Below are 202816 nucleotides of genomic sequence, written 5' to 3'. Positions count from 1 at the left end.
TTATGCCTGCTCCTGCGAGGTGCTGCCCCCTCCATGCACCAGCTCACCCATTTCTTGAGTGTTGCAGCTGCACCAGGCTCCCGGCACAGTAGGATTTGCCTCCAGCACAATGGCCAGGATGCAGCTCCAAGGATGCAGTTCCCACCTGGGCTGGCCATCGCGACACGGGCCACCACCAGATCACTAGGGTGAGATGCCCGAGTGTGTCCCCAGCACTGAGCAGCACAGGGCCAGGTGAGGGGACCCCGCTCACATGTGGGGCAGCCCCACGGGAGTGATGGGCAGTGGTCTGAGCCACACAAGCCCTCAGCATCCCACGGATGCGAGGGCAAGGGTCTGTGGCAGGAGGGTTAAACCTTCCTCTGCCACACGGCTCCTCTCATGAACAGACTGAGGGGAGCAGCAGAGCCCTCCCCACCAAAATTAACTCTCCATCTGTTTCTCCCCGGCTGAGGCTGATGGCTTGTGACAGGGCCTCCTGAATGCAAAGATGTTTCGCCTGGGAAAATCTATTAGGAGTTGCTGTAAGAAAGACCAAATTCTTCTCCTTCTGTCTCTCCCCACTGGTCTCAAGGTGCCCACCCCAGGCAGGAGCAGGCTGGCAGCCGGCGCTGCCACTCAGCCGGAAAGCGCTGCCTGCACCAGCCGGCCCCAACAGGAGAAGAGGGAGGATGGGAGCAGCCCTGCGTGGTGTGAGGGTGCAGAGTATCACAGAACTGGGCAAAGGTTTAGGTTAAAGGGACCTTAAAGCTCATCCAGTTCCAAGCCCCTGCCACGGGCAGGGACACCTTCCACCAGACCAGGTTGCTCCAAGCCCCATCCAACCTGGCCTTGAACACTGCCAGGGATGGGGCAGCCACAGCTTCTCTGGGCAAAATAGCTTTTAATGGCTTTAACCTGACAGAGGGGAGACTGAGATGAGCTCTTAGGCAGAAGCTCTTCCCTGTGAGGGTGCTGAGGCGCTGGCACAGGGTGCCCAGAGAAGCTGTGGCTGCCCCATCCCTGGCAGTGTTCAAGGCCAGGTTGGACGGCGTGGAACAACCTGGTCTAGTGGAAGGTGTCCCTGCCCGTGGCAGGGCTTGGGACTGGATGAGCCTTAGGGTCCCTTGAACCCGAACTATTCAGTGATTCTATGATTCTCAAAAGCCATTCATGCCCAAGCCTGGCCACGGGGTCAGGGATGCACTGGGCACAGCTCTGACACCATCACAGCCCTCGCCCATCCCGGTGTTGATGGGAAAATTGAGGCAGGAGGAGCCCTGCCCGGGCAGGGAAGGCGGACAGGCAGGTACAGGCAGCGGGTGCCCTCTCCCGGCAGCGCCGCAGCCCTGCTCGGCCCTGACCATGTCTGAATTTAAGCTCTCTGTTCCCCTCCCTTGCCCCCACTCCCCGAAATGCCCCTGAAGAAACCTACAACCTAACTGCACCCTTTCTTTAGTGCTCAGCTCTGCTCTGAAGTCACCGACAGACACTCATCACTGTAAGAAACGGCTTCATGGCTCTGCTTGGACCCAACATCTCTCCATCCCAGTCATCCCTGCATCCCTCCCGCAGCCAAGCACAGTGAAAAGCAGCAGCTTCAGTACAAAACAAAACTTTATTTGGTCCGTCAGAACCTGAGTTTGAAAACCACCCATGGATAATTCATATGGTACAGGGATTACTGCTTTGATTTACACTTGATAAAATATCCTATGATTCTGAAGAGCTGGGTAGTATTTACAGGGTTAAAAATATTCACAGCTCAGAGATGGAAAGAAAGAGGGGAAAAAAGGGAACGGCAAATCAAAGGAGGAAGGAGAGGGGAAGGGAGAAAACAGAATGAAGATACAGACAAGAGCTTGGCTCAGTGGCTGCGGGCAGGGATGGTGCCAGCGCAGCCACCCCCTCTCCTCCCTGGGACACAGGGACACGCTGGGCAAAGCCACAAGCCACCATCCATCCCTACCCATGCAGGGTGTGGGGTGCAGGCAGCCACCAGCACCATCCCAGCACCCAGCATCACCCACCCCACGCCAAACTGCAGGTTCACACGGCTTGGGAAGGAGGGGAACACCGGGGGACCCCCGAAATACACAACACACACACACACACATATGCACGCACCCTTGTGCTAAGCCAGAGAGCCACCATGCCCTGCAGAGGGGGGGACAGCCAGCAGCGCCCCACAGCGCCTGCAGGCATCTGCCTTGTGCTCACTGCTGCCCACAGGGCTTGGCCTCTAAAGATGGGGTGCTCTGCTTTCCCCACCCCCCAAAATCATACCCCCCAGGACATGGCAACGTGGTAAAGCCGTGGGAGCTGCTCCCCAGAGGCCAGGTCTGGAGCCGTCATCCCTCGGCACAGCATGGGGAGGCCCCTGCGGGAACTGAGTCCCGCTTGGGGCCATGGCTTCACTCCAGGTACTGCTCCCATTGGCTGCCTTTGCATAGTGACTCTGTGTGACGAGGTGAGTGGGGTCCCCTCTGCTTCAGCATTGCTGAGCATCACTCCATGGCCTCGCTGCCCACCCCGAGCAGTGGTGGTGGAGGTCAGCCTGAGGGGTGAGGTAAACCCCCTGGCAGCAGCTTCCTCGAACAACCCAGCGCCATCTCCTCCTCAGCCCCTTCTCCTCCCCAGCCGCAGCATACGGGACACGCAAGGTGGATGGAGGGGTCCAGCCAGGAGTGGCACCATGGTGACCTCAGCACCCCCTGCTATGGTACCTCGGTGCTATGCTGGTCCTGGCAGCAGACAATGGGGGGGGAATAAGACACTGGGAAGGGGCCGGGGGCAGACAGAGGGTCACACAGACGGACAGACATCAGAGGTATATTCTTATTTTTGCAGTGCCAGCGCCCTGGCACTGCGGGAGGGGGCAGAGTCCTGAGCGCGGTGCCTGGGAAGGGCCTTGACAGCAATCTCCAGCCCCCCCTCTCCCACAGCCCCCTGCTGCAGGCAGAGGGCACTAGTCCCAGGGCAGGTTTGGGGCAGGAGGGATCCTGAGATGGCCCCATGCCCACAGCTCCTCATCCAGTGCACAGGGGTCCAGAGGTGCCAGTAGGCAGAGCTGGTCCTGGCCCTGTGAGCAAGCCAAGTGCTGGGCGTTGATGCTCTGGCTCTGCCCCACAGCACTGACAGCAGGTGTGACCCCAGGCCAGAGGCTCGGTGCAGAGAAGGGGGGAGTGGAGCAGGGAGTGGGAGGCGCTTTGTCATAGGGGCCGGGGGCCATGGAGTCCTGCAACCTCAGGTGTGAGCAGCGGGTTGTGGGTGCCCTTCGTCAACATCCAGTCATTGAGGAAGGCCTGGGTGGCTTTGCGGTGCGCCAGGCGGTGGGTGATGGAGAAGCCAGCGTTACCCTCCAGCTGGGAGAGGATCACCAACACTTGCCTGCAAAGAGAACGGCGGGCTCAGGGCCAGGCAGCTGCCTCTGCCCTGACCATAGAAGCACAGAATCAAACCAGGCTGGAAAAGACCTTTAAGATCAAGTCCAACCATTCCCCAGCACTGCCAAGGCCACCACTAACCCATGGCACTAAGAGCCTCATCTACACGGTTTGTGAACACTTTCAGGATGGTGACTCCACCACTGCCCTTGGCAGCCTGCTCCAATGCCTGAGCACCCTTTAGGCGAGAAATTGTTCCTAATATCCAGTCTAGACTTCCCCTGGTGCAACCTGGGGCCATCTCCTCGCATCCTGTCACTTGTTAACCTGAGACCAACCCCCACCTCCTGGCTCCATCCTCCTTTCAGGTAGCTGTAGAGAGTGATAAGGTCCCACCTGAGCCTTCTCTTCTCCAGACTAAACCCCCCAGGTCCCTCATCCAGATGATGTGATGTCACCCCAGTGCCCACCCTCTGCCCACACTTCCCTGCCAGCCCCAGACCCTGCCTGGCTCCAAGCCCCCTGCCTGCCCTTGCCACCTCTGCCTAACCCAGACCTGTGTAAGGGGGGAACGCTGTCCTGCGTTTTGAGGCTCCCGCGCGTGGAGACGACGTTGAAGCTGTCTGTGCAGTCACACTGGACATGCAGGTAGGACTTGGGGTGCCGGTTCTCCACCACCACGATGAGCCCTGCCCAGCCATGCGTCAAATAGTAGCAGGTCATCCCCTCGCGGCCCTGGGGCAAAGAGCGGGGTCAGGGCTGGCAGGCCTCCGAGAACCTCTGCTCCCAGTCTCAGCCCCTGGACCAGCATCTTCCATCCCCAGCTGCTCAGGTACCCCAAGCAGCAAAGGCGATGGGTATCCATGGGGTTGAAGGAGACAAGGTGGCAACCAGGGCTGGCACAAACCTGCCTGGCCCCTACCAGACTGAGGATGCAGCAGAGGCAGGGTCCAGGCTCCCACTGTCAGCATCACCCTGACCCCACTGCAGCCACAAGCAGTCACTGCCCTGTGCCTTCTACACCCACCTCATGGCGCTCGCCCTTGTTCTCAGTCAGCAGGATGATGGCATCTGCCAAAGTGGTGGGCTGCGCCTCCACCTGCTCCACCATCACCAGCCGGGAGCTGTAGATTGCCAGGATATAGCTGGAATAATCAGTGGCTGGTCGGCTGCTGGTGGGACTGGATGCTGCAGAGACACATGGAGGAAGGAGGGATCAGTGGCACTGTCACCAAGCCCACAACCCTCAGGAGCAGGGTTGCTGCACATGGAAGCAACCTCCACCCACATCAAGGTCCCTGTGGTGAAGGTCAAGGGCTTTGCCACCGCTGCCCACTGCAAGGGAGCATGGCTGTGTGGGGAGCCCCTCACCCTGGAGAGCGCTGGGGCCTGGCAGGGCAGTGTTCCAGTGGTTGAAAGCACAGCACACCACAGCATACTCGCCCGGCTCCAGCATAACATCGCAGTTGACGAACTTCTTGACAGCCCGTTTGCTGTGAGCCATCAGCCGGCCCAGGCTCAGCTTGTTCCCGCTGGTGAAGGTGGCCCGGAACACCATGATGCACAGGTCTAGCAAGTGGCTGTCCACTGCATCCGATCGCCTGCACCGATCGCAAGGGGAGAACAGTAACATCACCCCAGTGCTGGGCTGCGGAGCACGGGGAGGGCACAGGCAGGATGGCAGATCCAGAGGAAGGGTCATAATAGAATCCCAGACTGGTTTGGGCTGGAAGGGACCTTAAAGCTCATCCAGTTCCAACCCCTGCCATGGGCGGGGACACCTTCCACTAGACCAGGTTGCTCCAAGCCCCATCCAACCTGGCCTTGAACACTGCCAGGGATGGGCAGCCACAGCTTCTCTGGGCACCCTGTGCCAGCACCTCAGCACCCTCACAGGGAAGAACTTCTGCTTAAGAGCTCATCTCAGTCTCCCCTCTATCAGGTTAAAGCCATTCCCCCTTGTCCTGTCCCTACAGGCCCTTGTCCAAAGCCCCTCCCCAGGTTTCTTGTAACCCCTTTAGGCACTGGAGCTGCTCTAAGGTCTTCCCTTAAGGAGCCTTCTCTTCCCCAGGCTGAATATCCAAACTCTCTCATCCAGTCCTCCCACTGCCCCAAGTTCCAGCTCCAGAAATGAGCACATGTGCAGGGCTTGGGTTTTGGCTACAACAAAAAGCAGACCTTGAGAACTGGAGAAATGGGGAATGGGGACCCACCTCTGAGCTCTGTGACCCTGCGGGATGGCGTGGGACAAAAGGGTGATGTCTTTCTCCCAGGTCCAGCTCACCTGCTGCCCTCCTGGAAGAGGGCGAACTCCAGGGCAGCTCGCTCCAACACCGTCAGCGATGTCACTGTCACCGGCCCACTGGCTTTGTTGGGGAACATGCCCTGCACACGCACCTCGTGCCAGTCCGAATGGAGTTTGCAGATATCCACTGAGTCAAAATACCTGTGGGGAAGGTGGGCTCAGCCCCAGCAGGGTGCTCTATGTGGACACTGCTCTGCCCTCATGCAGACCCTGGCAATACCTTCTCCTGCCCTGCCCACCTTGACCCCTGTGTCCTGTTTTCTGTCCCCTGTCTTGCTGCCCACCCCACAGGCTCTGCCTCCTGGGCGCTACCGTACTTGATGAAGTCGCTGTACTCCATCCAGAAGACACCTTCACTGCTGCCATGGGGCATCAGGTCGTGCCGCAGCGGAGTCGGCCAGTGTGGCCACTCATCGGACCAGCTCCCGTTCCAGGAGAAGCGGCCCCAGGGGTTTCGGAGCCGCAGTAACCTGAGGGAAGGGGAAATAGTGTCAGAGGCCCAGGAGGAAGGGAAGCACAAGGAAGATCACCTCCAAGATGCTCTCCCACCTCTGTAGACCCAGACAGCCCCCTGCAGAGGGCACAACGCCACTTCTGCCGCTGCCTTTCAAAGCCCTCACAGCACCCTAGACCTAATTGTCCACCCCCACTGTGGCTGGAGATGCTCTTGACCAGCAGCTCTGGACCTGCTGCAACTCCCTCTGCCCTTCCCTGACTAAGGAACCTGCAGCAAGGCACTGCAGGGAATGGACTCAGCAGGGAAGAGGCTGATCAGTGTGATGTGACTGGAAATGGGGCTTCACAGAGCACCCAGGCTGTTGGAGGCAGCACCCGTTTCTACCCCCCACCCTCCAAAGGTGAGAACGGTGCCCTGACTACCTCATGCAAGAGCTCAGCTCAATCCTCTGTGTCTTGTGAGACCTGGTGAACCATTCTGCACTCTAGGGTGTGCTGGAGCAGAGCAGCCCTGCATGTGGACGCTGTGCCCAGAAAGGACAGCATATGTGGAAAAAAGCACTTACATGACACCCTGGGATGCAGAAATAGCCCTTGCTGGCCATGAAGATGGGACACTGAAGAGTCCCTGAGGTCTTGTCCAGCCTGCACTCAATTATCCATTGCCAGGGTTTGTGCTTGGGCTGTGGCAGGGATGTCTGCTGGACCACACCAGCCTCCACCCTGAGCTCACCTGAAGCCCTGGACATCCCGCACATCCAGGATGGAGTATGCATGCCGTGGACGGAGACCCATACTCTCGTAGGCCACATCATCCACCTTCATGTTGCCTCCTCCACAGGATGCGCCCATGAGGAACCTGCGCAAGGGAACAGCAAAACCTCAATGTCCTGCCAGGCCTTGTATGGGGGGAAGCTCATCCCTACTGCTCACAGCACGCAACAGGCTCCCCCCAGGAGCTTCCTGGGTATTCCCTCTCTGCAATAACACTAAGCCTCCCCAGCCACACAGAAAGGCAAATGGTGCATCTGCCTCCCCTTTTGCAGGCTGCTGGCCCCTGCAGGGGTGAGGAAAGACTATTTGGAGTAAGAGATCTGCACCAGCCAGGCCTAGGGGGACACCACATTCTGGAACCTATCAGTCTCCCATGTGGCTTCAGCTAACACAACTGCCCTCCCGCTCCTCCTGCCAGAGCAATAAGGTATTTGAATCACAGAATACCAGGTTGGAAGGGATCTCAAGGATCATCTGGTCCAATCTTTCTAAGCAGAGCATGACCTAGAGTAGATGTCCCAGCACTCTGTCCAGCCAAATCTTTAAGGTGTCCAGTGCTGGGGAGTCACCACTTCCCTGGGGAGATTATTGCAGTGGCTGGTTCTTCTCACTGAGAAAAATTTTCCTCTTGTGTCCAGCTGGCATCTCCCCAGGAGTAACTTGTGCCCATCACACCTCCTCTTTTCATGCGACTCCTTGTAAAAAGGGTGTCTCTTTCCTTTGTAGCCACCCTTTAAGTACTGGCGCATGATGAAGACTCTCCCCTGAGTCTTCTTTTCTCAGTGCTGGACAAGCCCAGCTCACTCAGCCTTTCATCACATGCTTCCCAGTCCTTGAATCATTTTGTGGCCCTTCTCTGGATCCTCTCAGCCCATCCACATCTTTTGTATATACATTTACTTTTGCTTTGTCTTCTACAGACTGCCTAGAGTCATGAACAGGTATGGCCAGCAGAGCTGCAATGTGTATGGGTGGGAGACACGTGCAGGGGTCAAGCACTTCACAATACAAACACCACTGAAAGCAAAGCAAGCGGGCTGGATGCCGGCCACTTCACAACTCCTACAAGAGAGCAGCAGACGTGCACAGGGAACTTCATCAGCGTTTTCATTTCATATGAGAATGAAACAAAGGAGAAAGAATTTCTGAGGAGTTTAAAGGGGGAGCTCCACCAGTGCTCAAGATGAGGTGGTGGGCTTCACCAGCCCCTCTCCTCTGAGCCTCTCCAAGAGTGCTCCTCCCTCCCCCACCTCTCCAAGTGTCCATGCTCCTGCCACGGCACCCTCCTGCCTCATCTTACCCAGCCTCCTTAGAACTCAGCATTTTGGCCCAGATGAGGTCAGTGTCAATGGGCTCCTCGCGAGGGTTAGTGGAGCTGACCTGCAGCATCAGGCTCTCGCAGGGCGCACCCGTTAGTGTAGCCAGGCCTTCAATAGCACGCCCCGCCTGGAGGGCAAAGTACGAACCATGGAGCTTGGCCAGAGCCTTCTCAATGAGGGCGACCCACAGCTGCTTCCTCTGAGCCTGTGGAAAGAGGGAGAAACACCTTACGAGCTGCCACGGGCAGGGGATGGGAAAGCAAATGCAGCACATGCAGATGAGGCAAAGCCACCCTTCTGATGGAGACGAAGAGGCAGGAGCAGCAAGACCAGACACCAGGAGCTTGGTTGCATGAGGAAGAACCCATTCTATAACTGCTCAGTGTTTTGTCTGTACAGTTCAATTCCACTTAGGAAAACATCCTGGAGTGAATGTCTGTCAGACAGAGCTGCACCCTTAGGTGCCTAGGCAGTCAGGCTGGCAGGATGGGTGCCCACATTACAAGCTAACTGTCCCTTCTTTCTGCTTCAGCCTGGATTGAAAAGGTTTAATAACCATAAGATCCCAGACTGGTGTGGGTTGGAAAGGACCTTAAGCTCATCCAGTTCCAGCCCCCCTGCCATGGGCAGGGACATCTCCCACCAGACCATTTCACTCAAGGCTCTGTCCAATCTGGCCTTGAACACTGCCAGGGATGGAGTATAATGGAAGAGGCTATCGATCACATCTGGAGCAAGCTGCCTTTCACTCACACACTGCTGCAAACCAAAACTAACACACCTTTGGTGAAGGAGGCTGCCTAGAGCACACAAGGAGGAGGGACCGGGCAAATTTTACCCATGGAACAGTGACATTGTTTCAAGGACAAGCTTCAAAATCTCTCGGGCAGATGGGCAAAGCCCTCTACACCAGCACAGGGACAGTGGCAAGATGTTGCGACAAGATGCAAGTTTTCCACGGTGGAAAGCTCCCCCTGGAGACACTTTGTTCTGGTGCCAAGCTATTGCTCTTGGCATTTCTAAGCTGATTATAGATACGGGAAGAAATGGAGATGTTGCATTAATGCACCCAGGTCTGCAAAGCCTCCATCAGCCAAGGGCTTGGGGTGCAGCCATCACCACCATGTCCAAGTCACTGCAGGGTGGAGCCTCCAGCCGTGCTTCACCTCTCATCCCCAGCATGTGAGACACCTCAGCCCCAACACCTCCCTTCAGTGAGGATGCCAAGGGGAAGGTGCATGAGGGCAAAAGGCAAGGAGACAATACCATCCACTAAAAGCCCAGAAAATCAGGTTTTCAGCCAGTGCTTGGAGGGTAAAAGCCCTGGTGCAGTGTGACTGTGTGCGACGCCCAGGTGGCAGCCGAGAGCTGGGAGAGGAAAGGAAGGCCCTGAAGATTTCTTTCCATGGATAAAGAAAGCTTGCAAGTGCTTTCCACTGGGGTTTGCATCCTTCACTCAACAAAATCCATGTTGTTTTTTCTGCCTGAGCCGCAGCCAGGGAGCTCGGAAAAGCAGCTGATTTTCTTTTGATTTTAAAATTCTGGTTTTCCTCTCTTAGCTCCCACATCCAGCTCCCACAGCCAAACACTCAGTGGGAAAATCTTGCTAATATTCAGATGCCCCTGGAAACACAGGTAAGGCAAGGCCAGCCCATGAGAAAACCTTCCATCAATAATAATAACAACAACAGATCTGAAATTTGTAAGATAGGAAAGATGGATGGAAATTAAAAAAGAAAATAGAGACAGGTAAATCTTACACTGAAAATAAAGAAACGTGTCTTCATCCTCTGTGTACTGAGAGGCAAAATGTAGATACCAACTCCTCCTTCTTCCCCTCTCTAAAGTTTTCTCCTTAAGAGGACTGGCTTTCAGCAGCTTTGCCCCACTCAGTGTCCCTGTGTCCCAGGGGAAGATCCACCATGCTGCTGGGAATGTGGCAAGGCAGCTTGGACAGCTGCAAGTCCCTGCCTGGAGCCAGGGGTAAGGAGGGCTCTGGAGCCAACTGTGCTGCTGCCCCAAGAGGCCTGTGAGCTTCGACACAGCCCTGAGACAACCAGCAGTTGCCCCAGCAATGGGCCACCTCCACCCTGCGGAGGGCACAGGCTACTGAGCACATTCAAGCTGTACCAACATTAAGGTTCCCCAAATCATAGAATCATACAGACTGGTTTGCACTGGAAGAACCCTAAGGCTCACCCAGTCCAACCCCCCTGCCATGGGCAGGGACACCTTCCACTAGACCAGGTTGCTCCAAGCGCCGTCCAACCTGGCTTTGAACACTGCCAGGGATGGGGCAGCCACAGCTTCTCTGGGCGCCCTGTGCCAGCGCCTCAGCACCCTCACAGGGAAGAGCTTCTGCCTAAGAGCTCATCTCAATCTCCCCTCTGTCAGGTTAAAGCCATTCCCCCTTGTCCTTACCTTCAGGCCCCACTTCCCCAGCCAGAGTTCTGTCCTGACATCTACAGATGATGAGGTGTGGGGCTGTGTATTTTTAAAGAGGACTGGAATTGACAGAACAAAGTCCAACCCATCAGTCCTAGGTCCATGGCTCCTCCTCACAGTGGCACTTTGTTTTCTTTGTCAGATTTTGCTGCCTGAGTTTCAATAAAGACGTTCTCAGTCTCCTTCATGGACATGATCCCAGCAAGCGCTGCTGGGCCTGGCAAGCGGGACAGGCAAGACAGCACTGACGGCCTGAAGTGGCTGCGGGAGCTCCATTCATCACAGCAGATGCCACCTGAGCGTGCTCAGAGAAACTGGGCACTGGCTCAAAGCAGCCTGATTTGTTGTCCCTCCCTCTCCACAGTCCCTCCCTGGCAAAGCCAAGCTGCCAGACCTCCCCGCAGAGGAAAGCAACAGCTTTCCCTCAGCCCCCCACAGCACAAAACACTCAGGTTAAAAGTTTCCTGTTGCTGCGAAGAATGAAGGTGGCTTCTCATGATATTGAACTGCGGAGAGGAGTGAGGAAAAGGCAACTGCAAATGAAATTTCATCACAGCCTGAAAAATGCCCAAAGGGGCCTAAATAGCTTTATATTATGGCTTCAAAGAGCTCAGCTGTCTTGAGGGTGCAGCAAAAAGCAGGATCTTGAGCTGCAAACCCCCCCACGCAGCACAAGAGTAGGTGTCTCACAGCAGTACCACTTCCCACTGCCTCTCCTGGGAGAGCTGGGGATGAGCATCCCCCATCCTTGTGGAGCAGTTCCCATCCCATCCCATCACTCCTTTACCCCCCCAGGGCCGCTGACCTGCGAGAAGAGGAGGAACCCGCACTCATCGCAAGGCAGCATGTCATCCACCAGCACCGTGGTCCACGTGCCGTCCTTGCACAGCCGCACCTGGTAGGCACCCTCGGGACACAGTGTCCTGGTGATCATCACCCGCTCCACCAGCTCGGGCCGCTCAGCCAGCACAGCCAGGGCGCTCAGGAACCTGCCAGTGGGAGGAGACATGGCATGGGCAGGCAGTAGGCAGCTGCCCAGCCACGCAGGCGACATGGTAAGGGGTGAGGCAGAGGATGGGCTACATGCCTGGGGGTATAAATGGGTTTGAGTAGGGCTGAGGGGGTCTGATCTGGATCTGGATGAAGGAGGGGGGGAAAGGAGGAAGGGGCAGGAAGGTGTCAGCCCAGCTCACTTGCCCTTACCAGCAGTTTCCCAGCAGTCCCTGCAGGATATCTGAGGGCCTGGGTGTCCGAAACACTGACCACTTCACCGACCGGTCCTTGAAGATGCTACAGTTGATTTCATGGGGTCGCAGCCACTGTTTCACTCTCTGCTGCACGCTGTCGCCTTCTGGGAATCCCACGGACTTGGGCCCAGGGTGAAAACTGTCATCTACAAAATTGACTTTGTTCTGTGAGAGCAAAAGGCAAGGAGAGCATCAATGTGCAGCTGTGTAGCATCCTGGGATCCCCCAGAACAAGGCTGGCCTGCAGAGCCCCCCCTGCACCCTCAGCCCTCCCGCTTGGGCAGCCCCTTCCAATGCAGGGGACAGCACTGGGGCCGGGTGTCTGCTGGCAATGGCATAGATGCATTTTGTGCCTCAGGTCCAGCATGCAGCCCAGCCATGATCTGGCTCTGCTCTGCAGCCTGCAACTCAAATCTGCCTTTTTGTGTTTCACAGGAACCGCCCCTGGCAGGAACTGTCTCACGCTTTGTGCTGGTGCTAAAAGCTGGCCCAGGGGGGACCTTGGCTGTCTTTAGAAGTGGCAAAGCACAAGGAGAGCAAGCCTGCGAGGAGCCAGCTGGCAAACACTGCTTAACCTAAGCCCTGTGCTAAGGGCTGAGCTGCTCCTGCTCCAGAGCTTGGCAGTCTTGTGCCACCCCCCCGGAACATCCATGGAGGATGTCAGGGGCAGCTTTTGCAATTGTATTTGGCCAGACCACAAACGGGCAAGGAATTCCAGAGTGAGGATATCCCATAGCTGAGCCCATATGCAATAGCTGCTGCGTATAAAATAATACAGAATTATAGAATCACAGAATCCCAGACTGGTTTGGGTTGGAAAGGACCTTAAAATAATACAGAATTATAGAATCACAGAATCCCAGACTGGTTTGGGTTGGAAAGGACCTTAAAGCTCATCCTGTCCCAAACCCCTGCCATGGGCAGGGACACCTTCCACTAGACCAGATTGATCCAAGCCCCATCAAACCTAGCCTTGAACACCGCCAGGGATGGGGCAGCCACAGCTTCTCTGGGCACCCTGTGCCAGCACCTCAGCACCCTCACAGGGAAGAGCTTCTGCCTAAGAGCTCATCTCAGTCTCCCCTCTGCCAGATTAAAGCCATTCCCCCTTGTCCTGTCCCTACAGGCCCTTGTCCAAAGCCCCTCTCCAGGTTTTTTTCAGCCCCTTTAGGCACTGGAAGCTGCTCTAAGGTCTCCTTGGAGCCTTCTCTTCTCCAGGCTGAACAACAAATGGTCTGAAGGGTGGATAACCCTGAAGTTATTAGCCACACTGTCAGGATGAAAGGTGGCTTTTCCACACAGTTTAACACAGGGTGAAATAAGAATTAGGATTTCTTTGTTATTGGTAATTAAATGAAATTAAATTCTTTCAGCAAAAGCCAGCTACAATTTAAATTCCAAAGCTTTTATGCACAGCAAACTAGCAGTTGTGTTTCCTCTTTTGTTGCAATCCTGCATCAATGCTTTCTACATGGTGCCTCAATTAGCACTTCTAGCTTCTCTTTTGCAGAGGGTGTTTTTCAGCTAAGAGATGGCACTATTCAAATACTAATGTGAGCCAAGGACACAACCCAGTGCGTGCTGGCTTTCCCCAGGGGAGCACCTGCTCCCTGACAGCAACCTCATCCGGGCCTCCCTCCTCGGGGAGCAGCCAGGCTTCTTGGGACCCTGCTGTGCAGGGCACCAAGCACACAACAGTCCTGGAGTCACAGCACGAGCTAAATGTTCCTCGTGGAGTCCCTGTGGTGCTTTTACAAGAAGCAGCAGCCTTCAGCCTCGCTGGTAACATGGCCAGGGTCTCAGCAGAGCCAGGACAGGAATGCAGGAGCCCATGGACTTCACCAGCATGATGACGGAGGCAATGTGAGAGTCATAGCAGTGCATCCCCCGGCAGCAATAGGGAAACCTGCCTAATGACCATGCTGTCCCCCTTCATGTATTTCTAAATGCTTTAGAGAAGCTATCACCACAAATATCCCTGTGAGATGGAGCGAAGGAGAGGCACAAGAGCTGCAGGAGCAGTACCAGAGTGGAGGGAAGAGGAGCAGGTACCTCCTCCCATGCCTGCGCAGCAATGAGCCTGCTCACAGATGGTGCCAGACAAGCTCTGCTTGTTTCTCCTGCAAGCTGATAAATCCAGGCATTGGACCTCCTTCACTCTTCCTGCTCTGCCAACAACCTCCTTCAAGCCCTTCTGGAGCAGAGATGTGACCATCTCCACTGCCACCTCCCCTGGACCACATGGACCAAGGGAAGCACTACTAGTAATGAACTTTGTGATGGATGGAGGAAGAGGAAAACAGAAATGGAGCCTCCCCAGCCCAGGGGAATGCTCTGCAGACAGAGGTGCAGGGCATGACACAGACAGCAAGAGCTCTGGGCTCTTTCTGGATCTGCAGAATGTGCTGCTGCGTGTTGTCATTCAGAAAGAGAAAAGGATGGTTAATCAGAGAAGTGTGAGACAGTGGGATAAGCAAGAGCATCTGTTAGGATGGACACGTAGCAATTAAAAAATCCTACAACCCCAAACCAGGATCATTCTCAACAGATTCCCACCCAAGTCAAACATCCCCATGATTCCAGTCTTGCAGAAGAGGCACAGGCATGGGCACACTCCTCAGACCAGGCAGGAAAAGCCTAGTCTGTACACCAAAATGGGACTGCAACACCCTTTCCATCTGGTTCAGAAGAGCTGGAGGCTTCCCCAGAAAGAGGCCAGAGAAAGAGCAGCATTCACAGGAGTGTCTTATGCCACTCAGATTAAAACCAGGGCCATCAGAGCAGTGTTTGAGACTGAAACCTAACAGATGGAGCCAGACCCTTCACAGTGGTGTGTGCTCTTGAAAACCTCACCTGGATCCAGGCTCCAGCCAAACCTCAGCCGTCCTTCCCAGAACAGGGGCAAGCCATTTGCAGCTGGGCATTCCCAAATATCACCAAGGCCCAGCTCATGGTTCCTGAACATGTTCAGCTGCTGGCAGCGGAAGCAGTTCCCCTGCCTGCACCCTGCCAGTGCTCTGAGCCTGTCTGTTCCAGCCCCACATTTCCTGCACACACATGTCATTAGTGCAACCAGCAAACCTAGGCACACTCTTTCCCAGCTTTCCCCACACTTGGACAAGGAAGGAGCTGCAGTGACTACCTAAGAACGTCCCCTTCAGCCCAGATGTTCTGTCTTACTGATTTAAAACACAGGATCATAGAATCCCATAATGGCTGGGTTTGGAAAGGACCTTAAGATCATCAAGTTCCAACCCCCTGCCACAGGCAGGGACACCTCACCCTAGACCATGTCGCCCAAGGCTCTGTCCAGCCTGGCCTTGAACACTACCAGGGATGGGGCATTTACCACTTCTTCGGGCAACCTGTGCCAGTGCCTCACCACCTGTAAAGAACCTGTAAAGAACTTCTTCCTTATATCTAACCTCAACTTCCACTGTTTAAGCTTAAACCCAAAACCCCTTGTCCTATTGCTACAGTCCCTGACAGAGACCCTCTTCAGCATCCTTATAGGCCTCCTTCAGATACTGGAAGGCTGCTATGAGGTCTAAACATCACTAGGTTTCAGAGTTAACAAACTCTGTCACCCTTGAACCAGGAGTGAACTGTATGGGTCACTTTCACCACAGAGATTCTCTTACACCCAACTATAACATTCCAGTGTCTGCAGCTAGAACCCTGCTGTTGCTGGTGAAGATCTTCTCTGGGGCACAGAAGGCAGCTTGCCTGTGCCGAGCAACGCCCAAGCCCCATGGGGGAGGCAGGAAGGGCCCTCTCCAAGCACAGCCAGGCGCAAGAGCAGTTCAGTGAGCACTCACCTCCCGGCAGAAGGTCACAATGTTTTCCCACAGGGCTTTGGCCTCCCCCTCATCCGTCTGCCGCCTCTTCTCCACGTGCATGCTCTCCCGTCTCTTGAGGGGCTTGAGGCCCTTGCGCTGGGCCACGTACTGCTGCGGGGTATGGCAGGCCACGCAGTGCTTGGCCTTCAGCTCGTTGAGCAAGGTGCAGGCGGGGCATGCCCACTGGCCTGGCCTCTCCTGGCTGGAGGGCAGCTGGGACGGGAAGAGACGGGCGACCTTGCGTGCAGAAGGGGCCCTGCCGCCGCAGGACGAGGAGCAGCAGCTGCCCTTGTCGCCAGTGCCGCAGTCAGGGCAGCGTGGGGATGGCTCGCCCTGTGTGCCATGCTCCTGGAAGCCATGCAGCTTGGAGGAGCCACAGGCTTTGCACTTCTGGGCCACCGTGGGGTTCTTGAGGGTGCACTTGGAACAGGACCACGTGGTGAAGTCTGGGCTGGAGGGGCTGCACGGGGTAAACCTCACCGAGTCCCCTGCCAGATTGATGGTGTCACTGCCCTTCTGTGCGCTGCAAGCCTCACATTTACCAGCCCCGGCAGAGTTAAGCAGAGAGCAGGAGCTGCACTTCCAATGGGAAGGACTGACCTCCATCTCCTCCTCCAGCACACCCAGCCGCTTGTTGGACAGCAGATCCTGGAAGCGGGCAGCAGCAGGGGCAGCTCTGGCCTGACCCTGGGGAGAGCCCTTCTGCCCCGCTGCACCCTGAGCCACGGGCTGGGGAGCTTCGGCACCTGGCATCTGCAGGTGGGGGGGTACCTCCCGGCGGCTCCGTGGGACGGGATTGTTCTGCAGCCCTGGGGAGAAGGGTCCGAAGGTTGGTACCTTCTGGCCCTCTTGTTCCATAGCTACTGGGCCCTGGGTGGCCACAGCATCACTGTCAGAGATCTCTGCAGGGACTAAAGGCTGGGGGGTAGAGGGGGCCATGTGAAACCCAGCAGGGGTGATGACTTCAGGGACGACCAGCGCCTCTGGGGGTATCTTGGGCAGTGAGAGCTTGCGTGGGCCACCACAGGCAGAGCAGGAGCTGGCCACAGGTGTGTTGTGCAGAGTGCAGCGCTGGCAAGCCCAGCCACTCTCCAGCTCCGCTTCATCAGGGCTCTTCCCCTCCGAGTCCTCGCTGCTGCTTTCTGCCTTGGCAGCCTCCTCCTTGGATGTGCCCTTGGGCTCCACAAGCACGGTGGGCTTGGGCAAGATGCCATTGATGACGGGCAAGGGGGAGCCACTGGGTCCTGGCTCCGGGGTGAAGCCACATACCTCACAGGTTTCCTTGCCCAGAAAGTTCCGGAAGGTGCAGCGGGCACAAGCCCATTTCTGCTCCTCCACACTGAGGCGCAAGATGTGGTTGAGGTCAGGCTTCTGGCGGGGGGCTTCACATATGGAGCACTGCCGCTGGCCAACGGGGTTCAGAAAGGTGCAGCGGGTGCAGGACCACTCACGGACAGCAGCCATGGAGCCAGGAGAGTGGGAATGGCTGGAAAAGAGAAGACAACAGCATGAGGGCAAGGCCACCCTGACTGCAGGGATACCACATGTGTCCTGGGCTGGCACAGTCAGTATCTCGCTTCCAGAAAGGGGGAACCATCAATCCAGTCATTGCTCTCCGGGCACTTATTCCTCTGGCACTGACAAACCGTTTTTCCAAGTGCATGGAACCTTACTGGCTCCACCCAAAACACTTCAGGATGGGCACAAGAAAAAGCCCCACAACCTTACTGGCTCCACTCTCATGTCAGGGATGCATTCTGGTGAGCAAGCACCTTGCCTCTGCACTCACCCTCAACACCTGGTACAACGGCAACTTGCTTGCAACTCTCTGGAGGAGGTGACACCATGCTGTGCCTACCTGCTGTTCTGAGGGCCAATTCGTTCCCCCTTTGGTGTCACTCCAGCTTCACTTTCTGTTCCTGTCTCTCTTCTCTCCTTTTGGCTGGCCATCATGGGCATACTATTTATCTACACTGGGATAACTGTGTTATCGCATACCAGACACCGCCAAGCAAGGAAAACCAGGTTTGTGGTGTACAGGGGTGCCTTCACCTGGCTATAGGCTCTGGGGCCAGAAGCCTGACCTGGCCTGTCTGCAGCAGCTTCTGGGCTGGAGCCAAGGTGGATCGTGGTGCACCAGTGCTAGGACATGTTCTCTGCAGGTTCTGAGCTCAAGGGCACTGTGTCCCAGCTCCAGGTCCTGCCCTGCTTACCTGGGAAGTGCAGAAGTAACACCATCAGCACCAGCCCTTGGTTTCAACCTCCAGTGATGCTCAGAGATGCCTGAAACCCTAATGGAGAATAGGTCCGACACACGTTGTGCCAGGGCAAAAGATCCTCACAATGTTTTCTAGGCAGGTTCAATGTTCACAAAGAGCAATGCAGCAACAGCACCAGCTCCACAGCCCACAGCAACCTCAGAGCTTGCAGGAAGCAGCTCTCCTTCTCCTCAGCCCTCCTGGTACTTTCAGGAAGATGAAGCCACGCTCACACATACACTGATGAGCAGCAGAAGGAATCCCAGCCCTGCCTGGTGCCCTTTGTCCCCTGCTCAGGGGCAGTTCTTGGAGCTTTGAGCAAAGGTGGGGCTGAAACACAGCTTTCTGCTTCCTCCTCCTCCAAACAAGGGCAAACCAGTTCTCCTTGAGGTAGCTGTGCAGCACGAGCCTGGAGCTCTTCTGCTGTGCACTCCTGCTCCCAGATAATGCAGCCAAGTCTAAAGTCCCAACCTTGAACCCAAGCTCCAGTCCAGCTGTGCTTCTCTGCAGCCGACCTGGTCCCCTCCAACCCCTTCTACACTGCCCTGCTTGCCCAAGATCCTGGGCAGGGACAGCTCTGCAGAAGCCTCCAAGTCCACCCCATGCCCTCAGCTCTTCTCAGGAACAGCAAATTCAGGCCAAGCCAGACCAAGGAACAAGCAGCCTAAATCATGGGAGCTGCACCACAGTGGGCTCACCGCTCTTCCTGCTCTAGCAATGACCTAGTTCAACCCTGACACTGGCTGGAACAAAGAAGGGAAAGATGTTTAATGGCGCAGAGGAAAATCTCTGAGATGCTGGTGGGGAGGGATCCAGGTTCTGGCTGCTCTCCAGAATCCCAAGCACAGCACCTGTACAACCAGCTTCCCAAGGCACTGAGCAGCCTGCATTGCACCAGCAGGGTCCTGAGGGGACACAGGATGCAGCAAGAGCCACCCCAGGGAGGAGAAGGATGGCCTTCCCCATGGCTCGGTACATGAGAAACTCCCCTAGGAATACTCCAGCAGCAGCAACCCAACCACACTTCCAGGTGGTGTTCCACAGCCATAGGAAGAGCAGCTCCCCCTCAGCAAGAGATCAGATCCAGCCTTCAGCTCCCTTCTTAAATCAACTGTTTCTCTAAATAAAGCCTGAACTCAAGAAATCCATTTTATTGCAAGAGAGAGCTTGAAAATTCTTTCTGCTTCATACACCATGACTTCATAGCCTGAACTTTACAAGGTATTTCTTTACTGGAGTTATTTAAGGAATCTTTCCTAGATAAGAGAAATATAAACATTGATTTTTCTGCCTGAAGGCCTCCAGCTGTGGAGCCGCACATCCTCTCCCTCTGGCAGCGTCATGCCCAGGTTGGAAAGAAGAGAGATCACTCCTCAAGCAGACAGAGGGAAGAAGCTGCCCACCCAGCCCCAGCAGAGGCAGGGAAGCAAATGGGGCCATGAAAGGCCATGTGATCCTGTCACATCCATTTGTTTTACTGGCTGAGGTTCATCAAACTACAGGCATCAGTAAAAGGCAAGCAAAGGCTGTCAGCAACCTGTGCCATGTCTGTCCTGCAGTGTCCCACACTGTCACCCACTGTACACTGGCTCCCAGCAATCCACCTCTGCATGTAGATGCTGCATTGCTCACTGTGGATCAGGAGCCTCCAGCCACCAACCTTTGCACACATCACGGACATCCAGGGACCTACCCAGGTGGCCAAGGCTTCTGGGCATGCAACCGCAGGACCATGGAAAGAAATCCCCTTGTCCCTTCCCATAGCAATAGAGAAAGGAAAAACCAGGGTATCTAAAAGACAGAGGTACCACATGATGGTGGGGTGAGCTGCATCACCAGACCTGCTTGATGAAGCATCAGCCATGAGGTGCAGGCTTGGGGAGGCACCACCTTCACTCAGCTGGGCAGGAGATTCAAGCTCGAGGCAGCAAAGAAGGAAGGAGGTGGAAGCCAGGACACCACAATGCTCTCCTCAGAGCTCTGATACCAACCCTAGGAGCTGTGACGCTCCCTGGCTGCACTGCCCCTCTCCTGGTTCCCTCCTCTTTCACATGCCACAGGAGCTGGCTCCCAACACTGTCCACTCCATGGACACCATCCTGTGTACTTCCTGGATTTCCACCTACTTGCTTTTCTCCACTGTCATCTCTCAGGAAAACCTAAAACCTCCAAGACAGCTCTTCCCTCAAGGGTGGGAAGGGTTGATGTGTCTCCCCTTGCAGCAGCAGGGCCACCAGTGTAGCAAGCTCTGACAGGGGACATCCCTGCCTGCTTCTCCCCAGGCACCACATACTGGTGCCCAGCAGCCATGCGGCTTTCCCTGCAAGCTCGTGGGAGATGCACAGATCCCACAGAAATGGGACACGCAGCTTCATTTTACCCCATGAGCCACCAGCTCCCCAGCTAGGACTGATGGACAATTCAAGTCCCTGCATGGAGCACCAGGCTTAGTTTAAGGGTCCAAAGACCACAGAGGGCACAAGGCTGGAATCTGCCCTTACATGGTACAACCCACACCAGCACATGGCGGATCACAGCAGCAGCTCCCACTCAAAAGTTAAGTGGATGAAGGAGAAACCCATCTGCAGCCTGCCCAAGCCTGTATTCCTCCCTACAAAGCCTGGCTGGCTCCTTTCCCAGCAGGCAAGGAGCCTGTGTGAGGAAACACAGTTGTCTCCAGCACCTATTCACTAGCCCCATCTGCTGTATGATAACACACATGCTCACCAGCCCCACAGAACCCAACTGAGATAAACATCACCTGCCACCTTCCCAGGCACGAGAGGACACAGCGATCTGGCAAAGCCAACCACCCATAAGACATTGTTGCTTGGGAAGCAGACACTTTAGAGAGATAACGAAGACTCCCGGCAGCCTGGGATCTGGTTGAGGCTCTTTTTGGGCGCATACAGCAAGGAAACGGGAACAGCCAAGAGTCCCACACCGTCAGCAGCATGGACAGGGCTGGCCCCACATGGCCACGCTTCCCACCACAGCAGCTCTGCCCAACTAAGGCATGGTGTACATCAGCTGGCAGGAGACAGCACTATGTTGGCAGGGCTGCATCTACCTTGGCAATCACAACAATGTCATTATAACACTTAAAAAGTAATATAGAAGGTACTCAACCAAGTAGGCAGCTTTCAGCATGCTGAACCACACTGGTCACTGAGTTAAGGAGTGCCACAGGGAGTCCACTGCCGAGGTGACAGCATCTGGAGAGGGCTGCTAGCAGGTAGCCTGTGCAGGCAGGACCTAGCAGCAGAGCTGCCCAGAAGACATGTGGCTTTTTCCCTCAGGACACCAGTTCCAAGTGTGCAGAGGTGGCAGGGGAAGGATGTCACTAGAAGTGAACGGAGAGTTACTCCAGGGACATCACCAGCCCTTTGCTTCCTGCTGATGTGCAGGAACACCTAACCAAAGCAGGGTAGAATTGTTCGGACAAGATAAGGAAGGGATTAAGAAGGCACAAGGTGGTGACCTTCCAAACACACCTCAGGACCCGTCCTAGGGCTCTGCTGAGCGATGAAGTGAGGAGTCTCTGCTGAGCTCACATCTCCTGTTGCAACAGAGCCCTGGCTCCCACACAGCCATCGAACAAGCCAGGGGGTCTCCACAACCTTTGGGTGTCATCTGGGCTTTTCTGGAGCCTCAGCAGAGCAGGGTAAGACAGGAAGGAACAGGGCAGGGTGCAGGGCCAGGAAGTGCCCAAAAACCTGCAGCTTGCGCCTTTCCTGCTGGCAGGGAGCTGGTGGTGAGCCAAGCTGGTGTGATCCGCATCTCCAGGGTAAGAGATGGCAACCAGCCCTGGACAGGAGCACCCTGATGCAGACTGCCAGAGTGAATGGCCTGAGGTGACCTGGGCAGTGGAGCAAGAGATCCTGGGGCTCCACTGCAGAGCACACACTGATGATGAGCACACACAACAGAATCAAGCTGCTTCTCTAAATAAAACTCCTCCAGAAGAGTTAAAGCCTTAAAACTTCCTGCTTCAGTTCTCTCCCGCAGTAAATAAACACATAAATGAAAATCAATTGTTCTATTCAGTACCATATAAACCCTGAGCTCTCTGAGACAGAACACGCTTTAGCAAAAGCTTCATCTGACAAAGACAAGAAAAAGCACTGGAACTTTGGAAAGGAAAAAGAAAAACCACCAAAACCCCCAAACGAAACCCTGCTTCAACTGTCTGCGAGCTGTGAAAAGCTTCCCCTCCTCCCCATCCAGCTGTTTGCTCTCTTCCAACAGCACTGATGCTCTGACCTAAGAGGGCTCAGCATCGTATCCCACATGAACCTACCACATCTCCAGCGCCAGCCAGAGCAGAAGAACCCAGTGCCTGGGCAAGGAGGGGGTGCAGGAGGTCAGGAACCACACAGCACCGCTCTGGCCGTTAAACTGTTAGAAGGGCACAGTTGGGACTGGGGCCTCCACATCATGCAGCCTCGGCAAGGAGATGCTGTTGGCTGAGCTGACTCACTCCTGCAGAGCCAGGCAAGGGCTGGTAGGCTGGACTGGGGGAAGGTTGCAGCACAACACAAAAACACTTGGAACAGGGACTTTCCACACCTCACAGATTTCTATAGGAGCATCAGTGGAGGAAAACAGCCTCTGATTCACACTTCTAACCCTCCGAGGCTATAGAAGTGTCACCAGCTCAGTGCGAGCATCATACAAACAGGGCAGGTTGCATAAGTATTTCCAAATCCTGCCTCTCCCACTCATCCAAAGCAAGACAAGAAAATAAACCAGGCTTCAATACCAGTGACCTTCCCCCAAGCTCACAGGGGCAGAAGCAAAAATAAAGCATCAGAAGGGGCATGTCCTTTGGCCTCTGATCTCACTTTGCACCAGCACAGACCTCAGGTCAGAAGGGACCTTGCAGGGTTCTCCAGTCCAGAGATCCTCCAAGCTGCATCTCTGAGATCACAGCAAATTGTTCACGTTTATACACTCTGGTCTTGAAAACCTCCAAGCATGGAGACTACACAACCTCTCTGGGCAGCAACCTCCACTAACTGGTGTCCTTGGGCCAAACATGCTTCTCCTGATATCCAGTCTGATCCTCTCCTGTTTCATCCTACACTAGTCCTCCCACCACACACTGCTGTTAAGACCCTGGCTCTGTCTTCTGGATGATGTTGCATAGAACCATATAGAATAGTTTTGGTTGGAAGGCACCTTAAAGCTCACCCAGTTCCAACCCCCTGCCACGGGCAGGGACACCTTCCACTAGACCAGGTTGCTCCAAGCCCCGTCCAACCTGGCCTTGAACACTGCCAGGGATGAGGCAGCCACAGCTTCTCTGGGCAACCTGTGCCAGCACCTCAGCACCCTCACAGGGAAGAGCTTCTTCCTTATATCTAACCTGAACTTCCCCTGTTTTAGTTTGAACCCATTACCCTTGTCTTATCACTACAGTCCTTGATGAAAAGTCCCTCTCCACCACCCTTGTAGGCCCCCTTCAGATACTGCTATGAGGTCTCCATGCAGCTTCTCTTCTCCAGGCTGAACAGCCCCAGTGTTCTCAGCCACCTAATCCACCACCCCTCTACCCTGTAACAGATGAAGCCATGAAGGACAGCAATATTCTTCCTGTCTCCAGGAAAGATATTTTTAGGACTAAAACACCCCATATATCAATCAGCTGAGTGCAGCCTCCTCAGTCTGCTTAGGAGAGAACACACCACAGAGCCAATAACACAGAATTATCACTTCCCAGAGTGTATTTTGCTGCAGGACATATGGGGCTGTTGGGAATTAAGTCTTGTAGCTGAGGCCAGCAGGTCGGAGGAGATCACACAAGAATTTATCATATATTTGTATCTGCTTTCGCTCTTCAGTGGCAATTATAGACTTAAAGAATAGTTAGGGTTGGAGACGACCTTAAGATCATCTAATTCTGAGCCCCTGCCATGGGCAGGGACACATCCCACTAAACCATGTCACCCAAGGCTTTCTACAACCTGGCCTTGAACACTGCCAGGGATGGAGCATTCACAACTTCCTTGGGCAACCCATTCCAGTGCCTCACCTGTCAAATACTTCCGAGAAACATAGCTTAGACAGGGGGAGGAAACACATCTGAGGGACCAGCCTGTCCCACTTCCACCCCAAACTCTCCCCTGGCCAGGACACCCCTTCTTTCTGGAGGTCACCTCCCTCCAGCCTCAGTACAGTGGGGGGAGGTGACCTGACCCAGCCCCTGACCATTCGCTGGGGCAGGAAAATTACATTGATGCAGAAAACAGCATTTTCCATTGATAATAACTGGGAATGAATTGAAGCAGGACAACTGGGTTTGTTGTGTTTAATAAGGCAATGGTGGCAGATGAAAATCACTCATCACAGCAGAAAGAAGAAAGGGAAAAATATTTCATTCTACAGCAGGAGACCATGCAAGGGTGAGCACATGACAGTGAACAGGGCCATTAAAGCCCTATCAACACCATATAACCCTCCCCACAAAGTGCCAAGAAGCTCAGACAGACCCTAAGGATCTCCCAAGCTGATGATGCACTCCTGGGAAATTCTTGGTTCCATTGCACCAAACCTCAAGAGGGCTCTTGCACATTTTCTGTTTAGCTTCTACTTTTCCCACACTGGACACGGCTCCAGCAGCTCAGATGTGCTCCACCAGCCAGGGAGAGAAGGGGCTGCAAGTTCTAATGAGAAGTTCCCAGGGGAAAACTGAACTCTGCTAATGAGAAGCCTGAGAGAAAACACTGCCCGCAGCTGGAGAGAGTTCAGTTAGCTGTATATTTTCCTGGCAGCCAACAAAACCACAGCACATGCTCTCAAACTGCAGCTTTCCCTGCAATTTACTTTGTCCTCACCTCCTCAAAACCAGGGCTTGCCAGATGTTAAGAGGGAGAAGAGGGGACATTTTGCTGTAGGACAGGGAAGAAATGCAAGGCATTCCAAGGCAATGCTCTAAGTACAACCACTTGTAAAGGATGCAAGTGGGTCAGAGATCATGCTCCTCTGTGCTTTGCTGGCCATAAAAAGGACCTAAACAACATGTCTGGGGTGGGAAATGGGAGAAGGGCAGAGGCACAGCTGGGACAAGAACACCATGTAAGCTCCTGTAACATGCTCCAAAGTTTGGCTTTGACGAGGAAGGAAGTTCATGAGACCATCACTACTTGGAGAGCCCTCTTCACAGCTGAAATCCCTGGGTTTGGCCCAGGAAAAGGGAGAAGAGCAGAGTCTTTGAAGAGATCTGCCTATCTGGATACATGGTCACTGGAGTTGCAGGCCCAATGGTGCCTCAAGAATGCAAAGTGGCACACGTTTGGAAGGAGCATGCCTCACGCGAGCTTTCCTCCAAGGTAAAGGACACGCAGGCAGCATTCTCCTGAACTGAGGGACTGGAGACAAGAGGCTTTCATCGTTCTTCAAGCAAAGCCATCAAAGCAGAACCAGAATCTGGAAGGCTTGCCTTTTAAGAAAACAGGACGTGCATCCTTAGTCTTTAATATATATTAATTGCTTCAGTGTTGTAGGATACTTTCAGAAGAAAACCAGTTTGGCTAGCAGAGCACTCTGCAGCACAGGCATGCTGAGACAAGACCATTCTCAAAGGCTCCTTTGCTAATGAAAAGGTTAACCAGATCTCTGCTAGGGCAACAAGAAGAAACCCTGAGGCTATGAAAGGAAGAGGCAGACCAAGTATTTTGAGGAGGCCAGCAAAGGCCAAGTACTAGCTTTGTGCAAACGTCACGAGTTTTTGCAAACTGGATTCACGAGCTTTTCATGAGGGACCAGTAGCACCTCCTTTGCTATTGGTTACTGGGATGTAGGGCCCAGAGGAGATGACCAACGGCAACCTGACCTCTTCAAAACCCAGGATGGAGGCATGGCGAACGTGCTACACTGGCACATGGGATCAGCATGAGACAGGCTGGGAGAACAGCCTGGGAAGACGTCTCTGGAGCCCCAGCCCTGGGGATAGTCACCAGCACAGCCTCAGCTCCTCTCAAAGTACACTGTTTCTCATTAAGACCAGTTCCAGCCTGTGGTTATAATTAATAACATCATCTTCCCTCCTTGCATGCAATCCTGGGAAATTTGCGCAGTTGTAATAACAGCTCATTTCAAAGGAATCGATTTAGCACAGTGCTACTGCTGCCATCATTCCTGTACTCAACTACTTCACTTACCATTTCTGTACCCAGTTCACCTGGTCTTCTGGGTATCTGAAGGAATTAAGAGCAAATAATATCAAGCTCCAATTGCACACAAGTATTATACTAGGTGAGGAAAAAGCCATGTCATTAACTCAGGCCAGTGCCACACTACGTAGATCCTTAAACAGGTTTGATAATCATAGAACGGTTTGGTTTAGAAGGGACTTTAAAAATCATCTAGTTCCAACCCCCCTAGGTGGTGATGACCTGAACGGCTTTCAATCCATATCTTGTCTTACTTTGACTATATGACACTGATTAAAACCCACATACATATTCAAACCTACTTTAGAGCAAACACACAAAGGAGGTACACCGGTTTTATAGGGGTTGGTCACACTTCCATGAAATTGGTGTAATTTAGGTGTAGAGAGTGCAAAGGATAGCCTGGTTCTGCTATAACATTTGGAAGTGCCTGCAACTCCCACAAAAGCTGCTCTCTCGACAGTCCTCCAGCAAATGGAAGGCAGGAATTCAGGACCAGAAAGACACTAGAGAACAGTAGTTTTGCTCTTAGAAAGCCTGATAAAAATGGGCTCATCTACCTTGTATGTTTTTCATCATTACACTCCATCTTTGGTCCCAGAACACTCCCCACATAAAATAAAGCTGTTCAGCAAAATTCATGAGCACCTGAAATGGAGGAAGGTCCAGACTCCAATGAAATCAATCCCACAGACCAGGATGATACACATCTGCTATTGAATAAAATGATTACCTGATTGCAAGATGGCTTGTATAGAAAGGCTCAAAACCCCGAGACTTTCACACCTAGCATTCAAACAGAGGCCTCCACCCTGAAAAACTGAAAGACAGCATCGTCCGCAACCCAAAGTGATCCACAGCCAAACAGGGCTGCCCAACAGAGAAGCTGTGGCTGCCCCATCCCTGGCAGCGTTCGACACCAGGTTGGACAGGCTTGAAGCAACCTGGTCTAGTGGAAGGTGTCCCTGCCTGTGGTAGGCGGTTGGAACTGGATGAGCTTTAAGGTCCCCTCCAACTCAAACCATTCTGTGATCATGATGAAGGTTCTTGCCAATATTATTTGGAAACACAGGTATTATGAGAGCTGCCAGAACTCAGCTTTTGGCTCTTCAGACTCATCTTTTAAGAAACTCCAGTGGAAAGGTTTTCTGGAAGCAGCAAAAGGGAATTTGAAATGACATTTTCTTGAGAGGTTTTCATGACAACAACCTGCTGCTGAGCCAAGTCCCACAGTGACCCCAGCCAGCAGCCAGTGGGCACCAACCAAACCTTCTGGATGCTTCAACTCTACATGCCAAGTCAGGACAAAAGCTCAACATCAGCCACCAAGGAAAAGGGCTGATCCCACACCCCGGCAGCCAGAGACAAGACTTGGATCCAGTGCCAGGGATGCTCCTGGTTCTATGACACCCTCAGGGCACACACACAACGATGGGTGCTTGAGCCCCACTTGCTCACCGATGTTGATAACAGGTTCAGTACAAACGTGCATCACAGTTTCACTTCAACAGCCCCAGCAGGAGGGAGTTTGCAATTATTCACATGTGGAGAAGCCTGAATGCTTCTGCTGCAAAGAACAAAAAGTTTCAACCTCTGAACAGATCCCTCTGGTTAGGAGGGTAGACTTTGAAGGAAAGGCAGGGGCTCCGGAAGCCTATTTAATCATTTCCTGACTGGCCCATAAATCCTTCCCTGCCTTGAGGCAGCTCGCAAAACTTCTCAAGAGCCTACAAGGGGTCAATCCTGGTAGACACCTTCCCTGGTTGATAATACAGATGAACTGAAAAAGGTGCATCAGGATAAGGGGAGGGTGGTTAAGCTGCCATGCAGCAGCCCTGGACATGGTCAAAGGCCAAACAGGTTCATATCTGGCAGAAGAGGAGTGATGCTGCTGACCTGGCTGCAGCATTCAGCTGCCACCTTCAGCCAAAATACTCTGGACATGGCAGGTGAAGAGATTATTACAGAGGAAATGTGGTCCTGGCAACAGCAAGGACTGACATTGACCCAATCACGCAATGAGCAGAGACCAGCAAGACACCAAATCTTCTGGGATAAGCTGTAGCACAACCCCTCCATGCAGCAATGTCTTTCAAATCTCAAGGTGTGCCAAGGAGGTACTAGGAGCATCTACACGCCTCCTGTGCCCACAGGAACCTGAGGACAAACATACCTGGACCAATATGAAGCCAAATGTCACTCTCGAGGCAGCCTGTCCTGAAGCCACAAGGGCTCCTGCTGATGTGGACAAATTGGTGAGCAGTTTAACGTGACCAGGACATATCATGCAGGCGTCACCCCTGTCAGGAGCACAGACCTCTAAGCCCCCACTGAAGGTTTTTTTTATCACTACATGCCCTTTTGACAAGGGCCTGTAGGGACAGGATAAGGGGAAATAGTATTAACCTAACAGAAGGGCAAGACTCTGCTGTCTTAAGCACATACCAAGGAGAGATGTCCTTTTTTGTTCCATCAAGGACATGTGCCACTCCCTCAGATCCGACAGTCAAGGGGTCTTCCTTTGTGCTCCCTGCTCTGTTACTGCCTCTTAACCATCTCCAGTGCAGAATTCCTGGGCTGGCTCTTTCCCAAGGTCCTGCCATCAACCCTTCTCACCAAGTCTAGGGAGGACATCTATTATCAACATCTGTAGATTTGCCATGGGAACGCCAACAGGATGGGGACAGCTTCGTATCCATGCTTAGCTGTGATGCTTGGGTTGGGAAAAGTGGGAGGGATGGCCAGAAGAGCTCAAAGTGGAAGGATTTCACATGAAATGTGAGAGGGAATAGACTAGAGGACATCTCTTAAGATGTCTCATGTCTGGAGAGGATGGACAGGATTGAGGAGCCATGGGTGATGCTCTGTGAGCATCTCCACACCCCTGCCTCATTCTCATAGTGAGTGCCACCAGCTCAGCTCCAAAATACCACCCTGTACTTTCAGAGTGTAAATTAAATCTCTTCTTCCCAAGATGAAAAGGAAATTCAAAGCTATTTGCTGCCTTTGAGGCCTGAAAGGCAGAATACCGCTGTTGGAAAGCACCATGCAGTGTGGAGAAGGCGGCCTGGCCCCATGCATGGCCCTGCAGGGGTTGAGGAGTGATGGGAGCTATTGCAACGCAGGCATGACCAGGGGAAAGGTGGCAGGAGGACCCTGCCAAGCCCCTCTCTCCTTTTGTCTCACCAGCACCTAGCCCTGCTCATCATCAGCTGCACAGGGCAGGCCACTATTTGCTTGAGAAACATCCATCTTTCCCCCGAATTCCCCCTGAAAGAATAAATCAAGGCATAGCTCCAAGGTGCAATTAAGGAAAAAGCAACAGTAATCAAAAGCTTGGTACTATTTGGGATGGAGGGAGAGAGAAACATTTGTGTTTCCTGAGGTCTGAGACTGAGGAAATCAGCGCTGCAGCCTGCCAGAGGAAGGAAGTAGAGCCCTGAGCCTCCTTCTCTCCTGGGGCTTTCCCTTGGCCACCATCACAGCTTCAGGCAGAGCTGCTGTCAGGTGCTCTTTTGGAATCATAGAATAGTTAGGGTTGGAAAGGACCTTAAGATCATCAAGTTCCAATACCCCTGCCACCGGCAGGGACACCTCCCACTAAACAATGTTACCCAAGGCTTTCTCCAACCTGGCCTTGAACACTGCCAGGGATGGAGCATTCACAACTTCCTTGTGCAACCCATTCCAGTGCCTCATCACCCTCACGGTTAAGAACTTCCTCCTTATCTCTATCCTGAACTTCCCCTGTTTAAGTTCAAACCACTACCCCTTGTCCTATCGCTACAATCCCTCTTCCTGCACATAAGGAAGCTTCTCCAGAACCAAGCAAGCACTGCAGCATCACTGTCCTACACCAGACAGCGCCCTCCCATAGGCAACATCTCAAGGTACCACGAGCAGGACTTGATGCCTCCCAGTGAGATGGAAGCAACAGGACACTTGTGTCCATTGCCAGCAGCCATCAGGCTCTCTTCAGGATGGCTAACCGGCCTTAATGAAAAGCTAAGCCAGCCCTGTGCCTCAGGAAAACAGCTCATGCTTCATAACCCAGCCAACAAGCTTTGCACTGATGTGCAGAGAGAAAGACTGCTGAGGGACAGAGGAAGAGAGAGGAGCTCTAGCAACTCCTGGCATCTCTGGAGTTCAATTCTAGGGTTAGATCAGGGCACAGTGATCAAGCCAGCACAGTTACACTACAACTGTTACCTGGCAGCAAGAGAAACGGTGAGGATACAGGTTCCTCCCAGTGCCAGTGCCACAAACTACAAAGCCCTGTTACTTCGTGACATGCTTGAGCAGCTCCTTCAGTGATGGAAGATCAGAAGGCAGAGGGGAAACCTGAATGTCCTCTCTTCTTCTTCAGGAACCACATCTGCAACCCCTCCAAAGAACAGTGATGCCAAAGAAGGCTCTCAAGGCACAGAACAGAAGCCCAGGGCACTGTCCCTGATGAACTGGATATCAGGGTTTGTACACACATGCACACACTCACTCTTTCCACTGAGTCCTTGACTCCACACACAACTTTCAAGTGCACCCACATTAACTGCCAGATGCTGGAATAAACATGCAGTAAAGCTTGGTGCTCCCTGGAGCCATGTCCCTCCATGCTCTACTGACCTTAGTGAAGTGGGGCCAAGGGCTTGCTTGTTCAGCTTGGCTGCAAGGGCCAGCATGGAAAGCAGAGGCTTTGAAGAGTAGCAAAGCCCACCAACCTCAGAAACGGCTCCAGCCTTTCCTGCTCCTGCGTCATCCGTACCTTCTGCATCACCAATCCCCTTCTCAGGTTACATCAGGTCAAGCAGATGAACACAAGACTGCACACAATTTGTTGCTGCGCTGGCTGTAGATTTGGGAGCCTGTTGCCATGCTCTACCTTGCAGGCTCGGGGAAGAAGAACAACAAGGAGGGGAGAAGCTGCCTCAGGTGCTCCTCAGACTCAGGGCAAATGAACCAGCATTTCCTCCATGCAATAGGAGGAAGAAGCAATTTATTCTGACAAATGGTGAAAGCCTGTAGTGGGTCCGGCCCTTGCTGTCAAAGCTGGTGTACCACACAGAGGCTTACATGCTGGAGCAGAGAGGGGAGGGCACCGCAGTCAAGTGGTATCTGCATCACTCACAGAGGCAGACGAGCAGCAGCCCAGAAGAACCAGGCTGAAAAAGGTACCTGCTTGTAAACCTGGGATGCTGGTGGCAAGCAAGCACCATGGCTGCTAGCCAGGCACCACTGCTTGCCCTCACACCTGGGACTGCCAGTGAGCAGCAGGGCTCAGCACAGCCCTCTTTAGAGGGGTCATGTCCCAACCCATCAGCCTCAAAATGGGATGAACCTTCAGGCACGACGGTCTCTGGGCTGAGGCACAATGTTAAGGACCATCCAGCAGTGTGGCACAGGTGGGATGTTCATATTTGCATCTTGAGCTTATAAATGAAGTCCATGTTGGCTGTGGAGTGTTCACAGTCCAGGAAGCCAGGAAATAAAAGCTTGTAACTTGTAGGGGGCCTGTGACAAGAAAGATCTGGGATGCCAGCTGTTGGAATTAGCCAGGAAAGAACAGGCAGCACCACAAAAGCCCCCTCAGAAGCAATGTAATTCCAGTGTGATCTCCAGTGAATGCACAGATATGGCTGTGTGTCCCCTGGCCTGCAACATCTGCCTGGCTGTCACATTCCCTCTTTCCATAAAGGTTCTGGACAGAACTGGGAATTACTTTCTCACTGCTGCCTAAAAAACACCATCAGCATCTGAAAAAGCCAAGACCTCACATGTGTACTCACTTCTGCATATATATCTGTGCAGCCTTGTGCCTGAGGTAGGCAGAGGAGTTTTGGAGAGCCCTGGATTCTATTTCCATGTGACCTCCTATCTAAGCAGCAACCAAAGCATTGACAGACCACTGACTCCAAGACAAGTTCAGAAACCAAACGTGAATTTGTCAAGTCCTGGCAATGCTCCTTCATTTACCATTCTCTAAATTATGCTTACTCAAGAGCAGAATGATGTCCAAAGCTTTGGGTCAGTCCAGACCTGCTGTCTGAGCTGTAATAACCAAGTGTGGGAGCATGCACTTGCCTGCATCCCAGAATAGAAAGCAGCTGGAGTCACATCTGAGCACTGCCAATGGGAAGATGAAAGACTTTCAGACACTCTTTTTTTCTGCTGAAACTGTCTTTATGGGCTCTTCCGCTCTCACCACATACACAGCTCCTTTAGCTGCTGATTTTCTTCAGGTGCTGAAGTTTCAGGTGCTCCTGGGAGGAATCTCCAACTTTATTTATTCTAGCTCAAAACAGAGGCATATGGTTGATCACAGATATTCAAGGGTTTGTGTATGTGTGTGTGTGTGTGTGTATGAGAATCTTAAGAGAACAAAATACACATCTGAACCTTGAGAGCTTCCAGGATCTTTGAGCACTCAGCGTCTGGCCCCAAAGGAGCAGAGAACCACCTCAGCTCTGCCTCCAAACATCAGAGCAACGGCTGGGAATGAGTTTCCAGCTTCTCACCTACATTGCACTAGGTCCTTTGGTGCTAATGAGGAGATTTATACAAACCCAGGAGATCATCAGGACTCTTGGTCCCTTTCTAGAGCACTCCTGAATGGGATGAAGGTCCAATCTCCGGACAAACCCGGAGCCAAAGATGAGGTTAAAGAGGATCTAACCAGGAGCTGAAGCAGCTACACACACCCCTTGGGAGCAGAGTAGTCCTCCTTCACCCCAGCTGCAGAAGCACTGGAGGATCTCAGAGACCCAGGCATGGTGATCCTTCAAGTAAGTCTTGATCACCTCTCTCCAGGTCCCATTTGAAACAGGCCCTGGAGAAGCAGAGCACAGGCTGCTCTTTGAAGGAGGATCTAAGCATAAAGGCACAGAACAAGGAGCCATTCAGTGCTCTGAATGACACTTCATGGGGAATTGGGAAAGCAGTGGGAAGGAAGGAGAGAAAATACAGATAGGGCTGGCTTCTACAGATATATTTTACAGTAAAGAGTCACCTGCTCTCAGCAGAGAGTGCAGAAGGCAAGGAAAGGAGCAAGAAACTGAACTTAAACTGCCCTCATCTGTGGAGCTGAGACAACTTTAGCAAGGAGGGTGGACACATGGGACAGAAGGACACTTGATTCTCCTCCATGAGCTCCCCACACCTGAGGCAGGTTTGAACAATCACTTCAACAGCGACCCCTCCAGAAGAAAGCAAGTTGGATGAAGAGGAAGCTCTACAAGTTGTCTGCATTTCTCCTTCTTTAAGCCAGTTGAGGAATTTGTCATTGAGGGTCTCTGGTCCACCTCAAAAGAGCTTGTGCTCCCTGGAGAGCAGAGCAGGGTAATGTGCATACCTGGAGTTGGAGCCCTGCAGTGCCCAGACACAACAGCAGCTGCTGACCCAGTGATTCTCCTCTGCTAAATCCCAGCTACTCCAAACCGCAGGAATCTCACTCTTTTCTAAAGAACTTCTGCAGCAGATGCCTTTCCCCTGTGCACCTTGGTTTTCTCACCATACATCACACAAGTCATGCTGACTCCAGGCAGACCCATCCTTGTGCCTTTCAACACTTGCTCAGTGTTTTAAGAACCCGAAGTGGAAAATGTCTTTGAAGTTCCAAGCACAGCCAAGAAGAGGCCAAGATGAAGGCACAGGCTGTATTTTTACTCTGGTGTGGTGATACCTGGTCTCAAAACAAGGTTGGCCAAGCTCAAGCATGGTGGGGACAGGGCTACAAACACAGGCAGAGTACCCATCCAAGGAGACAGGACAGGCGCTGGGAAACATGTTCTGGTGTGGGAGTGTGTAAACAGAAGCCTCACACGAACTAAATGGCAAAGGTTTTACCCTTCATGCACCACATAGGGCTATTTCCTGCCATTCTTCCCAGCACAGCCCCGAGAGGATACACACATCAGGAAACAAGAGCACCTACATGTGCCAGGTAGGTTGGAAGCACAGGTCCATTTGCCCAGAGGAAGACAATCTTCTATATCTTTAAGAACAGGAACAACTTTAAATGTCACATACCCAAACAACAGCAAACCATGCTATCATCCCTCTCATGACATGCTGGAGGCTGTTTCACATCACCTTCCAGCACACCATGTGCCAGTGCTGGAGGCTGGGGTGGGAGAAGAATTACCCCATTTCCCAGGACTAGAAAGATGTGGTACTAAGGATAAACATGTTTTGGATCCTGTAACTGGAAAGAACCAAGAAAACCTGATGAGAATGTAAACCAGGCACACTCAGGACTCACCCATAGCCTCTTACTCTCAATGCAAACTCTCTCACTCATGTGGGGAGGCTGGAAGAGGGGATTTACTTGTGGCTGCCAATCTAAATTGCTGCTCAGCTGAGATTTATGCTGCAATTTGTGATGCTGTTAGAATAAAATTGGAAGAGTGGTGGGGAAAGAGAAAGAGAGGGGAGGGAGGAGAAACAGATCAGGAGCAATACCATGCCAAAGCTGCCTGCTCCCGTTTCTCCCATCTCCAGTGAATAAATCATGCTGCATTTCCAGCTGCTGTGCTCCAGCCTTCAGCTCCTGCAATGCTATGGCTGGACTCCCCTCACAGGGGGCATACGCAGGGTACAGTTAATAGAAACTCATCCATCTCCACAGCAGCTCAAGTGTCAGGTTCAATAAATACAGCAGGCAGAGAATGGCACAGAAAGTCCAGGGCATCCACAGGCTGGTGGCTCCCCGCAGGACTTCCCCACTGCAGCCACCAAGGCTCCAGAGGACAGGAAAAGAACCACTCTCACCTCAGATGTCACCCCCTGCCTTCTACCTTCTCATTCCAGCACTGGTTAAACACCATTCCTACCTGCCGGATCAGAGGTGAGCTAAATGATGCCCTGTACCTCCAGAGCAGACCAAAATACCCACCCAACACTAGCACTGGTGACCACTCAAACTGAAGTACCTGCTTGTGGTGCTTCAGCCAGCAGCTGAGTTCAGTTCCTTCTTGCAAGGAAGAATCACTGAATGATTTGGGTTGGAAGGGATCTAGTTCCAAGCCCCTGCCATGGGCAGGGACACCTTCCGCAGATGGGAATAGACGAGAGAAGATGGTATCCTGTGCACAGGCTGAGTCCCGCCAACAGCAGTGGGTTTGTCTGCAGCTGACCTGCAAAGGTCACTTCTCTTTCTCATGTGTCTGAACTTTAGCAAGGACAGTTATCAACAGTTACCAAGACAATCAGTGGGATAAACCATGTTATCTCACTGCGGTTTGGCTGTGAATGCTTCCCCTTTCCAGCCTACTTGCCATTTCCATTTCCTTACACTGATGGCTTCTAGAACAGCTTTGGCATGTACAAAAACAAACCATCCCGGATGTGGAGAGCAGAGCCAGACCTGTGCCTGCTCTGCACAGCACCCAGTGCAGGCAGTGAGACAGGATCCTTCAACATGTGATCTCCACCAGCCTCAAACCCCCAGAACAAGGCTGTGCTGGGGCAGGCTGAGCCACACGACGCCCCCAGCACCCCAACCTGCTCCTTCTGTTCATGCCCCATGTTCTAGAGCTACTGCCCCCTTAACTGAGCCAACAACACACCCGGCTGGCTCCTGGAGCAGTCAGGAATTACCAGGGAAGCCCCTACAAGTTATACAGGACCCTGGAGGCCCTGACTCAGTTAACTCAGACTGTAGAACTGTTTACTGCCTGTTTACTGCCTCATAAAGATGTCACATACTTAAGTTAGTGCTTTGACAGCTGGAATCTAGAGGATGCTGCTAGCTTGAGCATGTGCAATTAGCCCTCACATATCCACATGCTGCACAGAAGCGTCCTGCATGAATGAGGCCATGTTGGGGCTCCTCTAGCAGCTCAGCATCCCTCCCTGCATAAGACACAGTGCTTCCTACTGAGGAAGGCAGCTCCTGCTCTCATTTAAAGCTCTGGATCCTTTTCAAGTCCCACACAAATTGCTCTTGGGTAACCTCAGCACACATGCTCCTCAAGGACAACCTGAAGGACATCACTGCCAACCTATGGGCACAGGACAGAGAGGAGAGGAAGAACATGCGTGCCCTGCCTGCAGCAGGCTCAAATGCTGCACAAAACAGATGGGTCTTGTCACTGTCTGTGCCCTCCCCACCACCTCACCACCAGCAGCAGTTCCAGCAGCTGCTCACACATGTACCAAGTGAGACAGTGCTGCAGAGCATACACCAACACACCCAAAACACACGGAGCATCTACCTCTGCTGTAGGAAAACATAGCCCATGGGAAAAACAGGCTGACAGGGGGGAGACTGAGATGAGCTCTTAGACAGAAGCTCTTCCCTGTGAGGGTGCTGAGGCGCTGGCACAGGGTGCCCAGAGAAGCTGTGGCTGCCCCATCCCTGGCAGTGTTCAAGGACAGGGCTTGGAGCAACCTGGTCTAGTGGAAGGTGCCCCTGCCCGTGGCAGGGGTTTGGAACTGGAGGAGCTTTAAGGTCCCTCCCAACCCAAACCAGTCTGGGATTCTATGAAAACAGGCTGTTGTGCCAGGCTTTGCTGGGAGATTCCCCAAGGGAAGGTGTAAAGCAATGGGGTGCCCAACGCAAGCCAGTGCCACAGCTGTAACCCTTCAGCTCCTGCAAAAAAAGTCTTTTCCACATTTGAGAAACACCAAGGGTTTCCACATTTGTCCCTCCCCACAGACAGACACAGCAGATGTGTAGCAGGAGAAGCTTCAACTCCTCAACAGGGAAAGTTAAAGAGGAGGAACCTGTTTGCTCCAGCTGGTGGCGTAAATCCCAGTGCTACATGGGGCATGTACCACCATGTACCAGGGTGCTGAATAAAAAGTGCCTTGTCCTTTATGTCCCAAGGAATCAGGGCAGGGGGAAATACCTATACATCCATACACACACACATCTATCCGTCTACCTATTTACAGCATCACTTCTTCAAGATATGCAGGTTAAAATCAGATTTTAAGGAAGATCCTGCTTGTGCCCACCTTCTCTCACTCCACAGTTGGGGAATGCTATGGAATGCCACACGGTACAGAAACCCTGTCCCCTCCCCACCAAAGGTGGCAAGACCAGCCCCACAACACCTTATATTTTGCCCTAGTGAACTTGCCACATTCCAAAGGCAGGAGCCCAGCTGCTCCATGTTCCTCTGAGCATTGGGAGCAGCACAGCTTGAACCCACACGTGTGGGTCAAAGCTGAGCTCTGCACTGCTGCAGGCAAGGGCAGGCTAGGCCCCTCCAGCTCCCAGCAAGCTGCCAACTTGGCAGAGCATCCAAAGCACCTGCAGCCTAAACTCTGATACTTACCCTGTGCACTGCCCCAAGCCTCCTGCTGAGTGTCGCGCCACCATCCAGAAGGGCTGCGGGTTGTATTCACACTTCACTTCCACTTCCCTTCTGGTTTGAATGTCCTGCTGCAGCCTCAGAAATGCCATCTGGAACACAGGAGCAGCCTCCTTCTCTTCAGATCAGTTCTTCACAGCTCCTCACAGTGACCTTCAGCACCCACCCCTCGCAGGGACTCAGTGATGCTTGTGGGCAGGGATGCTGCAGGATGCACCCAGCCTGCACAGGCTGCTGCTGCGATGCTGGTGGTGTGCCAGCATTGGACAGAGTGGGAAGGGCAGGAGCACGGGATGGGAACCAACTCAAAAAGCCCAGAGCAGTTTGTCAGCACTAAGACACAGCTATGTGGCTTGGTTGTGGATCCCTGGGCAGGAACAGACAGATGCAGCCCCAGCTCACAGCACACAAACAGCACCCAAGTACAGCTTACCTTCCCTGTGGCTCCTGAACAACTGCCTGTCTGTTTCCAAGGCTGGAGGGGCTGTTTCACCAGGGAACAAAGGCATGCAGAGGGTTTGTTCAGCACACGCTCCCCTCCATCTCCTCCAGGCACCAGCAGAGCTGGAATCAAGGCAGCCTTTCAGCTCGAATCCAAGCGCTGGCCACAGGGGTTGGAGTGGATGAAGGGTGCTTGCAGCTATGGGTGTCCTCCCCTCTCCCTTCCTGAATCGTGGCAGTCAGAGACCCAAGCCCAGAGCCACCAATGCCAAACTGGATTACGTTACTGGTTGGAGGAATCCAACACGGCTTTTGCAGCAACCAGTACCTGGTTAACTTTGGAGGAAAACAATGAGCTCCAGAATGAACCCAGGGAACGGGCCGGCCACTGAACAGCTCGGGGAGCAAGGGAGCTCCCTGCCCTCCCATGGGCAGAGAGCAGGAGCCTGTTCTTGCCTTCACACCTGCTCTCACGGACCAGGACAGCAGGAGCATGAGGTTAACACAGGCCAGGACAGATGCTGCAGACTCTTACATGGACTGGCTCGTGGCTTCCACCTGAGCTCTTTACATGACCCTGGGAGAACCATAGGATCCCAGACTGGTCTGAGTTGGAAGGGACCTTAAAGCTCAGCCAGTCCCAAACCCCTGCCACAGGTGGGGACATCTTCCACTAGACCAGGTTGCTCCAAGCCCCATCCAACCTGGCCTTGAACACTGCCAGGGATGGGGCAGCCACAGCTTCTCTGGGCACCCTGTGCCAGCGCCTCAGCACCCTCACAGGGAAGAACTTCTGCCTAAGAGCTCATCTCAGTCTCCCCTCTCTCAGGTTAAAGCCATTCCCCCTCATCCTGTCCCTACAGGCCCTTGTCCAAAGCCCCTCTCCAGGCTTCTTGTAGCCTAAAGAGGCACTGGAGCTGCTCTGAGGTCTCCCCTTAAGGAGCCTTCTCTTCTCCAGGCTGAACCAGCCCAGCTCTCTCAGCCTGGCTCCAGAGCAGAGCTGCTCCAGCCCTTGCAGCATCTCCATGGTCTCCTCTGGACTCGCTCCAACAGCTCCACGTCCCTCTTGTGCTGTTGTTCCAGAGCTGGATCAGGACTGCAGAGGGGGTCTCCCCAGACCGCAGCAGAGGGGGAGAATCCCATCCCTCTCCTGCTGCTCAGGTTCTGGGTATGCAGCCCAGTACACGGGGGGGTTCTGGGCTCAAGCTCTCACTGAAGCCAGGCCATGCGGACCTGCTCATTGACCAACAAAACCAATGAAATATCCCCCCCACACCCCTTCCCTACATTTCTTCCTTCCTTGCTGCAGTTCAGTCAGGCTCCTGAGCTTCCTGCTGTCATCACATCCATCCATCCATCAGCTCTTTCCGGACAACTGGGAACACTTCACAGCTCCAGGCTACATGCATGACACCTTTCAGGGGGCAAGTGATTTGTCTTGAAACACTACACCAAGCTCCTTCCTCTGCAACCAAAAAAAAACGTCCAGGGAACAATGCAGAAGGGTTGCTCTGGAAAACAATAAACCCTTCTCTGGCTCCTCTTACTATTCCCTGCTTTTGAAATACATAAAAGTTAAAAAATTCATCACCTACCAATCCCTCTCCCACGTCACCATACCTGCATCTGGAAGTATGCCTGCTCCAAACAGAACACCAACGGGCTCCCCCACACCCTACGACCACACATTCCTGCAGCACCCAGCACAAGAGGCCGACTCCCTTCCCAGCAAAATCACATCTCCAGGATCTCTTCCCAAAAGAGATGAAGAGGACAGGACCTCAGATCCATGCCCAGCCAAAGGTGGATGCTAACTAACCTCCTTCGTGCAGTGCAGTATCCTGAGAGCACCAAAGCAAAACTACCCAACAGGCCACTTGGAGAAGGACCTGAACCTACTTCCCTGGAGCAACAGGGAGCAGCCAGGAGCACCCCAAAAGCAGGTAGGCACTGCTTTCCCTTCTTAAGGCTGGCATTATTGAAGGGACAGGTCCACTCTCTCTCCATGCTGTGCCAGCAACATTCCAGGCAAGGGGTTCAGGCACTTCTGTTCAGGTTTTATCGAATCCCACTGTGTAAGACCAGGAGGATATGGGCTCAAACTGACTCTGCACCATCCTCCAAGTTATTCATAGCTCCAGAGCTATAAATAGTCTCAATTTAAACAACTACGAGGCTCTGGGAGTAGAGCAGCAAGCATGGAAATTGGATGGGCAGGACTGGAAGCCCCAGGCACAGGAAGAAGCATGTCCCAGTGCCAGCTTCTTGGCACTGCTCTGGCTTAAGCAAGACACTATTACAGCTGCTGTGTGCTTCCATGAGAACTGGCAAGCCTGATGCTCCCATCAAGCAGGTACCACGCCAACTTGCAGCATCATTTTACTCTACCAAATCCCAGCTGAACTTGATGCCACAGCAACTTCCAGAGAGAGCACAACCTGCAGAGGGATGTGCCCAACTAACTGCAGCCCCTGGGGAACACAAGCTCGGCTCTGGTGTGAAGAACAGGCATGTCCTGAGTATCAGAGCTGATGTTGGCACCCTTGTGGTTTCAAACAGTTGTCTCTTTTTCCATCCTCATCCCTCCTCTGTGGATATACAATCAGAGCAATTTTGGTTATCCCCACCTTTTCCACAGGCACATGTCTCTGTTCTTTGCACTGGAAGGGGAGCTGGACCAGCTGGAGCCCAGAGGTCCATTCCAACCTAAACCAGTCTGTGATTCTTTCAAGAATCAACTCTGCAAAATCAACTCTCTGAGCATACCCAAACCCAGCAGGTTGCTGGCAAGAAACAGGGAGCTGTGCCTGCCCCAACCCCAGCTCTTTCAGGACACAGGGCATGGACACTGTCCCACTGAGGCTGATGCCCAGCCTGAGGGCTGACGACAGAAAGCAGAAGCATGGACACCCTCCAGAGTCACCCGATGTTTTACCAGTAGTTTTTCCCCTCAGACATCCCCCTTCACCCTTGGGCCTGGGTTTCCCCAGGAAGAAACACATCCTCCAGACACCAGTTCTGCTTATGTGGTGCTTGGAGGCAAAGTGCCATCACACAGGAGGGTGGGATAGAGATGCACACAACCACATTCCGTCTCCAAATGGCTCCCTGCCATTCATGGGCACACTTGTGTCCTGTTACCAACATCTCCATCAGCCTCAAAATGGCTCAGAGCCCCCAAGACAGGATCGCATGATACCACTCAGCAGTTCTGACTGTCTGCTTTTCACGCACTTAAGCCACGGAGTTCACAACCACCAAGGTCACGATGCCTCGCTCCAGGTTTCTTTTCCGTGGTGCTTGGGTACACAAGAGCCCTCCCACCAGCTGCCAACAACAGCAGCAGGTCTCCTCGCTCCTCTCTAAAAACAGAGATATATTTTTAGCATTAAAACATAAGGCTTGTTCCTCCCTCCACAGTCATCGAGGCCCAGATGTATTTCATTCTGAAGAGGCTTGTATAGAAAATACAAAGACTCTGTGGAATGCTGTGGGAAACCCCAGAAAATGCATATTCTCTGGAAAAGGAAGGAGCTCTGAAAGCTTTAACCAAAGCGAGTGGTAGGCAGAGCCACTGAGGTTCATCTGCACAGACCATGCAATGCTTTCCCCACAAAGCCTCTCCTGAGCAGAGCAAACTCGCGCAGTTCTCGGTTCTCAACAGGACCCTGCTGTCCCTCTTTATGAATCTACTTTATGAAACAGAAACATTCCCTTGAATCTCATCTGGGAGACAGTTCAGTGCCCAGATTCCCTCCTAACACCTTACAGCTATGGAAGGATGCACACTAGAGAGGTGCTACCACCACTTTCAGGAGCAGGAGAAGCCACCACTAGCCCACAGCTCTCAAACCATTCAATTCCAGCAGTTGCAGCAATGGACCTGTATCCTACCACCCAGATTTGTGGCATGGCATCTTGCTGCTTTCAGCTTCATGAAGGGTTTGGCACATCAGGAAGCTTGGCCATGATGGTCTGCAGGCTCAGCTGGACACTCTCATTCAACAAGAGCCTGGGTCAAACAACTTTAAGTGTACAAGCAAGGAGGAGCTCAAGGGGACTTGCAACTAAGCCAGAAATTTGCCTGGCTACACACAGCTACGAGGCATGTCTTTTTAAATAACATCTTTGCCATAAGCAGAGATTTCAGCAGTAAGATCCCTGTAAGTAACATGCATATGACACCTGGTGCCTCTAGTCCTTAAGTAGCTGTGTTCTCCTGGCACACTGGAGAAGACAGGGACCTGCTCCTGTTTAAAAAGTGGAAAGCTGACACAGAGAAAGAGATTCTGCAGCGTGGCCCAGAAGAGACCAGGGTTTCAAATCTGGATGTCATACGTTTACTGCTTCTACCATGAAAGCCCTTTCTCTTCTCCCTCCTGTCCACCTGCCTTCATGAGACAGAGAATTCCAGACCACCAGAACCCCAGGCAGCAAGAGACAATGAAGCTTCCTCCAAGCTTCTAAAACTTTGAAAGCCAAACAGCACTGATTTCTGCCCTTATTCCCACCTCACCCTGAGGAACACCTTCCTGTGGTCCCTCACCAAGTACAGACCAAAGTTATTTAGGAAGCACTTGCCTCCCTGTTTTGCTGCCTGGGAAGGGCTGCATTCATTCCCACAGGGGACGACCAGAGCAGGCTTGGCTGTGTGCTGCTCTAGAGCATCTGAAGCATTACCATCTCTGAAGGTGGCCACAGGCAGGGACAGAAAAATCAGCAAGAAAAGACAGGTCTATCCCAGAACTCCTGTCTAGCCTTGAACTGACTTCTCAGTACCCCACTTCCTTCCTGTGCTAAAGGACTCCAGGGATGAGGCCATTCACAGGCAGGGGCTGCCTCTCCTGAGCTGTTCTGTTGACTGACTTCATTCTTTTAAGGGAATACATTTATCAGCTACTCTCTGAAAGCCAGCCTTCCGCTGCTTCTTCACCCTGTTGTCTCACCCACCTCAACATAAGAACTGCAGGTACTTTGATGCCTGACAGCCTGGCTGATCTCAGCAGGTCTTTTGAACCCACTTCCATAATCACTGCCTAAAGCGAGTTCTTCCCACGCAATTCACTGCTCACTGAATCATGGCCAGTGATTTTCCTGTCTCCAGGAATCATGCAGCACTTTGCTGGGATGAGCTCCCTTCTCCCTTTAGCAGGGGATATGCAAAATTATCAGAAAAACCACTCCTGTCCTAACAGGACACCAGTGTTATCTGCACCAAGACCGGCAGTTCCTGTTCTTGCCCCAACATCCGCTCCCAACATCCACAAAGCCTGGTTGTTCAGGAAATTTATTTTCACATGTCAAGATTTCACTTATTTTCTCAAGCTCCTCCAAGCTACAGACTTTGAATCACGAGCAGTCTCAGCTGGCATACACAAGGCTGCAGAGACACAACCTCTTCAGTGCCCTGTGCCAGCTTTGCACTGGAAGTCCCTAAACTTCAGTACTGTGCAGAGGCAAACTGGGGCATTCATCTGTGAGCTGCTGACAACTTCCCCAGCTCTGCAAGGAACACAGGGAAGGCAGCAGTGCAGAAGGAATAACCACAGCATCCCAGACTGCTTTGGGCTGGAAGGGACCTTAAAGCTCATCCAGTTCCAACCCCCTGCCCCAGGCAGGGACACGTTCCACAAGACCAGGTTGCTCCAAGCCCTGTCCAACCTGGCCTTGAACACTGCCAGGGATGGGGCAGCCACAGCTTCTCTGGGCACCCTGTGTCAGTGCCTCAGCACCCTCACAGGGAAGAACTTCTGCCTAAGAGCTCATCTCAGTCTCCCCTCTCTCAGGTTAAAGCCATTCCCCCTCATCCTGTCCCTACAGGCCCTTGTCCAAAGCCCCTCTCCAGGCTTCTTGTAGCCTAAAGAGGCACTGGAGCTGCTCTAAGGTCTCCCCTTAAGGAGCCTTCTCTTCTCCAGGCTGAACCAGCCCAGCTCTCTCAGCCTGGCTCCAGAGCAGAGCTGCTCCAGCCCTTGCAGCATCTCCATGGCCTCCTCTGGACTCGCTCCAACAGCTCCACGTCCCTCATGTGCTGTTTCCCCAGAGCTGGATCAGGACTGCAGGGGGGATCTCCCCAGAGCACAGCAGAGGGGAAGAATCCCCTCCCTCTCCTGCTGCTCACACTCTGGGGATGCAGCCCAGCACAGGGGGAGGTTCTGGGCTCAAGCGCTCACTGAAGCCGGGTCACGGGGAGCTGCTCATTGACCAACACCCCCAAGTCCTTCCTCTAATCCTGCAGGAAGGACCCAGCTCTATTTTCAGGATCACTCTAAACCAGAAGGACAAACCTCCCCAGAACAGACCACCAACCAGAACTGCAGGCCAGCCACAATGCTTGGTACACAGAGCAACAGATGTTGAAAACTGCACAAAACAGCCTTTATAAATGCTTCCTGGGCATTTCTAGGAACTCAAGCCCATGACTGAGACCAAAGGCAACACCCACTTGGTTTAACACTGTTAGCAGCTGAACAAAGAAACTGAAAACAAGACTACAAAGGAGCAAAGTGTGATGGCACTTGCTTCAGTCTCCCAGAGTCATGCACCAGACCCCGTGAAGCACATTCCAGGACTCGCAGCAGCAGAAAGGCAAAAAAACAGGGACTACACTACAGATACTACATGACCATCACAGCAAACACCTCCACTGGAAAGCCACAACAGCTCAGGGACACTCAGAAGCAAGCAGCTATTCCTGAAAGGCTAGCAACTCCAAACTCAAGCAGGTACAACCACCCACCAAAGCTGGAATCTACACAGAGCAGGCACCAGGCAATGGCTCAAATATTATTAGCACACAACACAGCAGCCCCTGTAGCCAAGCCCCTGGCAGAGGGTTTTTAGATGCTTTTAACATACCTCTCAACCTGTCAGAGACTGAATGCAGGACACCAGCCCTTCAACATGAAGAACAATTCCTCACTGCAGGTGGCTGATTGGGAAGGGGCAGAGGCAATGACTTGGAATACCCCTCAGTATTCAAGTAGGGATACTGAGGGGTAGAAATTGAGGAGTGGAAATTGAGGGGTGGAAACACTGAGCTCTTTTGCAGAGTAATTCTGGTGTGTTTCATTCTCCTGGACCTGGTATTCAAAAACATTTTGCTGCTTTTGCATGTTAACAGCTTCTCCTGCCCAGTTCGGAAGCTCTTGATGCTTTCACAACCCAACCTGGAGTCACAATCCTCCATCTGTGATACCTAGTGCAGTTGGGAGGTCAGAAAGAAGTGGAGCCAATGGCACACTCATTAAAAGAATGGAGATCACATTCTCAGGCAGTCACCTGCACAATTCAAGTGAGTGAGGAATAGTGGGATGAGTCCTGCAGTCTGTTCTGCATCACACAGCTTGGCATCACGTGTGGAAATCTGGCTCTAGCTTTCATGAGGAGCTGCACTGAGCCTCTGGACAGAAGGACCCCACACCCAACAGGATGCAAAGTAACTCATCTCCCAGATGCACCACCCTGGATTCAATCAGAGAGGTAAGCAGGTAAGCAGGCTCCTTCCCCTCCTCCTTACCTTCGCACCCGGTGGTGTAAATGCTGATGCTGCCGTGTTATAAGGGCACTTTCCCAAACAGGGCCACTGTGACTACTCCTATACCAGCTCACGGCTGGGTGCCCGGGGTAGGGTGTGCTACTGAAGCCATGGTCCGACTCCGTCTCTGCGGCCAGCGATGAGGCAGAGCTCCCCATGGTTCCCCCTAACCCAGGCCACGCCGAGATTTATCCTAGGTTAGGTCCAAGCCAGTGGCATGGCAGTTCAGGTGGAATAGGCGAGGTGCTGCGGCATGGGCTGCTGCAAAGATCCTGACACACTGGAGAAAGGGAGGTCGGTTCTGATCAAGAGTTGAAAGAAAACAAACGAACAAAAAAATAACAGAAGAGAGAGGGGAAACAAGGAAAGAAAAAAAGAGAAAGATAAGGTATGATTTAAGCAACAACCCTCCAGTTTTAGAAACCTATTCATGCATGCTCTGACCAGGATCCCCATCATGGGAGATGGGAAGGGCTGTTTCACTAAATCCAGTTTTTGCTGCCTGAAGACTGGGAGTACAGGGGCTCTAGAAGAGGTTCTCCCCAGTTCAACTCCCCCAGGCAGGGCAAGCAGCCCCACTAGAGGAGGAAAGCCCAGCAGAAAGCCCTTGCCACCACAGTAAAGCAGGAGAAAACGGGACAAGCAAGCCTCACCTGAAGCCCAAACCAACACCCTGGGGAGCCACACACATAGAAAGGTGATTTTATTGTGATAGCTCTGGGCTCTGACCAGCACACAGGTTTTTGTTACCCTCCACTACAAGAGGTATGACTGGATGGCTTGTGTGTGGTCAGGATGTTTAATTTTTCTTGTACATGAAATGAAATATCCCTCTTTTCCTGCTCCCCACTACAGAAAGATTGAAACTGGGCAGACTGGGTATCTGCACCAGCATGTTTTCTGTGGCTGTTTCACACAGTGCAATGAAATAGTTCCAGCTCAAGCCAGTTTTTAGCTGATACTGAGCATGCCCCTACTGACAGGGGCAGGTACTGTTCCTCCTTTTCTCCCTCTCTTTCCTACAGTTTAGAATTTATTCTTTGAGCATCCTCAGAGTCAAATTACAGAACCATGCTGTGTCCTGCAGTATTTACAAAAGTTAAACATGTCTCTCCTTAATGGAAAAAGGCCCGGCAATCGGGATGCATGTCAGGAGGAACGGATCAAGGGAACATTTAACAGAGCAAAAAAGAAGAAAGGAGGAAGAATTAAAAACCAGCACAGCTGAGCTTATTCAATTACCCACCAGGATTTGGAGAGATGAATGAACAGCAGACAGACACTGCGAAGAAACTACTTTGTGCCATAAAAAGGCTGAAATGAAGACTCCTTAAAATACAGCTTTTCAATCCCAGCATTGATCTGAGGGATCAAGAAAGGCCTTGACAGATAACAGACTCCCAAATGCAGCAGCTCAAGGAGCAGGTGCAGTTTTACTATGAGCTTAATACCAGAATGTGCTTTCATTAGGCCATTAGCTGCAGAATGTCAACTTCTCTGTCACGGTCTCTTCTCTGTAACCTGCAAAGCCTGGACTAACAAAATAAAACTGGGGAAGAAAAAGCCCAAGAACACAGATTTCCCTACCTCGATTTCCTCAGTTTAATTGGTCTGCCCAACTGCTGAGCATCAGCCAACACATCCCTACACCGTGCTTCCCGCTACCTGCCCAGCAGCAAGAGTGCAGTAATTTTTGCAGATCCAGCCAAAGAGGATCCCTGGCGCTTCCCCTCTCATTTCCTGCTATTCAAGCAGTTCATTTGTAACAAATCTGAATTTCTGGCTAAATGGAAGACATGTGATGTGAGGGGAGGAGTACTTCTAAGTACCATCAACTCGAGTCTAGCTGGAGCCATCAGTTGTCGCACACGTGTGGCTGCCCCATCACCGGCACTGTATGTGCTCCAGCAAAGGCACAGGGGATGCAACTCTGAGACCTGCTAGAAGAGCAAACACAGCCTCTCACCTCAAGGCTTGGGTTCTACTATGATAAAGTACATAAATAAAGGCAAGATGGGTAGAAACACAGCCCTGAAGAGCTCACTGTAGGCTGAGCAAAACAGAAGGCAGGATGCTCAGTTAAGAGCTTCCAGAGCTAAACTGCCAAATAAAGCAATTCCACATGCTCTTATGAGACCACTTCCTCAAGCTGGAAAAGCAGAAGCTTTTGCCTCCTCCTCCACACGGAAACACCAGTTTTAGCTCACCACAACAAGCAAGAGGCATGCCTCCTGCCCGCATTACTGCTGGCTCCCAATGTGTTGCTTGGGTCTTGGCCCATCCTCCTCCGCCAGCTCTGCACCAGGGTCTCTGAGCTCAATGCAAATGCTCCACAGGGACAGGAGAGACTGGGAATCCTGATTTAAAGCAGTGCAGTAAAAGCCCACAGTGGGTGGAGCTGGGGAGAGGAAGGGATCTATAAATAGGTGGAGGATAACCTAGCTAAGTCGTAGTGATCTCCAAGACTGTCTGGTCTAAGTGGGCTGCTTGGCTGAGAGTGCTGTGTGAAATCGGATTTCTCCAGGCAAAGCAGTAAATCCTTTTCTTCAGGGTGACCCCTCGCGCCAAGTGAGAGTAGCCAGTGAACAATATTTAGGGGAGAATGCTGGCCCAAGAAGAGGAGAGGGCAAACCTGTTTGGAACAGGAAGAGCAGCAGCATTACAGCTCAATGCAAAGCGTGTACGTGCTCGCCATGCTGCACCAGAGAACGCCTTTGGCCAACACTAAGCAAATGAGGAGCCTGAAAGAAGGAGAGGTGAGAATGGAAACTACATTACAGTGAGGGAAGGGGTCAATTAAAGAAGCCCACAAAGAAGGCCTTTCTGGAAGCACTCACCCTTACTTTGGAAGAACTTCTCCCACTGAGCAGGGAGATGCCCCAGGAGATGTCCTACAGGCACACTGCCCAGAGCAGAACAGGGGAGGCTTCAGCTGCTGAAGGGGAACAAACTGCCAAGAGCTCCTTGGCAGGAGGGACGAGGATTTTCCTTCTAATTAATAAAGCACTGCTTCCACCTATCTAATCCGGAGAGGAAGCAACAATGTGAACAGATTGAAGTGTCTTGAGAAGGGTGGATCTCACTCATGGAAATTAACAGTTAAGCACCTTAGCAAGATGCTGAGTTTGGATTTTGTTTTTTCTGCCCCTTGCAGCTGCAATAATTACCAGGTTTCAGCTGACACTGTTTAACTGTTCCCAAAATACTGCTTCCAAAATAAACTCAGATTTGATCTTCCTACCCCCAAGCCATGTGCACATGCTTACCCTGATCTGTCATACATGATGCAGGACCTTCCTCAAAGTGCCCCATCAGCACTCTGAGCACAGGGCACTTCAGGATGGTAAAGCTCTCACATGGAGGTTCCTCCTGCTGCTGCATGGACAGCAGAGCAGTGGCCTAGATGCTTCCAGATAAACCTTCAACAGCAGATGACAGTCTGACCCTTTGGGCCCAGCTCTTTTATCACACCACCCCAAGCAAAGCAGGCAGGAAGGGTGGGAAGCGGGGTCTGTCCAACCCCCCTTCTGTCCCTCCAGCTTCAAAGTGAGTTTTGGCTCTGAAGAGAGTAAAAAACAGAAAGAAGGGAATTATTCCATGTGCTCCATCCAGCATTATCTAGGAGGTTAGAGAGTAAAAAACAGAAAGAAGGGAACTATTCCATGTGCTCCATCCAGCATTATCTAGGAGGTTACAGGATCAACTTTTCTGAGGATCCTCCTAAGATCAGCCCCAAGCTCTTCCTTTTGGCACACAGCAGGAAGAGGAGACAGGTCCCTGCCTCTTGGTTTTCAGCCCTCCCAGACTCAGGGACAAGACTTTGTCAAGTCATTAATTCCTCCACTATCCCAACCTTTAAATAAGCTCACCTCTGAGCTACTCCCTTGCTCCAGGGAAAATCCAGGAATGAACACGCAGCCACCCCACACCGTAGACAGCTCTTGTTTGAGGTGGTGTGCCAGCATCTGGCCCAGGAAAAGGCACATCATGTACCTGGGGGAAAAGCATCCCTCAAAGCTGTGCCCAGAAGAAGTCACACAGGAGGAGGCTGCAAGTACCTTCTCCTCCCTCTGCTGTGTGAACTCCCCCGCCTGGGGCCTGGCTAAGATGGGCTGGGATCCAGTATCACCGGCAACAGCAAAAGAGGAGCTCTCTATGCTCACTTACATGCAACCTGCTGCCTTCAGGGAGAAATAAGGGTTCTTGAAGAGCTTTGAATGTCCCATCCCCACACACAGCCCTAGGGACTGCAGAATGTGACTTGCACATCCTTAAACACAAAGTAGTTCACTGAGGTAGATGAGCACAGCTGACATGGGGCATCAAGCTGGAGCAGACTACTTCATACATCATGAAGACCCTTGGCCCTCTACCAATCTTGCCACCAGGCACAGCAGAGCTCCCTACCTATCACTGAGGGACATGTGTGAAAAGAGAGTCCAGTGTAAGCAGGGAGCAGTGTACAAAGATGGGTAAAGGGCACAGCATGAGACATGTCAGCATACAAAGGTTATAAAGCCCCAGAGGAGGCTTATATGGTATGGGATAACTAAAGAAGGATTGCTTAGTGGAGTACGGGAGGTGCGTCATGCCAACCAAGCAAGGAAAAGAAGCTCAAGCATTTGTGTGCACAGAAAATGACACACAGCCAACCCCCAGCTCCACACAGCAGGGCGGCCCAACCTAAGGATATGCCAAACCAGGTACCAGCAATTACCACGCAGTGCACAACTCAGATTAACCAGCCTGCAATGACCCTGGTAACAGAAGCAACCCCAGGGGAAGAAGGATGAATAATCTCTCTTCTTCCACAAGGCAGGGGGAGAAAAGCAGTCAAGCAACAAGACATCCACCTCAGGCAGATGCAATTCAAGATGTTAAACACTGACCCAACAAGAGCTCTATGGTTCCAGTGCAGCAAGAGCTCCCATGATCACCCGCAAGGACCCCTGCACAAAGCAGCCAAGCAGACAGGAATGCTCCGTGTTTTGCACAAAGCCGGTGTCTTGGTGACAAGAAACAAAGTTCTGCTGCTTTCTCCCTGCCTTCACCTGCCAAGCCAGCACTACAAGGCAGCCCGAGAGCTGCAGTCTGGCAGGAGATTAAGGAGTCAGCAAGTTACAGTTCCTCTGCAAAGCTTCTGGCAGAGAGAGAAGGGAAGGTCTCCAAGGACAGACTGAGGTATAGGTATAACAGGAAGGATGGGCCAGTGTCGGAACACTCAGCTGGGATGTGGGAGGCTATTTTAGCCCTCATGCTCTACCACAAAGCTTCCTGTGTGGCTCAGGGCATAGTCCTGGCACTGGGAAAGTGTGCCTCACCTCCCAGGGCCAGGAAGTCTCCAGGTTCACAAGGCACTCAGATGATAGGCAGTGCTGGGAGGACAGGGAACACAGAGAGAAGGGTAAAACTTGCCCACCCAAACATTTGTTATGGGGCAGCAGGGCTGAGCAGAGAGGGCAGTCAGATGTTATGGCCTTAGAGGAAACCTGGGAGACAGGAAGCTGCAAATGAGCTATTTAACAAATCATGTTAGAAACAAGCTTGGTGTACTGCTTGCAGAAGTATCATCAGATGAAATGAGCTGCCTGGATTTCCAGATGGGCTATTCATGAGTTAAGAAGATAATTTAACCTGAGTCCTAGACCAGCACCAAACAGGACCTCACACTTCATGCTATGCTTTAACGAAGTCCAGAAGAGCAGCACAGCTTTCCAGCCACAGACACCAACATGCAAAGGCAAGCTTGAGGATCTTTACCTTCCTTCAGCTGCCTTGAAACTGGTTCTGGCCCAACTTTAACACAGAAGAAACTCATACACAGCAGCTGAGTTGGGCTGAAATGCAGTCAGTGACCAGCACTGACTCTTGGTAAGTATGCAGGCAGAGGAATATGCGCCCAGAGCCTGAAGTGAAAGATTGATAGGAAAAGTAGATTTATTGTAAAGCCAACTTAGCCATAGAACAACTGCCATCAAAGTCTGAAAAGTTTCCTCTTCTCCCTTGCACAGGACACTGCAGACCAGTGATAGATTATCCAGTGAGCTACTGCAAATCTAGCGTAGTCACTTTGAGAGAGAGGATTACAGAGATTTGAAAGGGCCATCAACGTCTTAGTTACAAGCTACAAGGAGAAAAAGAGAGAGAAGCAGTAGGCAAGAAGATTTCTTCAAAATAAGGGTTAACTTCAAACACCATCTCCATTGAAAACTGAAGAGCAGGAAGGTCCTTTTCTGAATAAGCATATAAATGGCAACAAAGGCAGTGCTGAAGAAGGGTCTGAAAAAAACCCAATAAAACCCAACCAAACCTCTAAAACCCAAATGCTCTACTAAGCCAATTAACATTGCTGCAACAAAGTGCAACAAGATTCTTGTATCTTCTGGTTTACCAGCTAATTGTGGCTGCCTTTGAGTGCAGTGTTAACAAAAGCCTGTGTGGGCTGGCATGGTTTGTCTCATTAGCAACATCGTGGTAATGCCACAGAAAGAAAGACAAGGGCAAGAAACAAAACAAGCCAAGCCACAGCACCCAATCTGGGGAAGCTTCACCAGCAGATCTGATTTCCAGATCTTTTCCTCCCTGTATTTAGAATCCCTGTAGCAGAGCTCTGTCATCCAACTCAGTCCACAGCCTGCCCCAGCTAGCAAATATGCCAGGCTGAAAAATCCCCTCAACATACTGCCTGCTGTGAGCAGTTTGTTATAAAACCAGGAAGCTTTTACTTGCCTGCTACCAATATCCTATAGACTGAATGGAAAGGAGCAGAAGCAGGGATGCTTTGTCGGAAGAACACACAACACGGGACTCTTGCCAGGAAAAATGCATCTTGAGTAACACATGTGCTCTTTCTTTTTTTCCCCCAGAAAGGTTTAACTACACTCTGGGTTACCCAGCAGCAATAAAACATTTCTTTCCCCCCTTTCTCACTTACAGCAGAGTGTTGATTGGTAAACAGCAGATCTTCCTGTCTGAGGCTGTGCCAGCCTGTGCAGAACAGAACTGTTGTTATTGCACATTCACAGCTAGAGATAAACATGAATAAGAGCCACGAGTAAGAGCCAGGCACTGGCTCTTCAATACACTTCTTTATCAGGTTCACCTTGATTCAACCATTTCTGACAACATCTCTCCCTCCTGAAGGAGCAAGATGGCAAAAGCAGCAAGGACAAACTTTAAAAAAGCAGCAGTAGCACAGAAAAGGCTCTTTTGTACTCTCTACCATGCACAAACTGTGCAACTCCACCTGCATGTAAGACACTCAAAAGCACAACATGGAAATAAAGGGGCCCAGCAAAACCAAACTCCCCAAAAGAAGCAATGGGAAAACAAAGTGGCTTTCAACACACTTCTCAGGACAAATCTGCATCAAGAGCCACGACCGCTGCAGGACATAAAGGTTACAGAGAACCAGGAAAATTGCAAGTCATCTCTCATCTGCAAGATGACGCTGCAATGGCACAGACACAATCCCAGGAAAATGGGATACTGGAAGTCAGAGGAGGGTTCCTAACCTCTCAAAGAGCAGATCTCTGGACCAGCTGCTCCAGAAGCACTGGGGAAATAAAGCACAGAGTTAGTTCCTGACCTGCACAAGATGACTGTCCTCAGCAGTAGGAAACTGGACTTGATGACCCATCAAGTTCCTTCCAATCACCCAGCAAGCTGAACTCAAGAGGGCCATAGGTGCCCAGGCATAGCACAAACAAACACGAGGTCAGACCAAAAGGACACCAGGGATTTTATCTTCAGATCATGCTAAGCTGACAGATAAGCAGATGAAGAGCTGGCTACTGCAGCAGGGAGAGGAACAAAGTTGCAGCAAGCAGCAGAGTTGCAGCCAGTGAAAACCCAGGGTACAGACTTGGAAAGCAAAGTCTCAGAGATGGCAAGAGGGGGAGATGTCCCTGAGCACACTGTCCACACACACTCCAGCCACAGCTTTAATTCTAACACAGATTAGATAGGCAGTAAACCACGTGCAAACCACATCCAGCTGCATCCCTTGCTATAGACAGCTCCCAGTCTTCACTGCATTGTCCTGCCCAGAGTCACAGGGGCTCTTCACACAAGGGCAGCAGTACCTGGATGTCTCCTTCAGCCAATTTTATGCAATTTGGCCTTTCCTGGCTTTAATCAAGCACCACGTCCCAATTTCCAACCAGATGGCCTAGATCTAAAAAACCATGTCTCTGGCTGTGCCTCAGGCAAGCGCAAAGGTAGGATGAGCCTGACAGACAACAGTGGCTTTTGGCTTTTTCATCACAACCAACCAGGACTTAAAAGCAGAAGAATCACTGAGAAGTGCACAAGAGGCTGCCACCCTCCCTGAGAGCACAGGGATCTGGGAGAGCACACAGGAGGTGGGACAGGCAGAGCAAAACCCAGGGTGGGCAAGATGACAGTTCCCCTTTTAGCACAGCTCAGCGCAGTAAACTAATGGGGAAGCATCACGCTACTGCTCACCCCCCTCCACCTCCAAATCACCCCTGTAACTGTCCTGGGCCACACTGAAAAACACATGAATGCTTCTGCACACTGATCTTCATTATTTCTGTCAGGAGATGATACTGTAATTGGAATTCATAGATGCACAGACTGGTTTGGGCTGGAAGGGACCTTAAAGCTCATCCAGTTCCAACCCCCTGTCACAGGCAGGGACACCTTCCACTAGACCAGGTTGCTCCAAGCCCCTGTGTCCAACCTGGCCTTAAACACTGCCAGGGATGGGGCAGCCACAGCTTCTCTGGGCAACCTGTGCCAGCGCCTCAGCACCCTCACAGGGAAGAGCTTCTGCCTAAGAGCTCATCTCAGTCTCCCCTCTGTCAGGCCTGTCCCTACAGGCCCTTGTTCAAAGCCCTTCTCCAGGTTTCTTGCAGCCCCTTTAAGCAATGGGAGCTGCTCTAAGGTCTCCCCTTAAGGAGCCTCCTCTTCTCCAGGCTGAACCAGCCCAGCTCTCTCAGCCTCTAGCTCCAGAGCAGAGCTGCTCCAGCCCTTGCAGCATCCTCGTGGCCTCCCCTAGCTGGTGTTAACACCTGATAAAACTGAAGTGATCTGGATGTGACAGTGCCTGACACTATGATACTCCCCTTCCCTCACCAGAGCAGCTCCACTGGCTCACTGTCTCCACCACAAGCAGCTCCTCTTCAGCTACACCACTACAGCTGGAACTGTAGGATGTGCTCAATTACACAACGCCTTAAGCAATATTTGCTCATGAGAGCACTTATTTGAACAAATGTAACGATCACATGAGGAAAATGCTGTATTTAAGATGAGAAGCCTGAAGTATAATACAGATGCCTTGAGTAAGAAGCTACCTTTGTTACAGCAAAGCCAGCCCTACTGGCTGTCCACCATGGCAGAGCTGGCCTCTTAACCAAGAGCTGCTGGTGGCACTCTGAACCCCAGTTAACCCAAACAAGCAGATGGAGAAATCACATCACAGGAGTCCCTCTCAAATGCCTTGCGAGATGTGTCATGCTGCCTCAGCCTCGTGGGATGCTACAGACCCCAACCTTCCCTCCAGCAGGCTCTGCTTGCTAAAGCACCTTGCACAGCAAGGTCAGGCAACAGAGCAAGGGCTTTGCACACCTGCAGTAGCATTCACGAGACACTCCAAGGCTGCATCCAAAATGATCCAAAACCAGGAATGTTACTTCACCCCTCCCACAGCTGAGAACTAGCCATGGCGCATGTCTCAACCTACCCCTGCCTGGTGACGGTCACCACTCAAAGACCACAGAGTGCTCATGGCCTGGCTTCTCTGACCCTGAACCAAGATTCCTGCAGACCTTTTGCAGCAGCTGGACACCAAAGTCACATCAAGACTTAGCTAGCCCATAAGCAGACCAGATCAGCCAACACACAGTACAGTGATGTTCATTCCATTAATCCAAAACCCTGGCCTGGAAAAGGCCACATAAGCCTGGCTCATTTGAATGCATGGACACCACCATCAGAGGTTCTCCTTCAGTGGACACACAAGCGTAACCTGAAGGTACAAGCTCAGTCTGGCTTCCCACCACCTTGTCTTGTCTCTGCAGAGCAGGCTCTGCACCACCAGCCCGAAGCAGCCCAATCATGTAAGGTACAACAAAGTCATCTCAATGTCCCAGTCCTGGGCTGGGAACTGCCACAGCACAGTGGTGCAGGCAAAGCAAGGCAGAGGTTCTTAGATTAATCAATTTCCCTGACTTTGCACTGCTTCAAACACTCCCTGGGGCAGTCATGCAGTTTCCACATCTTAGGGCTGCGAGGTCCTGGAGGACACCACATTTTCTCTTCCACTCTTACAGTTTGTTTTTAACCATAAGAAAACCAGGGGACACCAGAATCCCCACCCATATGAGCACATGGCCTTCACACATGGCAAGGAGAGGCAAACACTCAAAGGATTCAACACAAGGAAGACAGACAAGAACAAGGAATGCAAGACAAGAAGCAGGGTAACAATGCTTACAGACCAGAGGAGAAAACGTCTTTTTCTTTTCAGCCCCTCCCAGCCCAGCACAGAGCCAGAAAAGCCTCTCACCCAGCAGGGTTTCTGCTCTGCAGGTCCAATGCCCGGCTGGTGTGAAGTCACCCAGGTGTCCCTGGAATGGAGCGGCTGCTGTTGGCACCAGCGGAGCGGCCAGGGTGGAGAAACATGCTAGATGGCCTCTAGCACACTGAGCCTGCTAGGAGGAGCAGCTGCTGCACCAGGCTGGGGGACAGAGAGGAAAGAGAGTCACGTAAGAATAAATGGCTGCTCAGACCCCGGGCTGCTCAGCATAACACCAGCACACACAACCAACCTTGCATCTTTGGTCATTCGCTCAGCATCCAATTGAATGCAGCGCTCCGAAGTGTCCGTGCCTCCTGCAGCATCCCGGACTGGAGCTCAGTCCCGGCGGGAGATAGGAACCAGTCTGCTTGTGGGTCAACTCCAATCCTCTGCTTGTGGTTTCAGAACCTTTGGTGTTGACTTTTTAGTTCTGTTCCCACCACTGGCCTTGCTCCCTGCTTAGCATCCTGGTAGAGCTGTCGCCATCCCAGGTAACGCAACACCTCTGGAGCACTGCAGGATCTCAACAAGGAGGATTCTGGACAGCAGCAGGACAGGATCTCCAAAGGGGTATGGATGTGAATGTAGGAATGACTGGAGGGGCACACTGCCTGAATGATCAAACATAGAAAGAGATGTTCATTACTCCACATGGCCTGGACATCATTAGCAGTTACATCCATTGGTAATTCCAAAGTACAAATTCATCTGATGATGCCAAACATGCCCATTCCAACCCTGAAAAGCACGATGTTTGAATACTTGCCTCTGCAAACCTCACTCCCCCAAGACATTTCGCCTTCCCCTTTCCTATTCTCTGCTCCTAGAACAAGGTGTTTTAACAAAATTCATACTTTGTGAAAGTGCTGTCTCCTTTGGGACAGGCTTTTATCAGATGGAGGCAACAAGAACCCTTCTCCATAACCCTCTGTCTCACCAGCACAGTCTCATTTTCTATTTTAGATTTGTGAGGGGGCAAAAAAAAGCAAATAAGGATTCAGCCGGAACAGTGTGATCACTGAGCCTCTTTGGGAGCATGGCAGAAGCATGCAGGAGGAACAGATCTGGTTCTGCTTGACCCCCTCACCCTCTCTCCCACAGCCACTTGGTCAGATGCAGCATGGTGCCCCTGGGGTAGGCTACCGTGAATTCACAAAGAGCTTTTCTCTTTCAGTGCTCTGCAAAACTGAGGCTTCCAGGTAGTGAGGAAAAGACAACCTATAGTGAGCACCTGGACACGTGCTGCTAATGGAAACAAAACAGCAAATGAAGAATCACAGAATCAGACTGGTCTGGGCTGGAAGGGACCTTAAAGCTCAGCCAGTTCCAACCCCCTGCCACGGGCAGGGACACCTTCAATGAGACCAGGTTGCTCCAAGCCCCATCCAACCTGGCCTTGAACATTGCCAGGAATGGGGCAGCCACAGCTTCTCTGGGCACCCTGTGCCAGTGCCTCAGCACCCTCACAGGGAAGAGCTTCTTCCTTATAACCTGAACTTTCCCTGTTTCAGTTTGAACCCATCACCCCTTGTCCTATCGCTACAGTCCCTTATAAAGCTTCCCTCTCTGGCATCCTTGTAGGCCCCCTTCAGATCAATGGAGAAGGCTACGGTGCAGGCAAGAGACACCACACAGGGACCAGTAAAAAAGTAAATCGGGGCTGATTAAGGTTCTAAAGAGCCATCCTGATACGTCTAGCCGAAGGGTCTGCACAGCACTGGCTCCATCAGGACCTCCAAGCCTACAGCATCTCCAAGGCACTCCTGGAAAGGCTGCTGAGAGCTACAGAGGGAGTGAGACAAACACCAGAGAATGGAGAACCCACAAATGCCTACATGAGCCTGCGTGACACATCACTGCTCCTGCAGGAGATGTGCTCGCATACGCATGGGCTAGGAAGAGAAACTGCTTAACACCCAGCAGCTTAACATAAAGCCCGTGGCTGTGCTGCAGTTCCAAGGACTGCCCCAACCCTGCCTGCTGATCCGAGTGGTGCGGGCAGGAGACTGACACGGATGAGCTGGAGAGCAAGACCTTGAGCACATCAGTGCAGAGGCCTCTCTGGAGAGCAGAGCTGCTGCAGGGGGAGGACACAGCCCAGCACACAGGGACCCTTGCACCATGTTCCCACTTCCACCAACCAGTGCAAACACAGGAGAGGGAACTTGTTACCCAGCCAGGCTGCCCGAGAGTTGGCTTCTCTGCAAACCTGTTTTTTACAGAAGGACCTTCTGCTGTCAGAAGAACACAACACAAGCTGGGAAGCTTGGGAACAAGAAGCCGAAGGGGAAGCTTTGGTGCCACCGGAAGTGCCACTCCAGAAATGCAGCTGGGTGATATGGCCAGAGGGGAAAGACAGCTTTTGGTAAGGTCTTGGTCTCCATTTCACCAAAGCAAAGGTGAACTGATACCCCTAGAGCTTCGGTAAGGGCTCCAATCCCAGACTGGGCTGAGACACTAGCCTGGCCTCCGGACACCGAGCACCCACAACCCTCCTCTGTTGCTACTCATGCCCCCAGCATTCAGCTCATGCCCTGGCTGGCTACAGAAGAGGCTTCACCACAGGAACAGAAAAGCTATTTCTTGTTTGATGAACACATATTAGAGTTTACACCACTCGCACAGGGCAGAGGCATGCATATGCAGAGGAATAGAGATGGTTCTAATACTGCTTTTAACGTACAAGCCTGAAGACCTGCCTTCAGTTTTTACAAATCAAACTTGATCATCTCAAGCTGGCAAAAATAGCCCCACGTTCCCTCAAGTTATTTTCTTTTCAACTAGGCAGGGTACTGCACAATAGGAAATATCAGCAGTTATGTATTCAACCTCCAGAAACCCAAAGGGCCAATTCAAGCAACCCACGGTGGCTTTCCAATCCTCCCTGATCTATTTGCTGGAGTTGGACTGAAAAGCATGCTGCCCCCGAGACATCCAGCAAACTCCACATCCCACTAATTACAGCCATATAAATGTATTATCTTGGCTGTCAAACAGGGGCTGCCTGAGCAGGATGACACTCTGCAATGTAAATGCAGGAAAACAATTGCTCTTTCTGCTGGTGGCACATTGCTTTGGATCTGACTTCCTTTCCAGGGCTCCCCCTTCTCCATCTGCCCAGGCACCAGGGCAGCAGCAAGAGGAAATGGCACACAAAACCCCTCACCTTTTAAGCCACTGAACACGAGGTGATGTTGGGAATAGCACTGGCATTTCATATCAGCCAACCTGAAAGCTGCTAATGTAGGGGGAAAGGAACTGTGAAGGCAAGAGTTAAATGTGTTTCGTTTGCAGGCAACAACCCCTCTGCCTCCCTTGGCCTGCCTCAGCTGCCACTGCTAACTACAAGGCAAGCATCAGCATTCCAAATAGCAGGAATTCATTAGGAGACTACTCCTCCCTGCCCTGCTCTGCGCCGGTGGCCTCGGAAGGGCTGTGTTTGCACACAGGGTCCAACAGCTGCCAGTAAGGCTGAGGCACAGGCAGGCAAGATGCAGGAGGCTGCGGGGAGCCGGTAGGCAGCACGCTGCACTCCGGAGGTGGGATTATGATGGAAAATGAGGAGGAAGCCACTGACTCACCTGTACCACCCGCACAAGCAGCCTTCCCCAGCCTGCACCAAACATGACCTTTCTCAGAGCCCCACGCCACGTTCCAGCAAATCAGCACTTCACAAGGTTCCTCCCAGCACTGCATGCTAGGAGAGAGCAGCGGGACACAGACTGCCCACGTCTCTCCTCGTGCCCTGCAGCCAGAGCCCTTCACTCCAGCCTCCCCCTGCTTCACCACAGAAAGCCACACAGATGCTGGGAGGACTGGAGCAGCTCTGCTCTGGAGACAGGCTGAGAGAGCTGGGCTGGATGAACTTTAAGGTCCCTTCTGAGACAACCAGTCTATGACTCTTACAAATTTCAATTACAATATCATCTTCATTTCCCTCTGCAAAGCTCTGGGATTCAAAGCACAGAATAATGGGTGGAGAGCCCAGGAGAATGGTGGGGGTGTCACTGCATCTCACAAGGGCACCAGGCCCCTCCACAGGGTCATCCAGTCCTCCCGCCACTGCCAGACAGCCCCGAGCCTGGGCAGGATGCCCACTCTTCTTTACATGCAACTTTAGCAGTTTTGGGTTGGTTTCCAATATTTATTCCAACTTAGAAAACATTAAGCCTGGCCTACTCCTCAGGTTCCCTTATGCACCAAGTCATCAGGCTCAAGGAGGCTGCTTCCTTTCCTGCCAATGCAACATGGCTCAGCAAACACAGCAAGTCACATCACACCTTCAAAGGCCTCTCCAGGCCTCCAACCCCACCCGGAGAAGGGAGCACTGTTGGGTCTTGCCTTCTGCCTCTAACTGCTAAAGCCCTGGACACAAACAGGAGCTGATGCAACTTTAAATGAGTTAGTATCCCCACGTACATAAAATCACAGCAATTTGAATCATGCCTCTCTGACACATTATGCCACAGCAGCCCGTTCCTCAGGCAGAGCTCAGTCCTGCTCTGGATCACTCAGGAGCACCAGCCAGTCTGTTTGGTACTGGGGCTCAAGAAACGGCCTTGTAAAAGCCACCAGCAGTGTCGCAGGAGGCTGGTCTGTCACTCAGCTGCCCTCCCACCACAGGTCTGCTCCAGGTTAGGGAAGGTGGCAGCTTGCACAGCCCTGAAACGTAAGTCCCTGCGACAGCATGCAAAGTACGGCAAGGTCTTGGTGTTCAGATCAACAGGGGCTAAGCCTGGGATCTGCAGCCTGTCTCCACCAGCTGGGACCTGTATAGCTCATCTCCATCTCAATTCCCTTCAAACACATCTCCTGGTCTCTGACTGACCCACAGCAACACACCACCATCTCTGCCCCAATGCCCCTGGCCATGTGTAGTAAGCACTTCTCAGATAACCTTCTGTCCAACCATGAAAACCCACCCATCCGCATCCCGGCCCGAAGGCCTGTGGAGCGCAGCAGTTGAGATTCCAATCCGGAAAAACGCTTGGAGGAAACAGTATGACATTTCAAACACAACGTGCACATTATTCCATCTTCCCCAGCAGTTCACCAGATGATCACCCCACAATGCTTGTCTCCTGCTGCTTGGAAGGGATGCACCCCAGCAGCAGGCGCAGGAGGGGGAGAGGAGAGCTGCTCAGAAAATGGAGAGGCTGGCAAGTGCACAGAGCCCTTCCAACCAGTTACAGACCTCTGCATCCAGGATCTAGAGGCTGATATGCCTTACAACTGCAGCTGAGCTGACATGCAGTAAAATCCAGGAGTCTTGATGAGGCACCAAGGCCCAAACAGCCTTAGGATGGTTCTGGGAGCCAAGCATAAGCCGGCCGGGTCTGAAGGGCAAACTCCCCAGCGCTCTAGAAACTCTGCACAAAACCCCGCTTAGCCCGCAGCAGGCAGGTTTCTAAGCTGGAGGGCAGAGTGCAGACCTGAAAGACTGCTGTGCTCCGGCCCCGGACCTGGCCCGCAGCAGCGCCGAGCCAGTTCGCTGCCATAGGGGAGGCTCCGCCGCCCGGAGGAGACCCGGACGCTCGCTCTGGCTGTGTCAAGCCCGGCGCAGGTAGGCTTGGGGCTGCAGCGCGGGGACTCGCGAACCTCCCCGGACCCGCACGGCTGCTGCGCGGCTTGTAAATGCATTAAACTCGTCCGGGCGGAGGTACGAAGAGCTCCCCGCGGGTAGGGCACCCAAGCAGCCGCAGAGCCCCGAGGCAGCGCTGCCGGCTCTCCGGCTTGCCCCAGCACCGAAACCCCCGACACCAGCCTCCAGACCCAGCCCCCGCCGCCCCCCTTCCCGGGCTTGGGCCCACCGGCAACAGGTAGTGCGGGGCGGCCCCAGGGGGTGCCGGGGCCCACATGGAGAGTCCGGTCGGGAGAGCGCCCACCCAGCGGCGCGGGCGGGAGTCGTGGCCCGCGGGACTGCAGTGGGAGGCCCCGGGCGGCCCGTTCCCGCCACCCCCGCGCTCCTGCCGCCCCCCGCCGCCGCTTACCTGGGGATGGAGGAGCCGCGCTGCTGCTCGCGTCCCTCCCCCGGCCCCACACTTTGCCCCGGGCAGAGCAACTTCCACCCGCTCCCTCCCGGCTGCTCCGCCGCCGCCTTCCTCCCGCTCCGCCGCCGGCCCGGCCTGCCCCGGAGTCCCAGAGCCCGCCCTTACGCCGCCGCCGTGGCGTATCGCCCCATCCCGGCCTCCGGGCGCTACGACGTGAAAGCGGCGCAGAGGCCGTCGTGAATAGCGCAGGGGGACTACAAGCCCCGAGGGGCGTCGCGCGGGGAAGCGGAAGGCGGGGGCCGAGCGGGGCTGGCGGCGGGCGAGCCGGGAGCGGGGCTGAGCGACCCCCTCCCGGCGGGAGCGGAGGGGTGGCGGCAAGGCGCGGCCGGAGAACTACAGCTCCCAGCGTGCTTTGCGGCGGCGGGGTTGTCACTGGGCCGGGGTCGGGGCCGGGGCCGAGGGCGGTGCTTCCTTGGCGCGCAGGCCCGAGCCGGGGCCCGCAGCTGCCCGGCGCTGGCGTGTCGGAGGAGTGCGGGTACGGGTGGGCAGCACCGCGCGTCCGTCAAGGCGACGGCAGCTCCCCGAACCCCGGCGGAGAAGGCACCCGCGTGAGGAGATGGATGAGCCGGGGTGGGGTGGCCCCGGCGCAGGAAGCAGAGCCCCGGGCTGCGCGGCCCTGCCCGGCGCACCCGGCTAATTACAGTAATGAGCTGGCAGCGCTTGGAGCGCGCCGGCGCTGTCCCGGAGTTGTCTCAGCCCTCGGGCGCTGTGCAGCCGGGCTCGGGAACAGCAGCCGTGCAGCTGGGAGAGCACAACGGGGCCTGGGCGGCCCTCGGAGCGCTGCCCGCGAACGCAGCCCCCGGTGCTGCTGCTGCGCGTCCGTCGGCTGATCACAGCCCTCGCTCGCTTCGAGTTCACGGGCGTGAGCAGCTCCCGTGACCCGGTTCAGTGAGGGCTTGAGCCCAGAACTCCCCATGTGCTGGGCTGCATCCCCAGAGCCTGAGCAGCAGGTTGAGGGCGGAGATTCCCCCCCTCTGCTGCGCCCTGGGGAGACCCCCTCTGCAGTCCTGATCCAGCTCTGGGGAAACAGCACATGAGGGACGTGGAGCTGTTGGAGCGAGTCCAGAGGAGGCCACTGAGATGCTGCGAGGGCTGGAGCAGCTCTGCTCTGGAGCCAGGCTGAGAGAGCTGGGCTGGTTCAGCCTGGAGAAGAGAAGGCTCCTTAAGGGGAGACCTTAGAGCAGCTCCCAGTGCCTAAAGGGGATACAAGAAACCTGGAGAGGGGCTTTGGACAAGGGCCTGTAGGGACAGGACAAGGGGGAATGGCTTTAACCTGATAGAGGGGAGACTGAGATGAGCTCTTAGGCAGAAGTTCTTCCCTGTGAGGGTGCTGAAGCTCTGGCACAGGTTGCCCAGAGAAGCTGTGGCTGCCCCATCCCTGGCAGCATTCAAGGCCAGGTTGGACAGGGCTTGGAGCAGCCTGGTCTAGTGGAAGGTGTCCCTGCCTGTGGCAGGGGGCTGGAACTGGATGAGCTTTAAGGTCCCTTCCAACCCAGACCAATCTGTGAGTCTATATGGCATCCCAACCCACCCCCTGCCAGACTCACCTGTTCAAGCAGCACCTTCAAACCCTCCCACCCTACTGAGAAGTGGAGCAGTTGGTGCAGTACTGCCGAGCTCGGTGTGCAGGGGCACTCCCCTCCCTCTGTTACAAGTGAATACAGGGAGCACAACCCCAGATGTGGGGCAGCCAGGCCAGGCTGGCACACAGAGATGGGAAATAAATGGTTGTTACGCTCTCTGTGCGGGGAGCTGATAGCCACACATTGTGAGACCCATCAGTCCTCTGTAAAGATAACATGGGGACCCTTGTTCTTAAGGGTGGACCAGAGGAAGAGCCTTTCCCCACTGCCCCCTGGGTTGAAGAGATCCTAAGGCTCGGTGCTCTCCCAGCCTGTGCCTGTGAGTAGCTCCAGGCAGGTGTGCTGGAGCTGGATAGATGGGTGCATTTCCACAATGATGTCCAAGACCTGTCATCTCAACTACCAAGCTTCTGACACACTTGGACACCATTTGGTGCCTGCACATTCGCACCGCTGCCACGTGTAGTACCCTGGGGTGTCCGAGATGTCCATGCAAGCCCACCACATGAGACATCTTCATCCTTAAGGAACAGCAATTGGAGACAAAGATCCTCAAAGCACCTAAAATGTCTCTTCATATGTGTGGGCAACTGAATTATAGAATCATAGACTAGTTAGGGTTGGGAAGGACCTTAAGAACATCAAGTTCCAACCCCCCTGCCAGGGGCAGGGACACCTCACACTAAACCATGCCACCGAAGGCTCTGTCCAACCTGGTACTGAACACTGCCAGGGATGGAGCATTCACAACCTCCCTGGGCAATCCATTCCAGTACCTCACCACCCTAACAGGAAAGAATTTCCTCCTTATATCCAATCTAAACTTCCCCTGTTTGAGTTTTAACCCATTACCCCTTGTCCTGTCACTACAGTCCCTAATGAAGAGTCCCTCCCCAGCATCCCTATAGGCCCCCTTCAGATACTAGAAGGCTGCTGTGAGGTCTCCACGCAGCCTTCTCTTCTCCAGGCTGAACAGCCCCAGCTTCCTCAGCCTCTCTTCATAACGGGAGGTGCTCCAGTCCCCTGATCATCCTCGTGGTCCTTCTCTGGACTTGTTCCAACAGTTCCATGTCGTTTTTATGTTGAGGACACCAGAACTGCACACAATACTCCAGGCGAGGTCTCACAAGAGCAGAGTAGAGGGGCAGGATCACCTCCTTCGACCTTCTGGTCACAGAATCCCAGAATCCCAAGGGTTGGAAGGGACCTCAGAAGATTATCTAGTCCAACCCTCCTGCAAGAGCAGGGTAACCTAGAGTACATCACACAGGAACTTGTCCAGGCAGGCCTTGAATATCTCCAATGTAGGAGACTCCACAACCCCCTTAGGCAACCTGTTCCAGTGCTCTGTCACTCTCACAGTGAAGAAATTTTTCCTGATGTTCACATGGAACCTCCTATGCTCCAGTTTACACCCATTGCCCCTTGTCCTGTCACTGGACATCACTGAAAAAAACCTAGCTCCATCATCCTTTTGATGCAGCCCAGGATACGGTTGGCTTTCTGGGCTGCAAGCGCACACTGAAGCTGGCCCATGTTCATTTTCTCATCGACCAACACCCCCAAGTCCTTCTCCGCAGGGCTGCTCTGAATCTCTTCTCTGCCCAACCTGTAGCTGTGCCTGGGATTGCTCCCACCCAGGTGTAGGACCTTGCACTTGGCATGGTTAAACTTCATGAGGTTGGCATCAGCCCACCTCACAAGCGTGTCAAGGTCCCTCTGGATGGCATTCCTTCCCTCCAGCGTATCAACTGAACCACACAGCTTGGAGTCATCGGCAAACTTGCTGAGGGCGCACTCAATCCCACTGTCCATGTCAGCGACAAAGATGTTGAACAAGACCGGTCCCAACACCGATCCCTGAGGGACACCACTCGTTACTGGTCTCCAGCCGGACATTGAACCATTGACCACAACTCTTTGTGTGCGGCCATCCAGGCAGTTCTTTATCCACCGAGTGGTCCATCCATCAAATTGATGTCCCTCCAATTTAGAGACAAGGATGTCGTGTGGGACAGTGTCAAACACTTTACACAAGTCCAGGTAGATGACATCAACTGCTCTACCCCTGTCCATCAGTTCTGTAGCCCCATCATAGAAGGCCACCAAATTGGTCAGGCAGGATTTCCCCTTAGTGAAGCCATGCTGGCTGTCACCAAGCACCTTGTTGATTTTCATGTGCCTTAGCATGCCTTCCAGGAGAATCTGCTCCAAGATTTTGCCAGGCACAGAGGTGAGACTGACTGGTCTGTAATTCCCCGGGTCATCCAAGCCCCTTTTGTCATGCATGATTATTAATGGAGGTGTAAGAAGCATCACTGGGTAGCAGGGAGTGAAGAAGGCATTGGTGGAGTCACTGCATGCTCAGTGGGAGGTTCAACACTGTACCTACATGGCCTGAAACAACCTGCTGCTGCTGTCATCAGCTCTTCTGGTGTGACAGGGGCGTTCCCGCATGGAATTACCTTATCAGCGTGTCTCTCTCTGGAGAATAAATGGATAAACCTAACTTCACCCAGGTACAAAGCAATTTCAAGCAGTGGCTGAATTCCAGCTGTTGGGAAGTCACATGAACTGCAGTTCACATCTCCTAATTTTAGGTGTATAAACTGAGGCATGTAAATTGTACCCTCACATCTTCATCTGTGAGCAGTGGAGCAAGAGGGAGGGTTCCACTCACTCCAGGTAACTTCCTGTTTGTCATTGATTATAAAGAGAAACATTCACCAGCGCAGCAGAGCATCAATAATTCAGGGAAGTGCATTTGGGTAAGCAATGTCTGAGTAGCACTGAAAACCTCAAGGGAGGCAAGTCAGGGTCATCCCCTGACCAAACCTTATCACATTATCACCAGAGCCATCACATTTTTTAGACACGGTTCCCCATCTCCTCCTTCTGGAAGGACTCACTCCATGGTTTTCCAGGGGACTGAAGTGAGGCTGTGTCTGCCCTGTTGCTGCCTGTGTCACCCCAAGCCTCTTGATGACAGTGCAACTTGCTTCCCTCCAGGCACAAAGGCTCTCCTGGTCACCATGACTTGTCAAAGCTGACAGAGCAGCTCTGCAAGAGCATCAGCCAGTTCCCCCAGTGTCCCAGGCTGCAGCACTGCAAGCCCCATAGTCAAGATCCAACAAGCAATTACCACATGGATCCTCACAGCTTCCCCTGTATGTCAGTGCAGACACAGGCTCTGTATCCTCAGCATCTCTTCCTCTGGTAAAGGAGTATACCAGGGATACTGTGTGGGGTGGGAGGAACTGGGAGCCGAGCGGGAGCAGAGGCAGCTCGCCCAGCATGAAGGATGGGCTGCCCAGTGGTGACAAGGACCAGATGACACATGGGGAGGCTTTTCAGCCAAGTTCCTGCTCAAGGTGCATCAGGTGGGAGGGAGGAAGGGCTCCCAGTCCTCATTCCCCCCGACACCAAGCTTGGCATGGGCACTTCCCCTCATCCTTACCCCAGCTCAGGACTGGCCAGTGGCTCTTTCCTGGTACCTGCCCTCAACCCTCTCATTTGCAGCCTGAGGAACAAAGAGGTCCCCAGCAGCTCTCCCAAGGGCTGGGCAGAAAGTCATGGCCCAGGTGCACCACCTCTGAGGGAGAAGGTCATCCACCATCTCTTTCGGCTGCTTGGAGTCTTTTTGACTCTTGACTAGATATTATATATACACGTGTATCCATCACTGATCAGAGTGTTCTTTTTAGCTAGAAGAGATCTAAGAAGGAAGTTATGTATAAGCTGTACTCCTGCATGTTCCTATGTTGTCAGGTGTGCGTCACACAGAGGAAGGGAACAATACTGTACAACCCCAGGAGAGTTTTGGTTTCCTTGTGGAGATAACGCATCACCCTGTGTAGCACAAGGGAGAAACAAAACTTGAAGAATTTGAGGCGTGCAACTGAGGCCAAGGCCCCAGGGAAGAGCCAGGCTGTATTTGTGGAGAGGCACAGGGATTGCAAGGGTTCAGCATGTTGTCACCGGGGTGGTGTCTTACAAAGGGTGTCTGCTCCTCCTCACTGAGCACCACGTGCCATCTTCTTCAGTGGGATGGGCAAGGCGATGGTGATGAATGCTTCCACTGCACCTGCACACGGCCATGCTCTGTGTCCTGAACTGTCTTTGCTGGAGGGGTTGGGACACTGACCCCCTCCTTGGGTGAGGGAGAGGCATACATCCCCTCTGCTAGGGGAGGGTTATCTGTGCCAAAATGCCCAGGCAACCCTGGGGACCCACAACCTGATCCACACCAGTCCTTGGGACTGAGCCTGTGGCCTACAACAGCTACCCTGGCACCATATCACAGGGATGTGTGACATCGGGGCTGGCTCTAAGGGTGCTACTTTGTGGGGATGTCCCTGGGACTCTGGGGGTGCTATGAATTCCTTGTAGTCCCAGAGGGCTCCCACTAGAGGAAGTATCAGGGCTTCCTTGAGGGAATCTGGGAGCCCTGGGGGCATCAGGCATCCTCATGGTGCAGGGTGCCCCCAGGGGATGTCACAGTTCAAGCACTGCAGAAGTGGGGGGAGGAGGGAGCAGGGGGAAACACACACACCTTGGATATGTGGGGCACCCCAACTAGTGTCTCGTTAGTGGGTGTCAGGGGACCCCAGGGAGGTGGGAAACCCTCAGCAGTCACTCACCGGCGGGGTGGCGGGCTTGGTGGTATCCATGGAGCTTGGTGGGTGTGTGCAGGGGACAGGGGGAGCCTTCCTGTCTGCATCATCATCCTCCTCTGCATCGTCAGCCTCTTCATCCTCAGCCAGGCTGAGCAGCAGCAAGTTGGTGCAGGCGAAGGTGCGCCTCAGGCCGCAGTAGTGTGGGGTAGCAGCACCCATGGAGAACTCCATGCTGGGGGAGCCAACACACCATGGGGCACTGGTAGGGACAGAGACCCCCACAGCCATGGGGCAGCCACGCCCAAGGCCACAGGAAGGACATGCAGGTCTCAGTCACCCCTGTTAACAACTTCTCTGTTAACCCCACTACTCCCCTACTCCCACTGCTACCCCTCAACAGCCCACACCAACTCCCAGGAGCCTCCACTGACCCTCCAGCTCAGGACACTACAGCTCCTTGAGCCCACCCCTCCATGTCACTCCCCTCTTGCCATCCCTCCTGAGCTGCCTTTACCTGAGGAAGGAGACGGACACAGGCTCAGCAAGGCTCTGGGAGGGAGTGAGACTCAGCTTGGCCCGGGAGGACGCGGGCTGAGTGTTGTTTCCTGCTGGGGGTTCCACTGGTCCCCTTATCTCAGCGGGCTGCAGCGGAGTTCCCACGCTGGCCTTGGCCATGGCTCTGCTGGTGTGTGGCTGGAAGGGTTCTGAGGGCTCTGGCTCATAATCGAGGCACAGTGGGGTGGGGGCTCCTGCCTAGCACTTTGACCTCACAAACACTGCTCACACAAGGTTCCATGAGGTTCTGGACCTCAGGTTAACCCTTTGGATTGCTGGTTGAACCATTTCTATCCCCAAAGTAGCCAAAAAATACTTTGAATAACAGAAGATCTCATGTTAGAAGGGATCCATAAGGGTCATGGAAGCCAGTCTTCCCCAGAAGGAGGGGAAGGAACTGCAGGAAGGTTCTGCAGGAACGTGGGGCCAGTGAGGGTGGGAAGACTCAACTCAGGGCTGAAGAAAAAGGAGAAAGTGCTAAAGGGCAAAGAAGGAAGGATTTTTGGCAGCAGCACCATTTCTACTCCCCCCTCTCAACAGAAGGCTCCATCACAACTGGTTGGTGGAGAAGGACTGGGAGAGGACAGCTGCTGTGTGTGAACCTCTCCATGAGCAATCCCAAGGAAATAGAGCACCCTTCCTGCTACTATGAGGCCCATGTTATCCTGCTGCCAAATCCTGTCAGTCAGATAAAAACCTGAGGATCTGGAGGTTAGGAATCACCAGCACTTTACAATAATCCTCACCAAAGGCAACTCCCATACTGGTAGCAACTGGAATCAGGTGGACTAAGGGGAAAGTAAATGACAGAAAAGCTGAGGTGTTGCAGAACATAGGCTCCTTTATAGAAGAGAGGGAGCAGCTGCAGTTCTCGCCTTGCTCGCTGAAGGATGGAATCAGCCTTTAGCCATCAGTGGTGATCACCAGGTTCTTCTTTCATGGGTGGAATAATTTCTCCAGTCTCTAAAATTCTGTCACCCTGAGGGAAGGGGAGAGTCTGGTGAGAACATCCCCTGCACCCAGCACAGGCCTTCACTTCAGCTTCCACACACACACCATCCACTCAACTCAGCACTTCCCCAGGTGCTGATATCACACCACAGCCACATGATCCAAAACCTGTCCTGGCTTTACCCTGGCTATTCAGCTACAGAACAGCAGCTAAATGTTCCGAGACTGTCTTGGTTTAAAAATATATATTGGACTTACAGTACTGCAGATGCGTTTGAGCTGGAAGGGACCTTAAAGCCCATCCAGTTCCAGCCCCCTGCCACAGGCAGGGACACCTTCCACTAGACCAGGTTGCTCCAAGCCCCATCCGACCTGGCCTTGAACACTGCCAGGGATGGGGCAGCCACAGCTTCTCTGGGCAGCGTCTGCCAGCGCCTCAGCACCCTCACGGGGAAGAGCTTCTGCCTAAGAGCTCATCTCAGTCTCCCCTCTGGCAGGTTAAAGCCATTCCCCCTTGGCCTGTCCCTACAGGCCCTTGTCCGAAGCCCCTCTCCAGGTTTCCTGTAGCCCCTTTAGGCACTAGAGCTGCTCTAAGGTCTTCCCTTAAGGAGCCTTCTCTTCCCCAGGCTGAACCAGCCCAGCTCTCTCAGCCTGGCTCCAGAGCAGAGCTGCTCAGCCCTTGCAGCATCCTTGTGGCCTCCTCTGAACTCTCTTCAACAGCTCCAGTCCGTCTTGTGTTGCTGCCCCAGAGCTGGATCAGGACTGCAGGAGGGATCTCCCCAGAGCACAGCAGAGGGGGACAATCCCCTCCCTCTCATGCTGCTCATGCTCTGGGGATGCAGCCCAGCACACGGGGGAGTTCAGCCTCAAGCACTCCATGAAGCTGGTTCATGGGGAGCTGTTCATTGACCAACATCCCCAAGTCTTTCTCCTCAGGGCTGCTCTCAATCCAGTCTCCCCCAGCCTGTGTTTGTGCTAGGGACTGCCATGACCCAGGTGCAGGACCCTGCACTTGGCCTGGTTAGACTCCATGAGGTTCACATGGTCCTACCTCTCCAGCCTGTCCCGGTCCCTCTGGATGTCACAACCACCTTCAGCAGAGCACAGCTTTATGAGCCTCCAAACTCACACCCTGCAGCCCATGAGGATCCAGGTAACCCCTCTGAAACCAATCTGGTGCTCAAGTGCTGTCTGTTATAGCTTCAGGCTCTGCCTTGGCCTACCAAGCTGACCTAACTCAAGTCAATTAGGCTGAGTAATTAGGCTGAAGCCTGAGGCTCACCACTTGACCTTCAGCATGCTACTCTGTGCTTGTTAAGGATGGAACTGTTTAGTTTTAGTTTAGATAAAGCACAATTAGGGATGTGTCAAGGAAAAAACTTCCAACTATCAGAAACAGCAGAGCTCAGCTTCCACAAGAGAAGCAGAACCCCTCTGGTGTCACTCCATGCATTAATCGCACCTTCACAGGGGCTTCAAACACCCAAATCCTTCACAAAGTCGCTGTTGTGCTGTAACTAACACTTGCATTCCCACAAGGGACGTGTGTTTTCCTCCCAGGATGGGCAGTGCTGTCAGTCAGGTACTCGAATATCCTGCTGAAACAGGGACAGCTGCGAGGTCAGGATGGAAACTCCAACATACTGCAACTGGCCTGCCCATAGGATCAGCCATATTCATGGAGAAGTTGTCCCCACACGGCTACTGCACCCCCTGTCACCACCTTCCTGCCTGGTTTACAAAGCTGGGAGATAAAACAAGTGTTACTTACTGGGAATATCCGTGGGTTTGATGTAACGATACTGAGAGGCTTTTTCTGGAAGGCGGGAGAAAAGAGGGAAGGGGGAAAGGAAGAAGAGTATTACCCAGAGGCGGTACACAGGAATTCCAGCATGGGGGAAAGGACCCTTCTAAACACAACTGAGTTCAGGGCTGATTAAGCCGGGCTCTTGCCACCAGTTAAAGCAATAGTCAAGGGTAACAAAGCTCCACCTCCCAGGCAGGTTAGAGCATATGAGCAAAAAGAGTCTGTCCCACCAGCAGCATGTTGGCCACCCCTTCCCCACACCAGCCTCATTATCCCCAGGGTCACTGCTCCTGCAGGAAAGCAATGAGTAGGACACAGCTTCCCAGCTCACAGGAGATGGCACGGTCACAGCTGCTCACTGCCATGAAAGACACCCCCCTCCTCCCCCCCCCCCGAAATACACATTTGTGCCACCCAAGCAAGGAGAAACCTGGCGGGACAGAGCAGAGTGTCACCGGACCAGACACTGAACCGGCATATCAGTGCCAACCTTCGTGTCACATCACCCCCCTGCACGGGGGTGAACGCGTGTCCCCGCCCCGCGCCCGCACACGCACCGTGCCGTGGTACTTCAGGTAGTAGAGGATGATCCAGGCGGGGATCAGGACCCGCACCAGCACGAACCCGCCGGTCTGACAGGCCTTGTACACCTGCGGGCAGCGGGACACGCGTCAGGCCCGGCCTGGGGGTACCCGCGTCGCCCCCGCGCCCCCCGTCCCTCCCCGCTCACCTGCTGCCGCCACAGCCCCCCGGGCCTCAGGAACCGCTCCCAAAAGGCGGCCACCGGCCCGAGCCGCTGCGGCGGCAGCACAGGCTCCCGCTCGCTCAGCTCCTGGTCCCGTAGCCAGCGGCGCCGCAGGGCGCGCAGTTGCTGCAGCCGCAGCTTCTCGTCCTCGGTGTAGCCGGTCATGGCGCCGCCAGGCCCGGCCCCGCTCACGCTCCCGGTGCGGCCTGGTCCGGCTCTCGGCGGCGGGCGGGCGCCGTGTCCTTCGCCGAGGAGCACAGCGATGACGTTCTCGGGGCGCGCAGATGGCGTCATCAGGGTGCGCGTAGGGCCAGCCCGTGCCCCCCGCGGGTCTGGGTAGCGGGGCGCGGAGCATCAGGCTGGTTACCGGAGAGTCGCGGTTCGAGACCCCGCTGAAGCGTTATGGCCGGGCCAGAGCTGGGGCTCCGCTTCCAGCGCTGCTTCCTGTCGGCCCGGCAGCTCCGCTCCTTCCCGTGGCCGGTACGGAACAGCGGGCACAGGCAGCAACCCTTGGCGGGGGCCGCCCAGGGGTACGGAGGAGCATCACTACCTTTATTTATCGTGTTTTAGGAGCTTGAGCACAGCCTCCGGACCTCGCTGGACTCCTCTCTGCTCCTGGATATTCTGCACAGGGTAGGGCAGGATGCTGGGTGTCGCAGCGGTGCCCGAGCTGCCTAGCGCATCTTCGGGGAGCTGAGCTCTCGCTGTCGGCAGCTGGGTTTGCTCATCGTTACCAAAATCAGAGTCACAGCTTTTTATTGTGCCCGGCAGAACAGTTTTCCTTCTCTTCCTGCTCTTAGCTGGTTTTAGCGTCAACATTAAGCCCCATGTGCCTGAGCACAGATGTCTTTAATCGTAGAATCCCAGACTGGTTTGGGCTGGAAGGGACCCTAAAGCTCATCCAGTTCCAAACCCCTGCCACGGGCAGGGACACCTTCCAATAGAGCAGGTTGCTCCATACCCCGTCCAGCCTGGCCTTGAACACCACCAGGGATGGGGCAGCCACAGCTTCTCTGGGCACCCTGTGCCAGCGCCTCAGCACCCTCACAGGGAAGAACTTCTGCCTAAGAGCTCATCTCAATCTCCCCTCTGCCAGGTTAAAGCCATTCCCCCTTGTCTTGTCCCTACAGGCCTTTGTCCAAAGCCCCTCTCCAGGTTTCTTGCAGGCCCTTTAGGCACTGGAGCTGCTCTAAGGTCTCCCTTTAAGGAGCCTTCTCCAGGCTGAACCAGCCCAGCTCTCTCAGCCTGGCTCCAGAGCAGAGGTGCTTCAGCCCCTCAGTGGATCTTCTTAACCTCCTCTGCACCTCTCTGAAGAGAGAAAAAAAAAGCAAGAGGAGGAAGAGACCAAAACAGTCTCTCTTTCCACTTGGTTTTGCTATTTACTTTCCCAAAAGAGGAAAACCACATATTCTGCCACAGAGCTGGAACTAGAAAACCAACCAGAAGTCGCCCAATTTCCTTTCCTGGCTCAGCATCAGTTCTAGTTACTGACTAAATCAGAATGCACTTTGTGACACACACACACACAAAAAAAAAAGCCCTGCTTTTTCCCTAACCCCTTCCTGCCTGGCATAAAATCATCACTTGGTAACTGGCTTCAATTCCTGGTTTTGTTTTAGACCATTCTCCACCCTTTGTGTGTGAAATATCCCCTTTCAGCCCGGTACAGAAGATGCTTTCTAACTGAACTCATCAAAAAGGTAATGCTTCTGGTGTTCCTTGCAACTTAGTTATCTTTTTCCTTGAAAAGAGGCCAGTTTGACCTTGTGTAATAACAAACCACAGTATTCAGAATAAAACATAATGACAGAGTGTATTAGAACATGAGTTAACACGTGTTTCCTGTTTCACTACGATTTGCTACCCAAACCCAGCCTGTTCTGTCTCCCACAGCATGAATCCATCACAGCTGAGCCCCTAGATGAACTGTACGAAGCACTGGCAGCTATTTTAAATGAAGAAGAATCTACTCACTGTTACAAACACTACTTACTGGTAAGAACCAGTGCTGCAGTGTTATAAATCACTTTAATCCTCTGAAGTAAGCAATAATTGGCTTTAACAATAACCCCTGGAGTGCTTCTTCCCTTCTCCCAGGTGCTAATATGGGTTGTAAACTGTAAAGCTCATGTCTGTGCTGATCCACCTTGGCTGCCTTGTGTGTCCACAGCCTACAGGAGAGTGTGTCACCCTTTCTGAGAGTGTGGCAGTGATCTCTGAAGGAACCACGGGGCTCGTCACGTGGGAGGCTGCTCTGCATCTCACCGAGTGGGCACTGCAGAACCCTTCCGGCTTCAGGAACAGGTACCAACATAAGCTTGGACAGAGATGGGGAGAGACGTTTCACAGTGTGAGTGAGCCACACAACTGTAACTTAACAATGTACCTCCAAAAGAACCACAGTGACTACACCCTCTGGCTGCTGGTAACTGCTGCTCTGGTCTATTCTTGACAGTTAGATGTTAGAGTAAAACTTGAATCCAGCAGAGGACCTCGCAGTGTTTTTAAAACAGGTTTTAAGATCAAAGCTGTCACACCATGTAGTCTGACCTGCTCTGTGGAGTTGGCTGCTCAACTTCAGCTACTGCAGTGTCTAGTGAGTAACTACTGCACTCGCTGTGTGGTGAGGTTTATCCCATCTGACTGTATACATTTGGTGTGCAGGTGCACATGTCTGATCTCCTCCTCTGGGCTTTGTTTATAAGCAGGTGAGAGGAGCAGGCACTTTTGAGGAAATATCCATCTAGGTTAATTTAAAATATGGAGCTCACAAGAAAAGGAACTGCACTACCCAAGTGTCTGTTTCTCTCCACTGAGTATGAAAAGAGCTTGGTTAGATCGAGCCACCCACGCTGCAGAAGGCTAAAACCAGGTGAGAACATGTCCCATCCCCATGGTGGGAATGCTTTGTACCACATGCCAGGGCAGTATTTCAAGTGATTGATTTTTATCTTTACAATGGCTTCTTCAGTGTTCACCAACTGTCTGTGTTATCAGAGACAAAGCTTAGATTGTAGGTGGTTTGATTTCCTAACTCCACTTAGAGTTTTGCTAAGTACTTCTTTACCCTTCAGGACAGTCTTGGAATTAGGAAGTGGGATTGGCTTCACTGGAATTGCCATCTGTAAAACCTGCAATCCCAAGACATACATATTTAGTGACTACCACCACCGCGTTCTCCAGCAGCTGAAGCAAAACATCTGTTTGAATGGCTTTGTCCTGGAGCCTGAAGCTGCCCAACATATCCAGCTGGAATCTGGAGGCCAGAAGGCAGAAGGAGCAAATCACCGAAACCCGAAAGTAGTTGTTGCAGAACTTGAGTGGGGCTTAGTTACAGAAAAACAACTGTTGGCTCTTCAACCTGATGTCATCATTGCAGCAGGTACCTTCCCCCTCGTTGTGCCTCATGGTGAATGATCGCACAGGTTAGAGGGGGAAGCACAGAGGTGTCCGTGTGCAGGATGTGCTCATCCCTGTCTCAGTTACTGTGTCTGGAGGTGTGTGACAGATCTTTTCCCAGTCCATTTCACCATTTAGTCTTTCCAGATGTTCAGCAGCTATATACATAACATTAAAAAGCAAATTATTTATCCCTTCTACATTTTAAGATCCAGAAACAGATTATAAATCCAACACTGCTCAGAGCCTCATCAATACTAACAGGCCATCTTGGCATTCTCCTGGGGGATAACATATTAAACAACCAACCAACCCACCAAAAAGCCAAATCACAACCCCTTTTTGGATCTCCGCTATATATAAATCTGGAGGAATCATATGAAAAACCCCTAATACTGCACAATGTAGCAATAGGAACATTTCTGAGCTGTAGCTAGAGGATTTTACTCCCTCATCTGGGGCTTTGCAAAGCAAGAGTTACCTAAGAATTCAGGTGAAATATGACAAAATATTCTTTTGTCATTAAACGGTCACCTAATGCATTAAATATGTGAATCTTATAAAATAGTCAGGGTTTGAGTGTTACCTCATGCCAGCTGTACTGTAGAGCCCAAGCTGGATTCCTGAAGGCAGCTCAAACCTGGAGGTGATCAATACATATCTACTGTTTGCTATTAGTAGTTACTGAGGACATTTCCTTACTATGTTGTATCAAAACTTGTATCTACAGCTACCTGAAAGGAGGTTGTAGTGAGGTGAGGGTTGGTCTCTTTTCCCAAGTAACAAGTGATAGGGCAGGAAGAAACAGCCTCAACCTGCACCAGGGGAGGTTTAGACTGGATATTAGGAACAGTTTCTTCCCCAAAGGGTGTTCAGGCATTGGAACAGGCTGCCCAGGGCAGTGGTGGAGCCACTGTGGAAGTGTTCACAAATTGTGTTCACAAACAAATGTTCACAAACTGTGGTGGAACCACAGTGAAGTGTTCACAAACTGTGTAGACAAGGCCCTCAGTAACATGGTTTAGTGATGGCCTTGGCAGTGCTGGGGAACTGTTGGACTTGAGGATCTTAAAGATCTTTTCCAACCTGGCTGATTGTGATTCTAAGAGTAACAGAGATGTCTGGTGGTGGTGGATGCACATATCTCCACATTTGGGTGTAGTAACCACCACCTCTTGAGCCTCAGTCCCCAGCAGGGCTGACACATTTCAGGATCATGGTGCTGGTTGGTAAGGCTGATCTTTTGTGCCCCTTCATCATCAGCCTGACCTTCCATCGCTATTTCTGCTCTCAAGGAAATGATTTGAGATGAAAACAGCTGCAGTTCAAACCAACTCCTTTGCAATCAGCCTCTAGTTTGTAACAACCCAGTTTCTGCTAAGGACAGTTGTAGCAGAACACCAACGCTCTGGGGTTTTGCTTGTCTCGTTGGGCTTATTAATTACATTATCTGACAGTGCCTTTACAATAAGGAGCACTGATTTTTAGTGATTTTTAGTGATACTAGAGATGAGGGCAACTTGACATAGCACACAAAATAAAGGCGTTTTCCAAGAGCTCTTCTTGGGAATTTTTAATCCTGAATATAAAAATCATACTCTTTGGCAAGGTGAATATTTTATATTTTTGTTTTGTAGCTTCCATTCTGCTTTTTACTCCATGCTCAAGAAATATGTCATGTTTTCCTTTTTGTACAGATGTGGTGTATGATCCAGAGATCATTGGAGCCCTTGTTGGTCTGCTACAGCAATTCTCCCCTTCCAGAGCAGACAGAAAACCTCCTGAGGTCTACATTGCTTCCACAGTCCGGAATCCAGACACCTATCACCTCTTCCAAGCTCAACTCGGTATGTGCCTTTTTCATCAACAGTCTTGGCCTCTTTCCCAAAGCAGAGATGAATAGGAGTGGGTTTTGATGATGGGTATTGCCCAACAGTGAGATTTTTATCCTAGAACTGGATTTAAGAGTGCTCTGCCTAAAAGCAGTCCCTTTCCCACAGGAGATGGGAACTTAACTTTTTGGTCTGTCCCATCTATCACAATTCATGTTTGTCAGTGCCAACCTGAGATGAATCCAAAGTCTGGTGGCAAGAAGGAGCTAACAAAGGGTTAAGCTTAAAGGAGGAAAACCTGCTGCACTGTCACAGTGATAAGAGAGATACAGCCTCAAACCTTTATGTGAGGGTTAAAAAACCCCAGCTAGAGATTAAGTAGATGATCCTTAAGGTCCCTTCCAACCCTAACTATGATTCTAGGAAGTACAACAGGGAGCGATTTGGGATTTTCCTTCACAGACTCCTCAAAAGCCCATCTCTTGCAGTCTCCCAGTGGCGCAGCTGATCTGCAGCCCATGGTTAACTCACAAAATCATGCCCAGTGCATAGCAGAAACATTGCCGTTCATGTCTAAGAAAAGTTACTGGTAAGCATTCACCTGTGGCTTACTTTAAACAGCATGATAGAGATCTTAGTACAGCATTGGACATGCAGACTTTACCCTTCATTTTATGAAGGAGAAATCTGATTCCCAGTGTTTATCCTTACAGATAAAGCTGGGATTGGGTGGCAGATTATTCCAGCCCACAGCAACCATGTTTTCCTCTGTGATGTGCAGCCAAATGTAACTATTCTCCAGCTATTTATATAGACTTGGCAAATAGAATTCCAGTTTTCAGAGCAACGGGAGATATTCCATCCTGGCAACAAGGTGATCTTAAGTCCTAGACACCATCAGGAGAGGCACTGAGGATACAACTCCACGCACAGGCTGTTGTCAAAGTGAATTACCCGCAAGTGAATTACTGCTGCCCCTGAAAGGTACCTGGGAACCTTAAGCAATAGGAAAACCAGTCCTGATCATATTGTGCTCTGCTTCTGTAGAAGACAACAGAAATGAACTGGATTTCTTTGTCTGACCATGTTTTGCTTTCTAACAGAGTCAGGTCTGCAGGACCACAGGATGAGTATCTCACACTGACAAGGGAAAAAAGCAGTGTTTCACTGGAATAAATACATTTTTAATATTAAAACCAGCTTTAATGGTTTGTGTCTTTTTATACTTGTTTGTATGCACCTGCATACTTGCAGTCTGGGTCATCTTAAAAATGAATAATGAAAACTGCCTACAGTGAATGTAGCAGATAGTGCCAAAAGCTGAAAGAGGAGGTAAATCAGGTGCTGTAAATCAGATGCATCTTTACTCTGCAGTGATAACATAAACTTGATTCACATTCCTGTCACATAAGGTCACTTTCACAACTAGCTATTGGCAAGCCATCCTCTCAGACTAGCCAGAAAGCAAAACCAGAATCACACACTGTATTCCTGCTCTGTGTAGAGGAGGAAGAACTGACCTCACCTTCTCTGAAGCTTTCCATAATCCATTCATCATTTTCTTGTTGGATGCTACTGGTCCAGAAGCACAACATGAAATATGCTGCTCTTTCTCCTCTTTTGACTTCATTTGCCTTGTTTTAAAAGCTACTCAAAAGAACAAATACTTTCACCTCAGTCTGTAGGATGGAGAAAGTGGACAATGAGTAACTTGAATCATCTTGAGCAAGAATTATCTTGCTCCTCAAGCTGAAAGAGGCAGTGACTACTAGTAGTAAGTAGGATGTGCAGAAAGAGCCCCACACAGGTTTTAGCTAAGCCTTCCCAAGAAGGAAGAACTCACAGGTGCTATTTATGGAGTAAATGTGTATTAGTAGCCCCCACAGGAGCAACTTTATCTCCCTAACACCAAATTCTTCAAGTTGCTCAATGTTCTGTACAGATTGCTTGCTTGGATTTAAAAAAATGCACTATGGAAAGGTGAAACCTCTCTGAAGCTTTTGACATTACTGTTTAATTAGGGATGTGCTTAATTTATCTCCATGTGCACATTGATGGCTACAGAGGAATGGCCAAACTACTGTAGAGGATTTTGCTTGAAAACCAATAGCTAAAGGCACTACAAGAAACTTTGAGAGGGGCTTTGGACAAGGGCCTGTAGGGACAGGCTAAGGGGGAATGGCTTTAACCTGACAGAGGGGAGATTGAGACAAAATACTGGGAAGAAGCTCTTGCCTGTGAGGGTGCTGAGGCGCTGGCACAGGGTGCCCAGAGAAGCTGTGGCTGCCCCATCCCTGGCAGTGTTCAAGGCCAGGCTGGACAGGGCTTGGAGCAACCTGGTCTAGTGGAAGGTGTCTGTCCTGGGTTCAGCTGTAGCAGTTATTTTTCTCCTTAGTAGCACTCATGAAGCAAAGTACCCTTTTATGTAGTTATATGGACTTTAATAAAATATTTTGGGTTTATTTTGTCCTTTTCTAGTCACCTGTTCAAAAAGGGAAGCTTTTGATGTTCTTTCTCACAGTAAATGGGCACATTTGCTTCAGTGTACAAGGACAACATTCACTGAAAGGTCTCTTTTCCTCTAAGTGCTCCATAAAGCTGCCACATGCCAGTGGCTGTGCTTTCACCTTCTTGTACACACTGTAAAAAAGAAAACTTTAAAACAAAATGGTTCTGTCTCAATAAATCATACAAGAGAATAGCCAGAGCTTGTCTAGGCAAGATGAGGCAAGACGAGGCAAGAATCCTTAATAATTTTTAGGGTCCCTTCCAACCCAAATGTTCTATGGTTCTGTGATCTTAACTGGCTGGAAAATTTAAATCCCCAATGTAGCCTCAGCCTGAGTAATTCTAATAAAGGGCACTTCCCACCTGGAAGAAAATGTACCCATATCACCTCCTAGATTGCTTACTGTACAAATGGGTCTATCTGGTAATAGTTCTTTAAGTATCTTCACCAAGTTACCTTTAAGCAGCACAGGTAACAGATTTTGCACACGAGTTCCTAGAGCAACTAAACCTCCTTCCCACTTTCTAAAGATTCATCCCAAGTGATAAGGAAGGGCAGAGCCTTGCAGATGGCAAGGCTCAAGTTCTTCAGCATGGGACTCACGTCTTCCCTCAAGACTTAATGCTGTCAGCACACAGCAAACAGCCTCAGCTGCACTGTCAGCATGAGTACTCACACAAGAAGCTCAAATGGTAAAGAGGTGCATGCAAACACTGGTTCCAAGATGAAGCACTTAAAAACTGCAACCACAGCCAATACAAAGTGTTTATTCACTGTTGAGCAAATCCAGGCAGCTGCAGTAGGGTATCAGCTTTTTTGACACCCTCCTCCCCACGCAAAAGTCACCCAAGCAAAGGCAGAACAGTCTGGTCCCAGCTCTCATCCCAGCGCAACTGCTTGCACGCACGGAGGTTTTTCCTGAAGCTGTGGAGTTTGCCTTCCAGGGCAGGGAATTCTAAGAAAAGCATCTGTAAGTTAAAAGGAAAACCACATTAAAATACCATATCACGTTTTAGGCTCATTCTAGCCTCCCCAACACGAACGCTGAACTACAATGCTGCAGGAAGAGAGCACTCTAATGTCTGGTCCTATAACAGTGACAACATTTAAACCAGCTTCAGATTCATATTTGAATAGAAGTGAAGCCAGTAAGATTCCCCAGGCAAAGCCATATCTTCAGAGAGTGCAAAACACAGAGATAACAACACATATGGACAGGCAGCTCACATGGTGATGCCTCTGCACTTACAGCTAGTGGGAAAGAAAAACCAGTCTCGCCTTTACCTTTAGTTGTGCTGCAAGTTCATCCGAGTCCCTGAATATCAGACCATTTTCATTGTGTTTCACAAGTTCATGTAAACTGTGTACACAAGCCACAGAAGAAAACGTGAGAAAAAAAGCAGGGAGTGGGACAAACACAACTAAAAGTTGCCCATTGCCACCCAAAACTTCCATCATCCGGGAAGTCTTGATACGAGCTTCACACCTGACAACATGTGTGTGCTTGAGGCCATAACCCCCCATGTGCTGGTCTGCAGCCCCAGAGCAATGTGGAGCTGCTGGAGCAAGTCCAGAGGAGGCCACAGAGATGCTGTGAGGGCTGGAGCAGCTCTGCTCTGGAGTCAGAAGCTGAGAGAGCTGGGCTTGTTCAGCCTGGAGAAGAGAAGGCTCCTTAAGGGGAGACCTTAGAGCAGCTCCCAGTGCCTAAAGGGGATACAAGAAACCTGGAGAGGGGCTTTGGAAAAGGGCCTGTAGGGACAGGACAAGGGGGAATGGCTTTAACCTGATAGAGGGGAGACTGAGATGAGCTCTTAGGCAGAAGTTCTTCCCTGTGAGGGTGCTGAAGCTCTGGCACAGGTTGCCCAGAGAAGCTGTGGCTGCCCCATCCCTGGCAGCATTCAAGGCCAGGTTGGACAGGGCTTGGAGCAGCCTGGTCTAGTGGAAGGTGTCCCTGCCTGTGGCAGGGGGCTGGAACTGGATGAGCTTTAAGGTCCCTTCCAGCCCAAACCTGTTTATAATTCCTTGAACATGGCATGAAGAAGGCATTTAAAGAGTGTTTCTCTCTTCTATGTCAGGATATTTAAATCTACCATTACAGTACGGAAGTCCTCTCACTCTGTCTTTGGGCCACTTATCTGGACAAACTTTAAAAATTAGGGCAATTATTTACTTTAAGATTAACCCAGCAGGAAAAATCTGTCCACAAGCCAGTTCATGAAATCCTCACAGAGAATTTGTCTTCCTTTATTAAACCTCCTGCTTCCCCAAAGGCCATAAACTGTAAGAGTGACTAGACACACACTCCTTCCTGCACAGAACACAGACACATCTGTGCAGAAGGAAGCTTCTTTTTAAAGGAGCTAATGGAAGCAAAGGATTACAGGGTAGCTATTTATTTAAGGCAAATGGTTGCTTTAAATGCTCCCAACTCTGTAGAAACTTGAGTTAATTTTTAAATTTAAAATAAAACAACCTTTACTTGCAATTTATGGACTAAAACATGATTATGGTGTGATACTGTCATGGCATCTGATACATGCAGCAGCTACTGAACTCTTGCTTCATATAAATGCTGCTTTGCATCATCCACTCATGGTGTAGCATCATAAACAAACTCTTACCATTCAAAATGTATTGCACACACAGGTAAACAACAGCCAAACATATCTACCACCTTCATGGGTAAATCCAAACCACTGGATGATTTATGGAGACACACACCCAGGTCTGCTGAGCCTGCAAAGCAAAGAGAAGAGAGGAGAGGCTGAACAGCAACTCTGCCAGTTTACTGCAAACCTTCCTGTTTCTGTGGGTGACGGGAGCTGGACATGAGCTACCTTCAGCACCAGACAGACCGACACCATTTCAAGCATTTGGGAAGGAAAAAAAGCACACTATATTTTGTGACTAACATCAGCCAGGATTTAGAAACACAAGTGCATGTTAAATTTCAGGGAATTTTAACATTTCAGGTATCTTAAATCAGCCTTTCTGCCTCTTCACCTGCTAAGAACCGATACTGTCCCGGAAAACACCACAATCCAGAAGGGATCACTGCATAGCTCACTAGCGACCTCTTTCAGCTCAAGTGGTTCCAGAAGAGAGGCATTACAGTGTGATTTTATAGACGTTAGTTAAAAAGTACCAAGTAACAGTGTTTTACAGGCACAGAAATTGGCAGGCTCTAACCCTGCAGAATGCAGATCAAGTTGAATATGTATTTTACTACTTTATTAAGCTTACTCACACTTTATGCTAATACAATGAACATGCTGAGCGAATACTATTCCAAAGATACGTCAGAATTTTAACTACTTTTGGTTGCCCAGCCAAGTACTTTATGATTTCATGTACTGAAGTGACCCTGAAAGTCAACTGGAACATCCACATCCATGGGCACACTGTATTCCAGCTCAGTTAAAAGAAAGAGTACAAAAAACAGGCTAAAAGAGCAACTTGGGTACTACACCTACGTCTTGGGATAACAGTGAAGAACTCTAGTTAGAGAAATTTAGCTGGCACAAGTCAAACCCACAAATACCCCATCACTAAGCAGCAATTTCATTCACTTACTATATTCTACCAGCTCCTGTGCAAAGTCTCTGACAGCTCTCTGCAAACGTGCTGAGTAGTTTCTCACACATTCTCAAGCCTATTTCATAATCCACTATTTACCAAGCAGAAGAGGGTAATCCTCAGCTTCAAGCCATGGTGTACAGATTTGGATATGTTTGAAGTGCAGCTTGTTTATCAGCCCATTGTAGTAGTCCTTTAACGGTCCTTTACCTGTTTAAAAACAGGAAAAAATACGTCTTATATTTAATAAGATGACTGAAAACACTGTGGAATGTGCATGTGCCTATACAGCTACAAACTCCTGTTATATCAGGTACCCAAAAGGATACTACACACAATCTTCAGAAAGACACATAAAAAACATGTCCCCTTTAAAGCCATATGAACACGGACTTCTCTCTTACTCAGTATTTAAAAGAATCTGCATCAATACAGAATCATCTAGGCTGGAAAACACCTTTAAGATCATGAAGTTCCATTGCTATCCCAGCATTGTCCAGTCCATTAAATGATGGTCCCAAGTGCCACATCCACACATCTTTTAAATATCTCCAGGAACAGTGACTCCACCACTGCCCTGGGCAGCCTATTTCAATGCCGGACCACTATTTTGAGGAAGAAATTTTCTCAAATATCCCATCTAAACCTCTCCTGGTGCAGCTCAAGGCTGTTTCCTCTTGTCCCATCACTTGTTACTCGGGAGAAGAGACCGGCCACCTCCTGGCTCCATCCTCCTTTCAGGTAGCTGTAGGGTGTGATAACATCCCGCTGAACCTTCTCTTCTCCAGACTAAACCCCCCAGGTCCCTCAGCAGTTCCTCATCACACTTGTGCTCCAGACCCTTCACCAGCTCCACTGCCCTTCTCTGGACCCAATCCAGCACCTCGATGTCTCTCTTGTTGCGAGGGGCCCAGAACCAAACACAGGATTTGAGGCGCAGCCTCACCAGTGCTCAGTACAGGGGACTGATCACTGCCCTAGCCCAGCTGCCAGACTGGTGCAGATCCAGGCCAGGATGCTGTTGGCTTTCTCAACTGCCTGGGCACAAGCTGGGTTGTTTTCAGCTGCTGTTGACCAGCATCCCCAGGTCATTTTCTGTGAGCAGCTTTCCAGCCATTCTTCCCCAAGCCTGGACCATTGCATGGGGTTGTTGTGACCTAAGTGCAGGACCCGCACTCGGGCTTGCTCAAGTTCATACAACTGGCCTTATCAGCCCATCAATTTCCTCAGTCTTAACCTGCATTCTGCCTACAGCCATGTGATAACCAAATAACTAATGACAAATCTAATCTGTACAATTGGCCCTTCAAAATCACACTAAGTTTTAGTTTGATCTTAACGAGAAAGTTAATCAAGGAATATTCACTCTGTCTACATAATTCTTTGGCAAAACTTCATTTGATGCTCCTCTTTTCCAGCACTAAATAACTGTTCTGCTTAGCACTCTGTCGTGGTTTAAACCTAGTCAGGCAACTCGTTCACTCACTCCCCCCCTTCTTTTCCTCCCCCTGCTCCCGGAAGGACAGAGAATAGAAAAGAATGCAACTCCCATAGGCAGAGATAAGAACAGTTTAGTAAATAAGGTATAAATCACTGCTGCTACCACCAATAATAATAATGATAAAGGAAATAGCAAAGGAAGAGAATACAACACCTCACCACCAGCCGACCGATAACTTGCCCCACCAGACCAAGCACCGACCAATACCTTCTCCAACCCCGCAGTCCCCCAGCCCTTCCGGGTAACTCCCAGTTACATCCTGGGCATGACGTGCTGTGGTATGGAATACCTCTTTAGTCAGTTTGGGTCAGGTGTCCTGTCTCTGCTTCCTCCCAGCTTCCCCTCCTCCCTGGCAGAGCATGAGGCTCAGAAAGTCCTTGGCCAAACCAAAACTTCATTGTTATCAGCTCTGTTCCCAGGCCGAAAGTCAAAACACAGCACTGCACCAGCTACCAAGGAGAAAAATGACTGCTACTCCTGAACCCAGGACACACTCCAAACATCACATTTTATGTTTCTCTTGCAGTAGCATCTCAATGCTGAGTATAAATTCTTTTGAGCGTGGAGTAATGCATAGCTGTACTACAGAGTGAGGCTGAAAGCTTCTCCTCTTTAAAGGTGTGCCATGACTGCATGGCTGTAACAGCCCAACTGTAAATCACTACTCTCTTGTGTCTTCACCATCAACACAAGAGTCAGCACAGAGCAGAAGTGGCAGTGAAGTCTTCTGCATTAGCACTGAAACAACTGTAACGCAAATAAACTATTACCTGTTATCACGCATACTAAAGGTGGAAGCTTGACTCCTTCATTGACATACTGCTCATAACCTGGAGAAGATAAATAAAAACTGTTTAGAGCTGACAAATATACAGTGGTTTAAAAATGATCACAGGGTATTAACTGTTTAGTTTCCTACTTCAAGTAATTTCTTAATAGCATACACCTAGTAAAACGGGCAAACTCAGAAATCTTAAAACATGTTAAATGTTGGTGTTAAAGCTGAAATAAATGATGGTCCATTTCACACGCACTATTCATGAAGCATTTGTTTGACTACACACCACATCAGCTGCTTCAATATATCAAGTTCAAAAGTGCAGCTGCAAAGTCTATGAAGTAAGACAAGGTGCTTTCCTATGAGCAGATGCCTATGGACAGTGTATGTAATAGCTTAGAAAACTGCAGTCCACAAGCCAGCTAGAAATACAATTCTCTGTGACAACTACTCTAACTGAATCCAGACCTTGCACTTCTCTAGTTCAGCTAGAACTCTTAAACCACCTCTAATTAATCCAACACACCTTTGGATGTACTGTTCTTTAGCAAACCCCTTCCTAACTGTCCAGAGTACAACCATTCCCCTTGGAATAGGCAAGATTAAATCCTTCACACCTACCTTCTAAAGCTTTTAAAAGGACTGAAAAGTCTTCATCCTCTGAAAGAGAAGGCTTTATTAGTGACATTCATATTTCAATCATTTATAATGAATTACTGTCATTAAATAACCACAACCAAAACTTTCCTCACCTTCCCCTACGTGACTGAAGTATGGACTATGCTTCTGTTTAAAATCTGCTGTAACCATTCTCATAAATCTATAACCATATCATGTGCTTATTTGCTCACCTTATTGGCCACACCGCAGACAACTGAGCCCAAATACTATACACCCTCAAAGCTATCAAGTTAAGACTTTCTAGATTCTAAAGGTAGATAACTCATGGTAGAAACTGCCCTGTTAACTCAGATGTACAGACAACCCTGCCCATGGTTACTAGCGATGGATTTGTTTACACACATTATCAGAAATAAAGGATCAAATGTTTTATTTTTTTAATCTCATTTACACCATCATGCAAGAAAATATACCTTGAATTAAAGTTAAAAGTAGGAGATTTCTTCTAATCATTCCTGAAGCTCAGCCTCTACAATTACAAAACAACTCTACAAATAATTCATTTTTAGTCACCAAGATAGGTAATTTACAACTTGTCTTCAAATTCTTACAGCCAAGAGATGGCTCAGGGCAGACCTCGCAACAATCTTCTAGTACCCAAAAGGGCCAACAAGAAACCTGGAGAGGGACTTTGGACAAGGGCCTGTAGGGACAGGACAAGGGGGAATGGCTTTAACCTGACAGAGGGGAGACTGAGATGAGCTCTTAGGCAGAAGTTCTTCCCTGTGAGGGTGCTGGGGTGCTGGCACAGGTTGCCCAGAGAATTTGTGGCTGCCCCATCCCTGGCAGTGTTCAAGGCCAGGCTGGACAAGGCTTGGAGCAACCTGGTCTTGTGGAAGGTGACCCTGCCCGTGGCAGGGGGTTGGAACTGGATGAGCTTTAAGGTCCTTTCCAACCCAAAACATTCTAGGACTCGATGAGAAACACAATTTTGGCACTGGTGACATGTGCCTCTGGAGTGTGTCAAGCGTGAGGAAGTACAAAGAGCCCTTCTTTTCTCTTTTGTTAAATAGTGGCTAAACATTAGAAATAACCCTCTCTGTCTCCACACCTGTCCAACTTGTGCTGCTGATGAGAAGTGCTGGCCGTGTTCTGCTCTTCTTCACGTGTCCACTGCTTCCATCCACTTCTGTAAAGGCTGATTTCTCACCACTCCAACTGACAGACTCTGTACTAAGGAAACAGAATTTTCTGAGGATGGGCTACACAAACAGCCAGCACACACAGAGGCAACACTACGCTGAACTGACCTGCATTTCAAAACACTTTGTCAGATTTGCTGCTCAACTTCGCTAGAAACACAGTCATTACAATACTGAGCTGCAGAGAGAAAGAGACCTGATCATAAGAGAGATCATTTTACTCTTTCCTGTTGCTACCAAGAGCCTCCTGACACTAATGCTATGGGCACAACTCCACCTTCTGACAGTGTTTTCCTCAACAAGCTGAGAAAACAGCCAGCCTCTTTCCAGCTCTGCTTCAAACACAGAGTACAGCATGGAGCCCAAGAGTGCATTTTATTCAATCAAACTCAGAACTCATTTTGTGGCAGTCATTTCCAAAAAGAAACTGCTACAAACTAAAGCTTTCACATCTTTTTCAAGCACTAGTTTGGTAAAGTGACTCCCCTTATAAATCTGTTATAGGAGACATTCTACACAGAACCAGAGGAGAATGTTTAATGCTTAGACCAAGATCCTGAACATTCTCTGTGGTCAGTGAAAAGAAGGGATACTACAAATGAAGCCAGCCACTGTCCCCCAGCAAAATGGGAACTAGACAACTGCTAAGTCCACCCTAGAGAGATCCTACCACAGATTGCCTCAGTGCTTCTGCCAACTGCTTTGAAAATCAAACACTTCTGTTATTTCACACGCCAAGTACTGTGTTACCACAGTTCAAGGATTTCACTTACTCTGGCCTTTCCTAAGGACAATGAAGGTAACTTGCACAGAAGCAGCTGTTGGCTAAGGGCACAGAGTCCACTCTGCCTACTGGTGCTCAGTGACTCCTGACACCATGCAACAGTGTTTCTGGTAACTCAGTGCAATAACTCTGTTATCCCTTTAAGGACTGCAACTGCACACTTGACTTACACATATCGTGGTTTAAAAGGCTCATAGTCTCCAGCTAGTTTCATGTACAAACGATGTTGAAGTTCTAATGGTGTTTCCTTAAAATAAGCAGCTGGCTTGTCATAGAGCGTTACTGCCCTGCGATGGAATAAATTCACAAGTTCAGTAAAGAACACATGTAACAACATATATATGGTGCAGTGACAGCCTACAACAGGGTAACGCAGAAGGTAATTAAGTAAATCAACCAGCAAAATCATTGATTTTTGAGTCTGACAACTTTCTGTATTCCTGAAGTTTGCTGGGATATACCCAGGGGGACATACAATTGTACAAAGGCCCCCCTTCTCCTGTGCACATCCAAGAGGTGTAATGCAACTGTAAGAACTGCAGGCATCACAGTCCTGACTTTTCAACTCACTTGGTAACTGATCCTGAGCAACTTGGATCTTAAAGCCTTCTGACTGCAAAACAAAAACTTGTAGGGCAGACTAAGTGTTAAGAAATGCAGTGATGTCTGCTTCATTCTGATTCTAAGGAGCTTGGGAGCAAACCTCCACAACCCCCAGCCTGCCACCTTCTCATCAATGCAGTGTTAATTATCATAGAACAGTTAGGGTTGGAAAGGACCTTAAGAACATCAAGCTCCAACCCCCCTGCCAGGGGCAGGGACACCTTATGCTGAATCATATCACCCAAGGCCTCGTCCAACCTGGTCTTGAACACTGCCATGGATGGCGCATTCACAACCCCCCTGGGCAATCCATTCCAGTGCCTCACCACCCTAACAGGAAAGAATCTCCTCCTTATATCCAATCTAAACTTCCCCTGTTTAAGTTTTAACCCGTTACCCCTTGTCCTATCATTACAGTCTCTAATGAAGAGTCCCTCCCCAGCATCCCTATAGGCCCCCTTCAGATACTAGAAGGCTGCTATGAGGTCTCCACGCAGCCTTCTCTTCTCCAGGCTGAACAGCCCCAACTTTCTCAGCCTGTCTTCATACGGGAGGTGCTCCAGTCCCTGATCATCCTCGGGGTCCTTCTCTGGACTTGTTCCAACAGTTCCATGTCGTTTTTATGTTGAGGACACCAGAACTGCACACAATACTCCAGGCGAGGTCTCACACGAGCAGAGTAGAGGGGCAGGATCACCCCCTTCCACCTGCTGGTCACGCTCCTTTTGATGCAGCCCAGGATACAGTTGGCTTTCTGGGCTGCAAGCGCACACTGAAGCCGGCCCATGTTCATTTTCTCATCAACCAACACCCCCAAGTCCTTCTCCGCAGGGCTGCTCTGAATCTCTTCTCTGCCCAATCTGTAGCTGTGCCTGGGATTGCTCCGATCCAGGTGTAGGACCTTGCACTTGGCATGGTTAAACTTCATCAGCCCACCTCACAAGTGTGTCAAGGTCCCTCTGGATGGCATTCCTTCCCTCCAGCCTATCAACTGAACCACACAGCTTGGAGTCATCGGCAAACTTGCTGAGGGCGCACTCACTCCCACTGTCCATGTCACCGACAAAGATGTTAAACAAGACCGGTCCCAACACCAATCCCTGAGGGTCACCACTCGTTACTGGTCTCCAACCGGGCATTGAACCATTGACCACAACTCTTTGTGTGCGGCCATCCAGCCAGTTCTTTATCCACCGAGTGGTCCATCCATCAAATTGATGTCCCTCCAATTTAGAGACAAGGATGTCGTGTGGGACAGTGTCAAACACTTTACACAAGTCCAGGTAGATGACATCAACTGCTCTACCCCTGTCCATCAGTTCCGTAGCCCCATCATAGAAGGCCACCAAGTTGGTCAGGCAGGATTTCCCCTCAGTGAAGCCATGCTGGCTGTCACCAAGCACCTTGTTGATTTTCATGTGCCTTAGCATGCCTTCCAGGAGAATCTGCTCCAAGATTTTGCCAGGCACAGAGGTGAGACTGACTGGTCTGTAATTCCCCGGGTCATCCATTTTTCCCTTCTTGAAAATGGGGGTTGTATTTCCCTTTTTCCAGTCACCGGGAACTTCACCTAACTGCCAGGATTTCTGAAATAAGATGGCCAGCGGCTTCGTAACTTCATTTGCCAGCTCCTTCAGGACCCGCGGATGGATCTCATCAGGACCCACGGACTTGTGCACATTCAGATTTTTAAGATGGTCTCGAACCAGTTCCTCTCCTACAGTGGGCCCAAGGTCTTCATTCTCACAGTCCCTGCATCTGCCTTCCAAGACTTGGGTGGTTTGGTCAGAGCCTTTGCCAGTGAAGACCGAGGCAAAGAAGTCATTCAGAACCTCAGCCTTCTCCAAATCCTGTGTAGCCAGTTCTCCTGAGAGCTTCCTGAGGGGGCCTACATTCTCCCTAGTCTGTTTTTTATTTGCTATGTACCTGTAGAATCCTTTTCTGTTATCCTTAATACCTCTAGCTAAGTTTAATTCTAACTGGGCCTTAGCTTTCCTAACCTGGTCCCTAGCTTCCCAGACAACATCCCTGTACTCTTCCCATGCCACCTGTCCTTGCTTCCACTTATTATAAGCCTCTTTTTTTCATTTTAATTTTCCTCAGGAGCTCCTTATCCATCCAAGGAGGTCTCCTGGCCCTCCTGCTGCACTTCCTTCTGGTTGGGATGCAGCATTCCTGAGCTTGTAGCAGGTGATCCTTGAATATCAACCAACAGTCTTGGGCCCCTCTGCCCTCTAGGGCTGTATCCCATGGAACCTTCCGAAGCAGGTTCCTGAAGAGGCCAAAGCCTGCTCTTTTGAAGTCCAGGGCAGTGAGCTTGCTGCACACTCTTCTCACTGTCCTGAGGATCTCAAATTCGAGCACCTCGTGATCGCTGTATCCAAGGCTACCCTGGAGAGTCACATTTCCAACAAGCCCCTCCCTGTTGGTGAGCACGAGGTCAAGCATGGCACCTCTCCTTGTCGGCTCCTCTATTACTTGCAGAAGGAAGTTGTCTTCTACACAATCGAGGAACCTCCTGGATTGCTTGTGCCAGGCCGTACCGTCCTTCCAACAGATGTCAGGCTGGTTGAAGTCACCCATGAGAACAACGGCCTGTGAGCGTGAGGCTTTTCCTATCTGTCTATGGAGTGCTTCATCCACAGGTTCTCCTTGATCAGGCGGTCTGTAACAGATCCCCACCGTAATGTCTCCCATAGCTATATTCCCTTTAACACTGACACACAAACTCTGCTGACTGCTCACCTGTCCCCAGACAGAGTTCCATACTCTCCAGCCTATCCCTAACATAAAGGGCAACTCCCCCTCCCCGCCTGCCAGGCCTGTCTTTCCTAAAGAACCGGTAACCTTCCATTCCAACACTCTAGTCGTAGGAGCCATCCCACCATGTTTCTGTGATGCCTATTATATCATACCCCCATAGACGTGCACACATCTCTAATTCCTCTTGTTTGTTCCCCATGCTACGGGCATTTGTATAGAGGCATCTGAGCCGAGCTCCAACTGAAGCCGGCTCATTGGCTGGAGCAGCTGGGATAACTCTACAGTGCTCCAAGCATTCATTATAGGTTCAGGCAACTGACTGGGTGGAATTATGAAGAGTAATGAAGATTCTTGAATGCCCCCACTCCACAACCCCATACAAAACTGAGGTGATGTGTTTCAGTGCTGATGTATGAGCTTAGGAAAGTTGCTTTTGTATGATTCCTCTGGATCCAGAATTGTCAGGAATATGTTCTTTCATTTTACTTTGCATACTCATTCATTAGAGGTGTGTGACTTACTTTATGTTGCAATTCACCCAGAGATCTTCTTTCATTGCATTAGTGACACAAAGGTTATAGTCAGACAAACGTCCAAAAAGCTTCTCATACCTGACAGACATGAAATCATAGTTAGAAATACCATAGGCAGGCAACTGTATCAGCCTAACGACTGCCCACCATGGCACATGCTGATGCAAAGCCAAACAGAACCAAAAGAAACTCAACTGCCTCCAGTAACTGCAATTTAATAACCAATTATTGACTGACTCCTTGTACTGAGGCAGGATCAGTTTATGAGAAGGGATGCAGCATCATTTTCTTATCCTTTTAAGGCCTAAGAACACCACACTCAAAAGCCTTTAAAGCCTTTACATAAAATCAACTAGATTCAGCAAGAAACAGACATTTAAAGATGAGCTGGACTGTAAAGCAGCATTAGAGAGTAAATAAAAAAAAAACCACAGTACATATAAATAAATTATAATAACAAGATCAAAGTTTGCACATGCACATAAAAGCAACTGCCTACTTCATCAGATCACCTTACTACATGCTTGACAAACGCATTCCATGGAACCTGCTTTCTGAAACAGAGTAGTTTAACACAGCACAATCCAGAAATCCTTCACAAAAACACGCCTCTGCTAATACATTCACAGACTCGTTTGGACTGAAGGTACCCTAAAACTTATAGGGTGAGGCTTAGGCTTCTGCCTAAAATCTCATCTCAATCTCCCCTCTTGCAGATTAAAGCCATTAGAATATCAACATATTCTCCCAGCTGTTTTTCATCCTTATGAATTCAGCAAGGTATGTAACTTACAAAGACAAGAAGAAATAACTGTACAAACCATTTTGCAATTTGTACCAGCGGGTGATTTCTTCCATGGCTCAGACTCATTACAGTGTATCCATAGTTGTGCCAATCAATGATCAGCTTGCTTCTCCAGAAGAGACAGGCTAGCCAGGTCACAGCTATGGCAGGTAAGCCTGGAGGGTTCTGTTTAAGGAATAAATCAAGTCAAAATAGCATAAAAGTGAGGTTCAGTGACAACCACTAAGCAGTTACCAGGAAAATAAAAATGACTGAGGTTACATTGCTTTAAATGATCTTAATGAAAGATTCTGTATTCACCAACTGCAGAACTGCCAGTTTCTCCTATAGGGACTGGTGGGCACTTTGAATTTTACTGCTGGATCAGGATCAACATTCCCCTCTAATAATTACATATGTATTGCTATTAAGATTTATTGTTTACTACTATCCATGCTAAGGAAGTTTGAAAGATCAACAGCTAACCAAAGAACAAACATGAGATGTTAACAAGAAAATCCAAGTTTAGAGCCAAAAATATCACCTGATATAGATTTACACCATTCCTTAGGCCAGCTGTAGCTCTCAAATAATTAGAATGTGTCTGAGACTGCTAAAAATACCCTGTAATGTGGCAGTATTTATCAAAATTAGCCCCAAAACATACCTGGAGAAGAATATAGGATGGCTGATCTATCTTCAGCATCGCGTATAGTAACTGCACTGCTTGCACAACGACTTTTACAACATACTGGAAAAGCTTTGGACCAACTGGGAAAGGACAAAAAACCCTGTAAGAATATAAACAGCTCTCCGGGCACGTTGTAACAGAACCAGAAAGGTTTAAATTAACCGTGCTCTATAAAAACGCACTAAGAACGTGCAGACTCGCACAAGCCGCCGACAACGAGGCCTAACCCCCACCTTGGTTGTTGGTTTTCCCCCATTAAACCACGTTTCCCCTCCCGAACACCAGCCCCCGTCGTTCGGCCGCAGCGCCGGAGCCGCCCCGCGCTCACCTAGCAGACCGCACAGGTCCGTCACGGGCACCAGCCGTATCCTCCCGCTCCGCAACACGTCTCCGTGCGGCCTGCTCTCTGCCAGATGGGAGAGACCCGTCAGAGGAGTGACCCCCGCTACCGAACTGCCCGTGCCCGGCCGCCGCGGCAGGGTCCCCTCAGGCTCCCTCCCCCGCTCCCCTCACTCACGGAGGTAGCCCAACAGCGCGACGTCACGTCCGTGCCGGGCCAGCGACAACGCGTGGTACTGCATCCGCGGGCTGCGGCCCAGGTCGCCCAGCACCGCCACACACACCCGCCCCACGCCGCCCGCCGCTACCTGCCGCCGCCGCCACAGCCAGGCCGTCAGTACCGCCGCCACCGCTGCCAGCAACAGCAGCAACACCCCGCCACCCGCCGCCATTTTGCTGCGCCAGAGGCAGGAAAGACGTGGCGGGACGCCCCCTTGCGGCTGTGCGGTATAAGAAGGTGGGGTCAGACTCGTGAGAGAGCGGAGGTAGGAGCCAGGTGATAGAGAATCGTATGGGCTGGTTTGGGGTGGAGCGAACCTTAAAGCTCACCCAGTTCCAAACCCCTGCCACGGGCAGGGACACCTTCCGCCAGACCAGGTTGCTCCAAGCCCCATCCGACCTGGCCTTGAACACTGCCAGGGATGGGGCAGCCACAGCTTCTCTGGGCAGCCTCTGCCAGCGCCTCAGCACCCTCACGGGGAAGAACTGCTGCCTAAGAGCTCATCTCAGTCTCCCCTCTGTCAGGTTAAAGCCATTTCCCCTTGTCCTGTCCCTACAGGCCCTTGTCCAAAGCCCCTCTCCAGGTTTCTTGCAGCCCCTTTAGGCACTGGAGCTGCTCTGAGGTCTCCCCTTAAGGAGCCTTCTCTTCTCCAGGCTGAACCAGTCCAGCTCTCTCAGCCTGGCTCCAGAGCAGAGCTGCTCCAGCCCTCGCAGCATCTCTGTGACCTCCTCTGGACTCACTCCAACAGCTCCACGTCCCTCTTGTGCTGTTGCCCCCGAGCTGGATCAGGACTGCAGGGGGGTTCCCACCACAGCGGAGCCCAGGGGCAGGATCCCCCCCCACCCTCCCTCCCTCCTGCTCTCCCCGCGCCGAGCGGCGGCAGCGGCGCGAAGCGGCACCAGCGCTAGGGTTGCACCGCCGCCGGCCGGCAGGGGGCGCGCTGCCTGCGCCCTCCAAGATGGCGGCCTCCAGTGCGGTTGGGGACCGCGGATGGCCGCGAAGGCCAGTCTCGGTCTGGGTCTCGGTCTCGGTGGGGCGGGCAGTGGCGGCCGCGGCGCTGGCGGTGCTAGGCTGGCTGCAGGCGGTGCGCGGCGCCGGGTGAGTGTCCGCGCGGGTGCCTGGGGCGGTGCCAGCTTTGCAGTCCCGGTGTGAAGGGTCCCTTCCCGCTCTGCTGCTCCTGTCCTGGGGCTCTGGCCCGGCATCGCCGAGCCAGTGCCCTGAGGTGGGCTTGGCTGGGGGGTGCGAAGCGGGGCAGCCCCCCTTACGCTGGGGTGAATGACAGAGATACCGGCATATCCTGGGGACAAGGGATGGCAGCGAGGCCTTCCCCACCATGCAGGGTCGCGGACATGCTTGGCTGAGGCAGCCCTGGGACAACTAGATCTTCTCCTTGCAGAATTTCCCCGGTGGACCCTGTGCTGCAGCCCTACTTTCCCGCCTCGCACGGCCCCCAGCACAGCCACAGGCACGTCAGAGACTGTCAGCCCCTCAAGTACGGCAACGTAACACACGAAGCTTGGCCCAGCGACAACAGCACTCGTGGCCCGGTGGCCACCACCAGAACGTTTGTGTCTTACATCCCCCCGGAGGGTGAGGACCGTAGGGCGGTCTATGGCCACTTCACTTTTGTGAGGAACCCCCTGAGGACCTTCTCTGTGTTGGAGCCGGGTGGCACAGGCGGCTGCCAGGTGCACCGCAGGGCAACTGTGGAAGAGACCGCAAGGCTTGGGAGGTGTCTGGTGGCCCAGAATGGCGGGTACTTTGACATGGGAACTGGAGAGTGCTTTGGGAACGTTGTGAGTGATGGGAAGCTGGTGAGGAACTCAGGAGGTCTGCAGAACGCCCAGTTTGGTATCCGGAAGGATGGCACCATGGTGTTTGGGTAAGAACCTGAGGTTGTCTATAGAGTGCTGTGTCCTCCCTAAGGACTGGTAGGCTTCACTGAGGCAGGCAGCCCTGGCACTGCCCCTTTGGCCTCTCCCAGTTAGAGAAGAATGCTTTCAGTGCTGAAATGAGGGCTGTCCTACCTGCACCCCATGGAGCTCTCTCTGGCCATTGGCCTTTTTTCCCAGGATGAAGAGAAGCTGGGTCAGGTACTTGGATGATCTCTGTCTGTTTAGGTTCCTGTGTCTCCCCTCCCAACACGCAGCAGAGATCATGGTAAAAGGGGGAGAGGTCTCTCTCCTCCCCACAGAGGAGAGGCAGAATGCAGTACAGAAACCTTGGGATTGTTAGGGACTCTGGAGATGTCTCATCCAACACCCTGCTCAGCACAGGCTTAGCTGGAACAGGTTGCTCAGGGTCATGTCCCATCATGTTTTGAACATTTCCAAGGTCAGAGACTCCATAACCTGGCTGGGCAGATGTGTTCCTGTGATTGAGCAACCTTGACAATAAAAAACTGTCTCACATTAAGTTGGTCACTGTTAAGCAGAAATCCAGACATCTCCTGGATTGCCTGTGCTCTGCTGCGTTGCCCTTTCAGCAGGTGACAGGATGGTTAAAGTCCCCCAGAAGTTCCAGGCCCATGAACATGAGGCTCTTTCCAGTGTTCTGAACAAGGTCTCACCCTCTGTTTCCTGAGCAGGCAGCCTGTAGCAGGCACCCACCGTGCTAGCACCCACACGGCTCTGTCAGAGCTCTGATCCTCACCCACAGCCCTCAGCTCCTGCGTGAGCTTGACAAGCCTTTTGGCAAAGAAATTTTCCCAAATACCAGTTTAAACCTCCCCTGGCACAACTTGAGGCTGTTTCCTCTCATCCTGTCACTTGTTACTCAGGAGAAGAGCCCGACCCCCACACACCTCACTACAACCTCGTTTCAGGTGGTTGTAGAGAGCAAGAAGGTCCCCCCTGAGCCTTCTCTTCTCCAGACTAAACCCCCCAGGTCCCTCAGCTGTTCCTCATCACACTTGTGCTCCAGACCCTTTACCAGCTCCGTTGCCCTTCTCTGGACCCACTCCAGCACCTCAATGTCTCTCTTGCAGTGGGGTGTTCAGAACTGAACACAGGATCTGAGGTGCAGCCTCACCAGTGCCCAGTACAGGGGGATGATCACTGCCCTGGCCCTGCTGCCAGACTGGTGCTGATCCAGGCCTTCTCGACTGCCTGGGCACAAGCTGGGTAGTTTTCAGCTGCTGCTGACCAGCATCCCCAGGTCATTTTCTGTCAAGTGGCTTTCCAGCCACTGTTCCCCAGGCCTAGAACTTTGCATGGGGTTGTTGTGACCTAAGTGCAGGACCTGGAACTGAGCCTTGTTGAGCCTCATACGGTTGGCCTCAGCCTATGGACCCAGCCTGGGCAGATCCCTCTGTAGAGCTTCCTACCCTCAAGCAGACCAGCACTTCTATCCAGCTGGATGCTGTCTGCACACTCACTGAGAGTGCACTCGATCCGTTCCTCATCCTGCTCTCTCTTTCCTAGTTACCTGTCTGAGGAAGATGTCTTGGATCAAGCAAACCCTTTCGTGCAGCTCGTGAGCGGGGTAGTTTGGCTCCTGAGAGGTGGAGAAGTGTACATCAGTCAGAGCCAACTGGCTGAGTGCAGTGACACTCAAACCACAGGTAAATCCTGCAGTGCCTGGCTTCAGCCTGGGCATGGGTTGTGCTTCTGATGAGCTTGGATGATCAAGAGGAACCTCAGCTCTGTTCTCATGTTTCAGTTCAGACAAGCTCCTTGCTGGGAGCTGTTTCACAGCCAAATCTGTCTCAACAGCCAGTTCTGTCACCCAGGTGGTGTGTGAATTACTCCCTCTCTTCACAGGAACCTTTGACAAGTTCATCAATGTGATATCAGCCAGGACTGCAGTTGGACACGACAGTCAGGGGCAGCTGGTTTTGGTTCATGTGGATGGACAGACAGAATCCAGGGGGTAAGGCCAGGGCTGGGGAAGGGTCTTGGGGCAGGTGCAAGATGGGTCTTTATATCCCGTCAGTGGAACATGAGGGATGCTGCAGCTGCCAATGATGTGTTTTAAGGTGGCGACTTGCAGAGCTGAAGTTGAAGGCGCTGCTGTTTGGTGTCTTTCGGGCAGAGACAGAAGAGGCCAGTGCAGCCTCCAGGCAGCAAGTCATCTTAAGCGGGATGAGAGGGAGCTTCCCCCTTCCACTGAGGAGAAGGACCAAGCTCCTTGTAGAGCAGTTTCATTGCAGTCAAACTGAGCAATGAACAAGTGTTTGCTTTTGCAGGGTCAACCTCTGGGAAATGGCTGAATTTCTGAAGCAGCAGGGACTCATCAATGCTATCAACCTGGATGGGGGAGGCTCTGCCACTCTGGTCTTGAACGGGACCCTGGCAAGCTACCCCTCTGAGCACTGGTAGGTGCTTGTGGCACAGGAACCCCACAGCTCCTGTCAGGGTGCAGAGCTCGGCCCTTGCCCCTGCTTTGCAGCATTGCACAAGGGACAGGGTTTGAGGGACAGAGACTGTAAAGTCATTTAGTGATCTTTTTTCCACTTAGTCACACAGGATTACAGTTTAGCTGTTTTCAGACATACAGCAAAGCTGCTGCCATGACTGAGTGGTCCAATGTGGGAATCACATAAGGAACAGCTTAGACTGGGAGACTCAGAGCCGCATGTGCAGATCTGTCAATAGCTTATTATTGTGGAAGAGAAACACTGACTTGGAGACCCTGCCCTGCCCCATGTGAGGGAACCTAAAGAATATTTTACTTTTGATTTAGCTTTTTAGTAATTTCTGACTGTAAACACAAAGGAATTTAAAATTTAGTTTGCAGTCTGACAGAATGGAATCATACAGTCCCAGACTGGTTTGAGTTGGAAAGGACCTTAAAGCTCATCCAGTTCCAACCCCCTGCCATGGCAGGGACACCTTTCACTAGACCAGGTTGCTCCAAGCCCCATCCAACCTGGCCTTGAACACTGCCAGGGATGAGGCAGCCACAGCTTCTCTGGGCAACCTGTGCCAGAGCCTCAGCACCCTCACAGGGAAGAGCTTCCTTACACAAGAAAGCCAAAGTGTCATTATAACTGGAATGATATCACCTATAGCAAAGCAGAAAATATTCAAGGAAAGGCCAAAGTTGGGGAAGTTGTGGCTGCTTAAGAGGAGACTTTGCATGTTGCTGTCTGTAATGCTGTATTTGACATGACTTCTATCCCATAGGAGTCAACACTTAGTTAAGACATTGACTCAATCCCAGTTTTACATTTGTATTTTCCCATTATCAGTGTTTGTCAGCGTGAATTGGGATGAAAACGTGGATTAGATCAACTGGTTTTGTGCAGGGCTGGGAGCAACACGATGCCTACATGCCTCAGGGGATTCATCTCTCCCCAGCTCCTTTGACAGCATGTGGCGCTGCCCCCGGAACATCTCGACCATTGTGTGCATCCACGAGCCCAGCTGTGAGCCCACAGACTGCAGTGGCCACGGGACCTGTGTGCAGGGGCAGTGCCGCTGCACTGGGGCCTTTTGGAGAGGTCCAGCCTGTGACATCTTGGACTGTGGTCCTTCCAACTGCAGCCTGCACGGCATCTGCACCGACTGTGAGTCCCTGTGGTGCTTCTGACACTGAGATAGGTGTCAGTGGGTGCCTGTGGGTAGCTCCAGGGGAAGCACAGCCCTGAGGGATATCGCTCAGCTGCCTGTGTGGCACCATGGGCAGCCTCAGCACATCACCATGCACAGCCCTGGCTGCTTCCCACAGCCCTTTCCTGCTTTGATGTGCGGAAATGTTGCTCAAAATTTCACACACTCTGCTGTGTGGAAGTGTTGGCAGTGTGGAACTGGCATCAGCCACAGCCATTTCCTTTGCCTCTTTGGAGAGGTGGGGCTGTCGGGCATAGCCTTTTGGGGGCTGGAGGTGCAGATGTGTGGCCAGCCCATGTGCTGGAAACCAGCTAGTGCTGGGTGCCTTAGCCCTTGTCTGACCTGCTGTGTTTTGAGCTGCTCTGCCATTCCCCGCTAGCATCCCAAGCAGCAGTACAGCCAGTTGGAACATGCTGCCTTTGGAGGCTGTAGGAGGGCTGGGACTCAGGTCTGAAAGCTGGACCTGTAATAGGACTGAGCTTCAAACTCACTGTCTCTGTTCCCCTTTCTGCCCCCTGGGTTTTGCTCCTGGTTTGTTTGTGAACCTGCTGATGTGGAGGGCAGTGTATTAACACTGAGCTCTGCCCCCTTCTCTCCTTGTTCCTTCTTTAATTGACTCTCCTGCTTCATGATTTTTACAAGTGTGCAGTTGCTACTTTGTCATGAACTTGCTTTGACTCTAGGGACTGCTGTGATGTTCACCCCCAGCTCCTGCTCTTCGTGGCTGTTCAGTCTTGTTCTCCCATTTCTGTGCTGCCTCCCTAGTTCCACACTCAGTGCAGTACTGGGAAGTGACTGGGCAGAGCTCAGTGTTGCTGACCCTAAGTTAGTATCTCAGACCCAAGAGTGGGAGGTTCTGCTGCATTTGGCATCTGCAGTGGGTGCATATTTGAGCTTAATCTGTGAGTTGAGGATTCCTCTTCCCTGGTTTCCCTGGCAGGGAGAGTTAAGAGGGAACCCCAGAAGCAGAGGCTTCTAATTTTGATTTCTTGCTATTTCCAAGCCTTTCTCTGTTGTTGCTAATGCCTGTTTGTATTTGCACAGCTGGATGCCTGTGTGACGCTGGCTGGATGGGAAGCAACTGCAGCGAAGGTAACACTGACTTCTACTCCACTGCTTCCTTGGCAGCACGTGTGCACTACTTCCCAAGAGCTAGCTACCTGCAGTGGCAGGCTGGGGTTCCCCAAGAGGGAGCAGGAAGGGAAAGGCTACGCAGTGTGCTGCTCTTTTTTGGCAGCATGATTTTAACTACAGTCTGAGTATCTGAAGGGTGGCCTGGGGCAAAGCTTTTGGAGCCCTGGCTCCTTGTTCAAGGCAGCACAGACTCAGCTTCTGCTCTCTGAGCAGCCATCAGCTGTGTGTGACTGGTGGTGGGTGTAAGCATGGGTGGGCTTGCTTGGCTTTAAGTGAGGGCCCTGATGACCCCTCTGCTTGTCTCCTGCAGCCTGTGCTCCCGGACTCTATGGGGCTGCTTGTGGCTGGGTATGCCTATGCCAGAACGGTGGCTCATGCAGTCCTGTGCATGGAGCCTGTTCCTGCCCAGCTGGCTACCACGGCACCAGCTGCGAGCAAGGTGAGGGCTGGGAGAGGGCTTTGTGTTGCCTTTGAGCCACCTCGTGTAGGCAAAGCAAAGGTGAGCTCTGCCAGGCAGGCTGAGGGCTTCACAGCTGGAGTGTGAGCTGCCAGCTCCCAGGTCTTAGGGGCTTCCCTGTGCTACCCAGGCTGGCTAGAAGGGAAAGGAGGGAGCAGAGAGGGAGGAATTTTCTTCATTGTTAGAGAAGTGTGGATTCCTTCCTCTCTGCCCCAGAGAATAGCATTGTTTCCCCAAAGTTCATGAGGGTAGAACATGGATACTTGGTATCCTTCCCTTGAGGGTGTTGCACTGCTCCCTGCCTGTAGCTGGGCTTCAAGTGACCCCAGTCCATGACTGTGAAATGCTCCAAAGAGCTGTTCTGGCTTATAACCTTCCACCTCCAGCTTTACACCTGTTGGTGCTACCAGAGCTGGTGATGTTCTCCATGGTGTAACCACTCCAGCTTTGCTGCAGTACTCGAGCCCACCATGTATCTGACTGAGCAGCCTGCTCTGGTGACAGCACCACTTCATTACAGTGTGGGTGTAAAGTTCTTGTGTGCGCAGTACCTTTAGTGACACTTTGTTCCCAGCCTCTGAACACTCAGCCAGCCCCATCCCTTTTACCTAAACTCCTCCTGGACACAAACTGCAGCGGCAGTGAACTCAGGGGCTGGCACAGGTGGAACAGCCATGGCAGCCTGCAGGAAACCTGAGACTCAGCCACAGAGGCCTCCACATGCTAGTGCACAGGCACGAGCCCTTGATTCCCTGTAGGAACCACCCACTGATGCCCCTGCTGCGCCTTTTGAGCCACGCAGCAGGGCTGGAGGGCAGATATGGAAAAGGGAAAACCACCTTGTTGTGCTTCTACAGGCCCAGAGGCTGCTGCAGAGGCAGAAGCAACACAAACACCTTGGTGAGACGTGGCCTGAAGCTGAGCAGCGAGCTCGGGGAGGCAGTCGGGGCTGTGCTGGGGCAGCTGCAGTGATAGATGGGGGATTGGAGGCAGGTGAAGGTTTGACAATGACCAGCTTCTTTGTATTCAACTCCCCAGAGTGTCCAGTGGGCTGGTATGGGCCAAACTGCCAGGAACGATGTCCCTGTGAGCACTTATGTCCCTGTGACCCGGAGACGGGCAGCTGCAACATCACCTCCAGCGAGTTAAACAAAGGTACATCTGGTCAGGGCTTGTGGCTTTAAAATCAGAAGAGCAGTTAGGTGTCCAACATTGTGTTTGCCCAGTTATCAGCTCTGTGTAGCTGTCCCCTGACTTAAGCTTGCCTGTTCTTGGCAGAGTTTTACAGCCTCCTCCAACACTGCCTTTCTTCCCTCTGTTCTTTGTTTACAGCTGAACAGTGTTTGGCTTCCCAGAGTAAAGGAAGGAGCAAAGAAAAATTCTCTCTGTCAGAGTAAGTCTGTAATACTCATAGCATACATGTATATGTACACACAGTCCATGCCAGCAGCTGCTCACTGTGAGGTAGAGGTGTCCACACCACCTCCTGGGTGCCAGGGCAGCTCCAAGACCTGCCCCTTCACTGCCCAAACCACCTGTGTTCAGGTTCCACTAGAACTGGGATTCTGTGGTACCCACAGCTCTCTTGATGGGAAAGGGAAGGTGCTAAAGTCTTCATTATCAGCCAGGTGCTGAGCTGAGGCCCCCATCAGTGAGAGCTTGTGCCTCCAGTCAGGCAGGAGCTCCCTTTCCCACCACCGCACTGCAACAGAGTCAAGAGCAGGTCCCACACCAGCACACAGCTCCTGGCGTGTGGGTGAGGCAGCTGTGGCTCTGTAGGCAGAGCTGGGCTCTTGCTGACTGAGGGAAAGGTAAACCCAGCCGTGGGGGGAATGGCTTTAACCTGCCAGAGTGGAGACTGAGATGAGCTCTTAAGCAGAAGCTCTTCCCTGTGAGGGTGCTGAGGCTCTGGCACAGGGTGCCCAGAGAAGCTGTGGCTGCCCCATCCCTGGCAGTGTTCAAGGCCAGGTTGGATGGGGCTTGGAGCAACCTGGTCTAGTGGAAGGTGTCCCTGCCCATGGCAGGGGGTTGGGACTGGGTGAGCTTTAAGGTCCCTTCAACCCAAACCAGTCTGGGATTCTACAATTTGCCTGTTAGAGGCCTTCACAGATCATGGTCTCACCTGCCCAAGAGCAGAACCAGAAGCTTGTGTGGAACCATTTGCACACTGGGCTGTGTGAAGGCAGGCCAAGGGGTGTTGCTGACCTGCATTTTTCTTGTCTCACAGGAAAACCTGGATCACAACGACCTCTGTCTTGGCTCTGCTGCTCATGATCAGTGCCATGGGCAATGTTGGCCTTTTCCTCAAGGCCAGGTCAGAGAGGCACCATGAGGGTGGTGACTACCTCTATCAGCCGCTGAGGAAGATGAATGGGGAAGCCAGTCCTACCTCCTCCTTGGCTGCCTGGGAGACAGAAGATGCTCAGGACCAGAATCAAGCCCTTCTCTAGAGTCCTGGCCAAGAAGAGGCAAGGGATCTTACCTGCACCTTGTACTGACTGTCAGAGGCTGTTCTGACCTCACATCTAAAACTCCTGACTAATGCCAGAGCAGCAGCAGATCCCTCAGTCCAAGAAACTCCCTTTGCTGCTGGCCCAGCCCTGTGGAGAACATGGCCAGATTATCAGCCATCCCCTCCTGCTTCAGCCAGGGCCAGCTGGTTAGTTGCCATGAGAGGACACAAGGCATGAGCCCTGGGGCCAGTGCCCACACACAGAGGTGGGTAAGGGAACTCCACAGCTACAGAAGGAAAGGGGCTGGTTCCCCTCCCTTCTTGAGGGAAACAGGTGAGGAATGTGAGCCATGGGCACCTCAGATAGGTCCCTTTCCACTAGAGCAGCAGGAAGTGCTTTTAGGGTGCAAGATAAATTGCCTTTTGTATAAAGCTAGGCTTAAGGAAGCTGGCCTAAGGATGGTGCAGTCTGTAGATGTCTGCTCTTCCCTGCTAAGCTCTGACTTTATCAGAACACTGATGCATCTGATGGAGGCTGTTAGAGCAGCTCATGATAAACCAGTGTTCTCCAGTCTCCTCCTGGCTCCATGGGAGCCTCCGAGGCCAGCACAGCATGGTGGCTGCTGGCAGCATGTTCTTAACCTGGCCTGGGCTGACCACAGGGCTGGGATGTTGTTTTACCTAATCCTTCCTCCTAGGAGTAGTACAGGAGGTATGTGATGAGCAGCAGCCTGGCACAGGCAATGGCCCTTGCTCACTGCTGCTGGAACTGTCTTTCCCTCAGCAGAAGGACAAGCCCATGGCCAACAAGTGCTTCAGGCCCTCAGAGCCTGAGCACCTCGGCTGGAATCAGGTATTTTACTGGAATACATCCTTGCACAACCCATTTAGGCTTTGAATTTGCTTCCATGTGAATGACAACCAGCCCAGATGTGCACCTCTGGTGCTGCAAGGGGGTTAGAGCCCATCTGAGCCTGATACTAACATTTTTATGCAGCTTTTCATCTCTTCAGAAAAAGGCTATGTAATTCTTCTGCCACTGTTGGCATCAAATCAACCTGTAAATGGAAGATTCTATTTTTCTATTACTTACAGAGGCAATTTGAACCCTGAATAAAGTCTATTAACAGTAACTGCCTGGAGCTCAGGTTCTTACTATTCAGCTGCAGGAGGACACAATCTTTCCAAGGTCATTGGGGTTGGCCACTCAAATGCCCTGGGGCCCTTTTTACTTTAACTGACAGCTACAGTGCAGGATGAGGGCTTGGATCGCGCTGTGATGTGGAAAACAGACCAAAAAATGCTGCTTGTACAGGAATAAATTCAAGCACAGTTGAGTTAAAAAGCAGAAATGGCTGAACCCAGCCTTACCCCAGGGCTGGAGGGAAGGAGCAGCACTCAGAGTTTCCCACAGCTTGAACAGTTGCATCAAACACTTCACCATGTGCTTTAGAGAGGTTTTTTATTTCCAACATACAGGAATGCTCAGATCCTCCCCAAGCCTCCAGACACTGTAACCACGTCCATGTGCTGGCCAGGATCACAGTACAAAGCTCCCTGCGTGGTGCTGGTGGGCTCTTAAAAAGCACTTGGAGGGTTTTAGCTGAGAAAAATCAGGATTGCAATAGATAAGACAGCTGCAAAGAGAGAAAGTGCTGCTAAAATAATTAATACCCAGCTTCTAAGTGTAATTTATAGCTTGGAGTGGATGTTGATGTCAGTAAAAGCCAGTGCACATGATTCCAGTTTCCCCTTCCAAGAGGGAAATAATTAGGTATAAGAATCATCACAAACAGGTTGCAAGTAATCATCAGTTTCAGTTCTTGAGACCAAACTCCTTGAGTTGAGCAGGCTTACCCACCTGGGCTCACCACTTCCCACCAGGAAGCCCAAGCTGCAGTTAAGTGTTACAGATTTAAGATGACACGATGATGGCCTTTTCAAAATCTTTTAATTAAATTAGGATCATAAATTCTTAGTACAAGTTGCTTTCCTCTTACTGAAAGGGAAGCGATACACCTAAATCCACCCAGCCCTCAAGAGTGATGGGAACAAGGTTGTGCCTGTGACTGCAGCTGATGCCTCTGCAGATCTGCAGCGGCCACAGTCACACAGGCTTTCCTCCCCTTGGGACAGGCAGGATCACTCTTGCCCCACCCAGCAAGTGCAACAGACCCTGAAACCGACTGGAGGTGCCCTCAGTGCCTGTCACTTCTGTCTACAGCAGTTTGAAAAGCCCTTTTCAAACATAAAAGGAAGGAAATGTTCAGCCACAAGGATTCACCAGGTGGCCACAGAGATGCTGCGAGGGCTGGAGCAGCTTTGGAGTCAGGCTGAGAGAGCTGGGCTTATTCAGCCTGGAGAAGAGAAGGCTCCTTAAGGGGAGACCTTAGAGCAGCTCCAGTGCCTAAAGGGGCTACAAGAAACCTGGAGAGGGGCTTTGGACAAGGGGGAATGGCTTTAACCTGACAGAAGGTAGACTGAGATGAGCTCTTAGGTAGAAGCTCTTCCCTGTGAGGGTGCTGAGGCACTGGCACAGGTTGCCCAGAGAAGCTGTGGCTGCCCCATCCCTGGCAGTGTTCAAGGCCAGGTTGGACGGGGCTTGGAGCAACCTGGTCTAGTGAAAGGTGTCCCTGTCTGTGGCAGGGGCTTGGAACTGGATGAGCTTTAAGGTCCCTTCAACCCAAACCAGTATGGGATTCTATAAGAATCCAGTACTGCAGTCCAGCCTCATGGCCTTCTCCAGTACCTGCCCTCTGGTGCCACACTCTGTGTCTGCCTTTCCTTGTTCTGTTGGAACGGAATCCAGCAAATGCCAGGATGCGGAAAAGCTGTAGGAATTGCCAATAATAAAGGTTTCACCCATGGCCCTACTTAACCTTAACTGATGCACAACACTGTGCCTACAGCCCCACATCATTGCATATGAACCATGGCAACAGCTCTTCGAGGTAGATGTTGTGTTTTGCATATGGAATACTGGAAAGAGGGGAAAGCTCCTCAGTAAGCTGGAGCTCCATTTCGTTACCTGAACACAGCCTGAGCTCACTGACCTCACCAAGGAGCTGCTGCTGGGACACTGAACTTGTCCCCATCTCAACTAACAAAAGATTGCTGTGAAGGAAAGAGCCTGGTTTATTTTCTGATGTCATTTTTTTTGGCGGGGTGGGGAGGGAAGGTGATGTGAAAGAATTTTGCTTCTCTTGTATGTGCCGACGGGCAAAGTCACATTTAACACTGCCACAACATCCAGGCTGGTGCCAGCCTTCTCCTGTTACCATTCAGGAAGAAAGCAATCTCTACTGGATTACTGAACGTGGTAGCCAAGTACACTGGTAGCCAGTTTTGCTTAAAATTGACAAAGAAGCCACCACAAGCTGCCTCCTAAACAGACATGAGCTGGAATCTCTTGGACTGAAGGGTGATACTGCTGAGGAACAGGGACAAAAAGGAGGCTGTGATTTCTCTGGAGGCAGGAGGAGGGAGTACTCCCTGCAACCAACTGGCTCTTCCTGGCTCCTTCAGAGCCCTGGCCTCACTCCAGGTGCCCCACTGACAGGAGTTAAATACCTAACCCAGCTACTGGCGGGAGAACAGCACAGGCCATGTTTGAGAGTAGAATAATAATCCAGTGGAATGGAAAAGATTCTTAACCAGAGCAAGCCAAGGGAAACTGGAATGTCACCATCATGGGACATGACACAAGAAGCTGAAATCCTCCATCAGCATAGGGAGGGCGAGGCTGGGTTTGCTCCTGGTGCTTTGGGAGTCCATTTGAAACTTTCTAGCATCAGAATTAGTTACAGGTAAAGGATCTGACATGAGGGATACATAGATGCGCTTTTAGTTCCAGTACTCGATTTTCCAGAGCAAATGTAGTGCTCTTGCCCCTGTCAGACTCCAATGATATTGTAATGCCAGAGCTAGAAGTTTCATTCACCTGGGAGAAACAATGAAGTCCATGGGAATACCTGGAGAACTCTGAAAGCAGAATTTCCCCATGGCCTGCATTAGTTACCTGTTCCACTCTTACAGTGTGAGATGCAAGGTGGGAGAGCAATTGCCTTGCCTCCAACCCTGAAAACACCCAAACAGCTCATATGAACACAGTGAGTTGTCTCCCATTGTTTCAGATATTGGGGTTCCTTTCTTCTCCTGCAACGCCTGGTACTTCCAAAGCAGTCATTAAAAAAAGGATTAGTAGGAATGTGTCTGTTGTTCTTGGCCACACAGATTCCATCAGCCTTAAAAGCTTGGTGAGAGGGAAAGCAGCACCAAGTCTTTGCTGAGGAAGATGCCATGGGTGATGCATGGATGGCTGTGCCCAAGGAGGAATTGCACTTCGACCACCAGCCGTGCTCCCAGTTTGTGCTGCTCCCCAGCTGGGGACTGGAAGCTTCTTCAGGTTAGGCCACATGTGACACGAGCTGCTTGGTTGGGATAGCTCCAGCCCCTGCAGGATCCAACAGTCTTCCTGATCCTTCTGCAGGCAGTGGATCTGTCAGAGGTAACCTCCATGGCGGGTATGAGGTCTTCACACAGCACAGCTGGATTCAAAAGCAAACATCTGTCCACATCACAAGTCCTGCCAGCTGCAGACACTGCCCAAGGGCAATGGAGCATGTGACACCTATTCCCATTTTGATGACACCTAGACAAGAACACAACTTCCCTACCCAACCTGATAACTGGATCACTGGTGCCTTTGTTGCACATCTATTCTCTGGAATAATCAGTGGAGATAAGGGACAAAGGTGGTATTTTTGGTGTGTCAAAAATGCACAATCTTCTTCCAGCTCCTAAGTCCATCCTCACTTCTCAATACTAAGAAACATCCCTCCAGAGTCCCCAGGCCCTGGAGTGTAACCCTCCTCCACGCCCCCCCCCCCCTTGCAGAAGACAGCAACACACAGCCCTTACCCAAGTGCTGGGTATGATACAGCCCTTAACAGAGAGCATCCAGGGATCCCAACGAGTAGAATCTCAGTAGAAAGACTTATTGGGATTGAAGACAATCAGTTATGCCTTTCTACAACAAAGTTCTTCCCATTAAAAAAGGTGACTGGATTTAATAAATAGTCATTTCTGAAGTTACAAATAAGTTAAAAATTAACTTAGATAAGCTATTATTTGAATAAATACCTTTCAGTAAGAGCTTAAATACATACATGCCTTTTCTTAAAGTTTTCTCTTCAAGTTAACTTGTGTTTTAATAAAGCAAGGTCTATAATACTGCCATAAAATTCTGTGCCTTCAGGAAATAAAATATTGCTTTTCTTAGCCCTTGATAATGATTCACCTCCCATCCACTTTGATGAGATAGGTTGGATCTACTCATTATTGCTTATAAACCTGAGGAAAGAGAAACAGTAGTCCTTCAGAAAGATGCTGCTTACTGGAGTCAGATTGCCTTCTCAAAACCCATTATGACTTGTGTCTCAGTGGGTTAAAAAAAATCCAGCCTGTTTCCTAGTAGCATCCTGTCAAATCAGAAGAGGTTTTAGGTTTGACCCTGGAACTGATTTTTGAAGCATCCTCTCTGTATAAAGGAATTTCCAGTTTAAGTCCTTGCACTTGAAGTGCCCATTTCACACTCTGATGTGTAACTGCCACCCTGGGCACCCAGGAAACTAGATTTGTTTTGCTACATGAATAGTCCTACAGAGCAAACAGATAAGGCAACATCAGTCTCCTCTACATAGGAAAAGGACTGACTGGAAAGAGCCCTTTCAAGTGGAATAACACAGATTCATGCAAACTGACATTCATCCAAAACCCATTTGTGAAAAAGACTACTGAGAAGTAGACATCTGATATAAAGATTTCTAAGTCTGCCATATGAATAATGTTTGATGCTCACAGCAGCTCCCAGAAGCCTCTCTGTGTCCAAATGGCTGCTCCCTGTGGTCAGGCAAACGACTGCCTCCATGCTCAGCCGCTGGAGGCTCTTTGGTTTGGTGCACAGAGCAGCTCTAGGGGGCCAGGAGGCCCTGGGTGACTCTTCCTTACTGCTGCAGCCTCAGCCCTGCTATCTAGAAAGATGGGAGCTGCTCTGGGACTGGCTGGACAACGTGGTGGCTCCACTCAGCTGGGAAAAACCACTGTTACAAGATTCCAGACTCGACATGGATCCCCTGGGATGGAACAATACAGATTTGTTAGTAAGGCAGCTATTAATGAAGAACTCTACACATCTGACAGATCAACTTGCACTCTGTAACACGCAGAAGTATTTTACATTTTGTCCCATTGTTTTCAACTAAGAATCTCCATGTCATAACGACAAATTAATTTGCCAGAGACATCCATTTTCCATGTTACACATACTACACCTCATCTCTGGCAATTATTCTGGGAGCAGGATGCAGCTGGAGCTGCTGTGGAGCTGCATTCACTGCTCCTGCACAGAAAGGAATGCCCAGGAGCACTCCAAATGCTCAGTGATGCAGCTGTCACTGCTAACCAAGGAACTCCAGCCTGCTAAACATGACTCCACCTCAGCATGTCCAGCCATGGGCTTCAGCTCTTTCTGGCCAAGCAGACAGGGCTCACTGTAGCTGTGACTGCCTACTCTTCCCATCATACTTTATGCAGGTCAAGTGACAAGTAACAGGTTTGAATGACTGGAGTAAGGAGTTTGTTGCTGCTGCTCCAACTACACAGGATCTAGCCAGGTCACATTCTCAAGACCACCACCTGCAAATCTGTTCTACTTCCTCCATCTCGTAGCAAAAGGCCAAGTACTTAACAAAGAATTTAAGTTACTGGGTGACTGGAGAAGTACTTTTAGCAGTAGAAGAAGCCAGGCAAATCCTGCCTGTGTTGTTGCATTCACCTATTCACCACTGAGCTTTCTCAAGTGCCAAATGAACTATGTGTGAAATAATCCAGCTGGTATTTGATAAGTTACCCCAAAAGTAACTCTTCATAATTGTCCTAAGATAAAGACTCCTCAGTCTAAACTCTCCCCGCTTCTTCAGGTAGCTGTCAGCAAGAACTGAAGCACAGATTCTACTGCGAACATACAGCCAAGAGGTCTCTTATTACCTACAGCACTAAAGGAGATTCTTTGTGCAAAATGCTATTAAGTTTGTTCCCATCTAACTTATCATCAGTGAAACCTATGATCTCCACAGGGCGTGTGTATCAATGTTTAACTCACACTCAGTTCTCTGGCTTCTCTATTGCAAGTCACACAGTAGGACCCCCCCAGTACACCTCCTACCTGAAGTCCTTGGATGCAAGCACCTCGTAGTAGTATATAAGCTTGCACTTGTGACTGGAAACTTGCAGAGAGGCAAGAACATCATCCACCCGAGGGAGGGTGGTGGCAGCACAGGGGGGAGGGCCATGCATCTTCCACTGGAGAATATAAAAGCCAGGCCAGCGAGTGACATGAGATCCCTGGGAGAGAAAAAGTGCCATCAAGTGACTATCATGTGCCTTAAGAAATGGCTGAATTTAGCAAAATCAAAAGCAACTAGTGGAGCTGCCTGCTTTGGGGAGCACGCATCATGGCACACCTCTAAGGCTAGTGACAAAAGGTTATTTTCAATTAGTTTATCCAGGATTATGGAGTCTCTTTCCAATTGCTCACTCTAAATTAGAACTGCAATAGCAGCCACTTTCACAGGGAATACAGAGAACAATGACCACAACTGTTTCTAAGCACAACATGATTTGCCTTGCCATCAATTCCTTCCCCTTGCCACCATGGCACCTTAGATCCATGCCAGGACCCAAAGACATCTGACCTGGATGCTTTCTCCTTCCCGGCAAACCAGTGGAGATTCCATATGGCTGTAATCCACCCCAAGGACCCACGTCTTGTCAATCAGCTGCATATTGTCCCCAGCAGCAGAGGTACTTGGTAACGTGGCTTCTTTGTGACTTGTTTCAGGAGCTCGTTTGGAGTGGAAGAGGCTGAACACCACATCTCCCTTCAGGATGTCAAAATCCCATGTGATGACAGATTCCCCTTCCAGAATCTCCACAACTATCTAAGAAGGGAACAAAACAAGCCCATTGTAGAAAGATTCTAAGGGGACAGCCACTCTGCAAAGATGTTTTTCTCCACCATCCTTCAGTTATGCCATTGGTCTGGATTCCTAAGGAGGATACAAACCCATTGCCATCACCAGACTTCTGCCACAGTACATCTACTCAGGTGTTTTCACCCCATCCCTCCTCTGTATCAAAGTTTCTTGTAAATAATTTACTAGCTCTGGAAAACCTCAGCAGAACTGCAGCAAAGCATTCCAGACAGCAAAGAGCACTCCAAAAGGCACTGTTGCTTTTTAAGGAATCAAGCAGGCCAAGTCAGTTACTCACTATCAGTGAAGCTGGTGGACTGCTTTGACACTCAAGTGCTGCTCTTTCGGACATTGTTTTCTCATGATGCCTATCAGGACATTCCCAGTACTTACCTTCTTAAATCACCACTACTGCTGTCCCAGCTACACCACTGGGAATGGAAGCTGTACTATCAAGAAGGCAAACTGAGTGAGCTTTATTTCCCCAGAGGAGGAGGAGGAGACTGTATCCTACAGAAGATGAAGCCACAGTAGAAGTAAAAGACACTGTTCCTCAAATTGCTGTTCTTCACTTCCACACTCCTGGCTGTTAGCTGGCATTAGCCTTCCCAGGAAAGGCATACTGCTGAACCATCTTTGGGAGCACTTAATTGCTCTAGTCAGCCTTTAACAGAAGCGACAAACCTGCAACATATTCCCCCCGCAGCCTTGTGAAGTTCTGGTTTGTACCTCATGTGGAGCTCCTTTGAGGACGCTTGCAGAGTGATAGATAGTTTCTGTCCATAACCGGATGTGATCCGAGTTCTCTGACTCATCTTCTGTTTGATAAAGTGACTTGGGAACAAGGCCACCTTCTGGGACAGTACACTGGAAAAGTCAGACAAATATGAGGGTTTAAACTAATCTAATGGCAAAGTATCAAGTCATCTGTACCACAAACCCTCACTGCCTGTCAGACAGAGGCTGACACCATCAGCTGGTGTAAGATTCCACAGTGAAACTAATTACATGAACTGTAATAGTTTATCTATTCTCCATGTAGACCTAACCTCAAATCCCCTTTCTCCAAGGCAACATCACCACTTCAGGGTGAAGTCTGTGCACAAGTTAACTTCACTGTGCTCAGAGCAGAAGTACCCCCACCACAACAGAGGTTTAGCCGCCTTTCAGAAAGAAGTGGAAGAAGGCCAGGGCATTAAGGAGGAGGGAATGGAGGATGCTTGCAGGTTCCACCTGCACAATAGGAAGGAAAACTCACCATACAGTCTCCTCCCAGGAAGTCTGGGATCACATCTTTGTCCACATAATCGACCAGCCCTCCTGGACCCTGATAGTTATTCCCACTGTAAATGAGGAACTTCTGTCTTGTGTTCTCATTGATAAAGGGACTAACCTGAAATAGAAAGTGGATAGAAGACATGTCACTGAGTGAAGTTAGAGACAATGTTTATACCATCTTACATGGATGCTTCAGGCTCTAGACTGGAAGGCCTCTGCAGCAGGAATACAGACCAGCACACCAATTCCCCAGAGAAAGGGTAACAAATGGCAAGGGTACAGTATCATCTCACAACGGGTTTTACCTCATATAAAATAAGCTTGCAGTCACCACATCACATATAAACCTCACAAGAAATTTAACCACCATGTTTTCACATTGCCAGAACAGCCATCAGGCACCAGGCAGAACCACATTTTTTCTTACTCTTCAATGTCCTCCAGCATGAGATTAAAAACAAACCCCATTTGACTTCTCCCATCAGTATAAAACCTCACCAACTTTGGGTTACCGTGGGCATGCATGAGGAGTTGAAGTTTATCTCTGACATCCTGTCCTGCCCTGGTGGACAACAGCCACTGCAACCAAATGAGCTACAGGCATGTTATGGCTTGCTCTGTAGTGATGCTGTGGCCTCTTCAGGAGTTAAGCCACAAGTTCCTTGGAAGCTTTTCCTTCCCTAACCTTTCAAACAAGCAGAACTCACACTGACTGGATGATTTAGCTATTTGTACATGCACAAGATTCTGCAGTCCAGATTTCACCCACCAAAGTCCAGAGCACAGGAAAAACCCTGGGTGCTCGCACTATCAACAGTCTCCCCAGAGTCTCAGGGTAGTTGTCCTCCACAACCTCAATTATCCGAAGCAGGGCCTTAACTCCAGGCCGCCAGAGATGCCGCATATTCAATCCTTCCAAGTCCACCAGACATGTCCAGGATCTAAAAGAACACACGGAAAGAGACCTGTCAGAAATTCACTGCACAGTGGCTACTCAGCTGATGAGCCACAGACTCTTTCAGTAACACTGCAGCCTGTACAGGATCTAGCGAATCCACCAAGGGAGAGCAGCATTGCAATGAAAAGCAGATCTCCACTCACAGGCAGAGACAGCCTGAATCTGGCTGAGCTTTCAGGTAAAACAGACACCCAAGCCCAAAGGCAAGAACATATGGTGTCAGTGTGGAAGAGGATGAAGGCATCCAGGCCTATTCCTAAAAATAATTCGAAAAGTATATTTTAAATGAAGCTGGAAACTGGCAGTTTCCTGTATAAAAAAGAATTTGAAGGGTCTGGACTAAAATCACCAATATTAGATTAAATTAATCTGAAATGGGACATAAAAAGACATAAGGAAGGATCCATACTTACTTTCATATGAAGATGTAGAATTTATCAGCATTTAAGTCCACTATATACAGCACCCAAAGCCCAGGAACAGCCCAGAACATGGACCCACTGCCATCTATCTGCAGCTTAATCCTAGGACATCATCTAAAACCTTCACTCAGAGAGGTTTTTCTCAACATGTCAGTTCAAACTCTGTAAGGATACAAGAAAATTAACTGTACTAACGTGATGGGGCGGCCAAAGATGTTGGTGTTTTCCTCACACCTCTTTTGTCCTTCCTCATTAATTGACAGAACCTAAAATGAAAGCCAGTCAGAGTGGGGTTAGCCTCAGTATGAGAAACCAGGACAGGCAGCAGATCTTATTTCAAAAACCAGAACCTAGAAGCACACCACCTTGAGAACTTGCAGTGTACAAAACAGAATGAAAGTTTACATTAAAAAAGGCTTCTGCACTGAAAAGTTGAGCTGATCATACAAGGTACAGATACTGAAAATCTAAGATGAAGGAGAACAATCTCAAGTTCAAATGTTATAGCTGAGCTACATGAGAGGGCCATGGAAAGCTTACGGTGAACTGCAGGTTATTGGAAAGCGTCTTTCTGGCCAATCTGTACCATTACAAAAGCTTCACTTCTGTCTCTGCAGGAAAACGGAGCAGCTGTGCCATGTCACGTCACTAAGCCGACTTTGAGTTGCCAGCCACACAACACAGGAACTGTGTCAGGCAGGTAGATTGCTGTCGCTCCATAATACTCTAAACACCCCAAGGGAGATGGGAGTACTTTGGGTGAGAAAGGAAAATACAACTCACATGTCGCAACAATGATTCCTCTCCCAAAGCTTTCACCAAACCTTTTGTGTCCATCTGGCCAAGACGAAGGATGTAGAGTGGTCGTCCATCTTAACAAAACAAAACAAAACAAAGCAAAAAAACCAAAATAACCAAAGAAGAGGATTAGAGAGGGCCACATGAAATCATGGAATGGTTTGTGCTGGAAGGGACCTTAAAGCTCACCCAGTTCCACCCCCCTGCTGTGGGCAGGGACACCTTCCACTAGAGCAGGCTGCTCCAAGCCCCATCCAACCTGGCCTTGAACACTGCCAGGGATGGGGCAGCCACAGCTTCTCTGGGCACCCTGTGCCAGCGCCTCAGCACCCTCACAGGAAGAACTTCCTCCTTATACCTAACCTGAACATCCCTGTTTCAGTTTAAACCCCTTGTCCTATTGCTACAATCCCCGATTAAGAGTCCCTCTCCAGCATCCTTGTAGGCCCCCTTCAGATACTGGAAGGCTGCTTTGAGGTCTCCACGCAGCCTTCTCCAGGCTGAACAGCCCCAACTTTCTCAGGCTATCTTCATACGGGAGGTGCTCCAGTCCCCTGATCACCCTTGTGACCTCCTCTGGACTTGCTCCAACAGCTCCGTGCCCTTCTTATGTTGAAGACACAAGAACTGCACACAGTGCTGCAAGTAGGGCCTCACAAGAGCAGAGTAGAGGGGCAAGATAACCTCCATTGACCTGCTGGTCACACTCTTTTTGATATATGAAATATTTTAAAAGGATAAAAATCACATCCAAAGGCAGCCTTATCAAATTGATGCTGCTTTGGACTCACTCTAGTCTGCCTCATCTGTGTAGAGAAAATAAAGTTACATCAAAACAAAGTGGCTATTTACATGTGAGTGGCTTTGTTAGTGTTTAAATTGCCGATACTCACAAGGTCCTATAATCAACCCATGCTCTAACTCAAGGGGCAGCTTCTCACCTTTGTCTTGGTAATGCCACCCTCCAGTGTAGTATTCATCTAGGAGGGCTGGAGGCCTCCAGGACTGGAGGATGTAATCCACCTGGTACTGCTTGCGCCAAGACAGCGACTGGCAGAGCATTTCTCGAGCCTTGTCGATGTTGAAGTCCCGCGCCCGCAGGAACCGAAGGATATGTTCATCTTTAGGGATCTGAGAGAAGAGAAAGTCTAAGATCAAGACCGCTACATTACCTGTACCACTATTCCGTAAAGCCCACAGAGAAGCATGTACCATTTTTTAGCCTCTTAAAATGAAGATAAATAAACTTACATGCCTTCTGCCTCCCTCCTCACCTAATCCAGCTGAATGCAGCAGATGGTGCTAGGAGCACAAAGAAGGGACTGATTCACAGCCTGTGAGAGAAGCCTTTCACTGGTCTCAAAGCCCCAGCAAACTGAGCTTGCTGAAGTTTCCCTCAGGTAGCTATCCCAAAAGGACAAACAAAATACTGTATGAAAGCAAGAGCTGCAAGCTGACTGCCCATAGGGGAAAATCAAAGGATGGAAAGCATCCATAGGTAACTTGTTACCTGAGCTTAAGCACTTTTTGGAGGGAGATCATGACACCATAGTCTTTGAGTGATTACCCCCTACACCAATTCCAGCTCTCATGCAGATCTCCCTTCTGCTTTGCTGCTGATAATCCCTCCTTGGTGTTGTCTCAACAGGAAAGCATTAGAGCTCTTTGACAAGCTTCCCTGCCCCATCACATCATGCTAACTCCTGCCAAAACATACATATTGACCAGAACTACAACAAGTAGTTATTGTAGTCTGGTCAAATCTCTATCACTCATCCCAACACTTTCTATCAGTAATCCTAGCAGCACAAAAGCTTTCCCAAATCAGGTCTGTAGAATGGTTTATTCCAACCTTCTTCTCAATCTCACATGTTCCCTCTTAGCTGAAAATAAAAATCAAAGATTTGCATACTAAGCATCAGGAACTAACCATATACCTGACAGATTCCACAGCAGGGCCGAATTTGTCTAAAAGCCTGTCAAGCTGCAAACCCAAATGGATTCTAGCTGCATATGCTGCTCTGCTTTTTTCTCCTCACCCCAACTCCCTCAGAAGTGTTTGGCCCCATCTGCTACATCAAGCTTCCATTAAAAATTCAAGTTCTGGCAAGCAGGGATAGCCTCCTCTGGAGTGTCTGTACTGACTGAGCATGACCTAAGCAATCTGAGCCCTGCTGTAGAACAAATAAAAGCTCATGTTTGGGAGTCAAAGCTCTTTTGTTTGTTCATTGACATGCTCACAACTATAGAAAGCAGGGGAGAAAGCAGAGCCATCACCTGTGTCAGGCTGGGAGCAACCCCAGTATCACAACCTGGTATGAAACTGCAAGAGATATTAAGAATTTATTCCACCTACAGAAAGGGGTAGGGTTCAGGCAGCCTAAAGCAAAGCCTAGAAGCACCTGAAGAGATAGGACATTAACAATGCTCAGCATACTCTAATGCTGCAAACACTGCATTTATCTCTCATGGAAAGAAGAGGGCAGCCATCCCCAATAAGATCTCTAAGGTATTTATAAGAACACCACCAAAGTTTTCTGCAGCAGAGCAAGGGTAAAAGCAGCAGAACTCTCATCAGCTGATCTATGTTTCTGCTGCTCAGAGGAAGCTGTTACTCCTCAGACAACAGACAAACCCCACAAACATCTACAACAGACCCCAGATCTCCTGTAAGGCCCAGGAGATGGAATGGCTCTTAGGTTTTTGTATGTTTCAAGCCTATATAGTCCATAGCCTCAGATAAGAGGCAAATTTAGCACTTTTGTTTAGACCAAAGGCAGGGACCTCCTGGGACTTACTCCATAGTGTAGTCTCTTATCTTTATCCAAACAAAGCAGTAACTCCCATATGAGGTTTTAATCTCAGCCTCCTTTTCTCTTTACCAGTGACAGTACATGTACTCCTTTGCATAGTGCAAAGACGTTGATTAATAGCTGTAAGTATCTGCAATTTTAACGCCATTTGATGATTGTTTCTTCAGCTACTCAGATTTTTAAAGCAATGATAAATCTGGTCCTAAAGGATATCTTCTTTGGAGGGAACAGGGACTGGATACTGAAATAGGATAAAGAGAAAAAAAATAAGAATAAAAAGGAACATCACCACTTTCTCTATGAGGGTGCTGAGGCGTTGGCACAGGTTGCCCAGAGAAGCTGTGACTGCCCCATCCCTGGCAGTGTTCAAGGCCAGGTTGGATGGGGCTTGGAGCAACCTGGTCTAGTGGAAGGTGTCCCTGCCCATGGCAGGGGGGTGGAACTGGATGAGCTTTAAGGTACCTTCCAACCCAAACCAGTCTGGGATTCTATGATTTTCCAAGAAACAGAAGATCTACAAATATTTTTTGATAGAGGAATAAGGACAGCCTTGCTTCAAATTAAGAGAGCAGATTCTCACAGCAAGGTAACAGCCTCTCCAGAGAAAACTCAACTCATGTAGGGCAAGTTCCCAATTCTCTATTACACTGACAAGCAATCAAAATCTAACTCCTTACCCCTACCTGCAAAAACACACCCAACCATTTAAATTGTGTTTCTTCCACCTGAAAGCAGCATCCTTGGAGATCCCATGCATGGATAAAGTCTCACTGTCTTATTCTCATCTAGGGCTCATTTTTAGCTGGTTAGCCAATAGTTGAGACATCTCCTACCACACAGAAATCCACTGGACAGGTTACTATTAACTTGAAAAGCCTTGTACCACATATTTCATAACATAATAATGCCTGGGCATTTATCCTTACCCTTTGCTTTATGTCTGCTTGTTGTCAAACCCCTTTTATTTGACAGGAGGTTGATCATGGGAGACAGATCACAACCAATACTTAGTAGAGCTCATTTCGTCAGTGAAGCTGTTATTAGCAGTGCACACACAGTTACCTGGTTAGTTGGGAGGCCAGCCCTAGCTGTTTACTCAGAGGCAGAGAATCATATTGACATGATAGGAGCTTGCAGGTAGACGTTCAGACAGCCCTTCAGTCCTTTTTTCTGTTGAGGGTGTATATATTCCTGTAGGCACTACCTGCATCTAGCAGCCAGCATAATTTTGGACATGGTCTCAGTTATATAACCTGTTGTTGATGCTACTCTAGACCAGTGGCCTTGGACAGATTTGGCAGATGCTTGGTGTTCTCAATTTATCAGCTCACAGATTCAACAGTGTTGGTATTCTCTGGAGCCTGTCAGCTGCTGGGAGACTTTCACACATTACCTCAACCTCTGCTGTTACCATTACCTCTGCTGTTCTCTTCAGCCTGTGGTTTTCTGGTAACTGTTTCTCCATCCACATTCACAGGTACCAACAAAACCCCCACACACACTCTCTCACAGAAGGGGACTTCAAGTTCAGTAACAAAACTATAGCACTAAATCTGTTACACTTTACATAGACAATTAGTTTTTCCAAGAAGAAACAAGGGGTTTATAAATCATGTTTAAGCTCTTATACCTCCCCTTATACTCAGATGAGACATGCCCTCTTCTCAGCTCTCAAAGGCACAGCAAGGCACATAGAAAGCACAGTAGCCTCTTTTGAAAACGCCAATTCAAAGAAAAAGACAAATCCAAAGCCTGTGACTGCAGAATACCTCCTAACTCATTCTGTATGGCTGACAGAACAGTTACCTTCTAAGGCAGGAAACTATTACTATTGAAACCTTATCTAGCTGTACTGTTTTCAAGGAGAGTCACTTGCTCCAACAATATTTCTCCTGGTTTCCTCTCTTTGTAAGCAACATTCCACTATTTATCTATTCAGCTCACCCACTTATTGTCTTTTGCTATCCTTGGTCCTTCCATCCCACTCAATCTCTCTCCATCAGGAAACCTCAAGTTAGATCACCTTTGAGGCATTCAAACTGCTCTAGATTTTTTCTTTTCTCAACCACATACCAGTTACCTCTTGGTCTGATCTAGACACTCCAACCAGGAGGAGCCCAAGCAGCTGCTGAAGCAGAGCTGTATTTCAGCAGAGTAGGGATACATCTAGCGCACAGTACCTCTGCTGCTTTTTAGGGAAATGTGTTTCTATGTCTACTAGCTGGCCAACTCCAGCTGTACTTGCCCACATCTAGTGTCCTCAGCTCCTCTGTTTTAGAGGCTTTACACAACATACAAGGTAAGACCGTCTACTTCCCACACACTCAAACAGTCCTGGGCAAACAGTCTGGGCAGTCAAGCCCCAGCCAATGCCTACTCTAAACCCACAGCAAAACCTCTGGGCTTGGGGACCTTCCCACACAGAGCACTGAAGCAAGAAAACACAGGTCTGATACCACCAGATCCCACCGCAAGGTCACACAGGCTTTTTGCTACTGGCCTTTCACCCAACCTTGCCAACACAGGCAAGTCTCAGCACACAAATTGTCCATGGGCCTGAGTTTTATTGGAGGGTTGAAGGCACATGAGGTACAAGAATCTTGTGTTGAGGCTTGCACAGCGTGCTCCCTGCCTCATCTACCCACCTTGCCTTTGTGCGTCTCTTGCAGCCACTGGCGCAGGCGAATCAAGCAGCTCTCCTGCATCGGAGTCAGCTGGCCCAGATAGCGCTCGATGTAATCAGCATCCAGCTTGTCACCTGGAGGGAGTAAAAGAGAACAGTTCAGAGGAGACCTGGCATAGCCAGAAAGGAGATTTCTACACAGCAGGTTACTTAGGATTTACACTGGAAGAGCTCAGAAGCCCTCATTTTTGATGCCTAAGGGAAGTGAGGGATATTCTCATGGCGATTAAGGCATGACAACACAGGCAACATTTAAGAATCACTCCTCCTGTCTTCTGGAATGCTAATATTTCATTCAACCCTGAACTGCTCCAGCAGGAACTTAAGAAATATGAGCTCTAGCACCTGCCTCCAACACCTGGGCATTTAAATCCCCCAGTTCCCTACAGATCCCATGCAAAATTCCCATGACAAGAAGCTAAAAACCAGCTGGCTGAAAATTGGCACCAGAAAGGGACAACAACACTACCATAACACTACCATTTCTGACAGCAAGGGAGACTTTAAGGCATGAAGAGAAGCCCTATGCAGACCAGCAGTTCAAGTTCCCTCTAGATCAGAGACAAAGGACAAGGGGTGCGAGACTGCCAGCATTCAGAGACAGAAGCAGAAGTGTCATCCGAAGCTTGGATGTGCAGATGCCAGCAAGGAGAATGTGGTACCCAAAGGGAAGCAAAGCACAGGCCAATAGCTGTGCTGGAGGTACAAAGGCACATGAGAAGGAGGGCTGGGAGATCCACCTCTGAGCTAGCTCTTCATCAAGTACAAAATACTTTCAGCAAGTACCATTAACGACAGAATAAGGCCTGGACACCCACAGGATATGCTGGTACTGACTGATAATACGGAAATTATAGCATAGAAGTGCTATGCCCCCACTGAATCCACCGAGCCAGAAAACAGGAGAGCAGTCCCAGGGAAGCTGATCACTTCCTAAACATGAATATAAGCAAATAAGTAAGAGCTACTCTCCTCTTCTGCTAGATGGGATCTGCCACTCTTAGTCACAGAATGATCTGGGTTGGAAAGGACCTTAAGATCATCCAGTTCAAATCCCCTGCCATGGGAAGGGACACATCATGCCAGATCATGTCGCCCGAAGGCTCTGTCCAACCTGACCATGAACACTGACGGATGGAGCATTTACAACTTCTCTGGGCAGTCTGTTCCAGCACATCACCACAGGGAAGAACTCCTTCCTTGTATCTAACCTGAACTTTCCCTGTTTAAGTTTGAACCCAATATCCCTTATTGCATTGCTACAGTCCCTGATGAAGAGTCCCTCTCTCAGATTAACTTGAACCCCAAACCACATGAATATTTCGCAGTCAACTCCTTTGAGGTTTTTTTATTCTTTTTCCAGATGGATTCCAATTCTCCTACCAGAGAAGGTCTGGTGACACCAGAACCATTGACAGTTCCAAATTCCAAGCCTTTCCCCTAGTTACACTCAGCAAAACAAGTGCTGTCTTTCCTTCTGAGGAATGACAACTCCTTTATCTAATACCACAGCTCTCAATTAAAAAGTCCTTCCTATTTCTTTTTGCAGAAAAGAATTTTATTTAGTCTAGAAGATACCATCAGATTAACACACAAAGATCTAGAAAGATAAAATCCAATTCAAGCATCTTGTGTGAGTAAGGCATTAGGCAACATTGTCTTGGCCTGATAGAGGGGCAAAAACCATCCAAATAAATCCTCAAGAATATGAATTTTAAAATAGCTAAAACGTTTCATTATAATTTAGGTATAGCATACTCAAGACACCTTTAAGTTTCTCAAATTTAAGGTATAAAGTACCTTAAAGCTAGATGAAAACCAAGTTTTCTTCCTATGCTCAAACTAAACCTATTGCAGGCAGAGTTTTTCTTGTCTTTTCAGTTTTTTTTGGGGGAGAAAAATTCCATTGTTTGTGTTTTTCTTGAAGAAAATAACTTTCCTTCCTCCCCACCCACAATCCAGAAGAAAATCCTTATGCCAAAAGTAGTAAACCTAAACTTATTAGTCAGCGCTGTTCAAGGCACTTAGATCTGGACATCACATACCATCAGAGCTGAGAGCCTCTGCTGGAAGGCAGGAGCTGCCAGTTTGCTCTTTGGTAGTTCCAAGAGCTCCAGAGTCAAGGGCCACAGCAGCATCAGCAGCATCTCCAGCAGCTGGGGTTTGCTCATCCTTCTGCTCACACACACGGGGAGGTGTCCAGCGGGGGATGAACGTGATCCCTTGGGAGATCAGCTCCTTCAGATAGTGTTCAATCACCTCCTTGCCCTGAAGGGGATGACTCTCATTAGGAAAAAGCCACCCCATCTCCCCAGAACCAGCAAGGTGCAGGAAAACTTTCCTCAGGACAGATGACTAATGCTGTTAAACAGAAGAAAATAGTTGTCTCTTTCCATCTGCACAGCCCTGCTGGAAAACTTTGGAAGCACCATACAAATGGTGAATTACAACACTGGCCAAGCAAATGCCAATGCCAATGCAACACTTGTATCCCCTCTCCTGCTTCCAAGCCATCAATTAGCTGCCCTGTTCCTATGCAGTCCAAGGGGGTAAAAAAAAAAGGCCACCAAAAGGAAACCGCTCTTCCCAAGCTGAGAGACAGGGTGCTAATTTTTACCCAGAACTTTCTCTTCCTGCAGAAGAACATTGTCCTCAGTGTGCGAGAAGCCTGGCACCCACCACATCCACTGCCATCCTCCTCTGGCACAGCCTGCTCCCTCCTCTGCACAGACAAATTCCAGCAAGCACGCTGTTTTTCTGCTCAGTGTATGCTGGCTTTTTCTTACTGAGAGATTTCAGAGACATGAGCAGAAGTATAAAACTAGACTGGGTCTATCTCACAGAGGCACACTGAGAGCAGGTGTTTGAATGCGGGGTTTCTGGCACAAAGGAAAGCCCATCTTACCCGCTTGATGTTTGAGGTATACTGCTTCATGGCAATCTTTTCCACTGTGCTTTCAAAACCGAAAAATGACTTGATGTCAAGAGATGCAGATTGTTCAAAGCAAGTCCACTCTTCATTCTCAGGGTGAACCTAAGCCCAAAGACAGACACAGGGTTGGATGGTAACAGACTTCTCACAACATATCAGTGCCCTTGCCCCTGGTACAACTGGCTATTTAATCTCCAGAGCTAGAGACTGAGGGCACAGAAGAGGCTTCCTATGAGGCACCAACAGACCCATATTTAAGTCAGGTTAATTCTCCCAGAGCAATGGAATGCATCATGAACTGGACATATTAATGTTTGTGGTTGTCCTGGGTTCAGCAGTAGCAGTCATTTTTCTCCTTCTTGGTAGCTAGTGCAGCACTGTGTTTTGACTTTCAGCCTGGGAACAGAGCTGATAACAATGGTGTTTTAGTCTGACCAAGGACTTTGTGAGCCTCATGCTCTGCCAGGGAGGAGGGGAAGCTGGGAGGAAGCAGAGACAGGACACCTGACCCCAACTGACCAAAGAGGTATTCCATACCACAGCACGTCATGCCCAGGATATAACGGAGAGTTACCCGGAAGGGCTGGGACTGCGGTGTTGGAGGAGGTATTGGTCAGTGCTTGGTTGGGGGGGGGGGGCAAGTTATCGGTCAGCTGGTGGTGAGGTGTTGTATTCTCTTCTCTTGTTATTACCTTTATTATTGTTATTATTGGTAGTAGCAGCAGTGATTTGTGTTATACCTTAGTTATTAAACTGTTCTTATCTCAACCCGTGGGAGTTGCATTCTTTTTGATTCTCTTCTCCGTCCCTTCGGGAGTAGGGGGAGGGCAAGAAGGGGGGGGACAGTGAGTGAAGGAGCTCTGCCTGGTTTAAACCACAACAGTTCTTTTTTGGTGCCCAACGTGGGGCATGAGGGGTTGAGATAACAACAGATCTGACCGAATTAATAGTCACTCGTTGCAATGCTGATTTATTGGCTCTCAGAGTTGTTCTTGTGGATCTCACAGCTTCAGAATGTAGTACCTTACTTAGAGCCGGTATCTGCTGTGTTAGTGTTTATCAAGTGCGGGGCTTGGGCTAAGGTTCTTGTCTCACTGTGCTTTATGGCAATGACTTGTAATACGGGTGGGCTCCAGCAGCAGGGCGGGACGGACGTGGCCGTGGACTTGTACCTGGCCGTCCGGCTGCTCTCCATCTTCATGAGGCTGCGGGGAGCCGAGGGGGAGCGGACTCGGAAGCCGGCGGCTGCTGAAGCGGCCCAGGAGAGCGGCCCCGGGGAGCAACCGGCGGCGGGAGCGGGCCGGGAAGCCGCGAGGGGACGGCTGCCGGTGGAGGAGGTCGGGGCGGTCGAGGAGCGGAAGGAGGCGGCCGCCAAGCAGAGGGAGAAGGCAGCGGAGGGGCCGAGCCCAGCCCCACGACGGCCGAGAGCATTCCCCGGAAGCCGCCCGCCGAGCCCCAGGAGGATGCAGGAGACCACGCAGCATTTCCCAGCAAGGCAGAGGAGGAAGAGCTGGACTCAGGAAAAGAGAAGCTGGTGGTGGGAGAGCCGGCAAGCACAGCAGCTACACCAGCCCCAGTGACAAGTACAGCAGCATCAACTGAGAGTTCTGAAGGTTTTGAACGGCCTTTGGGTACCCTTGGGACCTGCCTGCTGATTGTGATGGGGATCAGCATGTTGGCACACACACAGACTGTGTTTTACCCACAACCATTTTGTCTGATCTCAAAAGTTAAGCAGAGTCGGGTTTGGGTCTTGTCTGGGGTTAGACGAGCATATAGGAGGACCAGGAGATTTTCCCCAAGGCTGGACAGTCATGAGTGGCAGGGCATGTGGGACAGCATGGGCAAGTACCTAGTCCACTGGGCCCCTCCAGTGCTTTGGAAGCACCGGAGATGGAAGGCAGCTGTATGGAGTCCCCAGCAACAAGCTGCAGAAACTGCTGGACGGGACAGTGAATTATTTTAAGCCTGGTGGGCCCATGGCACTTCAGGCCATCAGAGCAGAGATGCAACATAGAGATGGACTCATGGTCAAGGGGTGGATTTAGCAATGGACACTATTGCCCAGATTATTCACAAGTGTGAACACTGCACACAGTCTCTCCTGCTCTGAAAGACTGTTACAAGAGATGGAGCCTGACATCATGGACCAGATGGACTCAGCAGTGCATGGACCAGTCCCTATAAAACTAACATAAGAGTGATGGCATATTGAAAATGTGGGATCTGAGCATGACGTGAATGGTATGGAATAAGGGGTGGGTAATGTCCTGGGTTCAGCAGTAGCAGTCATTTTTCTCCTTCTTGGTAGCTGGTGCAGTGCTGTGTTTTGACTTTCAGCCTGGGAACAGAGCTGATAACAATGATGTTTTTGTTTGGCCAAGGACTTTGTGAGCCTCATGCTCTTCCAGGGAGGAGGGGAAGCCAGGAGGAAGCAGAGACAGGACACCTGACCCAAACTGACCAAAGAGGTATTCCATACCACAGCACGTCATGCCCAGGAGGTGACTGGGAGTTAGCCGGAAGGGCTGGGAGACTGCGGGGTTGGAGGAGGTATTGGTCGGTGCTTGGTCGGGCTGGGGGGGGGGGGGGCAAGTTATTGGTCGGCTGGTGGTGAGGTGTTGTATTCACTTCCCTTGTTATTTCCTTTATCATTGTTATTACTGGTGGTAGCAGCAGTGATTTGTGTTATACCTTAGTTACTAAACTGTTCTTATCTCAACCCATGGGAGTTGCATTCTTTTCGATTCTCTTCTCCGTCCCTTCGGGAGTAGGGGGAGGGCAAGAAGAGGGGGGGACAGTGAGTGAAGGAGCTCTGCCTGGTTTAAACCACGACAGTGGTTAACCCCAGCATTCTTTACATGCACAAGATTAAAAACTCCCTGCTCCAGCTGACCTGAACAGTAATATTTATAGCAAAAGTTGCACTAAAATAGTGACTGCTCTCTTGAAATCATGTCAAAGTTTCTTTACAGAAAGGCAGGGATTGCACATGCAATTGAAAACCCCTACATCTGCAAGAGAAGAAACACAAAACTTTTTTTCTAGTTTTGCATAGGCAACTCAACCACTTATGTTGGTCTTCCCCTCAGAACACAAGACATGGCAGAACAGAGGGATTTCCCACTGTCAGTTCAATATAGAATCCCAGACTGGTTTGCGTTGGAAGGGACCTTGAAGATCATCAAGTTCCAACCCCCTGCCATGGGGAGGGACACCTTTCACTAGACCAGGTTGCTCCAAGCCCCGTCCAACCTGGCCTTGAACACTGCCAGGGATGGGGCAGCCACAGCTTCTCTGGGCACCCTGTGCCAGCTCCTCAGCACCCTCACAGGGAAGAACTTCTGCCTTACATCTAACCTGAACTTTCCCTGGTTTAGTTTGAACCCATTGCCCCTTGGCCTATCATTACAGTCCCTGATAAAGAGTCCCTCTTCAGTACCCATATACACCTTTCCTTTCTAGCCAGTTCTTCTCAGTTACTCTACATAAAACCTATGTAATTTTTTCCTTTTTCAAATTTAACCTTTTTCTGAGAGGGCTCAGCCTCTTCTCTGTAGGTGCTGCTGTTCACAAACTGACACGACAGAAAGAAATTCCAGCCCACACACAAAGACAGGAGCTCTATAAAGGACACAAATTCCCCCAGGGGAACATATTAAGTAACTGCAAGAGCAGGATCCTATTTCTCCAAGTTGCTTTAGAGAGCACTGCAGAAAAGGAAAGATGAGAATAAACCTGTTTCCGGTGCACTCTGGCAGGGAAAAAGGAACTGGTAAAAATAGAGCCGGGAAGCGCCGTGAGGATGCAGCCCACAAGCTCCCGCCCTGGAGTGGGAAGAGTGCTTCCCTCCGAGCCCTGCTGTTGACTTTCCTTCCAAAGGATATGAGCAGGAGGCAACACAGCCGAAATCAGCAAGTGCAACAACATCTGAGCAATTCTCCAGAGCTGACCTGGGAGCTGTCAGCATCTCTCACGATGAGGGAAGCCTGACCTACTGCAGTTTTTCCAGAAGCCCTTTAGCCAGCAAGTGATCTCTGCCTCAGGAAACCCCCTCAGCACCAAAAACATTAACAGCTTTTCAACCTTTGTCTTGCCTGAAACAGCAGCTACTTACAGTTTGCTTACTTCCAAGAAGCTGAGCTGTTGTCCAGTTGCCAATGAGGCAGGTAAGTAACTGGATCTAGACTTTTGTTTAGAGAACAAAGAGCAGTATCTGATTGCTTCCAGAAACAGATGAAGCTATTTAATGGTGACTGAGCCCTAACAGCATAGTTACAATGAAAAAGCACACTACTGCTGAAGATACAGCCACAAAGTGAGACACCCCAGGCCACAAACAGAGCTCTGGACCTTCCTCCAAATGTTTCAAGCGTGAAGATCATAACAAGTGCAAGTTTTACCACCTTATGTGTGGGCAAAATTAATTGCCAGAGTTCTCTCTGGCCCTCGTCATAATAAATATTGAGGATTTCCTTCTAAATATCTAGATCTAAATACACACTCAAGCTCCAAATGCTTCTACTAACTTGAATTTCAACCACTACTCTCACTGTAGGGCCTAGCACTCCATCAGAGAAGCACAATCAACCTAAGAAAGTTTCTCAAGGTCTACAAAAGCATTGGAAAACTCTAAGATCCAGCAGCCTTCCCAGTCCAAGAGTGTCTATCTATAGTACACTACAGTCCAGTGCTCAAATTCAGTCAAGCAACTTCACTCTGCATACGAGTACAGGATTTTGTTTATTTGTCTGTGAAGGAAGGGTTGGAAGCACTTACTGAGTAGCTACATGTCTCAAGAACGACAACACGGTTGGCAAAAGTCTCGTTGTGGGCTTCAATGCGGAGAGTTCGCTCTTTCCAGTTGACTGTGTTTTTCTGGATGAAAAACACATATTCTACCCCTGCAATCTGAGAAGGATGAAGAACCAAGAGGAGGAGGAAAAACAGAGAGAAAGAGTAATTTTAGGAGCCTTTATCTATCTGACCCAGTCAACAAACCCCAGGGTTCCACTTGCCTTCTTCAGCAGCCTAGGAGCATCCACATTCAGTTTGCAGCTCCGTTCAATGACATGGATAGCTCCATCATCACTCCTGGATTCATGAAGGATTTCACTCCCCAGGAAGACTGGGATCTCTGGACATGTAGGAAAGCGTTTCTCATATGCCTGGGAGTGAAAACAAAGCAAGTTTCAGATTCTGGATAGATCAACTTTAACTCTTCCCAAATTAATTAATTCCCTTACAGTAAAAGCCACACAGAACAGAGGCCCTTTACCTCTGAGGAAAAGGGAACCAACACAGAGGTTGAAGTTAAAGCCAAATAGTTATGAACAGAGCCAGGATCTGCTCATTTCAGTCATCAAGCCAAGCATGTCTTAACATAACTTATCCTTCACACAAGAAATAGAAGCAAAATAACTCAAACATCAGGAACCTAATCTTTGGCTAGCAAAAGCAAGCACAGCTTTTCTGATTTCTGCTAGCTAAAGGCTCAACCCAGAGACAGTAACATTCAAGTCAGACATTGCCTGTATGAAGAAGGCTATTGAAAAATATTTAGTACTCCTGTGCCTTAAAATGTGATGTGTGAAACAGTTCCAGCTGCCCTGGACTATCAAGGGTAAGGCCTCCAATTACTGGCTACTCACTTAATCCATTTCTAAAATAATTCTGTCCTGGTTCTGAAGTCTTCCTTGTTTTAATTAACCAAACCCTCTGAAAAGCCTTTTACCCAAAGCTTCATCACCAGCTGTAGCAAAAATCCAGCTTTTCATGGCCCTTGCATAAATGGTACCTACTGTGACTCCTCTCTAACCTCTCATTACATTGCAGGATCTTTGCAGGATGGAATGTTTTCCTTGCATTTCTGAAAAACATCTTGCATTTTGTGATGCTGTTGTAGATATGGAATTGAAGCAACTAAAGTACAAGCAGTCCAGGGTTCAGGTACAGCAGGAGGAGAACCTGTGCTCTCTTTCCATTGCACTCTAAGAGTTACACTGTCTGGTCGTAAGATGTTTTTGCTATCAGTCCAGAGCTGAGCCCAACCTCTACAAACAGCTGCTAGCTTCCTGTCTTCTGTAAGAGACAACTGTTTTATACAGCACATAGTGCTCTCATGAGTCTTTATATCTTTATCTACCACAAAAGAAAACATTAATGTGATAATGATAAAGACCAGCTCAATTGCCAGCACATGCACAGCGCTGTGGGCATGCTCAGGGTGGCTGCAGTCTCCGTTACTACAGCAGTTTGAAGGCTAGTTGCCCCATTCCTGTACCCTGGGATAATACCTGCTCTTAAAATAGCTCAGGCTCTTAAAGACACATTCCCTATCTCCTGCTACTAGACTTCTGGATGGAATAGAAGTTATTTCAGATTATCATGGTGCTCTAGTATCAGGAGGAAAGAGCAAACAGACGACCAGCATTGAGTTAGCCAGAAACAAAGTGCAGAGGTCTTGAAGTCATCCTCTCCAAGTCACTGAAGTAGTGTTCTGCTTGTTTTGCCACATTTCTTTGAGAACTTCCCCCATATCCGAGAGACCACTGCACGTGCCTTCACCCCTGGTTACAAGAACAACAAAACCTGGTTTGATAAATACAGAACTTCCCACAGCAAGTGAGTTTCCAACAGCAATCCACCTGGCTCCATGCAACCAAAAGCACACACATTTCTTTAAGCAGCTTAATTTGTTATGATGGGAAATCATGGATTCCAGCTACCCACTCCTAGTTACACTGCACTTCCCTCAAGGGTCACAGAGCAGAGGGGCTGCATCCCTCACTACCTGCTCTCAGGTATCCGCAGTTGCCAGCAGATTAATCCTCTCAGGCAAAGTTAATACTCCCTACTTGTGCCTCTACCTATCCTCCCCCAATCCTCCAGACTCATACAAGCAAGAGTCTCTCCAGGCCACCATTCCTTGTTACTGGAGCCTCAGTGGACAGTGAAAGCTGTGAACACCTTTGTAGGCCACTGGAATACCAGAATATTTAGCTACTGTTTTTCAACTGTTTGTCCCATGCCACTTCTTACACATGCCCTTAACATACTTGCGACAAGTATAACTGAAATTCCTACCCTAAAAGAAAGCTGCCCCATGGCTTTGGAAAACAATAGTTAGCATAGAGATTAGACACCACCTCTAGAGCCAGAAGGCCACCTTGAGAATCCATACTTTTGACAGCAGATCATAAATTCACCCAAATACTAATAAAATCCCACAGCTCTGTTCCTGCAAGGAGCACCAGGCCCTCCTCATCCTCAGCTCACAGCACCATGCCCCATGCTGCCTGAACACAAGCACAGTCTCCTCCACCTCAGCTCACAGTGCCAGGAAGCAGGTAACGTGGCATGTGCCAGGGCTCCACCTTCACCAAGCAGGAACAAGGCTGAGCCAACACCATCTATTTCTCTTGGATCAGGGCTGGCCAAGGATTTCTTGCCTCAAGTACTCATATTTCCCACAAATTTAAGAGTTACAAAGCAGTTGGAGCAGAAGGAACTGCCAAATAGGGTGATCTCAGCTTCTCACCCTCTGCTCTTTCAGGGGTACAGCTGTGCCAGGAACATTTGAGGGAGTCTGCAGAGAAACAAGAGCTGTTCTACTAATGATCAAAGTACAGATACCATTCCAAGGCCTCACTTCAACTGCTTCACTGGGGTACTGAGCTGCAAGAGCCTCCTCACCACAGAAAGGACACATTGGCCAATCTGAAGCCACACACACCACTGAATCCAGGTACCTCTGGCTCGCACTTGAAGATGAAGCCACCGGATCTCATCACACAACTGTTTCTTTCTCCACTAAGTATGCACTTGACCTAGAGACCAGCTTCCTAATGTCCTGGTCTTGGTTTTACTGACAGTTCAACTACTAACAGAGTGCAGTCACTATTTCAGACACGTCTATGCACAATCCTAGTGATATAACGAAGGTCAGTCTGAACCCATCACCTAAATAGGTGGAACATTTCCATATTTGAGAAAATACCAATATGTGAAAGGGATTCCAAGTCCTTTGCTAATCTTTGCACAACTACTCAAAAAATACAGCAGCTGAAGATGCCTGAGATCATATGAAGGACAGCTGAAGCACCACACTGCTGTCGCAATAAAGTTGTGCTAATAACATGCCTGAGCTTCTACCCCTGAAGGGACTGACCTGTGAGAACAACCCATCCTTTGCACCCAGCATCCTCCACAAAAACACTAGATTTCTGTTCCAACAGAGAAATTGAAGGAAGTCATAAAGACAGATAAATGTTTCAAGGTGTTTTTTCCAAACCACTGACAGAACTAGAACTAGAGAAGGCTCTGAGGAGACCATACAGCAGCCTTCTAATGTCTAAAGGGGGCCTACAAAACATCTGGAGAGGGGCTTCGGACAAGGGCCTATAGGGACCGGCTTTAACCTGACAGAGGGGAGATTGAGATGAGCTCTTAGGCAGAATTTCTTCCCTGTGAGGGTGCTGAGGCGCTGGCACAGGGTGCCCAGAGAAGCTGTGGCTGCCCCATCCCTGGCCGTGTTCAAGGCCAGGTTGGACAGGGGTTGGAGCAACCTGGTCTAGTGGAAGGTGTCCCTGTCTGTGGCAGGGGGTTGGAAGTGGATGAGCTTTAAGGCCCCATTCTCAGCCAAAGCTGACAAACAATTAGTCACATGACAATTAGCAACGATTAATCAACAGTGATATGGCTGAAGATTAAATCAGTAAAGAGTGCTTTGACCAAGGTGTCTCTGCAATCTCCTAGGAGATGCCTCTGAGTGGCTTCTCCTCTGCTGGCCAAAAAGATGTATCAACACTGAAATAGAAGAAAATCAATTTGTGAGAGGAGTCTTTGAAAACAGAAGGAAGCCACACTTAAGTGTTCTTAACACTTGGCGGGGGGGAGGTGAAATACACCATAATCAGTACAAAAAAGGTAAAAAAAAAAAAGCATCCATGAGATTGCCCTGAAGGTCAGGCAGATGCCAAACTTTACCAACTTCTACAAGTGAAGAAATCAAGTAACATTCTAAAGTCTCACAACCACAGAGAAAAGGAGAAATTACCCTCTTCTAGAATCCCCCTACTTCACCTGCCTAACTCCTCCTTCTCCAAGGCAGAGTCCTTTGCCTTAGCAGAACTGAGGTGTTACATATTGACAATGCAAGTGTTTTCCTGCTCCCTTTCCAGTTTAGTCTCCTGCAAACTGACAATAGCTGTACCCACTGCTGTTCCCTGTATAAGCCAGAGAACACAGCCAGAGGGCAGGATCTTTTCTAACAGCTACTCCTGTTTCTCCTCTGCAGGTTTCAACATCCCTTCCTAGCAAGTGACTGTGTGTAATCAACTACACAGAGGCCTCAGGATCAAAACAACAGGACTTCCAAGCACTGAATTACTGCATGAAACAAAACACCTCAAAACCCAAACCCTCCTGCACACCTTGAGGCTTCTGTCAGCTTCCACCAGCCCACTGTCTGCTGGGTCCTGGGGAGTTCTGATGTGCTCCAAGAGAGGCAGCTTCTGGTAGATGATCTAGTTTCATACATTAGTATCCCAGAGGAAACATTATCCTCTCAGTCTTGCGGCTGCATACCAACTCCCAGAGCAGCAGATCTGGCTCTCCATGCTCCAGTCACCCAAGAGAGGCAAGTCTTCAAGCTTCTCACCAATACATACCAAATAGGCAAACTGGTTTGGGCTCTCCCTGTCAGTATCCTTTAGCAAAGTAAAGCTTGTGTGCTGAATGCTGCTGTGCATGAAGTCATGCAGAAACGCATCAAGCTATTTTAGAATGGCAGTTGGCAGGAAAACATTCATGTTCTACTTGACAAGTGATGCTCTGAAGTGGCTGCATGGCCATCGTGTCCTCAGGGCTTTTTCATAGTTGAAGCGATTTCTTAGTGACAGCATCATGGAGATCTGCTATTTCAGATTCGAGCAAGAGCACAAGAAAGGGAAAAAGTATGTACTGACTCCTACATGGTGCCAAGATGAATTTAAGAAGGATTTTCCAGAGTGTAAAAGCTCAGCTATGGGGAAAAGTTACATTGAGTAGAAAACATAAAGGAACCAAACTGTTATGCACCTGATGTAAACAGAAACTATTACAGTCAATATTGTATGAATGTATTACAAGGATAAAACTTCATCCTTGTGCTAAAAGCTAAAACACTTCAAGCTCTCACAATCAAACACTGTTTTAAGCCATGTTAACAAGATTCTTCAAGGTCATGTTACAGTCACGTACAGTTTGCCAGGATAAAGGAAGAAAGTATACACCTATGTTCAGATGAACAGGAAATGAGGGGGATATATAACAGGCTTTGAGCTAAAGATGTCCAGATCTCCAACCCTTTGAGAAGGGAAGATTAGAAGCAAGACAAGATCCCTCATCACTTTTAAGTAGGAAACAGATGCATTTGGACTATCTTTTGAGCAGTCTGATGATACATAAATGCTCCTCTCCAGATTCAGGTGTTTTCAGATTATGACCTTCTAGGAAGGTTAGTCATCATTTCATCTTGCAGTCCCTCCTGTTAAGAACAAGACTATATGTTTTCACCATACACAGTAACCCCTTGGCTTTGTAACCACTGCAACAGATGCCAGCTACTTGCTAACCACAGTAATGTAAAATAAAAAAACACATGGAACAACAGGGAGAGGGGAGGGTCCAAATGAATAGTTGGGGTACAGAAGTGTACTGAAGTTAGGGAAAAGGGAACTTAATTTTAAGGAGGTGCAGAGCATCTGCAGAGTAGCAGAAAAAGTCTCTGGGTCCCAAGGGGAAAAAAACAAAACAAACAAAAACTGTCCTGGGTTCAGCAGGACACAAAGAACAAAACACAAACACAAAACACTTGTTGGAAAGAGGAAGATTTGCCAGTGAAGTCCACTGGACCACAGTACCCAGGCTACAAACATTGTCCCAGTGTTCTCTCTCCCTGGACTCCAGCCAATAATTTGCCTCATTGCTTCAGATTTTGGTGAAAGAAACAATTCAGGGAGCAGCAGCTGCCTATTACAATAAAGGCACATCTGAGTGACACAGCGAAACCAGGACATGCACTGCAGCTGCACAAAGCTAGCTCAGGAAACTACTAACATGCCTGACCTCCTGCCTCAGAAGGACCAATATCCCACGGCAGCTATTCTGCTATAGCATTCTCCTCTGCTTCCTAGAGAAGACACTTAGTGCTGGAGCAGGCCAAGTCAAATAGTACAACACACCAGCCTTTACAAAGAACTGCAGAAGTAATGCCTTACTCAGGAACCCAGAGAAGCTGTGGCTGCCCCATCCCTGGCAGTGTTCAAGGCCAGGTTGGACAGGGCTTGGAGCAACCTGGTCTAGTGGAAAGTGTCCCTGCCCATGGTAGGGGGTTGGAACTGGATGAGCTTCGAGGTCCCTTCCAACACAAATCAATCTGGGATTCTATGACACATCTGCCATCGCCTGTGGTGGAGAGCACGAGATACACAGAAATAGAAAAGCAAGGGAGCAGACATCTCAGGTGACTAACACCTTAAAGAGCAAAACATAGCAATCAAGAGTCACATCACACACACACAGTGAGTCACCCCAAAGGCAAAAAAGCCAGCTTACGAAGTAATGCCTAGCTGGAAGGACAGTCTGTCATTGCCAGAAGCTGCTGTGAAAATGTAAGTTAGCCATAACATGGGGTCAAACCTGGACAGGTCACTGCTCAGCAGCTTAAAAATCCATGCTACATGAGATGCAGCAATTCGTGATGATTCTGGATTTTCTCACTTCTTTCAATCCCTTCTCAAGAGCTTATTATGTGTCTTCTGCACCTACACATTCAATAGAAGGGAGAAGGGTCTTTTGGTCACTACAGGAATACAAGCTAACAGTGATACCTCTGGCTCTGTTGTCTCCTTGTGTTATGCATCAGTGCCATTGAACTGTAGCTTACTTTAGAGCAAATCCATTCCTGCACTAGACTGTACTGATCAGGTTAAACTTGAGGCACAGAAATAAGCCTCCACGTTACAACTGGAGAAGGCGATTAAACAGGGACTATCCTGTACAGACTCTTCTCTCCAATCCACACATGGTACCAGCACCATCAACTCCTAAACCATCCATGCCCAGCAGTCTTACCAGTGGAAATGTAAAGCTGAAGAGAGTTGGATGATCCCCACAAGACACACTAAGCAGGCCAGATGTGCAAGGTTGCCAGCAGTTCTCCAAGACTTGGAACAAATCAGCAGCTCTTCCATCCATTTCCAGCAGCTGTGGTAAACCAGCACTCAAACATTTTCCACTCACTTGAGGGGAAATGTCCTGCACCATAATCTCAAGGGAAACATCAGCTCTTTTCTCAGCCTATTACTCACTCTTAGCCTGCTTAATACCAGGAGGAGGTGGTGGCAGGGCACAGGGCCTCAACACACAAGTACAGCTGTGAAGAATCATTCCAGCTGACAGAGATCATTACTTTTAGACTTCTGTTGCCAAATGCTTCTCAGCATTAAGATGATGGGATATTTATAGTGTATCTTGACAGCACAGTTTCAAAGCATCAAGTCACACTGAACCATCATGTCTTGAGTCAACACTAGATCCTCTATAAGTGCATAGAATGTTAACCCAATAGCTTCTGACAATCACAACAAACTTACCTTCAAAATATGGCAAAAAGAGGCACAAGGGAAGCTGCCTTCTATGAGATACCTGGCACAAACCATGCCTGCAGACAGGCCATCCACATTTGGAGATGATTTGTCTGCAGTCAAGAGGCAAGTGCTATAGACTTAACAATCCTGACAGACACAGCAGATTCTGTTTTGTAAGGGAGTATCCATTTCCTAACTACTGCTCAGATTACACATGTGATATGGATCGAACACCAAAGAACAACTATTTTAAAACATTTCCCCCCTTGCACATTCCTTCTCAATCTCCAGGGTACTGCCCACCAGAAATACTATTTCAGACAGTATCTGAAAACTGTGCATCATTATCTACATCCCAGCAGCTCCAATGGAGCTTTGGAGCTCTAGGCATACAGGCTGCACACTGCAAAGCTCTACCCTGTGCTATCTGCAGCTATCCAAGGACACAGTGGGTAGCAGGCCACTTCTTTGGCACTCCTGCAGATGCTGCATTTAGAGCTCCACTCCAATTTCTTTGGCTCCTCTGCAGAGCCCTCTGATCAGCTGCACCATCACTACTGTTTCAGAGAGATTCCAGCTGCCAGAGACCACTCTGCTCTCCCTGCAGCACATGCTCCTCTGCTTCCAGTGTTCACACTTGAAAGTAAAGGCTATGAACAAACATCAAGTAGTTTAGTTAAGATTCTACTTTATTTAAAACTAGCCTGGGATGATACTAGACTAATGACAACTTGGAGTTCCAGATAGGTATATTCTATCTAATTATAATATAGAGGAATTCCCAAAACTGTATTCTGTGGTGCATCTGTGCTGTAGGCACTGTAAGATACTAGACTGTAGTTGATCTAGACAGCAAATCTGCATACCTTATGTAGCAAGACAGCAGCAGCCTGAGACCTGGATGAGCTGTGAACACACACATTGAACTTGTCACTCTAAACAAACCCACAGAACTAATGAAATCCTTGCTAGACATCAGTCTGCTTTTATGTTGCACTGCTTTCACACACCATTTTCTCTCTTATCACATACCCCTCCCCATTTTATCTGTCACCAACTTATACTGCAAGCTGTTTGGGCCACACTGTGGTGCTTACCCAGCAAAAGAGGGCTCAGAGGTTCTGCAGCAAGCAAAAGCATTACCACATCAGTCAGTGAAAACACTGAACCCTTTAAGACACCACAGTATTAGAGAACATGCACAATACAGCAGGATTTAAGCAGTCTATATACTCGATGTGCTAAACGCGACAGGAAGAAGTCATTAACTGAAGCTACTCAAAGATCTGACATCTTTAGCACAATGCATGTGGATGCTGAAATGGCACAAATAATTTTGAAAAGATGTATGGAAAGCAATTGTAGCGATCAGGACTTGAACTTCAGAGTTTCTTCTGCAGCTAAACCTGACAGCAAAAATAGCACAGCGCGGCTTTCAATCAGAGTGCATATACAAGCCTCCAACACTACTGGCACAAAAGAACGTTGGGATGATTGTGCAAGAAGTGATGCACTTTGATTTTAGTTGTACAGGATGTTTGATTTGTGCATGTAACTGTGAGCCAGAACCTCAACTGCTGGAAAGGAGCAAAGCTTCAGTGGCTGCAAAGCAGCTTTGCCAGTGTGCAAATAGTCAGTGCAGCCAAGGCTGATCTGCTGGGGGATTATTCAGGGGCAAGAGCAAGGACCCCTGCCAAATCCAGCTACTGTCATCCAGACTGCTTCAGCGGAATCAGGCATGAGAAAGGCATCTCTCACAGGGACCACAGATATTTGCTCTCGATGGGCTACAACCCTGTGTTACAAGATCAGAGAGCAAATACGATGGAGGAATATTTTCTGCTGCTTGCCTCCATTTCTGACTCTAAATAAACCTGCAACATTTGGAGACTGAATTAAGTTTGCCACCCAGCTTATTAGTGCCCAGTCTACTCAAACCATACTGAGAAGAAACAGATGTATACACAATGTCCTGCTTTATCTTACCTGAAAAACAGAGCACTTCATATCAACTACATGCAAAGAATTGCCACTGAAACTAGAAGAGAATCACAGAGCTGTTTGCAAGGACCTTAGATGGCCAAGCTTTCACTTGCAGACATAGGCAAGAATCACAATCTGCCACCCAACAGATCTGTTAGAGACTGAGCAGTGCTCAAGATAAGAAATGCTCATGTACCACATATGCACCCACTGAACAACCACCCCCCTTCTCAAAAGGATGTTGCACACAGTAGAAACACCCTAGACTGAAGTGTACCACTCAACTGGTGCAGTGAGAAGCACACACCACTGCTGTCCATGTGTGTGTTTTCAAGAGACAGGGCTCTGAACTGCTCATATACGTGTCAACACATGCCATGGGCAGCACCAAGAAATGAGGTCAAGCAGAAAGCAGCACTGACTTGCATTGTGCACGCGCAGGGCTCAAGAGCAGCTTGGTCTGAAGCATGGTGTACAACCGGTACATGCAGTGAGAGCTGATACTGCTGCTGCAAACTACCAGATGCCAGAGCTTTGGTCTGTCTTTTCAAAGCCATGACATATTTTTAGGTAACAGTAGTAAATCTCTCACAGGCTGCAAACATAAAGCTGATATCCTGTATGCAGTGCGCTTAAATGTCAAGTTACATATATAAATATATTCACATATACATATAGCTTTTTAGCTTTGAACTAAACCCAGCCTTTAACCTACTAGTATTGTGTTTTGCAGAGCTTTCATTTCACAGAAAATATATATCTCAGATAGTAATGTCATAAAGGTTTGATTTGGTTCAAGGTGCAAAACCTGCAATCAGATCATTCCTCTTTTCTGGCTCTGCATCCTTTACCATTCCCTCAGCATCAGGCTGTGCAGGAAGACCCTTGGCTTGCAGTGGAAACTATCAATCACTATTAGCAGTGATAAGAGCTGAATGTGAAGCGCATTGTCAATGTGGCAAGAGGACCAAATAACTGACACAAGTGCTGTCATGAAGCTTCTCATTTACACCACAATTGCAGCAACTCAGACTATACATCAAGTATGGAAGAGTCCTTGGGGGGTGTTATTTCAGATCTGTAGCTTTAGGAACCATCCAAAGAACACTCAAAGTATGTGAAAATGGCAGGTGTCATTTGCAAGTGCAAAGGGTTGAACACACTACTAAAATTAATGGGAACAAAACTCCCTATGCTTTCAAAGCTAAAACTAATAAATTCACTAATAGACCTAGTAATTCACTGGCAAACAATGATGGTAAATACATGGTCTCAGCTTTGTTTCCTGTACAGCTATGCATTTTGGACTTGCTCACCCAAATCAAATTCTCATCTCCACACAGAGAAGGCTCACAATAAGTTACAGAGTAAGCCACCATTCATGAGCTACTGCAGAATTACCTTCTGGATTTTTCCCTCATTATAACATTTTAGTAAAAAACCAAACAAACAACCAACCCCCTCAAAAAAAAACCAAAGAAACCTAAAACAAACAAAAAACCAGCAAACAAAAACACCTTTCAGCTTTAAAAGTAAAACTACTACACAAAGAAACCAAAGAGTATGTTTATACTTAGGGATTTTCTTGTGTGTAAAATAAAATCAGGAGACATCTGCAATTTCAAACTCACTGATCTAATTGAAGACAAGATCAGGCCCAAAGAAGCATGGACAGGCTGTTTAAAGGGGCAGCCCCATTTAAAAAGAGATGCAAAATAGAAGAGATAAAATTGAAAGGAGAAACATGACGAGATAACAAAACACCAAGGTTCTTTTTAAGGGATGAAGCTGTCAGGCACTGGTTATAATTTGAAGAGCATGACATTTTTGATTCTTTAAAGTGAGTGCAGGTTAGGAACAAAGCAGGTGAATATGAGTACTGTGAATTAGAATAGATGTGGAAAGATTATCCTTTGTTTAAGCCTTTTTAGAAGGGAGGGTTCTTCTAACAAGAAAAAATTCAGAGCTCCTGAATGACCACAAGAGGCTTGGCAAGCAGATTCCTTTTTAGTTCCTCAGATGTATAGGACCGGCAAAGAGAGCAAGAAGGGGGAACATGATCCTCCTTCCAAGAACTTGGAAGATATGTCAAACCTACTGCCTGTGAATGCCAGAACCCAAGCTGCACAAGCATTAGTTAGTGTAAACCCATAAACAATTACCCATAGATATGCAATAACAAAGGTATTAACTGTAAGAGCACCAGCTCATCTGTCAAGCACAGCCCTGTGCTGTCTAGAGGAGGAGCAGCACACACATACACCCTGTACAAGCCCAAGGAAGATAAATTGAAACTGAAGGCAAGGCTCAACAAAAGACGTGTTTTTATGTGCGTCTGAACAAGGAAGCAATGAAGCCATTGCCTCATTTGGCTATGACAACCCTATTTCTCAGGCCTCCTATCTCAACGAAGCACACACAGTTTTCTGTAGTGGGGTCCAAATATCCAAGGTTCTGGGAGAAAAAATATTTCCCCTAACAAACACCACTTCCCTCATGACAGAGCCTGAACAGATCACAGGAAGCATGACCCTTCCTGATATACAGATGATATACAAGCCCAAGTGTATCAGGCTGCAGGGTGCACAAGGACACATAAAATAAGGTGTCTTGAGTCCACCCATACGACCCCTGCTTTCCTACCATTAACCACAGTATAAGCCCTCAGCACTCCAAAAGGTTCACACCAAGCATTTGAGGGGAAAAAGATGAAAGCAGCTGAACAGCAGATTGCCAGTGCAGAGGAAGCTGCTGTCAGATTTATGTCGAAGCAGATTAACAGCAATGCCACGTGCTGAAGAGCAAAACACCTTCACTGCACACCCACTCTCCCTGCAGAACTTCCAGCAGCTGACAGCAAGCACCTGACAGCTCTGTGATGCCTGCAATGCCTCCACACGCATGGAAGAGCCATCTGAACACAAACACAATAACAAAGCTGCATCCAACCCAGCCTGCATGCCCTGCCACTAGATTTGAAAGCTGCTTTGTAATGCCAGTCTTGGTAAGAAAGCAAATCCTGCTGCAAACACATGATTTCACAGGACATTAGAGTGGGACTAAAGGGGTCTATATTCAGCTCCCTACTCCACCACAGCCCTTTGGATGACCCTGGACAAGTAACTTGATCTTCATATGAAAGAGGACTAATATCTTTGCTAAGGTAATGGGAATTTGAGTTTGCTGAAGAACAAGAGGATGACATTTACAATCCTCATCCTGAAAACCCAGGGAATTTAAGTCCTGTTATGTTGAAAAACTGAAAGCAAATAAAACTAAACCACTTGAAAACAAAACCCATCAAACTGCTGCCTTTAGGCTTTCTGCTAACAAGCTTACAGAAGATTTGTCTAGAGACAGCCTTCCTATATTAGCAGCCAGTCTATTGACAGGCATCTGGTGTTAGGCTTATCCTGCTAATATAGACAACAAGAATGTGGAAAGGTATGCACAGAGCAAAGACAACACCAGGGCTTGTTATGAAGACATTGCTCTAAATCTAATTCAGGATGCACTGAGAGCAGAAAGCACATGGCCAGGAAAGTTTCACTATCACAAACATCAGCCCCAGACTCGCTGGAGTGATTTTACAGCATGTTACTGGCTCAGCTGTTAACAGACATGGCAAATCTGGGTAAGACTGGAAAAAATAAGCAGAGGGGGATTAGGGAGGGAGTCCAACTGTCAAAAAAAAGTGTTTATTTGGATGATCAGAGAGCATTATATGAATGGCAACCACTCTGAGCTGAGGAACCTTTGGGGTCCATTAGTCACATTTAAGACCAATAGAATCTCTCCCTGAGTTTTAACTATTGAAATAGAAGGAGGCCACTTGGGATAAAACACATCTTTTGGCACTTGAATCTAGAAGAGGCAAGACTGTCAAGAGGAATGCAGCGTATTAAGTCAGGCTCTCCCTTTTATGTAAATGTCAGCTACCTCAAATGGCTATAAGCTTTCCACCTTCACTCTTGATCCCTAATAAACTAAAGAAAACTGGTGTCCTTGTTCAGCAGGGGAGAAGATGGAGAAAGCAGCAAAGTGGCACATACTAAGTTTGCCTCCAGCAGACTGAAATGCCCAACAGATTACAAAACAAAGCTTTGCAAGAGTCTGCAAGCAGATAAATACTTAGATAAATTCCCAAATGCTAGTGCTGCCCTTGAAATGCAAGCAGCAAGCCCTTCAGAATGATATTTGACTCACACCTTGAGGAGCAGCAGCAAAGTCCAGAATATCAGAAATGTCTTTAAACTCTAAGGACACTGCCATGGTCACATTAGCTTTCTGCATCATCAGCAGAACTTCAAGTACAGCCTCTTGTAGGAATCACAATTTGAAGAGATCTCTCCCAACATTCCAATCACAGAGTGAACAGAAAATGATTTTTCTAAAGATTTCTAGCTTTCAGCCAGAAAGCTCAGTATGATTTAGAATCAAATTCTAGATACACACATCCTACAATACTGATTTGGATCATATCTAGAGACATTCTAAACTGAATGGCATCTGGTGATCAGGCAAAGACTGTCTGGACACAAACTGACTCTGCCTACCTGAATGTCACAATTTTTTCCTTCCTTGTGAAAGGGTAATTACAGCAGGCTTAGATTTGTTATTTTGGGAGGGCTTCTTCCCCCCTTCCCCTGTAATGTCTCTCTTACAGTTCTAAGATGTTGATTCTTATTTTTCATGGAAAACAGAAGAAAGGACAAAAAGATAATGAGAGCTGAATCTCTGTTCCTGCAGCGTACTCATAAGGTTGCCACAAAGACATGTTAGCCAAAGCTGCAGTCACCCCCCCCACTGGCCTGAGGTCACAGCCCTTAGCAGCTGGAGAAGTAAAAGTGCTGAGTGTTACTCACTGCCATGACGAGCTCAAAAGGATACTTGTAGACCCGAACTGGGGACTGGTATTTCTGCACCATTTTTACTACACACCTGTAATAAAAAGAAGTTGGAAAATTTCAGAACCCTTACACCAACCACTACAATACATCCCAACAATTCTCTCACAACTTGCTAGAAGCCTTAACTCTTTCTCACAGATAGAGAGTAGGCATGTTAGGTACAGTATCTTGCTTAACAAGTCAGTGGCAGAGACAGAACGAAAGGTAAGTCTCTGCAGTCCCAATCCAGCATGTGGTAGCATCCTTTGCTACTTTCCAACACTACTGCAGTAACTTCAACCTGGAGCTCCAACAAAACTCATAATAATTAAAGCACAAAACAGATGTAAAGCCAGAATCAATTGTACTCTGGAGAAGGAGCCTGTTTTAGGAGCCCTGCAAGGCTGAAATGGCAGTTGTGCTCCCTACCTCACTTTTCTGCATTAAATTCGTAATCGCTATGCAAAATGCCCCTTGTTGAAAGCTTCCACAGCTTCCTATATCTTGGTGGTTTAAATGCTGTGGTGCACAAAGTAGCATTCAGTTGTTTTAACCCACTAAAAGAAAAGGAAGCAGCATGCCTAAAGAACATGCCTGATGCTAAGCTAGCAATCACATCCCACTGACTGGATGCCCACTGCTTCCAGCTGAACTGAGGCAATAACTGCATGCAATGGAAACAATTCCGTTCTCAGCATTTCATTTCTCCAAGCCTCCTCTCACTGTGCTCATCAGGATTCCTCCCTCAGACTCTCTTGCTGGAGCTTTAACCCTCAAATATACATCAATAACCAGCATCTCAAGGAAGTACAGAGACCATTTAAAGGCAGTTATTAGGCTGCTTTCTGTGATTCCTTTAGGTTCCATTATATTGTTTCTATTAATATGATCTATGAACATCAGAAACACAAAAGGCTGGACAGCTTGTTTGAGACATGATGCTGATTCCACCCCACTCAAATTCTACTGCTAAGCAGATACAGCCCTCGGCAACATGACGCAGTGAACTCAACAGTCAGAGCATTAAGTCAACTTATCCCTGGTATTTTAAGCCCAAAAATGGAGGAGAAACATGAATTAAAAGGCAAACAGCAATAGACCATCCCTCAGAAAGACTGCTGCAAAATGCCATTACACGGTAAAATCTAAGCCAGGGAGAGGGGAAAGAGACTTCAAAAAGTAGGAGTACCTGTGAACAGGGAGTGTTTGTAGAAGGGACTTGCAATCAGACAGTTACTCTGCAGAGGATCACATTACCCAAGCAGCAATGTTCAGGACTTGCTGGATCTCCAGCAGTTTTACTGGTGCTAAAACCCAGTCCACACCGAAATGCATGCAGAATGCATCAGCAGAGCATCCAACTCCCGCTGAAGTGAGCAGACAGGGGTGAGCAAACACCCAGGAAGCCCAGGCTGCTATCATTTATCAGATACCCAAGCCAAGAGGCACAGGGCACCTTGTAATGCAATGCTGTAATATGATGATGCAAGAACCATGCCTTGGCTGTGCAGGAACCTTCTGAGGAAGTGCAAATATAGCAAGAAAAGCCTCAAACATTTTTAGCTGTAACTTGCTCCCTGTTCTGACCTCACCTGCTAAACCAGGAACTCCTGCACTTCTGTAGGAGGAGGTCTCAGGACAGACCAGTCTAGAAATCACCTACAGCCCACAAACAAAGCCACCACCAACAGAACTGGATGGCACAAGCTATACTTCAACAGCTTTATCCATACTGCTTGAATACCTCCGTTGGTCCCCAGCAACTGCAAAACTGATTGTCACAGGTTTATTGCCCTGTACTCCTCTAGCTTAGGGAAGCTTGAGAAAAAGCATCAGTGATTATTATATCCATGGGAAGCTGTGGAAGACAGACAGCTGATAACTCACTCCTGCCCTAGAAACCTTGCATACCTTAGGCAAAGAGCAGTGACAGACTTTCTATGCCCTTTCCTCAGAACAGTGCCACGAGACAGTCATTCTGCTTCTCAAAGCAAGGGGCACTCCAGCTAGAATTCCTGGGGAAAAAAAGAAAAATTGAATCAGAAAAGCAGTGAAAGCTGTTCACAGATACAGATGGTGATTAGCATTGATAGAACCGGATGCCCCATCCCTGACAGTGTTCAAGGCCAGGTTGGATGAGTATTGGAGCAACCTGGTCTAGTGGAAGGTGTCCCTGCCCAGGGCAGGAGGTTGGAACTGGAGGAGCTTTAAGGTCCCTTCCAACCCAAATCTGTCTGAGATTCTGTGATAATTACAAGATTGTCAGCTGTTACCACCAGGCAGCTGCGCCATATTAGCTGAAGACACATATCCTCATAGAGCTTTAGCACCAAAAAGACAGACATGTTTTTAAAGTTCTCATGTATTCCACTCAAGTTATAAACAGATGATTTTGACCACCTTCTAAGGAAAACCAGAAAGAAACTACACAACTACAGAATAAGCCTGCTCCTATCAACACCCATCATACAACTCCAGCCTCCAATGGCCCAGGCTACCTGCTTACTTTGCATTTGCACTGGGCTAAAAGCACGTATTAAGAGCCACAGCTCTGCTGAAGAGCAGCAACTCACTAAACTACAGCCTAATCACTTGGAAACCCCAACCCACAGCCAGAGGCAGACCTGTAGCCACACACAGGGTAGCACCAGGGAAGGGCATCATTTCAGCAAGCCAAGCCCAGTGCAGTTGGCAACAATTCAGAAACTGAAGCTGCCAATACACTGAATCAAAACATCTCACAATAACTTTAACAATCCCAATTAGATATTGTCTCACCTATTGCACACCTGAACACAGAGGTGAGCAGCAGCAGCTGCCACATTGAACAAAGCATCCTATGACATGCTGACAGCAGTGCCAGCAGCACGGAGACCCAACAGGCTGCAACTCCCTGCAAAGCCTGTGTGTACCCTTCACCACATCCCATACAGTAACTCACACGTGAGCTAAAGAACGAAACCCTAAAAGGCAGAGAGTCAATTATAAGCTTGAGCTACACCAGCTGGCACTGTACCAGGGGAGGAGAGCAGGGAAGGGGGCGTGACATGGAAGGATACAAAGCCCTGATGGCACAGGCATTTCTCTGCAGTAACTTGGGGAGCATTTCAGAAAAAACAAATTCTTAACCAGAAGCAGCAAACACACAGCACTCAAAGCTACCACTACAGATCAGCTCAGCTTGGAGACTGCACATGCTCCCAAAAGGAACACATATCACTACACACACAGCAAAGGGAAGAGGCAGGGATATCAACCGTGTTTCCATTTTACTTAGAATCATCAACTGTGTACCTAAGTGGTTTTCCATATGCTTAAATTTTATTCTATTTGTAGGAGAGGTTTATTTGATGGAATACAGAACATGCAGATGGTTGGAAATCAGAAATTGAGTTTATATATCAAATATATATAAAGCCCCAAGCCTCTGCTTCTCACCTGGGCTAATACAAACTCACTCAGCTCTTTCCACATTAGAGCTGCCTGTTGAAGGGTGAAACTGGGCAGCAAGTGACTTTATTAACTTCTCCCACCTGTGGTGGCTTCCTTTCAGCTGAAAGAGAACTGAGCAGTTTTCTTGAGTTGCTGTTGACAAAGAACTGCTGAAAATAGCAGAATTCCAGACTTCCTCAACTACTATTGCAGCATGTGAAAGGCAGCTGCAGCAGCCAGCTAAGTTGGTATTGCCAATTAGAAAAAGGGGGACTCTGCAGGGCTTTTAGAGTAAGATGGAGAGAAAGGTGTCTAATACTTCCTCTGCCGAGATGCCTTTCACTCCATAGATGTTGACACAATAGCTGATGCTTTACACATGTAACAACAACATCTTCCCATCCCTGGCAGTGTTTAGGGCCAGGCTGGACAGGGTTTGGAGTAACCTGGTCTTGCGGAAGGTGTCGCTGTCCATGGCAAGGGGTTGGAACTGGGTGAGCTTTAAGGTCCCTTCCAACCCAAACCATTCCATGATTAGAAGGTACCAAGCTGTAGAATATTCATTAGAACTCTTTCACACAAGAACTTGAGACCAAGTCTTTCACAGCTTGACATAAGGAAGCCTCAAAGCAGAATGGTGCCAGCATAAGTCTTTACTATCTTTTAGAAGCAGACATTTTTCTCAAGCAGAACTTCATCTTACCCCTGAGAAACTGCTGTGGCCCCAGGGTGAAGCAGCACAGAGCCTGGCCACCACTCTGTACACCTTGCAGAGATACCTGGGGTTCTTCTGTAGACTATAATTCAAGGCCAAGAGCACAAACATTCAAACAACAGCATTTACACATTCTTCACAGCACCATGAGGAACAGTCTCTTTGGCTGAGAGGGGAAGAAGAAAAAGGAACAGCATACAGCATTCTGCTCTCTAAGCCTTGTATATATCAAGCTAAGCTTCATGACTAATGCTTCCACACCTCCATAAGTCAATTTTCTCACCAAAGAACCACCAACTGACCTACTATGCACAGCCACAGACAAAATTACTGATATTTGCCAACCTGCAGCAGTACGCAAGCATTCCTGAAGGAAAGCCCCTTGTTCTGCACCCTCTACTCCATCAGAACTCCCACTATGTATGCCACTTTGTCCATCAGTGCTATTGTCAACTGCTCAATACTCACGTTCAATTTAGGAACAGAGCCGCACTTCAGCTTAACCCGTAAACCAAGAGCAGCTCCAGTGGGCAGATCACTTAATGCAGCAAAGCCCCAGCACAAAACATCTCGGCTCCTCCTCAGTGAAGTTTCTTTATGCACATGAACCCCCTCAGCTCAGTGGTGTCACCACCACAATCCCATCCTGCCACCCGGAAGCCAAATCCACTACTTGGGAGAATTAAACCAAGTGACCCAGGTACAGCACATGGCTTAACCCTGCCCTCCATCCCCCGGGGTTTTATAGAGTTGACCCAAATCCATCAGTACCTTTGGCAGCACTTTACCAGAGCCAGCCTTTGAGCACACAAACACCCCAGGGCCGCTTTTGGGTGGCTTTTTGGACTTGCAGGGGCACGGAGGGTGGGCTGGGGCCGGAGGCGCCGCTCCCGAGCCCGACACAGCCGAAGGGAGGGTCCCGCTCGCTGCTCCCTCCCCACGCCAACACGAACCAGCGAACTCGAAACCCGCTTCTGGTGTTCAAGCCGGAGCGAGCCTCAGTCAGCCCCGGCCCGCCGCGGGGAGCGGCTCACCCGCTCCCTCCCTAATCCCCACAGCATTAGGGCTAGAATGTCCCGCTCAGCTACCCACAGCCGCACGGACACGGCTCCCGGCACCTTAACACCGGCAGCGCCCCGCGTCCCCCGGCTCCGCCACACTGTGCACGCCGTGAGGTACAGCGGCCGCCCTCCCTCACAGAGCCGCCCCGAGAGACCCCCGCAGAGGAAGAGTCGAGTCCCGTCCCGTCCCGCCACCGCGCCCCCCCCCTCACCGCGGGCACGACGGGACCCAGCCGGGCCCATCCCGAGCGCGGCGGCCCCCGTCCCGAGCGCAATCCCCGTCCGGACAGCGCCGCTCCCGCCGGCTCCAAGCGCCGCTTCAACCGCCGCGCGAGCCAGCCCCGCCCCGCCGCCGGCCCCTCCCCGCGCGGCGCCGCAGAGCGCTGTCCATTGTGCTGCGGGCCGTGAGGGGAGAGGGGCTGGCCCGGCCCCCGCCACGTGCGCGCCCGCCGCCATGTCGCGGAGCGGGGTGCAGGCGTCTGCCGGCCTAGCCGCGTGGGGCTGGTCTGGGGCCGGGGCTGGCGGGGATTGTACCTCAGGAGCTTGCCAGCGTGGCACCGGCCCTTGAGGAGCAGGAACCCGCCTGGGGGCTGGGGTAGAGGCAGCAGAGCTGCAGCTCCCAAACTGGGCCCAGACCAGAGATCACAGTGGGCTCAGGACTTCATGAGCTGAGGTGTCCGCTCACCCTGTCCTTAAACAGTCGCTGCATTGCGCCGAGGTTTGATTTGTTACACAGCTGCAAACTTGCACTTTCTGCTGGGCTTGTTCAGCCTGGAGAAGAGAAGGTGCCTTAAGGGGAGACCTTAGAGCAGCTCCCATTGCCTAAAGGGGCTACAAGAAACCTGGAGAGGGGCTTTGGACAAGCGCCTGTAGGGACAGGACAATGGGGAATGGCTTTAACCTGACAGAGGGGAGACTGAGATGAGCTCTTAGGCAGAAGTTCTTCCCTGTGAGGGTGCTGAGGCACTGGCACAGTTTGCCCAGAGAAGCTGTGGCTGCCCCATCCCTGGCAGTGTTCAAGGCCAGGTTGGACACAGGGGCTTGGAGCAACCTGGTCTAGTGGAAGGTGTCCCTGCCCATGGCAGGGGGTTGGAACTGGATGAGGTTTTAACATCCTTTCAACCCAAACCAGTCTGGGATTCTATGATTCTATTAAATGTTCCCATAACTGGATTCTCCTTGCAAGGTAAAAGGTAACCATCCAGCTCGGTGGCATTGAGGTGCATTCTCACCTCTCCGCCTTTTTTTCTCCTACTGTATGTTTGAAAAATCTGAATGTTGTTTCATGAATCTTGAGGGGATTGTGCTTGCTCTGTGCTTCAGAGTGCGTGCTGTGAGTGGACCCTGTTTGTCAGACCACGAGGCTGTACGATATAGTTGTCACCATCTGGTGAGGGTCTCTGAGGACATGGCTCTGCTGGTGGTAGAGATGCTCAACCTGCGGCCCCTTTGGGGTGGAAGATACAGCTGCTGAGTAGGTGCCTGGTCCTGGAGCAAGAGGAACATGTGGCTGCAAGAAATGGTGGAGGATTTGGAAGCCCAGCCTGAGAAAGTTTTGCACCTTCAAAGCCTCCTTTCAAGATCTTCCTAGGGACCAGCTGCTGCTTTGTGTGATGTTACTGAAAAACATCACACTCCCGTTCACCACAACTTTTTCTTTTCCTGCCTCCTTATCACTTCCAGCTGTAGAGCATCCCCTTATTTGGGCAGACATTTCAGGAAGCTGCGGTCCTGTTTCTGATCAGCATGTTTCCCGAAGTGATCTGCTGTGCTCTCTCAGACCAAGGAGCCCAGCCTGACACTGCTCGGTGAACAACAGAGTTATCAAGGCCTGCAGCGTCTGCGTTCTTTATAAATAAATGCTGCTTTTTCGCATTCAGAATGCAACGTGGGTTGGGATATTTTTTTTTTCAGAGAAATGGTATTTGTCTCCTGTTCTTCCATCACTGTGAAGTTTCCTCAGAGGAAACAGAAGAAAAAAGTAAAAAGGTATTTCCATTCTCTTGCTACAAAACTTACACTAGCCCACTACTACTTTATGGCCTAATTGCAGTAGTTTTCCGTTTGTTCTAGTTGTAAAAGCTAGTTGGGTGAGTAACATCCCATCCTTTTCTCTGCTGGGCAGCCCTCTCTAGAATTCACATTTTCTGCTTAGAGCAGCATCGAGTACCTAAAAGGGCTACAAGAAACCTGGAGAGGGGCTTTGGACAAGGGCCTGTAGGGACAGGACAAGGGGGAATGGCTTTAACCTGACAGAGGGGAGATTGAGATGAGCTCTTAGGCAGAAGCTCTTCCCTGTGAGGGTGCTGAGGCGCTGGCACAGGTTGCCCAGAGAAGCTGTGGCTGCCCCATCCCTGGCAGTGTTCAAGGCCAGGTCGGATGGGGCTTGGAGCAACTTGGTCTGGTGGAAGGTGTCCCTGCCTGTGGCAGGGGGTTGCGACTGGAGGAGGTTTAAGGTCCAAACTGTTCTATGATTCTATGATTCCTGCCACTAAAAGGTCACCTTGGTGTTTTCCAGTGTCTTAGGCTGCCTTTTGTCCTGACACAGAGCCAGCACTCCCTGGCATTCCCAAGGCCGTGAAGCGTCTTGCTATTCTTCCACCACCTAGGAGTGGGGCTTGCTTCAAGGGCTGGCATTCAACCCTCAGTATTTCTCACTGGAGCTGCTCAGAAAGAAGTTCTCACCCCCTAGCAGGTCATCCCAGGAACTCCTGCCAGTCTCTGTAGTTACAGCGGAGAACATCTGCCAGAAGGACACCTGGTCTGGAGATAGATACCATTCATCCTCCACTTCTCCCATTACGAAGGGCTTTTCACTGCAGACTATCTCTGCCTCTCAACTTTTATTCTTCGACTCTGGGCATAAGTTCGAAAAACACAATAGAATTTCAAGTGAGCTGGTGCAGAAAAAAAAACTTGTTTGGATTGTTCCAGGTATTGTTATTCCTATTTACCTTACTACAAAAGCAGCTGACCTCTGAAGAAGCTGCATGGGAGGTTTGTGTCAATTGTGTAGTCAGTGAGGCCAGAAGATTCTGTGGCCTGTCTTGGAGATGCTGGGATAGACTCATCCCCATGCAGGAAGAAGATCATGGTGCAGCAGAAACCAGCATCATGGAGCCAGCCCATCTCTTTCTGCATTGTCTCACTAAGATTCTTTCCAGCCCTCTTACACATGTGTTCAACAATCATTAGAAAACTAGCATTGTTTAAACATTAAAGAGACTCTTCTAAAAATTCATCAGCAAAGTTCACCTGCTTTCTAGAGCTGTATCTAAAGCCTTGTGGAAGTGTATTTCCACTTTCTAGAACTGGGCTTCGGTCCAGCCCATGTCACTGAGTGGAGCTGAGAGAAAGAGGAGGATCTGCAGCCATCAGTGCTGGGAACAGACATGCTGATCTGCTCCAGAGCAGTGCTCAGGGCTAGCTTTCACCTCTGTCACTGCGTAGAATCATAGAATTTATAGAATCATAGGATCAGCCAGGTTGGAAAAGACCTTTAAGAACATCAAGTCCAACCATTCCCCAGCACTGCCAAGGCTGCCACTAAACCATGTCACTGAGGGCCTCATCTACACGGTTTGTGAACTCTTCCAGAGACGGTGTCTCCACCATTGTGCTGGGCAGCCTGTTCCAATGCCTGAGCACCCTCTGGGGAAGGAATTGTTCCTAATATCCAGTCTAAATCTTCCCTGGCAGCTTGAGGCCGTTACCTCTTGTTCTGTCATTTGTTATGTGGGAGAAGACAGCAACCCCACCTCACTGCATCCTCGTTTCAGGTAGCTGTAGAGAGTGATAAGGTTCCCCCTGAGCCTTCTCTTCTCCAAACTAAACCCCCCAGTTCCCTCAGCCGTTCCTCATCACACTTGTGCTTCAGACCCTTCACCAGCTCCGTTGCCCTTCTCTGGAGCCGCTCCAGCACCTCAATGTCTCTCTTGTAGTGAGGGCCCCAGAACTGAACACAGAAAATCCTTTTACACTTAGCCTAGCTCTGTTTCACAAAAGCTACGCAAAAGTTGGATCTGTTGTTTCAAGAGCCAGCAGAAGTTAAAATACCAAGGCTTTCTTCACTGAACATGCAGATCAGCAGTACCTCAGACCACAGCATCTGCCAGATCCTTTTGAGCTGGAACACTGTGCTCTGTATCCCCTCGAGCTTTCTCTTCCCAGTGCCACTCAGAGAAACTGACACTCCAGTTCCATTTTTTTCTGATTCAAACGAGATGAAACATGCTGCCCAAGGTCACACAGTGAGATGGCAGAGATCACGGGTGGAGGTGAAACTGGAGAGCTAATGAGCTCTAGTCCGGCACATTTACAGAAGATTCAGTTACTTTACCCACCAGACTGCAGATAAACACTGTGCTAATGGCTCGCTGCCACATTCACCTTTTAAGATAATGCCAAGGTGGCTACCTGCCCGACTTTCCTTTCTCTGCAGCTGTTTAAGTACTTAGATTGTCCATGTCTTGGTTTGGTTTATTCTGTGAGAGAAAGAGGTCTCCCAGCTTCTGACCCACCAACTGTTAAGAACTGAAGTTCTGCTTTGAATAAGAAAAATACAAAATGAACCCATCATGTCAGTTATATTTAACCCCCAAAGCTTCCAGGTCAACACCTGACCACACTTTCAATAGATCTTTATGAGTTTATACACATGGAATGTGTTGAACATGGTCTGTTATGTCCATTTAAGGGGACTGTTTGCATATTCTCTGGTGGCTTATAAAATACTTGCAATTTTCCATCTTACTCACTCAGGAAGGTCTGATACCATGCAGGACTCATTTTTAGCAGAAATACTCCTCCTAGAATCATAGAATGGTTGGGTTGGAAGGGACATTAAATCTCATCCAATTCCACCCCCCTGCCATGCGCAGGGACACCTTCCACCAGACCAGGTTGCTCCAAGCCCCATCCAACCTGGCCTTGAACACTGCCAGGGATGGGGCAGCCACAGCTTCTCTGGGCAACCTGTGCCAGTGCCTCAGCACCCTCAAAAGGGAAGAGCTTAGAATCATAGAATCATAGAATAGTTAGGGTTGGAAAGGCCCTTAAGATCATCTAGTTCCAACCCCCCTGCCAGGGGCAGGGACACCTCACACTAAACCATGTCACCCAAGGATCTGTCCAACCTGGCCTTAAACACTACCAGGGATGGAGCATTCACAACTTCCCTGGGCAACCCATTCCAGTGGCTCACCATAATTCTGCCTAAGAAGAATACAAGGTCTAAAAGGCTGCCAGTGAAATCAAGGTCCTTGTAGCCTCTTGAGAGTATTTTTCCTATAAAGCTGCAAAACCATGAGCAAATAGCCTTGTGTGATAACTCGGAGGCAGACGCACAGGGGAGGTTGCTGAAAAAAGATTCTGCCTAAGAGCTCATCTCAGTCTCCCCTCTGTCAGGTTAAAGCCATTCCCCCTTGTCCTGTCCCTACAGGCCCTTGTCCAAAGCCCCTCTCCAGATGTTTTGTAGGTCCCCTTTAGGCATTAGAAGGCTGCTCTAAGGTCTCATCAGAGCCTTCTCCTCATTTCTGTTCAGTCATACTGGGACCCTCTTAGATACAGCACATTGTAACAGCAGCACTTTTCCACAATCTTAGAAGCAGGCTGTCATATTGCAGATGCAGACAGAATCCAACTCTCTGCAAGAGTGCTGGGCAGACCCTGTCTAAATAAAATGAATGCTGTCTGAATGACAGACTCTGACTTCTCTTTCTGTGTTGTTTGTTCCTTTATGCATTTCCCTTTTTGCCTCTCAGTAGTTCTGTGAGGAGTCATTGCTCCATGACTTGCTGAGCTCTGCCTACTTGCACTTGCCTGGGAATAAATCATGACACAGGTTTATTATTCTGGGTCACTGAAATAAACATCACCTCCAGGAGCACATCTCCTGTCATATCTTAGCTTTCAACGTTGCTCTGAATGTAGCAGTTAGTAACAATGCTATTAATAGAGAACAGAAAGTTTTCTGTGCTTCAAGCAAAGGCAAAAGGAACATAATAAATGCAAAGAAAATAATGAAAACCAGCTAAGGAATATAACTGCTTTGAAAAGCACACAATGCTTGATCCTTACTTGATGCAAGGATCTCCAGTGGCTGACAGAAACCTGCAGGATTTCTTTTCCAAAGAGGTTGGAGTAAGCTGAGAGCACAGAACTGTCTGGGTGTTTTCAAAAGTTAATGCCTTCACAGCTCTTTTACTAGCAGGCAACTCAGGATGCACAAAGTACAGCAGCCCTGCGTCAGCATCTCACTGGTTCCGTCCTCTGCCTTGCCTTAGCATCACAAAACATCACAATGTTTGAACTTTGTCAGGCTTGGCTCATGGCCTCACCCACTGTGATACTTTTATACAAAATCTTCTTTCTTAGGACATTAAAATACAAATCACTTGTCTGTGGAAGCGTCATCAAGCATTTTCTTCACACCATGTAACTGATCCCTGATGGGACAGGCCTGGGCTCTGCCCTTCCAGCGTGCAGGGACATGGAATTCAATACATGTGTTCTCCGAAAATTCCATGATTCTCAGAGTTGGTAGCAAAGCTCCTGTCGACATAAAGGGTGGCTAAAAAGAAGACAGACTCCCTTTTTACAAGGAGTCATGTGAAGATAAGGGGTGATGGTCACAAGGTACTCCTGGGGAGATTCCGGTTGGACACGAGGAAAATTTTCACAGTGAGAGCAACCAGCCACTGCAATAATCTCTCCAGTGCTGGACACTGTTAAGATTGGGCTGGACAGGCTGCTGGAACATCTAGTCTATGTCATGCATTGCCTAGAAACGTTGAGCCAGATGAACCTCAAGGTGCCTTCCAGCCTGGGATTCTATGACTCTATGACTTCCACAAGGTGAAAGTTTGGCCGAAACAATTCTGTTTGTCCCTTTTCTCCTAGGTTTCTCAAGTGCCCTTGGGTATATGTAATGACACAGTGCAGGTGAAGACCTGCTGCTTCCCAATATCTTGTTTGCACAGTTCTCTGGCAAACGTGGCGAGCAGTGGCTGGAGACATCTCCCTAGGATGCAACCTCCAGCCAAATGCTTTTGAAGACACCCTGCTAGGAGCAGATTGGGATCTGCCATCTAACCCCAGGGGAACTGAAGGTATTTTTCCCGAGACAGGTAAACCAAACTGGTGAAACTGGATTTTGCTCTGTGCATCTCTTACCTGTCTTCCTGTAGCTCTGCCCTGTCTATGTAACACATGAGATGAGAGTAAAGCCATAGGGCTAAACCCAAAAGTAACACCAGTATTTGCTATCATTCCATCAAAACAGAAGCACCTGGGAACAAGCTATTAGCCATAGGGTATCCCAAGATTAATATTTGTTGCAAACATCTTCCTGGGAGCATTCCTTGTGAGTGGTCAAAAAAAAAAAAAAGTTTCATTTTAAAAGAAGTCCTTTCATTTATATTCTGAGGCATGCATTCAAAAAAATTCATCTATCCTGTGCTGTGAAATTGAGTTTAACCAATATTTCAGACTGGTTATTTATGTGTCTGTGAAGTTCCACCACACAGTTATGGTTTTAGCAGTGCAGTGATACCTTTGAGTACAGTAAATACTGGTGAGGGTCATGATTTTTCTCAAGCCTTTATTTTAGGCTATAAAGGATCCACATGCTTTGAACCCCCACAAAGGAGCTTTGAAGTATCGTAACAATCCTGTGTAGAAGCCAGAATGCACCACATTTTCCTGCAGCTTCTCAATACACCTTGATAAGAGCTGCCAAAATAAGAGGGAGGAAAAAATGGACTTGGGCAAAGTCTTTGTTGCAGAGACACTGAACTAGCAACTGCAATCACAACCCAGAAAGCAGCTGCCTTATGGGTAGAGTTTCCATTTTATTTTCCAGAGCTTCTGTTCATCTCAGAGCTCTACCCCATTCACTGCTATCTTGCAATACAATCTTGCATCATGTGTATCTAATTTCCAAGTGACGCTGTGGGGCCTTTACTGAGCTATGTTCACTATGTGCTCTGCGTTCCGGGGAGTGCTTGGTGTTCAACAAGATGTCCTCACTGGTAGCAAACAGCTGGTTATCTCTGCACTCTTTGCCCACCAACTAGCTGAGGTGGTGCTTTGCATTTCAAGCATTGCGGCTGGGATAAGCTATACAAATAGAATAAAATGAGAAGTACCTGTCCCAAGACAGCTAGGAAGCCACAGATGAAGCTGCTTTGATTACAGTTGCTAAACATGCTTTGGTTTTTCTTATGAAATACCAAAAGGTATCTGCTGGAGACCCCTGAGTCTCTTGAGTATGTTCATGCTTCTTTTACTGCCCAGAATACAAGCTCTAAAAGGCTGCAGGTGAAATTCAGGCCCTTGTAGCCTCTTGAGAGTATTTTTCCTATAAAGCTGCAAAACCATGATCAAATAGCCTTGTATGATAACTCAGAGGTAGACGCGCAGGGGAGGTTGCTGACAAAGGCTTGGGTAGTTAGGAAGAGTTAGTCTTGTGTTTGAAAGCTCATTTCTCAGTCTGGTTTGCCTGGAAGCTGAAGCACCTGTGATATGTCCTTCCCATCTCCCAGCACAGCAGCAGTTGTGCTATAGACAGTGGTGGTCTGGAGCAAGCCACGGGAGGTTTAGGTGGGCTTCTCAGGCAGTTCGCTGATTGGACTTGGTGGCTGTGGTTGGTCACTCTTGGGCTGGCTTGCAGGAGGGGGCCACGTGGTCTTCTGATGAAGGGGGCTGTAAATGAGGAGTGAAATGTTTTACATAGTTTGGGGAGAAGGACACAGAAGATAACATGAAGACAACACTGGTCATTTAGGAAAGAGGAGGAGTCCATGGATCTTGCATGGCTAAGTGGATTGTGCTGGACATCTCTTTGTCTGAAGATGCTTTTCATAACCATGGTTTGCAAATGTCTACCGTGTGCCTAACTAAAAGCTGTGCTGGCAGATGTTCAGGTTGAGTTAAGGTGATCAGCTAAGACAGTGGATGTAGACATTTAGATCTCAAAATGCCTTTTCAACAGATATCTTTAGGACATGGCTTTGTTAACATAAGCCATTTAAGAGGTTTTAGGGAAATTCTTAAGACACTGAAGGTGCAAACAAAGCCATGTTGCCCTGCTCTCCTTGGCTGGGTCTTCTGTTGATACCCCAAAGATTAACATTGAGTGATGCTTTTTCCCTTACTCAGGACACACAGTGGTCTATAAAAATGCCAGCCAGACAAGCCATAGACCTGTAAATTCCAGTCTGGCGTGAAGGAAAAATAACAGTTTAGAAAGCAAAAGAGATCCAGGAATTCACACTGTACTTTACTGTGGAGGGCAGGAAGTCTCTTGCTGTCTAGGAAGGGATGTATTTCTGTGACACAGCCATCTGGAGGCCTCTACCTGATTATCTGCTTAAAAGTTGTCAAGCAAAAAAGTTGATTAAAATACCCCGACCAAACAAACAGGCATTTTTAGTATGCGTATTACAGACCAGCAGTTTTGACACCTACTCCTGGTAATTTGGGATTCCTTCAGCAGGCAGGCACTGGTCCCTGTCACATGGTGAAGCTGCAGATGGAAGCACACAGCCAAGTATAAGTGTAGGGTTAGAAAACATGCCCAATTTAAGTAGGACTGCTGCATGATGATAATGCACATTTAAATGATGCAGGAACTCAGAAAATGCTGACACACTCATATATCAGAGGTGCTCCTTAAAGCCTACAATTATTTTCCTTCTGTTTGTGCTTTGAAACAAAGACAACGCTGGCCCATGGCCATGTTCAGTTGGTGAATAGCATCAAAGAGTAAAGACTGGGCACCTATTTGGGGCTGCACACTCACCTGGTCATGACATGGAGGAGAACAGAAACTCTTGTTTTGCATGAAAGGAGGCAAGTGGGATCAAATAACTGCTGCCAATAAATTTTTATAGCTCATGGACTGAGCTCAGAGACCCGGACTGGGAAAGTTAATTCTGGCTCCCTTGGAGCTAGATGCCTTTTCTCTGATTTTTTCTCATCCACAGACATATAAAAGGAAGGGAGTCGAGGCTGACTGTACGCCAGGGAAGCAGGGAGATTACTGTTCTCATCTGCTCAGCATTGCTGTAGTCATACCTGGATGGTGTAACAAAGGTTTGGATCCCTGGTACAAAGCTCTTGAGAAACTGGACGTGGTCCAGCAAAGGGAGCCCCAGGGCTCATAACCTGAAAGGAGAGGCTTGGCGGGAGCTGAGAGCTGGGCTTGTTTAGCCTGGCAGAGAGGAGGCTGAGAGATAATCTCACACCTACCCAAGGGCAGTTAGAAGGATGTTGGAGCCAAGCTCTCCTTGGCAGTGGGAGACAATATAACTGAGGAAGTGGCCACTTACTGCACCTGGGGGGTTTCAGACCAGATGCTGGGAAAATCTTCACAAGAACATAACGCAGCATGGGGAATGCATTATCCAGAAAGGCTGTGGATCTCCAGCACTAGAGCTGAAAGCACAGCTTTCACACCTGCCACAGACCTGGTCTAGTGTGATGGTCCTACCTAGAGCAGAAGATTTGACTCATGATCTCCAGTAGTTTCTTTCAAACAGCGTTTCTATGGTTCGGTGAAACCATCCTCCTGCCTGTTCAGTTTTTCCCCTGGATAAATGCCTTTCCTCTGGCCCTGGGCACAGATCACACCCTTTGCCTCCTTAGGTTGCGAGTCTGCATTTTGGATTCAAGGATGAGTCACATGGATACAGGGAGGGCAATTACATCTCAGTTAGGAGGAGAGCATCAGGTACAAGGATGGCTTAACTGGTATGGCAAAAAAAAATATGGATATAGACAGTGGTGGAAACTGTAAATAACCCGAAGAGATATCCTAGATATTTGTTTGGATTCAGCTTTTCCAGTTAATTCAGTGCTTACCATCCTTGCTGGAGAGGATTGGCGCTAGCAGTTCTTTAGCTTCTGATAGCAAAAGGTCAACAAGATCTGAAGATGGAAGAGATGTATCTGAAACTGCGTCTGTTTTATCCTCTTCTGTTTCACTGTTGATTCTTATAAATATGGAAAGTGCCATCAATACATCTATCATAAATTGGTCATTGAACATCCTAACCAGCCTCCCATGAAGGATATTCTATGTAAACTCTGTGTATTCAGGGGAGATGATTGCACCTCGATCACTCAATAGCACAAGAGACTCTCTTTTATACATACTTACACCTAAACATCATTGTGTTACAGCCGGGTATCAAAGTTTTTTTAGCGTGTCTCAAAACCATTTTTCCTTCACTGTATTAGAAGTAACCATCTTGGAAATGTAAAAATGGTTTCCCATCATTCTTGAAACTGACTTTTTTTTCAAAGGCTCAGGTCATTATCAATGGGCAGTGACCTTCCAATGGTTTATCCAGATACCCACACATCCAAGAGTTGTAATACATTTTGTTCCAAGTGATAGGTTTGGGTTGTACCTATCTGAACTTCTTTCCTGCAACCATGCCTGCAGATGAGAATCACGCTAGCCGTTTGTCTACATTCTGTCAGGTACTGTAACTGTTAATAAAAATTAACATGGTCCTGAAGCCAAAACCTGGCTTATATTAGGAAAAGCAGATGGGTTAAAATTCAGCTTCTTTAAGGCAATCTGCTTAAGGCCTCTGCTAACAAGGGCAACTTAACCAGAGGAGTGTTTCATCTATTCGCTTCCCAAAAATGCCTGAGCAGAGGCCAGCCCCCACCAAGTGCCAATCCAGCAGCAGCCTCCAGATCATCTTTCTGCCAGGGTTTCACTTCCAAAGTGACAGTATGTTTAGAAATTCTGGGTAGGTTACATGTGAATCACCTTCCCCTGAGAAAGGTCATAAAAGGATATTTCACATTGCTGTTCATGATTCCCAGAGGCCATCTCTTACCTTTTCTCATCTGGTAAATGACGGGCTGCGCTCAGGACCTTGTGAACGTTCTGCCATGCAACAACAACAAAAAAAAAAAAAACAGAAAAAAAGGTTTCAAACTTGTAGGAATGAATAATTCTTGAGAACAAACCCCATGGGCTTTTCCTGGTGATCTGATTGAATATGAAAGTAATCAGCTTCTGCTTATTCATTGCCCTTGGAGCAAACACCTCAAGGCCTTTTGCAATTCAGGCAACATTCACAGCCTATGCAAATATACAGACACATCTGAATTATGTATTTTAATACCAACACTGACATATATTAAATGCAATATAGAAATACTCTTCCAAAGAACAATTTTGTGGGCTGTGTTTCAGCGAGCCTTCAGCATCATTACCAGCAGTCCCTGGGTTCTGGACTGTACCTGCACATGTGAGCTCTCATTACCATGCATGGTTGGTGAGCTTTAAAACACTGCTGAGAGATGTATAGGAAAGGAAGACATCTTGTTTCAGTGGTTGCTGCTTGACCCTGGGGCCAAGTCAAGTCCATTTCCAAAGTCAAGCCCCAAACCGCATGGGCACCAGCACATAGTGCTGCAGTCTAGAGGCATCTTAATTCTTCCTTATCTGAAGCACAGGACACAGCATCTACACTTCCTTTTGCTCCACTGTTTCCTATTGATTTCAAAAGCTCTTGGGACAGCCTACTAGTAGATGTAGCAAATATACTGAATACTAGTGCTTCCCATGCTGGCCAGCTTACTAATTATACAAGCTTGTATTCCCAATACAGGTAGTGAAGTGGAAGAAGAGTCAATTAAAAGACTAAAGCAATTACGTGTGAGATTTTGCAGGAAATCTGGAGGGAAAAAAACACTGGAAGAACAAACCCACTTTGCAAGTTCACATTTGTTGTGTAGAGAAGCAGCCATCAGTTACACAAAGGGAAGGTTAAAGGACATGATTTTGACAGCCTCAGGTGGAGCATCGTGGTGGGATGGGGTTAGCTGGGGATAGCAGAGCCACTAGGCAAAACCTGCACCACGGCATGTACACCGATCTTGGATATATGAAGATATACGAGTTCATTTCCTAAATTCTCCTAACCAACAGACAGTGCCTTTTTAGGATGGGATAGACAAAATAAATAACTATCTCTTGCTTATGGAGCAGGAAGCTATTTGGACTTGCAAAGTCACCCCTAAGGTAAGAGGCCACAGTGATGCCACCAGCACTGGTTCAGCACTTCACCTGCACAAACAGGAGCAGTTTCCTATTGCAGATCTCCAGGCGCTTCCGTGAGACTTCTGATTTTCGTAACTGGCCGTCAGCCAGGGACAACTGTCTTTTCAGCTCCAGGATGTCCTCCTGTGACCAGGAGGGAGAAGAGAAAGGTGGTGATGACACTTCAGCCTTGGCTTTTGGAAACACCCATGTATGTCATTTGCTACAGACAAGAAAAGTGCTATTCTTTTGGAACGGACAGTGGAAATGATACAGATTGTAACACAGAGCTAGAGACCATGTTGGCCTTGTGGTCATACACAGCAAATGGTGTGTGTGAAATGTTCCTTTTCTCCTTTATATATAGGAGGAGAACGTATGCAAGAAGGATCCAGGAGGGTTGTGGGGCTTTTCCCAGGTTGCAGGGTTGCATTACCTCTATTTCAGAGATGTGTTTCGCTTTCTTCCCTGCCAACTGCATCTTCAGTTCTGCAATTTCAGCTTCCAGCAAGTGGATCACTTCCTCATAGTCCTGCTCTGCACTCTGAGCCTGTCTCTGCACGACCTCTGCCATCTGCAGCTTGCTGTGCAGCGTCCGGTTCTCAGAGAGGAACCCCAGTGCTTTCTGGAAGCAGTGAGAAGTCGTCATGAATGCACCACGTGCTGCCAATCACCAAAACCACCCTAAGGCCCCCATCAACCTCTTCACTAACCTGGTTCAGTCTCTGAAGCTCATCTTCCATCAACTTCTTGCTGTTCTCCATCTCTTTCAGGAGAGACTACAGAAAATATTTTCACTGCATTAGAAACAACAAGCAATAGGACTTTCCCAAATGATGCCCTGGCCTTGAGGCCCCTATACTAATATTTTACAGCAGCAGTCATGTGCACTCTCCTCAGCACAATGCTTTATGGGCTGCGACATCCCTGCAGAGATCCACCTGGACACAGCCATGGTGCTTAACATCCATGCCAGCAACCTGCAGCTGGGTCAGGATTAGAGGATGTGCTTCTGTTATTCAAGGACTTGAGCTATTTGTGAGATGTTTGTGTAGTTTTAAACACATTTACTCAATGCTAAAAAAAGTGACAGCATACTTTCAGTGCAGATCAGTTTTGTTCCAAGTGATAGGAACAAATCAGTTTTCGTTTGAGGTTAAGAGCAAGAAAGAGGCAGTTAAGGAGAGCTGAGAGTGACTCTCCTTTGTAATGAGGAATGCACAAAATGCAACCTGGTGACTTCTTAAGAGGGTCGAGCTACACCATTACCGTCACATAAACTACAGTGAGCTACAGCAGAAGGCACCAGCCAAGAAATCTGCTCAGAGGAGAGGCTCCACCTTTAGCCTTCGGACTTCTTGCCGCAGATCCATCATTTCCAGCTGCAGCTGCTCCAGCTCCTCATTGCCATTACAGCTGAGAGAGTCAAAGGTCTACAAGGCAGAGGGACAGACATTACATGCTGCTTATGCTTTACTAAAGGCATGGGGCTTTATGGCAGGCATATTCCTTTCCTTACCCGGAATAAGGATGAATCAGAATCACTTTGAAAAGGAGTCAGCAGTTTTATGCAACAGATCAAAAGGCACATTAAAGAATTCAACTGTGTGGGATTTTTTTGCACCCCACGGGATTTCAGTCTCTGATCCCTGACACAGCCAGAATAGCTGTGCTACAGTGAGCTTTTGTTTTGTGAACCAGGTGAAATTAGCTGGAATTGATTGAGTATAGCTAATTTTCCTTCTGCATCCCTGCCAGGCTGCTTCCTTCATATCATCCCATAGATATCATCATTTCCTTATAAAAATGAAAAGTTTGAGGTCTTTTATAGCATTTCTTATACTCAACAGGATTAATGCATACTTCTGCTTTCTCTTTATAGCTCTAGAACTATGGGAAAATCGTAATTTAGCTTTTCCCATCTCAGATTTTCCTGACTTTCACCGGGGAGAGTCACAGATTCAGTATAGAAGAGTGCTGGACTGACCGGAGAGTGAAAAGCTGATGTATCCAGCAAACTGGCCACTTCGTGCTGCGTGAAGAGCATGGAGTTGGAATCCAGACCAGACATGCCCAGCTCCTCCTGCATCAGATCCCTGAGTGCTTGGAGAAGATCTGCGAGAAAGAACTAGTTTTTACCAGGCTGAAAGAGAAAAGTGCTAGAAGTGTGGTAGGAGAAAATGCCACCGATTGTGAGGATATCCACTGACTGCCAAAGTCTTCTCTAACACTCGTGGGTTCTTGGCCCATCCCATCGAACTTAAGTTGTTGACGTTCTTTACCAGACTCTTGTTTCTTACCCAATTGAAAAAGACTTCATCTTTTGAAGCCCCCAAACTCCAGATATTTTCAAAGCAGAGTTTTTAGGCTGTGGTCCTCAGAGTTCTAATATTTTAAGCCAAAACCACAATTGTCTGACAGAAGGCACCCTCCTGCCTGCTGGCATTTCTCATGCTGCTTATTTAAACAACATAAAAAGCCCCATCTCAATGTCTTCAGCACTTAGAAAACGTGTCACATTGTCAAGTCTGAAAATCCAGGTTCATTTTTCTTCCTGACAGGGAGGGAACTACAGCATGAGGAGCTGCATGGTGGACTGGGTCCCAGACCCTCCAGTCCTCACCCCTTGGACTGCACCAGGGGCTGTAGCCTTTCCACATGAGCAGCCAGCACATTTCCCAAACACCCCTAATTGTCCTTATTTTGATCGTCACCAACTACAGAGCCCTTAGCTCTTGGGAGAGGTGCGTGATTCCAGGTGCCATGGCTCACTCAGCACAACAACATCCAGCCAAGATGATCTGCCTGGTGGGGACAATGCTGATGGCTTTGAAGTTCTGGGGAAAAACTTCCAGGGAGAAGACCCTGTGGGCCAGATCAGCTCCAGCAGGTCACAGAAACCAGAGCAGGCTTCTATCTTCTGCATGTCTTCTGGCCAGCTCTCACCAGGAAAGCTGGGGTTGAAGGGAAGGTGAGCTCTCACCCCAGCTTTCTTTTATTCTGATTTTACATATGCTTCTGCCAAATGCCTTCTTTTGTATTAGTGACTTTTCTTAGCTGTTTTGAGGCTACAGCAATATGTAGGCAGGGCTCTTACCTGCCACCCTTCAGCAGATACTTCTGTCCTTTCCTAGCAGCCAGAAAAGCTATGCAGAAATGAAAAGCCCGTCACACACAGAGCTGTTTGCTCACCTCCATAGGCCACTGTCCCCTGCGAGTCTGTGGTCAAGCTTTGACGTAACTGCCTCTTCTTCTCCTCAGTTACATGCAGACCAAGGTACTGCAGAACCTTGAGCAGAAACAAGGAGCCTTTAAAAAGAAAAATATTGGAAAAGCAACTCTTTGAAGGAAGTGCTGGGAAGACACTTGGTGCTGGGTTTCTGCTGGAAGTGGCTCTCAGGCAGCATCTCCCAAAGAGCAGGCTTGGGCTAGATTTCCAGCCTCTCTCTTCCTACATGTGTACAGAAATGTCTGTTCCTGAAAGACAGGGATACATTCACATCCCTCTAAGAACATTTTATACAGACTGTAATCAAATTTGCAGCTATAACAGACTGTCAGGAGCTTTATCAAAAGCTGGTAGAGCTGTAACAAGGCTCAGCTGCCAAGAGCTCAGCCTCTGCTCTTTCTCTTACTGCCCAGGAATTCTGTTTGGGACAGAGAAGATAAAAGCTATTCATGGAGTATTTCCCCTGGCAACAGGAGACATTCAAACATTTTGCTTCTCCACTGCATCCTTTGCTCTCTCATTATGCCTGATGCTCTGTCTTTTACTGATATTATCTGTTCAACCCCAGGGCACCACACAGAAGCAGATAAACCTGCGCAAACCCCACTCTGCTGGCAGCAGCAAGCAAAAGCTTTAAAAAGACAAAGTCAAGCTCAGCAGACTCTGGGAAAGAGCCAGAGTTAAACGCTTGCCTGTCCCAGGCTGCACACACAGTTCCTGTACACATATGGCCTAGCACGGTCCCGTTCGGAAGGGGCTGGAGGTGAATCCTTGTGCATATTCCTATCATCAGCAAGCCCATGGGACCTGTCCCTGTTCATGGACTGCCCCCTGCCCACCACCCCTGTGCGAGGTGGTGCTGCAGGCTGCTGGGACTTGGGCTGCTGATGTTGGCACCTGGCCAACCATCTCGGGTTGTGCCGGTGCATCACTGTGCATGTCTTGACCCTGCCATCACTGCCCACTCGTAACACTGGCTTTTAAAAGGGGAAGCCGAGAGTGCCCACTCCTCCCACCAGAGAGGAGCTGCGTTTATATCCGTGACGAGCAGAGGTCGCTGCGAAAACACAGTCCTAAATCCTGCTTTGGGAGAATTATGCGGGCTTAGAAGAGAAGCTCCTGGTTGTGAGTTGCCCTCCCGAGAGCAGCGGAAGGGCGAGCGCTCCGGCTGCCGTCGGGTGGCAGCAGATGCTCGTGACATCGGGTCCCCCTCACAGTCCCCGGGCCCTGCACAAGGGCCCTTCAAATTCCAGCAGTACCTGGAGGGGCAAAAATGCACCCCAAAACCAGAGCGGGCGAATGGATTCCCCCCCCCCCCAGGGACACTCTGCCCTTCACTGGGGTCTCGGTGAGCAATGGCCAGCTCCACTCCCTGCCTTCTGATGGTGCCCATGGGATGGATTTTCTATACTATGATGAAAGGAGCAGCAGCTCTGGTTGGATCCTCAGTGAGATGTTCTGTATTTCAGCCTTCCCTTGCCCACACTGGGCTGCCCGAGGTCACCCCAGTAGCGACAGCAGCAAGCTTGGAGGGCAGCTGCCTACACCTACAGCCCTGAGTCAAATGCATTACGTCTAAGGGAGGTGCAACTGCCAGGAGGAGACTTCTGGAGCTCCCTGGAGCATTGGGAAATCACCAAGAGAAAACAAAGTGTGCTTAAATTCCCCTTCAGACACAGCTGGGATGCTTTTATACACCCTCTTCTCCCTTTTTACCCTCAGAGGCTGGACACTGGCTCTGCACCCCACATTACTATTGCTGTTCCCAGCACAGCCTGGTTGGTATCCTGGAGAGGTGAATGGGAATTAGGCTGGAGCAGGCAGTTTGGTGGAGGATGATGTGTGTGTAGGTGAGAGGACTGATCAATGCTATAGCTTTACTCGGTGCAAACAGATGGGCTGGAGCTCTACAACTATATCTATTCGGGTTTGCATTTTTTAGTCTCTCCAAAAAATAAGCAACATAATGACCCCCTGGCCTGGTCGTCACATGCCCGAGTGTGACATTGGTCCAAGAATCAAAGCTGAAAGGTCTCGATCAGTTCTTTCACGCAATATCTATACAAAGAGGCCATTCACCTTCGGCTTGTTGTGTTGGCAGCTGGAAGCAAGGATTTTATCACGCCAGTGGATTATCTTCTGCATAGCATACCGTGGGAGAGGGTTGAGAGGAGATCTCACTTTGGGGAGAGAGGCCCATTCCACTTACCAGCTCCAGTTTCCCATCCTTGAGACGGATATGAGGATCCAGTGCTACTTTTGGTTTGGTGGCTGAACCTGCTTTGTGATTAGATGCTGCAGCAGGTGCTGAAAAAGCAAATATAAAGTTCATGAAGGAGTGGTTGGGTAGAGGAAAGAGGTACCTGCAAAGCACAGCTGAGAACTCTTGCCGCATGAAATATAAAGTGTGTGCAGAAAGCCAAAAATCAAAGGTCAGGATTTACTAAATCCAGTCCTGGAAGCCTGAGCTAGGGCACTGTTGAAAAGATTGGATACTGGGGCAAACCCTTGCTGAAACTGGGCTTCTGCGGCGTTTGAAATGGGACATTCCATCCATGGACCTAGGAGTGCAAAAACAGCACTTTGGAAATGTCCAATCACAAATTTTTGTGGAATCTGGAGTTTTGGTGATCTGTGAAAAGAAAAAAAACAACAACCAACAACCTGCCTGGTTTTGCCTTCTTTGATTGATTAAACAGAACTGAAACGGAACATTGTATAAAATTACAGAATCATAGAACGGTTTGGGTTGGAAGGGACCTTAAAGCTCATCCAGTTCCAACCCCCTGCCACAGGCAGGGACACCTTCCACCAGCCAGGTTGCTCCAAGCCCCGTCCAACCTGGCCTTGAACACTGCCAGGGATGGGGCAGCCACAGCTTCTCTGGGCACCCTGTGCCAGCGCCTCAGCACCCTCACAGGGAAGAGCTTCTGCCTAAGAGCTCATCTCAGCCTCCCCTCTGTCAGGTTAAAGCCATTCCCCCTTGTCCTGTCCCTACAGGCCCTTGTCCAAAGCCCCTCTCCAGGTTTCTTGGAGCCCCTTTAGGTATTGGATGATAAAAGATTGGAAAATGCAGCCTTGGCTTTCACAACATCCATGGAAAAGGGAGTCAATGGATTTAAAGCAAGGCTGACTTTTGCAAGGGTGCAAGACTTTTTCTTCCCTAAGACTGCAGAAAGCCTTGCACCCTCAGTTGGGCAGGAAAGTGGTTTTGGGTAGAAGGAACCACATGCTTTATGGGGCAGACACAGAGGGAGAAAGAGGCAGAAACAGCACCTGCTTTGCTGGTGAAAAGCTGCCCTGAGATCATTACCAGCACTGCCTTCACAGCTGGAATGGTCCAGAGCACAAGCCCTGCTGCCATGGCCTGCCACTTGTGCTCCTTCCTCTCTGAAGAGAGCCCCACCTTTCCCATTATGATTAACTGTTGTCTATAAGGAACTGCGACATTCCCTGGGAAAAGGGCTGCAGAAGGCATTACCTGCTCCAGAGCTCCCAGACTCCAGAAAGGTGCAGCCCTACTCACACCCTAGCTGTCAGCCCTGCTTGGTGACAAAATTGTTTCTCGTGCCAGTGGCACGGGATGTGCTGAGGGAGCAATTTCTTTCCCCTCCCTGGGATTTGGTTAACATCACAGGAAGCCCTGGATTGCCAATGAACACTGCTTCCCCTGAAGCCTCCTGCCCATTAGGGCAGGGACCAGGCATAAGGAGAAGGCAGCAAGAGGCAGGGGAGGTGCTGCACAAGTGTAATCCTTCTAATCCAGGTATTCATCTGCCCTGCTAACGCCAGCAGCTGGGAAGCAGCAAGAGGTAATAAATGGGCTTGCTAGAGCGGCCACCAATACTTTAGTCTCCAGGTTCAAGGGCAGAGCTGTTACCCTTCGATGCATGAGTAATCAGGATTAGCTCCACGTGGCTCTCCTGCCAGCTCTGAGTATGGAGATATCCAGGGCAGCCATCAGGCACAGAGAGAGTGGCAGTTACTGGCCCAAGCTTCAGGCCTGGCTGCTGCTCTTTCAAAGCCAGTTGTCTGGTTTCATGAATGACGACACTGACACAAAGCCTCCTCGGCATCTCACATGAAAAATCTGTGTGTAATAAAATCCCCTGGCTAAGTCAGGAAGCGATTAGGTCACTGCTATTTGCTGGATTCTCTACATGACCCGGGGTTTACTCCCCATCACTGGGACCTCTGGCTGTCAGTGGTGGCCACCTAAGAGCCTACTTGAAATCAAGGCTGCAGGGTGCTCAGGGCAGGGAGGACAGAGCAAGGGGAGTCCCAGGGTCTTTGCAGTGAGCAGCATGGAAGCATGAAGCCTGCTGAGCTTGCCCAAGTTGAGAAAGGCATCCCTGGGAGCAGAGCACTGATGTACACCCAAGCCAGCACTGTCTGCTCCCTGTCTCTCCTGCTAATCTCATGTACAGACACTGCTGCAACTGAACCACAGGCTAGGAATGGGAGAAGTTGTTTCCTACGAATACCTGAGACCTCTTAGGCCTTAGTAAAGAATTTTGCTACTATGGACAAACATTAACACAATTACTACCTGTTAAGAAAGCCAAGCTGCTGTCTTTCCTCTCTCCCAGGAGGCTGAGGGTCATTATCACCCCTTTAGATTCCACTACAGCAGAATAAACACTGATCAGAATTAATTCCATCCTCCTCAACGCTGAGGAGCCAAGGCTGTGCTTGTCACCTACACAAAGGAAACAGTTTAGCAGGGCTCTTACCTGACACAGTAAGCTCTGGTGGGCAAATGTCCGGTGACAAAGAAGGCACAGGAAAATGATTTTCATGTCTGTTCTAGAAAAACAAGAGAAAACAGCACAAACAGTTGCTAAGCAGAATCTGCTGGGATAAATAAAAAGCAGAAGATAGACGTGTTCAAGAGAGAGTAACCCATCTGTCCTATAAAGAGCAAAGGCTGCACATATAGATCTCTTGTTTAGATGGGCCAAACTGGAACTGTGACTGACAGCTGAGGGTGCATTTAACCTTGTGTAGTTTTTCCATAGAGGTTCTCCCTAAAGCTCTGCATCCAACCGACCAGTGAGGTCCTGAGTCTGACCGCAGCCAGTTTATCATTCACCCCAAAACACAGAGTTATCACAGTGAACATGGCAGGAAGCCAAGCCCAGTGCAGAGCCTTTCTTAAGTGCCAGGTCATGGCTGGAAAAATAGTCAGAGGGTAGGATACGCTGAGCACCACTGAGACAGAGCTTCCACAGCTGGGATCTTAGATGCTGAGAGGAGCACAGGATGAGTGCTGAGGACATACAGGCAGATAGCACGAGTGCTGGAGCACACTTTCCCTAGTGTGGAAGCCCAGACCTCATTAAAAGTTCCATCTTTCAGCAGCAAAAGGAGGAGAAGAGCAATTGAATTCCAGCTGGCAGTGTAATTTCATACAGGTGCAGAACTTTACACAAGCGCAGCCTTCTGCCAGTGAAGGATCTAACTGCATCACCCAGCTACACATATGGGGCCTAAAGCTGACTTTCATGAGCATGTCTCCAGCCTGTTCTGCCCAAAGGCAGTATGTGTATGACATTCCTGCCAGTCTGTGCCTCCATGGGGTCTGGAAAGAAAGATGGTTTATGAATGATGCTTGTATAGAAGGAACACCCTGATGGCTTTTGCTAACGGAAGCTTATGTGAAAGAGGGCAGAAGAGACACCTGGAATAGCACCTGTCCAGGAGAGGGGTGATAAATGCGTAGAATCCAGCCACAGACCTGAATTATCATGAGGGTTGTGTGGTTAAACTGTCTCACCTTGCACAGCTTGAGTACTTGGCTCTGCAAACACAAATACAGAGCAAGGCTTCATGGGAAGAATTAGCCTAGTTTATCATTAGACTAGTGAAGAACAGAACTGGGCTGCTTATGATGAATGCTGCGGATTCATCCTCATCAGAGGAGAATAAAGAGTGTTTCCTGCCTTTGGGTAGGAAGTTGTTCCTGCCTTTGCGTAGGAGACTAGATCAAACCGACTCTGGAGATCCCTTCCAGCTCTATGACTGGTGTTGAATGAGATGCAGGTTCCTATCCACAGAAGGGGTTTGTGTTTTTAAAACCTGAGACTTCTGAAGCAGGTCTGAATGCAGGCTCTGGAGATGAAACTCCTTTCATTACCTCCACAGATGTCTCAAATCCAAGACAGAAGAAACAATATTTCAGATTTAAAATACCTGGCTGTAAACCAGGGCTACATACATCAGCATTACAGACTTCCCACCATCCAGAAGGACTGCCATGGAGTCCCTAAAGAAGAGTTTCCTGATCAAAGAAAGATCACAGACTGATGTCTGTAAGATAAGTCTTAAAGATGAACATCAACCTACCTCTGGGGACCTCACATGGACCTTCAGCCTGCAGGAACTCAGACCATTTCCCACAGCCTTTGGAGGTGGCAATGGGATGTTGTTATGAACTGACAGTCCAGGATGTAACCGTCCCCTTCCAGGAATAAAGGCCACTTCTGTGCTTCCTTCATGTCTTAAACAAACAAGTACAGAACATTTTAACAACAGGAAAATACAAAGCACAAGTCTGTAGAACTTCCATGCCTGTGGTTCTTTCTCCAAGATAATCTCATTTAAGCCTGTGTAGCCTGCACCAGTGTAGCTGGATCTTCACTCACCTTGCTGCTTATTTGAACTTCAGTTCCGTTGCAGAACTCTGCTGGGCAGTGATAGGGGATATTCATGAGGATGAGAACATTGGGAAGGTCTGGATTACACTTCAGGATGATCCATGCACTCAAGATTTCCTCATATGACCACCTGTCAGGACCACGGAATCCCAGACAGGTTTGGGTTGAAGAGGACCTTAAAGCTCATCCAGTTCCAACCCCCTGCCACAGGCAGGGACACCTTCCACTAGACCAGGTTGCTCCAAGCCCCATCCAACCTGGCCTTGAACACTGCCAGGGATGGGGCAGCCACAGCTTCTCTGGGCACCCTGTGCCAGCACCTCAGCACCCTCACAGGGAAGAATTTCTGCCTAAGGGCTCATCTCAATCTCCTCTCTGGCAGGTTAAAGCCATTCCCCCTTGTCCTGTTCCTACAGGCCCTTGTGAAAGGTTGAAGCATCAATTAAGGCTAACAAGCCTCATGCTTCTTAAAGCCAAACACTGGTATAAAGTGAAGAGTTTCTGCCCAAGACTCAACAGCAACATGATGATGACAGGAAATATGCTCACCTTAATTTGGCTTTTGCAATTGTTTTTCTGGCCTCTTCATATGTGCTGCCCACCAAAGAATCTTTATTGATAGCTATCAGTTGGTCACCAGGTCGGAGACGACCATCCTAAACAAAGAGAAAGTCACAGCATTGGGAAGGAATGTCTCTCTGCCCAAAGCCTTCTCCTGCAACACAAATCATCATTAGTCCGTGCAACACGTTATTCGTCTATTCTTAGAAAAGCTGCTTCAGGACAGCTACAGCCTCTAGGAGAGGCCCCTGTTTGCAAAGTCACCGAGGGTCTCCACGCTGCCTTACCTTGTAACAGTCACCATCTGGCAGAAGCTCTTGAACATAAACCATGGGGCCATCAGGCCTGTTGGATCCACCACTGATTGTCAGCCCTAAGCCCGAGGAGTTTGCTATAGAAATGCTCTGGATTCCTGATTCAGTGGAGTAGCTGCAAGGGAAAGACGTTAGCAGGTGATTCCAGGTGATCTGGTTTATTTCCCCATGTCACTGAGCAAACTGCCTGCGATTCTTTCCATGCATGAGCCTTCTAACTTCTCCCAACTTTTCCTACCTCTGCATCATTTCTTCCAACCAACCATGGAAAGAGGAGGTGAGGACTCCCATTTCTCAGCAGACATTGTGCATCTTTATGAAGATGACTGGCTCACATAATCCCAAATGCTGGGAAATACTTGTTTGCATTTAGCAAATAAAGAGAGAAGAAACTAAAGTTTTAACAGGAATATATTTGGCAGCCTGAGCTTATATAGGCAAAGGGACACAAAGGATCAATGTGGTTATTGTCTGAATCCAGATAAATCACCAGATGCCAATTTGCAGATGGGCCAGCTATTAACCAGCCCTTAGCAAAGGTTAAATTGAAGCTCAGGATACAAAGCTATGGCTTACCTGAGGTTTGGACTCAAAATCTCACAAGATGCTTTAAGAAATGAGACCTTAAGCATCTTTATAGCAAATACCCACCTCCTGTGATTGACTTTGTTGGCAGTGGTAGAGATTACTTGCCCCGTCAAAGATGTGCTGCAGATGGAGCACCAATGTTGAATCCTACCCTCCAAGAGCTGCCTGCTAGACAGGACCCAACCAGCCACCAAGAGCAGGCTACAGCAGGCAGCTCCGTGCCAGGAGGGAGGTTTAGGGATTGCAGTGAGTGTTTGTGGGAGCAGAGATTTCACAGACTAGACATGCACTGATGGACTGCATTGCAACAGAGAGGTTTTGGGGAAGGATTTGGTGGGATCAGCAAGCCTTTTCCTCCTCATAGGCTGGGGGCAGCTGGCTTTTCTCTCTCTCAGTTTATTTCCATAGCAGGCACTCACCAAACAGGCTGCAGTCTCTGCTCCTCCCTGTGTTGTCTGATAACTTGGGACACAACGATAGCTACTGATGTGCATCCCATGCCTCCCAGTGCATCACTGCCCCGTGCTCGCATCAATGCCATCCCCAGTAGTCAGACACCCTAGTGACAGAGCACCCCCAGACTGGCAGTGGGCCCCTGGCAAAGGCTTTGTTGGGGAAAGAGAATGTATTCATGCAGCATGCAGCTTAATCTGATGAAAAAACATTGCTCTAAGAAATATTTTAGGAGAACAATACCACAAAATTTAGCTGTAAACCCTTCTTTAAAATCAAAATATCAGACACTATCTTGGGCAGGACTGAATCATATCTGAGTCCCATTGCTCCATGGAGTGATGGAACTTCAGATGACACCACGATGGGAGGCCACAGACTGGGAACAACCTGTGGTGAGTAGAAGGATGGCAGCCACATGCATGAAAAGACCCGTGGCCAAAATGACATCTCTGTGGCTGACCTTGCTCCGTGGGAATCAGTGGTCTGGGATTTCAAACAGCTCTTGCTGCTCCCTGGAGAATACCATGGGGTACTGGCAGTGCCATGGAGACAAGCAGTACAGCAGCTGAGTGAGGAGGCCACCAAACCAGGTCCCCTCCAGCCTATATCACAGCCTGGAGTGGGTTAACAGCAGAGCAAGGATGTCTCATTTGTCCAAACCAGCTGCCAAGTAGATGAGCTCGTCTCTCCTGTGTAAGGGTCTCTCACTTCACGCAAGCAGCTTAAACCTCTGGTGCCAAATACTTGTCCTCTGCAAATCCCTAATATGCTGGTATTTAGCAAGAGGGCCAATTCTCTTTACCAGTAACTTGGCTTGTTTATGCTGGCAAAAGAAGGGAAGCTGCAAATGCTGGGGACAACAGGGTCCCAATTCCACAACTGTTAACAACCTTCAAGCTGTCCCTCTTGAAGAGGGCAATCCTGAGCACCCAGAGGTGAGGCTCACAGACAAACAAGCTCTGCCTGTCCCAGCCTCTGATCCTGCGAAATATGAAAGGGACAGATGACCACATGAAAACACATGCTCCAGGAGATGCTCTGCAGACAAAAGGATGCAGTGTCTGTAGGCAGCCGCTGTTGACACCAAAACAAAGGGTGTCAGAGCATTTGCATCAAGAGGGCAGTGCTTGGGCTTTTGTTGCACGAAGTCAACATGCTGGAAGCAGGGCAATAGAAAACGAGCTCCTGAAACACCTAAAAGCACCACTGGCACACAGAAACACTCAAACACAGGAAACTGAGCTGAGAAATACTCTGCTCATGACATGGTCGATAAAGGTGCTGTGCAGGGTCTCTTCCGTGGGCTGTAAGCTACAGCTTCCCCCTGAGTGTCAGAGGAGAGGAAGGGGAGCAGTTGCATGGCTAACCGTATTGCAGGAATATTGACTGCCTCAACAGGGAAGCTTTCAGCTCTTGGGCCCAGGCTTCCCAGGAGCAGTCAAGATGCCACCGCAACAAGGACTTCTAGAAGATGCTGTAGTCTCCTTGCCATCGTGGTGATATGGCCATATAGAGGGCATAAGGATGGACAAAGCAGTTCTTCAAGCACTGGAATTATTTACTGGAGCTACCTCTAAGAGGGTGTCAGCTCTGGGGAGACCTTAGAGCAGCTTCCAGTGCCTAAAGGGGCTACAGGAAACCTGGAAAGGGGCTTTGGACAAGGGCCTATAGGGACAGGACAAGGGGGAATGGCTTTAACCTGACAGAGGGGAGATTGAGATGAGCTCTTAGGCAGAAGCTCTTCCCTGTGAGGGGGCTGAGGCGCTGGCACAGGGTGCCCAGAGAAGCTGTGGCTGCCCCATCCCTGGCAGTGTTCAAGGCCAGGTTGGATGGGGCTTGGAGCAACCTGGTCTAGTGAAAGGTGTCCCTGCCCATGGCAGGGGGTTGGAACTGCATGAGCTTTAAGGTCCCTTCCATTCTTATGATTCTATGATCTTCATGACTGACCAAGGGACAGGTTTGCAGGGCCGGCCCTGTGTAACCCATACATACTGTACGTTCAGGGGATGCGCCGGGTTCCCGATGAAGGGGCCATGGGAATTGGCAGGGCTCAGCAGCAGCGGGCTCTGGGAGCGCGAGGAGGAGCCCGAGGATGTGCTTTCCAGGTACCGACCTGAACAGCAAAGTCAGAGTCAGTGCAGGGAACACAAATACTCCAGGATCACCCTCCTTCCATACTCTAACACTGAGAGCTAACACCATTTTCCCAGCCTTTTGGGATAAAACACATGATATTTGAAGACCTCAGTTATTGCTCATGGAGAAGAAACTTGGAGGTGCCTCAGCACAATTCCAGTTGTTGCTGTCACCCCTCTGCCAGCCCTACATACCTCTGCACAGGGGAAGGATGCTAAGCCAAAGGGATGGCTTCTTTCCCTATGCACATATGATTTGGTGCCCTGGCATCTTGCTTGGGTTGACCTCGTTTATGTCATTGAAAGTTTCCCTTTTGCAAATGAAAGCATAATAATCATTGAATGAACGACTGCTGAGATGCTTTGAAATCCATAGCAGAAAGCTGCACCTGCAGGGGCCGGTGCTGATGGGCTAACCTGCCCAGCACACCAATTAAGCAGAGTGTGGGGATGTGACAAGCAGTTGCAGGACTTCTCTTCCTCAAACCTCCAGCCAAACACCTACACAAAACCAATCACAACTCATGCAATATAACACTGGGCAAAGGAAAACTGTCTCAGCAGCAAGAGGGGCTTTTGGTTTCCCCCCAAAGGCGTCCTGAGCTACTCACTGCCACCATGCAGGACCGGTGAGCTCCGTGCTGAGCCCGTGTTGCTCTGAGAGCCAAACTTCTCCAGCAGCTCAGAGAACTCTCTCCTGCAAACAAGACCAGGGCATAGTCAGTGGCTGCTCAAAACTGTTCCCCACCTGATTATATCACAACGGTGTGTCTGATGGCAGCAGCTCTTACTACCAAGTCTGTAGGTCTAGTGCCTGCCAGCAGTGGGGAGCAGAGAGAGCTTCCTCATGTGTAAGGGTAACCTCCCTGGTTTCAGGAGGTTGTGCAAGACTTGAGGCCAATAATCAATCCCATGGCAGTGCATGTTCCCATAATGGGCTGGAGCTTTGGGGTGCTCCTTCCCTGCTCTGGGAAGTATTCAGGGCAAACTTGGGCAAGAGGAGCTGGGAAGGGACATACGGACAAGCACCGGTGCTGGGGACTGTTCTTCCTGAGGGAGTCCTGATGAACACAGGAACCCTGCCTTGCACCCCAGCCCTGCACCCTGGAGCCTCCCAGGAATCAGCTGGAATAATTTCACCCCCAAGTGTGAGGCTCCAAAGTTTTGTTAACAAAGCATACAAATCACACAGACTGCCAGAAGGAGCCGTAACTATGCAAACATAAACCCAAAATGCTTGGCCTGTTGCTGACTCCTTCTAGAATAGTTAAGTGTAGATAATTCTGGTTTTAATTCTCCTTTCCTAGACAGAAAGCAGATCCTTCTAGCTCTTGCTGTGGTAAAGGTGGAAGATGGCCTCTGGAACACATGCAAAAGAAGCATCCCACTACTCTGAATCCATCCATGGCGATGTCCTTCGTGAGCTTCTTAGGCTAAACTCTTGGAGTGTAATTCCTTAACAAAGACCTGCATGCATAAAGTGTGCAGTAAATGTACAGGTATCAAGATCAGAAGGGCTTGTCAGGGAATTCAAGAACAGGGAAGAATGGCAGCCCACAGTTAGCATGATCCATTTGTCTTGAGGAAAGCCACCCCTGCTTCCCAAATTAAGTCCCTGCGATGTAAGCTCATCCACACCATCCCTGGAAAGATGGCTCAGTGCCCAAGTGCCTTAATTAATGCTTTGCTTCCAGGTTGAGTTTGACTACCATATAACTGCTCAAGCATGCTGAGCCCCTGATGAGCTGCAACTACCTGCGCACAACAATGAACTGCTTCTTGACCTTCCTTTTGTCAAATGTGACATGCTGAGTTTTTAAAGCCCATTAAGAACCCCCAGAACTCATGTTTACCACCTCCTGCTTCATTTCTGTAACCTGTGAGACTCTCACATCCTTTGGGATGAGGAGGCATGGAAAGGGGGTGCCATGCTCAAGCATCAGCCTGCTGTGCCCATCTCTGCCATGGTGGCTTTTCATTGCAAGGAGCATGCTGCCCCTCTGCGACTGTGTGGTCCTCTCCCTTCATAACCCAGCACTACCTGACTGATCCAACCTTTTGGCAGAGAGAAGAGCCTCAAGGATGACTCATTTCTTACATGTGTCATTACACAAGCAGCCAAGCAATGGGGAGGGACCCTGAAAGTGCTTCTGTAGCCACATTAGATGTCCGCTTTGAAGGCATGAGGGAATCCCCATGGGAAGGTGCCTTCTTGATGCTATAAGCCACAGGAAAAACCTGGTTATGAGTGAATAGCTCTCAGACTTGACAGTCAGACAAGCTCAAGACATAAATCTGTAGTAAGCCAGCCACAGCAAAGTTTCCTCAGTGAGGAGACTGCTCTTACACACAACCAGACGTTGTGTCATCTGCGTACTTTACCGGGAGAGAAGTTATATATTATTGGCTAGATTAGAGTCAACAATATTAAATGATGAATGAATCATCAGCTCCTTAGGTTCCTACTGGAAGTGCTCTCAGTAATTTCCATCTTCCCATTAACAACCAGCTCATTAAACAAACTTCAAAGACCAGTGCCTGCCTTATCTAATATTGCCATCAAATCTATGCCTTATTTATTCCATTTAATGCTAATTTCAAATCCAAGTGTCACACAATACTTGGTGGGATGCCTTGGTGAATCCCAGTACTTTGCATTAGCACAGTTGTATTTGTCAACTAAACCCATGGACTTAAAGACAGATAACTGCATTGTTCAGAACCCCCACCTTCCACAAACCTGTTTTAACAGGGAGTTTTATGGCATCAGACCCTGAAATATGTGTAAAAGCACTGAGAAAGTGGACAGGCTACTTAGATCCTATAGCAGCAGGACACTGGGTTGCTGATCTGTGATTCCCTGGATTAAGCCTTGGATAGGTCTTACCTCAGCAGAGTTTTTCCAACTTTCCAGTAAAGCCTTTGTATTCCTATGGGTAATTCACACTCCCATTTCACTGGTAACACATACAGGGATGGCCTTTTCCCTCCCTGACCTATTGCAATGGCAGGTCTGACATGCTGGAAAGTAACGTATTATTTCCAGTAGTTACCAAGCCACAAGCAGCCAGGTTTTTGTTCTGGGCTGAATGTTTCTGTGGTCATCTATTGTTACGTTTTCCTCAGATAATAATTCACCAGAGCACAGAACAGGTTATGAACTTAAAACAATGGCTGAAAAACTCTTAGTCAATGTAAATGCAACTAGTCAGGCAGCTCTTTAAATCTTACTAAACAATGCAGCCCCAATCACAGATCCAGGCTGTCAGCCTCTGTTATAAGCAAGGGCAGGTATGACCTGACACTCTTTGTTGTTGCTTATTTCATGTAGTTAAGTCTATCCACAAAAGACTATTTATCATTATTTGCTCAGAGCCTGAACTACTTGCTCCCAGACCAGGGTTGCTGTCAAGCCCAGGTCCAGCTCAGCCATTTGCTGTATGGACGAAGTGACTAAATGCTGCATCATGTAGCTCTGTCCCAGCTCCTGCTTTGTTGGTCAATACTGGCAGCCCCAGTTCCAGCAAGGACATAAACACATGACTATCCTGAAGTACACGCTTCTCCCAGCAGCAAGCAGCACACTTTCTGGTGTCAATCTCCCAAGAATTAATTTTGTGCTGTATTTGAAGGAATTCGTGAGCGGGCAGATGATGCCCAAATGCTGCTGCTGAATGAAGTACACTGAAGGAATGCCTTGCTTTGTATTTCTAAACACCAGAAGATGTCTTTAATATTTAAAATCTGACCTTTAATACAACATTCTAAATTGTCAGATGCCTGCAGGGCTAAAATGCCCAGCTTTATTTAAGAAAAAATCAAACCATGAGGTAGCATTAGGTGGAAAGCTCATTTTAACAATTGCTTCTCCAGCTCTTTTTCATTTGAGGTCTGGAGGATCCCTGTAACAGAGCTTGTACCTGTGGCGTGGAGTGGGATAATGGGGTTTGCCAGCAGCAACCAGCTGTAGGCCGACTTTGCTACAGATTAAGCAATGGGGGATCATTCTTCCTACAGAACATTGTTGGTTTATCTCATAATACCTTTTTGTCCTGCCCTTTTGTTCTTGGGGGAGCAAAGGGTGAATCCTGTATCAAAGGCTGTGTGAGAGCAGAGCATCTGGAAACCTCAGCTCTGCACCGCAGCTGGGGGAGAAAGAGGAGACTGTGACACCAGATAAATTAATAGCTTGTCTCAAAAAAAAACAAAGCCTGCAGGGCAGTGGGAGCCGTGAACCTGAAGCACCACAAAAGAAAGTTTTCCCGCACAGCAGCTGCAGCATTTCACTGTTGTCCAGTTGGGATGATGCTCTGGAGCAGCAGCTCTGGCACAGAGCCCAAGTCCTGGCTGCACAGAGCAGCACATCACACTGCTGCTGGGCTTTACTTTTCCATTTACGCTGTGGAAGCAGTGACACGCACCGGTGCATACCAGCTTCTGGGTAGAAAGATACATGGCTTTCCCCAAAGAGCAGCTGATGACCCTGGGACACCCCAGGCTTGCTGGAGATGGCCCAGCTCCTGTCCAGTTTAGCACCAGCTGAATAGCCCATGGGCTGAGCTGCCACTCTCACATGCAGGGCTCACAGGAAAAATGGGATAACTTGGCAGTCGCACTAAGTTGGATGAGGCTTGGAGCAACCTGGTCTAGTGGAAGGTGTCCATGCCTGTGGCAGGGGGTTGGAACTGGATGAGCTTTAAGGTCCCTTCCAACCCAAACCATTCTATGATTCTATGATCCCCAGCAACAGCCTCTCTGCTAATTCCTGGATATTGGAGAAAAGCAGACTGCTTTCCTTTTCCTTCCTGCTTGTTGAGCAAGCCCTGTTAATGCAACAACCCGTTTCCCTTGAGATGACAGTGCATGTCATGTGGAGATGCAATGTATTTAGCATTTTATCGTGCAAGTACTATGAGGGGCATTGCAAACTGGCTTTCTCACAGTGATAAACCTGAAAGACCAGGATGATATTTGTGCAATGCACTGGAACAAGGAACTATTGCAACCTTCAGCCTGAGAATGAATAAACAATAATTATGTGTATGCAATAGAATTATCCTCATTAGCTAAAGATGAGCACAGACAAAAATCATATCCAGCCACTCTCCAAACGCATGTCCAGCTCAAAATCTGAATTTTCTGCTGTAAGCCCTAGCATTACGGGTGCTCTCTGCAGCACAGCTGATGCGACAGGCTGAAAACATGCATCTTATACACGCCAGGACTGAGTTCCATTAAAAGCACAGGTAATTTGGGCCTATAATTAACTCCAGGACAAATAATAGTGTTTCTGAGTCAAATTCACCCAAGGGCAACCACAACAAAATGCTGCTCAGCTGAGTCACTGAGAAAACCTGCAGGCGGGTTGGACTGTCTTCCAAACCCAGAGCTATTGTGTTTCCTCCTCCAGCGTGTCTTGTGTGCTCAGAGTTTATGAAGACAATCTGCATGCCTGTATCTGTAGATACACTGAGTTACACTCCTCCCTGCGTCTTCCTTCAGCTTTCATGCCTCATGAGCCACACTGCTGGGCAGTGGGAAGGTGCAAGGCTGCCCTCCGCTCGGGGGTGTTCATGGTGCAGCATCTCCATGGGCATCACCTCCAGAGATGACAATCCCTGGGAAGTCAGTCCCAACCCAAAGAGCTGTCTCCTCTCAAGGACAGACTTAAAAGATAGTAGGGCATCAATAAAGACAAAACTAAGGGGGAAAAAAGTAGAAAGCAGAAAAATCCTTTCCCCATTTCCACAGCCCCTAATCCTGGAACTATGTATTTGTGTGCTAAACAGTTTGCAAGATGATTACATAAGTGAAATCTCTGCAAATCTTTAAACAAAATAAATAACTAACTAAAGTGATTATTCCCCACTCTCCCACTGGCTAACTTTTTGAAGATTTAACAGATAACCAACAGCAAATGGAGGCCAAATAAATTGTTTTGTTGCCCTTTGAGTGTCCCTCAGTGGGTTTTGGAGCTGCTTCTTTACCAGAAGATGCAGCGAGGAGCTAGAGCTGCTGACAAAGACAAGGGCTTTAAGAACTATCTGCTGTAATTTAAGATATAGGAGGCACCTGAAAGCTTGGGTGAAGACAGAAAACCTACTCTGGGGGCTCTGGCTGAGAAATCAAGTTTCTCTAAGCAAGTCCTGCTGTTGATGGGTGCAGGGAGGTGCCCAGCTGCAGCAACCCATCCCTCCTGCTGGGGACCAGCCCTGGAAACAGCCATGCAGAGGTGACAGTGTGTTATGCCCACTGCTGCTTCCCCACAAAGGCAAGTGCAGGGACCGCAGGGGTGCAGCAGTGCATCCTGTGCATCCTTCCTCCAAAGAAGTCTGACTGTGTGACCTGCTCACTTCACCCAGTGCTTCCTCAACAGCTGCTGAACCACTTGCCCTTAATATAACCATCTGAGCTGCTATTTTCTCTGGAAGAGCATAGGTAATAGTGTCATTAATAGCAAATAATTCTTCCACCAGTGTATTGCTGTGGTCAAAATGAGTCTCATCACTGTCATTACAGAGCTCTCACTGCCCTGCCAAGGCAGTAACACTCCACAGCTGCTGATGGATAAGGAATAAAACTATCACCATGCTAACGGGATGTGGGAATGTTGAGCAAACTCCTCTGTAATCTCCAGCCACCCACATGCAGTGGAAAGCCTCAGTGCCACCAGCCCATGACCGCTCTGCCCAGACCCACTCTCATTTTGGTGGTTCCTGGTGCACCTCAAGTGTGCAGACATGTGCTTCTATGCAAGGGAGAGGATGCCCCAGCACATCATGCCAGATCTCCCAGGGGACGCAGGCAAAGACCCCACTAATCCCATACTTTGGTTTCCACAACCCTGCCCTCTGTCATTGTTCCACACAGTTTAAATCCAGCCAAGACAAAACTGAACTCTTTCCTTCTCCTTTCGAATCCTTCAAGCCTCTCTAGAGAAAGCAAGGTTTTCCAGGGAGCAGCAGGGGGAGAGTTTGAAGAGAGAAACTGCTTGTCCTCCCTGAGAAGGAGGAATCCTCTGAGGAAGGAAAACCTTAACTCAATGTATCTAACTCAAAAGGAAAGGGAAGATGCTGCTGCCCCTGTACATACTCATCCGAAGGTCTGTGCAGGATGTGGTAAGCCACAGGGAGCTGAAGGAGCCCATATGCCCCTTCAGCCAAGGCTGGAGCTGCCCTGGTCCTCCTGCAGAAACCTGCTGGATGCCAGGATGCCTAACAGACCTGTCACAGTCTGGGCGGGAGCCAAGTCTGCAGCTGGGAGCCACCAGCTTTGCTTCCTCCCCATTACAGCTCCAGTGCATTCCCACCAGTGTACAGTTATCAAAGACCCTTGGGCACCTCTGTCTTCACCATGGGCTGTCAGCCTGGTTAGCTCAAAGGCAGCCCAGCTCCAGTGCCCACAAGTGCCGTGATCCCCAGTCCCAGCGCAGGTAACACCTCTTACCTGGCATCGTCGTCACGGGCTATAAGAAGGCACATGTGGCTGGTGGCTGATGCTGTCCTCAGGATGTCCACAGCCCTGCAAGACAAGGATGGCCCCATGTCAGTGCCAGCTTGCAGCAGTGCTCCACCACTCACCCAGCCACCTACCAAAACTCACGACAAACTGGGCAGAGACCCGTGGCCTGGGCACCAAACCATCACCAAACAAGTGACCTTTTTTGTCTGGATGCCTGTGGAACACCCCCATTCCCTGCCCTGTACGGGGCAGCCAAGTCGCAGCCTGAGTTTTCCACTTCTGCAATAAAAGAGAAGTCCCCAGTAACAAAGGAGACCCAGAAGATGCACCCAGAAGGTGGGCAAATACCTCCCAGGACATCTCCTTCCTCAGGAAGTTTCCATGTCAGGGATGGCTGCTTTCTGGTTCAAAATACATGTGTCCCCATGGGAGTCAGGGCAGTGTGCTAGGACACACACTGCAGAGATGTCCTCAGTGACCTCCTTCACCAAACCCAGCTGCTCTGGGGGTTTGGAAGCTTCCCAAGCATCCACCCAGCAGGAATGGAAGGCAGCCAGCAGGCTAACGCTATGATTAATGAAAAGAGGTGCCCCAAAAGTGGAGTACTCCTCTGGATCAGGGAGCTGAGGGGCTGGATTGCAGCTCCGGAGGGAATCCCTGCACAAAGCAGTGCTCTTGCTTAGGCTCTGGCTAATCTCCTGTGCTGGGAGCTGTGGGACTTGCTGGGAAGCTGCAGCAGATGGAGTGGGGGTGCCAGAAGCTGTATTTTGGGGAATGCCAGAATATCTCACAAGCACAGTTTGAGTTCATTCATCTATTTTTATAGATGTGTGTCTGATAATTCCCAAGTTGACCCTTAGGAACAGCGCAGGCTGCGTCGGAGTGCAGACAAAACAATCTCCTCGTGTCCTCAACCTGCAGACTGAGCCGCTTCCCAGAATTATACAAAAGCAACAGGAATGCACAATTTCCATCCGGATATGGTACCTCTCACTTGTAACCCCAATTAGGGACTCTCCATTGACCTCCAGGATCTGGTCTCCTGGCTGCAGGCGCCCTAGAAAAGAAAACTAATGGGTAGAAACTGCAGAAAATACAGCTTGAAGGGACTGGGAGAGGCTGGGCAGTTCCTCCCTTTGCCCAGAGACAGGATGAAATATGCATAGGTTGTGCCTGAGATGCTCATTCAACCTGTTTTTCAAGATGTCCAGAGATGAGGTTTCTGCAGCCTCCCTGACCAGCTCATGCCAGTGCTGCAGCACTTCCTCAACTGGGGGAAGTTACGAAAGTCAGTACCCAAAAAACGCAATAAAGCTTTTACTTTGTGCAGCTTGAGGTCAGGTAGAAAACCACGAGTGGCTTTTCCACCTGTTCTCCATTTAATTTTCTTTATTAGGTGGAAAAATGATGTTGTAACATTTGGGGGAAAAAAAAAACAAACCAAAGCATCTTTTTGGCTTAAGTTACAAAAGGTGAACTCTGCAGAGCCCTGCCTAATACCTGCTCATCTGAAGCTACTCAGAATGGAATCAGCACCCCAGAGCAGAGCTGAATTTGCAGAAGGATCTCGGGTCATTTTGGAGCTACAAGCAGTGAGTGTCATGTGGGAAGGGACAGGCAGAAAAGCGAAGTTCTGTATGTGGCAGAGGTGGATCTTAATTTAAAGACATGAAGCAATCATGCATATGCTGAGAAGCCAACAAGGCTGCTGGTGGATGTTACAGACTGACACACTAAACAAATGCCTCCACTGCTAGAAAATCTGGAGGAAGCACCTGAGATGTTTAATAAGACAATGTATAAAATAAATACACTGAAGTTGGGCTTTTCTCAGACTTTGCAGGACTCAGCACCAGATTTAACTCACCGTCCGCATAAGCAACACCCCCTGGAAGGATCCTCTTGACATAAACTCCATATTCGTCTCCAGTGAGTTCCTTGATGCCACCGATCACTTTAATACCTGGAGGAAAAGAAGTGCCATGACACAGAGGCAGAAGAACTGCCATTTCCATGGGACATCTCACATGCTGTCCCAGCTCCCAGGCACCCCAGCACTGCCTGACACCCCTTTAAAAACCACTTGTGAAAAGCTCCCTGTATCCCCTGCTCTACGCAAGCAGCAGCAGCAGAAGCAAGAGGATGCAGCTGCTGACACAACACAGAGGGTAAAGGCATCTGATAGCACCTGCTTGGAGCAATAGCTATGGAGACAAAGCTTCTGAGAAAGGTGGAGGTAAGGAGGTAAGGAGTGACCAGCTTCCCTCACACAAAACCCATAGAGTCATAATTTGGGTTGGAAGGGACCCTAAGGCTGCTCCAGTCGCAACCCCCTGCCACGGGCAGGGACACCTTCCACTAGACCAGGTTGCTCCAAGCCCCATCCAACCTGCCCTTGAGCACTGCCAGGGATGGGGCAGCCACAGCTTCTCTGGGCACCCTGTGCCAGCGCCTCAGCACCCTCACAGGGAAGAACTTCTGCCTAAGAGCTCATCTCAACCTCCCCTCTGTCAGGTTAAAGCCATTTCCCCTTGTCCTGTCCCTACAGGCCCTTGTCCAAAGCCCCTCTCCAGGTTTCTTGGAGCCCCTTTAGGCACTGGGAGCTGCTCTGAGGTCTCCCCTTAAGGAGCCTTCTCTTCTCCAGGCTGAACCAGCCCAGCTCTCTCAGCCTGGCTCCAGAGCAGAGCTGCTCCAGCCTTCACAGCATTTCCATGTCCTCCTCTGTACTCACTACAACAGCTCCAAGTTCATCCCTGATGGGAAGGGATCCTATTCTGCTCTGTGTGTCTCAGCCTGTGCTCAGGAAGAAACGTTACTGGAGTGTTCTCCCTGGGAGATCCCCTTTGAGGTGCAATGGCTGGACAAGCCCCAGCTCCAGTACAGCTGTCAGAACATCCCCACTGCAAGTTCACCCTCCTGACAGGGTCCAGCAGCATCTCCACCACAGCCTTGGAAGCTGCCATCAATGGCAGAGCTGGACATCAGGAGCAGCCACCTCTTATCAGGAGCAACCCAGTGGCAGGAGCCAGGGTGGAAGATGCACCTTTATCATGGCTCTGAAACCCAAGGGTGGTTCAGGTGCCCCACAGCACCTTGGCAAAGGGTTCATGCTCCACACAGCCACCTCTCCAGCCATGCGACCTGTCTCTGCTGGCATGCGTAAGCTGGCTGGCATGAAAAGGCCCAAGAGACTTGTTTGTCCAGGGCTCATTAAGTCCTGCTTCGAAGATCCAGGCCATGGACAGAAGGATTAAAAAGCCTGGCTTTAATTAATAAATCTCTCCTGTGAGCTGCTGGTCAGGCATTTGGCTGCTCTGGGCAGGAGGGCATGCTGAGGACAGGCAGCACCGCAGAGATGGGCACTGCCAGCACCAAGCAGCTTCATCCTCTGCTGCTGCCTGGGGTGATGAGCTGCTCCAAGCCTTGGTGAGGTCCTGAGACGCACAAAGTGACCCCATGCAAGAAACACAATCCTCCAGGGGAGCAGAGCACAGCTTCTTCCCTAGAACACGAGACCCCTTTCCAAAACAAGCAGGAAGGAAGCAGAGTGGATCAGGATTACTCGGAACTATGGTGCTATTTCCATCCCTAACTCTCCTCCTTCTGCTCTGAGGACCCATGAAGTTTACAGCTACGTCTAGGGAAATACCCTGTCTTTCAAGTCACCTTTACATTAAAACTGTGATTAAAAACAGATCATTACAATTGTTCATTTCATTCCTGTATGCACCAATCACTGCTTCTCCCAAAACCAAAACCCCAGTCCTTCTGAGTGCTGGAGTTTGTTCCCTGGTCTTCATGTATTAACTTCATGTATTAACACCCAAGTCCCTGTGAGGAGACGTTTTACTGACAGCACTGAGAACACACAGGAGAATACCTCAGGAACAGGCATCAATGTTGTTCTCCATTGCAGTTTGGCCAGAGAAGCTGTGGCTGCCCCATCCCTGGCAGTGTTCAAGGGCAGGTTGGATGGGGCTTGGAGCAACCTGGTCTAGTGGAAGGTGTCCCTGCCAGTGGCAGGGGGTTGGAACTGGATGAGTTTTAAAGGTTCCTCCAACCCAAACCAATCTATGATTCTATGATTTTAAAAGAAATTCATCAAAATTGGAAATACTGCCCAAAAGAGGTATCTCCAAGTGGTCCGAGCCTCACCAAGGAATGGGACCAATGCAGGGAAGAGATGGTAAAGAAAGTAAAACCTTCTCATCACTGAAGATGATCAGCTGGAAATCTCAGCTTCCAACCAGGCTGTGGTGGCTGCTAGTGGGCTTTGCTGGGAGAGAGACCCTGGGGAGCAGTCTCACACTTGGGACGGTTTTGGGAAACCCCTGGCATGGGGGGCTCCTGCAGAAGCAAAGCCTTGTCAGTTCTCCTGGACAGGGAAGACACTGGAAGTCCAGCTTAAGCCAAGGCCAGGAAGTTGTCCTACATCTTTCATCACACAGGAACATGAATTAATTAGGAATGGTAAAACACATTAGACAAATGATGTGAAAATCTGCATCTCAGAAGAGGTGCAGCTGCAGCATGACTTGGCAGCGCAACAGGACCTGCTTATGACAGACTCCTCTGCTGAGGTATCAACTCAATAACGACTCATTTCCCTTTTGTGTCCACAAATCAATTGTAATAATGCCTTAATATAGCTGCAGTATCTACAAATCCTCCTTTATCCCCAACGATGTCAGGAGAAAATCCGATCTTGTTATTAAAAACGGTGATTACTCACAGTATTGCTCCCAGACACACTCCAACTTTGACAGGGGGGAGGAAAAACACCCTGACTCTTAACCCAAACCAAAACTATCTGGGTGCTGCCAGGCCATGCCCACACCATCCTCCCAGCCATGGAGGCACTGTGGATGGCAGCTCTACCCCAAAGGAATGCACTGGGAAGTCCTTACCATGGCAGAAAGGAGGAAGAGGAGGAAAAGAAGGAGAAAGAAGGGCTTACCCCCCTGCCTAGGCACAGATCAAGACACGGGACAGCCCTGGACTGTTTGCAACCAACCAGAACTGTCCAAGATTGGGGTGGCAGAATCCCTGGGAGTCTTTGCATTTTATAAACTTTATAAAAAGTATTTGATTGAAGTATTTTATACTTTAATTAAATTTCTGTTTGGGACCCAGTTTAGGTAAATAACGGCTCTTTAATTATCACAGTCCTGGTATAATGCTTATTAAGTCATACTTAGGGCCAGATAATCTAGCCTATTTTGGATCCCTCTATTTAATCTTTTCTTTCTGGCAAAGGTCCTGGTGCTGATGCCCACATCCCTAGTATTTTCTGTTTTGCAGAACAAATGCTTAGGGGGAAAATCCAGGTGGGAATACAGGCTAGACTGCCTCAGATGGCATTTTCTTTAGGTTCTTAGTGATCTGATAAACTCCTTCAAGACCCTTGAGCTTCTCTGGTGCATCTAATCCCACTCCTACTAATGCCACTGTCGCAGTTCTCAACTTCTCAGGCTGTAATCTCACCTGCTCCTGGCTCCTTGTGGTACAGGTCAAGGGGTGTCCTGGCTAAGCCAGTTGTTTGGCCCAACTGTAATCATCTCTGGAGCATGCCGATCCCACCGGCTGCCTTGCCGTGTTCCCGGCTGCTGGCACAGACCTAAGCCAGCAATGTTCAATTACATTTCCTTTAATCCCCCTGTTGATCTTGCAGCCCCAGCCAGCTTTTTCTGTCTGGAGGAAGGGACAGATTGGAGGTAAATCACTCACTGTCCTGTCCTAAGAAGATGAAGGTCAAGATAATGGGATCTCAGTGTTTCTGAGAAAGGCTTCTTAATCAGCACTTCCCTTTGATGGCTATTCTTTAATTCAAACTTCAGGTTTTAGGAGCTGCCCAGGTAACCCCTTTGAACTTCTGCTGAGGTTCACATGTGGGTTGCCACCCAAAGCCACAGAGCAACAGACCCGGGGCCAAACGCTGACCTGCCAAGCTGGCACTGAGTGGGCTGATGCTGCTCTGAAGAGACTCTGCTGGAATAACACCCACATCTGAACATAAGAAACTCATGGAGGTACTTTTTTCCCCCAAAGAAGCCATTTTCTGAGCAGCTACACCTCTGGCAGACATGGGGCTCCTGCAAGCACCACTTGGTGCTTAGCAGAGAGGAGTGATTTCTGGAGGACAATCATTTATCTTGGGTGTTTCAAGAGGATGGAGAAAGCTGATGGTGGCATTAGAACACTACACGATACCTTCCTGCAGCACATCACAAGACCCTGTAGGGGTCTGCAAGACCCTGCAAAGACCCTCACACACAGACTGGGGGAAAGGAAGAGTATTTGGACCCAGCAAAGTGGCTCACAGTGGGCTGAAACATCTGTGTGCTTCTTCCAGAGGTCAATGCCAGCCCAGTCACCCCAAAAAGGTCTTCTCCTTTAACAAACTGATCTAACCCAAAAGCTAAAATCCCATCAACTCGACCAAATCAACCTCTGGAGACTAAAATATCATATTTCACTGAGCTCCCATGAACCTTATAAACAGAAGACGGGGGGAAGACTCAGCAAATCTGCTCTGTGCAGAAAGCCCTGTTACCCAAGAGCTGGAAACAGCCAGTAACGAGTTTAGAATTAATTGCAGGTCTCAGGAAACCTGAACTTGTTTCTTTGGTGAGTTTGACCTCCCAGGAGGGGTCCTCAATTTTCACCCAGGGACCTCACCAAGAGCTTCACAAGTGCTTTCTGGGGTGACAGGCTGCACTCACGATTAAAACTGATGGAAGAAGCCGTGAGGTGGACCCCCAGAAATCCTAATGCAGGATCACAGGATTTTATCAAGTCCATCGAAGAGCAGCAGCATTTATGCTGCTGGATACACAGAGGTCAGATGAAAGGTTATACTGGATCCTTTTGAGCTGAGTTTCATGAACCTGTGACTCTTTCTCATATTCTTACAGATATTACCTTCCCTTTTCCTTTCTCCTCCATGCTTTGATGTTCAGAGCTCCATGGAAGGACATCTGACTCGTTCAGTGCTCATACTCTTACCCGTGGGCCAAGCTTTCTCAAACCAGCTCACACAGCCCTGCGCCCAAGGAGAGCTGCAACACTCTGCGTCACCCATCATAGCGGCTTCCCAGCAGGGCCTGCAGCAGGGCAGGGTCAGGCAGCTGGGAAGGGCTTGGCTTTGTATTTACCTTTTATTAGTAGCTTAATTGTAAATTTTAATGTAATAAATTCAGAACATTCTGACAAGCCTCCCCCCATCCTGCTCAGGGGAGGGGATCTGGCCCTGGGCTCCTGCACAGCTCTCAGCACTGCAGCTGCTCACCATCCACAGGGAATTAGTCAGGATTTTGACCGTATTTTAACCTCCCAGCTGCAAAAGGTGCCAGCAGATGCTTGACAGAGGCAGGCACAGGGACCAGTATTCCTGTTGGAGATCAGACTTCACACAGGGAGGCACATCATGACAGAGGTGCTGGGGATGGAGGGATGCTCAAAGTGCCCAGCCCACCCTGGTGCCCCTCAGAACTCACCCAGCCCATTTGCACAGTCGTAGAAATCAAAGCAGTGCACAATTCGATCCATCCCGTATGGTCCCATGAGTGTCCTGGGAGAGAGAAGAGAAGCATCTTTCTTTCACGGGCCAAAACAAACAGACGCCTGGGTGACCAACCAACACCCACACAAGCACATCCTTCCCACCGCCCCAGACGTTGCCTGCGGAACGATGTTGACGCACAGGTTCAGGGACACGGTGCCACATATGAAGCCCACACTGGCAAAAATCAACCCCTTCCACCCACCCCACCCCCCCACCCCCCAAGTTTCTACAGATAAATGAGAGAATATGTGTAGGGCTGGACATCATCTTCCCCACCCAGCAAATCTGATGGACCTGTCTGTGATTCATTACCCCAGATTAACGGGGCTGGACAGCTGTCCAGCTCCCAGGAAATGAGATCAGAGCTCAGACCAATGTTCCAGGAATAAACCAGTTTCACAGATACAGAGAGCCTGTAATGAAGACGGCAAGGCATGATCTGTGGGCAGTCTCCGTCCGTCTGGCATGGGGGCTGGAAAAGGGGGATGCCAGATCTGTTGAGCTGCTTCAGGTCCCTGCCGTGCCAGGTTGAGGTGGGAGCTTCTCCTTGTGCACCAAAGTGGGTGGAAGAGTATCATAACACCTGAGCCTCCCCCTAAACATCCTCTGGCAAGGTGACACCAGACTCCAAACCCGGACCACAGGCACTTCTCCTCCTTGGGTGGCCCATGGTGGGCACCCCGTGAGGATAGGTGGACCTTGATGTGAAAAACCCAGAGCCAGGCAGGAAACCAGGGATGAGTAGCTCCAAAAACCACTCCACTTCCCAGGATCTAATTTGCAAGGAAAAAAGAGTTTCTGAATCAATATCAGATGCCAAACCTGGACACAGCTAAGGAGGGGCAATGCTGTGGGGCACAAACAGGCTCCTCTAAGTCTGGCAGATGCAGGAGAGAAATAAACTCAGAAATTCTCTTTCCAAAACACCTCTCAAAATATCTAGCTGTTCTGCAAAGCCAGTAACACCCCCTCTAAGATCTGGACTGGAAGCTTTTTCACCTCATTAAAAATATCCCCCCTTGATATTCTTGCAATGCTTCACATATTCAAGAGACTGGGCAAACAACTGTCCGCATCTGGTGCCTTGGAACTGGAAGGTGTCCCAGGAAGCCAGAGCAGCCCTGAGCCCAGACTGCTTCAATTTACCAGGATTTTCAGAGTATTTTGAGTAAATCACCGAAGAAACTCCACCACAAATGAACAGAAATAGCTCAGAAGGGGCTGAAACGCGACATAAGGACAGAGGGTTTGGTAAAGCAGATGCCTACTTGATATGATCGACTTTTATCCCTGTGCGACGCCTGAACAGCGGAGAAGAAGCGAGCTTTGCTAACCTAGAGGAGCAAGAAACCCAACAACAGGCGCTAGTGATGGCATCCTTGTCTCTTTCTGCTGCTCACAAGACTCCTCTGCCACTGCAGCCTGGTCCTGCAGAAACCACAGCAGACGACCCTTGGCTAGAGGTGGCCACCACAACCCCAGCACTGCCCCATGTCCCCTCTCCAGTCCTTGCCCCAGCTGCAGGGGGTTTACCTGCTGATGATGATGACTCCCTTGTAAAGGACAGAGACTGCAGGCATCTTGCTGGTAGCGGCAGCCCCGCTCTGCCCAGCGCCAGCCACTCCAATTTGGCAGGAATCCGTTCAAGCGATGACAAAAAAAAACCAAAACCAACAACAAAAAAACAGGAAGGGGGGGAAGGCCGGAGGGGGTCACGTGCTCTCCCCGTATGCATGTTAATTCCACCCAACATTAACACAGATCAGCTAAAAACATCTCCAACTTTAGATTAAAGCTTACGCAAGCCAAAGCCAACACGGCCCATCGCAAGCGCCTTCCCAAAGCAGCGAGGTGGGAGCTCTGCCAGCCCCCAGCAGCACTGTCATGCTCATCATTAAGACAACAGGATAATTATTCGGATGAATCCTATTGTGTATCTTTGGGAACAGCCCCTCCAGGGATGAAGGGCAGTGTTCAGTGCGGGTCATGTGTGCTCACCATCCCTAAAGGCTTAAAATCTGTCACAAAGCTTTGGAAGTAATAACAGACTGTAGCATTTATGGGTTTAGGGTGGTTTTGTTGTTTTTTTCTTTTCTTTTAGCATCTTTTCCAGCCCACAGAATTTCCTTCTTAATACAAAGCAAGTTCAGCTGTTCCACTGTCTGTTGGGAGGTTAGAAATATGATTTGCATTAAAACAGCCTCTCCCACCCTGTCTTGATGCATGTCACCCAGCAGGAGAAGCAGCATGAGCCCATGAGACCTGTTTTGTGGGACATGAGGACAGAGGGGTGAAACCAGATTATCCAAGGCTGGCCAGTGAGCAGGCACACATCTAGAATAAGCTCCCTCAGGGTTTGGCAGCAGCAGGGCTATGGTCTTGGTGGGCATGGTGTGAAATGGAAAGAAATTCCCAGGAGCTGCAGGGAGGACACAGGTCCAGCATCCCTACAAGCTCTGTGGGACAGCCAAGGTCACAGTAAGCTCTTGGCCTCAACTCCATCATATCATACAGAATCATAGAATAGTTTGTATTGGAAGTGACCTTAAAGCTCACTCAGTTCCAACCCCCTCCCACAGGCAGGGACACCTTCCACCAGACCAGGTTGCTCCAAGCCCCATCCAACCTGGCCTTGAACACTGCCAGGGATGGGGCAGCCACAGCTTCTCTGGGCACCCTGTGCCAGCGCCTCAGCACCCTCACAGGGAAGAACTTCTGCCTAAGAGCTCATCTCAATCTCCCCTCTATCAGGTTAAAGGCATTCCCTTTTGTCGTTTGATGATCAGTTCATAAGATTGTGATAGTCCTATCCTGTGAAGCAAATGAAAGTTGAATGAAAGAGGCCATCGGTGCAGAGCAGCAGAACTCAGCTTCCAGGCTGATCTCCAGACTCTCAGATCCATCACTTGAAAGCACAGATTCACCCTAGCAAAAGCATCAGATGTTGATGTTGCTCCTGCTGATCCACATCTATCTGACTTGTTAAAAGGAAGCTTCAGCAAAATAGTTTAAGTTTTCAATGTTTTAAACTGAGAACTTCCACATTCAGGAAGGATTTACAGGCCACATAGAACCTGCCCAAGGGTTCCAGTCCTGCTTTGTAAAACCCGTGTTGAAGGCAAACCTTCAGCATGGCAAAGGGGATACACCATATGGTCAGGCTCTTCCCTGAGCTGAGACCTAGCTGAGCAACTTCGAGTAAATCCTGCTGGAAAACCCAGGCTTTTCTTACCAGGGGACACCACTGACAGGACTTTGCATTTTGAAACAAATGGGTGAATGGAAGGAGCATGAGAAATACAAACTAACACCATGGGGCTTGACAGCACACAAACATGAGCTCAGCTTGGATGCTCACTTTTTAGACATCTGCTAGAAAATGAGTTTGAAAACTCATTAACCTCATTGAAAAAAAACCCCAACATTCTATGCACAAAGTTTTTTCTTTCCTTGAAAAAGAGTTTTTAATCTAAACAGTTGAGTGAAATTCTATCAGTCAGCTTTATTTTATACTAGCATGTATAAGCAAGGGTGGGCGAAGTTATTAGGGGAATCAAAATAAGTTTCAGAGCAGGACCATAAGGTAAAAAAATGCCACCAGCAAAATAAAACCTGTATTTTCCTAAGAGATGATGAATGGCAAGTGGGGGGAGAGAGAAACTGGGAGCACTGAAGAGAGGCAGGGAAAGGAAGTGGATTACAGAGTGTGCCCGTGCCCTACATACCACCCCGCTACACCCTCCAAGGCATCATGCCATCTCCAACACCATCAAACTGACCACTGCCAAGAGCAAGCAGGTGGAGAAGATGGTGGCAACACTGACTCATAGAATCAACTAGGCTGGAAGTTCTACATTTGGGGTTCAGAAAGAAAAGAGGGGAAGAGAATGCCTGAAAGAAGCATATGAACAAGTACAGTTATTTTTATTCCTCATTCAAGTCTCCCTCTGCCCTTCCTATAGAGACTACAACCAAAGAGCTCTGGGAACGGCTGGCCCACAAGATGTAGACCTCATGGGTTTAATGGATACTCATTTGGAGTATCAATGGTCAACGTGGGGGCAGAGAGATGTTCAGCAGAAAATGCAAAACTGCATGGGAAGGCATTGCTCAAGGCTTGTCTCTTGTGACAAGCACTGTCAGTTAAAACCGGGGGTTCTTGCAGCCTGTCTGCTCAGGCAGGGTCTTCTCCAGGTCACATTAAGGCCACACAAGCAAAGACATAGAGCCGCCGATCCCCTCAATTATTCCAGCCCCAACATTGAGGCTGAAACCCAGGAACTAATATTTTCATGCATCTTAACCTTCAGCACTGACTGATGACAGAGATCTGGAAGGCATGTGCAGCCCCAGCCCCAGCCCCAGCCCATGGAGAAGCCACCTTGTCTGAAAATAGAACGAGAGAAATGTCTCCAGCATATCAAAGGAGATGCAGCTTTCCTGGTGGGACAGCCAAGAAGACAACTCCACCACTTCCCCAGCTGGAGAGGCCCCGCATACAGTGCTGTGACAGAGCAGGGCTGCTTGCCCAGGGACACACAGCATCCCTGGTTTCCAGGCTTGAAGTGACCAGCTCCTGCACTTCCATGATGCTAGTTTCCAGGCTCTTTGTGAAGGTCTGCAGACTCCATGGAAAGCATGTGCTCTTTTGCTTCTCTGGCAGCACATTCTAATTTTGGATTTTCTTCTAAACACAATGACAAATCTTCCTCTACCTCCAGCTGAGGGACAGCTGCCTTGAGGCTCCCTCCCCTTCAGCACCCAGGGCAGGAGATTCCCACCTTTGTGCTTTAGAAAGCACCATTAGGATCAGAAATATAAAGTAAGTTCAGAATTGATTAGATTTTCATTTCTATCCAACAGGAAATCACAACCAGATGCAATTCTCTGCTATGTTATTGTCATAGAATCATGAATTGTAGAATGGTTTGTGTTGGAAGGGACCTTAAAGCTCATCCAGTTCCAACCTCCTGCCACGGCAGGGACACCTTTCACCAGACCAGGTTGCTCCAAGCCCCATCCAACCTGGCCTTGAACACTGCCAGGGATGGGGCAGCCACAGCTTCTCTGGGCAACCTGTGCCAGTGCCTCAGCACCCTCACAGGGAAGAACTTCTGCCTAAGATCTAACCTGTTATATCAACCTCTCCTCTACATGTTGGTCAAAGGGTATTCTGGAAAAGCAGCCTTTAGCCTGTTTGTGGATAAAAGCCTCTTCTACATTTCTCCCTTGATCTGTCTTGTTTACTTCCTTCTTGGGAAAGTCCAGCGTGAGCACCGAAGCTGGTGAACAGTGGCCACTGAATCACACTCGCAGATGGAGGAACCACAAGTGGTTGTCCCCACAAAACAGGGCTGGTTCCTCACGGGCAGGCACTCACTGCAGTGGTAGTGGCTGCGGGATGGGGAATTGTGAGGTTTATAGTGAAAAGTAGCTACAGAAAGAGAGAAAACCCAACCGCAAGGGTTTCAGCTGGTGGAGAAGCAGATTGGTGAGCATGAGGAGAGAAGCAGAGACTGGGTATGGCTGGTCCCCATGTGGATGCCCAGCCTGGCCATGTCCCACCAGCATCCCTTGGCTGAATCAGGTGGTTTATAGAATCATAGATCACCCCAGATTGCTGGTGGCTCCAGGCAGGACCATGAGCTCAGCAAAGCAGCAGCACAAGTATGCCAGAGCCGAGGATGAGGATGTTGTGCTGACAGCAGTAACCCAGAGCCCTCGGGAAGCCTCTGCTCATGGCTTAGCAGAGGAATAGGGGCTGAGAAGGTCTGTGTGGGTGGGAATTAGAGGTGGGAAGACATCCTGCACTGCAGAGAGATCCATCTGAGTGTGTCAGCTCCGGGAAGCAGCAGTAAGTTGTGAGGCGGGAGGGTGCAGCCCTCGGTGGGACAATGCATTGTGGTCTCTGCCTGCATCCCACCACCAGGAGCTGCAGTGGGAGGAAAGTACTGCCCAGGCAGCACCATGCACTTGCTCAAGAATGACCCAACATTTGTTTCATGACATACCTAAATCAGCGTAGTCTGAAGAGACATTTACATCTGATTAGAAAACAGAAAAAGCAACAGTGCTGCTTACGGGATCAGCTGCAAAGCATTGGTAATAATTCAAACTAAATCAAGCGGCTGCTGTGGAGCTGGGAATGAGCTGCCTGCTGTCCACAGCCATGGTGCAGTCCGCATCAGCTTCATTAGTGTTACCCATGGAGTTGCTTCAGATGAGCTCATATGATCAGGAACAGTCACAGACAAGTCTGAACAGAAGGGGGAAAAACAACCATAGCATCATAGCACATGAGGTTGGAAGGGACCCCAAGGATCAACTGGCCCAACCTTCCTAGGCAAAGCATGACCCTGTCCAGACAAACCTTACTAATTCTGGGGAGACCACCACTCCCCTCAGGCTGGGGTCCTACCTCTTCCCAGGGGCATCACTCATGGTGAATCCTCATTCCCATGAGCAGAGCTGCTGGGCTGGCAGCAGTCACACATTGATGTCCCCACACCCTACAGGCATCTCCTTCGTCCCCATGGACATGCAGACCTTGGTGCTCCTTCATACCCTTCCTCTGAAGGGATCCCAGGGGACCAAGTCATGGTAGCATCTCACACATGGCAAAGCCATTCTCTCTCCTCCTCACCCTCTATTGAGGTAGGTGATCTGCTGCTCTGCTTGGGGCTCATGCTGTGGCCCTGGTTTGGGTGTGAACTCCTGTGAAGGGTTAAGGGGATTATAAACCGCCCTGCCTGTCTAAATCCCCTGGGCTGTGGGATTGGACTGGTCATAAACTTATTAATGGGACAGTCACTGGTGGGGGCTGCGGACCTGGCTTTGCTGCTCTGGTCACCAGATTAACCAGGGAAAACGAGAACAATGGCAGGAAACTCACCCAAGGGAATCCACAAGAAAGAGGATGGAAAGAAGAAGGGAGGGAAAGAGCTGGGTACAGAAAGACAGGAAAACAGTGTGTTTTGAGGAAAGATTCCAGAATGCGCCACTGAGTCAGGAGCGCAGCAAAGGCTTGGAAAGAGCTTTGCCCTGTCCTTGAGCTGGAACATCCCCGTGCTCAGACCCAGACCCTGCAGAAGGCATTAACACAGCAGCAATAGCAATGCAGAGTCCTGCCCTCTGGCCATGCCCAGTGCTGCCCCGCTGCCAGCTTCTGACCCGCCTGGGGCAATGCACAGTGCAGTCCAGCCACGGGACCTACATCGACGGGCACCTCTGGGGCTGGTTTATTTCCCGCTGGGTCTGGTAAAGCTCTTGCACAAAAGCCACCTTTGCAAAACCTACAAACAGCCTCCAGCAGCCGCGCCCAGAGGAGGAAAGCCCCGTTGGGTCACACCAGCATCACCACGGAGAGAAACCAGCGCCACGGGATGGACGAGCTGCTGGTCCAGACACAGCAACCCCACCCCAAGCCCTGGTGATGGCCCAGCCGAGGCCCCACCAGCAGCTCACAGTGTTTTGTTAAACTCCTATTTCAAACTCCAAAATTAATTTTTTACTCAGCAGCAGAGCGGGGTCATGCTGATGGGAGTGCCAGGAGGTGTTATCTCCCCCCCACCTGCTCACCACTCTCCACCCCGTCCCAGAGGAGCCTCCAGACAGATGGACACCGGCAGCACATCTGGCACCCGTCAGACGCAGGGACAGTCCCTGGGCACAAAGCCAGCCACCCCTTGGCCAGGACTCTTCATCCACACAAAGCACAACCCAGAGGACAAAGCTGGGGCAGGTTTTGACTCCAAACCCTGGCACATGAGCAGGCTGCCACAGAAAGAAAAGGAGTCGGAGAATTTTTGCCTTGCAGGGAAGAGGGGCTCAGCAGCCCCGTGGAGCCAGGGATGTGGGCAGGATCCTGCTGATGCTGCCGGACAGATGTGTAGGTCTGTCTGCCCCATACACACACCACAGCCCCACAACATCAGCATCCATCAGTGGCACCAGCCTGACAGTGCTCCCCAAAACTCACCCCACAAGGTCACGCCTGCCCTGCACTACCTCCTTCTGAGCGGCAAGATTCTGCACCCAAAAGCAGCAGCGAAGCATGGGCACAGGACCCCAAACCAAGCTCTGGGGTGAAGATAGCTATCACCCCGGGGCACTGCCCTCACCAGCCCACCTGCACCCCCACGGGGTGCTGCCACCCCACAGCCCCACAGCCCACACTCCAATGACCTACTTCAGCAGGAGGCAGATTGTGCCTCAGCAGCGTCCATGGTCTGCGGTGGCTGCAGGGCTCCGTCTCGATCCTCACTGGGGACGCCCAGGCTCAGCCAGCCTAAGAAAGCCTCTGCCAAACCGCAGGATGGCCCTGAGAGCCCGCCAGGCCCCCGCCAGCTCTGGATCCGGCCCACTGACCCCCAGTTAATCGGCTAAAGCCGCACGCTCTGAACCCTGTCCCCAGTGCAGCTGCACTCCCGCTGGCTCTCTCTGCCCTACATAGACAGCTGCAGCTGCCCAGCACCCACCTTCACCTCCCGTCCCCTCTGCCTTTCCTGCGCCCACATGGGGGTCCCCATTCCACACACACCCGCCCCCAGGCACTGGGTGGACATGGTGCCTTTGGAGAAGCTGGTGCTGTCAGATGGGAAAGTCCTGCAACAGGAGCAAGAGCACCCCGGACTGGGTGCTTCCCCAGCTGCTGCCTGCAAAATGAATCCTCTTCCCCACCCCTGGTTGAAACCAGTCTCACCCGTGCACTGCCCTCCCAGGGGAGCTTGGATATGGGTGCTCCAGGACCCCCACAAGACCCTCTCAAAATGAATTTACCCCCACAAAAAGCCACAGGGTCACAAAACGCATCCTTCCTAATGCTGCTCCCTAAGCTGGTGTCCAAGACACTGAGTGATGCCCCCATTCCCGACACAGCCGCATCCTGCCCTGCTTACCAGTAGATGAGAGAAAGCCCATCAAAGTGCTCCAGGTCGTGGCCAGGAGGCTGGAGGTAGGACATCATCTGGGGCCACCGTCCCCACTGAACCTTTAGGGCTGCTGTGGCTGGGTCCTGCTGCCCAGGGCCATGGGCTCAGGGTGCCAGTGGCTGGCACAGCTCCGTGCAAGGCTCCCGGCACAGCTCCCTGCTGCAGCCAACTACATCTAATCCCAGGCGGGCGAGCATGTGATCGCCCCTCTCCCGGCTCCCCCCAGCTAAACGCCGCCGAAGTCTCCAGTTGTGAGGCACCAGCCAGGCTTGGGGCAGCTGCGCTGGTGCCTGGGAATGCTGTGGTGCAGATCATCCCAGCCCAGGGGTCCAACAGCCTGGGACATGGCACAGCAAGTGCCTGGGCTGAGGGACCCCCGTGACACCCATCACCAGGGTGCAGCCACCTGGTTCAATAAAGCAAGTGTTGATTTTAGCAGGGTGACCCCTTTACCCTCCTGCCAGCGAGGTCCCCCCTGGCCCTGCACTGTCAGTGGTGGCTAATGGTGGGTACAGCCATTCAGGGTGGTTATAATCAATGCTTAACCTGCCTCCATAAAGTAAACCAAATTGCAGGTGTTGCTGACCTGCACTAAGCCCGGGCTGCAGCATTGTGCTCCTCCTGGGCACTGCCAGCAGGCTTCAGCATTTCCAGCTACTGATATCATTTGGGGCACAATTCTCACATGGGTTTTCCCCACTCCCTGTTTGTGGTTGTCCAGCCGTACCCCAGCATCTGAATGATCCTTTAGACTGTTCAGAAAGTCCTGGGAGTGAGCTCTGCTGAGTGGATGGAAACTATTTGAAGGTGGGGGCTTATCTGTGTACATTATCCTGGAGCAGGGAGGTGACCTCCTGCTTCCCTGTTTCCAGCTGTGGTGGGGATGGACAGACAGCAGCATGGGCAGGCAGGTCCCCAGTTCAGAGTGATGGAAAGGACACAAGCATCAACTTGCTGCACAATCTGTGTTTTATGTCTCCCTCTCCCCATCAGGCACCATCCTGCAGCCGGAGCCTGGAAGTCTGTGAATCCCAGGGATCTGTGTGTCTCAGGAAAGCCACCAGACCCACCAGGGCCAAGGTCCTGTGCTCAGTGCTCCCCCCAGCTCCAGGTAACCTGGGACTAACAGGGGAAAACACCAAAGGGTAGAGGTGGCAGCAGTCAGTCTGTCTGGTCGCTGCTGCCCATCTGAGCTGAGCTGTCCAGAAAGCAGTGAGCACGGTGGGTCTCTGACGACTCAGTGGTGGTGGGTGGCATCTCCAGCCAGGGCACCCATGGGAGACAAGTCAGGGAACCTCGGTCCTTGGGGCCAGTGCAGCTGCCCCAGCCCATGATGTGATGAAGAGGAGGGAGGAGGCCAGGACAAACCCAGGACAGGGGTGTGGGGAGGATGCGCCCGCGCCCTGGGTGACAGCCCACAGGCACCACTCACCAGTGAAGGGGGTGAATTAAGGCTGATCCCGCTCTGCATCCTTTCAAAGTGACTGTGTCGCCTCGCAGCCCGGTGACAGGTCCCCTGAGGAGGCACAGCCCTCCCTCCGCCCGGCACAGCCACCACCAGCGGGGCTTCATCCCTGCACACCTTTAGGGGAGCACCTCTGCTTTGTACCCTGCCCCGTGCCTCTGACATGCATCCCTGGCAGGGAACCCGTCCGTGGGGCACCCCTTGGGGCTCACGCTGGTGCGGGGACAGCCACCCGCTCCCAAGCGATGTCGCAACCCCGTGTGGGCGGTGCCGGGTGGGAGCCCCAGGGCTGCCTGTGCCGGCGGGAGAGGACGGGCGGCAGCGGGCTTGCCGAAACCGCTGGGAGCGGGCGCAGGGCGCTGGGCGCTGGCCCAGCCACTCCCGGTCTCACTGGTCAGGATTGTCAAAGGTGGTGTCAGAGCCTTTGGGCACTGGGTGCTGGGAGGTGACAGCGCCCAATGGCCCTGGGGACACTGAGGCCACCCTGATCCTGCCCTGGTGCCAGTGGTCCAGCTCTGCCAAGGCACCTGGTGCCCACTTCTGCCTCCCTCCTCACGGTGGACAGGAGCACACAGGGACATCCCATGGACGTGTCCCCCACCTTGCCCACAGCCATGGGGGAACAGAGAATCCCTCGAGTCAGGCTTGAGGGGTGGATCATGGAGATGTGCCGGGAGCAAGGCTCTGCCTTGCCCTTTCCTCTGAGTGCTTCCTTCCTTGCTGGTGGAAGCAGAGCATTAACTCCCTTGCCCCTCGGCAGCAGCTGCCCCTGGGTGCTCTCCATCTGCATACTTACACTGATGCAAACGTTACACCCCGGAAATTCCCAGCTTTTGCATCATGATCCAAAGCCTGCCGTGGAGCCCTGACCTTTTTCTCCATCCCAACGGCTTTTGCCAGGGTGGACCCTACCTGGGACATCCTGGCCACGACCTCCACTGTGGGCATCAGGACCACGACAGTGGTTAGGGGCTGCATGAGGGCACGGCTCACCATGCCACACAGGAGGCAGAGGGGAACCCCCGTGTCCACCCTGGGACACCCCATCCCTCTCCATCTCCTGAGACAGGAGAATAAGGACCTGCTGCCACCTCGAACCTTAAAATCGCATGGCTATCTTTAAAACCCCTGATGCCACCAGCGCTGGTAAACATGCTCAGTGCCTCTCTCATGGCCCCTCTGCTCTGTTCTGTACCAGGAGGGTGAGGAAGAGCCAAATTTAATCTATTCCATGCTGTATTTTCATGCCAAATGAGTCAGAGCGCTGGCCTAACTCGGCGTTTGTTTTGCTTGGCTGCTAACACTGGCTTTCACTTAGTGTTTGTTCAATATTTAACTCCATTATTGGCACTTGGGCTCAAACCTGCAAGTGCAGCAGCAAAACCCACTTCCTTGCTGGGTCAAGAGCTTTCCTGCCCTTCAGCTCTGCTTGGGAGTGACATACTTGTTTATTCCATTTATTTCTTATAGATGGATGAAGTCTGATCCTTTGAGTACCCCACAAGACCCATTGAAAGCTGGGGGGGGTGAGGGGGCGTTTGCAGAGGCTGCAGAATGGGGCTGGAGCAGCCAGGCCGGCTGCTGCTTTCGGAGCAAACCCAGCCTTAAACGGAGCTGAGGGAGGTTTCACCCTGCACAGGACCAGTTAGGAACAAGCACGGCTGCATTCCTGTGCATGTGGGAGCTGCTGAGGAGGAAGCAGCAGCAGCA

General features: G+C 49.8%; 7 protein-coding genes across 25 annotated transcripts; 2 read left to right on the top strand and 5 right to left on the bottom strand.

The window, feature by feature from the left end:
• Positions 1 to 1578: 1578 nt before the first annotated feature.
• Positions 1579 to 62363, bottom strand: CAPN15 (calpain 15). 12 transcript variants are annotated; one of them, XM_062611982.1, is made up of 17 exons: positions 62006 to 62361; positions 56266 to 56626; positions 56004 to 56174; positions 52984 to 53024; positions 52404 to 52456; positions 45452 to 45770; positions 15730 to 17236; positions 11868 to 12076; positions 11470 to 11653; positions 8201 to 8424; positions 6860 to 6985; positions 5988 to 6140; positions 5650 to 5811; positions 4737 to 4966; positions 4393 to 4553; positions 3922 to 4100; positions 1579 to 3369 (listed from the first exon to the last, which is right to left on the bottom strand). In XM_062611982.1, exons 6-17 carry the CDS (start codon positions 45625 to 45627, stop codon positions 3192 to 3194), a joined length of 3489 nt encoding a protein of 1162 aa, XP_062467966.1. In that variant the 5' UTR covers positions 45628 to 45770; positions 52404 to 52456; positions 52984 to 53024; positions 56004 to 56174; positions 56266 to 56626; positions 62006 to 62361; the 3' UTR covers positions 1579 to 3191. The 12 variants fall into 12 exon arrangements, with proteins under 12 accessions (XP_062467966.1, XP_062467967.1, XP_062467970.1 ...); XM_062611983.1 differs by lacking the exon at positions 52404 to 52456; XM_062611986.1 differs by lacking the exons at positions 52404 to 52456; positions 52984 to 53024 and having other exon boundaries at positions 56004 to 56164; positions 56259 to 56626.
• Positions 62364 to 69640: 7277 nt separating this feature from the next.
• NDUFB6 (NADH:ubiquinone oxidoreductase subunit B6) lies at positions 69641 to 72631 on the bottom strand. 2 transcript variants are annotated; one of them, XM_062611979.1, is made up of 4 exons: positions 72308 to 72631; positions 72135 to 72227; positions 71542 to 71586; positions 69641 to 69798 (listed from the first exon to the last, which is right to left on the bottom strand). In XM_062611979.1, exons 1-4 carry the CDS (start codon positions 72614 to 72616, stop codon positions 69730 to 69732), a joined length of 516 nt encoding a protein of 171 aa, XP_062467963.1. In that variant the 5' UTR covers positions 72617 to 72631; the 3' UTR covers positions 69641 to 69729. The 2 variants fall into 2 exon arrangements, with proteins under 2 accessions (XP_062467963.1, XP_062467964.1); XM_062611980.1 differs by lacking the exon at positions 72135 to 72227 and having other exon boundaries at positions 72308 to 72599.
• A 28-nt stretch (positions 72632 to 72659) lies between these two features.
• Positions 72660 to 78752, top strand: EEF2KMT (eukaryotic elongation factor 2 lysine methyltransferase). 2 transcript variants are annotated; one of them, XM_062611978.1, is made up of 8 exons: positions 72660 to 72802; positions 72893 to 72955; positions 73942 to 74022; positions 74216 to 74317; positions 74493 to 74626; positions 75397 to 75704; positions 77419 to 77568; positions 78042 to 78752. In XM_062611978.1, the coding sequence occupies exons 1-8, from the start codon at positions 72725 to 72727 to the stop codon at positions 78059 to 78061; spliced, it is 936 nt and encodes a 311-aa protein (XP_062467962.1). In that variant the 5' UTR covers positions 72660 to 72724; the 3' UTR covers positions 78062 to 78752. The 2 variants fall into 2 exon arrangements, with proteins under 2 accessions (XP_062467962.1, XP_062467961.1); XM_062611977.1 differs by having other exon boundaries at positions 72661 to 72802; positions 78267 to 78752.
• Positions 78753 to 80812: 2060 nt separating this feature from the next.
• On the bottom strand, positions 80813 to 94629 carry ALG1 (ALG1 chitobiosyldiphosphodolichol beta-mannosyltransferase). 4 transcript variants are annotated; one of them, XM_062611973.1, is made up of 13 exons: positions 94416 to 94629; positions 94227 to 94304; positions 93875 to 93978; positions 93245 to 93393; positions 92412 to 92501; positions 88702 to 88811; positions 87650 to 87772; positions 86539 to 86577; positions 85910 to 85969; positions 83738 to 83848; positions 82684 to 82798; positions 81347 to 81422; positions 80813 to 81030 (listed from the first exon to the last, which is right to left on the bottom strand). In XM_062611973.1, exons 1-13 carry the CDS (start codon positions 94627 to 94629, stop codon positions 80905 to 80907), a joined length of 1395 nt encoding a protein of 464 aa, XP_062467957.1. In that variant the 3' UTR covers positions 80813 to 80904. The 4 variants fall into 4 exon arrangements, with proteins under 4 accessions (XP_062467957.1, XP_062467960.1, XP_062467958.1 ...); XM_062611976.1 differs by having other exon boundaries at positions 94227 to 94297; positions 94416 to 94553; XM_062611975.1 differs by lacking the exon at positions 81347 to 81422 and having other exon boundaries at positions 80921 to 81030.
• Positions 94630 to 95400: 771 nt separating this feature from the next.
• NAGPA (N-acetylglucosamine-1-phosphodiester alpha-N-acetylglucosaminidase) lies at positions 95401 to 105185 on the top strand. 2 transcript variants are annotated; one of them, XM_062611970.1, is made up of 11 exons: positions 95401 to 95555; positions 95854 to 96339; positions 97880 to 98019; positions 98219 to 98327; positions 98644 to 98772; positions 99758 to 99966; positions 101054 to 101101; positions 101454 to 101582; positions 102639 to 102755; positions 102933 to 102993; positions 103828 to 105185. In XM_062611970.1, exons 1-11 carry the CDS (start codon positions 95416 to 95418, stop codon positions 104048 to 104050), a joined length of 1791 nt encoding a protein of 596 aa, XP_062467954.1. In that variant the 5' UTR covers positions 95401 to 95415; the 3' UTR covers positions 104051 to 105185. The 2 variants fall into 2 exon arrangements, with proteins under 2 accessions (XP_062467954.1, XP_062467956.1); XM_062611972.1 differs by lacking the exon at positions 102933 to 102993 and having other exon boundaries at positions 103828 to 104015.
• Positions 105186 to 107967: 2782 nt separating this feature from the next.
• On the bottom strand, positions 107968 to 149027 carry SEC14L5 (SEC14 like lipid binding 5). 2 transcript variants are annotated; one of them, XM_062611968.1, is made up of 17 exons: positions 148894 to 149027; positions 145385 to 145488; positions 143450 to 143525; positions 128988 to 129137; positions 128749 to 128880; positions 123943 to 124071; positions 123083 to 123305; positions 121000 to 121112; positions 116483 to 116672; positions 115527 to 115615; positions 114939 to 115009; positions 114133 to 114304; positions 113344 to 113478; positions 112815 to 112952; positions 111807 to 112052; positions 111278 to 111456; positions 107968 to 110186 (listed from the first exon to the last, which is right to left on the bottom strand). In XM_062611968.1, exons 3-17 carry the CDS (start codon positions 143510 to 143512, stop codon positions 110081 to 110083), a joined length of 2136 nt encoding a protein of 711 aa, XP_062467952.1. In that variant the 5' UTR covers positions 143513 to 143525; positions 145385 to 145488; positions 148894 to 149027; the 3' UTR covers positions 107968 to 110080. The 2 variants fall into 2 exon arrangements, with proteins under 2 accessions (XP_062467952.1, XP_062467953.1); XM_062611969.1 differs by lacking the exons at positions 128749 to 128880; positions 128988 to 129137.
• An 8125-nt stretch (positions 149028 to 157152) lies between these two features.
• Positions 157153 to 199985, bottom strand: LOC134160195 (syntaxin-binding protein 4-like). The gene is made up of 22 exons (XM_062611967.1): positions 199609 to 199985; positions 190644 to 190717; positions 185015 to 185110; positions 184135 to 184204; positions 183133 to 183207; positions 176298 to 176383; positions 175544 to 175664; positions 172481 to 172622; positions 172182 to 172288; positions 171322 to 171475; positions 169710 to 169782; positions 167186 to 167283; positions 164940 to 165036; positions 163735 to 163862; positions 163088 to 163180; positions 162461 to 162526; positions 162184 to 162372; positions 161775 to 161891; positions 160537 to 160586; positions 159545 to 159675; positions 158150 to 158207; positions 157153 to 157384 (listed from the first exon to the last, which is right to left on the bottom strand). The coding sequence occupies exons 1-22, from the start codon at positions 199674 to 199676 to the stop codon at positions 157279 to 157281; spliced, it is 2199 nt and encodes a 732-aa protein (XP_062467951.1). The 5' UTR covers positions 199677 to 199985; the 3' UTR covers positions 157153 to 157278.
• Positions 199986 to 202816: the final 2831 nt, after the last annotated feature.

Source organism: Pezoporus occidentalis, unplaced genomic scaffold (assembly GCF_034315485.1).
Source record: "Pezoporus occidentalis ecotype Australia unplaced genomic scaffold, CSIRO_AGI_Poc_V1 ctg158, whole genome shotgun sequence".
Taxonomy (NCBI): domain Eukaryota; kingdom Metazoa; phylum Chordata; class Aves; order Psittaciformes; family Psittacidae; genus Pezoporus; species Pezoporus occidentalis.
The sequence above is the reverse complement of the archived record's forward strand: the minus strand, read 5'-3'. Positions and strand labels throughout refer to the sequence as shown.

What these genes read in the sequence shown, in the direction of transcription:
- SEC14L5 (XM_062611968.1), bottom strand. Translation starts at nt 143,512, where the DNA reads ATGGTGCAGAAATACCAGTCCCCAGTTCGGGTCTACAAGTATCCTTTT. An exon ending in ATACCTCAAACATCAAGCGG is followed by an intron (nt 123,306 to 123,942) that starts GTAAGATGGGCT and finishes CATCCCCTTCAG; the next exon opens with GGCAAGGAGGTGATTGAACA. An exon ending in AGGAATCATTGTTGCGACAT is followed by an intron (nt 115,010 to 115,526) that starts GTGAGTTGTATT and finishes CTTTCATTTTAG; the next exon opens with GTTCTGTCAATTAATGAGGA.
- NAGPA (XM_062611970.1), top strand. Translation starts at nt 95,416, where the DNA reads ATGGCGGCCTCCAGTGCGGTTGGGGACCGCGGATGGCCGCGAAGGCCA. An exon ending in GATGGCACCATGGTGTTTGG is followed by an intron (nt 96,340 to 97,879) that starts GTAAGAACCTGA and finishes TCTCTTTCCTAG; the next exon opens with TTACCTGTCTGAGGAAGATG. An exon ending in CAGTGACACTCAAACCACAG is followed by an intron (nt 98,020 to 98,218) that starts GTAAATCCTGCA and finishes CTCTCTTCACAG; the next exon opens with GAACCTTTGACAAGTTCATC.
- NDUFB6 (XM_062611979.1), bottom strand. Translation starts at nt 72,616, where the DNA reads ATGACGCCATCTGCGCGCCCCGAGAACGTCATCGCTGTGCTCCTCGGC. An exon ending in GGGGGCTGTGGCGGCAGCAG is followed by an intron (nt 72,228 to 72,307) that starts GTGAGCGGGGAG and finishes CGCTGCCCGCAG; the next exon opens with GTGTACAAGGCCTGTCAGAC. An exon ending in CAAACCCACGGATATTCCCA is followed by an intron (nt 69,799 to 71,541) that starts GTAAGTAACACT and finishes CCCTTCCCTCAG; the next exon opens with GGTGACAGAATTTTAGAGAC.
- LOC134160195 (XM_062611967.1), bottom strand. Translation starts at nt 199,676, where the DNA reads ATGATGTCCTACCTCCAGCCTCCTGGCCACGACCTGGAGCACTTTGAT. An exon ending in GGGCTTTCTCTCATCTACTG is followed by an intron (nt 190,718 to 199,608) that starts GTAAGCAGGGCA and finishes TCTCTCTCCCAG; the next exon opens with GACACTCATGGGACCATACG. An exon ending in GCGCATCCCCTGAACGTACA is followed by an intron (nt 172,623 to 175,543) that starts GTATGTATGGGT and finishes TTTCCCTTGCAG; the next exon opens with CTACTCCACTGAATCAGGAA.
- CAPN15 (XM_062611986.1), bottom strand. Translation starts at nt 45,627, where the DNA reads ATGGGGAGCTCTGCCTCATCGCTGGCCGCAGAGACGGAGTCGGACCAT. An exon ending in TTGTGACCTTCTGCCGGGAG is followed by an intron (nt 12,077 to 15,729) that starts GTGAGTGCTCAC and finishes TTGCTCTCACAG; the next exon opens with AACAAAGTCAATTTTGTAGA. An exon ending in GGACTGCTGGGAAACTGCTG is followed by an intron (nt 11,654 to 11,867) that starts GTAAGGGCAAGT and finishes TCCCACTGGCAG; the next exon opens with GTTCCTGAGCGCCCTGGCTG.
- ALG1 (XM_062611973.1), bottom strand. Translation starts at nt 94,629, where the DNA reads ATGGCGGCGGGTGGCGGGGTGTTGCTGCTGTTGCTGGCAGCGGTGGCG. An exon ending in CTATGAGCCTTTTAAACCAC is followed by an intron (nt 87,773 to 88,701) that starts GATATGTGTAAG and finishes TCTGTTTCCTTA; the next exon opens with GTACAGAGTCTGTCAGTTGG. An exon ending in CCTTTTAAAAGCTTTAGAAG is followed by an intron (nt 85,970 to 86,538) that starts GTAGGTGTGAAG and finishes TATCTTCTCCAG; the next exon opens with GTTATGAGCAGTATGTCAAT.
- EEF2KMT (XM_062611977.1), top strand. Translation starts at nt 72,725, where the DNA reads ATGGCCGGGCCAGAGCTGGGGCTCCGCTTCCAGCGCTGCTTCCTGTCG. An exon ending in TAACTGAACTCATCAAAAAG is followed by an intron (nt 74,023 to 74,215) that starts GTAATGCTTCTG and finishes TGTCTCCCACAG; the next exon opens with CATGAATCCATCACAGCTGA. An exon ending in GTTACAAACACTACTTACTG is followed by an intron (nt 74,318 to 74,492) that starts GTAAGAACCAGT and finishes GTGTGTCCACAG; the next exon opens with CCTACAGGAGAGTGTGTCAC.